This window comes from Mytilus galloprovincialis, chromosome 1 (assembly GCF_965363235.1).
Source record: "Mytilus galloprovincialis chromosome 1, xbMytGall1.hap1.1, whole genome shotgun sequence".
NCBI lineage: Eukaryota > Metazoa > Mollusca > Bivalvia > Mytilida > Mytilidae > Mytilus > Mytilus galloprovincialis.
The window spans coordinates 20,342,665-20,631,022 of record NC_134838.1 but is presented as its reverse complement, the minus strand read 5'-3'; the positions used below and the strand labels follow the sequence as shown (position 1 = coordinate 20,631,022).

The window sequence follows — 288,358 nt, the reverse complement described above, 5'->3', positions numbered from 1 at the left end:
GATCCGAATTTTCGAGTGCATTTCGCAAAAAAGAACTGTGCGATACGATTAAGTGGACTTTAGGAATACAATCAGCCAATCCCCAATGATATACAAATTGTATTGTTGGAAACTTGCAAAGTTAACAAATTGAATGTAACAAACTCACCCCAAATTCATCGCCTTTAACGATAGATTGACCAAGTTTGGGTTTCCCATCAGATGTTTCGTAAATGAGTTCAAACACTGAAACAAAATTAAAATCAATGACATTTCAAAAGGCTAGTGAAAGGTAAAAGAGTTTTGCAATTTAGATTGAATTAATTTATTTACATGAATTACTCGAACCACAACAAGACCATTTCAACCCTTTAGGTTCATGAAAATGTAATGAACATCATTTAACAGATTGGAAGCTATACTGAAAAATAAATTGAATGTTTTGCATTTAAATTATTCTACAATATCAAATTCGATCTCATAATTTATGTTGAGTAACATCATAAAATTTAGAAAAAGAATGTTGTTAAACGGTTAAGGTGTTCTTGAATGTAAATGTAATATGTGACTGTTTGTCTGTTTAAAATATTTTGAATACTTTGTATTTTGGGCAATAAGCAAGCCATCATATTGATTTCAATGTTTCTGTCATTCTTTATACGTTCAATCACATTGTCCGTAAATAAAAGAAGATTTCACTTTAAAACTACATTTGTAGTATGTAAAAGGGGTACACAATGAAGTAATAGAAACTTGTAAGTTTCAAGCATCGTCATTGTTATTTCCACAGCACATGAAAACTTCTCAGATTCTACACCTCGTCTTTTTTGTTTTCCAATGCAATACATAGCTTTCAAAATATTATTGTTTTAGGAACTAAAATATAATTATACTATGTCATTTTTTTTAATTTTTACTTACTTTCACCCGAAAGAACAAAATAACTTGCTGAAGGTGGATGACCTTGACGAAGTATAATTCTCCTTCCTCCAAAACTGAAAAATGTCCTCATAATTACATTTCAGGATAAAAGAATATCTAACATTTTAAAGTAAAACGAAGCAAACATTGTCATGGAAAGAGTGTATGTATTTATTTCTTTATCAGTGGGCATACGCATGCAGACCCTAAACAAATTAAACATTACCTCAAATTAGTAGGTTCTGCAAGGTATATAGTCATCAAGACGACAGAAGTTAGAAACTATATATTCATTTGATAGATATTTATATCATATTTTTTTCAATTTTATGTCATAAAAATTAATCTTGTTAAAGCGTATTTAATACCATTAACATAAAAGTAATCATGTTTTGCATATTCAATGTCATCAAGTATTCATCTGTATAAATAAAAAATAACAGCATATACACTTATTTGATTCCGTAAAGAGTAATCATCTGTATGCATATTTGATGCTTTAAGGTAATCACATGTACGCACATTTAGTCATTTTGTTAGTTTGTTCTAATAACCCTTTTGAAATATTCTTGCAGTTCCTATGACATTGTCTGGAATTTGATGAAAAAAATATATGTACACTAATCTCACGCTAATGTAACATTTTTCCAAATGCCTAATATCAATAGAGGATATTTTAATACCCATCAAATATCTTTATTAACAATACTGTTCTTGTAAAGTAAATTACTGATATCAGAATAAAAACAAGTTATATTATAACTTTGAAACATGTAATCCCTTCAATACACTGTTAAAAAAAGGTAGAATGTCATTGATATGGATATATTTATAAATTTACTGTTTACAAATTTTTGAATTTTTGAAAAACTAAGGCTTTTCTACCTCAGGCATAGATTAACTAAGCTGTATTTGGCAAAACTTTTAGGAATTTTGGTTCTCAATGCTCTTCAACTTCGTACTTTATTTGGCATTTTAAACTTTTTTGGATTCGAGCGTCACTGATGAGTCTTTTGTAGACGAAACGCGCGTCTGGTGTATATATTAAATTTAGTCCTGGTATCTATGATGAGTTTATTTACAACCAATGGGTCGATGCCACTGCTGGTGGAGATTTATTTCCCCGATGGTATCACAAGCCCAGTAGTCAGCACTTTTTGTGCTGACATGAATTGTCATTGATATGGTTATATTTATAAATTTACTGTTTACAAATTTTTGAATTTTTTGAAAAACTAAGGCTTTTCTACCTCAGGCATAGATTAACTAAGCTGTATTTGGCAAAACTTTTAGGAATTTTGGTTCTCAATGCTCTTCAACTTCGTACTTTATTTGGCATTTTAAACTTTTTTGGATTCGAGCGTCACTGATGAGTCTTTTGTAGACGAAACGCGGGTCTGGTGTATATATTAAATTTAGTCCTGGTATCTATGATGAGTTTATTTACAACCAATGGGTCGATGCCACTGCTGGTGGAGATTTATTTCCCCGATGGTATCACAAGCCCAGTAGTCAGCACTTTTTGTGCTGACATGAATTGTCATTGATATGGTTATATTTATAAATTTACTGTTTACAAATTTTTGAATTTTTTGAAAAACTAAGGCTTTTCTACCTCAGGCATAGATTAACTAAGCTGTATTTGGCAAAACTTTTAGGAATTTTGGTTCTCAATGCTCTTCGTACTTTGTTTGGCATTTTTAACTTTTTTATTCGAGCGTCACTGATGAGTCTTTTGTTGACGAAACGCGCGTCTGGCGTATATATTAAATTTAGTCCTGGTATCTATGATGAGTTTATTCATTAGTTATTCAGTACCGCTGTTTATATTACTCCGCATATCAACTTTAATTTTTCTCATTTTAAAATGTTACCATCTTACTTGTAACGATCGGTATAGATTTGGACTTAAATCAACAAAGTTTGATCAAGAAAAGCAATATATTATTGGACAACGTTTTATTTAAACTAAAAAGTTTCATTATTTATCTTAAGGACAAAATCTATAAAAAATAAAGAAAATCTTTATTTCAAACATTTAAAGACTTTTATATCAACAGGGAGTACCCTTTATTACTGTTAGATCACCCTAAAGTCACCCTTTGTGCAATGCATCACAAAGACGACGATAACAACATATTTTTTTTATTTTTGAAAAGTTGGAAAAGAGTTAAATTCTCGTATTAATTTTTAGATTATTTCATACAGCTCTATCGCTCCTCGTCTAATAGTACTTTTCCTTGTGTACTTTGAACACAATATTTCAGTTATTGGTTGAAAACAAGCTTATAGAAAGTTATTTCAATTACTCTATTTTAATATCCTAATATAGAATGGATTTAACAAGTAAGAATGTAACATTTAATTTGTAGACTCCCGAATGCGACTAATGTGATGAAAAATCAAATGATGTAGTACATATTTAAACAAGATGTACTTTTGTGCCCCATTCAAAATGTTCTTTGTACTTGGTTTGATAGCGATTAAAACTCTTTAAGCTTGCATTCAATACTTCGTTGAAATTTGTCAGTATTTTTTTCGAACAATAGTTAAAAAGATACAAGTCTTGTACGAACAGTATTAACACCAAGAAAAAACTTACCTTTCATATTCGCCAAATTTAGCTATTTCCCTCTGCATTCTGAACGGATACTGGGCTATATCTTTAATGTTTCCCAATGCTATCTGTGCCTAAATAAATAATTGTCTAGCATTATATAGTACTCAAGTTACAAAACTCAATAATACTTCCATTACCGTTCCTTTTTGGATTTTGTTTAATTAGCAGTTTGTTTACAATCTCTCATTTCACTAAACATTACTGATGTAATTGAAATATACAGATAAATGATATTGGTTTCAATGCATCAATGGTACAATTTATGGAATGGGTACCTTTGGGATTTTAATGATTATTATTTGGCCCGTCTTTCTTTTGTTTTAGTTTTGAAATAATTCACCAGCCATATCAATACAGGTGTATATGCTGTGTTATACTGACTATTAATCTCACATTTGTTCTAAATATGACCATATCAAAAGTATCGCTACTGTAAAACCCAAGGTGACCTTTGATGATCGATAGTGTCATTACAATGCACCAGAAAAGAGAAATTGATGGACATAAAATATTGATACACTTAATACTCTTCTCATTTAAATACGTATTTGAACAATCTCCCAATTCAAAAGTAATTTCATTTATGTGTGTAAAATACTATTTTGACAAAGGTTAGTATTATAATTCTATTTATTTATTTATATGCGATGATTGCATGTTTCATAAATGTAGGCCAAAGGATAGGTGATTGATATAGCAATATTTACACAACTTTTAGTCAACGGTTTAAAAAAACTCTCAAATGATGCATTGTCGCATAAATATTATATTATTAACACGTGTCTCATACAGTATAGTCAAGCGTCAGTGTTATGAAGTAAATCAAGTTTTATTGAAAACGAATACAATGCACATGTACTCAACGGAAAAAATTAAGTTCTCAAGATATATCTTGCAGAGTAATAATAAAGCGACACCTTTCCTTCTACATTGTGAACCTTAGAATAAGATAGATATTTTTTTATGAATAAATCAGCAAGTCTATATGTTTATTTCATACTTATTCTTGTTGACATATCGTGGGAACTAAATTAAGTGCTAATGATAAAAGTACTTGAAATCTAATGCAAATTTTTATCAAAAGATCCCTTTTTAAAACCACTACCATAAAAAACTACAAAATTATGAGGCAACTCGTAGTTACTTCGCGACTTGAAGTTCTTGCACGGTCGACCCTGTTGAGTCACATCTGTGTCACAAAAAAATAGAATATTCAAACATGTCTATCGAGGAATGCAATTAACGCTACATCTCTAGGCTGCGAATTTTTGTTAAACATTCTCTAAGTTCACCACTGATCTATAATGATCTTGCATTTTAGCAATGGAATGTTTGCTTAACATTTAAGAATTGAATGCTCTTTTTTGTAAATTTATTGGGGTGTAAAAGCGTTGACCGAAGTGCATTTTGTATGAAGCACGGAAGCGCTCATACTAAAAATGTGCGCACGGTCAACGCTTTTACAACCCTATACAGTTACAAAAAAAGCATTCAATACTTATAATTACATTTTTACCTATATGATCATGAAAACACGCCTTTTATAAAGTTTTTATTTCATTTACCTGTGCACTTTATTGTGGGACCTCGTGTCATCATGAATGAAAAGTTGCATTGTGTAATGCAATTGATTAAGGAATAACACGTGATGTGCAGTTAGCCAATCAGAATAAAGTATTATAATGAAACATGCATCTAATGTAATTATATGCTAAACATTACCCTAAATACTTCTTCGTCCGTTCTCTGGTGTGGTGATTTCATCAGTATTCTTCGTGTTTCCTTTGAAATTCTAACCTGAAAATCAAATAAAAATTAATTCATTAACATATGTCACACCACACAAAACTTTGTGTTTCCTTAAAAATGTTAACCTTAAAATCACATAAAGGTTAATATTAATTAAGACATGTCGCACATGTATATACGATATAAGAGATGGTTTTTCATTTCCTGTTGTTAACAATCAATTTCTAAATGATGCCGTACCCTTGTCACCATATTATGGTGTTTATATATCTAAAAAAAATTTGGAATCGCTGGTGTATGTAACAACGTATATGATTTTATCGAAAAGAAATCTCTGTATTACTCAAAATTATTACATTGTGGGTTTTCGATATCACAAACTAGTCAAGACGTTTACTAAATTTAATGATCGTTACATTATAAAATTGAGAATTGAAATGAGAAATATTTCAAGGAAACAACAAACCGACCAAGGGTCTTTCCAACGGAAGTGAACACATTGGTTCTAAAATCAGTGGTTGGCATGATACGGGTTGTTCTTTTCATATATTTCATGACGGTATGATACTAAACCCTTAACATCAGGAATAGTGCTTGATTTCCATATGATGAAGACATAATCATTCAATCAGCTTAATCGAGGTATGGAGCTGATGTCAGTAACTGCTTGTAGTCTTTTGTTAATTTATGTTTCATTCTCATTTTGCTAAGTTTCTTTTATACATATTCTGACATCGGACACATTTTGAGCCGGCCCAAGTTAAGAGCATGTAGCCTTTGTCAATCATGTACGTATTTTCATTTTAGTTCATTTATTTGTTTTGGAGTTTAGTGTGACGTCTATTTTCAATGAACTAGTACGCATTTTTTGTTAAGGGGCCATCTGAAGCCCATCCCGATTACTGGATTTTCTCGCTGTGTTGAAGACCCATTGATGGCCTTGGTCGGATTATTGTCTCCCTGTCACATTCCCCATGCTCATTCTTGATTTTATAAGACGTCATGTGAGGGAATTTGGTGGACTGCTATACTAGACGAGTCATTTGCTATGATGTTTTATAAAAGATATTAATATATTTATGATTCGCGTTATACCAAAGCATGTTGAGTATATTCTGTTGTTTTCTCATTTTATATTAAGGAGTTATAACTCGACACTAGATGGCAGATTTTATGATAAGCTGACAGTAAGATTTGTCAACTCTTATTTGGAGGTGTACCAATACAATTATAAGTCGACATACGATTCAAAGTACTATAGTATAGCGATGCAGTTACAAGTAGACACAAAATTGTTAGTATTACGATAAGCTGATAGATAGTATTAGAGTACATCGATAGTTTAAAGCTTAAGTAGACACTAAACTAGAAACATTTTGGTAAGCTAACGATAGGATTTCTCGACTATTTATTAGAAGTTATATAGTAAACTTAAAAAATAAGTCGACACTTTATAATTATATTACGGAAAGCCGATGGCGTAAGTAGTCGACACTTTCTTGGATGTATAACATTTATTAATTGGATAACATGCGACACTTTAACTTTTATTTGTAATTTGATTGAACAGATAGAGATTTTCAATTGGTGGTCTGACACCTTAATAGTTAGTCGACATCTCTGGAGGTGTTACGTTTCTTTCATTAATTTGATAAAATGAGACACTTTACTTTGTATTTGTACTAGGTTATGTTGTCTTTGATGCGAATTATTACTACTCTTACTTACCGCAGTTTTGGCTTTGTATGAAGATTTGTCAAACATTAGATCTACTGTTTCAAAATCTGATGTTCTCAATTGCATTTCAGTGTACAACCTTTTTGCTTCTTGTATTGTATCCTTTGAACTGAAATGATGATTTTGTTACAATTATGATAATAAAATTAACGGTACCAATTTTCTTGCACCAGATGCGCATTTCGACAATACAAGTCTCTTCAGTGATGTTCGTGGCCAAAATATTTCAAATCCAAAGCTTATATAAAAGATGAAGAGCTATAATCCAAAAGGTCCAAAAAGTATAGCCAAATCCGTGAAAGGAATCAGAGCTTTGCATGAGGGATATATATTCCTTAATTTATAATAATTTCTATCATTTTGTAACAGTAAATTTTAATAACACAAAAAATCCGTATTTTCATGCTAGTACCGAAGTACTGGCTACTGAGGTGGTGATACCCTCGGGGACTAATAGTCTACCAGCAGAGGCATCGACCCAGTGGTAGTAATAAAATTAACGGTACTAATTTTCTTGCACCAGATACATGTCTCTTCAGTGATGCTCGTGGCCAAAATATTTCAAATCTAAAGCTTATATAAAAGATGAAGAGCTATAATCCAAAAGGTCCAAAAATTATAGCCAAATCCGTGAAAGGAATTAGGAGAATTTTCGTCTTGAAGGAATTGAAACATTTACATGTTGTTGTAAGATTTGATTATAAGAATATTAAATAAATATACCTACCGTTTAAAATGTAACATTTGGACATTTGAAAATACGGATTTTTTGTGTTATTACAACCTCCATACATATTTTTAGCGCCCTTTCCTTTTTTTGTTTTACTAGGTGTAAATTCGACATAGTTCCTTCTGTTTTCATTTCCAGAATGATATTTTATAAAGTGATTGAAGTATAAAGGAAATATGAAATATTTAATAATATCTCACACATATAACGGTTACATGAAGTTAAAAGGTATATAAAAATATGTGTCATTTTTGAAATTCATGTTTATTTGATATTTTTTTTTATTGCATCTTAATTTTTAGCTATCAACCGGATTTTTCTCGGATGACGTCGTTTTATTCATATTCATTAACAAAAAATGTGAAGCTTTATGGCCATTTAAAAGGAAAAACGTAATTTGTTAAACACTTAAGGAAATACGTAATTAGTTTTATCATTATGTTTTACATATAGATAGATATCATTCGTTTAAAGTGCAAAATAACGCGATTTGTTAATTTCAATACAGTGAAACCTGCTTAAAAGACAGACCGTATTAAGCAAAAACCTTTGACATGAGACCATTAATTTTGTAGTAATTTATCTGTAGTGCATTTCTATTAGATTAAACCTGTGTTAAATAACCACCATGTCTTATGAGACCACTTTTGTTCTCTACCTTTACTGGTCTCTTAAATCAGGTTTTACTGTAGAACAATATTTTCGTCTTGGAAACCAATATGTATATCAACTATAAACTGAGTTCTTCATAAACGCGACATTTTTCTTCTTTTGCGGATGAATAGGAGCCTGTAATTCAGTGGTTGTCGTTTGTTTATGTGTTAAATATTTTTTTTTTTCGTTCATTTTTTTATATAAAACAGGCCGTTTTCTCAATTGAATTGTTTTACATTGTCATATCGGGGCCTTTTATAGCTGACTATGCGGTATGGGCTTTGCTCATTGTTGAAGGCCGTACGGTGACCTATAGTTGTTAATGTCTGTGTCATTTTGGTCTCTTGTGGACAGTTGTCTCATTGGCAATCATACCACATCTTCTTTTTTTATAGTTAGCACACTGTATACACTTGTTAAACAAATATATTTTCTCTAAACGTTTTTTTTTTTATGTTTTTTTTTATGTGTTGTTGGGTTGTTGTGTATTGACGTATATTCCATATCCCCATGTATACATAACATTTGCTTAGGTTAAAAAAATGTGATAATCAGCTGATAGATGAACCAGGCAGACAAACAATAATTTCAATGATTATATTTAATTGCTTTTTTTTAAATTCAATTTTACGTCATTGGCAGAATTTATCCATTGGACGTTTTACCGATAATTACGTAAAATAACTTTTCAACAACCTTGTTTACATAATAACCAGAAAACCAAAAAATATAGATAATTATATAGTATATTCTATTTGAACTGTTAAGAATATAGAAAACAAATACTGCATTCATATTTCATCGGTTTTCGAAATTTGTTGTACTGTAAGCACTCCACAATAGTTAGAAAATGAAAACTTAATCGAATTCTCCTAATGACTCAGTCTGATAAGACATGCAGCTTTATTTGTTATTCCATTCAAATGATTGAATCTTTAAAATTCAAGTTCAGCACTGTTTTCAACTCATTTACAGTTAAAAGGACTTTAGAATTACATCGGTTATTACTACAAAAACATTTTACTAATGATCATCAAATTTAATCTATTTCAATTTATATATTATCAAAATTTTAAATTGTTTTAATTTTGCATTTGATTTTTAAAATGTAATTAATTACTTTTGTTGTTTAAAAAAAAGTGTGCTTTGTTCACACATCGTTGTCAATATAATGGAATTTGTTGCAACGGTCATACAAGTGAGAGGTTTAGCTAGCTTTAAACCTAGGTTTAATTTACCATTTTCTACATAAGAAAATGCCTGTACCAAGTCAGGAATATGACTGTTTTGTGCAGCTTTCTCCACCTCGAAAGTTCAAATCTTGTATGTAAATAATTGGCTTGTGTTTAAATTAGTAAAACAAACATATGTGCAACATAGCCATTTTTGGTAAAATATGTTAATTCCAACATATTTATGACGCCAAAGGGACACTTCAATTGAATTGACATGTATGCGCTAAACTGCCAGGATTTAATTATACTATTCATTTATCAATTAAAGTAGCATATTTTTTTTAAAAGAATGAAGGATATTATATTTCGAACGACACGATATTTAAATAAAATGTGCATTTCGCAAATTTGTTAAAGTTGATCTGTTTACAGAAATCAGATTTAAAATCGAAATAAACTGCTGGTGCGAAAATCTATGATATAAAAAGAATATAGCAATGTAAAATTGAACTAACTTTGGTATCTGTGTTGCATTTGTTGTTTTTTTTATTCTTTAATAAATGTTACTAAAGGTAACGGTATTGCATACAGCTTGTCAAGAAAAAAGCCAGCTGGTGTATTTTAAACTTTGATATTCAGTCATGTGAGTGGCTTCGAGAATTAACATGAACAATAGTTTATGAATTTGGTATTGTATTAAGGTAAGGTATTAGTAACATGATTGTACAAATCAAATGGTAGATGCCATTTCATCTGAAATGTTTTGTCAACAGATAGAAACACAACTGATGGTCATTCTGGTAACAACTGATTTCACCCATTATTGTTAAATGAGGTTCGAGTTGCTCATTCTTTTTAGCTCACCTGGCCCGAAGGGCCAAGTGAGCTTTTCCCATCACTTTGCGTCCGCCGTCCGTCGTCGTTAACTTTTACAAAAATCTTCTCCTCTGAAACTACTGGGCCAAATTAAACCAAACTTGGCCACAATCATCATTGGGGTATCTAGTTTAAAAAATGTGTCCGGTGACCCGGCCATCCAACCAAGATGGCCGCCATGGCTAAAAAAAGAACATAGGGGTAAAATGCAGTTTTTGGCTTATAACTCAAAAACCAAAGCATTTAGAGCAAATCTGACAATGGGTCAAATTGTTTATCAGGTCTAGATCTATCTGTCCTGAAATTTTCAGATGAATTGGGCAAGCCGTTGTTGGGTTGCTGCCCCTGAATTGGTAATTTTAAGGAAATTTTACTGTTTTTGGTTATTACCTTGAATATTATTATAGATAGAGATAAACTGTAAACAGCAATAATGTTCAGCAAAGTAAGATTTACAAATAAGTGACCCCTTTAGGAGTTATTGCCCTTTATAGTCAATTTTTAACCATTTTTCGTAAATCTTAGTTATCTTTTACAAAAATCTTCTCCTCTGAAACTACTGGGCCAAATTAATCCAAACTTGGCCACAATTATCTTTGGGGTATCTAGTTTAAAAAATGTGTCCGGTGACCCAGTCATCAAATCAAGATGGCCGCCACGGCTAAAAATAGAACATAGGGGTAAAATGCAGTTTTTGGCTTATAACTCAAAAACCAAAGCATTTAACCCGATTTTGTTTTTTGTCCATGGATTTATTAGTTTGAACAGCGGTATACTACTGTTGCCTTTATTTAGGGCAAATCTGACAATTTTCTCATCACTTGGCGTCCGTCGTCGTCCGTCGTCGTCCGTCGTCGTCCGTCGTCTGTCGTCCGTCGTCGTTAACTTTTACAAAAATCTTCTTCTCTGAAACTGCTAATCCAAATTTAACCAAAGATGGCCAAAATCATTATTAGGGTATCTCGTTTAAAAATTGTGTTCGGTGACCCGCCCAACCAACCAAGATGGCCGCCCTGGCTAAAAATAGAACATAGGGGTAAAATGCAGTTTTTGGTTTATAACTCAAAAACCAAAGCATTTAGAGCAAATCTGACACGGATAAAATTGTTCATTAGGTCAAGATCTATCTGCCCTGAAATTTTGAGATGAATCGGACAACCCGTTGATAGGTTGCTGCCCCTGAATTGGTAATTTTAAGGAAATTTTGCCGTTTTTGGTTATTATCTCGAATATTATTATAGATAGAGATAAACTGTAAACAGCAAAAATGTTCAACAAAGTAAGATCTACAAATAAGTCAACAGGCCCAAAATGGTCTGTTGACCTCTTTAGGAGTTATTGCCCTTTATAGTCAATTTTTAACAATTTTTCGTAAATCTTAGTTATCTTTTACAAAAATCTTCTCCTCTGAAACTACTAGGCCAAATTAAACCAAACTTGGCCACAATCATCATTGGGGTATCTTGTTTAAAAAGTGTCCGGTGACCTGGCCAACCAACCAAGATGGCCGCCATGGCTAAAAATAGAACATGGGGGTAAAATGCAGTTTTGGGCTTATAACTCAAAAATCAAAGCATTTAGAGCAATCTGACATGGGGTAAAATTGTTAATCAGGTCAAGATCTATCTGCCCTTAAATTTTCAGATGATTCGGACAACCCATTGTTAGGTTGCTGTCCCTGAAATGGTAATTTTAAGGAAATTTTGCCGTTTTTGGTTATTATCTTGAATATTATTATAGATAGAGATAAACTGTAAACAGCAATAATGTACAGCAAAGTATGACCTTAAAATGAGCAAGGAGTTATTGCCCTTTATATCCATTTTTAACAATTTTCATAAAATTTGTAAATTTTTACTAACTTTTTCCACTGACACTGTAACTACTGGGCCAAGTTTATTATAGATAGAGATAATTGTAAGCAGCAAGAATGTTCAGTAAAGTGAGATCTACAAACACATCACCATCACCAAAACCCATTTTCGTCATGAATCAATCTGTGTCCTTTGTTTAATATTCACATAGACCAAGGTGAGCGACACAGGCTCTTTAGAGCCTCTAGTTATTTTATGTTTATCACTTTGTGGGCTATTTGCTTGTCGGTCAATATTTATTTTAAAAATGGTGTTTTTAATTGATTTGTGATTTTTTAATGCCTCCTTGGAATCTTTGCCATTTATGCACATTCATTACTAATACAAATAAGTCTATCTGAAATTGGTGGTCATGTTCGAATGTTTTACATGTTGATGAGTTTTCTGCAAATGCACAAATAATAGGGATGCTAATTTTAATTCTATCTAAAACAAAAGCAAACAAATTAAGATTTCATGGCTGTTTTTATTTTAAATTGTATGTGTTGTATCTACACAAATACAAGGTAAAAGCTGATACGTTTGTATTAATCTTGGGAATACCGATTTATAAAGTTGAACATATATCAAATACAGCGTTGCAGTGACTTCTTGATACGGCGCGAATGAGAAGATAATAAGTCCGATGTATGAAAGGGTCGTATATTGAAAAGAATATAACAAAAAAAAATCTCAACGGCAAATTCAAAAAGATGAAGTCAAGAACAACTAACAAAATATAGCGTTTTCAATTAACGAAACAATTTGGGACGTTATAACATGTGAAAGCTTAGCAAAGACACTAGGCTTATAGTTTTGTACGTCATACGCGCGTTACGTTTAAAAATAAGTCACCAGCGCGCTTCGATCTGAAAGGTTGATATATAGGCTTAACAAAGTACAAAGTTGAACGGCATTGAGAACCAAATATTCTGTGAGGATTAGCCGAATACAGCTAAGGTAATCTATCGTTGGGGGAAGACCATCATTAGTATTTAGAAAATCAAAGTTTTGTTAACAATTAATTTGTTGAGTTTAACATATTAATGATAATTTGTGTCAACATAGTATTGCGACTATGGGCTGGTGAAATTCGATTTAGAACGATACATATGCCTGATCTTCTTTAATGTCAATACAGTATATTTCTAAGCCTAGCCAACGATGCCAGAAACATCTGTCGATCTTAAACTTCGCAAAAATATCGCCGATGCTAACATGTATATAAACATAAGATGTATACATTGTTTTTGTTTATTATACTACATTAATCCTGCGATAAATTTAACTCTTTGCATTATTTTTATATTACTTGTGGTGCCGTACTTATAAAGCTTAATGGAAACTTATCATTTCTACATTTATTCTTAACGTTTAAATACTTGTAACGATTTTAATTCATCATCTTAAGATTAACCTACCTCAAAAGATAAAATGCTGTCCACCGTAGGCAAATGATCACTTTTCTTACAGCTAATTGAAATCTTTTGTTTCGGAAGTGTTGGGAATAATAATTGTCCACTGTTTTCTTTCTCGATTTGGCAATTTGAATCAATTTCGCTTTTATTTCCAAATATGTTTTGCTCTTGGTCAGCTCAGTCAGATTTCTTGGTGAATCATCTGGTTGGGTGCTGGATGAATTTTCACTCTGTTCCTCCAAAGTGTCCAGGGGGTTGTGAAAGCTGTCTTTCCAAGGTGATGAAGTTTCAACTAAAGGTTTTTTATTTTTCCGGTTCCTTGTTACACTCTTTAGATAAGACAGGCTGTAGGAAAACGGTTTCGATTGATCACCATCATTCTTGTTGGACATTATCAATGTTGCCATTGTACACTTTATCAAATAATTATCCAAATAATGTTAAAAAGTTAATGTTTTGTTCTATAATTTCCAGGTGCTTTAGTTCCGGAGGTTAGGAATTGTAACTTATATTACGTTTTGCAGATAAAGAAGCTAATTTACCGTGCATTTTAACTCGACAATAGTTACTTAAAACCCACAGTCGTTTATGATTTCGTTTTTGTTTTTCCTTCGTTACAAATGAATGTAATTAAAACAATTGTTAACCAAAGGTATTGTAATGAAATACCAATGTGGGGCAACAACAGGAATTTCTCATTTAAAAGACAGAAATGTTTTTATGGTCATTAAAAATTCATTTGGCTCTAAGAACTTTCAAAATTCAACGAGTTAAAGTACAAATTTAAAAAGAGAAGATTTCAGTTAAATTATTGTGAATAAATTATCACTGTGTTGACTTTTTTAATTAGGAAAATAAGGTACGTAATACTATAAAGAGAAAATATCTTTAAGGTTCGCCTTTCATGTGAATCGAAGTATATTTCATTAGAGATAAGATCGCCTATCAGGTAATGTCAGTTATAAATGTCAAGTTCACTTTTTTATTCTCGTGAAAAAAGATTTAGCAAAATTATTCTTTAATTTGTAAATGCCTTAAGATTACATGCAAAGAAAACATAAATCTTTAAATTAACTCATTAATAATTACCAAAGAGAAACACGGTTCACAGGTGTTTATAACATGATACTATTTTATTGTTCCTGTTTAATTTTAAGTGCAAAATGAATTTTATGAGTTTATCAGATGCGTCAATGATTTTATATATATATTTTTATGCCCCACCTACGATAGCAGAGGGGCATTATGTTTTCTGGTCTGTGCCTCCGTTCGTCCGTTCGTTCGTCCCGCTTCAGGTTAAAGTTTTTGGTCGAGGTAGTTTTTGATGAAGTTGAAGTCCAATCAATTTGAAACTTAGTACACATCTTCCCTATGATATGATCTTTCTAATTGTAATGTCAAATTAAAGTATTGACCCCAATTTCATGGTCCACTGAACAAAGAAGAAGATACTGTGAAGCTCATGTTAAAGTTTTTGGTCAAGGTAGTTTTTGATGAAGTTGAAGTCCAATCAACTTGAAACTTAGTACACATGTTAACTATGATATGATCTTTCTAATTTTAATGCCAAATTAAGTTATTGACCTCAATTTCACGGTCCAGTGAACATGTAAAATGATAGTGCGAGCGGGGCATCCGTGTACTAGGACACATTCTTGTTCAAAATAATTATCATGAACCCACCCATTCACAAATGGTACTTACGAGTTTTTTGGCGTTTTTTTAAGCATATAAAATTTAATTTTTGTTTTAATGTATCACACAAGTTAATTTGAAGTTCTCTAATTTCACCATGTATGACATAACTGTTCACACTGAAATGAAGAACGTAATTGCCTGTATTTCGTTTTGTAATCAATTAAAAATACTCTGTATTTAACAGTATAACACAATTTTTCTTATTTGAATGAATAGTTTAGCACATGAATTGCATTCTTAAGTCAACATTTCCTGTCAATTCATGTTTGGTTGTCATTTATTTTGTGCAATCCAAGTTGGTAAATGACGCTACCGCTACTATTAGAGATTTACACTTCAACTATGATTATACGTTTTTCACATGGATGCGTCAACAGTGTTTCCGTAACTATTTTTATATTCAAGTTCACCATTTGAATGTTGAATGAAGACTCCTTATTCTAGAATAAGTCTGTTGAGTATTTTACATAATCTCTATTGAGGTATCTGTTTGCTGGTATCAACAAGATAAGACATATACTTTGGGGGAGATCAGCAAATGCATTCACTTTTAATCATTTATTATACATTACACTAACCCCATCCCTATTCTTCTTAAAGACAAATCCTTCTATTCAGATCTACCAATAATATCTGCTTTATATTTTATTTTTACTTTAGGCTAGGTAAAAGCTTTAAAATAAGCAAATAAAAAAATGGGGTCACCGACCTCGTTTTCGATTTAAAACGCCATCTTTTTCCCGGAATTTGAAAATTGGAGCTTCTAGTCAATATCAGTGTAATATTTTTTTAAAAGACCGTATCCAATAAAAACTTGTCTTTTTTGTTAACCTAGTTATTAATACATACTATTTTAATAATATCACCATTTTCTGAGTGGAAAATAATAATGATAAGTTGCTATAATAGTTTTCCTGCCTTTTTTAATTGTGAAATACCTATAAAAAAATTAAGTTTAAAAAAAAATGACCAATAATTTTTCCATGAGTCTTCAATAGAATATGCGTTGTTTATATCTAAACAAAATAGGGAAATAAAAAGATGGGGTCACCGTAATGGAAAAAGAGATATTTCTAAAAAGGGGTTAACAATTTGAATTGGCGGGAACACATTGCGCCAATTCTAAAAGCAACGTCGAAAGACGTTCGGCCGGTTTAGGCTATATTCTTACAAATTAGGGACAACCCAGTTCTCGTTATTTGCTGTTTTGTTGTTTGTTTGTTTTTAACTACGATAAATTCTCATTACTCTACACATGATAGTACTTAGTTTTCAGTCAGTATCACAGACACGTAATATAAATGCGGTGGTTGGAAAACAATGCGTTGTACAAATGTACACACTAATGCTTCTATGAACATTTCATTTCAGGTTATTCATAGTGCTTATGTGTCGAACAGAAATTCTTTTTAAAATAGTGAAGACATTTTTCTATAATATCATTGTTCAATCAAAGTATATCAGAAAGACAAGACAGAAGTTTGCTTCCGGTATCATGCATTTTAATTTCGTTTAAGACTGTTGTTCCTTTTTATATTGATGACAATTACTTAAAATCATTAGAAATCTAAGACTCCGTTTTCACTAACAATAAGGATCGATCATTTATAAGATCGCCGATCTTTGGTATAACCAGTTTTGGCGCTAGACCGATGACCTGCTACATATTCGCTTACAATATGTTTGTTATAGGTCGCACCTTTTTAAACAAATCTTTTCCAATATTTTTTTCTTGCCTCTGATGCTATATATTGGTTCTAAGAGGTAAAATAACCTTATACTAAGGCGTACATACTCGTTTCAGTGCTCGACTGATGCCCTGTTACTTATTCGTTCTACATTCTCTTACTATACGTGTGTTATTCGGTGCACCTTTTAAAAAATATCTTTTCAATTGTATTCATTCATTATTTTTTTTTTATTTTCTGTAAATTACTCATCTTCAAACTAAATGACCGTTATAAGTAATTTTTTTCTGACAATTTCATGTTTTTAATTACTTATGACATGTTAATCAAAAATAAAATTAATAAAATTAACAAATGCAGAAGCATATAATTATCTAATGAACCAAATATTTCCTTATTCAATTTTCTACGATTTTTGGTTAACGAAATGGTTAGACCGATTATTTTAGATATGCAATGTATAATAAATTTAAACGCACAAATTCTTAAAAGATCGAAAACGCGAGATGCTCTTCAGAGATCGATTTTATTTCAATTGCGTGCAAGTGTTAACGGGGTCTAATTAACATCATTTCTGTATTGATCATTCATCCTTAGGCATCTATGAATATCGAAATATTCCGTAATGTTGCTAGAAACTCAATCTAAGTATTAATACTCATACAGCTGTCATACCGTGAGTATGAATAAAACCTAGTCCGACCTCTTTTCTCAAATCTCCTTTTAATTGATTTTTTCCATATGCATTCCTCTGTAATTCTTCATTACGACAACTTTTTAACACAGACACGATAATGTTTTGTTTTTCTTTATACAAAAATTGCGCACCTTATACATAAATATCAAAGGGTAAATCGGAACAAACTCGGAATGTTCATATAAAAAAAGCTACAATGTTAGAAGCTTATATGTTAACTTCTCTAGATGTACTTTGTTTTACATGTATGCATCATTAGGTTACTGTTTTGTTGGTGTTTATCAGAAATCAAATTATTATATTCATGTAAAAATGTATGTGCCGTACACATTCAAAATACGTCAGTGCAATTTGCCATATCCATATTTAGGTACGTAATGTACCTAATGCGAAAGATACATTGAATTTTGAGGACATGACCAGAATGATTGATGATTTTCGCACTTTCTTAATGATTTGTAAAATATCGATATAATTAAGAACCTACAAAAGTCTATACATGTAGAAAATTAAGAAAAAATGTATTATATTATAATTTGATTGGCTCATCTTGTTCTAGAGTATCCAGATTCTGTTTCGTTTCTTTACAGTCATTTTTGTGTATTTGTTGTTAGATTGCTGTATAGTTGACTCTCTTTTCATTCTCATATTTTATCCGATTCTGGAACATGTCTACTACATGTATATAAAAACAATTTTCATTTTTGTTCCGGCAAATTAGCCTATCAAAACGATTGTCACTCTCTCCATCGGTTCAAAGAGGAATAACTCTAATAAACGTTTCCAGTTCGCGGAATCTGCGACGTCATAAACCGCTGACGGCATAGTACTGTTGCGCTTGTATATGCGCATAAACAATAGAGGGATTTGTCTTTAATAAAAGGTGTGTTATATTGTTCATCATACTTGCTAATAGTGAGAGGAATTACCAAAAGGTCTAATAATCATACAAACATATGTACATGGAAAAGTTCATCGAAATTTTAAATATTAGCATTTTCATATATTTTTACCGGTCTTTGTTTGTTTTAGATATTTTCAAAGTGTTTCTTTTCGCAGGAATATGACAGTTGGTATCCATTCGATTGATGCGTTTGAGTTTTTGATTTTTCCATTTGATTAGGAACTTCCCGTTTTGAATTTTCCTCTGAGTTCGGTATTTTTGTGATTTTATTTTTATACACATGGTCTACTCTTACAACAGCAAGTCGAAACTTTTCGAGGAACATGTTTCTCAAATTCCTATACAGCCTCTGAATTATATATTTAGTATTGAATATGATGACAGAGAAAAGCTACAATACGTTGAAATCATTGAAACTGATATAAGCGTGTCATGTTTACCAATAACTTAAAGGCAAAAAATAAATAAACCACATATTTGCGTACATCATGGTATGTCTCTGTCTTCTATAATTCAGACATAAGTAATTCAAACGACGAGATCATGTTCTTGGTATTATAAAATGAGTCGAAAACAACAACATTTACATTCAAATACTAGAAAATCTATAAAATGCATGTACCAAATTAGTCACATAATATTTCAGGCATCGAACCTTTCATAAATACTTCAAAATAAAACAAACATACTTTAAAATGTAAAATATATTCTAACATCTTTAAAAATCAGGAAGATACAGATATTGGATTTGATTGTAGTATACACATAATACAACTCAACTCACTGACAAAACGCCAATAAAACAACAAAATAGAAAAAAATCAGTTGTAATGTCTGAAGAGGTTATAACGCAATTCAAGGAACGATTTGCATTCAGTAACATATTCTCAAATGGTCCGAAACCACAATCATTTCGTAGTGCATTTGCTTTAGAACATAAATGAAGATTAAAAAAATCCCAACTGCGCTTTCTCAAAGAAACTTTTACAGTGTGTTGTACTACTTTTGGGACAAATTATATAAAAATTATAGAAAACTGCATCGGCTCTAACTCCAAATATGGACAATTTTATGTTTAGGGCGTCTTAAAATCTAATGACAGCTTCCGCAGTGCTAATTTTAAACCTTTTTCAGCTGGACCAAATCACTACTTTCCTTCAAAATTCTGGACCCTACGTGCAATTTGAGGCATTAAACATGGAGAAATGAATTTGGAAGGGGTATAAAAATTTATGGCAAGTAACACACTGTCAACACTAGGGACTATATTTGTGAACAACGAAAATCAAGGGACGACAATTGTGGTCTCGGACCAAATAACAAATCTTTTATCTACATCAACGTCAAAAACAATTTTTATTTTGCATTATTATAACAGTTAGGGCTAATTTTTTGAAATAACAAAATGCCCGAACTCCGAAGAAAAATTCAAAACGGAAAGTCCGTATACAAAATTATGGCAAAATCAAAAGCTCAAACTCATCAAACGAATGGTACCCGGTATAACAACTGTCATATTCCTGACTTGGTACAGGCATTTTTTTAATATGTGGAAAATGGTGAATTGAACTTGGTTTTAAAGCTAGCTATATCCCTCACTTGAATGACACTCGCATTAAATTCCATTGTATAGTTTAGTCTGATTCCATTATATATTTTTAATTATTATTACCATTGCGAATTGGTTGACCGATGCGATGTGTGGGTGTCTAAACGCACTTACCACATATTTTGCAAACTTGGATATTTACTCACCAGTATAGTGGTATAACCATATATTTTTTGGATATTGTGACATTTTGACCGATTTGTAATTATCATAGCGAGTAATGCATACTGAGCATGAAACGTTTATCCAGTCGAACACAAAATGTCACTCGTTTGTATCTGTCGTACTAAATTTTCATCCTGGTATCTATGATGAAGTTCAAAAGAATTTTCTTCCGTTTATGTTTGTTTCCTTGATCTGTCTAGTCTTAATTGACTTGAGAGGTTTGAACATTTATAACTACTTTCGAGTTTATTTAATGTGTAAAAGAAGCTCTTTCATTTCTGTGCTTGAAATTCGTCCTTGGGTACTTGCCATGATGACACCCTTAGAGAGTTTGATTAAGAGTGACTGTTTCACACTGATTATACGGAAGTCGTTGCTCTACATCTTAAAAATCATTTACAAAGGGGATAAATAAATTAGTTGAATTTTGGCTGATAATAAAGTATATAGCTGTTACATTATACAATATAATATTCGCAGTGGTCAATCCTATACTGTAGGTTAAATAGTATTAAAACAGTTACTGGTTGTGTTATGATATTTGAATGACCTCTTGTTGTCTTTTGCTCCTTTTATTTGTTTACACAAATTCCTATAATTGCATGTTATATTTTTTTGTTAAAAAGTAACATTTTCTAGTGAGAATCTATAGACAATTTGAATGTTAGCGTCCATTATCTTACTATTTAAACAAGAGATAGACAATTATAAACAGGATATATTGTGTAAATAAACTCATCATAGATACCAGGAGTAAATTTAGTATATACGTCAGACGCGCGTTTCGTCTACAAAAGACTCATCAGTGACGTTCGAATCCAAAAAAGTTAAAAAGGCAAAATAAAATACGAAGTTGAAGAGCATTGAGAACCATAAATTCCTAAAAGTTTTGCCAAATACAGCTAAGGTGATCTATGCCTGTGGTAGAAAATCCTTAGTATTTCAAAAAATTCAAAAATTTGTAAACAGAAAATTTATAAATATATCCATATCAATGATAATTCATGTCAGAACAAAAAATGCTGACTACTGGGCTTGTGATACCCTCGGGGAAATAAACCTCCACCAGCAATAGCATCGACCCAGTGGTTGTAAATAAACTCATCATAGATACCAGGACTAAATTTAGTATATACGTCAGACGCGCGTTTCGTCTACAAAAGACTCATCAGTGACGCTCGAATCCAAAAAAGTTAAAAAGGCAAAATAATATACGAAGTTGAAGAGCATTGAGAACCAAAATTCCTAAAAGTTTTGCCAAATACAGCTAAGATGATCTATGCCTGAGGTAGAAAAGCCTTAGTATTATCCTGGTTAACGTATGATAAGTATGCTTTTTATGATAATTGAATAAGTAATTGTTGGTGGCATGGATTTTTTGTTAAATTTCGGTCTTTTAAAAAGTGATTTGCATATGAATTACAGGATTAACATCCAACTTATGATGATATGTCTTAACAGGTCCCTTTTACTTCATATCAAGAGCTCTAGAGATAATTTTTACTGGTGTGACAATAAGGCAAATAAAAACTAACATTCCATAACAAGCGTTTAAATGATTTATGACAATAAATAGATTTGGCATAGTTCAAATATGAATAACTATTTGAATGAAGTATCATACATGAATAACTTGTTTGGTTGGACGTTTGGGTTTTACAGTGTTGACAGTTTGTAACATAATATCACTTCGGTAAGACTCCCAGTCCACAGTATTCTGTAAACGTGATTGCATCTCTTCCTCTGATGGATAGGGACATAACTGAAAAAAGACATACTGGGTTTTAAAGATATATTGTATGTATATGCATTTTAATTAACAAAAGCATTACACAAAAATCCAAAAATACAGTTATTAGTTGTACGACACTGATTGCATCGACTTTTTTTGTTTGTATGTTGTATTGTTGTTCATTATCGTTTTGTATTGTCCCTTTCGGAAACTAGTATTTCTTGTTGCATTGCATTTAAGCGGGAGGTTGGCTAGCCATTAAAACATGTTTGACCCTACATTTTTCTTAATATGTCCAGTACCAAGTTTTGAATATAGTAGTTGTTATCACATAGTTTGTTTCAATGAATGTTGGTGTTTGTTTTTTGTTACAGTTCAGTGATTTTGTTGTTCCGTTGTGTTCCTTGTAAAGTTGATGTGTTTCCATCAGTATTTTCATTGACCAAGATTTGTTTCAGATTTATTGCTATTGAACAGCGATATACTACTGTTGCCTTCATTTAAAGCGCAAGTGTTTTTTTTTAATTAGCTACAGTTTTAACTTACTAGGATACTGAATAATGCAACTACAAGCAACACGTTTGATCGACATGCATTATTTTGTGACCATCTGTGAATATGTAGTGCTAAATTTACAGACTTTCAATGATGAATGTATCCTTTATAATTGTTTAAATTTCATGATTGTTTTAGATGCCTGATATTTCACCATTCAATAAGACCCGATAATTTTTTTTTACATGTTAGGCTACGTGACTTTCTTTTCATTGAGACAAAACGTGTTAATCAAATCATCTAAAACAAACTATTGATATAGCGTTTATCTATAGTTGTTTTTTTTTTTGTTTCATTTTGGTCTTTTGTTGAGAGTTGTCTCATTGGCAATAATACCACATCTTCCTTTTTTTACATTGATATTTCACCTCATTCCGAAGTCTGTTTTTCAGATGATCTGTTGTATGTTGCATATAAAAATGTTTATCTATCAAGATACAGTCAGCACCATTGCTTACAACACAGAAGTTTGGCTGAGGTTCTAATATCAAATCTGCTAATCCCTGTAACCAGAGTAGAATATTGTGTTCTTATACGATGCGAAAAAAATATTTCTTTCTTATAGTTTGTACATGATAGAATGAAATTCAAAACAGTGTGGCTGTGGCCATTGATTGACACATTAAATTCATTCATTGACTGGGACAATTTAGGTGAACGTTTGTATGTAAAGACCACTGCTCACTATGTACTTTTTAAAGACACTTAAACTATGGGGTCACCAAAGGTTCTCAACTCCTTAAAGTAATTCGAAAAATTAATCAGAAATAACACGATGTTTTGATTTATATCAATTATATAAATCAAAACATAAAGGTTATTCCTGATTGATTTTTCGAATTATTTTATAATTAAAGGCGTTAAGAAACCTTTATTGACCCACAGTTTAAATGTCTATCGTAGGTACGTCGTGAACAGTGGTCGTTACAGATAAACGTTCACGTAAATTGTCCCAGTCAATGGATGGATTTAATGTGTCAATCAATGGCCACAGCCACACTGTTTTGAATTTCATTCTATCATATTGTCGTCCTTATTATGCAAGAGTTATTTGACACAGTTCATAAAGCAAACAACAAATGATTAATTACATTTTATTTTTGCTTGTGTATACTTTGTAGAATTTTCCTCGAGTGTAGTGCACTTCGTAATAAGCCAAATACTCATTTCTGCCGATGTTATTGGTTTATCTCACATTCCCTTTGTTTTGAAAAAAAATGAGTAAGCTTTTTCATCAATTTTATTAAAATCTATCCTATCATGTTATTATCGAATGACTAACATAATTGTAGGCAAAGTCAACTTTATTTATTTAATGAAAGCATGAACTCACTGTACTTATTCCCTTGTAGGCAGATTATGCATTACCTTGGATGAAAGCCAGATTAGACCACACACAATTTTAAGCTGAGTTCGGAAGTCTCTATCTAAAGTTTTGCATGTACTCCCATATACGTTGTTGTTTGTCTTTTTGTTATGGTTTTGACTGACCAAGTCGGTCTAACCTCTGTATCATCTTTATTTTCCTAGCTCATTTCAATTGTTATTTTAATATTTAAAAGATCAAAATTATTCATACTTACAAATACTTGACCTTTAGTTAGAGTTTGTATATTAACAAATTCTGGCTTTAAATCAGCTTCTGTGATATGGTCTGGATCCTGAAAAATAATCAGTTTCTAAATATAAAGTCTTCTATCATAAGAATCATTGCTTTATCATGATAATTGTGGTACTCTCTTATAAATATTTTTCCTCGTTTTTTTCTTTTCCTTTTGGCTCATTTTAAAGACACGCTAATATTGTATTTGTATTAAGAAGGCTTTTGTACATATGTTTCAGGCGAATTCGATCAAGAATATCTCTAATGGAAATAATGCCAGTCAAGGAGTTTTATGGATAGATATAGGAGTGAAAATAATGGCTACTTTAAAAGTATGAAGGTGCATTGACAGGGAGCATCTACTCTCAATCGATATAGGAAGATGTGGTATGAGTGCCAATGAGACAACTCTCCATCCAAATAACAATTTATAAAAGTAAACCATTATATGTCAATGTACGGTCTTCAACACGGAGCCTTGGCTCCCACCGAACAACAAGCTATAAAGGGCCCCAAAATTGAGTAAAACCATTCAAACGGGAAAATCAACGGTATAATCTATATAAAAAAAGAGAAAAGCATGTAACATTGTTAGATACTTTTAAATTGTATATTATATCATCAGTTAAATATCATATAACTGTTACATTTTCATAGATGTCTAGTATTTTACCTTTCGTTTGATACCAGTATCTATATCATCTCTAAATGTTAATTTTTCTTCCTGGAATCCAATCATTTCTCTTTCTAACTCAATAATGCTCTCCTTTCTTCTTGTATCTAGAATGGTATTCATAATTTTTATTAAATAGATTTATGGTTTTAATGATGTTTGCAGCTTTCAAACAGCAAACACAATGAGTAGAATTTGAAATTGGTGAATAGGAATATTTAAAGATTACAAGTAAATCAATTGTTTAAAAAGGGCAATAAATTGTGTTTCTAACCAATACACAAAAACAATGTCTTCAGTTGTAAAACTGATGTTGAACGGAAAAATGTATTTGAATGATAATTAAACTTAAAAATCAGGGGAATATACGTTTAACATGAGTTGAAAAAATATCTTTGGCTTAAATAGGAGTTAAGAGATAACTGTATTGTATTTGAAGCTTTGCGGACGTCCATCGGTAGTTTTACTGTCGCAAATTTAGTTTACCTGGCGACGCGGAGCGGAGACAGGTAAACGGGTATTTGCGACAGTAAAACTACCGATGGACGTCCGCAAAGCTTCAAATACAATACAGTTATCTCTATTCTAATGCAAAACAAGTTCATAATTAAATTTCAATCATTATTTCAGTGTAAAATCTTCATTAAAGAAAATTCCGCGAAAAGATGTTATCTTCTTTGGTCCCTACACTAGGTGACGTCATAGGTATGCTTCCGGCGTCAAACATAAACATCGGGCGTTTTCTGGCTTCTGTGCCGCTTCAAAATGTAATAAAATTTGATAAAAAGAAGATTTTTAGGCGCAACAAGTGAGTTTTTTTTTTTTATTATTGTAGAAATAACATGTCAACACATTCCGAATTCAAAATGTCGGCTTCCTTAGTTACAGACAAGGAGATAGAGAATTTAACGCTTGCTGTCATCCAATCAGAACAATTGTTACAAAATAATTGCATTAGAATAAACTTTACCTGTACTCAATAATAATTTTCCGGTACCAACTTCTTTTTTATTTTGTCGAGTATTATATGCATAGTCTACAGAGCCTTCTGTGTCTTCGGACAGTGTTGGTAAATATAATGTTTGTATATTCTGAAAAGAGCTGCGACTATGCTTTGTTCCTTTGTTTTCTGATGCAATATCCGGTAAACTAAAACTAGAGCGGTTGCTGGGCACTTCCGGTACGGACTCCATATATTTGCCATTAGTCATGTCTATATATTCAATCGCATTTATTGGATGTTTAAAAATTTTATATTTTCCCGGAAACTCTTCTAAATATTCATCATCAGTCTGAGCATTTCTTGTTGGTATATTTAACTCCGTTAAAGCTTGTCGTCTATTCATATCTTTTTGATCGGCCATGTCTCTTTTCTGTTTTTCAGACACAAATTCTGTTTTCACTAAAATAAATAATGGCTATTGATGGCAGTTTAACCTTCAAATTGTAGAAATCAAACTTGTTTTTGACTCCAAATTAAGTGTTTATAATAGAAATGTAATTAAATAAATGGTTGTTGTGGTTTATTGTAATTTAAAATATATTTAAATTTGAAAGGACCGAAACGTTCTCTTTAAAAAAAAGAAATGGACACTATCTAAAAGCAATTGTGTTCTTTGTAGGAGAACCTGGTTTAAGATGAATGAATATTGAGTCTTATGTAGACGAAAGTCGCATCTGATGTTCCTATTTATAAACCTGACATCTTGAATGAGTTTTTGCTAAATAAATACACTTTGTATACTAATGATGTGATCCTCAATATCAACACAGGGGAAACCGTATTGATTAATTAGCAGATTTTCATTTTTTTAAAAACACCTGGCGAGTTCTGAGTTCTCTATTATTACTAATGACTACACGATGTGTAATGACGACTCTAATGCCCCTAATAGGCTCAATTATTAAGCAAAATTTGTATTTTAAAACAGAACGCGAAATCGATTTGTTGCAATAAAATAGTTTTTAAGGTGGTACCTAACACTACAGGGAGATAACTCTGTAAAATCAGCTAAACGTTTTAATTACGTTGTGTTGTTAAGGGAATATTAAGCTTCTCAATGATCAAAATAAGTGTTTGACAAACTGCTATATAACCAGTGTAATTTTTCTGATAAAACGGTTGGTTCAAATTTTTTGAATTTTTTATATTTTGGAAAAGGGTCAAAGTAAATACTTTGTCAAAATTTTAAGAAAATTAAACGAGCCAAATTAATTTAAGTTAAAGTGTTGGGTACCACCTTAAGTGAGTACAACACTTTATCTACAGGTATAACAAAACAAAGTCCGAACACCTGCTGATTTCCAAAATGATAAACATAAGTGAACGGTACATGTAATAAACGAATATTTGTATCATTTTAGAAAAATATATTTTGCCAACAAGTTTTCACTGAGCTCGTAAACATGTACACGTACTATATGACATTGGAACGGCTAAGTGCTGTTTAAAATAAAACCACACGGAAATGTGAAATGAAATGGAGTCAACTTTCTTAAGCAATTATTTGGATAGACTGTTTTTTCTTTTGTTTAATTTCTTATAAAAATTACTTCGATAATTGTTGAACTTTGTTATTTGCAGATGTCAAAAAAGTAAAATGACCAACAAAAAAAATGAACTCCGACGAAAATTCTAAACGGAAAGTCCCTTAGAAAAAGGAAAAACCCAAAGCTTAAACACATCAAACAAATGGAGAACACCGGTCATATTCCTGACTTGGTACAGACATTTTCTTATGTAGAAAGAAATATTTGATGATGAATCTACCGAAAACATTGTTTTAGTACAAAGTTTTATTGGGTATGGAAAACCATGCGATATTGCTCATTTTGCATTATAAATACCAAAAAAGCAAATTTGTATTGTACAAGAAGGTGTGTGTATGTTCTAACGGCATGATATCTTAAAGGCTTTAATATTTAAAATGTTTGACCTTTCACCTGTATCTAAATAACTGATCTGTTTGTAAGTAAAGCTTAAGGCTAAAGTTGATGCCGTTATCTATAAATTTTCTGGTATTTAGAATGTCAGTCAAGAAACAAAATTGTACCTTTATTTTTCCATTCAAATGGAGAAACTTTTTTCAGTTTCTTCAGTACACTTATACTGCCCTGAAATGAAGGGTTAGAATATTTGTTATTAAATATTAAGACACTTAATGCATTCTTCAAATTAATCATCAGCATATTATATAGTAAAGGGACAGACCAGGAAGCTTTCAATGATTCGCAATAATCCAGGAAAGTATTTTCATTAAAACTAGAGTAAATTGTAATTAATGCATCATTCAAAGATTATTTTTTTATGAAAAACATATGCTTATATGGACTTACACCACCTAACAACAGTTGTTCATTGGTTGTCGTTTGTTGCTGTGGTTTGTAAGTGTTTCTCGTTTTTTTATACAGATTAAACCGTTGGGTTTTTTTTTGTTTTTTTAATGATTTTGCACTAGTTGTTTTGGGGCCATTTACAACTTGCTCTTCGGTTTGAAAGGCCGAGGGACATAAGATACCAAAGGGACAGTCAAACTCATAGATCGAAAATAAGCTGACAACGACTTGGCTAAAAAAGAACAAGACAAAGAGACAAATAATAGAAGACTAATTTAACCATATAATAAAATATCAATTTGTAATATATGGTTTTATTTTGTAACCTGGATTTGTTATCTCTCATCGATTAATGACTTTTGAACTGCGGTATACCACTGTTGCCTTCTTCACATTTGACCTGTACTACCACATGGATACTATGAATATGTTATCCTTTTTAAAGTTAAGCTATCTTGAGTTTTATTGAGTAAGTTTCCCAGTTTCCAGTATTATCAACAACGTACATAGTGGAGGTTTGGTGATCGAGTGGCTGAAGAAGTTTATCTAGAGTGTTTACTAGCCTCTTTACTTTGAAACTGAGAGTTTGAAATCTGATCGTGGTGAGTTGTATTCGACTTAAATTTTTATTGGCAAGACTTCCCAACTTTTATACTGAATGTATATGATTTCTCCGGGTACACAAACCTCGGCCACTAATAAAAAATGTACGTCGTGGTAAAGTGAAGGACACTGAGAGTCGCGTAAAATATTAAATAAGATACAAACAAATGAACAAATATGTAAACAGTGAACACCAAAAACATTTGTATTCAAGCAGACACCTACTTTCAACAATTCATTTATAGCAATGTGTTTACTTACAGATTTGACAACAATAATCCAATCAAAATAATGCGTTTCCTTTGCTATAATATCACCTCTCCTGTAAAAATAAAAAAAATTATTTACAAATGTGTTTTTTTACGTTTTGATTGTCTCAACAAGGCCTTGTATAAACTCAGATGCAAAACTTAGTTTTTGAAACAATTCAAATATAAAGAGAAGAGTTTCTACTTTCAATATCTTGATGAACTGCCCCAGTCGATCAGTGATCATTGGGGAAACGCATCATGGGACATTGCAACTCAGCATTGCAACGTGTAAATATTCGATTTGTGACGTCGAATGATCTATGGGAAAGGCACCAGTCGGAAAAAGTAAAATAACAAAAATATCGAACTCCCAGAAAAATTCGAAACGGAAAGTTACTAAGCAAATGACATAATCAAAAGCTCAAACACATCAAACGAATGGATAACCACAGTCATATTCCTGACTTGGTACAGACTTTTTTTAGTATGTACAACATGTAGAAAATTGTGGATTTAACCTGGTTTTAACGCTAGCTTAACCTCTCACTTGTATGACAGTCCATTATATAGATAACGATGTAAGAACAAAGCAAACAGATATAATAGGTTAAAAACAAAAGACGGGCTACAGCAGTAAAGCTTGTGTTGTAATATTAATCACTATATAAATAAAGACAACAGTAGTATACCGCTGTTCAAAACTCGTAAATTTATGGACAAAAAACGAAATCGGGGTAACAAACTAAAACTGAGGGAAACGCATTAAATATAAGAGGAGAACAACGACACAAAATTGTAACACACACAGCAACGAACTAAGCATTAGACAAAATCCGATGAGAATAACCAATATAACATCAAAACCAAATACATGAATTTGGGAAAGAAAAGTACCGTGACACGTCTTATCGTAATGTGAATTCACACTCAAATATAGGAGAAAACAAACGACAAAACGGAAACACAACGTAAAAATGTTACACACACAGAAACGAACTATGATATAACAATGGACATTTTCCTGACTTGGTATAGGACATTTTTAAAGAAAAAAATGGTGGGTTGAAACTGGTTTTATGGCATACCAAACCTCGCACTTTAATGACATTGTTAAAATATAACATTAAAATGACAACATAATAATACAGGACTACAATACAAATAAATAGAAGAACGTATTAGTCCCAGTAGTCAACACTTCGGTGTTGACATGAATATCAATAATGTGGTCATTTTTATAAATTTCCTGTTTACGAAAAACTAAGGATTTTCTTATGCCAGGAATAGATAACCTTAGCCGTATTTGGCACAACTTTTTTGAATTTTGGATTCCCAATGCTCTTCAACTTTGTACTTGTTTGGCTTTATAATATTTTGATATGAGCGTCACTGATGAGTCTTGTGTAGACGAAACAACGCACGTCTGGTGTACTATATTATAATCCTGGTACCTTTGATAACTATTTACACCTCTGGGTCGATGCCACTGCTGGTGGACGTTTCGTCCCCAAGAGTATCACCAGCCCAGTAGTCAACACTTCGGTGTTGACCTGAATATCAATAATGTGGTCATTTTTATAAATTTCCCGTTTACAATACTTTGAATTTTTCGAAAAAATAAGGATTTTCTTATTTCAGGAATAGATAACCTTAGCCGTATTTGGCACAACTTTTTGGAATTTTGGATTCCCGATGCTCTTCAACTTTGTACTTGTTTGGCTTTATAATATTTTGATATGAGCGTCACTGATGAGTCTTATGTAGACGAAACGCGCGTCTGGCATACTAAATTGTAATCCTGGTACCTTTGATAACTATAATTAGGCAAAGAAACACATGAATAATAGATAACAAAAGGCATCAGGTTTAAAATTCATCAAACAACCAAATGTATCAACAAAGATAAACAACAAGAATGTGTCCTCAGTACACGAATGCCCCACTCGCACTATCATTTTCCATGTTCAGTGGACCGTGAAATTGGGGTAAAAACTCTAATTTGGCATTAAAATTAGAAATATCATATCATAGGGAACATGTGTACTAAGTTTGAAGTGGATTGGACTTCAACTTCATCAAAAACTACCTTGACCAAAAACTTTAACCTGGAGCGGGAGGACAGACGGACGAACGAACGGACGGACGGACGGACGAACGGACGAACGGACGAACGGACGCACAGACCAGAAAACATAATGCCCCTCTACTATCGTAGGTGGGGCATAAAACGGAATATAGACAAAGCATATTAGCAAAATCGAACGACAAGAATACAATTTTACCATATCACAATGAAAATCATGAATAGACGACTTTTGAATTCGCGCAAACCGGTGTAACTCGTTCACAAAGAACAACTCGAGATTGGTGTGTCAGTTTTAGAGCAAAACCGGTTCACAAAACTGTGACAATTATCATTATGGTCCATTGAATCTATAGTGAATTAAAGGAGTATGGTCAGTAAGACCCCTCTTTGGCCCCAAAATATAGCAGTTTTAGAAAATTGTGAAACTGTAATCTTTAAGCTATATTTTTGAAAGTAAAATGCTTCTGCTACATAAATATGAGCTGTTTTTGACAGTACAATGCACACATATCGCTTTGTAGCATCATTAAGTCATGCTAAATTACTGAAATCTTCAAAATTTTAGCATTTTGGTTAATTTTTAGACGGTTTCCGTCTAAAATGAAAGTGGCCGCATTCGTGTTCATTCATAATATTGAATATAATATGAACACTTCGTTGTACAAAATATCTATGTCCTATTTTCTTAGTCTTTAGTTTCTATGTTGTGTCATGTGTAATTTTATTTGTCTCGGGTTTTTTCTTTTTTGTAGCAATTGCAGTTTCAGTTTATTATCGATCTATGAATTTGAATGTCTATCAGGTATCTTTCGTCCCTCTTTTTCAAATATATGTTTACTTACTTATAATAGTGAAACATGGTTTTATCTTTTATTTCTTTAATGAGATCTATAGGCCATCCACGTAAAAATGACAAACTTCTGCAACAAGAAAGAATTCTTTATGATTGGAATATCACATTATTCCTAATCAGACAGACATATATTATTTTTAAATTATAAATGCTATTTTAAATAACTGGTACAACAAGAGAGTCAAATGCCTAATATTCGTTTCATTAGAGTAATGCTTCAGATCAAAAGACGAACGAGGATGCTTCTTATTTTAAAGTATGTTTTAAGTTATCACCGTACATTAAAAAAACAATCAAAATGTATCCTTTTATAACTTCTTTTTTAAACTGTATTTTGTTGTCAAACAGATTCATATTGTTATTGGTGAGATTGAAATAACTACTTAACATTATATATAGTAAAATTGAGAATGGAAATGGGGAATGTGTCAAAGAGACAACAACCCGATTATATAGGTCTACTAAGTAAACACCAGCTAGGAACTGGTACCCTATCATTAATTCCAGAGGGTTTCAAGTGTCAGCAGTACCAGACAAATTATGAATGTATATTCTCATAGATATCAGAAAACCTCTTTCAACGGCCTGTACTAATAGATAAAAATCATAAATAAGAAAAAACATAAAACGTTCGAATGTTTTTTCCTGAAAAATAGCATTCATTTAACCCAAGTACCACGTGCCAATAAAGTGAAAGTGAAAGTGTATTCTATTGTCCAGTGGTCTAGCATACTTTAGAAACTGGTCTTGATCAGGATCATTTATACTTTTAACTCCACCAAGCATGAATATATTTTGGTAATCCTTCTTTGAAATGCTTAGTAATTCTGTTGGTTCTCGGCATATAATGGTAGCTTTTCGTCTTGTTCCTTGTATGATTCCCAGTTCCTAGAAAGAAAAAAAAACATTATTCATTTTTTGTAATTTTAGGAGGACAGTCTGGTTCAAAATTTAACTTCATAATCTCTTCAGAAGAAATAACAAACGGCAATATAATTAGGTTATCCAACACACTAAAACAATTACGAAAACATAGCATTCAGAAATTTAATACGTCTAATAAAATTATTAGACGTATTAAATTTCTGAATGCTATCAAACTACGTATCTTTTGGTTTTTTCTTCACTCATTTGATTTGATCGTCACTAGTGAGTCTTTTTTGACGAAATATTGGTCTTATATGTATAAAAGTTGAATCCTGGTATCTATGATGAGTTTATTTATGTAATGTCAGTTCATCTGACTTCAACCGAATAGTGAACGTGTGTTGGTTATTGTGGAATCCAGTACTTCTACATATACCAAAGAAGTTTTTATGGACAAATTCATCACAGGATGTGAATATATGTATTACATGCGTGTATATTACTTCACACTTACACAGTTTCCCTCTGACAAATGCAGGACGAGACGTGGATATGCATTACTTAATATTACACCAAAGGAGTCCCTAGAAAATGCAGCTAGGCACGTACATATGTATAACTACATATTTAAACCAAATGAAGGACGGGACGTGTATATGTATTACTTCATACATACACCAAAAGAGTCTCTCTTGGACAAATGCAGGACGGGGCGTGCGAATGTATTACTTCAAACATACACCAAAAGAGTGTTCCGTAGGCAAATGAAGGACGGTTCGTACACATGTATTTCTTCAAACGTACACACCAAAAGGAGTTTCGCCTAGACAATTAAATAGTGGCGTGCATATGTATTACTTTATACTTACACCAAAAGAGTCTCCCTTGGACAAATGCAGGACTGGACGTGCATATGTATTACTTTCGTCCATCTTCATAACTACAACTGTAATAAAGTAAGATTTTGATTTTGAATATGTACAATTAAACAAACAAGTTTTTATAATATAGATATAATTAGGTTTTTGTTCCCATGTAAACGAATAATATCCTTTTTTACTGGTGTGAATAGTCTGTTTTATCGTTTAGACAATTTCGGGACATAGATGTGGAAATCAAGATATTTGTTCGAACTTTGTCATCTCTTTGTGAATTCATTCCCTTCTCGTTTTAAAGCTCGTCCGTTTTTGTCTAGTGAATCATTTATGTCAATTTCTGATGGATTGTCGTCCAACTAACACCAAATCTACCCCCACATCTCATTTTACTTGTATGGAAATGCAAAAACTAAAAGATTGCAAGAAACAAATTTTAACCACCGATTCGTGTTTCGCTGTCACGCAATTTGAAGGTAATCGTTCAAGTAATATGGGTGCTCGTTATATAAAGTATTTAAAATTGTATTATATACAAACATATCTATATATTACAACGCTTAAGTACTTACCATCCCCTGATAATATGAAGTAAAATGCAGATGGAGGATGACCCTGTCGTACGATGATTCTCTTGGCTTCATATCTAAAACAAATCATATACATGGTTTTTTTTAAAGTTTTTTTTATTGATTACGATAGAATTACTGATGAATGATGTGTTGTACAAAATTTGCGATGTTTGGAGTAAAAGAGCCATATTAAACTGTAGTGCGCACTACTCGTATTTCACATTTTATTCTTTTCCAAGGACTTTAAAATGATATGACTAATTAAAGACTAATTAGTATTTAAAAGAACACACTATGTTATCAATGCTGTATAAACCGATTCAAGACTGACATAAACTATTCTTTTCTGACGAAGTTCAATTAAGGTAAAATAATTATATATTACAAAGTAAATTGTCAACGAACTTTCAACACGATTGATTCTTCGTTCTTGACTAGATGTATATATTAAATGTACCATTTAGATCTGAACAATAACTTATAATAAATAAAGCAAAAAGCAGCCACCTACTACATAATAACTAAGTGATAGGCCTTGTCAATCCTCCTTAATTAAATTTATGTGATTTGCTTCGTTTTGATGTAGAAATACAGAAAACAACACAAATATCAAGGCCGTACAGGAAAATATTTTATACAGCTATATCTATTTTTAAATCACGTTTATGTGGATTTTGGAGGAGGAGAATGACCGTTTCAATATCATTTCACTGATAAATGAAGTTATGATAGGTAGGTAAAAAAAGGAACGAGAAAAGAAGTCCCATATTTTAAACCCTTCAATTAAAAAAAAAAATCGAATGAGATCATAAAAAAACAACATTCTATTCAATTCTATATAATACTATCCTGCTGATGTCACAAGACGGTATCTGTCATATCTGTTATAATTTGAATAAATATGTCTATATCTATGACGTAATAGATCATTTAACAAAACTTAATTGCGAGAGCAATGTCAAGGGCTATCCTTAGCTCTAAGTAGTAAAAGTCTGAAGTCCTTTCATTAATGTTAATGTATTGTGTAAGATTAAAAAGTCTGGTTATTTATTAAATGTACAAACATATTTAATTTTCAGATAAATGACCAGAAATTTTTGTTGTAAAATTCTTTATTGGTGCAATTGAATGTACGCAAACAACATTAGACTGTAAAAGATACTAACACTATAGGCCGTTAGTTGTCTCGTTTGAATTTTGTTACATTTGTTATTTCTGGGGCTTTTATAGCTTACTGTTAATTAGGTCTCTTGTGGACAGTTGTTTCATTGACAATCATACCACATCTTCTTTTTTATATTTACTTTAATCAGCGTATTTATGATCGAAATCTTACAAAAAAATAATGTTTTGAGATAGATTGTTGCTCATATGTTAATTTTACCTTCAAAAATTCTAAACATGAATACCAATTTCTGACCGTATAAGGTCTATCTAGTGTACGTCAATTTTCTTTCGAAGTCAACCATTTTTTTAGCTCACCTGGCCCGAAGGGCCAAGTGAGCTTTTCCCATCACTTTGCGTCCGTCGTCCGTCGTCGTCCTGCGTCCGTCGTCGTCCTGCGTCCGTCGTCGTTAACTTTTACAAAAATCTTCTCCTCTGAAACTACTGGGCCAAATTTAACCAAACTTGGCCACAATCATCATTGGGGTATCTAGTTTAAAAAATGTGTCCGGTGACCCGGCCAACCAACCAAGATGGCCGCCATGGCTAAAAATAGAACATAGGGGTAAAATGCAGTTTTTGGCTTATAACTCAAAAACCAAAGCATTTAGAGCAAATCTGACGGGATAATATTGTTCATCAGGTTAAGATCTATCTGCCCTGAAATTTTCAGATGAATCGTACATTCCGTTGTTGGGTTGCTGCCCCTGAAATGGTAATTTTAAGGAAATTTTGCTGTTTTTGGTTATTATCTTGAATATTATTATAGATAGAGATAAACTGTAAACAGCAATAATGTTCAGCAAAGTAAGATCTACAAATAAGTCAACATGACCAAAATGGTCAGTTGACCACTTTAGGAGTTATTGCCCTTTATAGTCAAGTTTTAACCATTTTTCGTAAATCTTAGTAATCTTTTAGAAAAATCTTCTCCTCTGAAACTACTGGGCCAAATTTAACCAAACTTGGCCATAATCATCATTGGGGTATCTAGTTTAAAAAATGTGTCCGGTGCCCCGCCAAACCAACCAAGATGGCCGCCATGGCTAAAAATAGAACATAGGGATAAAATGCAGTTTTTGGCTTATAACTCAAAAACCAAAGCATTTAGAGCAAATCTGACACGAGTAAAATTGTTCATCAGGTCAAGATCTTTTTGCCCTGAAATTTTCAGATTAATCGGACATTCTGTTGTTGGGTTGCTGCCCCTGAAATGGTAATTTTAAGGAAATTTTGCTGTTTTTGGTTATTATCTTGAATATTATTATAGATAGAGATAAACTGTAAACAGCAATAATGTTCAGCAAAGTAAGATCTACAAATAAGTCAACATGACCAAAATGGTCAGTTGACCACTTTAGGAGTTATTGCCCTTTATAGTCAATTTTTAACCATTTTTCGTAAATCTTAGTAATCTTTTAGAAAAATTTTCTCCTCTGAAACTACTGGGCCAAATTTAACCAAACTTGGCCATAATTATCATTGGGGTATCTAGTTAAAAAAATTTGTCCGGTAACTCGGCCAACAAACCAAGATGGCCGCCATGGCTAAAAATAGAACATGGGGGTAAAATGCAGTTTTTGGCTTATAACTCAAAAACCAAAGCATTAAGAGCAAATCTGACAGGATGTAAAATTGTTGATCAGGTCACGATCTATCTGCCCTGGAATTTTCAGATGAATTGGATAATCGGTTGTTAGGTTGCTGCCCCTGAATTGGTAATTTTGAGGAAATTTTGCTGTTTTTTTGTTATTATCTTGAATATTATTATAGATAGAGATAAACTGTAAACAGCAATAATGTACAGCAAAGTAAGAACTAAAAATAAGTCAGTATGACCAAAATAGTCAATTGACCCCCTAAGGAGTTATTGCCCTTCATAGTCAATTTTTAACAATTTTCTTAAAATTTGAAGATTTTCAATAACAATTACCACAGAAAGTACTGTTATAGATAGAGATAATTGTAAGCAGCAAGAATGTTTAGTAAAGTAAGATCTACAAACACATCACCATCACCAAAACACAATTTTGTCATGAATCCATCTGTGTCCATTGTTTAATATTCACATAGACCAAGGTGAGCGACACAGGCTCTTTAGAGCCTCTAGTTAAGTTAATATGTACCTTTCATATACTCCAACCTCTGCTATCTTCCTCTGCATCCTAGCGGGATAATCTGATATAGATCTAATGTTCCTAAAAGCTATCTGTGCCTAGTAAATAATCATAACATTATTAAGTAAGACCCAGAAGAATATTTTACATTTCATTCCATAACTAGAAGTTTATACGTCTTTTCATCATACTCAACGGTAGCAAAACTATCAAAAGTCACAATCAGATTGCTGATCAGAGTGGAAGTTACTATTGTCAGTTTTGACACAGTAAGATGGGACGTGTTCCAATATAGTTAGTAGTCGAAATCCTTCCATGTTACTCTATCAAACACAGTGAAACTGATTGCGCTCCTACATGTAGAAGTGGGCTCAATTTTCAATGTGCCTCAACAAAACACAGTAAGATTGAACGAGTCCCTTCATGCAGTACTAGTAGTCGGTCTCAGTTCAATGTTGCTCATTAAAACACAGTAAGATTGAACGAGTCCCTTCATGCAGTACTAGTAGTCGGTCTCATTTCAATGTGCCTCAACAAAACACAGTAAGATTGAACGAGTCCCTTCATGCAGTACTAGTAGTCGGTCTCAGTTCAATGTGCCTCAACAAAACACAGTAAGATTGAACGAGTCCCTTCATGCAGTACTAGTAGTCGGTCTCATTTCAATGTGCCTCAACAAAACACAGTAAGATTGAACGAGTCCCTTCATGCAGTGCTAGTAGTCGGTCTCAGTTCAATGTGCCTCAACAAAACACAGTAAGATTGAACGAGTCCCTTCATGCAGTACTAGTAGTCGGTCTCATTTCAATGTGCCTCAACAAAACACAGTAAGATTGAACGAGTCCCTTCATGCAGTGCTAGTAGTCGGTCTCAGTTCAATGTGCCTCAACAAAACACAGTAAGATTGAACGAGTCCCTTCATGTGGTACTAGTAGTCGGTCTCAGTTCAATGTTGCTCATTGAAACAGAGTAACATTGAATAAGTCCCTATCGGTAGTGGTCGTAGATTTCATTTTGCTAATTAAAACATGTAGCAAGATGAACAGAGTATATTGGCCGTAGATAAGAACAATCTAGTTGTGTTCGTATACATATAAGATGCCGAGTGTTTCTTCTTTACTATTTAACGATCATGTTGCTTTCACTGAAACTAGTGGCAAACTCATATTTCTTTACAGCTTCATAACAATTATGATTGCATCAAAATCATTTATAGGGAATGAAAACAAGTCATGTTAATATATAAACATGTTTTCTATCAGCTCACTTCAACTGGAAAAGTAATGTCCATGGCAAATAATTCCTTCAACTTTTGTTTTCTTTTGTATATTAGAATGAAATTCAAAACAGTGTGGCTGTGGCCATTGATTGACACATTAAATTCATTCATTGACTGGGACAATTTAGGTGAACGTTTGTATGTAAAGACCACTGCTCACTATGTACTTTTTAAAGACACTTAAACTATGGGGTCACCAAAGGTTCTCAACACCTTAATAAAGTAATTCGAAAAATTAATCAGAAATAACACGATGTTTTGATTTATATCAATTATGTAAATCAAAACATAAAGGTTATTCCTGATTGATTTTTCGAATTATTTTATAATTAAAGGCGTTAAGAAACCTTTGGTGACCCCACAGTTTAAATGTTTATCGTAGGTACGTCGTGAACAGTGGTCTATTATTTGTTTGCTTATTATTCTTTATAATTTTTCTCAAATGGAGCAATACTATGTGATATTTATAAACTTACAGAGTAAATATCATGAGTAGTTCTGTCTTGGCTTTCTTTACTTAGTATCCGCTTTGTTTCTTCTGTTAAACGCATCTACAATATATAAACATGATGGTGCTGAATACCAGGTAACACCACACAAATAAAATTTAAAGATTGGAAGACTCAAAACTTTATCTGTCATCAATATTAAGCTTATGAATCTTAAGATTTGATTCCTAATACTTACAGATTTATTAGCTTTAAACTTTGAGGGATCAAACATGAGGTCTATTGGATTATCATAATCTCTGAAATGTAGACCTTTAATGAAGGGTGATACTTCGTCGTCATTTTCTCTATTCCTGTAATGCAAAAAAAAAAAAAACATTCGACGGTGGAATAAATTACATTCTCGATATCGATGGCCTGAACAACCACAATGCATGTAAATTTGTCCATATAAGTTCGTCGGTGTCTTCGAGGTTATAAGGAAAAGAGTAAACACTGGATATAAGAATTACATTATTTCTATCGTTGCGTCGAAAATATACAGACACATGATGTTTCGATTTTACACAGAAAAATATTTAAAAGTTTGTATTACCATAATGGTATAGAAAGTCAAAAAAAGAAATGTTAATCGCACTTAAATTGTGTTTTAACATCCCACGTATGAGTGCTGTTTGTCTTTAAGTGAATGTCTGCATTTTTAGGAGAAGGAATTAGGTGTTAGTGATTTGTATGGTATTTTTTTTTCTATTGTCCCATTTGGTGTAAAATTCTTATATACTTTTAATGTATTTATTGAGAAATATCATTTGGTGTTGTTTTGTCACGGAAAATACAATGAAAATGAGATAGAGATTGGGTCAATTGAGAGTTAAGAGAACTTTGGTTCTTCAATGCGTTCCAACTTGAGTGTATTGTGAATGGCTTGTCCTGTATTTAAAATATTTAGTTTGCTACGAATACTTTATAAATCATTCGGAATTTCATTAAAAAATAATAATAAATGACAAGAAATATATTTAGGTTTTATGCAGCAATTGATGCATACTGGCTTTGATTGATATCTGCCAAAATTGTTTTTGTTTATTGTTTTAGAATAATTAAGGTCTTAGATTTACCCTGGAATATTTTCATTTTGTCATCCCTGGGATTTTTGTAACTTTCTATACTAGTATTGATTTACTCATTGTTGAAGGCCTTACGGATATCTGTAGTAATTAGTACCATTGTCTTTTGATCTTTTTTGAGGATTATTTTTACATCCGTGTCCTTCTTCTCATATTTATCATTAAAACATCCAATGATATACCCAGTTTCAATGTGCCTTCATATATCTTGTTCAACAAAAAATAAACGAGAGAGACTCAACTGACCTGAGGCTATGCATATTCATCAGACGTATACAGTACACTGTCATTTTACCAGCAAGTCGAAATAAATGGAGACAAGCCTGAAAAAGATAAAGAAAGACTTAACTTTTTATAGATAACTCGTTAACTGAATCATGATGAATGTTCTATCCTGGTAAAATGTATATACAATTTTTGGTTCCAGTTGTCATAATAATAAAATAAAATGATCGGTTTTATACGTTGGACCTATAACCTTGAATAATAAAGGTTGAAACTTTTTTCATTCTTTTGTCGAAATACAAGTGCTGTCTGTCTGATAAAAAATAACCTTTTTACAATAGAATAAAATACGTTTGTACACCTTGGAATTAAAAACCCAAAAGTTTGAAAGTGAATTTTTCATGCCAGAAATGCATTTGATCCAAAAGTCCAATCTTTAACCTAAAGAAAGATTAGAAATTCACAAGTCCGCTCTGCCTTATAGAAATGGAGAAAGCCGACTACTGAGAGTCGTTGAAACTGCACATGTACAGAGATTAAAAAAAATGAATTACTGTTCGGAGAAGTTACCAGGAATCATAAACACTTCAACAAATGTTACAAGTATACTAACTGGACATAAGACTTTGATAGAACATATATTAGAAATGAATTTAAGAAATAAGGAGTCCCCTTTCTTTTACATAGCTAGTCAAAATCACTAGTACTTTCTCTGGTCTAATCAATTTTAATTCCCCATATCCTGATACATTTCAACTGATATTATTGTTGACAGTACCGTTTTCTAAATGTATAATGTTTGTCAATGAACATCATAGATACATGTATCATCTGAAATGCCTGTAAACGTTGTCGTAGAGAATCCTATCAAATAGTCCCGGTACTTTGACGAAATTAAAGTTTATTATTGCATATTGAGTGTCAATGTATATCACAGAGGATCAATACTTAAGACTCGAATTTATCTGATAAAATCTTTTTTACTTATTTGCTTGCATAATGTTCATGTTATGATTGTAATAGATATTTCATTCATTCTAATATTTACATTTGAAATCCAAACGTACTACATTGTGTAAAGTGTCACTTGAACCAAGGAACGAATTGTAGAAACATTGCATTATATCTTTATTAAAATTTTAATATATTATATAAGTCGTTATCTTTTTAATAATTTGTATTTAAAAATGACAACTGCTGTGATTTTTCATTTTAAATTACATATAATTTGAGAAACATCAAACCATAAAAAAGTTTTAAAAAATTGAAACTGTTTAAATAACGTTTCTTGAAAACACTTGAATACTTTTTCGTTCCAGATCTGTTGAAATTATACCACTCAAAGATTTACAAGGTTGCATACGTGCATTTTAATTTGATTGTGTTCTTAAATTTCCAATGGAAATGTTCTTAATGCGATCACAAATGTCAAAATAAATATTAAGGACACCGATCAAAGAAAATAAATGTTTATATCAAGGACAAATAGCACTTGGAACCTGGGATTAGATACTCAAAGTTGTCCTCGATACAATAATATTTGATAGTTGAAAAGAGGGATAATATTTTTATTATTTTTTGAAATTTAAAATTCCGCTCGGAGAATTTAGTTATAACACTTTGAATAGATGTTTTCTTAAAGTTTCAAGGGGGACATTTTTTCTTATTGTCTAGGGATTTTGGAGTACATGTATGTTTAACCATTGCAAATTTAAGAATAAATCAAATCAAATGAACCTAGGCATCCTTGTACATACTTATTTGGTTTGTTTATAAGATGTTAACTTTAAAAACTGTGAAACATCATTCTAATTGATAAAAAAAACAAGTCAATATTATTTGTTTACGAACAAAATATGAAACAAATACAAATTTCATGAAAAATGTGATGTCATTTATAGAATAAGATATCAAATCAACTAAAATTCAAGATTTATTCATCTGCAAAAGTATTGTGCTAGGGTGTGTTGCCTCATATTATCGGTTTGCTTGGAAAATTTATCATTGTTTTAAAGAAAATCGTCCTTTTTTCGGTAAATTGTATACAGCTGTAAAGAATTATACACTTCGTTTCTACATACTCTGGATTTGCCCCCTAAAACGCAGCAAACAATTTAGTAAAATAAATAAAATATCGTTGAGTTTCCTATATGTTAATCAATATTTTTGTAAACTATTCAAAAACAGGAAGCTTTCAACTTTGTTTTAAATAATTGGTATTTGCAAAAGGGTATATTTAAAGACAGTTTATTTGTATTTACAAAGGCGATGGATTTTTCTAAAGTTGGGCTATGAATAGCAAATACTATTTACGAAAGGCTGGCTTAATGTTAAATATTCTAAAAAGAAGTACTTGTTTGTAGAAGAATTAACAAGAAAGTCGAAAATAGATTGTGGACGGTTTTTCAAATGTTTATTAAAATCCAAAAGACAACTTGACAAGATTTCATGGCTACAATTAATAAGAAAGTCGAAAATATGCTGTGGGCTGGACGGTTTTACATGTTTATAAATATTCAACAGACAATTTGACAAATTTTCATGGCTAAGAAATAACAAGCCGTAATTTCCTAAACAGGGCTTGATCGCTAGAATGAGATTTGTTTATCTCTCTAAAGGAAAGTAGGACCTTTGAACACGGTTGTATCTAATATGAAAGCATAAAACAGCTATCAATCCGATCTAAATGATTGTAAGAGAACAAAATTCTCCTTAAACGGGTTTTGAATAGTTCATTTCCAGATTCTTATAGTTAATTTTCTTTCTGTTTAACCAGTAATGCCCATTTCTGTGTAAGCATTACAAAATGTGTCAAAATTTACAACGTGTAGCTCGAAAACAAGCTCGTTAACCTTATATACTAGTATATATAGTATACATTGTATTATTATTTTGAAAATATTAAAAGTAATTTGGGGAAATGAATGAAAAAATGCTATCATTGTGTCAGTTAAAAAAACTATATTGAATATAAACTGAGATTAATTGGCTATGTATTACACCTACGCATAAATATCTTTTCTTGCAATATTGTATAGTTATAACCAGTCTTATTTTAAGTAGAACCAAATAAAATACCATTCTCTTAACTAAATTTAGCAAAATACAAAGGTTAATTACATTTTTTTTTCTTTCAAGTTTGTATTGTACAATATTTTGTCTGAATTGTGTAATTGAAATATGGCACTTCAATTATATAAAAACAGATAACTCTATAAAATGTAAAATAAATCAAATTTGCTTGTTAAATATTAATGAAATTTTAATATAATGTAAAAATAATAGAATTCTTCTTCTTGAATGTTTCCGATTGCTGTCGATTCTCTGATTTGTTATTTTTTGTGCTATAGAACTCTACATGAACGACACTCATAAAGAGATGACATCAAATTTGTCAACAATATCTACGGAAATGAAACTAAACACTTATTATAATGTCTATAGTTTTTAGTATTTGTTATACCGGTGTAGTTGAATTCAAAATGGTTTTCATGAAACATTATGGCCATGAGTGAAGGCTTATGGTTCTCTTTTTATTGCTCAAAATAATAACAAAATTTGCTAGTAATTTGTTTTCTTTGCTTTTTGCTTTATAATGTAAAGATAGTTAGAGCAGAATAGTTTTCAAAATGTGTTGTCGTGGTTTCATGAACGCAACGAGCGTATGTCCTATGTCCCTATGTATTATTGTCATTTGTTAACACCGAATTATTATCAACACACGGAAACCACTCTTTTTAAATATATAAGGTTAAAAACCCATATATAGATTTTCTGAAAAAAAGTAAGATTGTTATCATCTTCATTTGGTGGCTAGTTGTCTAAATGGCAATCATATCACATCTCCTTAATTTATATTGTCAATTTGATATGTCAAGCTCTTAAAACAGACTAAGTCTAGAACTGTTTTGAATAAAGATAAATACCTATTATCAACACCAAATTCCAAAAAAATACAAAAAAATCCTAGAATTTTGATATCACACAATCATGTTCCACTTGTTTAGCCATGATACCAGAACTAATGTTAGTACGTTTGTATATACTATTCAAGTTTTATCATCAAAGTGGACAAACGTATGGAACATAAAAATTAAGTTCTACAAATTCCCTCTCAAGTTTAATCAGATAAGATCCAAAATATATAGTCTTGCTACAATTATCAATTGCATTACAGCATATAAGCATATTGAACAATATCGAGGTGTGGGTTAAATGTTAACGTTTTTGAATTGAAAGAAAATTGTAGAGTTTGATTCACCAATTTAACATTAGAGGAGGCCTTGAGAGAGATTATTGAATTATACTGTTTCACTCAAACATATTCATAATTGAGGTACAAACGACTTCAAGGAAAGTATTTATTGCAATGGACACTTCATCACGTCAAGAATTTAAAAGGGTCCCTGCATGGTAAATAATTATTATTTAAATAAATATTGACAGATTGCTGCTTGTTCAAAGTATGCTTGACAATTCTCTGTCAAATTTAAAGGGACTATGTTGATTTGAAAATACCCACAACATATTATTAACACCAATTTACTCCTCTGGACAACTAAATTGTATCGAAATGACAATTTATGTAGTTAATACACATAAGTACGAAACTTACACACAAACTTATGATATGCCAACATCAATTATTTGTTTTCTATTTTGGTTTTTGTAAATCATTATTTGGACTATTTGTATGCACGTTATAATACACATCAAACTTCATACGTGTAAGACAGTTATTGATTTTGATTAATTTATTGTTGGTGTTTAACGCCACTTTCAGCAATAACGGCTATATACGGTGGCCACCAGCTTTTATTTCTGGAGGAAGCCGGATTGCTTTGAGAGAATTACCGACCTTCGCCATGAAAACTGGAACTCTTACTTAATCGAGATTGAAATCGAACGCACCTGCTAAGTGCAGGCTTCGAACTAATATCTTAACTCCACAAAATTCTCCTAGAAGGCTGCTGTCAACCACTATGATTCATTGTAATCAAACTGTTTAAGTAAGATGTTCTTTGAATGGTATTTTATCACATGAAGAGTATATAAATATCAAATTTATAGACCATTTAAGAAAAAAAAAGTTATTTGAAAAGGAACAAATATTCATCCTCCTATATCTATTGATATTATTAAAGATCTTTTCTAAAATTATATAAACTATGTTTCCTAATTTTAATCATTTTCACTCTGCTTGTATTTATAATATTTATTAGCCTTTAATCCAACTGACCTGAGCAGCATCCTGTTTTTGCTTTGCAAGCCTCTGTTTTCTATTTTCCATCAAATCCCTAGACATTATACGTCTTAAAACACCAACAAAGTGTACTTTTCCTTGAAGAAAATCCCACTTATTCTTAGTCTCACTAAATTTATCTATTCCGCCTCCTCCGTTTAATTTATCATTCAGTAAATCCCAGTGGCCCCTTTTTCTTTGAGCCTGGAAATCTTTTTTGACTAATTCTGCGTCACTTCTTGTGGTTCTAAGATTCTTACGTTTTCCTCTAGACTGGGAAGTATCTACAGTGCTGTCACTCTCTGAGTATCTAGATCGACGACCTATAGGTGTTGACCCATCAGGGAAACTCCCACTTCTGTAACTTCTATCATCACTAACACTTCTAACAGATTGTCGACTTCTGTTGTTCTGATTATTGTATTGCTCGGGCCAATCCCGGTCAAACGATACCCGTTTGTAAACACAATTTCCTTTCTTTACTTCTAAATTTGACATTTTATTTGCTCTTTGGCTTCTCTTTTAACAAACAGTAAGTTTTCTTATTCAAATATAGACCTTCATATATTTGCTTTCATACTTATCATAATTCAAAATGACAGTTTCAAGATCGACTTACTTTTAATTAACATTTCTCCCTCTTCTTTGAATTAAAAATATTGTAAGTCCTTAAAAACCATTATATTTTAAAATGTCCACTAATGTAACACCTTCAGTGGAGTTAGTACTATACTACCTATATGTGTATATATACATATATCTCTCTACTTTTAACGAAATTAAAAGACAGTACAATATCAAATGATATAAAATGGCACGTTTGTATCACTGTTGAGATTTAGTTATGTCAATATTTCGGAATGATAGTAGCGCAAGGATCGATCATTAGATAAATCCGAATGTGTACCGTTTGATCAAATTACATATTAACAGGTGAAATCTTAGACAATTTTCTCATGTAAATTCTACCAAGGTCGAAACCTTAATTATATATTAAAACTTATTACTTTTAATTTAGTCCACATATCTTGATCTGACATTGTAATTGACTAATCCAAACAATTATAAATTTTTGTGCAAATCTTTATATTTAGGATTTAAATGCTTTATTTCAAAATATAATTTCCAATGAAAACCTTTAACAAGCATATCATTTGTAACAATATTTTAATATTATATTCTGACAAATTGGGTCGAATGATAAAGAAAATGATTGCTATATAGTTTTACATAATGTTCAGTTTATTTAACATTTTTTTCCGACTTTAAAATATTTCATTTATAAAGTACATAACCAACGGAGTGTTATCGTATAGAAGGCTAGAAACCAGGTTTGTTAGGAATAATTAATGTGTGTGTTGTATTTTAGATAGTCTACGATACTTGAAAATACAAACACTAGTAATGTTTGGGGCCCTTTATAGCTTGCTGTTCGTTGTGAGGAACACATACACTAAAACAACCGATATAATAAACAGGAAAACAAGCACTAAATTCACCGGTATAATAGACAACAGGAACACATGGACTAAAACAACCGATATAATAAATAGGACCACATGCACTTATACAACCGGTATGATAGACAACAGGAATTCATGCAATAAAACAACCGGTATAATAGACAACAGGAACACATGCACTTAAACAACCGGTTTAAATGACAAACGGAACACATACACTAAAACAACCGATAAAATAGACAACAGAAGCATATGCATTAAAACAACCATTTTAATAAACATCAGGAACGCATGCACTAAAGCAACCGATATAGGAACACACACAAACACCACTGGTTTAAAAGACAACAGGAACACCCCATGCAATAATCAACCGGTATAAGAGACAACAGGAACGCATGCACCAAAACAACCGGTAAAATAGACAACAGGAGCACATGCACTAAAACAACCGGTAAAATAGACAACAGGAACACTTCCGCTATAACAATAATTAGCTTGCATCCGTTTTATTTGAACTCTACTTAATTGTCTCATTGACAATCATACCACATCTCCGTATTTTTATAAAGAACAACCTAACAAATTTCGGAAACATATTAATATATTTAACTATTATAGATAAGTTACAGAAAACCGCAATTATAAACCTTCATAGGAATTTGAAATCTTATCAGAAAAAAATATTTCAAATTAAAATTACAATTTGTCTGAGACATACAAAAATTGTAATTCGCTTACAAAAAGTCAATCTGACTTGATACTAGACGATCCGTTATAGATACGCCTAATTAGGATTAGATTTCATACTAATTTAAGTTGAATTAAACCAAAGGAAGGTCATTAGAATATACAAATTTCTTTAAAACACAAATTGTCATTTAAAAAATAATTGCTGTCACCACCACTACGCTACTTGCTTTTACATTAACAAAACATTTTAACCATTTTTATCTAAACTTAAATACCGTTGTAGCCTTTATTTTTAACCTCAAACAGAAAGATCGAAGCTACGAAAAAACTAAAACGATCGAAATGATTCTTAGAGGACGTATACAATAATATTCAAAACAGTTACAGTTAGAATACAGTTCAATATTCTCTAAATAGTTATGAGGTACATTGCCCGGAAAATGAATAAGAGACACAGCTCTATGTGAACCATTTTAAAAGAAAGCAAATACATTGAAAACATAGTAGAGGCCGGGTGTCCGTATTATTGTGTTGTAAGTATGAACAAGCTGTCCACTTCGGTTTAGATATAAGGATGTACTTCACGTAGATAAAGTGTCACCTTCTCTTCTCGGTTAAAAAACCATTGCGACAATTCTTTTTGTAGTGCGAAGGTGGCCTGTTACAATACAAAACCTCTGTAAATATTCAACATTCTCTTTTTCAACTGACAGCTAAGATTTTACGCATCTCGTTTTATTCAACAAAGTTTAAAAAACAACCTTTTTTTCATTTATTGTTCATTTGGTTTCGTCCTAAATATGCGATACACTTTTGCCACTTGACGTGCATGGGTTAACTTGAGCTTTACTGCCGAATTGGTAGTCTTTAGTTTTCTACACTGTTGTATTTTGTAGACTTGTCTGTCTTTTTGTCTTTTTTTTAATATATATATATGGCATTGTGGTCCCTTAGGTACCTTCTGCTGCTTTCATATTAGGACACAAATCTATGGTTATTTAGAAACAACTCAGCTTAATAATTAAAAGTTAAAAACGTCTATTTTCTCACATTACTCACTTGATACGACATCTAATGTAAACAAAATACTGAATCACACCTTATATTAACCATTGTTTATGACACAGGAAACTCAATATGTGATTAAAACTTTTATCTTTGATGTCTCTATTGAAATGCGATGTGAAGGCTTTAAACATAAAATCCCTGAAGGCGGAACAAAAAGGTTAAATTTGAAAATTGATATCTATATAGAATACATTAAACAATACCGAGAGATAACGAATGTCAAACTGATCTCCCGAATGTCATTTGAATACTAATGTATTACAGTATTACTTGTTTAAGGATGTAATTTCTGTCCAATAGAGACATAAAATAAGTAGGCTAGCAATATTAATCGTTTCCTTGTGAAGCCTTAAACCGTTTTTGTGTGTTTTTAAATATATAAAGAAAATGGTACTTACACAAAACGTATATCTTCTAATTTTGTTTGAACTATGAAATGTAACACATGCATAAGATAGTATAAATTTCAATGAAATTTTGAGAGAAGTGTTAGTGCTAGCCTATATATTATGCAATTATGCACATGATATATTTTTTAGGAAGAATTGAATAAAAGATTATGTACTAACTTAAATATAGATATAAGAAGATGTGGTATGAATGCCAAAAGAGACAACTTAATTTCCATCCAAGTCACAATTTGTAAAAGTAAACAATCTTGCTATTAAAGTCAGGTGACACGTCCAGACAGAATAGAACACATACAAATGATTCTATACAAAACATGAAGTTGACTTATTTACATAGCAACTGAGAAACTGACCGGATCACGATAACTTACATTTTATCAGTTGATCGTGAAAATAAGACTGAGCACTCAGGTCTTGTTTTCTCTAACAGACAGGTATACCTTACTATGGTTCTTATGATATATTATAGTTCAAATACAATTATGTTATACTGAATAAAGGGAACAGTAGTATACCGTTGTTCAAAAGTAGTCAATCGGATGAGAGAAAACAAATCCGGGTTACAAACTAAAACCGAGGGAAACACATCAACCATAAGAGGGAAACAAATGTAGAATATGAACACTGAAGTTCAACAAAAACACAGACGTACCATGCAACACACATAGAAACGAACTATTTGATACTAACTGCCATATTCCTGACTTGGTTCAAGACATTTCAAGAAAAAATAGTGGGTCGAACCTGGTTTAATGGTTAGCCAAACCTCACGCTTTATGACAATATTAAAAAAAAACATCGATAAAATGACAAACTACGTGACAAAAATGCAACACAAAACACACGCAAGAACATTCATCACAGAGAAATGCACAAACAAATAATATAATAGTCGAGACAACATGCACCACGCAGAACAACACATATACTGACGGATTATCAAAATAAATCTCCTAAACTAACATTGAGGCATATGAAAACTAAGCATTTTCTAACCCCAGGGATAGATTACCGTAGCTGTATTTGTCAGAATTACGGGTATACCAACATTATTTGATAATTTTACTTTTTGTTTTCGAGCCCCACTGATGAATGTAGACGAAAAACACAATTTTAATCCCGGTATATTACGAACGTTTAAGCTTTATTATTTATACCTTACATATATTTCAAACAATTCTATTGGGTGAAGCGTTATCACGTGACATGGAATAATTTAGTTAATTTTCATTCAATAGCAAGGAAAGACGAATTACCCTTAAAATTTACACCAGTGGTGAATAATTCACCGGTGAATAACCTTTTGAGTTTGTTGATTTGTACTTGAGTTACCTCCCATGAAAATGAAGTCACAGACGTAAATAAACAAAATGGCAGCGTTCACACTGGAAGCCCATCGAGAGACGAGGAAATAAGGTAGCAATAAACAGTTAGGAAAAAATATTAAAATTTGCCCTTATAAATTTTACCATCCCCTTTTCATTGCTTTCTTGCAATATCAAGCTTACTGTTTGTGTCATATATGGGCATATGAATGTAATCAGAATCTTCCATAGATTTTATATCCAGTATATAAAATGGTAAAATATAATTTCTTTTGGGTGTATCCATGGCAACAATCTGCATTTATTTGTTATAAAATATTGCAAAAAGGGGGGAAAAGATGTCACATATTTTCCCAAAATTTGGCTAAAAGTAGAATTTCAATCGCTTGAAGTAATACCTTTTCTGAAACTGTGTACATATATCATTCAGCAAATCCAAGGAAAATCATATGTCTTTCATCTCATTTTTTGGTAAAATTGCGTCAAAAACTTCGTGTAGAAAAAAAGTGTTTGTAAACATTACATTAATTTCTGGACCGATGGCCGGTCTAGCTATGAAAATACGGATTGTCAAACAGAAAACAGCCCATAAAATGTGTAAAAAATAATCTTGATGCACTTATAAACCACCTTTGAAGGCTAAATTAGCACTCAGCTGTCTAAAAATAAATTTTATTACACAATAACTTTCCTATTTGAAAAATCCACAGGGGCCAAAATGCGAAACTAAACTCCTAACTGTGTATTGCTACCTAAGGCATAGCTAAGAGTACCAGCACCCGATAATATCTCTTAACATGAGGCAGGCATTACCTGTAAATGGGGACGAAGTCTGTATGAATTATTTTTTTGTAACTTAAATATTTGTTAAAAAAAAGAAACGGAAATACCGTAACGTTTCCGATTTTGGTTCTGTTGTTAGGGATTTTAGTTGTGACGTTATTTAAATTATGACGTCATGTGCAATGTAAACAAAGAAACGCTATCATCAGGTAACGTTATTTCATATCAAGGAATTATTAAAAATGAAATTGGTATTGCACGTTCCTTCCTATTTTATACTAGACTGATAAATATATATTTTATTCAAAGTTTCATACAAACGAGACCGGAAAAAGGAAGTACATTGTACATTTCTGCGCAGGTCCGGGATTTCAAAATACGACAAAAAAAAATGAACGATTTTGAGTTCATTCATTAGTACAATGAAAAATTCGGGAAATTTTCCCGAACTTTTTTTTTATTGAATTTTCTACTGTTATTGGGGACTTCGTCCCCATAATATGAGGCAGGCATAACCTGTGAATGGGGACGAAGTCTGTATATGTATTATTTTTTTACTTCAAACATGTTAATAAAGGATACGGAAATACCGTAACGTTCCCGATTTTGGTTCTGTTGTTAGGGATTTAGCTGTGACGTTCTTTAAGCTATGACGTCATATTCAATGTAAACAAAAGAAACGCTTCCATCAGGTAACGTTTTTTTTTTCAAATCAAACAATTATTAACAAGAGGCTGTCACAACGACAGCAAACCGGATTTATTAATATTTATTTGTGTCCTGGCAATATCACAAGAACCATTACTGATGAATGGTGAAAGTGAAAATCGTCAATATCAAATTTGACCTCCATTTTGTCATCAGTATCAACATCTTAAAATTTGAAAAGCTTAGATTGAATGGTTCATGAGTAAATGCAACAACGTGAATGGAAACGCCATTTCACAATCTTTCAAGAACCATAACTCCTGAACGGTAAAAGTCAAAATCGTCATTATTGAACTTGACCTCTAATTTGCCATCAGTAACAACATATAAAAATTTCAAAAGCTTTGGTTGAATGGTTCATGAGAAAATGCACGGACACGACTGGAAACACCATTTTTCAATCTTTCAAGAACCATAACTCCTGAACGGTAAAAGTCAAAATCGTCATTATTGAACTTGACCTCTATTTTGTCATCAGTAACAACATATTAAAATTTGGGAAGCTTTGGTAAAACAGTTCATGCGTAAATGCACGAACACGACTGGAAACACCATTTTTCAATCTTTCAAGAACCATAACTCCTGAACGGTAAAAGTCAAAATCGTCATTATTAAACTTGACCTCCATTTTGTCATCAGTAACAACATATTAAAATTTGGAAAGCTTAGGAAGAACAGTTCATGCGTAAATGCAGGGACACGACTGGAAACTCCATTTTTCAATCTTTCAAGAACCATAACTCCTGAACGGTAAAAGTCAAAATCGCCATTATTGAACTTGACCTTCATTAAGTTGTCAGTAACAACATATTAAAATTTTAAAAGCTTTGGTTGAACGGTTCATGAGTTAATGCACGGACAACATTTGATTCCCGCCCGCCCGCCCGACCGACCGCCCGCCCGCCCGACCGCCCGCCCGCCGTACATCCCCAAATCAATAACCGACATTTTTGTCACAAAACTCCGGTTAAAAATGAAACTGTATTGAGTTCCAATCTTATATTTTACTAGACTGATGAATACAATTTTTTTTTCAAAATCTCGTGCAAACAAGACAGATTTCTGCGCAAATGCGGGGAAAACCGGAACAGGAACTAGATCTGAAAAAAAAGTTAACGATTTTGAGTTCATTAGTAGAATGAAAAATTCGGGAAATTTTCCCGATTTTTTTTTTTTTTTTTTTTTTTATTGATTTTGTCCCCATATAAACCATGTAAACGGTCCTTTTCAGGGCCATCATTATTTTACAAAAAGATTCTACATTTGTTGTAAATTCGAGGAATTCGAACACAAATGTATTTCAAACGTTAGTCTGTTTGTTATGTTAATAGACAACTTTCGAGTTCGATGTATTTCAGTCAAAAACTCTGGTTTTAGTGAACATCATTCGTGCGTTTAGTGGCATCGTCACTTCCGTTCCAATGTTGAGCGAGTGGTTGGCAAATTATAATACCATATTGCACGATTTATTCGGCAAATTAAATTCTCATAATTGACAATCAAGCATTGCTGTCATGAGGAAATATTTCTAGTTTATCCTGCACAATAACGATCACTAAGACGCTTGATGAACGTTAAAAGTGCAGGGATACAGGCGATCCTCTCTATCTGGTTAATGACGTCACTAAGGCGCGCCTAATTGACGAGTTTTTTTCCGGTGAGGGATGAACTCGAAAGTGGTCTATTATATAGACATTATAGTAAGTGTTCGAAATGCCCTTCCACTGTTAGTTCGGTATAATAAAACAATTATGGCCCCGTAGAATCGATGAATGTCCAAAATAGTCAACCCTTAAAAGTTATTTCACTTCGGGCTGCGCCCTCAATGAAATAACCTTCTCGACGTGTTGACAATTTTGGATATTCACCTTTTCAACGGGCCATAATTGTATATTCCCTTCTGACATATAACATTATTTTATTGGATTAGCGCAGTCATATGTGTTTCAATGGAATGCATCAAAACTTATGGTATTTGCAGTTATCCTACATTTATATATTATTTGTGAAATCAAGGCACGTAGAGTGAGTGACCCATATTCACCGCAAAATTCGTTCATTTCCACTTACATCCAACCTACATTCGGATATTTGGAACTTTTTATGTAGGTTTCAGAAATTTTACTATATGAAAAAATGTTTGATAAAGGAAATGTCTTCAAAACATTGGTTAATTGTTCTAAAAATGAACGCAATCTCAAAAGAAAATCGAAGTTGTTCGTGTACCATGGGGGACACATTTTCGTCGCAATGTATGATATGACCATCCTCATTATCCTGGTATATCATAAAACGAATGTTTGCAATTATATGAATTAGCTTGAGAGATCATTCCTATACGATTTTTCTCACAAATATTTAGTTTAAGACTGCGCATGATTGCCTGATACTCTTACATAATTGCCAAAATCATTTAAAAACACCTGCGTATTTTTTTATATGTGCGAATGACCTTGGAAATGGGTAAAGAGAAATATAAATCGTTCGAATATTACAAACCGCCTTTAACATCTATTTCAGCAAGTATTGGGTAAAGGCACACGAATTTTACAGAAAATGTGTCCACGGCGAATATGCGCCACCCACTCTATATCTCTTCCTTGTGGCTGTAGTATCTATTTACAGCTTAATACTCAAACCAGTTATATCGGGATAAAGACAAAACACGAAACTAGTAACGTGGTAAAAATGCGTTATTCTGCCGATCAACTCAACGTATATTCATTATATCGGTATTATACAAAGTCAACACTACTGTTGTATATATTCTGTAATCTGAATCCAAAGTTTGTCATAACATAGAGGCAAAAAATACGAGAGGGACATTCTAACTTTTTAAGTCGAAAATAAACTGACAAAGTCACGGCTAAAAGAGAAAAAGACTAACAGACAAACAATAGTACATCAAACACAACAATAAGACTGAGCAACACGAACTCCGCCAAAAACTGGGGTTGACCACAGCTGCTACTGAAAGCTATGCAGATCCTGCTCCACATATAATGGCATATAATTACTTTTGTTTTCAATTTTGTAAAAGGCTTTTAAAAATTCATCCTATGAAAGGATTTACAGCAGCTTTGGAGTAAAATTGTTACCTTTCAAAATAGTGTTAATGAAATCATACACTTTTTTTTATCAACCAATGAGAACAAGTACAATGACTTGTTTGTTTTTGTAGGAGATATTTGGAGACCTGAGTTTATGTTCATAATCGTCCCACAACGAGTATAACATTTCAAAAAGAATATTTAAGTGGTTGACAGGGGTTAAAGATAATATAGTCAGCGGTTGTATTTCACATGCACATATACAGCCAACCTATTTTAACTGCTCATATTACAAGACTGGTATCTTCGATAAGTTTTTATTCAACTTCTATGAAAAACTTTACTTTTTGTGGCGTTTATGCATTCGTGTGACACAGTTTATAATTCTGTCCTGAGTGTTCTTGCATTTATTTGTACTGTATTCCTGTCACGTAATGTCATGTTAGCGGTACTTTTAACATTGCAATATAAGCGGGTGGTTTAGCTAGTCATAAAACCAGGTTCAACCAAATATTTTTTTCTGAAACTGTTTAGTACCAAGTCAGGATTATTGTGGTTGTTATCAAATGGTTCGTTTCTATATATGTTGCATTGGCGTTTGTTTTTGTTGCACTTCAGTGTTCCTTTGTTTTCCTCTTATAGTTGATGTGTTCCCTTGGTTTTAGTTTGTGACCCTTATTTGTTTTCTCTCAATCTATTTATAACTTTTAAACAACGGTATACCACTGTTGCTTTTATTTGTACAAATTGATAACTGTATACAGTACTTTTCAATGTTATAGTCGAAAGCTCATTATAGGGCAATAACTCAAAGGAGTCCGATGATATTTTCCGTCATAGATCTTTCAAGATGATATAAATCATACTGAATTGAAATTCAAAGAAATTCAAAGACAGTTACTCCTTTAAAAAGTATTTTAAGTTTTTGTAGATCTTGAATAGCCGATAAATTTTGCTGTTTACATTTCTTGATTATTTTTTTGATAAACATAACATTGGTTATCTTGACAATCAAAAGTTTTTCTCAATTTTATCAGGATTTCTCTATCTATTTAAGTTTTCAAGATATTTCATGATTACTTCCATTTTATATTTTTTTTAGTAACGACGATGAAGTTAATCACAGAACAAGTTTTTGAAACAAGACATCCCACGGATTGTTATGAAGTTTAAAGTTCAATTTGGGCAACGGTTTTAAGTGTGAACTTTTTCTGTTTAAAGTGCATCTTGACTTTACAGAATATAACACCTACTACATATCAAAGTAACACATTAGTTGCGGCTGTGTTAATATAATAATTCACTACCAGTGTCGATTGAAATATTTTCCGACAGAGCTTTCTCAGATAATCATGACAATATAACATCTCATCTCTAAAATCCACATAATGTTTTTAAAAAAGAAAAATAATTTAACGACGTACCCGAAATGTCCATCAAGGAAGGTCTAGTTTTTGCAAACATTAATGTTATCATTCTGACGCAATCTGCATAAAAAACAAACTAACACATTTCTATCAAAATACACTCTTTAAAGGACAACAACAATGAAAAGTTTTTTCTACTCGTAAATAACTGAGTAAAATAAATGAATCCCACGTCTCTCATCAACACAACACCAAAATCCAAATTTGGTCACACAATGACCCTTAGGAATCAGCAGGACGGCTTTCCAAATACTTTTTGATGTTTGGAACTGACTTAACTCTATCGACAAGATTCTGTATCGCGGAGTAGTCATTAAAGACACCAGAAAATGCTGCATCATTAAACCATTCCAAAATATCAAATACAGCAATATCAGCTACTGTCAGCTGTTAAAAAATACAAATTATCGTTATTTACAAAATTAATATGTATACTGAAAAGACAATTTATGGAACGTAGTTAATATAACTTATCAAATGAACTATTTTTTGATACAACTATTAGACCGGATTTTATTAGAAAAAAAGGAACTCAAACAAAATAATCGTGGAATATCTTTAATACCACTGTCCACACTGGTACTGTCTTTTTACTATCACTGACCATAACAGCACTTCCTTAAGCTTTTACCACACTTAGTTCTTCAAAATATTTAGTATCAAGACTGGGTTAAAGTCGAGTGTGTTGAACATGTGGCTACCTTTGACTTTAACGTGCATTCTGACATGAACCTCATATTAACTTTTGTTGGAAGAAAGTAAGTATAGTTTTGAATCCGAATGCCATAAGTAAGTAAAATATATCATGTTATTTCTTATAGATTTTTAAAATTGTTTCCTGTTCAATACACAGTTCAGTGCTTTATATTCAGTGGTTGTTGTTTGTTTTGTGTTACATATTTGTTTTTCGTTCATTTTATTTAAACATAAATTAGGCTTTAGTTTTCTGGTTGAATTGTTTTACATTGTCATTTCGGTGGCCTTTAATGGCTAACTATGCGGTATAGTCTTTGCTCATTGTTGAAGACCGTACGTTGACCTATAGTTGTTAATTTCTATGTCATTTTAGTTGTCACATTGGCAGTCATATCACATCTTTTTTTTCATATTATATACTTAAAACTTAAAAGTTACCAAAATCTGCAATATTTTTTAAATATCAAATGGATTACTTACGTCAGATCCAACGAGATATTTGTTGCCATTTCCCTCCAAAACTGTAGTTAAAAACTTCGAGAACTTGGGTAGAGAGTTCTCCTTTAAAGTTTTTAATGCTTCTGCCTACAAAACATTTGTTGTCCTTTAATTAAACGTATTGCACCAATGAACGAATTGTATGAAATAGAAAGATTCAGTGTTGTAGGCAATGGTTATTTGTCACATTTTCTACATTCGTTTTGATGATATGAAAATAACTCTAGTATAATTGTTCAATGGTTTTTACCTTATTATCCTATATTCAGTGTTTTAAGTGGTAAAGGAAATGTGTTCTATGTTTGTAAGACCATCATCTCTATTTGTAAGATTTGTATATTCTATTCAAAAGGGGTAAATCAATATTGTATCCTGCATTTCTCTGGGGTTTATATGATGTATAAAGACACACTGGTCGAAGCAGCAAAGTTATAAAGTATGCCATTCCAAAGTAAATGCATGTACTTCGGTCTGTTATGAACAAAATTTAAGCTAGCGAGCGATATCATAAATCTGAACAAATTGAAATGAGTATTCTAGCAAGCAATAACAACAAATTGGTAAGAGTTTGACATATATTATTATGTGGATTGTTGTACTGTCGATGAAATTCTAAAATGAAATGTTGATTTTGTTTAAATAGAGCGATGATTCAGAGAGTCTCTGCAAAAGTGGTGAGATTTTTACTTAGGTTTGCAACGTTTCGAAGCAAGCAAATCCGAAAACATTATAAATCAATTAGGAGTTGCCTTATGATGCCTGAAAGAGACGAACTCTTTTAATATATTTTAAAAAGTGTAAGATTTCGATTCGCTCTGTTTCTGGTATTATTTTGTATAACTTACCTTTTTTGTTTCATCTTTCTCAAAAAAGTATTTGATCATATCTGTAGCTATATCGTTAATGGTTTCCAGAATAACATCACATCTGGTATTCTCCATATTATCCTTTCCATACAATCCTAGATATATAAAATGTATATACTCAAACCATGGAACTGAGACTACTATAACACATAGTAGTCTCAGCATGGAAGTATTATATAATACGTCCATGCTCAAACATTGTCCACCACGGAAGTATTAGATATAATACTTCCATGTTCACACTATCTAATTTCATAATGTGCCAGAAATTATAAGAGTTTTGATACGAAAACTAAATTCTGTAAAATAATAAATCAAATTCTAATTATATTTTACTGCTTAAATCAAAAAGAGGATATTAATTGAGAAATGATATTGAAGGATTGTAATGTATTATTTGTGTTTCAGAACAGTTTAACAAACGTCAACTATCGTTCCTCTCTCCCACAATTCAAAGTGCAATCGACTGTACCAATACCGTTCACTTCTCTTCCGTATCAACTTAACAATTAATACATGATGATCTTGAAGAATAGATTCTAGGTACTGATGTTGTTTGTCATTGTGTTGTTGAGCTATTGTATTTTTTTTTATTCTTGTCTTTCAATTTCGCTAATGTGCATTGTCTATATGCCCTTTTTTGTTACTACATATTTGTTTGCTTTTACAATGATTATAATTTTAACATGTTGCCTGCTGTACCCCTATTTTTTAATTTTTTACCTATTATGTCTTTTTGTTTTGTTAACACATCGTTGTCAATATAATGGAATTTTATGCGGCTGGCATGCAAATGAGAGGTTTAGCTAGCTTGTAACCAAGGTTTTAACTTTAAGCCACTATTTTCTACATAAGTAAATGCCTGTACCTTATCAGGAATATGACAGTTGTTGCCCATTCGTTTGATGGGTTTAAGCTTTTGATTTTGCCATTTGACTTAGAATTTTCCTCGGAGTTTGGTATTATTTTTTTTTCCATTATTTCAAAGATCTACGAAATGGTGTCTATTTTGAAAACGTTTTAAGACACTTTTCTTTTTTTCCTGACGCTGACTAATCCAAATCCGACGAGATTGAGAACAGTTATCTCATTATTGGTTAGTGAAAAAAATATCATTTTGAAAAGCCGAGCCATGAGTTATTTGTAAAAATCATAATAGACAGACGAGAAAAGTATAAATTAGAGTCGGAATTAAAGAAATAAGACTAACCCAATTCTCGAGCTAGAAATCGGGAAATGGCACCACTCTGGTTGATCATTTTCCCGTCTACTGTCAAAACTGGCATCTGACCGTATGGTGTTTCTGTAATGAAAAAAGACATATAACTGTAATTGAGTAAAAGTGTTTGAGAGCACCTAGTGAGAAAAGATCGCATTCAATTCACGCTGTGACGTCTGTTTATAGGATTTATTTATTATTGAGTTGTCTTCCTTTCTCCATAGTTGTACCTTTTAAACATATAATGCACTACTTGTTGCCAATTTCCTATAACAAAGAGGGGTGTTTGATCATTTGGAAATTGTATTCCAAACATACATGGTAATCCATTTAATCTAAAGAATATTTACTTCACTACAACATGTACAATGCATGCAGTTGAATAAGTTCTAGCCTCTCTTAAAATATTAAAATCCTAATATCTCGAATTTGACATATACGGTTATCTCAGTACCAGAATCTATGACAAACGAGACGATTTTAATTTCTTAATTATCAATTTCACCTAACTTAGTAGCAATATACCAACTTCACCTGCATATGGGATATACATTTCCCAATTTATTCGCTATTCAATAGCTTGCAACGGCTACCCAGAAATTGTAAAACATCTGAGCAGAAAGTTGATGAACCAGGGCAATGTCAAGGAATGCTCATCCTTTTTCTAAAAAAAAGTTCATCGGAAGGTACCAAGAGCTTGATGACACATATTCCGTATCAACTTCACAAATAAAACACTACAATGGTATTGAAGTATATATTCTGGGTACTGAAGTTGTTTATCGTCTTAATAACGTATAATTTGACGTGGCTCGGTACTTATACATCCCGTCATTGTGTTATTGTACTATGGTAAGTTTTTGTATTCTTGTCTTTAATTTGGTTTGTGTGCTTTTTCTTTATGCCCTTTAGTGGTTTTTTGTAACTTATTTGTTTGTATTTCTTAGTGATTTTGAATATAACACAATGCATACTGTTGTAACTCTATTTTTGACATTTTTACCTTTTATGTCTGTTGATTTTGTTCACACATCGGTGTCAATATAATGGGATTTTATGCGACTGTCATACAAGTTAGAGGTTCAGCTAGCTATAAGACTAGATTTCCAACATTTTCTACATAATAAAATGCCTGTTCCAAGCCTGGAATATAACAGTTGTTATCCGTTCGCTTGGTGTGTTTGAGCCTTCGATTTTGCCATTTGAATAGGGACTTTCCGTTTTGAATTTTCCTCAAAGTTCAGTATTTTTGTGATTTTACTTTTTAAAACGTTTTCTGACATGGGTAGATATACCTTAAATCCGTTTTGGTACAGTCTAGATGAGAACAATTTCAAAAACTTCCAACCTACAAAAGACTCTGACTGAATATTCTATAAACTGTTTGCTTTATATGCATGTCCATTATATTATACTATTATTGTAATTTTATATTGTATAACGGAGAGGACTTCATAAGTATGATTTACTTTTGTCTAATCCATTTTGTTTTAATTCAGCAAATACAATATGTTTAAACTAAACTCTGACTGTTACCACCTAGATAAAATTCTGAAAGGTTTTTCCTCACCCTAGTAGAAGACATGGAAGATGGTATTTAATCAAACATCTGAATTTTGTTTGGTATGGTTCACTCAGGTCCATATTTAAACCACCTATTGTTCTGTTCCTCTTTTGTTCATATCAACCCATACAAATCAAATCAAATGTTTTACAACCATATTATTTACACGTACTGGCAAATTGAACTACAAATGCAATAGCATAAGTAAAAACTGCAAACATAATACTTTTTAATTGCATCCGAGAGCACACACCCTTTTGTATCTGCCGTAGTAAAGGCCGACAATAAGGTCTCTTTTTATACAAATCATTGACCCATATCGGGTAAAATTTCGAATTACCAAATTTAGTTTATTTTTACACATTCTACAGCAAGGATATATATATACATTGTACAAAGGCATATCAAATTCCAGAAACGTGTTTCAATGTTTAGGAAGAAAAAACGCATTTTCTTTCCATTACTCTAGATCTTGACCTGCCTTGTTAACTTTTCCAGTTGCTTAGATTTATCTGTAATGATATGTAATAAGAATAGATTTAATTGTAAAATCAGTTATTTTGTAAAATGGTTTTGATGAACCTTTTCATGATCTCCTTCATTGCTATGAATCATGATGAATCAGCAATTTTCTTAATTGATAAAAAATCAAGATTCGACGTCTTTTATCCTCAGACACAACAGGCATCCTTCCTCACATAATAACACAGATAAAAACATCAAGTAGCAACAATATATATACTTACTGGGTTTGAATGCTAGCCATTCCTCCCCAGCTAGTCTTTCGTCTTCGAATTCTTTACCAGCCGCAGCAAACATCAATCGAGCTAGTTCACCCCTTCCTTTTGCTTTGAAATACGACAATTTATACGACGGCATTATTTATGTTTTCTATTCTTTACACACTTGTGGATAAAACAGGTTCTTCACCGGCTAGATTTCACTGATTCTTTGTTCTAGATTATGAACTGACAATAGATATGTTCAATGACCTACGTAAAAATACCTGTGTTGATACAGGCTAGGTTAAACATGACATGTAAGTTTATACGGTTATCTTTCCGACAGGATAAATTGTAATATTGATTTAAATCGATTGTATTGCAGCAATATTTTCTGTGTGTGGTTTTTAAAGATTTAACAATCTCTTTGAGTCTGACGCTGAAACGATGAAACGTATTCATTCAGTTCGTTTGTAAACCCGAATTGAGTTTGAATTGGACATTTTAGCGATTGTCTCTCTCATTTGCTCTCAAACGAAATTGAATTTGAACTACTCATAGTTGTGATATTTTTATCTGCATACCTTTGGTAATGCCCGCGTCACACTGTCCCGATTTTTACGCCGATGGCAACACGATTATGGAAATTTTCAAAATCGGGACTGATCGTATCAAGATCTGGCTATTCGTAGTGCCATCTTTAACCATCGTAGAATCATCGGCCACTTTTTCTAGCCTTCGGGGACAACTTCGGGAAGTGTTCTAAATTTTTTAACATGTTAAAAAATCCCCGAAGGTGCGTCCGATGTTGAGGGTTCGTATTGAGTTCGCATCACCATCCTCACCATCGTGATGTCACCGGGAATGCATCTTTAAACATCGTATTGCATTCGTGTTTCCATCGTTTCCATCGGGCAGTTTTGACATTACGATGTCTACACGAATGAATCACGAAGCTACCCGAAGGTCTTACGATGGCAACATGACTTCGTGACTCGTAATCCCATTACGAACCCATTACCTTACCTTTAAGATAGATCAGTAATTATGGGCATAATTATGGGTGATTATTCAGACTAGTGCACACATTTTACAGTTCAAACAAGGCAATGCCGAGCGTGACATCCCCTCGTATGTAACATATTGGGGACAAATATGGACACTATATTTGTATATGACACATGCAGAAAATGGTAAATTGAATATGCATATTTGATACATAAACTATTCTTTTAGAAATCAACCAAAACATTCAGTAACTGGAAATACCTTTAATATTGTCTTTAGAACCAGCAGGTAAAACAAGGACTGACTGACAGACTGCCGGACTGACGGACTGATGGACTGATGGACTGACGGACTGACGGAAGGACAGACAGAGGTAAAACAGTATACCCCCCTTTTTTTCAAAGCGGGGTATAAAAATGAGCAACCAATTTCCTGTGTATTATGCTATTTCAAGGAGAAAAAACAAGTCCATCTGCATGACCTTGAACTTTGGCCTTAAACGTAAAAAATGTCAGATCATTACAAGGAGGAACAATATACCAAATGTGGTTAAAATCTATTGAAGCATATTGGTTTTAGAGTGTCCACAAGGGTGATATTGCCTTGTATTACAACTGCGACTGTGTCTTGTACTTTCCTGCTAGACTCATACCCCTCCCTCTTCCTCTTCCTCTCCCTCTCCCTGATTTTGGTGGCATTATATGCAGAGACTCAGAGTCAAGTTTTACCCTTTAAACCAGAAATTAAATGTACAATATAATATATATTCAATATTGATCAAACAATTTAAAACGCGTGATGCCTTTGGCATATAATTTAAATGCATCGTAAGCTGTACACGACGTCTTTTAGACATCGTATGGCCAGCGCGCCATCATCGTAATCCATCGTGAAGCCTTCGTTATCCATCGTGTAGCCTTCGTGATCCATCGTGTAGGCTTCGGCTGAGATATGAAGCTTAAATACCCGTCTTCGGTTAACCTTCGTATGTCCATCTTTTGCTATCGTATATAATTTCGGCACCATCGTATAGACTTCGTTATTCATCGTACTTGCTTCGGTCACTTTTTGGTATTTTAACGAGATCGGGACCAACTTCGTACGAACTTACAATTTTCGCATTCGGGTGTCCATCGTATATAAAAATCGGGACAGTGTGACGTGGGCATATATAGCTTTAAAATTAAATGAAAAATTACAGTCGACCGAAATGATCCAATTGTTGTAAGTGGATGACCATTTGCTATTCGAGGGGTGGGGGTAAAAGGGGGGGGAGGAGACTTTATATTTTCCTTAAAACAAGGGACTGATTATTTATTTTCACAACTTCACAACTATAAATGCAAATAGATATATTTTATTAGCACAAACTCATCAACAACAAATGGTTAAGGCTCATGGTATATTAATTACATAGTTGATCATACATAATAAGTATTGCAAATAATGACTATATTAATATGTAATATTATAAACAATGATTATGAATTAGACATATTGACAATTTTATAGAGCTTGTTTTGCTTTACCATGTTTACACCAATTCAGACTGTCTGAAATGAAAGAGGAAGTCAATTTTAGGATTGTGTATGAATTATTATTTAATAAAAAGGTTATATTATTTTCATGTTTTTGAAACGATTATATTTGAAACTTTTTGGTAAAATATGGCCCTTTTAGTTGAGTATTTTTCACAATGTATTAAGGGACGACATCAAAAGATCGATGTAGGATAAAAAAACTTAAATCAAATAGTTTGGGGGTGGGGGGAGGGGGGGGGGTTAAAAATCTGCAAGTTTTGTATATCTAAAATCGATTTTTACATATATCCCTATTGGTAAATCAATTTTTCCCAAATTAAGTTAACAAGGGGGTGGGGGTTAGTGAAAAAACTATGTGAATTAAGTTTTTTTTTATCCTACATTGAACTTTTGATGTCGTCCCTAAAAGAAAATGTTTTTCATTTTCAAATTTGACCAGAATTACATACAGAGCAGTATCTCTCATTTCTAGGAATATTTAGATGTCTTCCTCTTTCAATCATCAGTATTTATAGTATTTGAAAACATACAAATTTTAAATTCATATTTTATTCTTAAATGATATAGAACAAAAGTGAAACCCAGGAACAAATAAAACACAAAACGACAAACAATAAGACAAACAACACTGAAAACTAAACAAATATAAGAAACATGGAGCCCTCATTAGCCTCAATGTATTTACGGCCCTGTGATATAAGTGAGGTAAGTGTTCCTGAGACAATATACCTCAAGGTAAGTGAAAACCATTTTCAGACATTTGAAGTATATTTAAATAATTTTTATACTTTTATTAAAAGATTTGGGACGTGTTTCCAAAAATGTTTTTTTGAAAAAAGATAAATTTTATGAAAAATCTGGTGCCGTCTCATACTTTCGAATAGCATTTATAAAATGGCTTAAAAGACCTGCCGAGTTATCTATTTTCAAAACATTGCAAGTCAGCTTTTCATTTTCAAATTACCACAGATCAAACCATTCATTTTTGTGATAATCAAGGTTGAGTTATTTATTTAATCCCCTCCCCGGAATATCAAATGGTTGTCCCCTCACCATCCTCCTGTCCTCTTTGTCTCGAATGGAGCTTACCGAATTAGACTCATCTCCGGTTTTACTTACACGAGAAACACAACGGGTGTCACAAGTTGACCAGAATCTGCTTACCTTTCTAAAGTATTTGAAATACCCATCGTTTTCTTTTTGTTTTGCTTAGTCTTTAGTTTTCTGTGTTTTATGTACTATCATTTGTCTTTTATTCGTTTTTTCCGGGGGGGGGGGGGGGGGGGGGATTGCCATGACATTGCCTGTTTTTTCCCCAAGATACCACATGGCTTAAAAAGAAAATAAAGCAAACAAATAAATACTAATACACGTAACACAACATAGAAAAATAAAGACTAAGCAACACGAACCCCAACAAAAACTCGGAGTAATCTCAGCTACAAACCCGGTATTAAGTCATGACATTGGGAACAGATTTATAGTAACAACATAAGGAGGATATCCACTATCGCCGTTATGGAATATCCGTTTCACAGATGATAGCGGATATCTTCCTTATAGTTATATTGTTACTTTAAATCTGTGATGGCGTCCGTAAAATTTACGAAAGGATGATAACAACTTCACCATTTGGAACTCTTGGTTTGATAGCTTCCTTGTGAGAAGCAACCCTCTATCAAGAAAATCATGATAGAGAAATACAAGTCCTGAAATAACATCTCAATTGTGAGATACATACTCTGCATGCATGTGCTCCTGGGATGTTGCTACATAGAAATTGAAAGTTCACAATTGGGAAGCCGAAATCATCTCTTTTGATGTAAAGTTTTGTTTTCAACTGACCCTCATTGTCAATTTCTAGATGTAGGCAGACTTAAATATATTTGTTGTATTCTTTATCTTGAATATCCATCTGGTATCATTCGCCTCTCTTTAATTTGATTGTATATATCTCTTTGATAAACATAATTATTGATAAAAAAAGGTAGTAAGTTCAGTATTATTTTTAAAGAACTAACAAAATACTCCAATTTATTTATTCTAAACTATTGACTCTTACACTGAAATGTATTCCTTAAATCGTTAATTGTTTTTTTTTTTTTTATCTTGTTCGCATAACCCAAGGAAGTTTAAATTGAAAATTACTTAATAACCACTGCCATATTCCTTACTTGGTTCGGGAAATGTAAATAATCACTTACTCTCACAACAAGTAAAGATAAGAAAGGGTAGCACTAAGTGACTTCAAATTTTTTTTTGAAAAACAGTTGCACACTATTTAATTCCAGCATTTACAACCACATTCAACATCGCCCATACAACGCTACTCAGACTTTGTAAAACGTCACCAGTGTCTGAGTAGAAAGTTGATCAACCAGGGGTATGTAAAGAACGTCTCGTCCTTTTTCTAAAAAGTTTATCGGAAGGTACCAAAACCTTGTTGATAAATATTCCGTATCAACTTCACAAATAATACATGATGGTCTTGATGTATAGATTCTGCGTACTGATGTTGTTTATCATCTTAACAACATGTTATATTGTTCTTTCATTTGTCTTTGTTCTATTATTAATATTACTTTTACTGTTGGATTGTTTTGTTTTATGTGATATCCGTTTACCGTGGCTCGGTACTTAAACATCCCGTCAATGTGTTTGTATTATCTTTCATTTTTTGCTGTTGTGATTTGTATATACGACTTTTTGTGTTTCTTTGGTTTTTTATAACATGACTCCGTACTTTAAAATATCCCGTCAATATGATATTGTTCTGTTATATTTCATAATGATATATTTCTATTATGAATTAGAAAATACGCTGAACCACAAACGTCAAAATTATTCAATCGCGTAATGGAATGAACTATTTGTGGATTCTTATAAATTCTATATAACTCTTGGACTATTTTAAATCTCGGTTTATTTCTGAAATTAATCCTTACATACTTTGAATTTTTAACCCTGTATGCTAACATTGCACATGTGAAATTTTTAATTTGTTTGTATATTCATTGAACGACAAATTTATGTGACGTATAAAATTTTCTGACGTCAGACACGCGAATCAATGAATGTGTTTGTAGATAGATGTGTTTTGTGTTCTGTTAAATTGTTCCTTTTAAAATTGTTACACGATGATGACTGCTGTACCATATTTTGACTATTTTATTTATTATGTCTGTTTAGTTCACGCATCATTGTAAATATAACGGAATTTGATGAGACTGTCATCAAAGTGAGAGGTTAAGCGCTTTAAAACCAGGTTTAATCCACCATTTTCTACATTCGAAAATACCTATACTAAGTCAGGAATATGACAGTTCTTGTCCATTCGTTTTTGATGTGTTTTGTCATTTGATTTTGCCATGTGATTATGGACTTTCCGATTGGATTCTCCTCTGAGTTCAGTATTTTTGTGATTTTACTTTTTACATAACGATAAACGGTGATGTTCCTTTGCTTTTTTCCCATTTGCGAGTTTGGATAAATCGTTATGAATATACTTTTTTTTCATAAAACTGACTTTATATATTTAAATGTTTTGTTTTTTGAAAAAAATCATCGGAAAAAATTCTGTTAACCCCTTTATCTGTATTGTTTTTTCTAAACTTTTGCAATAAATTTTTCATCTTTTAGCTAACAAATGTTTGTGATGTTTGTAGATCAGTTGATCATTTTCTTATTTGATATACGCAATACAACAGCTAAGTCTGCTCGTAAACTATGCCAAACACATTTTATACATAAGAAACATTATTCATAAAACAGGAAATCCAATATGTGTTGAAAAGTTTTAGCTCTGATTTGTCTTTTGAAATGAAGTTTGAAGGCTTTATTTGAATGGCATATAGTAAAAAGGTTAAACAATCCATATCAATATAGTGTAACTTAAACAATGCTCAGATAACCAATGTCATACTGGTCTTCCAAACCTACTATAGTACGGTATTATTACGATTGCACTTGATAAAGTAGGTAATTTCTGTCTTATAGGGACAGAAAATAAGTAGTTGTATAAATGCATTTTCTTGTCTAGTCTAATAAAGTTTGTGTTTGGTTTTAAATAGATTTGCAGCAAATAATACTTTGTCATTTATTGGCTTAATTTGGCGAATGACATATAGGTTGTTGTTTTGGTTTCTTAAATATTAAATAGCATACTGTGCACTCCATTTTACCCTTTTGTTGAACTAATTATGAAATGATTATCCAGAAGAGTATTTCATTGCAAAAGTTTGGCTTCAGAAAAAGAAGTTGGTAGGTATCTTGTATCTGCAACACTGTACATGTTATTTTATTCCAATATGAATATATATCATTACGTAAAGACAAAATTATAAAACTTAACGTTCATCTATTAATCATAAATATAAGGTCATGTTGAAGTGACCATTGTCAGAAAGACTGGTGCACGTAATAATGGTTATGCAGAACAAATGTATTTCATAGCATCTGAAAAAAGACCTCATCACAAAAAGTTTATCATTTGACCGTGAAAATTAGTATAAAGTCTTATATTATCTACCAAATGAACATGTACACCATACAAGAGGTGCGAAAAATACCAGAGAGAGACAGTCAAACTCATAGATCGAAATTAACTGAATGTAAAATACATGTGCAAGTTTGAAATTTGTTTATTAAGGCTGATAAAGTTCTTGTATTTATACTAAATAGCATGTTTGCAGTCAATACACATTATCATCAACATTACGTTATAGATATACACTTAATATTATGGAACACCAAACCGATGTCTAGAAAAATACAAATGTGGTTACACATCGTTGTAATAGAATTGCATGCGACTTCCAGACAATTACGAGGTTTAACTAGCTATAAAACCAGGTTTAGTCAATCATTTTCTATATAGAAAATGCCTGTACCAAGTCAGGAACAATACAATTCTTATTGAATCGTTTGATGTGTTTGAGCTTTTGATTTTGTCATTTGCTCAGTGAATTTCAGTTTAGAATTTTCCTCGCAGTTCGGTATTTTTGATATTTTATTTTTTTAAACAATCTTACATTTATTCTGGTTTTTTTTTCAAAACAGCATTTGTCAACTATAGTTGTCAAGATGTAAATAATTATTTGAAATTTTATCAAGTTTTAGAACAGCGGTAAAAGAAAATCATGAACAAGTCCTTAACAAAACGCTAACATGATTATTATGGAATTTAGTTTCAAGTTGCGTAGTGGTTTTGGAGGATAATATTAAAAATAAAACATATCTAAAGGTCATTATATAATCTGAAATAACGGACAGGACTGTGATGTCCTCATCATTTTCCAAGCTGTTCATAGTAACGAGGCCTGACAAGACACAAAGAAAATAGTGTTTCTTTTCTCCATAAACATCAACTACTCAAAACAAATGTTACTATATAACAAAATTACAAATTGTTGTAAGACATGTTTAGTTTAATTCATTATACATTACTATCTATTAATCAGTTAAGCTTTGTTATGATAATGCACACTGTCATATTTTACTAAAAGGACTTTCTCATGTAATTCTGAGTATATCACTCATTATCTCAACTAATGTTTTGAAAGAACTACAATTATTTACAGATGAACCCACACACGGTGGGTATGGTTGTCCTGCGAGAGAACGTTCTGTGCTGGTGATTCGGTCCTGACGGGTGCTGGTGATCAATGAAAAAATGTATTTACAAAGACGAAAATGATGATTTTTGACGTTTTCACTCATAAAAAATGGAAGAAACAGTTGAGATTTTTCAATTTTGTTTCTTATGGGTTCATATGTAAACCATTAAAAAGTTGACCCTCTAAACTGTTTCAGTAAGCGTAACACAAAAGTGCTCGTTTTCAGAAAATCTAGAACTGAAAAAATAAAACAAAAATGCTCAGAGTCCGCTTTCCATACCGCAATCCACACGGCAAAACTATTTTGTGAAAAAACATTGCAATTTATTAAAATTTAGCATTTTCTCAATTTATTCATGTCCTGATACTGTGCTGGTGGGTCCTGTCATTGTGCTGGTGGGTCCTGATACGGTGCTGGTGATTTTGGATAAGAAGTTGGTCATATTTGTAACAAATGTTACAAAATCAATAAAATTGGGCAGATAATTGTTGTCAATAGGATCTATGACTCCTATTTTAGCTCTTGTGCATCCATTTGGCTGTTTAATATGTGTTTTCAAATGATCGTAACTTGTATTACATAATTACATAAAAGGGCAACATCTTTCGTCCAATATCAGATAACAATATATAGTATCTAAAATAAGAATAGTTTTATTAAGATATTAAATTCCCCTTACATTGATGCTTCAACAATGATCAAAGCCCATGCCGCATAGACATGTTTGTTAGCGCTCCGCATACCCCTCCCCACTTTCACCCAACCAACCCTCCTCATTTCCTCCTTCATTGTTACAGTGGTGTACCAACACAACAATTTATCACATAAAATAATAACACAAAGACACACATTATTGAACAACGAATGCTCGCAGGTACTGAAAGCTAGTTCAAAGCCGCATTTTCAACTAATAGATAAACCATGTTCTCATATACAAAAATTCCAATCGTGTCGATTAAAAAAGTCTCAAAACTTAAGTTCACATTTTAATGTTTAATGAAGCAGAACTTTAAAAGTGTGCAGTAAATCTTGTGCTCACAACAGTTATTGTCATAATTATGTATACATAAGACTTATTAAGGAATTAAGAAGGTACCAAAAAATATTTTACAGTTCAATTTAATGATCATGAATGGAAGGAAATGGTACGGAAGTTTACATAGGACAAAAAGAAATTGATAGTATTTTTTGGCGAAAGACTTAAATGCTTCTTTACAGCTCTTCTATAAAAGCATGCAAAAAAAAACTTTGATTGACTTGCTTGCTATGTTTGCTTGGATGTTTTGAGGTAGTCGGAGTTTCAATACATACTGGGATTTGATTGGACAAATACAAACTTATAGTTAATGTTTATTGTCCAAACAAATTCTAGTATATAGTAAACAGACTACTTACCTGTCGTTTACAAACATCCAAACAATCATAGCAAGCAATTTGGTTTGTTTTGCATATATTTATAGAAGAGCTGTAAATTCTAAAAAAAAATTCTTGTTGTCGTAGATGGTTAAATCCTCAACAAAATCTCAATAACTTTGTTGGAACGAATAAAAGTTTTTCGTGGACTTTTTAGCTTCCACCCTGACGAGGCATGTTAGCTGTTCGTATGCTGTTGCACCTGACGCACGGAAACTTTCACATTTCCATCTTCTTTTTCTGAAATATTTTCCCCAGCTCATACTTGACAGGATTTTATCCTAGTAAAAGGTGTAACCAATAAATTGAACACAAGTTAAAAATTCCACAATACTATATAATTCATTTTATGTGTCAATTTGTTCGAAAAAAGTCGAAAAGAAGAGAGTTTTTTTAATGTCATGATTATCTGTCGCTTTCTAGATCTATGCTTAGCATTTATTTCAGATGACATGGACTCCTCACCCTGGTGACCCTGCTGCCTTTCATAACTTTATCCGTATACATATATTAATAGATAAACAAAAGGCTGCAACTGGTATTTTTGTATTTAAAATGATTCGTTGTAACGAGAATATTTGTGGTGAATGGAAACTGTGAGGGTCAAAATCTTAAATTGCTTATAAATTTTGCTGGACCCAGTTTCGTTATCTGATCTGAATTTTCTGAAATGTGCAAGGTAGATAGACATTGGCCTTTTGATTTTTTTACTCGGTAAGTTTTGCCCTAATTGCTAGAACTTTTGCAATATTAAAGCCGATTTCAATGAGTGTGTAGACAAAGTGAATATCTTGGGTTATCTTGCTTGCTGAACAGAAAAGTCATTGTTAGGTTATGTAAACTACCCTACTTTAAGAGTAGACTAGTCCGACAAATGACACATCTTTCTGTCTGTAGGACCAGGCTACTTCGAAAGGAGGGTAGTATACCTTACCTAACAATGACTTCACGGTTTAGCTAACAAGCAAGCTAACCAAAGATATTACTTTTGCCTACATACTCAATGGAATCGGCTGTAACTAAAAACTCGAATACATTTTAACAGACAGTGGTCATGTTTGTTGATGAATATTGTTTTTCCTAGATTCACTCTTGAAAAATCATTTGGTAACATTTGGTCAAGTAATTTCAGAAAAGATCTTTTTGTAATTGCGGACGCCAAGACAATACATGAACCTCACACAACCCCTCCACACAGGTGAGCTAATATATGATCTTATAGCGATTCGGGTTGATAACCAGTGGAAATTAAGCCAGTTTTTTGTGTGTGTGTGTAGATTTGTATTGTTTTAAACTGTTATGACCTTTTAAAGTTAAATGTAGGTGTTTAATCTAAGAAGTTCTTTTTTAAACTTATATACTTGTTTTATACTCAATTGGTAGTATGAAGCTAGGAGATATTTTAATGTTTGAAATTGAAGGCACAATTAACAAAGCAAACGGTAGTTTCAAATACTTTTAAATAGATCTTTAAGGATAATGTACCCTTGTGTTGATCCCATGCTAAACATAACAAAAATCTCTGTACAAAGGTTATCTCGTCTTCATTCTCTGACATATTCTAGTCTGCCCTTTCATAAAATAGTGAATTTTTTTTAGTGTTCTATCGAACTTTCGAAAAAATATACCTGATAACCGTTCAGACAAAAAAATTATGTTGAAAAAATCTTACAGATACAGCAAGTGATTCTTAATAGCTATAAGATACATTTTTCTTTTAAAATACAACTTTTAAATCTCACGAGAAACTATGCCAAGCTTAAAACTTTCACTGTAATCTCGCTCTAACTTATCACCCATCCCCCCCCCCCCCCAAAAAAAAAAACAAAAACAAAAACAAACAAACAAACAAACCTGCAATACTATTGTCATTCTTATAGTCAGCACTAAATTGTTCACAAACAAATGTGTTTTAAGCTGCTAAAGACATATGATTCAAACGCTCAGAAAGTCCTTTGTTCTATATTTTTGCTCTCCATTTTTATGCAAAACCTTTTACATTTTTATTTTATGGGTTATTGTTGAAGGTCGTACGATGACGTATGGTTGTTAACACATACTTCCTTTGGTTTCTTATGGAAATTTGTCCATTGACAACAAACATACCACATCATCTACTTTATATAAGTATTGTATAATTTACAACGCATTTTGGTGATCTTGCAAAATGATCGTAATCCCGAAAATCGTAAACATATTTTCTTATCTTAAAAGGGTGCAAGAAGGGTTCCATTAACAGGCCAATAAATAAGATTACAGTTAATTTAAAAAAAAATAAAAATATAGGGGTATTTTTTCTCTCATAATAACAGTAATCAGATTCACAACAATGTCAATTTCAAGAAAGCAGACAACAGTTAATTAGCCAATAACAGTACAGCATCAATGATCTTGAATATATGCCACTTTTAACTAAAATATAAAGGCACAGAACCAGGACATAGGAGCACAGAACCAGGACCGTTTTTCTTATCACCAGCACTGCGTCAGGACAATTCCGTTTAACGAACTTGCACGACTTTTGCAATATAATATTGTTGTAATATACTTTGCATGGTACTTATGACGTATCAGAGAAAAATTAAGCAACATAACAGTCGTTTTATTGCCGTTCTGATACAATGTAAACAAACCCACCAGCACAGAATCAGGACCCACCAGCACCTGACAGGACCAAATCACCAGCACAGAACGTTCTCTCGCAGGACAACCATACCCACCGTGCCACATTTCAAGTCATTAAGGTCTATAATAAACATTAGTCAACCTCAAATTGTAAATGAAAACAGACTCAATCCTTCCCATTTGAACAAGTTGTTTATAAAAGACAAAAACACTAAGAAGTAGTATCTACTTTTTTTTTACACAATTTAGTGGAAGGTATACATTCATATCCATGTCTATCTTCAAATTATATTAACAAATTAATTTGTTTTATAACAGTTATGATGTATTTTATAATATGTCAGTGATTGGTAAAAAGTCAATTTTTCCGTCATCATCAGATACCGATAACAGGTTTATACCTATAGTACAAATATCTGTAGACAATAATAAAAATGTATTGCTTTAAACAAAATAAGAATATAAATACACAATGACACCTATCCATCACTTAGCCGACCATCCAAATACTTCTTGATGTTTGGAACTGTCTTTACTCTTTCGAAAAGACTCTGTACAGCCGAGTAAGCATTCAATAAACCGGGATATGTTGTTGGATCAGCTATAAATCGGTCCAAAATATCGAATACTGCAATATCCGCTACTGTAGGCTGTAAAGGTAATACTATTAGTTACACAGTGTGCAATTGTCCTATTACGAGAATTTATCGGGTCAATAAAATTCATATCGGGTGAGGCGAATTCATATCGGGTGAGGCGAATTCATATCGGGTGTGGCGAAGTCGAACCCGATTTGAATTTCATTGACCCGATAAATTCCGTATTAGGACAATTGAACACTGTGTAACGAATTTATCCTGATTTTGTTATTTTACATATTATTATATTCAAATTCAATTTGAGGACAATATCAATCAAACATATTATAGATATTTAATCTGAAACTGTGATTTTTTTTTAAAAATAGCACTATAAAGCAACTCAATTTTTTTTTATTAGGTCAATGGTATAAGGGAGATAATTCCAATTGACGTAATAAATAAGGGAGATAATTCCAATGGAGGTGATAAAAATATACTGAAATTTATTAGGACAATATCAGCCAATCAAATTGCGAGAAATTACTCTGAATCAGGATAATAATTGTTGTTATCTGCAATATCAATATGTATAGTGAAAGATAAATTTATCAAACGAAGTAATTACTTGAGAAAGGAACACTTGTTAGAATAACCATTATTTACAACAAATAAACAAAACGTAGTTGATCTGAAAGAAACACCATCCTTCTGTACATGTACTGTGTTATCCTAGATAATTCTTACACAGAGAGGCATTACTCGACTAACTTTTATAAAGTTTATTTGGTCGAGTGGTCTAGACCGCTAGACACAATACGTGCAGTGTTGCAACGATCTCATAGACGCAGGGGTTCGACTTAAAAAAGCTGATCTAATATTGTTGGGGCGAATATGAGACGAGTTATATACATTTTTATATTATGATGTCAGCCTTGTATAACCACGAGTTATCCGATGGAGAACGTCTGTCGTTAAGTTTTCACATGTTTATATAATAAAATTATAATTTCATGTGACGGCGTGGTAATGACATTATCATTCTTTACGACAGACAAAACATATCTGATCTGAAGAAACATTGCCACTAAACAGAATGTACTGTGTTTATACAATCCTAGATAAAGCCAATTAAGGATGAAAGGCATTACCCAAGTAAGAAAGCTATATTGTTATATAACATCATTGGTCGAGTGGTCTTGGATACTGAATAAAACAGGCGGTGGTGCAACGATGTCACAGAAGCAAGGGTCTAAATCCCGCCGAAAAAAGAACAAAAATGTGTTTACTCAAAATAGAAGATCATTGTTTTGGTTAAATTTGAGACGAATTAATGAGACTTTCTAAAATCGTTGTTTAATTAATGGTCATTAGCCAAAATATAATAATTTAAAACGATGGTTCTTTTAAACTATAGCTGACCACACTGATCCCTCACTTATTACTTTCACCATTTTGGGTTCTTCACAATATTCAACGTCGCATTTGTGTAAATGCAAATGTGTTGAACTTTTTGTCATGTTTTTACTTTCAACACAGATTAAAGAGTAAAGTAATATATATTTTTTTTTACTATTTTGTAAAATGTCTCTAATTCAATACACAAGTCCAAGCTTTACGACATTGCATTATTTTTCAAATTTTAAATTCTGGTTAACTTACTTCAGAGCCAACGAGGTATGTGTTGCCATTTCCCTCCAAAATCGTTGTTATGTACTTCAAGAACTTAGGTATTGTGTTATCCTGTACACTTTTAAATGCTTCAGCCTATAAAATATTTTTGTTCCATAAACTGATTGCAACATTAAATAATATGACTTTACAAGAAAACAATTGTTCCTTCTTCAAGATGTAATGATCATTTGTCACATGTTTCTATATTTGTTTTGTTGATATTTTATTACCCTTTAATTTTTCTGTTTCTTACGTTTTTATTCTATATTAATGGAGAGAGGAAAGAAACTCGATTTCATGTTTGTAAGATTGTTAATCTCTTTAAAAAAACCTTCCCCGATAACCCCATACATGTTTCTGGAACCTCATTTGAGATGAACTGTGTTTGCTTGGAAATAAATGTTGTCTTCATAGTTATGTTTCTTTAAGAAAATTATTTCGATAGTTTGTCAAAGAAATATTAAATAAAACACACTGTAAAATATGTCTAAACCTTCAAACCTGTCATGCTTCAGTCTATTTTAGCCTTTAACCTATTATGTGTTCCCCTTTGAGCTGGTATCCAAGTATCTTTTACCAAAAACATAAGTGAATAATTTACCATGTGCTGCAAAGGTTCCCTATCAAATTGTTAATGCGAAGGTAGGAGTAAAATCTAAAATCTAGGATTCCTGCACATAAAAAAAATCAGGAAAAGGCCATTATTCCATGGTATATAAAACATAATACTAGTGCTAGGACCGTCTTGCACTTGCAGTGCGGTGAGATTTTTTTGCATTAGAAAGCAACACTGTGACTTTTAAATGGAATACCAGCAATCATAGCGGTGTTCCTTTGCTATGTTTTTATTAAATGGAGTGATATTGATTAATTGATATACCAAATCTTTCCTCTACTATTATATTAAAAAAAATCCGAAATTATATTTCAATACAAGCTCTATTTTGAAGGAGAAAGAAGTAATCTTGCAAAGTTTAATACTTCAACATTAAAATGCGTTAAGCTCAATAATCAAGTTGAGCAACAAAGTCTTGTGTTCGGAACCAAATATATCTTTCATAGACAATATCAAACCCGCTGTAGATATTAAAAGATTAATTACTACTATGTGAAGTTTTTTGAATCATTAAAAATGGAACATATAACTTACACTTTCTGACACATGATAAGATGCATCTGCACACCAAAATACATTGTTTTATATGAACCGATTTGTGGTGAGTGAGAAATGACTGCATACATGTACCACAAAAACGATAATGTTCTTCAAAATTCCCCCTGAAATGGGTTTTTCAAGTTTCAATCATTATGAACGGAGTTTTGGAACAAAAAATCTTTATTGGTTAAGTTATGTGTATTATCTTTTTGTGTGCAAATGCAGTGCATCAACTTACGTGTTTGTTATTTACTTGGTGATATAAATTGAAACGTGTATTCAGAACAACAAATACTCTTGAGAAATCGAGAGTGCATCGTACAATTTTCAACAGTAGACAGATTTGTATACAATTTGTAAGAACCAAGTTTGAAAAGGTTGTGAATAAATCAACAGAAACTATTAGAAGTCTACAATCGACATTAATTGTGCAAATGATTCAGCTCACAATTTCGATTTATATAATACACCTAAGAAAATAAATTCATCATAGATACCAGGAGTGCTTACTACTAGGCTGGTGATACCCTCGGGGAATTAAAACACCACAAGCAGTGGCATCGACCCAGTGGTAGTAAATAAACTCATCATATATACCAAGATTAAATTTTGTTTATACGCCAGACGCGCATCTACAAAAATACTCATCAGTGACGCTCGAATCCAAAAGGTTAAAAAGGCCAAATAAAGTACGACGTTGAAGAGCATTGAGGACCAAAATGCCTAAAAATTTTGACAAATACAGCTAAGGTAATCTATTCCTGAGGTAGAAAAGCCTTAGAATTTCAAAAACTCAAAATTTTGACAGAAATGGGTAACCTGAACTACTTTGAGGGTCTATGACGAATCAAAACACACCAGTCGGAGTAGGACAGTTACATATCATTATGATATTTGGAAGGGATCAACTCATAATTGGAATTTGACAGTTGTAATCAAATAGTTCGTTTCTATGTATGTTGGTGTTTGTTTGTTGTTGCACTTCAGTGTTTCAGTTATTTTCCGCTTATAGTTGATGATTCCCTGGGTTTTAGTTTGTAACTCGTATGTGTATTCTCGCAATCGATTTCTGAATTTAGAATAGCAGTATACTACTGTTGTCTTCGTTTGTATCATTCTTTATAACTTACCTTCTTTGTTTCATCTTGCGCATAATAGTATTTCATCATATCTTGAATGACATCGTTAATAGTTTCCAGAAAAATGTCACATGTAGTATTCTCTATATTAGTCATACCGTACAAACCTAGATATATAAAATTTTTATTTGAACATTGTCACAAGAAGTATTAAGATTGTGATACGAGTAATTTTAATACAAAGAATTTACTCAATTTACTCACTTTCTTAATAATCATCACTGAATAAATGCCACTGATGATTTGAATTAGGAAAACAATTTCTAGTATTGTAAGGATAGGATGTTTTTGTAAAAGGTGAAAAAAAAACGATAACTAAGAATGCCGTTCTCAGCAGCTTAGAGTTAAACCTGCATTATCGAAACTGTCCACTTCTCTTGTATACAGTCTCCGATTATATCATGCAGGAATCTGATGTACAGTAGTTGTCGTTTGTTTATGTAATTTATACGTGTTTCTCGTTTCTCGTTTTTTTTATTTTATATATATATATTAGACTGTTGGTTTTCCCGTTTGAATGGTTTTACATTAGTAATTTTGTGGCCCTTTATAGCTTGTTGTTCGGTGTGAGCTAAGGTTCCGTGTTGAAGGCCGTAAATTGACCTATAATGGTTTACTTTTTTAAATTGTTATTTGGATGACGAGTTGTCTCATTGGCACTCACACCGCATCTTCCTATATCTATATAAAAAAGTGACAACATTTACGATCCCTCCAAATATGTAGCCTATCCTATTGGAACGAGGACGTTGATATATATGTTCGTCTTGAGACATCCAGGGTTAGGCCATAGAACGTCTCGTATTTTTTCAAAAGAAGTTGATCGGAAGGTACAATGACCTTGCTGATAAATAGTCCTTACCACTTCACAAACAATACACAATGGTCTTTAGGTATAGATTCTAGGTACTGGCGTTGCTTATCTTTGTTATGTGTTGTACTGTTCTTTTGTTGTCTGTGTAAATTATTTCCTTTACCCTTTAGACTATTTTAGGTAATATCCATTTGACGTGCCTCGGTATTTATACATCCCGACATTGTTTTCATGTTTTAGTTTAAGCTGATGTGCTTTTTCTATATGCCGTTTTGTTTATCTTTGTTGACATATTTGGTTTTTTGTATTGTGATTAAGGTTATAACACAATGTTGCATACTACTGTATTTTTTTTTTTTTTTTTACATTTTTACCATTGATGTTTTGTTCACACGTTTTTGTCAAGATAATGGAATTTTATGCGACTATCATACAAGTGAGAGGTTTTGCTAGCTAAGAAAACAGGTTCAATTCGCCATTTTCTACATAGGAAAATGCATGTACCAAGTCAGGTATATACAGGGTTTTTTTCCGTTTAATGTGTTTGAGCTTTTAAGTTTGCCATTTGATTATTGACTTTCCGTTTTGAATTTTCCTATGACTGCGGTATTTTTTGCTATTTTACTTTTTTCAACAACTCTGATTGATCCGTACATGGCCTACTGGAATTATAAATGTTGCCCTCCACAGTTTGTTTCAGTGACAGTCTAGACAAATAAAAGAACTATGTCAATTGGACATGCTTTGATACTATATATGCGCTTGAATTTTTACTTGATAAAATTTTTGTTCGCTTTGGAGATTCCGTATATCGTCAAGTTATTGAAATTCCAATGGGGACTAACTGTGTATTGTTATGAGTTACAATTTATGACTAAAATTAGCAAAGACCCATCGAAACAACATTTGATACAAAACTTTAACAATACTTTTAGATATTTGGATGATATATTGGCTCTCAATAATGACGACTTCAGTATGTATACTGAAGAAATTTATCCTGTTGAACTTACTTTAAATAAAGATAATACTAACAATGACCACTGTCCTTTCCTCGATCTTGATATCTACATCATTAACGGGAAGCTTAATACAAAAAATTATGATAAAAGAGATGATTTTTCATTTTCTATCGTTAATTATCAATTTTAGATGGTGACGTTTCCTTGTCACCATCTTATGGTGTTTATATATCTCAACTTGTACAATTCACCCGTGTATGTAACAACGTATTAGATTTTAGCAAGAGAAATTTATATTTTACTGAAAAATTATTACACCAAGGTTTTCGATATCACAAACTTGTCAAAACATTTACTAAATTTTATCACCGGTATAAGGAAATAATTCGTAAATATAACTCAACATGCAGATATCTTATACGTTCAGGTATTTCACATCCAATTTTGTATGGTAATATTCTTTACAAAGAACAAAAATGTCAATACTCACCTTAAAAGCTTACAAAACCTGTAAACAGAATTATTAAGAAAGGATATAGTTACGATATTGTTTTCAGGTCATTAAAGATTGCATAGTTTGGCTTTAATATTGATTTATTTAAAGGGTCTTTGCATCGGAACTAAACACATTTATTTAAAAAAAAAAAAAAAAAAAAACCAGTTGTTGGCATGACACGGGTTATGTTCTTCTCATTTATTTTATGATAGTATGATACTAAACCCCTAACGGGAGGGATTGTGCCTGATAGTCATATGATGAAGACATAATCTTTCAATCAGTTTAATTGAGGTCTGGAGCTGGCATGTCAGTTAACTGCTAGTAGTCTGTTGTTATTTATATATTATTGTCATTTAATTTATTTTTTTTGTTACATCTTTTGATATCGGACTCGGACTTCTCTTGAACTGAATTTTAATGTGCGTATTGTTATGCACTTACTTTCTACATTGGCTAGATTTATAGGGGAAGGGTTGAGATCTCATAAACATGTTTAACCCCGCCGAAGGAGGAGCCTCTGGCCTTTGTTAGTCTTGTATGATTTTTAATTTTAGTTTCTTGTATATAATTCGGAGTTTAGTATGACGTCCATTATCACTGTACTAGTATACATAATTTTTAGGGGCCAGTTGAAGGACACCTACGAGTGCGGGAATTCTCGCTACATTGAAGACCCATTGGTGGCCGTCGGCTGTTGTCTGCTCTATGGTAGGTTTGTTGTCGCTTTGACACATTCCCCATTTCCTTTCTCAATTTTAAGTATATAACCGGCATGTTAAAGTAAAATTTAATCGACTTGAATGTCCATGAAATGTTTTCCATTGGACGAATATCAAACAAAATTTACCAATTCTTTTTACAGATATCGGCAGATCTTTAACCCTGCATTCAACAATACAGTAATACATTTTCTTCTCTCAGATAACCTGTAGAGTGGCGAAACACTGTCTCGCAAGAGATGCAGACTCCAGTATTGAAATATGCCTGTGTTATGACAGTTGTTATTTCATAGTTCTTTTCTGTGTGTGTTGCATTTTGCATTTTGTGTTGCATCGTTTTGGTTTTTTGTTGCACTTCAGTGTTTCTGTTGTTTCGTTTTTTTATTTATGCCCCTAAAAAATCAATTAATAAAATCTTCCGTTCAATCTCTTAGGTTTTAGATTGCTGGTCAGTTATGCTGTTTTCGTATTTTGTGTATCTATTAAATAGCTTTCAAAAACATTACATGTATGATAGAAGAGATAGTAGGATTAGCCATTTTGTTTGGCCTCTTAATTGTCTAATAATAAAATTTATTCGGTTAAAGGCAGTTTATACAAATATGGTTATACAATCTTTAATTATAGAAACGGTTGTTACATAGATCAGGAAATTAAAGATGGGAAGAGGAATTAGGAAAACTAAACTAACCAAATTCTCGAGCTAGATATCGGGAAATGGCACCACTCTGGTTGATCATTGTCCCGTCTACTGTCAAAACTGGCATCTGACCGTATGGTGTTTCTGTAACGACAAATTATATAATTGTTATTGAGCAAATGTGTTTGAAAGCATTGTGGGAGTAAAGATTGTACATGTATTTTCTAACTTTAACCTATAGTACACAAATGTATTTATTATTCGGTTATCTCCCTTTGTCTTTATTTGTAAAGTTTTTTAATGTTCGCCATCTGAATTTCAAAATGTACATGTACTCTTAATAACGATGGCGATACTTCGAATATTTGAAATGTAATATGGCAATTAAAAAGTGATCATAGAGAATTATAATACAAGTTAATCATTTTAACAGCATTTGACCGATTGGTCTCTCACATGATTTTGTCTCGCCTGCAAATGTCGAATAATAGGAGACAGATGGAGGATAATCCAGCGTTGGCATCGTTAAAAAAAGAAAACAGTCATGCAGCATTGTCTCAAAAAAAGAACAATCGTTCGTTGCAATGATTGAAAATAAATGTGATTAAGTGCGGACAATATTCTTCTGTCCAAATTTCAAACTTTTGAAACGCAGATTTGCATCCGTCGTAGTGATAGCCGGTAAAAGGGTTTTCTTGTGTTTGTGTTTTAATACCAATTGTTGACCTGCAGCGTCCAATAACTTATTACCCATCATAGTTTGTGTGTAAGCCTTTCTGTTGCAACGATACGAAAATGCAGAAAAGTGTTAATTTTTTTCAACACAAAATGCATTTTACTTCCTTATATCTGCCCTGCCTTTTGCAGTTTTTCTTGTTTTTTTTTTCTTAAACATGCCACCACGATTTATCTGTTACTACTTCGGCAATGTTATCTTATTTTAATGTAAAGCATGATAAACGCAAGCTTTTTAAATACATTGAATGATATCTTGTTAATTTTCTTAATTATAAAATATTTATACTAACTTGGTTTGAATGATAGCCATGTCTCCCCTTCTAGTCTTTCATCTTCGAATTCTTTGCCAGCCGCAGCAAACATCAATCGAGCTAGTTCACCTCTTCCTTGTTTTTTGAAATATGACAATTTGTACGATGGCATATTTCTATTTTCCCCTCTTTTCACACTTGCAGATTAAACAAGTAAAAAACAAATTCTTCACCAGCTAAAAATAAATAATTTATTCATCAATAATATTCGTGACCTTGAACGTTCATATACAGAATGATTTAGTACTACAATCAGAGTTTTATGGCTCCAATCAACAGTCATTAAAGATAAATTTCTCCAAATCAACTCAATGGATGTTTTTAAATTTTTAACTCATTTTAAAGCTTAAATGTTACTCTTTCTTAATCTCAAGTCATTTTTGGTATAACCGATTAAAAAAAAATATCATAAAACTACTAAAAAGTGCTCTTCCCATATGGATGAAAATAGCACAGCCCGGTCAAATCGTAGCAAAAATCTGTTTTCATCCTTTTAATTGGCCATATGCAATCTACAAAATAATGTCTAAGATTTTTGATACATGCCTCCAATTAGAAGATATTGATATAACCTCTGGGTGTCAAACATCATTTTAGTTTTCATCTTTGGAGACCTATAAATTCATTCAGAAACAAATGATGAAAAAAACCAAATGCAGCGTCACTGTTTTGTAGAGAAGGGTTTTTAGGGGCTTTTTTCTTAAATCTTTTGCCATTTATCTGGTAATAAAATCTGACCTGCAAACATAACACTGATCTATCTCATGATATCACATGACATTCAAATGAAATATTTTTTTTTTTCTGTTTTGTCAGAAATTTTTACTTCTGATGTGAATATAACTTTCAAGTGTAAACACACATTACTTCCCTGAAATTACAAGTCAACCTAGCCCTTCATAATATTTTGATATATCTTTGAAAGGCCAATAGTAATACTTTAACTGTTACCAGGTGTTCGTTAAGGGTTGTTAAGCTTAGTAAGCTATTTAGTTAAACTTATGGATAAATGAGCAGATATAAAGGTAGGTTAAATCAAATAACACAAAAACTAAGGATGGTACAGAACATCCATCCTTCCTACGACCTGTTTCTTTTTTGCAGAGACCCGAGAGTTCAGTCGTAAGGTTTGTTAATTAATGATTAAAACATGTATTTGTATTTTCGTTCCATGTATATAACGGAAAACATGAATGCTGTATTTAGCTTGTTTTCGTGAAACAGAGATTATTTCGATGAATGCATATGAAACCAGTGAGATTAATAGCCGTTTCCAATTACAATAGTGTATGAAAGGATGTATCTATCTCCCTCATGCAAAGCTCTGATTCCTTTCACGGATTTGGCTATACTTTTTGGACCTTTTGGATTATAGCTCTTCATCTTTTATATAAGCTTTGGATTTCAAATATTTTGGCCACGAGCATCACTGAAGAGACATGTATTGTCGAAATGCGCATCTGGTGCAAGAAAATTGGTACCGTTAATTTTATTATATATACAAGAGAGATTATCATAAGGAACCTCGTCCGTTTTTTCCATCTGTAATATCTTATGTGTTTTTGTTTAATTGGACAATTTTATGCTGACTGTTGGTTCAAAACTTTGTTTACTTCATTCACAAATAAATGAATTACAGTTGAAATTAGACTTGCTACATGTCCCTTCCTAATTATGTTTTTTTTTTTTTTTTCAATTTTGCCCCTTTAATAATTTTACTGCTATAACTAGGAGATTACAATTATACTCTCCAAGGTCAATCAGTAGACTGGCACTTATCAGTAAACATATAAATTAGTAAGAGAGAAATAATAGAAAGGGAATTGTAGCAAGTCTAAGTTGAAATATGCCGATCTATATATTCCTTGTACCGTGCCCACATTCCAGTTTACTTTTACTGAATTGTGACATAATTAGTTATCAAAGGTACCAGGATTATAATTTTAGTACGCCTGACCCGCGTTTCGTCTACAAAACATTTATAAAGCCAAACAAGTACAAAGTTGAAGAGCAGTGAGGATCAAAAATTCCAAAAAGTTGTGCCAAATACGGCTAAGGTAATCTATGTCTGGGATAAGAAAATCCTTAGTTTTTCGAAAAATTCAAAGTTTTGTAAACAGGAAATTTGTAAAAATGACAAGATTATTGATATTCATGTTAACACCGAAGTGTTGACTACTGGGCTGGTGATACCCTCGGGGACGAAACGTCCACCAGCAGTGGCATCGACCCAATGGTGTAAATAGTTATCAAAGGTACCGATAACCTATGGCAGCTTTCCATCGATGTTTTACTTGTGCAACACGACGGATGCCACTTGTTGGGCAGGGATTAGGAATTTTGGTCCTCAATGCTCTTCAACTTCGTACTTTATTTGGCCCTATAAACATTTTTGATTCGAGCGTCACTGATGAGTCTTTTGGAGACGAAACGCGCGTCTGGTAAATATAAAATTTTTAATCCTGGTATCGATGATGAGTTTATTCACGAACTCGATTTGTCGAATTTTCGTGTTGCACAACGTTGCGTTTTACATGTGCAAAAACTAACTTTGCCTTGTTGGGGTTTTCCATTTTTCAAAACCCATGATCGTGGTTTTTTCATCGGCTTATGGTTTTTGATTGTCTTATCCTTGGTAATTTGTCTCTTTTGTACTACGACTCGTCGACTTAGTTCTTGTCAAATTGTAAATACACCAGTCAAATGTTGAAAACTATCTATTGACTTGTTGACTTATGTCTTTTAGTTACTTGTTTGTTTGTTTCAATGACGGACACCCCGCATTTCCCTCCATTAATTTTACAGTCATCAATGCTCTTCAACTTTGAACTTTTTTTGGCTTGATAACTATTTTGATCTGAGCGTCACAGGTAAGTCTTATGTAGACGAAACGAACGTATGGCGTATTAAATTATAATCCTGGTACCTTTAACTATTTACAGGAAATTAGGAAGTTTTTCGCTTCTAATAATTCCTTTTCTTTAGTTTTATCGGAGTTGACTGATAACTGATAAGTACTTAGGTTTAAAAAAAATTTATATACTATCTTCAATGAAAGAGCGGTAACTTCCCAAAAGTAAAATACTGCATATAGGAATTTTTTTTTCATCACCTAGGCTAGTGTCACATGATTTAGTAGAAAACCTAAATAAAACCACTCTGACATGTGACTGTTCCCACTGAAATTATAATTGTAGAACCTCTCCGAAAGGTTATATCTCATGTTCTGAAGTTAAGAGAACCCGGGCAAATATATTGGAACCATAACCATTGAGGACTACACCAGGGCATGGGGTAAACTGTAAGAAGCTAAAACTAAACACTTTTCAGAATGCGTAAAAACAATCAGGTCTCTGATAAAACGACGAATTTATAAGTTAAAGCACTGTGTGAAATATCAACCAAAGTCCGTTTTCAGAGACAAATAAGCTGTAAAACGTCTATCATCTCTTCATGATAAACATGGTATTGTTCTGTGGACAAAGCTTCAAATACTCTCGTAGTGGTATTAACCTTATGTGGATTCTAAAAAAATCCAAATAACGTCTCGATAAGTTTAAATCTTGATCTTTCTCTGAAATTTGCTCTCTATCAAAACTTGATTTTTCAATCCTGTCTACCCCTGTTCCCCATGTTAATGAAAAATTGTATTAAAGACAAAATCTAAAATGGTAGCAAATGATATAAAGTTAATACTTTGGAATACCATACGACATATTTTGATAATAGTGAACAAAAGGTCGAACTTGCTACACATAGGAATAAGTGATCAGTATGGTAGAGTTTCTTGATGGCAACATATTTGTTGAATTTGGAGGTAGACGTTTTCAACAAATTGTCGGTATTCATATGGGAACGAACTGTGATCCTCTCATTGTTAAACTCTTTCTATTTTCATACTAGTCTGAGTTTTTCAGGCAATGAAAAAAAAAGAAGATAAAAGAAGCCAGGTCATTTTATTCCACATTCGGATATATTGATGATGTTCTTTGCAGTAACGATACAAACTTTTCTAATTGGGTTCCATTAACTCATTCCCCAGAACTAAATATTAAGAAAAACAAAAGACACGGCTTCCCCTGTCTCATTTTTAGATTAATACATTGAATTTGATATAAGCGGTCTTCTCATTACCAGAATGTATGACAAACGAGACGTTTCTAATTTTGAAATTTTAATGTTCCCGATCTTAGTTAGCAATATACCAACTTCACCTGCATATTTGATATACATTTCCCAACTCATTCGGTATTCAAGAGCTTGCAGCTGCTACACAGGCTTTATAAATCTGATTAAAAAGTTAATAGATGACCTAAGTTTATGTCAAAGGAGGTCTTGTCCTTTTTTCTGTAAAACAAAAGTTCATCGGAAGAGACCAAACAAGACCTCTTTGATAGATATTCCGTACCAACTTCACAAATAGTACAGGTCTTGGCATAAAGATTATCGATGCTGACGTTATTTGTTTATCGGCCTATATTAACATATTATAGTGTTTTTTTTCATTTGTCAATGTTAATTATAACTGTTAACTGTCGAGTTTTTTTTTTTTGTAATACGCTTTTGGCGTGAATCGTGCTTATGCATCCTGCCAATGTGTTGTGCTGTGGGTATTTTTGTATTCTTGTCTTTTAGTTTTGTTGATGTACTTTGTCTGTATGCCATTTTGTTTTTCTTTGTTTTGTTTTTAAAGTGATTGAAATCATATCCCAATAATGACTGTTGTATCCCTATATGTTTTTTTTTAAACATTTTTACCTATTATGTCCGTTTGTTTTGTTTAATAAAGCCAACAGTAGTATACCGCTGTTCAAAACTCATAAATCCATGGACAAAAAAACAAAATCGAGGTAACAAACTTAAACTGAGGGAAACGCATTAAATATAAGAGAACGACACAACATTAAAATGTAACACACACACACACACACACAGAAACGGAATAAGCATTAGACAAAATCCTTTGAGAATAACAAATATAACATCAAAACCAAATACATGAATTTGGGATAGAGAAGTACCGTGACACGTCTTATAGTAATGTGAATTCACACTCAACAATAAGAGAAAACAAACGACACAACGGAAACACAACGTTAAAATGTAACACACACAGAAACGAACTATAATATAACAATGGCCATATTCCTGACTTGGTACAGGACATTTTTGAAAGGAAAAAATGGTGGGTTGTACCTGGTTTTGTGGCATGCCAAACCTCCCTCTTTTATGGCCATGTGAAATATAACATTAAAATGACAACACAACATTACAGGACTACAATATAAATAAATAGGAGAACACAATTGACAAAGAAACACACGAATAATAGCTAACAAAAATCAACACATTGTTGATGATATATTAAAATTCCTTGCAACTCTCATACAAGCAAGATGTTTAGCTAGCTATACAGCTGGGTTTAATCCACCGTTCTCTACATAAGGAAATGTCTGTACCAAGTCTATAATCTGCCAGTTTTCCATTCGTTTGATGTGTTTGCGCTTTTGATTTTGCCATTTCATAAGGGACTTTTCGTTTTAAATTTGTCTCAGATTTCAGTATTTTTTTATTCTCAAGCTTTAAACTCCAAACTTGTGCTTGAAAAGAATGGAAATTATTTACAAGTCATGAAGGTCTAGTTTGTGGAAACAATTAATACTCAAAATAAGCTTGACTCGAATGTGAATGGAAACAGACTAAAACCTTTCAATTTTAATAAGTTCTTTTATAAAGACAATTACACTAAGAAGTATTACCTATGGAAGGTATAAGTTTATATCTATGTCTATCTTCAAACTTTCAGAAAGAAATAAAAACATTTTCAAGTGATGTGATTGAGCTTTTGACTTTTCTATTTGAAAAATGGACTTTCCAATTTGAATTTTTCCTCCGAGTTAGGTATTTCTGTTATTTTACTTTTCACATCCTCGCTGGGAATTTTGAAATTACTCTACTGTTATCAAAAAGAAACATAAAATTGAGAAAAGTTTGATACATCTTCAATCAAGTCATCCAACTTCTCAAAACCGGGCTCTATACTCGAAAACTTTGTCAGCCAGGTCTTCTTGTTGACTTATTGACTACTTAGGGTCTTATCGCTTTTGACAATTAGCAATTTAATTAAAATCAGGATCTATAGTTACTCGCTGACTTGTCATAACGAAATCAGATCTCCTCTTTAATTAGTATATTGTGGTGTTTTACTATACTAGGCTTCTTGTGACTTTTTTGCTACCAGGTGATGTATGGCTTCTTAAAATGTTCTGTACCAAGTAAGGAAAATTGCCATTGTTATATTATAGTTCGTTTCTATGTTTGTTGCATTTGAGTGTTGTGTTTCTGTTGTGTCGTTGTTCTCCTCTTATATTTGATGTGTTTCCCTCAGTTTTAGTTTGTAACCCGGATTTGTTTGTTTTTTTCCTCAGCCGATTTATGAATTTCGAACAGCGGTATACTACTGCTGCCTTTATTTTTTTGCTTCTGGACGTCTTCTTTATATGGCAACTAGGTGTATCGTATGTTCATGAGTTTTTTTTATATTGACTAACATTCCACGCATAATTAATTTTTCTCCTAAAGCAAATAGTCAACACGTATTAAGACGACGTTGACTGGGGAATTTTGCATGCTACTTAAAGAATAAAGATAATAAAATAATAAAAACTTGAAACTTACAAAAAAATCAATATTAGGATTGAAGTCGGTGGTAAAAATTTCAGGAATTAAAAAGTTGCAATATTGGAAATGCTGAAAAATTTGACTGCTTAAGTCGGAAATACAATCAAATACTTTATGTCGAACTCCTGTTTATAGTTGATCTCAAGCTAAATGTATACTGCAATTTTACCACATCGTCTTGGGGTTTTTTTTTTTGTTGTTATTGGTACCACTTGAATCTAAACGTAATAATTTTCATGAAAATATTTTTGTTCTACTGTGCCAAAAAGGCACAACCAATATAATAATCTACTAGTTCAAGCTCAATTCTAAAAAAGTCAATTTACGTATTTAAAGTCGTCTTAGAAACTATTTGCATTCGACATAGTTCTGACTTAGTTTATGAACTTTCGAATAAAGTAGCGGGATGAATCGGCGGTTTTATTACACGGCAAACTTCAACTCCTAAGACAGTCTTGGTCCAAATTTGTATCTATACATCTTAGCGTTAACGTCAACAATTAGACGAGATACGGGCCTGGGCAAACTAAAGACTTTAAAAATTGGTATGTGCTGCTGTTCCGCAATGTATGTGCCATTTTCTGAAGGACAAAGACATAATCTTTCAATCAATTCAATTCAAGTATCGAGCTGGCATGCCAATAAATTTTAGTAGTCCTTTGTTTATTTCTTCATCGTTGTCTATTCGTTGAGTTTATTATGTGTCCTTTTTAAACATCAGTCTACTTTTATACTGAGTGTATCTGTGCGTTTATTGAATATGAAAATAGGAGCGGGTTCAGATCTCATAGAACATGTTTATCTCTGTCGCATTTTTGTGGCAGTCCTAAATTAAGTCAGGAACCTCTAGCCTTTGTAAGTCTTGTGTGTTTTTTTTTATAATTTTGGTTCATTTGTTTGTTTCGGAGTTGATTACGGCATCCATATCGCTGAACTAGCATATATTATGAAAAAATAAGTGCCTATTGAAGCCCGATTCCGGGTGCGGGATATTATCGTTCCGTTAAAGACACATGTGTGGCCTTAAACTATTTTCTGCTCTTTGATCGGGTTGTTGTCCCGTTCCCAAACTCTATTCTATTTAACTTGTTGCTGGACGTTAAGCAGCCATCCATCTTCACTGTTGATTACTTTTTGTTTTCTTAAGCGCCATGTTAGAAACAATTCATGCATTATTCATGATGGTAACAAATAAAGCAATAAATCCAAAAGGGTGCTCTTCAAAGTGACCACAAAGAAAAGAATGCCGGAAATACAGATCAAGATTTATCTTTGCATGTCAGGAAATCTTTGATCATATCATTCACACTGAAATATGAAATCAAATGAAATACAAGCGATAATGATTTTACAGAATATTATGTGTCAATTTGTTAGTAATTAGCTTTAACTAGTGACAAAAGAATACCATGGTAATGTTGGCAATAAGATTAGTTTCGTTCATTATTAATATGTCAATAACACCAATGCAGATGAATTATGTATTCTTCCTTTTAGAAAGTAAAATGTATTATTACGCAGGTGGTTACAGGTGGGTGATTAGTTGATACATTTGTACCTGAGATTACAGGTGGGAACTTGGTCAGATATCGACGAATTGTTGTTCACTCCATTACAAATTAAACAACGTATTCTTGTTTAATTTAAACCGAGTCTCCCACAGGAAAATTCTACATGTAACTTAATTAACCTTCGTGTGAGAGCTAAAACAAGTTAACGACTTATTCCATCTCGAATACTACAGGCTCGGAAAACATATGTATAACCAGAAAACCATGTTTCAACAAAAAAAGTTAAATTACCCCTGTAAGACCTTTTATACTACATTAAGGATCCATTTACACTCCTAACAAAACAACATTTTATGTGTCGTGATGTTTATCATTTTGTAATTTTGTTAATATCATGATTTACAAAACTACCAATATATATGTTCCTACTTTAATAAGATTAAGTCGGATACATTTTAAGTGAAATAAAATATTTTCCTGTACAATGACTGTTCAGATCTGTAAAAAAAAAGTCTTTGATATTTATATTCGTGTATATGGGAATTAAGGCTGCAGTTTATGATAGTACTTGTGTCTACCTATAAAATATGTTTCTTCAACAATAATCATATTTTTATACTGCATGCTTATCAACGGTTGGTTTGAATTTCTAGATAACATTTCGGATTTCCTTCATAAATCTTTCACCCAATGCTATATTTCTTACCCATATATAGGTGTCCTTTCATTAACCGTATACCCACTGCTAGTTTTTATACAAAGGCATACTTTCCTTAATCGTGTATCCGCTCTATATATTGGCCAAATATAGCTGTTCCTTCATTTACAATGTACCCCACTCTATTTATTGTCCATGTAAAGGTGTTCCTGCATTAACCGTGTACTCACTACTGTGTATTTCCCATAAAACTATTATTCCGTCAACTCTGTATCCACTACTATGCCTTTTCGATATATAGAAAAAGATAAAGCTGAAAATGCACCAAATATTTATATTCGATATGAATATTTACATTTTGTCTATAACTATATCAAAATGTTCACAATGTTCTTTATAATATCCTCCATGTTATCCTACCAGTTTCACTGTTTCACAGATCTTCAAGGATAGGATACCATGGAGGATATTATAAAGAACATTGTGAACATTTTTCATATTGAATATAAATATTTGGTGCATTTTCAGCTTTATTTTTTTTTATTTTGTGCACAGCGTGGACAAAATTTAAAATCTTTTCAATATATATATGTGTTTCTTCAATAAATGTGTACCCACTTATGCGCATTGTTCATTTATATGTGTTCCTCTATTTACTGTGTACCCAACATTGTATCTTTTCCATATATAGGTGTTCTTACATTATCTCTGTAGCCACCACTGTATCCTGTCCATGTAAAGGTGTTCCTTCGTTAAGTGTGTAGTCACTTCTATGTGTTTCACATGCCTATGTGTTCCTTTGTTAACTGTGTAGTCACTTCTCTGTGTTTTCCCTGCATAGATGTTCCTTCGTTAATTGTGTCGCCTCTTCTATGTGTTTCCCATGCATAGGTGTTCCTTCGTTAACTCTGTAGCCACTTCTATGTGTTTTCCCTGCATAGGTGTTCCTTCGTTTATTGTGTTGTTACTTATACGTGTTTCCCATGCATAGGTGTTCCTTCGTTAACTGTGTAGCCACTTCTATGTGGTTTCCCTGCATATGTGTTCCTTCGTTAATTGTATAGTTACTTTTCTGTGTTTCCCATGCATAGGTGTTCCTTTGTTAACTGTGTAGCCACTTCTATGTGTTTCTCATGCATAGGTGTTCCTTCGTTAACTGTGTAGTTACTTCTATGTGTTTCCCATGCATAGATGTTCCTTCGTTAATTGTGTAGCCACTTCTATGTGTTTCCCATGCCTATGTGTTCCTTTGTTAACTGTGTAGCCACTTCAATGTGTTTCCCCTGCATAGATGCTCCTTTGTTAACTGTGTAGCCACTTCTATGTGTTTCCTATGCATAGGTGTTCCTTCGTTAACTGTGTAGTTACGTCTATGTATTTCTCATGCATAGGTGTTCCTTCGTTAACTGTGTAGCCGCTTCTATGTGTTTCCAATGCACAGGTGTTCCTTCGTAAACTGTGTATCCACTTCTATGTGTTTTCTCTGCATAGGTGTTCCTCTGTGTTAATTGTGTAGCCACTTCTCTAGAGTTTCGCATGCATAGGTGTTCCTCTGTGTTAATTGTGTAGCCACTTCTCTAGAGTTTCGCATGCATAGGTGTTCCTTTGTTAACTGTGTAGTTACTTCTATGTGTTTCCTATGCATAGGTGTTCATTTGTTTACCGTGTAGCCACTTCTATGTGTTTTCCCTGTATAGGTGTTCCTTCGTTAATTGTGTAGTTACTTATACGTGTTTTCCATGCATAGGTGTTCCTTCGTTAACTGTGTTGCCACTTCTATGGGTTTCTTATACATAAGTGTTCATTCGTTCAGTGTTCCTTCGTAAAAAGTATAGCCATTTCTATGTGTTTCCAATACATACATACATGTAGGTGTTCCTTCGTTAATTGTGTAGTCACTTCTGTGTGTTCCCATACATATGTTTTCCTTCGTTAATTGTTTAGCCAGTTCTATGTGTTTCCCATACATTGGTGTTCATTCATTCATCGTGTACCTACTACTGTCTTGTATGTATGTATATATAAAAAGTACCTTAACAGATTTTGATTTATTTGTGTATTCCGTTTCCAGACATCTAAACGGTTGTCTGGAAACTGTCGTTTGTATATCTTTAAAAACATTGCGTTTGCATGAAATAATGAAATAATTTTTGTTTGTTAAACTGTGCATACACTTTTTCCATCGGGAAAATATCATGGACATCGAGAGTTCAACTGACTATCTGATAATATAATAAGACTAAATGTTCTTTTTTAAAAGGTTAAGAATTAACAATTGGCCGTTCATCAATATGCAATAAGGTAAATCCAACAGTCAAGATACGTAAATTTAACTGAAAAGATACTCAGGCCGACTGAAATGTATCTAATATCTACGTCTGGCCTTCTATCAAACGGGAAGGAACAAGGTTCAAACAACCAATATTAATTTGATTATCATTTGAAAAATTGTGAAACAGGTGAACTATTTTTGCAAGAAAGTGAACTTATTCATATGCTGCATCGATACTCAATTCACGCCATCTCAATGTAGGCTAATAACTCTGTTAAAATAAACCTATGAGTTTTTCCATAATTAGTTTTATTTGTCAATGGCCAGTGAAGCCCTTTTTGTAATTTTCTTGATTTTATATTTACTTATACCATCATATTGATTTAACTGAAAGAGAAGATAATTGTTCGTCGGTTATTGATTTCCTTCTGATGACAGTACAATGTGTAATAATGGCGATTACATTTGCAAAATTAATGATACAAATATTGAACCAATTGTTGTTTGCACTTTTAGAGAGAGATTAAATGTATAAATTTAACACACGTTAATATAAAAATTGGATAAAAATCGATCTGTCAAAGCTAGCTTTCATATAATATACACATGCTAGCTTTCTAAAGTAAATAGCATTTCCTAAACAGGTTATTTGTATTAAGAAAAAGAAAATGATTAAAATTTGAGATTTAAAATAAATTTTACAATAAAATAAAATTAACACTTACGTTTGTTATACAGGTAAAGTTCCTCACCTGGAATTTTGCTAATCAGACGACAACAGAAGCACACGTGACGCAGTGGAACATTTCTAGTTTGGCACCGTGGAATCACTGAGGGTATCTGTTGATTCAGTGAATTCTACAAGTGCCAAGAACAGTCATGCTCCTCGCAAAATGCATCCGAATCGACAATCAATCTAGTCAACAATGCGTGATAACTGGCTATGTGGTTAAACAACCCATTGATGCTTGCAATATGGCGCCCGCTGTTAAAACGTAGCTCATGTGACTAGTAATTAAAGCCATAAATTGGTGACTAGTTTAATGTAAAGTACTGAAGCTGAAAATAAAGAACAATCAAATCTGACCAAACACGAAAACAATTATAAGGGACAGTGTTGTTTTTAAAGCATATTCTGATTTCAATGTATGTATTTGAAGAATTATATTAAATTTATCGAAATTATAAAATGGGGTTATGTGTTAACGTTCAATGATTTAGACTTTATTGTACAAGGTTTTTATATACACATAAAAATGTGTGACGAGAGAAAACTGTGAAAAAGCATTAGATTGTTAATCATGGAGGAAATCGTTATATTCAACACAAGTATTCTTCGTCATTATGTTTAAGACCCCGTTCACACTAGAACATTTTTATCGATTTAAACTAGACCGGTTCACTTTAGATCGATTTAAGAGCCAATGTGAACGCTTTGAATCGATCTTCAATCGGTCTAAACTAAAACACCAAAAGAGGTAGTTTAGTTTGAATCGATCTAAAGTAAACCGATCTTACTTTAAATGTGAACGCAGAGATCGGTTTAAACTAGTACGATTGAATCGAAAATAACCCATGCGCATGTACAGCGACAAAACTATCTCAGAGGTTCGTTGTATAACCCATATTTCTCTGTTTACAGACATTTAAAACAAACTGAAAACATTTTGTCTGCGCCATCGCATAGATTTGCGAAATCTGTGTCTTCTTTTCTTATGATGATTTTTTTTTCTTTTCAGGAACCGCAATACTTCGTCGTGTTGTAACTTCGTTACTACAGATATTTTGGTTCAAAATTAAAGAAAACGCCTGTACCAAAATGTTAACTTCTGATTCAGGAGAAACAATAACTTTTTTTAAGTGTGTGTGTCAGAGTATCAATAGATGAATTTAATAAATCAGTTCTATTTATACACAATGTTTACAGTTTTACGGGTAAAAAGGTTAGATCGATTGCGTTTTTAATTGTAGTGTGAACGCAGTGGATCGGTTTAGACCGATAGAGATCGTTATGCTTAAAGATAATGTGAACGCTAACTGGTTTTATTAAGATCGATTCAAATTAGATCGATTAAAAAAATGCTAGTGTGAACGGGGTCTTAGCGGAGGAAGGGAATTGTTGATTGCCTTAATGATTTTTTTACATAAATAATTTCTTATCAAAACGAAGACAGGGATTTGTATATTTTTATGTTGATGGCGAGTGCCGCGAGTGCATTTTTTTCTGAACCCTCTTATGAGAGTTGGCATCATCAAAAAAGAAACAACTACACGGACTAGTAATCCTTACCTTGCAAGACTACTGTAATCGAAAACTGGTAGTTGGTGCATCCTATGATTGCAATGAAAATGACAAAATTGATGGTATAGATATTTGATCTTGTCAAGGTAAAATATCTAAAGTTGTCCTTTTAGAAACTCCGTGAACGTGCTGAATATTTTCAACTATGTACCTCGGCTTTAATGAAAGCCATGGTCATTATCATTAGGGGACGACCATTTTACTTAAAGGGGGTGGAGGCTTTATTGTAAATTTAATGACTGTTAATTTGTATGCTAACTTTTTTTCGCGACTTGTCCGCTCGAAATTTTAATCTTTCATTTCTGTGCACAATTTTTTCCTGCAGTTTGTGTTGCAGAATATTCATTTTCATTCCGTCCCGTTCGCCTTTATTTATTTTCAGTTCATACCAGGCTAAACTATTCATTTTCATAATCCTCATCTGCCTAGAAAATTAAATTATTATAGTCCCCTTAAACATTATATACTCTCTCAGTTTACTGAGTTAGCTTATGACCTTCTTCCATTCATACAGAAGCTGTCGGGTATAAATCACACCTGAAAGGAGACTAGTGAATATTATTGACGACTAGCCTCATGAATATTAACGCCGGCTAGCTTCACACTAGTTGAAAGGAGCCATATTTACTACTCCTTTCATAGCGTCATTATCAGTACAACTTATGTTTGGAAACTTCAATTCAATTCAATTCAATTCTTTTATTACTTTAAGCAAATAATGCCCATCATTCACATCAATATAAGCTGATTTTCCATCAGACAATTTGGACCGATTGGCATTGTAAACGATGTAACAGAGAAACGATCTTTTCTAAAATGTTCCTTTACCAACAAAGATCTCCATGCTATTAATTAGGCAGTATACTTCACCAGAATTCTGATCCTTGCTTTACAGAGCAGTCTGTTCCGAGCATCTCTCAAACATATACCACGACTATTTACGAATTAAATTTTCAACTCACAATGATTTGCAAGATCTCGATGGTGCAGATTTCAAGTCTGAACCTCTTGATTTGTAAAGTGCTAGTTCATCTAAGAAACACTTGTGAACCACATCAACACATGACAACTACTGAACATCATGCATGTTCCTGACTTAGGACAGGTGCAAATAAATGCATCGGGTTTAAACATTTTTGATTTGTACCAACCTTGACTCTAACCCGAACCAATAGTGTAACATCACAACATAGAAAGACACACTATCAAATATCAATGGAAATGGTTTAGCTCAATCAAAAGAAATATTAAAACAAGTGAACATACATTGTACGAATAATTTTGATGCCATTATGCGTATCTTTTTTTAAACTAAAATTGATTAGCAAGATCTCGATGGTGCAGATTTCAAGTCTGGACGTCCTAATTTATAAGTGCTAGTTCATCAGTTATAACTTTGAAAACTTTGAAAAGACCTTTCCATCCTTTTTTTCTAAAATAGAAGTTCATTGGAATATTATATACCAAGACCTTGTTAATAAATATTCCGTATCAACTTCACAAATATATATGATGGTCTTTAAGTATAGATTATAGGTACTGACATTGTTAATCATTGTAATTTAGTGTTTAAGTTTCCTTGTTTTGATTTAATCTTTTAATATACCTATGACGTGGCTCTGTACTTATACATCCCGTCATTATGCTATTATGCTATGGTTAGTCAATTGGTAATCAATGTCTATCATTTTTTTCTATGTACTTTGTCTAAATAGATATAAGAAGATGTGGTATGAGTACCAATGAGACAACTCTCCATGCAAGTCACAATTTGTATAAAAGAAAACCCATTATAGATCAAAGTACGGTTTCAAAACTGAGCCTTGGTTCACACCGAACTTCAAGCTATAAAGGGCTCCAAAAATGACTAGTGCAAAAACCATTCAAACGGGAGAACCAACGGTTTAATCTGTATAAAAAAATTAGAAACGAGAAACACTTATGAACCACATTAAAAAACGACAACTACTGAACATCATGTTTCTGACTTAGGACAGATGCAAACAAATGCAGCGGGTTTAAAAGTTTTAATAGGTACCAACCTCCACCCTAGTAACCCGAAAAAATAATGTAATATCACGACATAGAAAGACACACTATAAAATATCAATTGAAATTGCTTTACTCAATCAAAAGAAATTTTAATACAAGTGAACATACACTTAACGAAGCAATCATACCATATCTTCTTTTTGTATATTTTAAATTGATTGGTTGCGTTTCTGTCTACATGACGTATATCCTCTTTCTACTGTTATATTTATGCGTTTTTTCCATCAACCAGATTAATGAGAATACGATTATATGCGTTCTGAAGCATTTATTATAATTTGTTTTCTGCATTTATTCGGGTTTTAGTTTGAAAAACAAATGATTTCCGTCAACAAATTGTATAGTCACTGAATGAAATATACTATAAAACCATAAACATACCTAGGCAACGTACCTATAAATTAAACGACTAGAATTTAGTGAGTAGAAAGGGAAAAAAATCTACAATACTAGTAACGCACCTCGAAGCATTGGCAGATCCGGAGGGGATGTACAGGGCGTTGGAACCTCCCTTTTTTCCTCGATAGTTTTTTGTGTAATTGGCAATTGATAACATATATAACTGATTTATTGCATAACTAACGGGTGTCAAATAAAATTAGACGATATAAGGGAGATAACCAAAAATCATAAGTTAAGAATTTGCAAAGTATGAAGACAAATATCAACAGATAACATGGTGATTGGTCAAGAATGATCTTTCGTCAATTGATGTTTGGCATAAACTGGTGTGGTGTAAGTGAACTATATGATATGTTCAACTTCTATTATATATTAAAATGTGTCTTGGTTTTGCTTTGATAATATGTCAAAGAAATATGCAACAGTTTTACAAATAAGAAACGCACTTAAAAAGTTTTAAAAGTTTATGCAATTTTTTTTTAATTTAGATTTTTTCGTTTTTCAAATTTGTAACTCTTCTTTGGTTTGCTTCATGTATGTCAATTGTAGATTTGTGTGTGTATCGATATGAAAAGATTGGCGAAAGATCTCAGACGGACAGTCAAACTCATAGATCGAAAACAAACTGACCATGGCTAACAAAGAAAAAGACAAGCAGACAATAATTTGTTATAGTACACAAGACACAACATAGAAAACTAAAGACTATGCAACACGAACCCCACCAAAAACTGGGGGTGATTTCATGTGCTCCGGAAGGGAAGCAGATCTGGCTCCACGTGTGGCACCCGTCGTGTTGCACATGTTATTACCAACCTGGTAAAAAGTTTTAATTCGGTAGGTTAAATTCATGAAAATGGAAGGTGATTGAAGTAACGACATAAGGAACATATCGGATATCCTCTGTGAAACGGTTATTCCATAATGGTGAACCAAGTCGTTATTGCGTTCGTAAAAATTACGAAGGGATGATTTCAACTTAACTGTTTGGAACTCTTGATTAAGTAGCTACCTTGTGAGCAGCAACCTTCTATCAAGGAAATCAGAATAGGAAATACAAGCCCGGGAATATTGTATCAACTGGGAGATATATATAAAAAAGAATATATGGTAAGATTGCCAATGAGAAAATGACACAGACATTAACAAACTACTCCGTTTGCAGGCGCTGGGACACCCTTGCAAATGTATATCTTTATATATCTAAAGCTGATCATTTTTCTCTATATATTATAATTTTATAGGAATAATAAAATGCATATCATAAATGGATAACAATTTTCATCTATAGACTGTACAGTTTACTTCTATCTCTTATACTTTTCAAGTACACGGTAAGACCCTCAAAACATTGGCAAACTTTGTAGTTCAAGACCGGGCAAAGACCTACTCCTTTAATGAATCAATTTATTAACAATTTCAGTCATTTGACTTATTTTGTTAGATCTAATCATACTTATAATTTTTAATGTTCATAGTTGTTTGTCTATCTGTGATAGTTTTTTTTTTAATACTAATGAGTATTTGAATTATAAAAGGGCAAATATTCTAAGTTAAGGGCAATAACTAAGAAGTCCAATCGATTGACAATTTCGGTTGTGTTAACATATATGCAGATCATATCACGCTGATTGTTCGCTCTTTTAGCAGATTTTATCTACAGTGATTATTTATTTTTTTTAGATAATCGAAAAAAGATGAAGAAATGTGAAAAGCTCCCAGATTTGCTCAAGATCCTCAAATTCATAAAGGGTATACTCTTGCTTTCGACTGTTGATTTTCAAGAATAAATAAATAATAATTTAAAAGTTTACAAATACCTCAAAGTTCCAGACTATAATTTAAGTACATTTGTATAAATACTTCAATAAGATGGGGAAATTCATAAATTATGCAACAATATTAAACTTTTATCAGATATGGATGCAAATAATTCAAATCTACGAACTTTACATGTTTACATTCTATAATATAGAGATCCATTTCTTTTGTTTAATTTAAATTGAATGTTGAAGACGCCGACGACACGACGGGGACAGTGGAATGTAGTGTCGCTATATGTCTCGTCTTTTTCGCGACAAAAGTTACAGGCGAGAATAAAATGATAACATTGCTAAAATATTATTAAATTATTAATAAACCCGGTTATATAACATCTGTCCTTTCGCTTTCTGTGTTATGATTAAGCATTGTCTTTTTTGTTGTTGCTAATATACAGGTACCAAAAACTACTCCCGTGAGATTCTTCTTTGTATTCAGAAAAAAATAAGTGTAAATAAGTTTTATACCATAACATATTTAACCTAAGCCTGTTTGTTATGTTGATAGAAAAGTGCAAATGTTGAATTAAAAAAAGCAATACTTTGAAATTCAAAATATGCAAAATATGCAAAATTTAGGAAATAAACCTTGACGTAAGTTATTGGGACAACTGCATACATAGAACTATAGTATCATTGACTTGTCTAATTAAAAGTGTTTCCGCTTAAACTAGCATTTACCTAAAAAAAAAAGATCGATCTTAGCGTTTACACAAAAAAAATCGATTTAGATAAGATCGATCTTTATAAAACCACCTCTATAGAGGTAGACTTTTTAAGTCCGATTGAAGATCGATCTTACCCGTTACACTGGACTAAAGATCGATCTTTTTTGTCAGTGTAAACGGGGTTGAATCGATCTTAAAAAGACCCGTTCGCGTTTACATTGCACAAGCCAGATCGATCGAGATCGATCTTATTTAATCAAGTGCGTTTACACTTCAACATAAAAAGAACCGGTCTGACCTTTATTTTCCTATCTAAATATAACAAACACCTGAAAAAAGATCGATCGCGGTCGATCTAAGCGTTTACACCAAAAAAAAAGATCGATTCAAATAAGATCGATCTTTTTAAAACTACCTCTAAATGTAGACTTTAAGTCCGATTGAAGATTGATCTTACCCGTTTACACTGGACTAAGGATCGATCTTTTTGTCAGTGTAAACGGGGTCTAACTCAAAAAAGGATTACTAGTAATAAAATATCAGAGTAGATCTTGTTCTGGTGTAATTTTTACAGATTATTCTTTTAATCTATATCTCATATTGTTTTCAAAATAACAGCAAATAAATCGAAATGTGTCACAGGTTATGCCCCCGCTTGCCTATAACGTTATATATGGACATAGTGTATTTTTGGTGTTGGGATATATGCAAGTACCCGGCCACGTCCACTGTGTTTTTGATAGCTGTATTTCTATTTGTATCCATTTGATAAGTTAAGACTGTTACAACACTGTCCCAGGTTAGTTGGAGTGTTGGGATCCCGCTAGCATGTTTAACCCAGCCATATTCTGTATGTATGTGTCTGTCCCAAGTTAGGAGCCTGTAATTCAGTGGTTGTGGTTTGTTGTTACATATTTGTTTTTCCTTCATATTTTATACATTTATTATGTCGTTAGTTGTCTTGTTTGAATTATTTGCATTTGTCATCCCAGGGCCTTTTATAGCAGACTATGCGTAACGGGCTTTGCTCATTGTTGAAGGCCGTATGGTACCCTATAGTTGTTAATTTCTGTGTCATTTGGTCTCTTGTGGGGAGTTGTCTCATTGGCAATCATACCACATTTTCTTTTTTATATAACTCAAGAACCGTAGAAGTGACACTACTTGAGTAGAGTTGTGTGGTAATAATCATTGTATACGAGCTTCTTAATGTTTGGTTGATGCAAACCCAAAGTAGAGAACGGAAACGAAAAATTCAGCATGTTTTTCATTTGTAAGGGGCATAACTCTAGAATAAGAAAGTGACGTCACCAAATTTAAACCTTGATTTTGGTTTTGTAATCAAAAGCATTGTGTATAAGTTTCATAACATTTGGTTGAGGCAAACTTATGTTAGATAACAAACATGAAAAAATCATCATTTTTGTTTTCATTTTTTGTAAAGGACATAACTCTAACACAACTATTAGTGCTACCAAAATTCAAACTTGCTCTGTGATCGGTGATTATAAGCATTGTGTATAAGTTTCATAACATTTAATTGAGGCACACTAACAGACAAAGGTTTCGGAACGAACGGACGGACGTACAGATGGACAAGAATAAACTTGAACCCTTTCTGCCACAGAGGATGTATAAAAACTCGGGGAAAGTTGGAAAATATATGTAGAGGGGCAAAACCTTTTTCTTTAGAAATTTGCAGGGTAAATAAATCGCGTCTTGCTGATATCCTAGCTCTTGTATTTGTCATAACAGCCTATTTATACTGCAAAAAAAATAAAATGGGGAATGTGTCCATGGGAGACAGATGATGCCCCAGCTTGCAAATCTTATAATGTTATAAAGGGACATAACTGAAGACGGTAGAAGTGACGCTACCCATATTTGTAATTGATCTTTGTTTTGTGGAAATAAGTATTGTGTACAAGTCTCATAACATTTGATAAAGACTAACTTGTAAAAGTTAGAGAACGGAAACGAAAAATTTGGTTGTTTAATCTTGTTCATTCGTTTTGATGCGTTTTGTTATTTGATTTTGCCATGAGATTATGGACTTTCAAAATTGATTTTCCTCTGAGTTCAGTATTTTTTAAATGTTTATAAAGGAGAACAACTCAAGAACAGTAATTGTGACGCCACCAAAATTCAAACTTGATCTGTATTATGTGGTAATAGGCATCGGAAAAAGTTTCATAATATTTGGTGGAGGCAAATCGGGCCTTTTATAGCTGACTATGCGGTATGGGCTTTGCTCATTGTTGAAAGCCGTACGGTGACCTAAAGTTGTTAATTTCTGTGTCATTTTGGTCTCATATGTAGAGTTGTATCATTGGCAATCATACCACATCTTTTTTTATATGTAAACGAAAAATTCAGCATTTTTTTTTGTTAATGTTAATAAAGGGGCATATCATGCCGCATATCTCAAGAACGGTAAAAGTGACGCCACCAATTTTCGAATTTGATCAGTATTATGTGGTGATAAGCATTGTGTATAAATTTCATAACATTTGGTTGATGCAAACTAAAGTTTCTTTTTAACGTACGTATAGATGGACAAGGGTAAAACTTAACGTCCCTTTAAATATTCAACAAAGTCAATGAAACATGACTGAAGATGAAGAACTAGATATTCTCCACTGAAATGATACGTGTCAATTCTAATACAGCTGCATACCAAACATCTTTGACCTACCACTAGCGGTTATCTATAAACTGGCCTTATCACAAACTAAAACAGGGTATATTTAGAACTTATTGTGCTAATCCTGATGATTGTCTTCGTCAGTTTGTTCTCGTATTAAGTTTCAGAGAAATATCAACCAAAACAGTAGTTTAACTGCTGTCCTATTTTTAGTATTTTTAGACACGGAGGCCATGTTGGTTGGAAAACCTGGACGAAAATCACAATCTACAGTTTATATCATACTTATGAAGCAGACTTTGAATCCTTCGCAATTTCGGAGAATTTAGTTTCAAAGAAAAGTGTAGGGATGACAGAAATGTTATTGGTGGGTCATTTTACATATATAAGGAGTTGACTGACGATTCAAAAAATATTCCGTCATTCAGCTGATTTAATTTTGCTGGTCAGCTTTGACCATAAAAAGTTTCCCGGTATCTTCTTGTTTACCTTTTAGTTCGCTCCAAAAAGGCAAAAACCGACGAAAATCACTGTTCTTGTTGGTCATTTTTTGAAATATAAAATTTCTATCTATTGTAGTGTTCAAGATATTAGCAAACAGATATAAATTCCTATAAATACCTCAAGACAATAAACCTAATTATTCTGTACTTTTTGTCGAAATAAACTTTGATTTTAGCATTGAAGGATTTATTTTATGTATATACCGCTATATATATTTTTACCACTGCAGTAGCGTTCGTTTCCAGGTGACTTTCTTTGGTTGACTTTTTGTGAATTTTGTTCTAATAGCCCTGTACTTTCAGAGAAGCTTATTTTTAAGGTTAACAAATAAAGGATGTAGACAATAGCTCATATTGGTCATTTAAACATGGTGAGTGTGAACATACAGAATATTTAGGATAAACAAATTTAATCACAACAGTTGCGAAGTTAAATTGATAATAAGTGGTTCCACGGAACCCTGTGTCTCGCCTGCGATTGGTGCCGTCGGAGTTTAAGTGTAATGTTGAGTTCATTTATCAGTAAAATACATAATTATTTTATAGATGCCATTTCTTGGTCTTGGCGAATAACTTCGGTCCAAGCCAAGTTACATAACAATCCACAAAGGTTTACACATTTCATGTCAAAGACTATATATAAAAGTTAACTGTAAAAAAAGTCCATCCATAAGTAAAATACTGAAAATGAAAAATAATATACATTTATTTAAAAAATTAGCTTCAAACATTTTCTCTTAATAACAAAAAAGCTTCTACCACCGTTTCATAAACTTATATGTGAAGTAATTGATGTGTAACAAACTTTACCAATTGTACATGTATGTAAACAGTTTAATAAAGGCCATACCATAGTATATCGCTGTTCAAATGTCATAAATCAATTGAGAGAAAACAAATCCGGGTAACCAACTAAAACTGAGAGATACACACCAACTATAACAGGAAAACAACGGAACAACAGAAACATTGAAGTATAACAAAAACATACGCCAACATACATAGAAACGGTCTATTTGATAACATCTGCCATATTCCTGAATTGGTACAACAACTTTTAAGAACAAATGGTTTGCTGAACCTGGTTTATGGATAGCCAAACTTTGTGAAAGTATTATTGTTAAAAATATGCATGTTCTGTGATGAATTGACTCACCGTGAGGTCAACATATCTTTGGTTCCGCTGTAGAAATTTCTGATGATTTTTTTACCATATATTTAGTAATATGAAGACATGCTATCGTGTAAAACATATCTAAAATTACCTCAATAAATGGCAACTCAAAAATGTTGGTATATTACTAGGTATGCTGTAACATAGTTACTAGTCTTACTTAATTCAGACCTAAGTTGAGTGACATAACAGATTAGTATTAATTTGAAGTGTTTAAATCATCTGCAATGAACTGTAACTGCCTCTGACAATGGTCCTGAAGTCTTTGCTTTAACTTACCTGTACTTAAGTCCTGGCGTTTTTTGACGACATTTCCTCTCTCCCTAGATGGCGACCGGGAGAACACGGTTGATATTTCCCCTCTCCATAGATGGCGACCGGGAGAACACGGTTGGTATTATAATCCGTGAATTCTACCAGTGCCATTTACAGAAAAAGAATGAAATCCTCTCAATTACCTGCATCCATAACTGTTTCCAAGAAACAAGTCTTTATTTTGCGTTGCCAATTTCTGTGCTAGCATCCGTGACTCAATGTAGTCTAACAGTGGTTGTGGTATTCTCGGACGTAAATACTAAATCCTGTACAATTCTATCAAAAGATCGTAAAATTTCAACATGTCTAAATTTCATATCCAAACTTAATCTAAACTGCCTGAAGAACAGACGATTAGGAAGAACATGATAAAACAGTAACAACATTATGTCAAATGTTTTAAAATTCATTGTTAAAAAATATGCCTCTGGTGTCAATAATGTCAAATGTATCTTTAACAGCTAAATAAAATCATAAGATCAAAAAGATGTAAAAAAAAAACAAATTACCTAAGAACTACATAATGCATCACAAACTAAACAAATTTCCTGAAGAACATGTTTGCCTCAAGTGCCTCTGATTTCTCTGGTAAAAATATGATTAAAACATATGATGCAAATGGTGTCGTACACCTGTCATTTACCTGTGGTCAGCGTGTGACAATGTCTATTTCAGTGGTCAATCTGCAATTAGATATACTATATCTATGTATCGGTGATCAATATCCTACGCCAATTAGTCAGCCATTTACGTACGATTTCATTTAAACTGGTTTGGACAAAACAAGTGTTAAAAATACAGTAGTTATTCTGTTAAATGAACAATAGGCAGGTTTTATCCCCTGGGTATTCCTGTAGATTGACCATTGTCCGAATCTTGTCCGGACAGGTAACCTTAATGTTATTTTGTGGTATTATTGGTCATTGTTGACATAATTTTACAAATACAATCTATTGATATTTTTCAACTGAAAACCAGTTTAATACAGGATTATGTTTATTTAAATGTTCTCTTTTGAAGCCCACAAACCTTTTAACCATTGTAAAGTTGTAAAATTCCATTGAATTTTAATCTGAAATTTTCTGGCCAATCAAAAAGAATTCCAACGGAAGCGACGCTTTTCAATCCTAATGTACCATCAGCTTATGCTTCACACAAACGTATTAAAATAAGAAATTTATAGTATCCCTTACTGAATAAAAAATACACCTCTTTAAAGACATTACAGAACTTATTTTGTAGGATAACAATTCATAAAAAATAATAAAAATTGTATTTTTTTTTCCATCTTATTTAAATCAAAACTTTAAAAAAAAACACCAGCAGTAACGGATTATAATGCAGTATAGAAAAAGCCACGTGCATAGAACTTATTAATTGTATTCAGTAATTTAAACTAGTAAATGTAAAATTACATATAAAACAAAATTTCCTTGGATACGATCGATTATCTCAATTTATTTTTATTTATTTTGTATATCTTAACGATATATATACCTGCATGAACAAATGAATACAAAATAAATATCTTAAATACATTTTGTACCACTCACTGTCTAGATGAGGCCATCAACCGGGAGAATGAACAGTTATTAGCATAATTACGAACTAAGATGGTATTTGTGTAGGCTACAGTTTCATCATTTAAAATAAGCTGGGATTGGATCGGATAACATGGGAGCGGAACTTACAAGTCAATGTAGGTCGAGGACAAGATTGCTTCTATCCGAGTCATTAAAAATTATAGAACTTCACTATTCAAACATGTGCCTTGTCGGTTGATTAAGAACGAAAACTTCTGTCCAAATAATGCATATATTTCCCAATTTACATTTGCTTTTTATTGATTTTGCTATTTCCTTTTTTTATTTTTTTATATTTATCCATTTTTATATCTACATAGCACAAAAAAATAATAGGAAAATTAATTAAAAACAAAATGGAACTTAAGCAATATATGCATTATAGGGACAGAAGAATTCGGTCTATGAACAACACTATTCAAACATGTGTCTTATAGGTTGATTGTATACTTATTTTATTACATAAGAAGACAATAAATAGTACGGGATTTCTATAAATTATAAAATTTAAAGTGTTATTATTTTTACCTTTTGACATTCTTCCATTTTGATGCTTAGAAACGAAATCTGCATCAGTTTAACTACGTGCACTCCTCGTTTGATATAAATAAATTATGAGTAACATTATCATAATTAACACAACATGGTGCTACTGAATAATACAACGAATTACGTCAAGATGGTCAGAGCGGACATTTTGTCCCGAGAGATGTGTTATAAATCATTTCCAATATTTGCAGCTTATTCTATTGCCAATATTTGTTTTTCTAAGAATAAGATACCTTTTTTTTTATCTTCGGTCTATATCTCACAACTGGAGCAAATTGCTAAGTAACAAGTGTTAAAAAGAAAATCTGATAAATTTGAAGAAAAAATTATATAAATGTACGGAGAAGAATGATCTTTTGAACTAATGTATATACATGTACAATTTTAGAAATCGATTAAATGTGAAGTACTATAAAATTGTGAACATAGTTTTCAATTTACAGTAAGATGTGAAGTACATAATGAATTAAATACAAATAAAAGAATGGAGCAAGTTTTTTTTATATAACTGTACTTACTGCAAAATACACGCGTTAAGTGGTCAAGTCTGAAAACCATTTACAACCATAATCCTCGAAACAACAGGATCTGGGAGATTATCCCACTCACGCGGATACTCAGATGTGACTAATGATAGAACATTCTACTGATAAAACTGATCAATTTTAATCATTTAAGAAAAATTTATTACTTTGCCGTCTATTAAAAATATTTTCATATACAAGACGAAAAATACCAACAAATGCGTTTGTCCTGTAATTGCGCAACACCATGTTTCACGCTGTAATAAGTAGTAAATCAACATTTGATAACTAAACAAATAAATAAATACTTACATTAGAACTTTCATGTTAAATTGATGAGAATTGATATACATAAAATGGCGTCCAGCATGTCCGCACGGCTAGTTCATGTAGAAAGTGGAGCGATTACGTAACTCTAGAATGCTAATGGCAATGTGGTCATTCAATAATTTCTATGGACTGTGCGCATTCACTGTTTAGTTGCCCTGAGGTCAATTGTGTACTGACCAATCGTATAATTTGTTTTCTTATTAGTATTTATATCGGGCCAAGGACAACGGCTACTATGATTGTTTGTCATTCAAGCGTAACAGATATAGATGTTGGGTAGATTACAAACTTTTATTTCAAAAAAATTTAATTTCGAAATGAAACTTAACCTTTTAACAGGAAAGTGTAAAAATTAGTCTTTAGTGCTATAATTGATTTTATTAATCTTTGTGTTTTAAATTTTGGACAAGGTGAAATTCAGCAGCCCACTCATGTTATGTACATGTACACATATATATTTCGTATATAAAACGATTTGTTTGTTTTGGGGTGTTTCGAAAATATACCAAAATCTTGTTTTATACAGAAACACTTCGTGTTTAAAAAAAATAATCTGCAAAACAAAAAGTTATACTGAATAAATACTTGCGAATTAAAAAATATCTATTGCCTAATCTCTGCAACACCAACTATTTCAAATTATTTAATAGAAAACAATTTAAAAAAACGATTCTATAAATGTATAACAATATTAACATATTAGTATAGGGATTTTACTTCTTTAAGTTGCATCACTGAGTTTGGGGATAGTTTTTGTGATTAACACTGGGTTAAAATTTTCAGGCATATTTCTGCTCTGTCATGAAGCTGGTTTTTTTTTGTTTTTTTTTTTTATGAAAATGAAGTCAAATAACAAAATAAAATAGAAAATGGAGATTTTTTTCAAAAATATTTACAATTCAACTTAATTTTGTTTAAAACCAAAAGTACACCACCGAGGAAGCCATGAAACTGACCATTGTAAAGGTTATAAGCTTACGCTCCGGGTAAAATCGAATATAACGACCATGGCCATGTGAACACACTCAACAAATCTATGCGTACATGAATTCTTTTTTAACTTCATACTAGAACACACCCGCGAAATCGCGGGCATATACAGCTTGTGAACTGTTGTAGGATGATGTTTGTAAAAGACAATTATGTATCACGGAGAATTTCAGAAAAGGTATCAAAAGCCCTCTCCCTTTTTCCAAAGTTCGATATTTGTTTCCTTTCTTTTAAATTCAACTATTTTCGTGTGTCTGGCCTCGGACCACAATTATTCTTCTCCTTTGCTACAATGCATCTTTTGGTAAAAGTCAAATTAAATTAAAATTTTGCACCGCTTCAAACATGAAATAAATGTAACTACTTATATATAGACCATTGTTAGTCTAATAAAATATGCTTCTAGGACAATCGGATCCATGAGTGCTTTTTCTTTTGAGAGCCTTATTAACATGCCAATGGAAGGATATGAAACTTGTATAAATGACTAAGACCGACTAAGGCTAATTTGAGGGGTGATCGGAGGGGTCCTGATCCGAAATTCCGGTCTTAAAAACACGAAATCCCGAGATGCAGAATTTAAAGAAATTCATATCCCGAAATACTGAAATCAAAAAATATAGAATGAAATTCAAAACAGTGTCGCTGTGGCCATTGATTGACACATTAAATTCATCCATTGACTGGGACAATTTACGTGAACGTTTGTCTGTAACGACCACTGTTCACGACGTACCTACGATAGACATTTAAACTGTGGGGTCACCAAAGGTTTCTTAACGCCTTTAATTATAAAATAATTCGAACAAGAATGTGTCCACAGTACACGGATGCCCCACTCACACTATCATTTTCTATGTTTAAAGGACTGTGAAATTGGAATAAATTCTCTAATTTGGCATTAAAATTAGAATGATCTTATCAAAGGGAACATGTATACTAAGTTTCAAGTTGATTGGACTTCTACTTTATCAAAAACTACCTTGACCAAAAACTTTAACCTGAAATTTGCACTATCATTTTCTATGTTCAGTGAACCGTAAAATTGGGGTCAAAACTCTAATTTGGCATTTAAATTAGAAAGATCATATCATAGGGCAGATGTATACTAAGTTTCAAGTTGATTGGACTTCAACTTCATCAAAAACTACCTTGACCAAAAACTTTAACCTGAAGCCAAAAACTTTAACCTGAAATTTGCACTATCATTTTCAATGTTCAGTGAACCGTAAAATTGGGGTCAAAACTCTAATTTGGCATTTAAATTAGAAAGATCATATCATAGGGCACATGTATACTAAGTTTCAAGTTGATTGGACTTCAACTTCATCAAAAACTACCTGACCAAAAACTTTAACCTGAAATTTGCACTATCATTTTCTATGTTCAGTGAACCGTAAAATTGGGGTCAAAACTCTAATTTGGCATTTAAATTAGAAAGATCATATCATAGGGCACATGTATACTAAGTTTCAAGTTGATTGGACTTCAACTTCATCAAAAACTACCTTGACCAAAAACTTTAACCTGAAATTTGCACTATCATTTTCTATGTTCAGTGAACCGTAAAATTGGGGTCAAAACTCTAATTTGGCATTTAAATTAGAAAGATCATATCATAGGGCACATGTATACTAAGTTTCAAGTTGATTGGACTTCAACTTCATCAAAAACTACCTTGACCAAAAACTTTAACCTGAAGCCAAAAACTTTAACCTGAAATTTGCACTATCATTTTCTATCAGTGAACCGTGAAATTGGGGTCAAAACTCTAATTTGGCATTTAAATTAGAAAGATCATATCATAAGGAACATGTGTACTAAGTTTCAAGTCGATTGGACTTCAACTTCATCAAAAACTACCTCGACCAAAAACTTTAACCTGAAGCGGGACAGACGGACGAACGGACGAACGGACGAACGAACGGACGGACGAACGAACGGACGGACGAACGGACGCACAGACCAGAAAACATAATGCCCCTCTACTATCGTAGGTGGGGCATAAAAATCAATCAGGAATAACCTTTCTGTTTTGATTTATATAATTGATATAAATCAAAACATCGTGTTATTTCTGATTAATTTTTCGAATTACTTTATTAAGGTGTTGAGAACCTTTGGTGACCCCATAGTTTAAGTGTCTTTAAAAAGTACATAGTGAGCAGTGGTCTTTACATACAAACGTTCACCTAAATTGTCCCAGTCAATGAATGAAGTTAATTTGTCAATCAATGGCCACAGCCACACTGTTTTGAATTTCATTCTATTCCCGGATCCCGTATTGATCAATCCCCAGATCCCGAGCTTAAAAACACCCGAACCCGAAGTTCCGAAAAAGGTCCTGCCTCCCTCTAGTCTCTCCCCTACTATAAAAATATATTCCCGGATCCCGTATTGACCAATTCCCCGATTCCGAGCTTAAAAACACCCAATCTCGAAGTCCCGAAAAAGGTCCTGCCTCCCTCTAGTCTCTACCCTACTTTCATTTTTGCCAAATCACTACTTTCACTTTCAACAATAAATTTTTATGCCCTATTTATGTGCATTATATTTTCTAGTCTGTACATCCGTGCGTTTGTTCGTTCGTGACGTCCGTCCGTCTGTCCCGCTTCAGGTTAAAGTTTTTGGTCGAGGTAGTTTTTGATGAGGTTGAAGTCCAATCGACTCGAAACTTAGTAAATATAGTGCCGAGGTGGCATCTGTGTACTATGGACACCTTCTTGTTTCCACATTTTTTACTTATTTTAATATATATGCAACTGGTATGACCCCTGAAATAGTAAACATTTCAAAGAAAACAGTAGACAGAATACAGAGAGGATCTGTATATTAAAGTAGCATAATCGTAGTTTACATGTAGATAAAACGCGTAAAATAATTGTCCTCTCTAAGGAGGTATAATAGTTGTGCTTCTTGCGATCTAAACACCATGATATGGAAGTCCCGAAAAAGGTCCTGCCTCCCTCTAGTCTCTACCCTACTTTAAAAATATATTCCCGGATCCCGTATTGACCAATCCCCAGATTCCGAGCTTAAAAACACCCGATCCCAAAGTCCCGAAAAAGGTCCTGCCTCCCTCTAGTCTCTACCCTACTTTTGTTTTTGCCAAATCACTACTTTCACTTTCAACAATAAATTTGTATGCCCTTTTTATGTGCATTATGTTTTCTAGTCTGTACATCCGTGCGTTTGTTCGTTCTGACGTCCGTCCGTCTGTCCCGCTTCAAGTTAAAGTTTTTGGTCGAGGTAGTTTTTGATGAGGTTGAAGTCCAATCGACTCGAAACTTAGTAAATACTAGAACACACCCGTATATCGCGGGTCCGTGACTGAATTAAAGTATATAACTATGCGCAAGCCTTATTTTAGTATTAGTATTGTCATCTGATAAAGTCATACTGATTATAAGGCAGCAACCATTTGATTTTCTGGGGGGGGGGGCTATGGTTTTTTTTTTCTGTACAAACTTTTTTTTAAAAAACAATCTATTTTTTTTTGCGACAAGTCGAAAACAATTTTTTTCTTTCAATTTTAGCATTACATATAGTGGCAGCTGGGGGTGAAACAAACAATTTTTTTTTCTCAGAATCAAAAACAAATTATTTTTTTCTCCAAAAACTGGAAACAAACTTTTTTTTCCAAAAAAAACCATAGCCCCCTCCCCCCCCCCCCCCCCCAGAAAATCAAATGGTTGCTGCCTAAGATACTCAGTTTTCTCTGCTTTCAAATCTTTCTGTTTGAACCCGTCGAACTGGAACTTATCAATTATTGATAATATTAATTATTTGGAAAACAAAAGGTCCTGGAATGGAGTATTTTTTAATCAACAGCATTGTCCTATATTAGTTATAAATATTGAATTCTTTGATTCGCTGTTTTACGTCATGCCCGCTAACAAATTGAAAACTGTACCTATACGCCTTATTTTAGTCCAGATTTTTAGTATTCGTATTGTTATCTTAGAAAGACTAACTGATTAAAATACTACAATAGGTAACAATTTGACAATTAAGTAGTGTCAACCCTGTGATTATGACCCGTGTAATACTATATAGCATATTAATCCTGAATACACCGTTTGGTGGTGCGCCTGTCAGATGCGGAACGTACAGATAAGGTAATCGGTAATAGGTGAATATACTATTGGTATCGGTATCGGACTCGATCCAGAACTTCTTAATTATTGGCAATATTAATTACGTGGAAAACAAAAGGGCCTGGAGTGGTGTAATTTTTAATCTACACCTTTGTACTATATTAGTTATATATAAAGTTGAATTTTTTGATTCGTCGTTTTTACGTGATGACTGCTGACAAATTGGACCTCGTAATTTTAGTATTATAGATTCGTATTGTTATCTTAGAGAGTTTAACTGATTAAAATTCTACAATAGGTAACAATTTGACAATTAAGTAGTGTCAACCCTGTGATTTAACCCTGTAATACTATATAGCATATTAATCCTGAATACACCGTTTGGTGGTGCGCCTGTCAGATGCGGAACGTACAGATAAGGTAATCGGTAACAGGTGAATATACTATTGGTATCGGTATCGGACTCGACCCGGAACTTCTTAATTATTGGCAATATTAATTACGTGGAAAACAAAAGGGCCTGGAGTGGTGTAATTTTTAATCTACACCTTTGTACTATATTAGTTATATATAAATTTGAATTCTTTGATTCGTCGTTTTTATGTGATGACGGCTGACAAATTGGACCTCGTAATTTTAGTATTATAGATAGCGCCGAGGTGGCATCTGTGTACTATGGACACAACTGGTATGACCCCTGATATAGTAAACATTTCAAAGAAAACAGTAGACAGAATACAGAGAGGAACTGTATATTAAAGTAGCATAATCGTAGTTTACATGTAGATAAAACGCGTAAAATAATTGTCCTCTCTGAAGAGGTATAATAGTTGTGATTCTTGCGATCTAAACACCATGATATAGAGAACGCTCTGATTGGCTTATTTATTTTTCGATTTTTGTTATCTATCATACGATTGGTTGTTTTAAACCGGAAGTCTTATCTATGACTAAAAGTCAGTCTGATGACGGAATCAATATTCGGACTCCTTTTTTGTCGTTTTTATCCAAAAATAACTCAATCTGAATAATCATAAGAATGGATGACAAATACGACTATGCATGTTACCTATAGAACACAGAGGCATGGTGATTAATTAATCGTGGAAGGAAGAGAAGCGACACACAAAATGAGGTCTTTTCGTTTAATAGTATAAATAATCTTCTATGTATCTTTTAATCTTTTACTCATTTTTTGTACAGCTCGATCGAGGTTTGTGTTAGCCCCTTGCACCCGATGAGGTCGATGTATACTTGGAACACATTTGAAATAGTAGCATGACAACTGAGACAAAAAAAAAATCTCAGGTTGCAATTTGCGTGAACAATTTTTTATTTCTCTTATTGCAAAAGAATTTAACTGTGACGGTTATACAATAAAATTAAGAATAGAAATGGTGAATGTGTCAAAGAGACAACAACCTGAACAAAAAGGACAGAAATGGGCCGAAGCCAACCAATGTGTCTTCAACACAGAAGGAAAATCGCGCAACCGGAGGCGAGCTTCAGCTGGCCCCTAAACAAAATGTGTACTAGCTCAGTGGAAATGGATGTCACACTTAACTATACAAAACATATAAATCATGGAACTTAAACTAAACAAAAAATCATATAAGACTAACAAACCACAGAGGCTCCTGACTTGGGACAGCATGGCGCTTAAATACGGAGGGTTAAACATGTTTTGTGAGACCTCAATCCTCCACCTAAACCTCTAGCCAATATGGGATAATCAAACATACAACAATACGCATACTAAAACTCATTAAAAAAAGGTCCGAGTCTGATGTTAGAATAGGTAACAAAAGAAACTAAGCAACATGACAATGATATATGAATTAGCAATGGAAAATTAGCAGTTGCTGACATGCCAGACCCAGACCTCACTGAATTAAACTGATTGAAAGATTATTCATTGATCAAGCACAATCCCTCCCGTTTATAATTATACCATTATAAAATGCATGAGAAAAACATAACCCCGTATCATGCCAACAACTGGTTATAAAATAAATGTGTTATATTAATACCAAAATATGCATTCTTTGTTTACCTAACAACAATATCGTAACTACTTAGTATATCCCTTCTGAATAAGTCTGTTTAAAGGTTTAATTAGCTTTTTAGGTGGATGCCGACATGTTTGTGCTTTGTCTAGAATATTCTATAAAAGATTGGATGTGAAATATATATATACGTTGTAAGATGTCTGCATGTTGATTACATTTACGAATGATGTCCTTGTACCGATGGTAAAATCAAGTAAACGTTTTGACTAGTTTGGGATATCGACAACCCTGCATGGTGTTATAATTTTTCAGTAATACAGAGATTTTTTTACATTTAAATCAAATACAAGTTGAGATATATCAACAATTTAAGATGGTGACAAGGGAATATCTGAATAGTTCATAAAAGGATGGGAAAAATTATCTCTTTTATCATAGATTTTTGTACATTGAATAAGCTTCTCGTTAAAGATATAGATTTGATCCTGCTGAACCGACTTTAAATTAAGCTAATACTAACAATATATCATCTAAATATCTAAAAGTATATTTAAAAAAAAATGTATCAATGGTCATGTCGATGGGTCTTTGCTTTGGTGATTTTGGTCATAAACTATCTGTACGCCACCTCTTTTCCTCCGATTTTTTTGTAAGGGGACGACTATTTATTAATATTCTGGGGAGGAAGGACAAGGATTGTTTGCGGATTGATGATATTCATTTTAATCTGTTGCTTCGAATTCAAATTTATTTCTTGCCGCAGAAATGATTTTGTACCCAACTGTTACCTGCATTTTTTGTGTTGCATAATATTCTTTTCCATTATATGACTCATGCACAGTTATTAATCTCTGCTCCTCTGAGGCCAGAATAATCATTTTCAAAATCCTACTGCGCCTGCACCTCTTCAGAAAGTCAAATGGTCGTCCTTTTCACCCCCCACCCACCCCCTTTTTTCCCCTTCTATTGAGAAACAAAACAGTTAATGCTTTGAATTGGTGACAGATGCTGAATGTACATGTGTACTAGTAACTACAAACAATGGTTAAGAAATTAACACCTCGGAGGATTGTACAACAAGTTGTGTAGATTTTACCTTGTATATAAATCGATAAAGCTGATTGCCACCTATTAATTATCGACACGATATACTCTGGAAATAAGAAAATAAATATCCCCATAGATTTAGCAATTACATCTATTTGTATTTATTTAAAATTATCTATACAATTTTATAATCGTCTATTGTCCAGCTAATATTACGTCATAATAAGTTAATGTGATTTCTATAATGGTAATTTAAAAATGATCTCAATTCATGTTATTTTCCATCGAGCAGGTTGTCGCTCACTTACGTCAAAAAGTTCAAATTCTAGAACATAATCGACAACTTTAAGGATGTACACCTCTGAGGAGCCAAAAATTTCTAGAATTAAACTTTTTTTCTTAACCTGATTTTTGGGTTTATAAGACTGTAACAAAATAATTGGTGAAGAAAAAATCATATGGTGGTGCACTTCTTTTTTTGCTACGGCCCTTTGAAAATGCCCAATTTTGATGATTTTCCCATTTTTCATCGATTTTTACCTATTTTTGGGCTATTATCATGAAAAAAACACAGTTCCACAATTAAACTTTTTCTCATACTTTCTATAAAGATGAAGTGGACCAATCTGAATAAATTTTACTTACAAAAACTATAGGTAGGTGTTAATATAAGAAAGTTTTATGCCCGCGTCACACTGTCCCGATTTTTACGCCGATGGCAACACGATTATGGAAATTTTCAAAATCGGGACTGATCGTATCCAGATCGGACTATTCGTAGTGCCATCTTTAACCATCGTAGAACCATCGGCCACTTTTTCTAGCCTTCGGGGACAACTTCGGGAAGGGTTCTAAATTTTTTAACATGTTAAAAAATCCCCGAAGGTGCGTCCGATGTTGAGGGTTCGTATTGAGTTCGTATCACCATCCTCACCATCGTAATGTCACCAGGAATGCACCTTTGAACATCGTATTGCATTCGTGTTTCCATCGTTTCCATCGGACAGTTTTGACATTACGATGTCTACACGAATGAATCACGAAGCTACCCGAAGGTCTTACGATGGCAACACGACTTCGTGAAGACCTCGTAGTCCCGTCGTGATGCCATCGAATAAAAGTACGAAGGTGACAAGATGGAACTACGACGGCAATTAATCCAGCTAAATGTAAGTTAATTTTCGCGCTTAAATACATTTAAAGTGCCCTGCGCGATATGTACTGGTCAGTTTAATACGACAGTTAAGAAAGACGTTCACAAAACATGGAGCTCATATCATATGATTCTATGAGAACAAGAAAGGCGACAGCGTTGTTTCTATTAATTCAAATGGAACAAGAAGAGCAGGTATTACAGGCTCAGGATTTACTTTTACAAATAAATTATTATTTTTTGTCAATTTTTCATATCAAATAACATAATGAAAATCATAAACGCGCCTCGTATACCAACACTGCAGGTACACGTATATAGGGAAACCAACTTTTTCTTCATTATTCTGATTTTTTATGTATCGTCTGAGTTGTTGTCACACGAATGTTTACTCCATAAACATTTTGTTTTCTATATGTCATATTTTGCCGCATTTGTTGCTTTCCCCACATCCTTCCTTTAGTCTATATTATTATGATATTCTCCTGGAAAGAGCTCTTTTTGAATAAAAGGGATCAACGAACCCATTACCTTACCTTTAAGATAGATCAGTAAACATGGGCATAATTATGGGTGATTATTCAGACTAGTGCAAACATTTAACAGTTCAAACAAGGCAATGCCGAGCGTGGCATCCCCTCGTATGTAACATATTGGGGACAAATATGGACACTATATTTGTATATGACACATGCAGAAAATGGTAAATTAAATACGCATATTTGATACATAAACTATTTTTTTAGAAATCAACCAAATTATTCAGTAACTGGAAATACCCACGGTCTTCCGTCTTATGATTAAACCAAAAATTAAATGTACAATATAATGTATATTCAATATTGATCAAACAATTTAAAACGCGTGATGCCTTCGGCATATAATTTAAATGCATCGTAAGCTGTACACGACGTCTTTTAGACATCGTATGGCCATCGCGCCATCATCGTAAACCATCGTGTAGCCTTCGTGATCCATCTTGTAGGCTTCGGCTGAGATATGAAGCTTAAATACCGTCTTCGGTTAACCTTCGTATGTCCATCTTTTGCTATCGTATATACTTTCGGCACCCTCGTATAGACTTCGTTATTCATCGTACTTGCTTCGGTCACTTTTGGGTATTTTAACGAGATCGGGACCAACTTCGTACGAACTTACAATTTTCGCATTCGGGTGTCCATCGTATATAAAAATCGGGACAGTGTGACGCGGGCATTATCATATTTTGAGGCTTTTTTGTGTAAAATTTACCATGCTGTCAATTTTGTATTTTTGTGATTTTTCTCAGTTTTAAGAACAAAATGCATATTATTTCAACTTTTTTGTTATAAATGAATGAAAAAAGACATATCTAAGTAATTTGAAAAGACCAAAATGATATGGGATGTACATTATTCTTGTAAAATCATTTTTTGTATCCCTCACCCATTTTCTCAAAATTTTGGCTAAAAATACTGACTTGATTGGTCGTGAAATTTGAAAACTGGATTACGCAAAAACCATTCATTGTAAATACACAATTTTTTCACAGATTTATGTTTGCTTACAGTATTTCTAAAATTCATTGATATTTTCCACTTCTATCACATGTTTTTGAAATAATTCAAGAACGAGATTTCAACGAGACTGAACGAGACTGAAAAGTCAGAAGAATACATCCTTAAATCATTTATTATAAGGTTTTATTTCAGAAAAATAAATAAATTAAAATCGGCTGACTCAGCGAAATTATCTGGTACCAGAGACGTATATATAAGATACTATAAATGTCTCTGTCCAATAAAAAAAAAAAGTAGGATTCATATATTCAGATGATACTTATCGTTTCCATGCATGTTCTTATCCCTTTTCATCTGTAATAGTTGTAAATGGACATTTTCCAAATAGCCACCAATCTATCATGTATCCATGCATAGTAGACGTGTATCAAATACGGATGATATTTATGATTTTTAGTTTGGTTTACATCGAATAATATCAAGAACTGAACTATTTATTTTCCATTTACTATAACAAAATCATCAAATTAAATACATCTCTTGTAGACGCGAACAAATTGATCATGTACTAATGAGATGTTTAATAAGACATAGGATTCCAACAACACATAAAGAAATCAGAGCAAAAGGTTATACTGTCCCTCACATTAAACAAGTGACTTTACAAATATGTTAAGCATTTATCCGAGACTATCCAAGATCAGCCTTTAACACAAAATAAAGGGACCCACAGATACAGTAAAGTCTGCACCTAGTAAGATTTGATTTGAATTTTCCAATGAAGAGCTTCCCATTTCTGTGTATTAACATACCAGAAGTGTCTGGAAATAAAGTATATTTTTCACCGCTTACAAGTGATACGATGTCACAGGCCTTGTGTTTCTTAAAATAATTTCTTTGATAGAGGGTTGCTGCCTTCAATAAAATTTTTGAATCAAGGGTTCCGACTTGTTATAATGATGACATCGAAAGTTTTGTGAACACGATCATACTTTGGTTAACTGCTATAGAATACCAGCGTACAAGAAGACCACGGATTTGTTACTACTGTCATGGCAGATCCTACTGGTTTTTTTTCCTCTACTTTTGGCATCACCGAATGCGACTATTACCCGAATTTTCAATGAGTGACAAGATTGGTGCCAAACGTCGAACGGAAACTGCATACCCCATCAGAGTAACAAGACAGCCTCGTTTATAGTGGTATTCGTGACGCACAAACTTCAGTTTTATGTGCAGTATTTCGTGCACTGTTGTTTGTCTTTTTGTTTCGTTGTTGTCTTTTTTTTATAATTATTTCATGGTGTTTTCTGTTTGTATTCGATTTTTTTGGTTTTTGATTACACATTTAGGTGTCCTCTGCCTCTTTTTGGAAAGAAAACAAATCTGTAAAAAAAAGTGCAAATTTTGGTCGCAATTATTTTGAATATTTCGAGATCGTTAAATTGCACGAAAATGTAATTCTTGCGAAAAGTTAGAAATCAACTATATTGATGTGAATGGCAATTGATATATCTCAAATCTATCAATCATACATACACAGTAATAGGGATCCTCCATAGGGGTCCTCTATATACAGCCAACAGAAGAAATGTGTGTCTACCAAGAACGACTCTGAAAATACAAATTCTATAGCATGCAAATATTTTTGGTTGGTTTTGGATGTATTTTCTCATTCAAAGGCTCTAAAACTAATTTTAATTGCATTAAATATTATGCTTTCATAGGACATAAAAAGTACTTGCTGCTTTACTTAGACTTCTGACTATAGTATTATATATCGTACCATTTTGCCTGGTCTATCATAAAATGAGTATATGCAAAACTTTTCCGTTTTATTTTATAATTTAGATGCATGTTTTAAAAGCAGGTGCTTCGTCAAAAAAAAAAAAAAAATATAGATCCTGAAATGAACGCTTTCTCAAAAAGAGGGGCGAACGATACTCATACATTGAAAATAAACTGACAACGCCATGGCTAATAAATAAAAGGACAAACAGACAAATAATAGCACACAAGACACTATGGAAAACTAAATACTAAGCAACACGAACCCCATTAAAAACTGGGGTGATCCCAAGTGCTGTGGCAGGGTAACCAGATCTTGCTCCACATGTGGCACCCGTTGTGTTGTTACAAATCCGATAAATAGTCTAAATCGGTAGGTCACATTCGTGAAAAGGGACGGGTATTATAAGGAAAGTGTATTGTTTATCTGAATTGGAGAGACGAACAATTCTCTGTAGTAGTATTGTCAAACACGTCTATGAATCATCAGCAAAAAATAAACTGAAACTTGGAAAGGTTGCAAACCAATGGAATTACATAGTGTAATCAATCAGGCGATATGTTGACATTTTTCTCCCCGAGTATCTTAGAATATTTAAAAGTGGTGGCAAGAAAGACAACTGTAACATTATTTAAACAACATAAAAACATAACGCGAATAGCTGCAATTTTTCATGTAGTGATCGTTCGATGCGCAAAATCAACAGCCATGCGAAAGGTTATTGCATTGAAATAGAAAAAAACCCTGCGCAACTGATTTCTGGAATGTTCCTTAATAAAACCTTGCATAGGATGCATTTCAAAAACTCTACCAATTTTTTAACAACTCATTTTTTAGGACAGATCGGATCAACCATTTTCATAATTACTATATATAAACTATTAATTTTAGTGAACCATTTAAGTCTCAAAATCTCTTCACTCTGTCCAAGGGTAAGGAGATAATGTGAATACACAGAACTCATATCCAATTCTTCTAATGCTTAAAGATCTTCTAAAAGGAATGGTAGAAATTAAGCCAGTGATTCCGCTGACTGGTCAAAATTTACTTTTCGAAACGCATTGTGGTTTCGGAATAATGAAACGGCCATTTAATTTCAAAAAGAGTGGGGATATGTTTTTTTCTAAAAAATATTTTCTGGTCCACAAATTGATGGGGAAAAAAATCTGGTCAAGCAGATGACAAAAAAATATTCTGAATCCAGATTTCCGCCATACCTTATAGTGTTATATTTTGGGGAAAATTAAAATTGATTGATAATGTTTCAGACAAAAAAACATATCCCAATTGAAGTTAAATTGTTGCTACCTAACCTCAACTGACAAAAAACATCTAGAGAGAAATATTTAGGCCATCGCTTTAAAAGTAAACCAACTTTTAAAACACTAACGCATTGGATAAAAATCTAAATAAAAGTATTGCCTTTGTACAAATCAAACAATGTAAAGATATATGCATGTTATATATTGTTGTAAATTTCTGTGAAATTTGGTCTCGTGTGAAGAGTTGTCTCTTTAGCAATCATACCACATCTTCTCATTTTTAACTCACCTGGCCCGAAGGGCCAAGTGAGCTTTTCCCATCACTGCGTCCGTCGTCCGTCGTCGTTAACTTTTACAAAAATCTTCTCCTCTCAAACTACTGGGCCAAATTAAACAAAACTAGTTTTAAAAATGTGTCCGGTGACCCGGCCAACCAACCAAGATGGCCGCCATGGCTAAAAATAGAACATAGGTGGTAAAATGCAGTTTTTGGCTTATAACTCAAAAACCAAAGCATTTAGAGCAAATCTGACATGGGTAAAATTGTTTATCAGGTCAAGATCTATCTGCCCTGAAATTTTTAGATGAATCGGACTACCCGTTGTTGGGTTGCTGCCCCTGAATCGGTAACTTTAAGGAATTTTTGCTGTTTTTGGTTATTATCTTGAATATTATTATAGATAGAGATATACTGTAAACAGCAATAATGTTCAGCAAAGTAAGATTTTCAAATAAGTCAACATGACCGAAATGGTCAATTGACCCCCGAAGGAGTTATTGTCCTTTATAGTCAATTTTTAACTATTTTCATAAAATTTGAAAATTTTCATTTACATTTTCCACTGAAACTACTGGGCCAAGTTCATTGTAGATAGAGATAATTGTAAGCAGCAAGACTGTTTAGTAAAGTAAGATGAACAAATACATCACCATCACCAAAACACAATTTTGTCATGAATCCATCTGCTTAAGTTCCTATGTCTAATATTCACATAGACTAAGGTGAGCGACACAGGCTCTTTAGAGCCTCTAGTTAGAATGAAATTCAAAACAGTGTGGCTGTGGCCATTGATTGACACATTAAATTCATCCATTGACTGGGACAATTTACGTGAACGTTTGTCTGTAACGACCACTGTTCACGACGTACCTACGATAGACATTTAAACTGTGGGGTCACCAAAGGTTTCTTAACGCCTTTAATTATAAAATAATTCAAAAAATTAATCAGGAATAACCTTTATGTTTTGATTTATATAATTGATATAAATCAAAACATCGTGTTATTTCTGATTAACTTTTCGAATTACTTTATTAAGGTGTTGAGAACCTTTGGTGACCCCATAGTTTAAGTGTCTTTAAAAAGTACACAGTGAGCAGTGGTCGTTACATACAAACGTTCACCTAAATTGTCCAAGTCAATGGATGAATTTAATGTGTCAATCAATGGCCACAGCCACACTGTTTTGAATTTCATTCTATATGCTCAGGTTAAACAAGGAAAATGACGAGACTGGATAATACTTATAAAAATCGTTATTTGTTCAAAATTAAGAGTATTTGTTTATCATCTATTTTTCTTTTAGGTAATCTCAATCACTGGGATAAATGGCGGGACGAAACCAAAATAAAAAGGGCCAATACGATTACAAAGATATGTGGGATACACGTTTTAAGGCAAAAAAAATACTCAATGGGCATTTATAGGGCAATGTACAGCTTTCAACATTAAATAAGAGCCTAAACAATACAACCAACTCTTAATCTGGACTCGAATGCATGGTCTATCAAAATCTTCCGTCAATACTTCAGTGTCCTATAATGAAGGGAAAAAATGAAAATATATTTTACCAACAATAACTAGATTTCTTAATTGAGGTTAGCACATAAATACGTGGCGGGTCTAACATTTTTTTTTTTTTTCAGACCTCTGTTCTCCTCTTAATCTGCATTAGTGGACGAATAAAAAAAACATGAAAAACATGCAATGAAAATGCAAAACTCTGATTCCTTGTCCGGCTTTGGCTATACTTTGTTGTCCTTAATGGTTTGTAACTCTTCATTTTAATAAGCTTTCGTTTTTTTTAAATTTTGGCCTCGAGCATCACTGAAGAGACTTGTAAAGAACAAACTGTACATGGTTTCATTGCAGAAAACAGTACAGTAGTTTCATTGCTGTAAAAGACAAATTGTACACAGTTTAATTGCAGAAATCAGTATAGGAAGACACGAACTTGTGAAGAACAAACTACTACATGGTTGAATGGCAGAAAACGGTACAGTAAGACACGAAATTAAGAAGAACAAACTGTTCATATAAAGTTTCAATGATATGAAGAGCAAACTGTACATAGTTTAATTGCAGAAAACGGTACAGTAAGGCACGAACTTGTGAAGAACAAACTGTACATGGTGTTATTGCAGAAAACAGTACAGGAAGGCACGATCTCGTGAAGAACAAACTGTTCATAGTTTCATTGCTGTAAAGAACAAACTGTTCATAGTTTCATTGCAGAAACAGTACAGATTTCAACTTCACTTTTTCTGCAACTCAATCAAGGAAACCGTGATAGGAAATGCAAGCTCTACAATATGATATCAACCAAGAAATATTAAATACACATGCAGACTCTTCATTAAAATTGAAAGTTAAAAGACTGTAACCTATACAAAACTCCAAATCTGGACCCGAAAAAAGTTATTCATGGTCTATCAAACACTTAAAAGTCTCCAAATAGCGAAAAGGAAGTTTAAAAAATACATTAAACTACCACTGCCTAGATTTCCCAATTGAAGTTGGCACATAAATATCAAGATTTCCAGAAAAGTTTAACAACCCCAAAATAGGCATGCGTAAAGTGTAGGTCAAGGTGAACTTTTGGGTTTAATTTTTGTTACTGACAGTAATGCATCATCTGACAAATCATGTTTCTTAGACCTTGACCTTTACACAAACCTGTCAAACCTTTTAAACCGAAACAATCGGACGAAACGCGTTCTATCCTGTTGGATGAAGAAATAAAAACGCTGCTACGTCAATATACTTCATACACGTAGTTCAGTAGCAGATATACCCATTTTTCAGTTTTTGTTACACAGTGTAGATACTATTCTGTACGTTATACGGAAGTCGCGATTTTCGAAGCGACGATTTCCAACTGGCTAACAGGACGGTTTTGCCTACGGTAACTTTTCTCATCATTTGTTTACTTCTATATCTACAAAGTGCTTTGAACATCTTCAAGGTATATATAGCATCATAAATATGAGTAACTGTAACAAAAACATGCATTAGAATATAAAATATACGTGTGCATCACATCAACTTGGTAGAAAAAAGTGAAATCGACGGACAATTTTGCTCTCGTAGTACAAAGCAAATAATCTTTTATTGCAAATATTTGCATCAGTTTACAGTTAAATATATACTGTTTCAATATTCTTTTCGTATTTAAGTAGAATATTCGTATTCCCATAAAAAATATGTTTTCCTTGAGGATCCCAAAATAAATTACTGTACGATCAGTCTAGAACTGACTGTATTCTAGAAGCGATTTCAGATTTTTTGACTGTATGACCAGTCGTGATTTTGAAGAAAAAGCAACAGCAATTTGAAGGTATATACGTGTATATGTGATATTATGAACTATCTAGGGAACTATAACGTGTAATTACTTTTATCAGACAATACAAATATATTTCTGATGAATTTTTTAGACGGCAAAATAATTGTATTTTTGTTCCATCAGTCTTATTTAAAATCAAATGCCTAAAAGGTAATACATGATTCGCTTGTGGACTTTGTAATAGTGTATCGTTACAGTTATCTGTTTAGCTATTACATTTTTAAAGATTATTTACACCGTCCGCCGTTGACCAATTGATGATAACATAAATCAAGCTTGTCTTTTAAAATAACAAAAAATGGATAAAGACAGCTTTGCGTAGGGGGATAATTCATGTGATATAATTTGGTAAGTTTACAGAAATAGAAGGTCCATAATGCATTAATCGAGTAAAAATGGAGCAATTTCAGAAAACTTTAATGATTGGTTTAGGAGGTGTTGGAAATACCTGATGGGTGCCCCCATATAATGTAATGTTCAAGTCCGTATCTTATATAAAGTAACCCCATAAAAGATTTTTACTAAAATTCGAAATAGACGGTACACAATACAGTCATTATCATTTATGATAAGGAATCCGAATAAGATTAATTAATAGTTATATCAGTGACGGATTCAAAAAAAGGGGATCCGGCAGTTTGAAACCCTTTTTTAACTATCAATTCATTTGTATGGGAACATTTATTTGGAATCCCCTTTTCTCCTGGATTGGACCCCTCTCCATTTAAAAATGGCCGGAACCCCCAATGTATATTAAGTGGTTTATGAGGAGATGCGCTTACAAAACCGGCGAAACATATTGTACCGGTCCAACGGACGAACGGAAAGACGGACTTCTTTATCACTATAACCCCCCAAAGTGGTGTACAATTGAGTGTCAAAGAGACAGTTTTCTCGTTTGAATTGTTTTACATTGTCTTATCGGGGCCTTTTATAGCTCACTATGCGGTATGGGCTTTGCTCATTGTTGAAGGCCGTACGGTGACCTTTAGTTGTTTATGTCTGTGTCATTTTGGTCTTTTGTGGATAGTTGTCTCATTGGCAATCATACCACATCTTCTTTTTTATATAGCTCTACATCTTAAACAAAGTGAAGGAACTGTGATCAATTATAGGCTTCAGTAAGGCCTCGAATGTGTGTAAATACATGCATTTTTATATAACAACTAAATCTGTGTGTTTGTACAATTTTAAGTATAACGGAGGACATTTCTGAAACTTATATACCTGTATACATCAAACCTTCCTCTTATTTTAGCAACATTTAAACATCCTTATACTTAAGGTTTATGTACCCTTCTGTAGCCATTTTTGTACGAATTTTTTAAACATCAATTGTATCAAAACTACAGATATAATGAATATTAGAGACAGGCCATTTTGAACATATACTAGGGGGAAACTTGATGCAAAGTATTATTTACTGATGCATTGCATTTAATAGAAAAAGAGTACTTTGTGGCAAATAAACCAAGATTTTTATAGAAAATCCACAGCCTTTAATAATGAGATTTTTGTTATAAAATTTGAAACATAGATTACTCACTTACTTTTCTATGATGTGCTAGTGTTTATTTTTTACAAAAAGTTCTAACCAACCTGTAAATTCCAAAATACCTCGTGCAGAGTAACTAAAGTCGAGCGCACCCTAAAAGGTGTACTTGATTTGGTCCATATTTGTATTTGTTCTAACCAATAACTACATTAATAAACTTGTTTTAAGGAAATCAATGCTAGCACTGCATGCAATAATCCTATATCTATCGGTCATCAAATTGCCAAATATGATAGAACAAGGATGAAGGCTGTGGATTTTCTATAAAATTTCCATATGTTTAGCATTGAAGCAACACAAGGGTACATAATCCTTAATGTAGTAAGTCGAGTACACCCTATCAAGCTAAAACATGTTTCATAAGTTTTCAGGATGTGAATGTATTGAAATATATTTGTATTATTTAGAAAAATGCCACCTTCTAATGTATCGTAAATAACTTTGAAATCACCACTAGAATACAGTGACATAAAGACTGATCATACAGTTTTAAAATAAACAAGCGAGACTGATCGTACAGTGAGAAATTCAAACAAGTGTAATTTTCTTATTTCTGGCTTCAAAGATCTGGTTGAAACTTTTACCACCACTTGAAATATACTTCATTGAGTTAATTAAGTCTGGTTTTTACGTTAATTTGTACACTAAGAGGGTAAAAAGATTGTTTTTAGGTTCTCCGACTGATTTTTCTTTGTGATGCACTTGAAAATCTCTTGATTAAGGCAAAGACACGGATATTGAATGTGCGGAATTTAATTCTAAACCATTTGAGAATATCGATGTCGGCTGAATTAATCATTAAGCAATGTACAGATGATCAACTTAGGCAGCAACCATTTGATTTTCTGGGGGGGGGGGGGGGGGGGGGGGGCTATGGTTTTTTTTTCTGTGCAAACTTTTTTTTTCGCCTTCGGCGAAGAACAATCTATTTTTTTAGCGACAAACCGAAAACAATGTTTTTTTCAAAAAAAAACCATAGCCCCCCCCCCCCCCCCCCCCCCCCCCCCCAGAAAATCAAATGGTTGCTGCCTTACCGTTTAATTCAGTATAACCATCAAATTTAAAATGTGATCCAAAAAGTTCCCGCTTCGAAAATCGCGACTTCCGGATAGCGTACAGAATAGTATCTACACTGTGTGTTAGGATACTTTATATAGATATACTTGATATACTTATCACACCCACTAAAATGTTTTGGTTTCATAGAAATACGAACAGTAAGTTACAGATTCAATGCAATGTCTGAAATTGGCATAGTGTTCGGTTAGGCAGCAACCATTTGATTTTCTGGGGGGGGGGGGGGGGGGGCTATGGTTTTTTTTTGAAAAAAAAAGTTTGTTTCCAGTTTTTGTTGAGAAAAAATAATTTGTTTTTGACCCTGAGAAAAAAAAATGTTTGTTTCACCCTCAGCTGCCACCTATATGTAATGCTAAAATTGAAAGAAAAAAAATTGTTTTCATTCTGTCGCCAAAAAAATAGATTGTTTTTCGCGACAGGCGAAAAAAAAAGTTTGTCCGGAAAAAAATCCATAGCCCCCCCCCCCTCCCCCGAAAATCAAATGGTTGCTGCCTTAGTATCCTGCAAAACATTGAACTTAACACAGTATTGACATTGATATCATCTAGTGTCATACTGACTCATACACGAGATATAATTTTGATAAAATAAAAAGCTCATCGTATAAATTAGGAGATACAAATATATACTTATTCATAACAAAACCAGGAAAGATTTTGCGTCCATCTCCATTTTAATAAAATTCATATTTGTAAAACCGTGTAAGTTTAGATAAATCAATTTTTATTGGGTCAAGGAATAATTTATAACACAAATATGTTGTTACTGAATGTTGTCTAATCAGATACAGAAAGAAAGATAAAGCGAACAAACAAATTCGTCCTTCTAAATTAGTGGAGCTTCACCTATAATGAACGGTATGTTAAGCGATGTGTTTACTAGTTTTATAAGCTGCATGTTTAAAATATCTTTGATGATTTTTTTTTCATGTTTTTTTCTTTTTTTCCCCCTTTGAATTCCATTAAATAATTCCACAATATGTGTTGTAGAACTGTGTATACTTATTTGTTTTAATTTATACCAGTAATGGTCCCATCTTAATTTAAGTGGCCATATTTTGAAATCCTTATATTTTCTTTGTGCGCTTCAATTATTCAATATATGTACAAGAAAAATTTTCAAGTTAACACGAAATCATCCAATAGGCCACGCTGTGTGACATTTTGCATTTTATGGCTTGGAAAACTGATAAGTGATGAATATATAATGTATCCCAAATCCAGTAGTCAATCTAATTAAGATATAGATCTCTGATTTTGTTTTTTACTTACTTACTCTTCACTCTCGATTGATGTTTTGGCGGAAACATTAGATATATTTGGATAAAACAAACCCCCTCAAATTCTTCATTCTCGTTTGTCGTGTGATTTCAGAAGGGAAAGTTTCGTGACAAGACGTCAGGACGGTCAGGATGATTGTAGTGGATTAATGTGCTAAAATTATTGAAAACAAGCTATTCTTGGCATTGTACATTGTTATGTTTTTCTCCAAATGTTTATGATGTCTTTACACTGAATCCAAATGGATGTTGGAAGTGTACTGATTGATAATTTAGTTTTAGATGCATGATTAACTTATTTATATTAGTTGTTAGTTGCTTTGAACTAGCTGTCAGTAACTGAGAGTATTCTCAGATCAGTACTTAGTGTCTTTTTGTTGTTGGGATGTACAAGTACCCTGCCACGTCCACTCTGTGTTTTGTTAGATATATGCCTATGTGTATCCATCTGACGAGTTAAGTCTTTCTCAACTGATTTTTATAGTTCGTTCTTATGTTGTACTGTTTCACCACTGTCCCAGGTAAGGGAAGGGTTGGGACCTGCTAACATGTTTAACCCCGTCACATTATGTGTATATGTGCTTGTCTCAAGTGAGGAGCCTGCAATTCAGTAGTTTGTTGATGTGTTAAATATTTGTTTTTCGTTCATTTTTATTAAAATTAATTAGGCCGTTAATTTTCTCGTTTGAATTGTTTCACATTTATCATTTTATCGCCTTTTATAAGTGACTATGTGGTATGGGCTTTGCTCATTGTTAAAGGCCATACGGTGACCTATAGTTGTTAATTTCTGTTTCATTTTGGTCTCTTGTGAAGAGTTGTCTCATTGTAAATCATACCATATCTTATTTTTTTTTTATATTTTAGTACTTCTCGTCGTTAAAGTTATATTTGATTTAGAAATGAAATATAGATATTTGATCAACTGTGGTGTAACGGTCTGTGTATTATATAACAATAATTTACGAATAACTTATCCTTGCTTCAAAAGACGAGTCTTTCTACCTGGTGCAGGTTTACTATATAATATACATAATGTTCTGATCTGTTCTGTGTGAATAGTTATTCCAAATAATAAGTTTATTGATATGTTCAGTGTAATACTAGGACTCCAATAATTTTTAAAGTGATTCTGTTTGTTAAGCAGTTTTAATTTACCTTTCTAATTTGGACATATTCGCAAACACATTGCATTGGTATGTTAATGAATTATACTTGATTACCCCTTTGGTACCTTAATTGAAATAATGAAATCTTTGAATGGATTTATATTATGTTTACTTACTCTTTATAGGTGTTTTATTTTTTATGGTTTGATTATGTTTTTTTACATGGCATTAGGTGAAGCGTTTCGTCTGATGCATAAATTTCTCAGCTTCAGAACTGTATGCCATTTACAAATATGAATTATTCCCCTTGGTGTGTCACAAATTTACAACTGGTACAAAGTAATAGCATCCGCCTTCTTTGTGCATAAACAAAAAAATGGAATGTGTCTAAAAAATAAATTGTATGTTTTATACCGTTCAGTGTCCACACTAAAGACAACGAAAATCAAAGGACGATAACTGTGTCTCTGGACCATCTGTCTTCCGACTACGAACTAACCTTATGAACAGAGAGTAAAAATGAGAAATTTCACACACAATGACAATCTTACATTACAATGACAATCTTACATTACAATGACAATCTTACATTACAATGACAATCTTACATTACAATATTGTGATTCTGTCTTTACATATAGAAAACAAAATATTCCAGGATATAATAATAACTGAACAACTGAGCAGCAAAGTATACTAATCCATTTACTAGCAATTGAAATATTTTTTTTTCTGAAAGGCCTCGGTGAATGCATAGTGTGCCCTTACAAAAAAAAATACAATCAGAACTCAAATTCCAAAGAATTCATCTGAATTGTTTTTGTTCTTTCAGGGATGGAAGTGGTTGTGTATTTGATGTTATTAACTGGGTGTTTAGCTGCATCAAAGCTGCATCAAGTGATAGATAATGGTCACAGCTTCAATGTTACAGTTAATGATATTTTGGTATATATTATTTCAATATTCTTTTGTTTTCATTGTGATGATAATTATATGAAGATTTTGCCACGTTTTGCCTTGTATCAAATAGATCGGTTTATAAAGCTATTTGGATACTATAGTCGATAGTAATCGAGACATCTAAAATTCCATAACTTTAAAGAGCAGCACAATTAAAGTCTTTTTTTTTAAATGTAGAATTCTCCAAAAACAAAATAAGTTTTTTTTCGAGTTTGTTTATTGATGAAGTAAAGTTTCGTTTATAAAATTTAGCTTGTTAAATGCATCTTTCTAAAATAAACCAATGCTCTGTCAATACTCCACTAAGCTGAAATAAGCTAATGTGCTGTCAGTATTCCACCAGGCTAATTAAAACCAATGTGCCGTCAGTATTCCACTAAGCTAAAATAAACCTATGTGCTGTCAGTATTCCACTAAGCTAAAATAAACAAATGTGCTGTCAGTATTCCACTAAGCTCAAATAAATGAATGTGCCGTCGGTATTCCACTATGCTAAAATAAACCTATGTGCTGTCAGTATTGCACTTAGCTCAAATAAACCAATGTGCTGTCAGTATTCCACTATGCTAAAATAAACCGATGTGCTGTCAGTATTCCACCAGGCTAATTAAAACCAATGTGCCGTCAGTATTCCACTAAGCTAAAATAAACCTATGTGCTGTCAGTATTCCACTAAGCTAAAATAAACAAATGTGCTGTCAGTATTCCACTAAGCTCAAATAAATGAATGTGCCGTCGGTATTCCACTATGCTAAAATAAACCTATGTGCTGTCAGTATTGCACTTAGCTCAAATAAACCAATGTGCTGTCAGTATTCCACTATGCTAAAATAAACCGATGTGCCGTCAGTATTCCACTATACTAAAATAAACCTATGTGCTGTCAGTATTCAACTAAGCTAAAGTGAACCACTAAGCTGTCAGTATTCCACTTAGCTCAAATAAACCAATGTGCTGTCAGAATTCCACTATGTTAAAATAAGCGAATGTGTCGTCAGTATTCCACTATGCTAAAATAAACAAATGTGCTGTCAGTATTCCACTAAGCTAAAATAAACCACTGACCTGTCAGTATTCCACTAAGCTCAAATGAACCAATGTGCTGTCAGAATTCCACTAAGCTAAAATAAACGAATGTGCCGTCAGTATTCCACTATGCTAAAATAAACAAATGTGCTGTCAGTATTCCACTAAGCTAAAATAAACCACTGAGCTTTCAGTATTCCATTAAGCTCCAATAAACCAAGGTGCTGTCAGAATTCCACTATGTTAAAATAAACGAATGTGCCGTTAGTATTCCACTATGCTAAAATAAACCTATGTGCTGTCAGTATTGCACTTAGCTAAAATAAACCAATGTGATGTCAGTATTCCACTATGTTAAAATAAACGAATGTATCGTCAGTATTTCACTATGCTATAATAAACAAATGTGCTGTCAGTATTCCACTAAGCTAAAATAAACTTATGTGCTGTCAGTATTCCACTAAGCTCCAATAAACCAATGTGCTGTCAGTATTCCACTATGTTAAAATAAACGAATGTGCCGTCAGTATTCCACTATGCTAAAATAAACAAATGTGCTGTCAGTATTCCACTATGCTAAAATAAACTTATGTGCTGTCAGTATTCCACTAAGCTCCAATAAACCAAGGTGCTGTCAGAATTCCACTATGTTAAAATAAACGAATGTGCCGTCAGTATTCCACTATGCTAAATTAAACCTATGTGCTGTCAGTATTGCACTTAGCTCAAATAAACCAATGTGCTGTCAGTATTCCACTAAGCTCAAATAAACGAATGTGCCGTCAGTATTCCACTATGCTAAAATAAACCTATGTGCTGTCAGTATTGCACTAAGCTCAAATAAACCAATGTGCCGTCAGTATTCCACTAAGCTCAAATAAACCAATGTGCCGTCGGTATTCCACTATGCTAAAATAAAAGAATGTGCCGTCAGTATTTCACTATGCTATAATAAACAAATGTGCTGTCAGTATTCCACTAAGCTAAAATATACCACTGAGCTGTCAGTATTCCACTAAGCTCAAATAAACCAATGTGCTATCAGAATTCCACTATGTTAAAATAAGCGAATGTGCCGTCAGTATTCCACTATGCTAAAGTAAACAAATGTGCTGTCAGTATTCCACTCAGCTAAAATAAACCACTGAGCTGTCAGTATTCCACTAAGCTCAAATAAACCAAGGTGCTGTCAGAATTCCACTAAGTTAAAATAAACGAATGTGCCGCCAGTATTCCACTATGTTAAAATAAACGAATGTGCCGTCAGTATTCCATTATGCTAAAATAAACGAATGTGCCGTCAGTATTCCACTAAGCTCAAATAAACAAATGTGCTGGCATTATTCCACTAAGCTAAAATAAACCTATGTGCTATGAGTATTCCACTATGTTAAAATAATCGAATGTGCAGTTAGTATTCCACTATGCAAAAATAAACCTATGTGCTGTCAGTATTCCTATATGTTTAAATAAACAAATGTGCTGTCAGTATTCCACTATGTTTAAATAAACAAATGTGCTGTCAGTATTCCACTATGCTAAAATAAACCTATGTGCTGTCAGTATTCCACTAAGCTCAAATAAACCAATGAGCTGTCAGTATTCCACTAAGCTCAAATAAACAAATGTGCTGTCAGTATTCCACTAAGCGAAAATAAGCCTATGTGCTGTCAGAATTCCACTAAGCTAAAATAAACCATTGTGCCGTCAGTAATCCACTAAGCTAAAATAAACCTATGTGCTGCTAGTATTCCACTATGCTAAAATAATCATATGTGCTGTCAGAGCTCAACTAAGCTAAAATAAACCAATGTGCTATCATTATTCCACTATGCTAAAATAAACCTGTGTGCTGTCAGTATTCCACTGTGCTAAAATAAACATATGTGCTGTCAGAATTAAAAACTGAACTGTCAGTATTCCACTAAGCTAAAATAATCCAATGTGCTGTCAGAATTGAACTAAGCTAAAATAAACCACTGAGCTGTCAGTATTCCACTAAGCTCAAATAATCCAATGTGCTGTCAGAATTGAACTAAGCTAAAATAAACCATTGAGCTGTCAGTATTCCACTAAGCTCAAATAAACCAATGTGCTGTCAGTATTCCACTTAGCTAAAATAAACTAATTTTCTGTCAATATTCCACTATGCTAAAATAAACCTATGTGCTGTCAGTATTCCACTAAGCTAAAATAAACCTATGTGCTGTCAGTATTCCACTATGCTAAGACAAACATATGTGCTGTCAGAATTCAACTAAGCTAAAATAAACCAATGTGCTGTCAGTATTCCACTTAGCTAAAATAAACCAATGTTCTGTTAGTTTTCCACTATGCTCAAATAAACCTATATGCTGTCAGTATTCCACTATGCTAAAATAAGCCTATGTGCTGTCAGTATTCCACTATGCTAAAATAAACCTATGTGCTGCCAGTATTCCACTAAGCTAAAATAAACCTATGTGCTGTCAGTATTCCACTTAGCTAAAATAAACTAATTTTCTGTCAATATTCCACTATGCTAAAATAAACCTATGTGCTGTCAGTATTCCACTAAGCTAAAATAAACCTATGTGCTGTCAGTATTCCACTATGCTAAGACAAACCTATGTGCTGTCAGAATTCAACTAAGCTAAAATAAACCAATGTGCTGTCAGTATTCCACTTAGCTAAAATAAACCAATGTTCTGTTAGTTTTCCACTTTGCTCAAATAAACCTATGTGCTGTCAGTATTCCACTATGCTAAAATAAGCCTATGTGCTGTCAGTATTCCACTATGCTTAAATAAACCTATGTGCTGCCAGTATTCCACTAAGCTAAAATAAACCTATGTGCTGTCAGTATTCCACAAACCTATGTGCTGTCAGAATTCAACTAAGCTAAAATAAACCAATGTGCTGTCAGTATTCCACTTAGATAAAATAAACCAATGTTCTGTTAGTTTTCCACTTTGCTCAAATAAACCTATGTGCTGTCAGTATTCCACTATGCTAAAATAAGCCTATGTGCTGTCAGTATTCCACTATGCTTAAATAAACCTATGTGCTGCCAGTATTCCACTAAGCTAAAATAAACCTATGTGCTGTCAGTATTCCACTATGCTAAGATTAACCTATGTGCTGTCAGAATTCAACTAAGCTAAAATAAAGTAATATGCTGTCAGAATTCCACTAAGCTAAAATAAACCACTGTGCTGTCAGTATTTCCCTTAGCTAAAGTAAACCTATATGCTGTTCGTATTCCACTAAGCTAAAATAAACCTATGTGCTGTCAGTATTCCACTAAGCTAAAATAAAGTAATATGCTGTTCGTATTCCACTAAGCTTAAAAAAACCAATGCGCTGTCAGTATTCCACTAAGCTAAAATAAACTAATATGCTGTTCGTATTCCACTAAGCTTAAATAAACTAATATCCTGTCTGTATTACACCAAGCTAAAATAAACCACTGTGCTGTCAGTATTCCACTAAGCTAAAATAAACTAATGTGCTGTCAGTATTCCAATATATATGTAGAACTCGATGCTTGAACACTTTATTCTGATTACCTGTCAACGAGTTAGAATTCCTACTGCAAAATTAAAGAGGTAGTCGTTATTTGGAATATTCAATGTGCATTGTTGAAATATTAATGAAAACATTTACGTTAAAAAATGTTTTTTGCATTTTTCAAATAATATTTATTCCAACCCACAAGCCTAAATATTGTACGTATTTTTATGTAGATATTTCAACATACCTATGACAACCCTATGCTATACATTGGAATGGGAAGAACACACTTCCTAGAATTCCGTGGGAATTTCCGTATTGACAACGACATCGACAGAAGAGTAGGACTGCGAAATTACACATATCAGAATTTTAATTGGACAGATGAGATTGACTTTTTAATGGACGATCATCAGGTATAATACATTTGTTCTATTTTGACAATTTGAAATGGATTGTATTTTCCTCATACACATTTAATGCAGCTGTATTCATTATATATCTTAAAATAATAATCATATATAATAAACCCAACTAGGTGCTATCAAACCTCTCTAGCGCCATTTTTAATGGGTGGTAGGAGTTATACAGGATTTTTTTCACCCCAACCTATAGGAACATAACTAGAATAATTTTCATAACAGCTTAAACAAGACCAATTCTTTGCGCGTTTAGATTATCAATTGACTGGGTCAGATTATGTGAACTTTCGTCTGCAACGCCCACTTGTCATATCATACGTGTAATAGACATTTAAACTGTGGGGTCGTCGAAGCTTCTAAAGTTTCTTTAAGTCGCTTTTTATATTTATTTCAATTAACTTATCCAGATTCACTTAGATTCTTGACTTTGGAGACAATTAACCTCGAATTAATGGTGAAATGATATGAGATATCATATTTGATATTGGGTAATTTTTTAGGGGATTGTAATGCGATATTAAATACAGTTTCTTTTTGTCTTAAATAGCTGAGATTTCGGATCACAACATACAATGAGAAATCAGTAGGGATTAATATAATTAACGATGGTATAGAATACGATTATCTTTGGTTCCGAGTGGTCGCTGAAGCCTCAGAACAAGTGTATGGTCTTGGAGAACAATTCAGTCACCTGAATCTGAGAGAATTTTCGTACACACCCGGAAAGGACCCAGAATTATTCTCGGTCAGTAGGTCACGTGACAGAATTTATCCCATTTGGACAAGAGAACAAGGTAAAGTATATACAAAATAAATGTAAAACTTTTTAGTCATAGCTACATATAATGTGATAAATGTTATGATTTAATAGAATAATATCGATAAGAAGAAATAAAAATATCTGTTTTGAGCATGTCAATGCGAATTTAGTCAGTGTTAAACATATCACTGAGAGAAAAAAAAACAATAGCTTATAAACAAGCACAAACATCATCAAGAAGCGGTAGATTTATAATGGACCTTTGGCTTTCACAATTTTGCCTACAACATTTTTTTCTGCAAGATGCAATAGTACGAAAAAACAACCGATCACAACTCTTTTAATTAAGTCATTGCAAAACTAGATACCTCATTAATAGGATTAATAGCTCACATATTAGGTTGTAAGATTTTTGTTCCTATTAAAGTAAAGAAAATTAAAAAAAAAAAACCATTGTGTTTCGCCTTTTAATGTACTACCTTCCGATAAGTATGTGATCACATGTAGAAGAAATCAAAGATCTGTTGTCTTTAAAATATGAAATTGTTATACTCAACTATTTTTTTTAAAGTTCGACTCAGCTCCTGAGTTTAGCTAGCAGGAACAAGCTACCCTTCAGTGCAATTAAGTACCGTACTTAGCGCTGAGTTTTGCGAGCAGGAACAAGTTACCCTTCAGTGCAATACAGTACCGTACTTAGCTCTGAGTTTTGCGAGAAGTAACAACTTAATTATCCCTCAGTGCAATAAAGTACCGTACTTAGCTCTGAGTTTTGCGACAAGTAACAACTTACTATTCAGTGTAACAAAGTACCGTAATTGGCTCTGAGTTTTGCGAGCAGGAACAAGTTACTCTTCAGTGCAATAAAGTACCGTAATTAGCGCTAAGTTTTGCAAGACGTAACAATTTACTCGTAATCTTCAGTGCAATAAAGTACCGTACTTAGCTCTGTGTTTTGCGAGAAGTAACAATTTACCATTCAGTGCAATAAAGTACCGTACTTAGCACTTGAGTTTTGCTAGAAGTAACAACTTATCATTCAGTGCATTTAAGTACCGTACTTAGCTCTTTAGTTTTGCGAGCAGGCACAACTTACTATTATGTAAAATAAAGTACCGTACTCAGCTCTGCTAAGGGTCTTGTTGCTCAATCGTTAGTTTTCTATGAAATGTTGTTGACTGTGTTTGTCTCTTTCTCCGATGTTTTGATATTGATTATGGTATTGTTTCTTCGACGCGTTTTTTTATTGCACCTTGTCATCTTTTATCACTTTTAAGGAATGATTGCATTCAACAATAGGTTGGGTTTGTGTTATTTTTTTTCATTTTCATTTTTCTATAAAGTGATATGAGTAATACTATTGGCATCTACTGCATGATGTGTTTGTCATAAATTACATGCTAGATCTCAACAAGACTAATGTCTTTATTGCAGCATCTAATCTACCTCTTGTATCTGATATCTAATAACTTACATTTTGTTTTAACTCTATGTTGCTCTATTTTTAGTACTCCGGCTGATTCTTGAGAATACTCAATGTAAGTTTCGGAGATAAATATTTTCAGAAGATGTACTTTTATTTCAGGTGTTGGACGGGACAAACATGACCAAGTAACATTTTTCGCCGATAAAATGAGTGGCGCTGGCGGTGATTATCATACGACATACTTTCCACAAGCAACCTTTATCAGTTCTAGAAAGTACTTATTTCATTACGATGGCTATAACTATGCTGAGTTCGATTTCAGTCACAACCAATATCATGAAGTTTTCATAAAAGGAGACTTTTCAAATCTTGCAATCATCCCCCGAAATAACATGGTGGATCTCGTGAAAAGTTTTGTTACAGACACGCCTTTGGGGAAAATGGCACCTCTACCTAGCTGGTTACGAGATGGCATTATACTTGGCGTTCAAGGAGGAACAGATATTGTAAATATATTTTTCAAATATTTGTCCAAAATCATTTCTACAATGTCTATGTACAGAACATATAGACAGAATCAATCCCTAATGGCGTAGACTTAAACTATTACTTTTGATGGTCTTATTTTCTTGAAACTGTTTCTTTTACATTTCAAACAATTTGTAGGAAATCAAAATATTGGGAAAACAAATACTGATTTATCACATAACTGTTTTAATCCTCGCGTACGTTTAAATGCCTAGAGTGGTGTTATGCATCTCTATGGTCTGTTTCCGATCTGTACCAGTTTAAAGTGTTTGGTTATGGTAGTTTACCATCAATTGTTAGGATTTCTTCATTTTCAACCTTAATCCGCATGTTCCTTGTACATGGGCTGAACTTTTGAAGTTCCTAACTATTGTATTGAAAATTAAAAAAAAAAAATAACTGAACAAAATGTTCTGGTAAAGAAATATTGTAGCCTACATTTTGATTTTTATAAATTTTTAATAAGATTGATTGATGCATTTTGTACAGATGTTAAAAAGGCTAAAGACTGCCCAAGACCAAGGAGTTGCTGTAAATGGGTTGTGGATACAGGATTGGGCGGGAATTAAGAACACGACGTTTGGTCAGAGACTGTTTTGGAATTGGAAATGGAACCCAAAAAGATATCCGGGTAATTTTGTTGTATATTAATTCAATGAAGTATTGATAAAAATATTTCAAAGATCATAACTCAAAAATTCTCCATATATAGAGATCTATAGAGTATTTACACATCCGGTACAGCAAAACGGACGATCCTCTTTCGCAGGCGTTTTATTGTCAATCTAGAGAATATGACCAAGGAATTATCTAATCTATTATGATGTTACTAGATTAAAAAAAGTTAGTAATTTTTGAAATCAAGGTAAATAAAAAGATTTTCGAACTCAAGGTGATTAAAGTTAACCTTTCAACTATACTTTTCGTAAATTTTATCAATTCGAAATAATGCATTGCAGGTTTGGACCAGAAAATCAAAGATCTGAAAGCTCAAGGAGTGAAGGTGCTTGCATATATAAACCCAAATTTGAATATCGAAGGTGATTTGTATAAGACGGCATCAAGCCAAGGTTTTGTGGTGAAAAACAGAACTGGAAACCCGTATCTTTTAGATTTTGGCGAATTTTTGTGTGGTATAGTTGATTTGACCAACCCAGCTGCATTTAATTGGTATAAAGGTAAGTAGGAAAGTATGTTTACAAATGCTAGGACGGAACGTGTGAAATCACAATACATGTATATCAGGTTCAGAAAATCTCTATATTTAGGGGAAACAGTAACATATATAAGCAGTGATCAACAGTGTCCATTAAATTGGTTAAAGCGACCGATGAATTTTTTTCAGAAGGATAAGCCTTAATAACATTCATTTAGTAGTATAATGATTTACATTGAAAATGAATTGTTAAGTTTTTTTTGTAGCACACACTGTTTAAATGTAATCAATTATCAGAAAATAAGACACTTGTAATATACATTGGTATAGAACTTTAAGGAAAAAAAGGCATTTCAAAGGTATATCATTCTTAAAACTTCTAGTACAAAACTGCAAATGCATGACAACTTTAAAACGGCTATTCATTTTACATTTAAACAAAATTGTAATTGGACAATACCCTTTATTCATATTGTGTCATTGTTGTAGGTCAAATTAAAACTAACATGATAGATCTAGGTGTTAGTGGCTGGATGGCTGATTTCGGAGAGTATCTACCCGTAGATGCTGTAGTGTTTGACAAAACTTTGTCTATTGAGATGGTACACAATCAGTGGCCAGTATTATGGGCAAGTTGTAATAGGCAAGCAGTAGAGGAGTCGGGGAAACTAGGAGAGATAGTATTCTGGATGAGAGCTGGTGCCGCACGTGAGTAATATCACAATTAGCCAAGTGATTTTATGACCTCAAAACTCACAATTCCAAAAAAGTATGTAAATAAACCTGGTGTCGGTACTGTGTCACTCAGGAGGGTTTGAACAGTTTTGGTGGAAGAACAATTCAAGGGATAAATGGGAATTAAATACAATATTTCAAGGTATTTTCTAAAGTATCGATGTCCATTTTATTGTAATATACTGATTAGTTTTGAGAAAATCTCTTCAAACGATCCTCATGGAAACAGTCATGGAATCATGGATTGGAACAGACATTTTTAAGATCAAATTTTTGGGCAGAACCAAGTTTAACAGCCCGAAGAACTTTCAAGGAATATATTTAACATTTTAGTAATAAAACAATTCTTTTAAAACATTTTAATCAAAGAAATCAAGTCATACATTTTTGCAAGACGTACCGGTAATAGCATATCCATAAAATTGAAACCACAAAGAATTAGAAAAATAGACTAAAAGGTGACATGCCCAGAGAAACACATCGCAATTAAAAAATAAGCACATAAAACACGTATATATGACAAGCCGTTTTGCTATTTATTCTTACTTCAAGATATCTCATAAACTTTATAAGATATCTTATATAGTTTATAAGATATCTCATATAATTTATCAGATATCTTATATATAAATCTTTATAAGATATCTCATAAACTATATAAGATATCTTATAAACTATATGAGATATCTTATAAATCATATGAGATATCTTATAAATTATATAAGAAATTGTTTATAAGATATCTCATATACTTTATAAGATATCTTATAAACTTTAGAAGATATCTTATAAAGTATATAAGATATCTTATAAAGTATATAAGATATCTTATAAATTTTAGGAGATATCTTATATAACATTAAAGATATCTTGTATAATATATAAGATATCTCATAAAAATGAAATTATATTAGATATCTTATATATTATAAGAGATATATTATATATTATAAGAGATATCTTATATATTATAGGAGATATCTTATTAAGTTTATTAGATATCTCCTAAAGTTTATAAGATATATGTAGATGCAGCAAACTAATAGCAAACTAAATTGTGTAGTGTTATTGGCTTTGACGTAGACTTATTATTTCTTGACCGTTAAAGCTTTACCCAAATGTTAAACGTGTACATATACCACTTTTTTTAAGAATGAAGAATATCTTTATCTTGCAGAGTATTAACTAGACTGTAGACACGTTATTAAACCTGTTTTTATTCTTTATATAGGTACTTCAAACTATACCACACTCATGTGGGCTGGAGACCAGAATGTGGACTTCAGTTATGGTGATGGTCTACCGTCTACCATTATAGCTGCTACGTCTATGGGTCTGTCAGGTACAGGTCTGACACATTTCGATATTGGTGGCTACACTACTTTTGGATCTTTGGGACTTAGAAGAACAGCTGAGTTGTTACTGAGATCTGCAGAAATGGCGGTATTTACACCTGTCATGAGAACTCACGAGGGTTAGTTTATCCATTTTTTTTTTAATTTTAAAAGTTTTTAATTTTGATGGCCGGATACGGCCAATCTATACTATTAAACGAGAAGACCTCATTTTGTGTGTCGCTTCTCTTCCTTCCACAATAAATTAATCATCATGCCTCTGTGTCCTATAGGGACCATGTATTGTCGTATTTGTCATCCATTCTTTTGATTATTCAGTTTGGGTTATTTTGGGAGGAAAACGCAAATATAGGCGTCCATATATCCGTCTATTGTTCCCGTCATCGAGAAATAAAAAAGACTTCCGCTGCCCTTTAGGCCTGTTTTGAAATTAAACATAATTTGCATAAGTACTTGGGACAGAACAATTTTTTTTTTGTTTAGTTTTTCTGTATACTATGATCATACATATAGTATAGATAAAGTGAACTTTCTATTTATATATATTATCAATTCCAATAGTTTTCTATCCACGGCGGTCACTGAAATATTTTTGTATACTACATACATATATACTGTTACGGTTTAGGGTATAAGCTGTAGGTTTGTACATACGACTGTTTCAGGCTACTCAGTAAACACTCTATCCTATTTTCGCGTTCGTCGTTTACTGGTAGCCAACGCGTATACAAAGACATTTGATGAACATTGTGTATACTTATATATTGTTATTGTATGTAAATATTGTTAGTAAGGTCTCTGGGAATAATAATAATAGAGTTCGTTTTCATTGTTTGACCACGGGGGTCCCCTGACTGAATGACTGTTCCCACCTTCTGTTTACCCTTATTTCACACGTTCCCGCTTTATTACCTTGTTATTTTATTAGCGTTAGGCATATATATTGTAACCGGGGCCCATACATGCTAAGAGTATGCTTAGATAAGTCCCGTTTGTCCATTTCCCGACTCGACAGAATGTCAATATTCCGATCGCCGCCATTTGCATCACTATGTTTATTGACGTCAGTGACCTAATGACCTGAGATCAGCATCCAATCAGCATAACGTAATTTGCCCACCATCTCCATAGGGGCACGAGACGTTGGTGGGGCAGAGATATATAAGCGAGTGCACAACAGTCTTCAGACAGACTGCGGCCCGCTACCAGGGCAGTCACTCCTGATACCAAGGAAACTTACCAAAGGCAAGGTAAACCAAAAGTGCCGCAGTCGATGCAATACATGTACCTTTGCATCCCCGTTGGATAAATGGACCAAACCATAATTGACCTAGATGTTTTACTACGTTTACTACGATGTTGACAAACGATTAACGTACCGAAAAGGGGGGGTCTCTGTATATTTTATTAAGTGTTCTGTTGGGTTTTCATGCAATTTATACTTGGAATAGTATTGAATGTTTTGTATATAATAAATTGTGAAGCTTTATTAATCTTGTTATCTGTTGTACATGTAGTTAGTAAGTCAGTGTAAATGAGTTTCTGTGCTACCATATTTAGACCAGTGCCTTAACTGTTTTGCCTGCTACGCTACCATAGCCTTGACCATTTTGTCAGCTACGCTACCAGTATAACTTAGTCTGTAACTCGACACCAGAGTTGACAGTTCTATATCAGAATTTACCAGAAATATAGTAACCAGTGTGTTAACCTCGTAATAATACCTTTTACTTATTGGACACCCCCGTCCCGTAACAATACTATGAATAAATTGTATAAATTTGCTATAAATTCCAATAGTTTACTGAGGTTACTTTTAATATATCAGTGACCGTTTTATATAGTAATTATAGTATTTATATATGTATGTTCATAGTATACAGAAAAACAGAAAGAATAAAAATCGGTATTTGGAAAAAAGGGGCAGGGCCAAAAAAAATGTGCCCAGTCCCCAAGTACCTTTGACTTCTGATACCTCTCCTGGAATCTCCAGTTATAATTCTTTTACAGTTTACATACGCTCTATTTCCCCGCGATTTCGCGGGTGTGTTCAAGTATATATAAAAGATGTGGTAGGAATGTCAAGACAACTCTCCATTCAGGTCACAATGTGTAAAATATTAACAACTATAGTACATTTTTCAACACGTTTTCGCGACTGAGTGATTTTTGTTTTTCAAAAATGAAAAACGCGTTAATAAAAAATGTTAATACAAGACAAATGCATGCAACTCATATTCGTAGATGATCCAATCTATTTCTTTCAAAAATATATGAAAGTTGAATGAAACTTTTTAGCAGTTTTAATCTCTTTTGTTTTCCTTTAGGCAATCAACCAGACTTCAATGTACAGGCTTATTCCAATCAATATATCCTTCTACAGTTTGCCAGGCTAGTCAAGATTTATAGAATGTTAGGGAATTACACTAACTCTGTCATACAGACATGTGTTAGGGATGGAATTCCCGCACAAAGACCTCTAGTTCTTCACTATCAAAATGATCCAGTGGCCGTAAATGCTAAATATCAGTACATGTATGGATCCGATTTATTAATAGCACCAGTTATACAGGCTAATGTTACATCACAGAAGGTGTATCTTCCTCAGGGTGAATGGGTATTTTTATGGAATACTTCCACGCAAACTGCAGGAAATAAATATATAACGGTACCTGCTCCTATAGGACAACCACCGGTGTTTTACCAGAAAACATCACCATATTCAGCAACATTCAATGCTGTTTCTAAAATACCACTGGTACCGCCACCACCAACAACTAACCAACCATCTACAAAGGCCCCAGGTAGTAGTAACTCTGGTGTTCTGACTGCAACTAATAGCGTTCTTCTGTTACTAACACTTTATACACAGCTTATGTATAATTTTTCTATTTAATTTTTTTTTCTATTTTTTCATCTATGTTCATTAATTTTTTGTTTGTTTGGGGGTGTGGGGCATGTATATTTCCATTTTTCAGTTATTGATTTTATCAAAATAAATTGAAAAAAAATAGACGTTGGACAGACTGCATGTAATAAACACGTTGTAAGAGATTGTATTGAGAATAACATTCAAAATAAGTTGACAAACACACATTATATTTTTTTTGTAAATGGAGAACTTTAAAGTTGAAACATAGTACAATTAATGCAAGTTCTATTATAACTTTGAAAAATCTACCAAATGTGTCTGTATTGAATATATATGTTCATTAAAAAAAAATTGAGGAGCATTATGCTTCTTACATGTATATTTTCAATCAATATTCATGTATGCATACAAACTAATCATGGTATCATATTACTACAGCTCTATGAGGAATCTCTGAGACTTCGGTATTTTGGTTTTATTTTTTTAAAGGTTGTGATCCATTAGATATAGACAAAATAATTAGCATTCATTTGAAATTTTAATCAGCAAGCATCATACACGTTTAAATATTACACATCTTTAGAAAAGAGTTCTTATTTTTCAGAACAGAATTTTCATATGAGATATTTTATGATATCTGAGGATAGGAACCGGTAAATGTTAATAAAATTTTGTCACAGTAAAAAAACAAAACAAGGGTGTTAATTTACTCTATCACATGGCTGAGAGGGTGACCATTTTTTTTTAATGTCACCCTCTCGACTAGATCAATCAAAAATCCATAATTTAAAGGACACCGAATTGAATTTACATCAAGTTATTAAAGACAATGCTTAAGTTGTACATTTTAGCTCAGATTCTAATATTTGACTGTCAAAATATAAAAACTATACATCTTGCTTCACTTCTGTTGATTTTTCTAATTCCCGTACTTGACGTCCCTAGAAAATACGTTTAAATAAAATTTATCTGTAAAAGACAATAAAGATAAGACATTCAGTATAATAAATTAAATAACACACAGCTGAAAGGGTGATAGAGTAGATTGGTACCTCTGGAAAAAGCATTGTCAACCGTGGCTGTCTCTTGTCTAATAAACGTTTAGAACATGTAAATTCTGTAACTTTATTCATGACTAACGTTTGGTTATCAGTCCAAAGTGCAAGGGAAGTGTGCAGAAACTTCTGCGAAAACTTAACATCGATATGAACTCTCAAGGTCGCATCCAATGTAAAAATTACTGGATTTTCCATCGATTTCTATCAAGGATTTGTATAGTCTTGATTTGTATAGTAAGACTATACAAATCCTTGTTTCTATCTATGTTTTTTATCTGTTATTATGAATATATATGCCTTCTTTACATAAAATTTACTAACTTACTAACTTGCTTATTCCTAGGAATACCCATAGAAAATTTACGTCGGCTTAGCAAATTTCTTATTGTTTTCCATTTCCATTTCCAATCCCACTCGTACGGGTCACTCGACTCCAATCTTAATTGACTAGGATTGTCAGTTTTCCTATCATAGGTTGGTGGTTTCTCCGGGCACTGCTGCTTCCTCCACACACAAAAAACTGACCACCACGAAATAGCCCAAATGTGGCGCTTAAAAGAAACTTTAAAACACCAACAATAAATCAATCAATCTGTAGGGGGTGATTGATTTAATTAGAAAGATATTGAGGAAGAGAAACCAAAATATTCCGTTTAATTTTTATGCCCCATTTATGGGCATTATGTTTTCTGGTCTGCGTTTGTTCGTCCGTCTGTCCTGCTTCAGGTTAAAGTTTTGGTCGAGGTAGTTTTTGATGAAGTTGAAGTTCAATCAACTTGAAACTTATTTCACATGTTCCCTAAGAGATGATCTTTCTAATTTTAATGCCAAATTAGAGTTTTAATCCCCATTTTCACTGTCCACTGAACATAGAAAATGATAGTGCGGATGGGGCATCCTCGTACTAGAGACACATTATTGTTTTAATCTATTTTCAATGTATTTACTGATTTTGGTCTTGGCTTTAAAATCTAGCGACACAATAGGACAAAGAACTTCCACTTTCTAACGTTACTTGAGATACCCCTGCCCCATATAAAAAAAAACCAAAAAAAATCAATTTAGTTAACTTATCATTCTACCGATATCATGCAGAGAGCAAAATCTTTTTTTCTGCAAAAAAATGAAAAATGAAATAAATATGTGCACATCATTTTACATAATATTATACAATGCCAGAAATAAAATGAGAACACATTAAGCACGTTTATATTCTCATTGTCAGACTATAGATATTTTGTGTTAGTCACGAATGAAATAAGAAGAAATGAAAACGGCTAAGCGTTTTGAACCTTCTAAATAACAAATACAATATATATATGCTTACTTAGTATTTTATATTGATTCATTTTTTAAAGCAGATATGTTTAAACATTTTTTTTTCTGAAATTCTACAGTATAGATACTATATAGATACCCCGCACTGAAAGATAATTATTATACCCCCGCTTTGAAAAAAGGGGGGTATACTGTTTTACCTCTGTCTGTCCTTCCGTCAGTCCGTCAGTCCATCAGTTCATCAGTCCGTCAGTCCGTCAGTCTGTCAGTCAGTCCGTCCGTCCCAAGAATATTTTTCGTCACATTTTTCTCAGGAACTACACTACCAGGATTTCTGAAATTTTGTTTCAGGCTTGATATAAGTCAGCTATACTGTGTGATGCGTTTTCAGATTCATCACTCGACAACTTCCTGTTTACCGAACACTTGTATCATTTTTACACCTGATAGCCAAGTTGAAAATTTTTCGTCACATTTTTCTCAGGAACTGCACTACCAAGATTTCTGATATTTGGTTTCAGACTTGATATAAGTCTGCTATACCGTGTGATGCGTTTTCAGATTCATCACTCAACAACTTCCTGTTTACCGAACACTTGTATTATTTTACACATGATAACCAAGTTGAAAATTTTTGTCACATTTTTCTCAGGAACTACAATACACGGATTTCTGAAATTTGGTTTCAGGGTTTATATAAGTCTTCAATACTGTGTGATGCGTTTTCAGATTCATCACTCAACAACTTCCTGTTTACCGAACACTTGTATATATAAAAGGACATTTTTTTCAATTACAATTAAAGAAAACAAAATAAAAAAAAACCATCTATATGCAATAATGAAGAGATAAACGCTATTGATAAAAAATATTCAAAAGAATTTTAAAATAAAATGGCGTTACTTCTATATTTTTCTTACAATCTCATTAGTTCAAATAGGTAAAAATTGCACAGATAACAAAACATGTATGATGACGATAAAATATTATATAGCATCCAATAACCAAGTACATGTAGTTATTTAACAGGGTAAATGCATTCGGACAACTTGGGTAAATCCAGAGACAAAATGTATACTGAGCCAAAAAAGTTAAGCAACACTTTTTTTTAATATTTTTTTTCTTTTGTTGTTTCTGGAAAAAAATTATTTGAACATCATTGATAAAATCCTTAGTTTTACCTGTAATTCAAAACAGTCGTACTTTTTTCCTGGTGATTGATTTCGCGCCATTTCAGCTTTGCACGTGTAATATATATGTTTTACCTTCTGTACCTGTACTTTTAAAACAATAGTAAAAATTTCTTTTTCACTAACATTCAGAAACACACCATTGGTAAGAAAAACACATACACCTTTGAAAAAATTGCATGGGGCGTCAACCAGGACTCTCCGAAAATGACCGTCAGAAAGCTCTTGGAATGGTTGATGCCAGAATGAGTGTTGCTGACAACGTGGCTCGATTTAATGTGCATAAGGCAACATTTTAGAGACTAACAAACTGATATCGACGAATTGCAACTGCAAAGGATAGGTCTATATCTCGTAGACCAAAAATACTATCGTCAAGGGAGGAGCGCTACCTTCGCTTTACGTCAAGAAGTGACAAGTTTTTTCCGGCCACAAAAGTAATGCATTGACTAAGGGCCGATACTGGTGTGACTGCCAATCCTGCATTGGTGCACTTAGGGCATGGCTGACAAATTGATTTTAAATAACACTATACTCATTTCCGCATTTTGACCCTCCCGCGCTTAATACAAAGAAAACTCTAATGAATGTGAGTGATAAACATTCATGTTGCTTCTGACATGTCATAATTCCATTTTGTTATTATTAAAATTATATGTTATGAATTTGTAATAAAATAAAATTTCACATTTTTGTTGCTAAACTTTTTTGGCTCAGTATATTTATGTATATGGTAAAGCTTAACAAAGTCAGTAAAATAGCCATTGTTATATTATAGTTCGTTTCTGTGTGTGTAACATTTTAATGTTGTGTCGTTGTTCTCCTCTTATACTTGATGCGTTACCCTCAGTTTTGTTTGTAACCCGGATTTGTTTTTTCTTTATCGATTTATGAGTTTCCAACAGCCTTTATTTAACAGCTTGTCAGGAATTTTACTTTCATGGATTGTGGTTCAAAGGGACTAAATATTATTGCAAGTGCCTGAATTATGAAGTTATATACAAATTTTTACATATACTCTAATTCTCCTTTCCTCAAAATGTTTTTAATTGGTTTCCACGTTGGATTTCAATATCTTTTGGGAGTCGAAATTTAGGAATTGTACTTACACAGTCAGGTAAGATTTTATCCTTCCAATCCCAAAGACAATTTCTTTATCCTTAGTCTCTCATATGGGTCACACCCATGGTATTTCACCATTTTTTTTCATTCTGTGTACTTTCATATTATTTATCGATCCATTTAATTATTCAAACTGTCGTTTCAGTATGGGGATTTTATAGTGGTTTTTTTTAGAAAGATTCAGTTTAATATTAAACTACACATTTTGTTATATTTCTTACCATTAATCTTAGAGCTTTTTGATCTTTCCTTATTTTTGTATGTAATAAAAGTACATGTAATTAATTATTTAGAGATTTGACCAGCTTTACTCAAATTATAAAAATCCATGAAATAATATATAAACTTTTACTGTTCAATGTCTTTTTTCAACCTTAAAACACATCAGTACATTTTGCTTACTGTTAACATTCTTAAGACTATTAACTTTTTGTAGGATTGTTTGATTTTATGACTGCCATGGAGTATCAAGCAGATAAGAAAACTTGTGATGCTTCACCATGAACAGTTAGTGTGGATATCATATAAATAGTTGTACATATACTAGACTATAATTTGTCACCATGAATATGTTTAGATGGCATTTAAAGTCATTTTTGTTAAAAAAAAAAAACATATACAATTAAATAATTTAAAAAACTATTTCAATGAGTCCTGTAAAATAATTGGAAAAGGACATTTTATTTTACACATGAGGTAGTACTATTTGTTAGTTTTAGTAGAGATGTTTTCCCTTTCACTGGGGAAAGTGGCAACAAGGAACATTGTGTCTTTGTTCTCGTCTATAACAAATAAACGTATAATATTTGTATGGTGTGTATTACTATGCCAGTAACAAAGGATGATGCCTACAGTATATAATTTAGTTTGCTTATCCTTCATTACATACTCCAAGATGATTAATCATTGGTTTTCTATGTATTGAGGGGCCTCCGTGGCCGAGTGGTCTAGGTAGTCAAACCACTGTATCCCTAGCCATGTATTGAGGGGCCTCCGTGGCCGAGCGGTCTAGGTAGTCAAACCACTGTATCCCTAGCCATGTATTGAGGGGTCTCCGTGGCCGAGTGGTCTAAGTAGTCAAACCACTGTATCCCTAGCCATGTATTGAGGGGGCCTCCGTGGCCGAGTGGTCTAAGTAGTCAAACCACTGTATCCCTAGCCATGTATTGAGGGGCCTCCGTGGCCGAGCGGTCTAGGTAGTCAAACCACTGTATCCCTAGCCATGTATTGAGGGGTCTCCGTGGCCGAGTGGTCTAAGTAGTCAAACCACTGTATCCCTAGCCATGTATTGAGGGGCCTCCGTGGCCGAGTGGTCTAAGTAGTCAAACCACTGTATCCCTAGCCATGTATTGAGGGGTCTCCGTGGCCGAGTGGTCTAAGTAGTCAAACCACTGTATCCCTAGCCATGTATTGAGGGGTCTCCGTGGCCGAGTGGTCTAAGTAGTCAAACCACTGTATCCCTAGCCATGTATTGAGGGGCCTCTGTGGCCGAGTGGTCTAAGTAGTCAAACCACTGTATCCCTAGCCATGTATTGAGGGGTCTCCGTGGCCGAGTGGTCTAAGTAGTCAAACCACTGTATCCCTAGCCATGTATTGAGGGGCCTCCGTGGCCGAGTGGTCTAAGTAGTCAAACCACTGTATCCCTAGCCATGTATTGAGGGGTCTCCGTGGCCGAGTGGTCTAAGTAGTCAAACCACTGTATCCCTAGCCATGTATTGAGGGGTCTCCGTGGCCGAGTGGTCTAAGTAGTCAAACCACTGTATCCCTAGCCATGTATTGAGGGGCCTCCGTGGCCGAGCGGTCTAAGTAGTCAAACCACTGTATCCCTAGCCATGTATTGAGGGGTCTCCGTGGCCGAGTGGTCTAAGTAGTCAAACCACTGTATCCCTAGCCATGTATTGAGGGGCCTCCGTGGCCGAGTGGTCTAAGTAGTCAAACCACTGTATCCCTAGCCATGTATTGAGGGGCCTCCGTGGCCGAGTGGTCTAAGTAGTCAAACCACTGTATCCCTAGCCATGTATTGAGGGGGCCTCCGTGGCCGAGTGGTCTAAGTAGTCAAACCACTGTATCCCTAGCCATGTATTGAGGGGCCTCCGTGGCCGAGCGGTCTAAGTAGTCAAACCACTGTATCCCTAGCCATGTATTGAGGGGCCTCCGTGGCCGAGTGGTCTAAGTAGTCAAACCACTGTATCCCTAGCCATGTATTGAGGGGCCTCCGTGGCCGAGTGGTCTAAGTAGTCAAACCACTGTATCCCTAGCCATGTATTGAGGGGTCTCCGTGGCCGAGTGGTCTAAGTAGTCAAACCACTGTATCCCTAGCCATGTATTGAGGGGGCCTCCGTGGCCGAGTGGTCTAAGTAGTCAAACCACTGTATCCCTAGCCATGTATTGAGGGGTCTCCGTGGCCGAGTGGTCTAAGTAGTCAAACCACTGTATCCCTAGCCATGTATTGAGGGGCCTCCGTGGCCGAGTGGTCTAAGTAGTCAAACCACTGTATCCCTAGCCATGTATTGAGGGGGCCTCCGTGGCCGAGTGGTCTAAGTAGTCAAACCACTGTATCCCTAGCCATGTATTGAGGGGCCTCCGTGGCCGAGTGGTCTAAGTAGTCAAACCACTGTATCCCTAGCCATGTATTGAGGGGTCTCCGTGGCCGAGTGGTCTAAGTAGTCAAACCACTGTATCCCTAGCCATGTATTGAGGGGGCCTCCGTGGCCGAGTGGTCTAAGTAGTCAAACCACTGTATCCCTAGCCATGTATTGAGGGGGCCTCCGTGGCCGAGTGGTCTAAGTAGTCAAACCACTGTATCCCTAGCCATGTATTGAGGGGTCTCCGTGGCCGAGTGGTCTAAGTAGTCAAACCACTGTATCCCTAGCCATGTATTGAGGGGTCTCCGTGGCCGAGTGGTCTAAGTAGTCAAACTACTGTATCCCTAGCCATGTATTGAGGGGCCTCCGTGGCCGAGCGGTCTAGGTAGTCAAACCACTGTATCCCTAGCCATGTATTGAGGGGGCCTCCGTGGCCGAGTGGTCTAAGTAGTCAAACCACTGTATCCCTAGCCATGTATTGAGGGGGCCTCCGTGGCCGAGTGGTCTAAGTAGTCAAACTACTGTATCACTAGCCAGTCAAAACTGAGGTTGTGAGTTAGAAATTTGCATGGGACAGGTGCACTTGACTCCAATTTAAATTGACTAGGATTGTCAGTTGTTCTTCTGAAAGTCAGTGTTTCTTTGGCACTCCGGCTTTTTTCCACAAATACAAACTGACCTCCACGAAATACATGTACGATATAGCATTGAAAGTGAGATTAAACACCAATCAATCTATGTATTGTTTTCTGGACTGAAGCTTGTCTTTTCATCTATTTTCTTTTCATCTGATATTGTCTGTCTTTCAAACTAAAGTAAATATTCAGAAACATTTTGCACAACAAGCCATTATAGTACAAACAATATAGTTTCAGTCGGATTAATATGATATTGGTTTGAGCAAGTTCGTTTTTCGTTGGAATGCTATTGGGACGGAATTTGAGATGGACAGACGTTCAAGGCAGCAGCAATTTAATTTCTCCCATTTTTTTATGTCTCCTTGTTCAAGATTAATTTGTTTTTCAATCAATCAGTTATGAAAAAACAGAGAAGAATATAGTAAAAGTATATCTACCAAGCCAGATCTCTGCTTGGTAGAGTAGATATCTGTAGCAAAAATAAACACATATAAGCTTTACTTTTTTATAATTTCAACAACATATACAATAACAAAATTTAGCAAGATTCATACACTTAAAGTCGTACTGACCGATTTTTTTGGTTTTTAGGACATCTATCACAGTAATATAGCCAACAAAAAATGTATCAATTTAAAAGTTTAAAAGCTAATATAAAAGTTCATTTCTTTTTTCTTTGTCTCAAAATTTTCTGTGATCATCAAAAATGATTTCAAGCATATAAGGAATAGGAAATCCCATTATTCATCATCTCTGACCCATGCTCTACAGAGACAGCAATCTTGGATGATAAACAGAGTACTAGGATGGAATTAACATGTTCCAATGGTGAATAAATTTTAAAAGTAAACTATCTTAAGACCTACTCCTGCTAAAACTGGTATAATTATTCATGTTTAGTTAGTTGAAATTCCAGTTTCTATTCAAATTTTAATGGACGGTAGAAGTTCACATGGGTCTTTGAGTAAAACTGACAAAAATTGGTTCACAGACTTCAAAAGCATACTATCACTACCTGGATTTATGAAACACATAATAACAGAAACAAGCAACTTACTATACTATACTATATAAATACTTGTTTTACAAATTCATCAATATATCCGACCACAAATATTACTAAGTAATTATTTTACCAAGATTCTTGATATCCTTGGCAACAACATACCATACCCATTGGCAACCAAACACCATAACCTTGGCAACAACACACCATGTAAAATGACTTTTAATTAATTTCAAATGGAACACATAAAGTACTTTGTCAAATCCTGCTGTTATGGTCTTTGATTGTAAAAATACTAAATATTCATCTCCAAAAATGTTTACAGCATAAGATGATGCGAGGTACTATTTGAAGAGAACTGTTTGAGCCATTATAATGACACGACTGTAGTTCTGTAGCTTGTATATAACAGCAGAATATAACTGTCCATCACATGTTGACCAAAATACTCAATAAATAAAATTTTCAGTCACTATCACAGTAAAAATAAAAATTGCATTTAATATACAAATTATTAAATAATTTGCTACAAGCAACACAATGTTCAGTAATCACAAAACTTACAAAAAGATGCTGACTAAGCTAAATATTGCTACAGTCATTTTGGCACTATAGTATATCACAGCAATCTACAGAGACATGAGTATGTATAAGAATACAAAGATCTGGTGTAGACTTATAATATCTAAATGTATCATTTTATCCCTACATCTATAATTTTTCTAATGGTAAGGCAATTTTATAAAATATTTTCTTAAATAATATCTTCATTCTAAGAGTTATCAAAATCATAGAACTTTCAACCAATTGAATTTCAGTTAAAAAAAAAAACAGCACAGGTTGGAAGTGCAAAGACACTAGAATGATTTCATTGCCTTAATCCCTAAATTTTCAAAAAGAATTATAGATGTCATAACAGAAAGCTACCATAAAGCAATCACTTCAAAATCACAGGACAAAAAGTCTTCACTGAATTTTAGCTGACATTTCATTATACAATGTACAAGAAACCCTGTTCTCTTATATTTTTGGCAGTTTACAAATATATATACAATATATCTTTTAATCAATCTTAAATTTCAAAATCATCCAGTCTAGAAAAAATATTATCCATCAAATGGATGCTTGAAAAAGACAACACTGATCATAGCAAACAATCAACACAAAATTGCCCTTCATATAGATCTCTCTTTGGTTTGGCAAGCATGGACAAATTTTGAAAACTAAAATTAACAGAATGCAATGCATTACATGTACAGTGTAACCTGTCTTATCTGACACACTGGGGGACCAGAAAAAAATGTCGGATTAGGCAGGTTGTTGGAATACTCAGTTTTTTTTTGCAAGAATAGACATATTTTGGGACCATGAAAAAATGAGTCAGTTAAAGCAGGATGCAGTGGCGGATGCAGGAATTTTCGAAAGGGGGGGTGCTAGCCCAGGGCAAAGGGGGGGTGCAAACATATGTCCCGATTCAAATGCATTGATCGGCCAAAATAAAGGGGGGGTGCGGACCCCCGGAACCCCCCCTCTGGATCCGCCACTGGGATGTTGGAATATTCAGGTATCGGATTTGGCAGGTTACACTGTATTATCAAAAATTTTAAAAATCAAATACTCAATTTCAAGTTTTATGAAAATAAATTAAAATACGCTGTCAAAATAGATGTCAAAAACTTTCACAGTAGCTGAGCTAGTGTTGTAATCTCATTCTAAAGGAAAGAACAATTGTAACACACATCTTTCTCGTCTGCACGGTTCATCGTAATGTGGTTTTACTGTCATCCTAATCAATACATGATTACTACAATCTAATAGCAAATCTATTTCAACATAGTTCATAAGAGATCCATCAAAGTTTATACCAAGAGAGATAACTCTGCTAGTAACTAAAGGGAGTGTATTCCACACAATAAGATACTTTCTTAGCTTTGAGAGCTAGTTCAGTATGTTGTTGGTACACTTTCATCCCAATACCAGGGAATCGTTCTGCCAATAGTTGTTCCTCCAGTGGCGAGGGTAAAGGTAAGTGAGTTCTTTCCTTTGGACGAGACACCAGAATATATCGTCTGTAAATAAATACAATTCATTATACACAAGAAAAACATTTATTTGAACATTAGAGTGTTAACATGATTTAGTGGAGGCCAAGGTCTTATTGAATTTATCAGATGGTCTTATACATATAATAAAAATAGAGGCTTGTCTTTAGCTTACCTAAAACTGTTAATAAAGGCAGTGCTGTCAAAAAACTGACTGCCAAGATCACATCATAGGTACCCTAACAAACATTTGATAAAATATTGAAAAAGAGACCTAGAAAACAAAGTATCAGCTTTGTAATTAGTGGAAAAAGGGACTAACAGCTAGAATAGGTATATAGTACATGTATATGATAAGTTTGAAAAAATAGGATTATATTAGCAATTAAACCAACAGTCATAAATGCATCAGATATTTTACAAATACATTTTTACTCTCCATGCAGTAGATTAATATTACTATAGGTCTAAATATGAGAAAAAGCATGGCTGAAGTAACTTATTTTTTTTAAATTTTTATCTGACAATATAAATACAAAAAAATCTTCTGATTTGTGAACTTACTGGCATTTACTTGGTATAGATTTAACCGTTGTTGGACGAACTGCGTCTGGATTTCTGGGATCAAACATTCGTAGATCTGGTTGTGGTTCTGGACTTATTATTCTACTAGGTGGTCTTGATGCTTCTGGAGTTTTCTTTATTTTATACCTGGGTAAGAAATTGTTTGTAGTTTCATTCTCACAACTTATTTTTTATATAAATTGCTTTGATCAAAAATTACAAAATCAGTAAAACAAGTATAGTCAACTCTATGAATATAAATCTGAAGATTTAAAACGGAAGGGAAATTTGTTTCTGCACTTTAAACAATGCAAATAAAAAATTATGAAATTTTTCAAAAGCAAACAAGTTATTGAATGATGGAAGGATGTATAAAAGCCCCAGTTATTTTTCTGAATTCATGTCACAAAACCAGTGCAAAACAAAAATATTGACAGGTATTTTTTTAAGAAAAACAACATCACAACAAAATAATAAATAAAGATAAAAAGAATAATTTTACAATATTAGGTCAATGTCAGAAAAAGATAGACTTTTTAGTATGAGGCTGAGAAACTTGGGAAAGGGGAAGTTTTACTGAGCACTTCACAGTTTTGTGCTGAATACAAAAAAAATATTTTTTTGACATTGACCTAATATTGTTTTTATACTCAACTTTTATTAATTCATTGGTAGATTTTTAAAGCGTAATACAAATGTCAAACTTATTTCACCCCTTAATGAACTCCTGATTGTGGAGAAAATATTTCATGATAAAATTGACATTGAACAAAATATAGCTGTGTTACTATATTTAGGAAATAAACACAACTAGTTGCAGTATAAAATCAATAACCTTATTCTACATAAACTTGGGTGAAATTTAGTTCTCAATAAAACGCTTCAAGGACTCGATAACAGTGAAACTAATTGTTTTTATATATACAAACCTAAATGGCTTCTCTGCTTTTAATTCTTTCTTATCAAATGGTTGTAAAGCTGCGTAGGCTGTTTGTGGTCTTTTTCTGACCGTTACTGTTGGTTGACCAGTGTTCAGTGACATATGTGAGGTATTGGCTCTCTGCATTTGACCCAGAATATAAGAATCTGACTTTGTACTTGTACCAGAAACTGAAAATAAAAGTTACTTATTTTATTCTAAATGCAGAAAGTAGGCTTCAAATAAACAAATAATTGCAAGGAATCTAGAACTATATATTGCACAATTTTGTGAACAGATGGTGTATTTTAGTAGGTGTGTGTGTGCGCAACTCACACTATTATATTCGATGTTCAGTGGACTGTGAAATTGATGTCAAAACTCTAATTTGGCATAAAAAATATAGGTAACATGTGTTGTAAAAGAGGGATGAAACTAACAAATCAAAAATAAACTGACAATGCCATGGCTAAAAATAAAAAAGACAAACAGACAACAATAGTACACATGACACAACATCGAAAACTAAAGAATAAGCAACACAAACCCCACCAAAAAGTTTCAAGTTGATTGTTCTTCCAACTTCAGCAAAAACTACCTTAACCAAAAACTTTAATCTGAAGTGGGACATACGGACAAACTAACAGATGCACAGACTGAAAAACATAATGCCCTTAGGTTGGGCATAATAAATTCTAGAAAACCATCCATAACATGTTTTTTTTATACATGTACATAAAATTGAGAATGGAAAAAGCTGTTTGTCGTACATCCACTCTTTCCTTTTTTTTCAGGCTTTCATTACCCAAATAACTAAAACATCCTTGTGAAAATAAAGTTGGCATACAATTTAATCCTGGTATCTATGTTGAGTTTATTTACAACCTCTGGTCAATGACACTGCTGATGGAGGTTTCCAGTAGTCATCAATTCTGTGCTGACATGAAATATCATTGATATGTTCCTTATTTATAAATGTATTGTTTACAAAACTTTTTTTTTAAAATACTAAGGATTTTCTACCCCAGGTATAGATTACCTTAGCTGTATTTTGCAAAACCTTTCAAAATGTACCTTGGCCTTTTGGTATCTATGATGAGTATATGTGTACCTATTCTATAAAATCTCTCTTTATGTCCTAAGTTTAACAGAATAAGGAATTATTTCTCATTGACTGAATTGTACTATAAATGGTCAATCAACCATTGGCAGACATGAAATTTTTAGTAAAAAAATAACTAGATTTTTATAAAGAAATATGAAATACCTGAATAATTATCAACAGTTCTCTTTGTGAATAGTTTCCTTTTTTCATTCAGTTTATCTTCCCAGTCTTGCCTTTTCTTTAATGCACTTCTTGTTCGTAGTTCTTTCTGCATTCTTAGTAATAAATGCCTGTTTACAAAAGTCAGATATCATTTCAAAAACTTTCAAATGATTATCAGTTACATGACACATTCAAATTCCACTATTGTCAAGCAGTATTATGTTAAGTAATAGTCAGATAAATTTAATTTGTTTTTAATTTCTTTTTTTCATCAATTTTTACCCTTCAAGAATCTTTTGGAAATAGTAAGGGGTTATCTACTTAGTTCATTTGTGGCTGAAGTTGAAAGGTTGCTGCTCAACAGAAATCCACTTAAATTGTAGATGCAAAATATATTTGGTTTGAAAATTGAAATATTAACAAAACTTTGAGATGTCAAATAAGTATTTGCAAAATAACAATGAATGGACAGAAAACATTTTACCCAGTGAAAAAAATACCATAATTAGTGATCATGCTTCCATATCATAGTGAAACAGAAGATTTATTCAGCTATCAGGGTTGTATGAGAATGGAAAGACTTCAGGATTAGACAGTACTTCTTCATTCACAAAACAGAAAGCAAGAGAAAAAAAATCTTACTGACTGAATATTCACATCATCATTTAATGACATATTCTCACCCAAACCCAATCTAATCACTACCGTAAACGCTAGCTCAATCTGATCGATTTATAAACTGTTAATTTAAAACAACATAAATTACCTTTCAATTTCCCTGTCTGGCCAGTTCTCATCAAACATTAAACCATTGTTTCTGTGTAAAAGTTTGTCTTTAGTCGCAGTCTGTGGTGTCCTGCAATTATAACAGCAAATATGGTCATTAAATACTATAAATTAAACAATGAAAATGACCATACTGTATATGAATTTTGATCAAATTATGGTTAAAAACATACTTACTGGTAGTTATTACTTTAGGTAGTCTGACCTGAATAGCTTATGTTAAAATCGTTATTTTTTTTTACTTTGAATCACAGGTTACATACAACTCAATACGCATGGTGGGTATGATGGAATACAATACATACAAAGTACAAATTGTTTTTTAATAAGTTTACACTAAATTCTGTACAATAAACCATACCCAGGTATCTTCTGAAACTTGTCCATGGCTTTATCAAATGCTGTTTGTAGTTCCTGCAATTGAAGATATAATGTTCAATAAGACATGAATATGGTATTAAAGGGTTAAATTACTCTTGCAATGACCTTGAAGTATACCTAAAATGTTGAGAAAGACTTGTTTATGCTATCTTGCTTATAAGCAATTCTAAAAATACACAAAGACTCTTTGGAATCAATAGTAAATGATTTGTGTCTACAAGTTGGAAAATAAGATATCAATGATGATGTTGAAATATTTTTCAGTTTATATTCAGTTCCTAGACTTCATTGTAATGTAAATTTAAGAATTGATTTCTTGATGGCATTGGATTTGACATGCTATAGTTCTAACTGAGACATACATAAATTTACTTTCTGATATAAACTAGTGAATGAAGGCAGGCAAATCTTACAGTATATATATATATATCAAGTAATAAATGGCATGCCATTTTTTTATTTTTCAGGAAAGCATTCATACTGTTATTATGAAGTTGAACAAACTTAAATCAATTTTCATTTTTGTTTATTACAACAATTTAATTCTAATTAACAACGCTGAACATAAGCATTTTGTCTTAACCAAATTTTATAATCATTTATATGGAAAATTCATGTATAAGAAGCAATAATTATGCTTAAAAATAGAGAATTACTGATGCCTAACTTCAGGGGAGGTAATTCAAATTAATTTTCTATTACTCTTAGTGTAGGTAACTTGGTTACATAAAAATCAATATCAAAAATTGATGCTGCTTTAAAAGTTTAATAACTGGAAAGGAAATTGAATAACTTTAGAACTGTAAATATTTAAAGTTTCAAGTTTCAAGTGAAAACTCCATGTATAGCTGGTGTAAAATGAACTCTAGTTAAGTAACTGTATGTTTAATATTGAATTAAAAAATCAATTAAAGTAAACTTTAAACAGTTGTGTGCTTTTAACAATTCTGACAACAAATAAGATTTGATAGAATTTCTTTAAATGTAAATATGGATATTTTCAAACTTTTGTTCTTCATAGAACTATAATTGCATATGATTTTTAAACATTGACAATTGCAATCTCATAAATGGCTACAACAGTATTATATTTTACTACATTTATATCAAATTTCAGATATTTTGGACCATCTTGTTAGACTTTTAGAAGATACAAGGTGGGATTTAGCAAATAGAACTACATTATAATATTTCAAACCATCATAAAATACATCCAACTATTAATTTCTATGGATTCGTTTTAACTCGTTTGGATGCCATTATTTTTTTATATCTTGGTTAAATCTGAACCACAAATTCAAGTACTTTGAAAAAAAAACACGAAATCAAATGTTCTCGCAAAATACACTTTTTCCTCAATCCTTGAATATTTGTACCCCCGAAATTAAATTATTCCCCGTTACAACAAGCCTGAAAATCATAAAACCAAATAATAGTAATGTGTTCTATATATTTATGGGCAGTAAGCATTTTCAATAATTATACAATTACCTTTGCCGTGCTGACTCTAATTTACAAAGCCATGCATACTGTGCCTATCACCTGACCTGTTACCCATGTGTAAATATATACACACATATTGGCTTTCGTCAAGCATTTTACTGAGTGTAGTCATACAACAGAGTAATCTCCCATTGTGTCCAAAACCAAAATACTCAAGCTAATGGCATCAATTAGTTTTGTTAAGAAAAAGGAAATGTGTAAATTGTGGGATAAATTCATAAAAAGAATCTTAACCCTTGTCATGCAGGGCCGTAATATTACGACTGTACCCAGACCACCATTATTTGGCATCAATGGCGCTCCATACATTTGGAAGTCATCGTAATGCCATTTAATTCGTAGTGTGTGCATGTTTCCTCATACGATCAAGTTATTTCACTGTATGCTTTATCTTAAGATGACTTTTATCAAAGGCCAAAAATACTGGGAATTCCTATTTTTTAAAGCTCCTATATATTGATCAATTATTTAAGGGAGATAACTCTGAAAATTTGCTGTCTCAGTTTTTGTGATCTATAATTAGGTACAATCCACCCATAAACAACACTGCATGTTAAATATACATAGGTTATATCATTTTGTATAATCAGCCTGATTCACATCCGTTAAATAATTAACCAACAAAAAGTCAAAATTTGGTAAATAAGATTTTCTTATGTGCTTAAATATAAGATCAGCCTTTTTATTAAAAATATAATTGGTCCATTGATGAACATATAAATTCAAAACTTATATTTGACTAAAACAGGTATTAATGATTACAAATATTTCCTTTCCAATGAACATGTTGGTTTTTTTTTTTACTAGAAATCCTTTTATATTTCAGTTATTTTGAACTATTTTGCTCATGGATCAAATATCATATGGCTTTTTGAATACCATACAGTATCAACCCTTAACAAAAATAACCCAATGAGCAGAGCTTTTGGCATTTTATTGGTGTCTTTGGAAAAGTTTGGATTGATACAGATGCAATATTGAAAAAGCCATATGGTATTCTCTATTTATATCCAGATTTATGGTATACATATAATATTATTTGATGATCTTTCATTTATTCACATGTTAACATATCATGTTTTGTTTTGGTTAATTGAATGACAGATGTGTTATCATGCTTAGCAGACAATGATTTCACCAACATTCAATGACATATCACTCAGCAGTTTATGTATAGGCAGCCTCAAAAACCATTCAACAGCAATATAGGTACAATGGTGTTCTTAGAACACATTACTCAATGTTCACAGATCATTACAGTGGTCATTATAGAAATAAAGTTTAGCCAATGGGAGATACTGTTGTAACATACAGACAGACCAAGACTATTACAATGTTCTGGGGCTGTGAATGGTGAGGGACAGACAAAGTAAATTGTAGGCCATTCAGGAGATACTGTTGTAACAGACAGACAGACCAAGACTATAACAATGTTCTGGGGCCGTGTATGGTGAGGGACAGACAAAGTAAATTGTAGGCCATTCAGGAGATACTGTTGTAACATACAGACAGACCAAGACTATTACAATGTTCTGGGGCCCTGTATGGTGAGGGACAGACAAAGTAAATTGTAGGCCATTCAGGAGATACTGTTGTAACAGACAGACAGACAGACCAAGACTATTACAATGTTCGTGGGCCGTGTATGGTGAGGGACAGACAAAGTAAATTGTAGGCCATTCAGGAGATACTGTTGTAACAGACAGACAGACCAAGACTATTACAATGGTCGCGGGCCGTGTATGGTGAGGAGACAATTAGAAGACAGGTGTTGGCCATTCAGGAGATACTGTTGTAACAGACAGACAGACCAAGACTATTACTATGTCCTTTAGCTGTGTATGAAGGGGGCAACAATGAGAAGTTACGAGTTGGCCATTGGGAGTTACTGTTGTAACCCTTACCAAAAAGTGCTAACATGTTGCACATAAGTTGCACATAAGATGCTCACGTTAGAAACTAACATGATTGCACACGAGTTTTTTAACATGCAAATTAGGTGAGCATTTTGTGAGCAAAAAAATTGCACATATGAAACTAACCTAATTTGCATGTTAAAAACCTCACGTGCAACTGCTCATATGAGCTTTTGTTTCACATGTGCATTTTATTAGATTGCTCATATGAGCAGTTGCTAACATGTTGCACACATGAATATTATAGTTGACCAAAACAAAATGGCTGCTTTAAAAAAGGAATATTTTTCAAATTTAAATGAAAATCTTAAATAATTCAGTTGAAAATAAAATAACTGATACATCATGTTAAAAGAGTTATTCTCTAATTATTGTCAGTTAATTATGATTTTCATATCATTTTTTTTTTTTTTTTTTATTTTAACAATAATCATGATCATGACTAAAAACATAACATTACATTATAAAACTAATAGAGGGACTTGCAAGTTTAGTAAGTCTTTGATTAATAAGTACTGTATTTCAAAAAGTTTAAAAAGGAAAAATCTTTATACATGTAGTACTTATTTTGAAGCAACCTGTATATATATTCCCATAAAGGACTTAAAATTGTAATATATTTCAAAATCTGACACAAAAATGAAAATAATGAAATAGAAATGATAACTTACAAATATTAACCACAGCCACACTGGTTTTATCAGATTTCAACAATGCATTTCTTCAAATAGCACAATATAGGACTTAACATTTTCCATATCCATCTACCTTCATTTATTGCATGCTTTTCATGAATTTGAATTTACAGGAAGTACATGACTGGGCATGTCATTTTGAAAAAGCTCATATGAGCAATGATGTAGGTTAGTTTTGAATGGTTAGAAGAATGGAAAAACTTTTCAAAGTACAAAACTAACATAAAACTAACATGGATGATAAAAGCTCACCTTAGGTTTGAATTGCACATGTGAGCATTATGTTAGATTTTTGTGGGCACATATGAACTACCAAACTGCACATGTGAGCAACCTGATTTGCATTCAATTCTTACTTGCATCTCATGTGCTTCACATGTGAAACTTATGTGCTTTTGTTAGCAATTTCTGTACGGGTACAGACAGACCAAGACTATTACTTTGTCCCCTAGCTGTGTATGGCAGTAGAAAACAATTACAGGTAGTGTGTAGGCCATTTCTAGGCCTGTTGTAACAGACAAACACATCATTAATATGAAAACCATTTTCAGAAACAACTTATTTATTTAACTCTTTAAGACCTTTATATTAAAAACAAAACCACAAAATTTAAATAGCAATGACCATATGACAATCTACCTAACTGTAATAATCTGAGAACATTGTACCCAATTACTTACCTCTAAGTTTTCTGGGATTTCTAATAAAATCTCCAACTGTAGCGAGAGATCACATTCAGACATTTTTAAATAGCAATTCTCTGCTTAAATAATCAATTTTTCTATAAAAAATTCTTTCAACTTCTGTCTTAAATGAACAATTCCAATATAATTTAATTTCAATGTAAAAAGTCACAATTATATACACATTTGTGCCATAGTTCTAGAAGATGTGAATTATTCCTTTTCAAACATTCCCAAACACTGGTTTCATGATGTTTTCATCAATAATCTATAAAGGAATAGTTTATGTGAACCAATAACATCAAAATTTAATTTAAATCGTCAATATCCATGTTGTAATTTTAATTTTTATCGGAGATGAAAAATCAACAGAGTCATTATAATCATACAATAAAAATTTATGATGATCAATATCAGATTCTAAGATGTATTGTCCGAACCCAGTGTTTGTCTCCTGCAAACATTCATAAACAATCAACTCAATTATATTTCCTTAACATTTTAAAATCACTTAGAAAGATCTTCACTTTCCTACGAAACAGTGAAATCAAATCTTGACCTCGAATTTGTAATTTTCATATTGGAGACATATCAAGTTATTACATTAAGTTAAAAAAAAAACTATTAAGTATTTAAAAACTTTGTGCATTTTGAATACACCAAAACATAAATTAAACATAGAATAGGACATGGAAAATGTTTAAACATAGGTATAAAGTATTTTAGTAACTGTGAGAGAGAAGGGTATAGAATTTTTGTACAAACAAGTCTCATAAACTGACCTTTACAACTCTTTACAAAAATAACTGAAATGAAAGCTTAATTGGAGAATATATAAAGACATTTAAACACATTTAAGTGTTGACACTGTACATTTTGAATAATGCCCCACAGGCATTTAATGATATAAGCAAATAAATGAACCAAAAAGACATACAAATTTAACTTAATTTTAAATTTCTGTTTCAAATTTTCTCCCCTAGTAAATCTTCACAAATCTCATTTTTCCATCATATAGTTACACAGCTTTATTTTGTAATCTTGCCTTTATTTGTGACCATCTTAATTCTTCATTATATAAAATATTCTTAATAAAAGAAGCACCCTTTTCAAATGTATTTAAATCATTTATGAATGTATCCCATACAATTGTTTGTAAGTGTTGTACTATATAAGTATAAAGAAAAGTGAAAGCAATGGTTATTCACTGAATAAAGCTATAGAATATGAATATATTAACTGAAGGATTCTTTAGTTTAGAATTTAAATAAGTTATGAAAAAAAGTATATGAATAAAAATTAATTACAGAGACGAAAAATGTCAAACAAATAAATCTGGGACTAAACATTAGATGAAATTTTTAAGAAATCCTTAAGTACAACAAACGTAATTGAAACTCACTATTTAAAATGTATATATATATAAAATGAAGGTTTCTACAGTTAAGAATTTAAATAAGTTATAAGAAAGGTATATGAATAAATATTAATCACAGAGAAGAAAAATGACAAACAAACAAATCTGGAACTAAACCAGATAAAGGAGATAAGATATTCTTTAGTACTACAAAATTAATTGAAACTTTGTTTATTTATCTGATGAAATTTTAAGAAATCCTCAAGTACGAAAAAATTAATTGAAAATCTGTTACTATTTAAAACTTCTGGTCAATATTTAATAGTTGAATAAAATGAAAGTTGTCTCCTGCAGAGCTTTATGGATTATCCCATATTAATTATAATGTAAAAATATGTGTTTTATCACTTAAAGGTCCTACTTTGTTTGTGCCCCAAGGGCTTCTATATAATAATTATAATACTTTAACAACATTTAAAAGGCACACAGTATTTTATTTGACAATTTTTTTTGTGATGTATGATAAAGTGTAAATCTTTATGTAATCTTAATAATCATTCCATGGTTGTTTTTTGTTGTTGGTATATTGATTTACAGCAATATAACATTCCTTTACTAAAAATACATTTGTATCTAAGTTCTAAGTATATTATATCATATATGACAAAAATGTGTATTTGGATTAAATTTACAACTTGGTAAATTTTGTATGTACATGTATCAAACTTCACCCCCCCCCCTTTTTTTATTGGTTTTGTTTCTTTAAATTAATTCAGGAGCTTCAAAAGAAGACTGAAAGCAATGATACCATTTTCCAGGTATTGTATACCGTATTCAATTTACGAACTACTTCAGACTTATCATTAACAAACAAATGCTGAAAACTGAACATGATAGTCGAGTGAGATAGGACATACTTATTTTTGAATGTACCAACCTAGTATACAATCTTGTTATTTCTATCCTTTTATAAAAGTAGCTATTTACTATAATTCAATGGATATTCATGTTATGAAATTTCAATATTTATCTTATAGACTTATACATCAGTTGATTAAAATGAGATGTACCTGCCACATAGGGTAGGTATACAGAAGTACCCCCTAACAATTTATATATGGCAAATGTTATAAAAATTCGCCGTTTCAAAGGCGAATGCATTCTGGGTAATATTTTCAAAAGGGTACATCAAAATGTTATGATTGGTTTAAAACATACTAAACAATGGAAATTCAACCAATTGAACATCTTTATTTTCATTTTGGTGTACGAACAATGAGTTTAACCCAGAGTCCTTAAGATTCTGAAAAGGCAATTGTCAGTTTTGCATCCTATTAATCCTACTTGATATATTGGATATCATGTTTTAAAGAAAGAACAAATATGTCAATTTTGAATTAGAATTCTGAAGTTAACAAGAGATAAATTTGGAGACAAGATGACTATAGAGGTATTAACAGAATCCTTAGTCAGATCTGTAGTTTGTAAGTATAAGATCTTCACCATTGTCACCTGTTGTGTATTGTATAAGTCTAAATTATAACAAAAAAGTAAAAATATTAAATATAAGCAATCTCATTTCTATAGTATCAATGCTAAAAAAGAATAACACCAATTTATTTGGGATTAATTTTTCTTTTACATTTATTAATTTGATGCATATTATATGTGGTTGTGATAAATTTGTGAACTTATATTTTGATAATTATAAAAAAAACTATTATCTGTGTATTACATTTGTTAAGTCCTGCCTATACCTCTGAAAAGAAACACGTTTTATTTGAATTGTTTTACACTAGTTGTTTTGGGACTCTTTTAAAGCTGGCTGTTTGATGAGACCCAAGGCTCCGTTTTGAAGGCCAGACTCCGACCTGTTAGAGTTTACTTTTTATAAATTGTGACTTGGATGAAGAGTTGTCTCATTTGGCAATCATGCCACATCTTCTTATTTATATATAATCAAATAACTTTAATTGAGTTCAATTGTTGAGGAAATTTAAATTCTTATTATCTTTCTGGCTTTGTGATAGGCAACAAGATATACCAACAGATAAACTGTGTGTTAATATCACAAGTACTTGACTATAAACAATCTTTAACGTTTATAATAAGATTTTAAAAATACTCCACTGTTGACATGGAGATTAAACATACTAATTTTGAATAGATTATTAATTAGCTAAATATTCAATATAAAATACATATTTCATAAAGCATCTGCTGTAGAGAAAAAAAATCCTGAGCCTTATCTTTAATCAGAAGCTTGTTTTATATGCACAAATATTTCTCCTTGGCTATTGAAAAGAGGGAGAAAAAAAGCATAATAAACAAAAAGACAAATAAAGGGCATTGACCCCTTTCAAACCCCAAAGAATTCCATAAATACATATCTTATCATGTCAAATATAATTTGGGTCAATTTCAGCATCTTCAATTGGACAGCTTTCAAATGTTTTAATCATTGAATTGTTAGCTTAATTCTACCAAATTTGTCTCAAAATTTTAATCATTTAACACATTTCTGTATTTCTGTTTTATTTTTGACAAAAAGTATAAGTAAAGATGTTACGGTCTGCAAAAAAAAAAAATTCACAGCTGTTATGAAAAATTGAGATTTTTTAACATTTAGAACTAACACTTAAAATATTGTCTGAAAAATGAATCAAAGACTCAAATGGCCAGTGATGGCATCAACATACTATATCCCAATTTTGAACTTAATAGAGCAACCATTTAACATCAAGGAGGAGTTATGGTTTTCTTCATCCGATTCAAAGCGAAAAATATTTTTTTAGTTTTGCAATACTATCAATCAAATTATGCTTTTTTTTTCATAATTTAACACCGGGAAATCTGGATTCAGAATAAAAAAAAATTGTCATCTGATTGACCACAAAAAAAAATTTCATCAAATTGGGGATCAGAATAATTTTTATGAAAAAAACCCTAAACCCCCTTTTGAAGTTAAAAGGTACTTCCCTAATGGAAAACTTGTCCCCAAAAAAATTGAAAACTGATGTCATTTGCCTATGACAATATTGAAATTATGAGAAGAAGACAATATATTTTAAATGGCATATATTTAACTAAAAGGACTTTAGGATTGACAAAAACTGGCACTGTTTGAAAGCAGATGCAGAAATTTTTGAACTGTCAACATCTAAACATGGAGATTTGTTATACATGTACAACTTATTCAAGATGGTCTGTCAAACTGGTAAACCACCTAAAAATAATTTTGACTTACTTTTTCTTAACAATAACAATAACATGCTAGAAATCTGCTCTAATCCCTTCAGCGGGACATAATAATGAAATTAACCATATGAAAGATAGCAAGTTAACATTTATGATTTCATTTTTCTTGATCATGTTTGTATAAAGGGAAGTGCACATTGCTGATGAACTGCTAATACTTATTGGATGTTTAATGACCTTTCCTAACCACGGAGTCTCATGCAGTAGGAAAATGACCAAGTGTAACATTTCTTAGAAAGAAATTATATTTTTTTTAATTTTTTTTCAAGCTCTATGTTTAAAAATATTGAACATTATTACAAACATTACCTCAGCTTTAAATCTGGCAAAAGCTGTTTGTGGTCTTCTTTCTTCACCAGACACTGTAATTAAAAAATTTAGTAGGATTTAAATGAATCTATACAAATATAGTGCTTTTAAAACAAGAATGTGTCCCCAGTACAAGGATGCCCCATCCACACTATAATTTTCTATGTTCAGTTGACTGTGAAAATGGTGGAAAATCTTTAAGTTGGCATTAAAAATTATAAAAGATCATATCGTATGGAACATGTGTACTAAGTTTCAAGTTGATTGGACTTCAACTTCATCAAAAACTACCTCGACCAAAAACATTAACCTGAAGCGGGACAGACAGATGGACGAAGGGCAAACAATGAACCAACGGACGCACAGACCAGAAAACATTATTCCAATAAATGGGGCATAAAAACTGTTATGGATAAAACTACATATATAGTGTATAGAAAAAACTTAAACCACCTATATATTTGATAACAAGAGTGCACATGCTGAAATGTCTTGCCTGCTTTACTATCAATTGATTTTATGTTGAAAGTCCTAAATATAAAGCTTTACTATAACTATTAAATAAACTTCACCAGATCCAAGAAAATGAGGTCAAGATCAGATAAACTAAACTGAAAAACATGTACGCATTTACAATCATACCATACACCAAATATGCTTTAAATATAGTCAACCTTATGCACATAGTATCTAAGAAACAAACTTAACCAGGAAAAAATTTAACATTGACCAATGAACCATGAAAATGAGGTCACGCGTAGATGCACTCTGCCATACACCTAACAATAATTACATGATTTAAGAAATAAAAGGTACCTGGTAACATTTTCTTTCTATGGAATGAAGAATAAGGTCTTTGATGAGCCAATCCTTTTTCCTCCTCTGTTAACAATGTTTCATCTTGCTCTTCCGCCCTCTCCCCTCTCTTAAGAAGTCTCTGTTTGAATTCTTCATTGTCTGTAAATTCATCGTCTGCATCATGTATTGACTGGTGTGCATGGCCTTCCTCTACTTCAGATATAGGAGATGTACGTGCTGAAAGTATACGATAACTGAATCAGAGACCTTCCTAAGAAACTTCAAATATTGGAAAAACACATGAACTCTTTATTGTAATTTTAAGACTCTGCAATTTTTCATGTGTGTTTCCAATTAACTAGCATTAATGATTAATCCTGTTTGATCTTCATACTTTATTTATCCTGAATATCAACACAAAAAACAAAATGTATGAAAATATTTACCTCATTTTTTTTAATATCAAGAGAACTTTTAAATGCATTCAAGTTAATAGGAAAGTTTAAAATAGTGAAAAAGTCATTGGTCCATTTTCATGAAACATAATGACAAACAACTGTATTTTATGTAAGTGTTTGTAAAATGTCATAAATAACAGCAACATAAATGGAAATAAATAATACATTCATCTGGTTTGACTTTTTGACTGGATTATTTCATTTACAGAATGCACAATTTGTTGCACTTCAGACAATTCAGTTTCTTTTATACAAGACATAAATATATATATAGTACCATCTGTTTCCACTGACAAAATACTTATCAACTATTATGGCTTGTAACACTTTATTTAAATGTCAAACAATTCCTCCTAGAAAATATGTTTCATCTGAGACCAGAAGTTGCCTAGTTTTTAACGTAAAACAATACTGGAGTAATTCATGCTTTGATGTAAATCATGGAAAACCAACTTATTTTGGATCTTCATTTCTATCTAGAACATATAACAAAACAAGACATGACTAATGGAGTTGACAAGATCATAACTTTTAACCATATAAGTTAACCATCAGTTGTATGTTAAACAAAAGAAATTTTAATTGAAGATTAATTTTAGCTGGAAGTTCTTTCTACTTTTGCTTGTTTTTGTGTTTAAAAAAAGCTATGAAAAAAAAAATCAATGAAATACAAACAAATATCCTTCTTAAATGTATTGTTCAAGGGTATAAAAATTAAAGGAATAAATAATAATTTCTTTTTTACAGGGTGCATACAATAATTGTACTTTCCTTTGAAAATACATAGTTTATCTCCCTCTGTATGCAATAGTATTTTATATTGTGGTGCTTTTAGAGCAGAATTGCATAACAGACAGGTAACCAGCGTGCAGGGGTAAAAATAACAGTGCATTTTATTATAACTAGATTAAGATATACACTAATGTTTGTTCCACTCTCTCAGTCTAACTTCTATAGGAAATCATATACCAGTAAGTTAAAAAAAACAGGTCTGAATATGGCCCTATTTCTATCTAAAATTTTAAATTAGAATCTCAGATGGCCATTACTGAAATGTAAAACCAATGAATACATATATTGATAAGAAGAAGGTCTTTTGTTTATAAATAAAGGATTCTTTTTATGTCTTCAAAATTATTGTAAAGAAATTCCACAATTTTTTTTTTAAATAGTGCCTATTTCTTTCAGTTTTTGAACCAGAAACATTTATAGCATGCATCAACAAAAATATTCTTTTAAGGATGTACTTAGGTGAGGTCTTTTGACAATTTGTGTCAAATGTTCAGACTCCTTGTGTTTTTCGCTTTGTTACAAGGTAAAATATTTTGAACAGATATATCATGTTATGGAGGGGTATTTGCGAAAAATACCAGTCAAGGGACTGTGAAAGACAAGGGAAATTCTATCCCAAGACTTGTATTTTTTGCAAATACCCTTCCATAACAAATGTAACATGATATATCTGTTTAATTACACCGAATAGATTTGGATTGAAGCTCTCTGTACAGGTGAAGATAAACCTCCTTTTTCTTACTTGTAAGGTGTATTTCTCAAACATGTTTATGCATAATTTTGAGGATAAGTGGATATTATCATAAAACCGTGGAAATTATATATGTACTAATACGCGTTAGCTCGCTTTCTTTATGTAACGTCATATCGAAAAATGTGGCAGGAAGATGCTCGCGTGGGTAAAAAAGTAATATCCAAAATGGCAAATACCATGGTATTTGAGGCAAATCCACCGGCAGTGGTGAAAAACAAGCAAATTCGTTTGAAATGAGATTTTTTTTAGAATAAGCGTAAAATACACTGGCTACCAACCAATCAAAATCTTGCATTCTTATATAAGGTGTAATTATTCCCCATATCCCCTATTTATCTTTTGATATAAGACTTAATAGCTCATAAAAGGTCATTTACCAGAATTTAAGCAGATTCTAGATTTATTTTCTCACGATTTGAGACCCAAAAATACAAATGCAAATATAAGGTAGAAGTCCAAGTCAGCCTTTTCTCACCATTTTTTGAAAATAAAATATCTTGAAAAGGAGCTCCATAAATTCTTGATTTTTTTTCTAATATCAACTAAGTACATCCTTAAAGAAACTAGTTTTATAATCATCTGTCTTGAATATTTTGTTTGACCAGCCATTAGCTAATGCACGGTTTGTTTCTTAGGTCTAAATGTGGTTAAAATCCCAAAAATTTCACATTTCTGATGCAAGTGGGACAAACAGTAGTTAGTAGAAGGTTAATGAAATACCAAAAAAACATGCATAGATTAATTATTATCTGGTTATTAAGAAAGTAAACAATTGGTTAACTATATGTTAGTCATTTATAACATTAACAGCTAAGGAATAACTCAAAAATAAAACAAATTGGTTAATAAGTTAAACGAAAATCTTGCATAGCTGTAAAAAAAATAATAAGTAGATTACTGGTTAACAAAAGAATAAATAAAACATAAACTACAAAACAAATAAACATGTGTTAATAAAAAAATAATTAATAAATTGTTAACAAATGTAATTAGCTGAATGATTAAATACAAAGAAAAGTTAGGTTAGAAGCTAAGAACAAGAGTTGCTGGATTACATGCTTCAAGTTGCTGGTCTGACTCTCGAGGTAAAATAACTTTGATGGGCTGTGAGTTAGCCTTTTGTTCTTTAAGTCTCCTTAGTGCAGCTGTAGGGGTCTCGGCTCCAGACCTATCAATCCTTGACCTTGGTCTATCCAACCATCGTGGGTCCAATTCATCTCCTACTTCTGGAAGGTCTCCTTCTTCTCCATCAGCTACTTTCCTAGTTGACTCATTCACTTTGTGCAAAAAACATTTAGATAACTCAAAAATATAATCATGCATACATTTGATAAATAAAATACTAAAATGTAATTGGGTTCTTTTATTGCTTCGTTTCTTACTTTTAAGTTTGAATATTTTTTTTGCTTATAACAGAAAATAGTAACAGTAATAGAAATAATTATATGGTACTAACTTGCTTTATTTGATGTATCCAAATTGTCATCTTGTTCACCAGGTTTCTGTATTAAAAATATAATAATTTTGAATTATAAGTATTTATCAACCATTCTTTCAATGCTTTACTTATGTTTTTAGATACAAATCTACATAGAAATGATTAAACATAGATTATCTACAATTGCATATATGAATAAAATTTCGCCACATTCTCTGCAACTGCCATTTAAATGTCCTTATTTTAATAAGAAAGCAGCATTTGATTTACTTCTCAAATGCTTAAAGAATGCATGGTCACAATGAAAATTAATTGATTGTATTGATGCTGGCATCAACCACTTAACCAATCAAAGTACACCATTAAATTGTTGCAGGTTGAACTCTATTGGAAAAATAAACTTAGTTGCAATTTCTAACCAAAGTCAGGGAACATAACACACAATCTAATTGAGACATCTGTCTTAAACACTTTTCTAGATGCACCTATCTATATAAGTATCTGTAGGAAACTGATGTGGATTGAAAACAGGTATATGATGAAGACATAATCTTTCAATCAGTTTAATTGAGGTCTGGAGCTGGCATGTCAGTAACTGCTAGAAGTCTGTTTTTATTTATGTATTATTGTCATTTTGTTTATCTTCTTTTGTTTCCTATCCTGACATCGGATTTGGAATTCTATTAAACTGAGTTTTATTGTGCGTACTGTTGTGCATTTTTTTTCTACATTGGCTAGAGGTATAGGGGAAAGGTTGAGATCTCAAAAAATATGTTTAACCCCGCTGTATTTTTGCTCCTCTCCCAAGTCAGGAGCCTCCGCCCTTTGTTAGTCTTGTATCGTTTTTTAATTTTAGTTTTTTGTGTATAATTTGGATTTTTGGTATGATGTCCATTACCACTGAACTAGTATACATATTTGTGTAGGGCCAGCTGAAATACACCTCCAGGTGCGGGAGTTTCTAGCTGCATTGAAGACCCATTGGTGGCCTTCGTCTGTTGGCTGCTCTATGGTCAGGTTGTTGTCTCTTTGACACATTCCCCATTTCCATTCTCAATTTTAATTATATTATGGCCAAAGAAATTTGGGTTTGTAACATCTTAAGTCACTGTTTTGTCAGGAACTGTTAAAACGAACATTGTGACTTGGAGAGAGAGTTTTCATTGGCACTCATACAACATTTTCTTATTTATATTTAGGCAGACCTTGGTAATTATAATCCCCAAACAACACATTTACTTCTACTCAGTGTACTCCTGTAACTACAATGTAATAATTGAATGACAAAGAAACACAGTCTGGTCAATGTTCACCTCGAAAGATCATATTAAAATCGGAAATAGACTGAAAATGACCATGTTTTTCAACTGGGGTAGGTTAAATACCACCAGAAAATATTTTTACAAATTAGTATTCTATTTATGTACAAATCATTTTCAAGACATCAAAGTATTCATTGATGTTCACAATTCTCAAAATTAACCAATGGTTGGCTGAAACACATTTATAAATGCCACAACACTGCATCAAGCAATCATACATAACATCAACAATATCAAAAGCACAACAAAAAATATAACTGGCAAAAATAAAAGATTTAATACTCATGATGTGTGTCTGTTCTTATATATACCACTATAGTACAAGATTTTAAAATATGCAGGATGTGTGTCTGTTGTGATATATACAACTATAAGAAAAATATTTAATATTAATAAAGTGCTTCTATCTAAAGTAAGTATAGTCATTGATATTATTAGTACTGCTGATTTTAAATATTGCTATATAATTATGTACATTGCTTACTGTGTACACCATTATTGCTATACAATTATGTATATTGCTTACTGTGTAGACCATTATTGCTATACAATTATGTATATTGCTTACTGTGTAGACCATTATTGCTATACAATTACGGTATGTATATTGCTTACTGTGTAGACCATTACTGCTATATAATTATGTATATTGCTTACTGTGTAGACCATTATTGCTATATAATTATGTATATTGCTTACTGTGTAGACCATTATTGCTATATAATTATGTATATTGCTTACTGTGTAGACCATTATACCAAAATGTAAACCTGATATTCAAATATCAAAAGATGTAAATTACTTTAAAATGGAACTATTTTGAATGACAGTTATCTTAAGCTTACACATCTCCAACAATTTTTTCTCTAATCTTTAAGTGTTTGATTTTGGCATGAGAATACTCACCAACAGTTGAAAACAGGTTCTTTATTGTGGTATGACCTAGTATACTCATCAACTGATACCATGTTCTTGATTGTGGTGTAACTTTACTGAAACACTGTTAAGACGTGGTTCTTGATTGTTATTTGACTCAGTTTACTCACCAACTGTTGAAAACAGGTTTTTAATTGTGGTATAAGTGTACTCAACAACTGTTGAGATGTGGTTCTTGATTTTTAATTGACTTGTACTCACCAAATGTAGAAAACAGCTTCTTGATTGGGGAACTACCTAGTATGGCGATTTGAAAAGAGGTTCTCAATTATAGCATAACGTATTAACCTGTTATACTTATTTGAAAAGAGGTTCTTGATTTTTGTATGATCTAGTACATATGTATCACAAATTTGGCTGCTAGATCCAAATTACTTTCACATTTACCACTTATGTTTGATTCGTTTGCTCATCCAATTTTGTCAATTTAACAGAACAATTGTCATACAAGTGGGAGGTTAATTAAGCTATAAAACCAAGTTTCAACCAAAACTTTTCTTTTGAATGCCTGTACCAAGTCAGAAATATGACAGTTTTTCCTCACTCTTTCCTTTGATTGATTTTGTCAGTTTTTAAGGACTTCCCCTATTTAGATTTATCATGGAGTTCTATATTTTTATTACACTCTTTTATAACAACATCTGTTGAGATCTTATTCTTGATTGTGGTATAACCATATATACTCACCAACTGTTGACCTGGTTCTGGGGTGTCCAATCTGTCTAATTCCCTTGTTGGTGTTGGGGCCATGCTTGGGGTTTTACTTCTATCCCCTATCATGGTCCTTGGTCTGTCTGGATTATATTTAGCTTTAATCCCTAGAGCACCTGTCCCTTTCCTCAGGGGAGGTAATTCAAGTTTAGTTCCCATTAAACCTTGTTGTTTGGGTTCTACACCGGCTTCCATAGCCCAAAGCTGTTCCTCCATGCTCTCCATCATAGATTGATCATCTACCTTTATCATAGGATCTTCTTTGAATTTCTCTGATGATTGATTGTCCAAGGGTTTCATATTAGGAGCTGGTTTTGGCTAAAATAAGGATGCAGCTAAAGCATGCTCACAACAGTGCACAAGCAAAGCAAAATAATATACATCTTCATCTTTTTAAGTGATACTTGTTATAGAGGTATATTTCATACATTTTCTGCGTGATAATTTGATCAAGATATATTATGAGTAATGCATTATTATTTTGTCCTTATACCTCCTTGATTTAACATGGTTATGAGCTCATTTAAAAAAAATTCTTATAATCTATTAACCATTCAAAGAAAGACAACTCTTTCATTTAAACAAATTTGTCTCAGATCCCACTGTGTGTCCGATCCAATCTCAAATAAGAAGAGACTGACAGAAAAGAAGGATATACATTGATTTAGTATATTTATGTTCATTGGATTTAAGTATGAGGGATTGTGGGATAGTATCATTCAATATTTTAACAGGTTCATATATTTAACAAAGCTAGTTTGGCCAACAGTCTAAAATTATTTTTTTTTCAAATTAATTAGATTAATTTAAACAACTTTTCTAAATTATATCAAATCAAAGGGCACAACTAGTGAAAGTAATGGCTGACCTGTATGTAATTTGAAGAATTTTAATATCTGTAATATTTGTTCTGTATGTTTTTTGTAAGGGCCTCAATGTAGATTAGTGAATGCTAATTGAGTCACTCTCTTTAAATAAATTCATTATTATTATTATTGTCATTAAGTGTTAGAACAAAATATAAAGACTTTTTTATTCAAAGCAACATATGATTGACAGACAATCAATTAAATGTTCCATAAAATTTATCTAGGTACCTGGTTACAAAAAATATTCAAACTTACCCCTAAAGGGAACAGATTAAGATTGGACAGGTCTATTATCGTTAATTTCAGACAAGTGTAAAACACATTTAATTTTAATCCAATATTCTTTTTAAATGAATAGTACTAATTTTTATTCTTGCAAAAAATAACAACAATCAATATTCTAGCTACAACATAAATGTATGCATGTGAATGGCTTACCCTTAGATGAGGAGCTATGTCCATTCTCTCACTTTGCTGTTTAAGTAATTCTTGTCGCTTCTGTTCTAATAATTCTTCAGGAGTTGGCCCTTTCTTCTTCTGTTGCATTCTACGTTCTAACATTTGTTTTCTTCTCAGCTCTTTTTGTTCTTTAAGTTTATGTTCTTTCAGTTTCTTTTGTACCTCCTGAAAAAATGTTTATCTGTATTTTGAAAACAGTGAAATTTCTAATCAAATCTTTGAAGGTAAAACATTCCTTTAGATATGGACAGAGGAGTATCATAACAAAATTGTTTTTTTGCCACTTTGTGGGCTTTGGTGTTGATGGTATTTGTGTTATAGTCTCTACTGATTTGAAGCTTAACTTAGATATTGTATAGACACCTGTCTATATTGCTTGTTTGTTTTTGTTGGATTACTGTCTCATTGATGATTAACCTATATCTCTTTTTAAAATTTATTAATTCTCCAAATAATTTATACGAGAACTAATTAGGTTCCATGTTCAGAAGATACTTTGTCTAAATAGAAGTGTTAACTTAATATGGTAATGCTTATTTGATTAACTGGTTTACCATCCGAAGGACAGATTATTGAATACCAAAAATAGAAAGAAATGAAAACCTGATCAAACATTAACATTTATTTGTTCATTTCATTTAACTTATAACTGAATTATAAAATTACAAATGCATATTCAAAAGAAATGCTGATTAAAAAAAAAACCTACTAAGAGTTGCTGCAAGGTTTATTTACATGCAAAGAGAGGTACCCTTTCTTTAGTCTTTTTTAGCTTTTTTTACTGTTAAAATTATTCTATTTCCTTAATCATTTTTACGATTATATTAATTTTATTCCTGAAATATAGTCTTACCGTTAGTTCTTCCTCTTCATCACTACTTCCTTCCTTCTTATGATCATGATCAGCTTCTTTGTTCCGTGTTGAGTCAGGACGTTTCTTCTTCCGTACAACTTTGTCTCCTTTGGATAAATCTTTCAGACTTACATCCTTCAGATTGTATTTACTGGTTCTGTCTTCTGGTTCTTCTACTGCCTTCTTACTTTCGTCCTGCTTTTCTGTTGTACTGGTTTCCTGTTCCTGTTCTAGAGTTTCCTGCTGTTGCTGCTGTGCAGAGCTGCCTTCTGACATTCCAGCTGTATAGAAAAGGGAATATTATTATAAATGAATAGAAATTTGTACTTTTAGTCTTCAGGGGATGTATTTTTTTTTAAATTGTTAATAATTAAGCAATTTGATATACATGTAAAATAAATAAATAAAATATATCATTATTTTGGGGAAAGGAAATTTATTTTCAAAATTTTAAAGGATGTTGTTTTAGTTTGTCTATATTTTTTAAAACAACATTTATTTTTTTGTTACATTTAAAAATGTTTGCTCTACAAGAAGAAAAAATGATAACAGGAATAATAAAAAATACACAAACAACACAAAATCTTCCAAAAAGAAGTTATTAGGCAGGAGATCTCTCCTTTAATCCAAGAGTCAAACAGAAAAAAGTGTTTATCAAAAACAAAACAAAAACATTGTGCATGTGCAACAAAACCAAACGAGTGTCAACAGCTTTATATTGATAAAATTCATCTTGTGATTACACTGGGAAATAGTGGGCATGGAATACAAGTTAAAAGGTTGCAAGTTGTTAAGTTAAACTTGTAATGTGGTGACGATATCAATCAACTCAGTGTCAGAGATCACCTTCACGTGAATGTTTTACACTTTTTCGCTTGTTTCTCATAGTAGGTTTGTGACCGTCATGTTTTAATTCATCATCAAAACCAGAAATATTATCCATTGCCTGATTGCCTACAGTTGGTCCAGACGCTGTATGGGAGTGTACAGAAAATGACCCAGGGTCAGTTCCTTGCATTTTGCCATGTTTAGACGATTTTGCTGTCTTGGCTAATTTCTTAGCCTTTTCTAGCTCTTCTTTCTCTTTATTTTGAGCTATAATTGTATCAATTAATCCTGAAACACAATAAAACTTTTAAACACAGCAAATTTTTAGAATGACTGAAATTATTTTTTATACTGGGACAGGTGATTTTTTTTACATACATCAGTTTAACCTTGAACTCATTGTGATTTGGTTTGACCTTCTCCACTCCCCAGTGTAACCTTGAACTCACAGTGATTTGGTCTGACCTGCACCAGTTTACCTTGAACTCATAGTGATTTGGTTTGACCTTCACCAATTTAACCATGAAATTATAGTGATTTGTTTTGACATACATCAGTTTTACAATGAACTCATAGTGATTTGATTTGACCTTTACCAATTACCCCTTGAACTCATAGTGATTTGTTTTGATTTACACCAGTTTTACCTTGAACTCATAGTTATTGGTTTGACCAACACCAATTTTACCTTGAACTCATAGTGATTTGGTTAAACATGCAACAGTTTTACCTTGAACTCATAGCGATTTGTTTTGACCTACTCAAGTTTAAGCTTGAACTCATAGTGATTTGGTTTGACCTTCACCAGTTTAACCTTGAACTCATAGTCGATTGGTTTGACCTTCACCAGTTTAACCTTGAACTCATAGTCATTTGGTTTGACCTTCACCAGTTTTACCTTGAACTTATAGTGATTTTTAATTTCAACATACATCAGTTTAACCTTGAACTCATAGCGATTTGTTTTGACATACACCAGTTTTACCTTGTACTCATAGTGATTTGGTTTGACCTGCACCAGTCTAACCTTGAACACATAGTACATTTGTAATTTCATTCGACCGTTAACCAGTTTAACCTTGAACTTATAGTGATTTGGTTTGACCTTCACCTGTTTTACCTTGTAACTGTTTTCCTTCCCACTGGATTTCCTCAACAAACTTGTCTAGTTTGATCGGACTTGGCAAGTTTATACTTATGTCTGGGATGGAGGGGTCTTTTGGAGACTTAGCTAGGGTCTCTCTCATTTCCTCAAAAGCTTTTTCAAACTGAATATCCATTGTAAGATCACTGGGAGTGGTTTTAATACTTTTATCATAGACAGGATGAGCAGTTTTAGGCATTCTTATGAGTTCATACTCTGCCCTTGGTATTGTTTTGGGTTCTATTATAGTTCTTAATGGTACTAAGTGATCAAACATAGAATAAGTTCGTTGAGGAACTGATGAAAAAATAATAAACAAAGGTTAAATATAATTACAAAGTCACAATGGTCACAGTATTGATTCTGTCATTTTTAATACTGTATATTCAATATTATTTGTTGGATACAAATTTTCGTGGGTTTCATACACCTTATCGCTGAACAAGGCACCTGAACTTTTGACGCATACAACAATCACTTTTCCATTGTGGCGTCTGATATTTTGTTTTGTGACGTCAAAATTTTATGGGAACCTGTGTGATATCCAGTAATGGCGGACAAATAGCGATAAGGTGTATAGGTACAAGTGAAGCAGGAATTCAAATGTTACAAATTTTCTATACTCTTTGTATGCAGCTGTTAGAAAAACCATGAAATCAAATATCCATGGAAGTGAAAGTTTTTCTCAATCCACTAAAATCGATTCTCACGACAATAAATGAATCCACAGTACATAAATGTTCCCTTTGATAGCGTTTATAATTTAACTATGAAGTTATTGTGTTAATATAAAAATTGTTTTCTTTAGGTAGTGTATATGTTATAACTAAGGGTTTCTATTTGTATTCGTATAGATAAATATGAATTGATCATTCTAATTAGAAAGAAATTAGATATGAAATATTTCATAAATCCCATTAAAAGACTATGAGACTGAAGAAGTAAGCAGAAATATATTTTGTTAATCATCCTATAACTGAAATGGCTCAAAAGTTTATTCAAGAAATTACAGTTTATTTTTGCAGTTGATGAACCTAAGTTCAAGAGGAATGGACACATGCCAAATATGGAATGTCAAAAAAATAATCAAGTTTGTCATATTTTTTTTAAATGTCCTTTAGTATAATTCATATAAATAAGACAATATAATAATACTGTAGTTACCAGGAGATGCAGCTTTTATTTCTTCTAGAGTTCTAAGTTCATCTTTATGTTTCTCTACACCTTGCTCTGTTTTCTATAAATATAAATGCACTGTCAAAAACTGCTCCTAACTGAAGACAAGTATTTATATGGTCTAATTCTCAACAAAATTTTGTAGATTTTTTATAAGATTTCCATTTAGAAACTTAATCTTTTCAATGATGCATGAAACTATACAGCTTATCTAAGCAGTTGATGAACCATGGAAAATAAGGTAATGAGGAATAGAAAAATACAAAAATACAAATATTCAGTAGGCATTGAGTTCTAAGACAAATCAGCAATTACCTATACACATATATAAGCTTGCCAAAAACGGTGACAAACAAGACAGTTTTAAATTTCAATGGTCTACAATTGAGTCATTTTGATATGATATTGTATATTTATAGCAAGGTGAAAATACCTCTTGTTCTGCAGTATCATCAGGTGTTGTTGGTCTACTACCTGAGGGAGTCTGTACAGGGGTGGGACCAGGCGAGTTTCCAAACTGTGGCATTTCAAACTTCAATTTCTCTTCATCTTCATCATTATCATTGAAATCTGGAACTTCTCCATTCTGTTGGGCTAACATCATCTGCTTTCGTCTCTTCTTTCTTTCTGTAAACATATAGCACATTTTTTCTATCTAAGAAACAAAACAATTATATTTTAATTTCACATTATTGGAAGGAGGTTGTATATTTCATGTAGTATCAAGCCATTAATGTACAATAATATAGCTGACTATGCAGTATGGGCTTTGCTCATTGTTGAAGGCCGTACGGTGACCTATAGTTGTTAATGTCTGTGTCATTTTGGTCTTTTGTGGATAGTTGTCTCATTGGCAATAATACCACATCTTCTTTTTTATGAATAATACCTGTACTATAGATCAATCTGATTAGAATGATTATTAAAATGCTCTTCAAACATTCACATTTATTTGAAACAAAACTTATTTTAATGGATATATTAATTTACAATTAGTCCTTTCTGGCTGACTTCGTCACAACTAATTTTTTGTGATTATCTCATTTTCTAGTTGTGTTTATATAATGGTAGACCCAAGATTTAAATTTTGCCATTTATTTATATTTTTCTTTTCCAGAAAGTTGTGAAAAATAAGTTGGTTAACAGTAATTCTCAAACAAGTCAAGTATATTTATTTAAGAAGATTTTTGGAATACTTATTTATTAGCTACATCTGATGAGGTTTGCCATCAAGTACATATGAAATCAATTTCAAAGTTTTAAAATTACAATCTTATATTTGTTTGTATTGACATAATTTCTAGAAACATTTATATTCTCATATAACACAACCTAGTTTTCACACTAAGTGAAGTTTTGATAGGCATCTGGTAAAAGAAGTGATTTTTAAAAATACCAAACAGTGAACCTGGAGCAAAGTGATTTAAAAACAGTTATCAAAATACATTTTTAAGAGTTTCCAAGTATCCTGTATGGTTCACATGGCATTGTTGCATTTGATTGATACTATTTGTTACATAGTGTGCTAGTGACCTAATACGGTATATATGGGGTCAGTAAATTCCATATGGGGATTCGAGCTTCGCTCTCATCCTATATTACGTCACTAGCACACTATGTAACGAATTTATCTTACCAACTATCTTAACGTGTAAAATTTAGACTAGTGACCTATCAAAATGAACAAGTCTTCAATACAGTTAGCATTAACATGATTAAGAAACTACTTCCTTTGATCCTACAAAAACAGATGCAAATAATGACAACTTGTTAGATTTAAATGTGTTTTACGAATTTATTTCACTTTATCATCACTTTCTTCATCTGTTGAAACCTTTAAGATTTCTTCTCAGTACTGTTTTGTTCTTCTAAAAGAACGTAACACCACTACTAACCGTGTATGAAATAAGCCCCGCCTCCTTATTACCTTATATGGAATATAAAGGGACGTAACTCCACTACTAACCGTGTATGAAATAAGCCCCGCCTCCTTATTATCTTATATGGAATAAAAAGGGACATAACTCCACTACTAACCGTGTATGAAATAAGCCCCGCCTCCCAACTAACCTAATATTAAAAATATACACGGTTTCCACGAGGACGCTTTTAACCAATCATATTCCTACAAATGTATAGGAGGTAAGATAAAATGCAATTCATGTTGAATGTAAACCGTATGGGCTAAAATATTGTCTTGATGATTGTTTTTGCTAGAGTTATATTGTGTCAATCACAGTTATCGGAATTAGGGAAAAAAGGTTGTGATTTCATGCCATACTTAAGTCTTATACTCTGTTGATGCTGCCACCACTGCTGCTATAAACAGCAAACGTAAGTCAAGCATTTTTTACAAGCTGATGCAAAAATTATTAATTAATAATTTTGTTTATCTGAAAATATTCTGAATATCCCAGCAGCTATTAAAATCTAGTAAATAATATCTATGTTTCAATGCTTCTATTTCTTAAACGAGGGACAAATCTGTGAAAACAATAATTATGTAATAATATAAGTATATGTGCATTGGGGCTGGTAAAACCATAACCAAGTAATAGTGCAAGTAATGTGTGCATCCATACATTGTGAAACACAAAACTCAAACAAAAACAAAGTGAAGGTATAACAATATTGAGATAAACTATCTATAACGCAGAATAAAAAGATGAAGCATTCATCAGTTCAGTGGAGGAGAAACTATCTATAGTGCAGGATAAAAAGATAAAACATTCATCAGAAAATTGGAGGAAATAAAATATCTAAAGTGCAGGATAGAAAGATAAAGACTTCAAATGCTCATAAGAAGTGTGAAGAAGAAAACTGTCAAATGTGCAGGATAGAAAGACAAAGCCCTCATTAAAAGTGTGTAGAAAATTTCTGCAGTGTACTCTAGGTTTTGAAGTTTTACCTTTTTTACTCATGGTCAATAATCTTATCTTATGTTTATTTCGTTGTTGTAAAGCTAATTGGTTATTTTGTTCATCTTCGGCTGAAAACAAATTGTTAGATAGAACATCGCTACACATGCAAGAGTAATAACAAGACTATATATACATGCAGATGCCATGCATTTGATCTACATAATGTTTTCCATATATAGATATATACTACATAACATAGGTAATCTACTAATATAGGGATCAGTCCAATAAATTAATATAAATATAGCTATCATTTTAACAAATTAATGTTAATATAGATAAGTAATGTACTTTTAAAATACTAAATTATTGTAAAACATTTAGCGAATGAAAGTAAAATTCAAAATGAATTTCAAAATCAATGAATCATCAACAAATGGGTTAGTGTGACCTACATTTTTTTATAAATACAAGGATCAGTCCAATAGATTAATATAAATCGAGCTAAGTAATGTTCTTTATACTGAAACATTGTAAAACAATTAGTGAATGAAAGTTAACCTCAAATATGAATTTCAAAATCAATCAAGTCATAAATAAATGGGTATTGTCATCTATACTCATGCATAACTGAGATGAACATAACATCCATTAATTACAACATAATGTTATTTCTATTGCAGTAAATAATGTACAAATATGGAAAACAATGCCTTTAAAATAAGGGGAGACTACTCCTACCTTTCTGTTTTAGATGTTTAATAGTTCTCTTCATGTGTTCTAGAAGGTCAAACTTGCTGACTTCAGAATCCATGGTTAAATCCCACATAGACAGACTATCAGGGGTCAGAATAGGTGAGTCATATATATCTGATGGAGCAAATGACAGGGTGGAATCTGTATCAGAATCCTAGAAAACATAATTATTAAAAATGTTCAGAATTTATTGTGAGTTTGTCACTGTCAGTTAAGACTATTATGCTATTTTAATTTTTGCGTTACTGAGAAAACTGCTGTTTAGTACATATTAAAAATTTCAAAATGCAAGTTTAAATTATTGTGATTATAACCCTGTTGCATTTTTTGCAATAATAAAAAAATCACAATAATTTCTGAATTTACAGTAGTACTTCTAAATTGAAAAACTAAAATAAATGATGTGATGGCAGACTAAATCATTTTATTTGTCCTAACAGGAATGTTTTATTATGTTTCATACTGAACTGTTTTAATTTAGTTATAGAAATGGACTATCTAAATTTCTAATAACTTTTAAATGACCTCTGACAGTAACAGTTGAATACTTTATATAATGTACAAAGAATCAAAAGTTGTTTTAAAAAATATTTCAATCATAAAACTTACCCCTTCAGAATCACCTGAATCAGAGTCTAATTTTCCTTCAAGAAAATCCTGGGTAAATTTTTTATCTGGAAATGGCACCTTAAAAACAAATATATGCATTAACCACGATTTTAAAGCTTCATATCATTTTAAATATTTATTTTGTCAAAAAAATAAATCATAATAGACAAAACAATTTAAACAAGTGAAACTGCGAGCTACTGCTCACTGATGATACCCCAGCAGCAAGTGGATAATATTAATTGTGTAAAAATATGCAAGTGTTCGGTAAACAGGAAGTTGTCGAGTGATGAATCTGAAAACCCATCACACGGTATAGCTGACTTATATTAACCCTTAAACCAAATTTCAGAAATCCTTGTATTGTAGTTCCTGAGAAAAATGTGACGAAAACTTTTCAACTTGGCTATCATGTGTAAAATCAAACAAGTGTTCGGTAAACAGGAAGTTGTTGAGTGATGAATCTGAAAATGCATCACACGGTAAAGCTGACTTATATCAAACCTGAAACCTAATTTCAGAAATCCTGGTAGTGTAGTTCCTGAGAAAAATGTGAAGAAAAATATTCATGGGACGGACGGACTGACTGACAGACTGATGGACTGATGGACTGACGGAAGGACAGACAGAGGTAAAACAGTATATCCCCTTTTTTTCAAAGCAGGGATATAATGATGAGTTAGAAACTTTTTATTCCTGAATGAATTTATAGTATTCAGTGAAGCATGAAAAGCAGTTAAAACAAACTAATTTTATTTTAATAACTAACAGATAAGAAAGGTTCAACTAAATAGAACTCAAAAGTGCTATAGTATTATAATTCACAAAAGTCAACTTAAACCAGTCAGTGAAACCAAAGACAAAGCAATTCACATCTGAATTCGACTTTCAGCGTGGAAAATGTTGTCTTCCAATAGCTTTAAACACATGAGACATTTTAAATAATAGACAATTATCTAGTGTAACTAGTTCTGGTTGGAAAGTACCACTTTCACACAGCTGATATAAAGAATGCTTTACTTACTAGATAATTTTCTAGTGGAGCTGGCTCTGGTTGGAAAGAACCACTTTCACACAGCAAATATAAAGAATTCTTTACTTACAAGATAATTCTCTAGTGTAATTAACTGGCTCTGGTTGGAAAGTACAACTTTCACACAGCTAATATAAAGTAACTGGTTCTGGGTGGAAAATGCCACTTTCACACAGCTAATATAAAGAATACTTTACTTACTAGATAATTCTCTAGTGTAACTGGTTCTGGTTGGAAAGTACCACTTTCACACAGCTAATATAAAGAATGCTTTACTAACAAGATAATTCTCTAGTGTAACTGGTTCTGGTTGGAAAGTACCACTTTCACACAGCTAATATAAAGAATACTTTACTTACTAGATAATTCTCTAGTGTAACTGGTTCTGGGTGGAAAGTACCACTTTCACATAGCTAATATAAAGAATGCTTTACTTACTAAATAATTCTCTAGTGTAACTGGTTCTGGGTGGAAAATGCCACTTTCACACAGCTAATATAAAGAATGGTTTACTTACTAGACAATTATCTAGTGTAACTGGTTCTGGGTGGAAAATGCCACTTTCACACAGCTAATATAAAGAATACTTTACTTACTAGATAATTCTCTAGTGTAAAGTGTTCTGGCTGGAAAGTACCACTTTCACACAGCTAATATAAAGAATGCTTTACTTACTAGATAATTCTCTAGTGTAACTGGTTCTGGGTAGAAAGTACCACTTTCACACAACTAATATAAAGAATGCTTTACTTCCAAGATAATTCTCTAGTGTAACTGGTTCTGGGTGGAAAATGCCACTTTCACACAGCTAATATAAAGAATACTTTACTTACTAGATAATTCTCTAGTGTAAAGTGTTCTGGCTGGAAAGTACCACTTTCACACAGCTAATATAAAGAATGCTTTACTTACTAGATAATTCTCTAGTGTAACTGGTTCTGGGTGGAAAGTACCACTTTCACACAACTAATATAAAGAATACTTTACTTACTAGATAATTCTCTAGTGTAACTGGTTCTGGGTGGAAAGTACCACTTTCACATAGCTAATATAAAGAATGCTTTACTTACTAGATAATTCTCTAGTGTAACTGGTTCTGGGTGGAAAATGCCACTTTCACACAGCTAATATAAAGAATACTTTACTTACTAGATAATTCTCTACACTGGTAAAAATGCCACACATGTGAACATGCGTGACACATGCGTTTCACATGTGTGTCGCACGCATGTGAAAGAGACGTTTCATGCCACGCATGTGACACATGTGTGAAAAACGAATGTGATACGCATGATATACACATGTGATCATGCGTTTCACATGTGAATCACATGTGTAAGGAAAAACACCTGTGATACATGCGTGATTTCTGCATACAAAAGGCATGGTGCCTGTATTAAAAATTTTGCAAAATGTGTGATACGCATGATATACATTTTTTGTACACATGTGTAAGGAAATACACCTGTGATACATGCGTGATTTCTGCATGTAAAAGGCATGGTGCCTGTATTAAATATTTTTCAAAATGTATTCGTATTTGTCCAATTACCATGATTGTTGACATGTATCGAAGTTCTAATGTGAATTAAATGGGTTATACATGGGTTTTCCATATATGTACACAGGCAAATTTTGTTCAGGTAAATTTCATGTGAGATTCACCTGAAACAAGCTTATACATGAAACTCGCGTTCAATTAATGTGAATTGAGCTCAGCTAACATGAAATTCATGTTAAATTTTTCATGTGAAGCTAACCTGAATCAAGCATTCATATTAATTTTTTTTAAATGAAATGAAGGAGGTGAATTGAGCACCAATCACACAAATTCACAGTATTTGAGCATATTTTAGATAAGTCAATGCTAATCTATATATCTAGTGCACATTCTATTTTGATATAAATAAATATTCTTCTTGGTCTTGACTATGTGTTCATACTTCAATTGTATTTTACTTTCTTGATCCTTATCAATACAAATCCAAACTCACAATATCTCCAATGCAAGAGATAAGATGTAATAAAACAAAGAAGGCAAGCAAATATCCAGGTTACCTTAAGTTCACTCCTAGAATTTTGTTGGTTACGTTCAAGTCGCAATATTTTTTTAAAAAGTGATGTAAGGATTGGTAATTCAATTAAAGCATATGTATGCACTGATGAATATTTCATTTTTAATATGTATATATAAGTCATTTTGTGGTTATCAGTCATGAGACAATCCAATCCCATTGTGGAAATTGTCTTACTTGCAAAAGATGCCAATGCTTCTTTAAAAATTTTGAAGAAAAAAAGTAGTTTACCCTGCCACATATTCGTGTGCCTGTTTTAAGCCAGGGTTTCAGTGGTTGTCTTAAGTCTCATCCTAATAAAAAGCATATCTAAAAAAAATTGTGTTAATAGCAGCTCTTTGATTGGTATAGACTCTGGTTAATTAAGTAGATCATGACATTGTTTAGACAACTGTTTATTGTTGAGGACTGTATGTTAGCACCTTAATGCCTTTCATATGTTTTTGTTGTTGTGTAGCTGTCTGATTGATTTATACCTCATTTCGCATTATATTAATAAATTGAAATAGAAAGGTTCTGTTAATAATATTTGATATGCCATATTGAATGCCTTACAGTTATTTACAACTGTTTCCTTCTTATTTCAAAACATATTTTGACAAACAACAAACATATCTGGCGTATACACTAAATTTAGTCCTGGTATCTATGATGAGTTTTTTTATACCATTAGAAAATTTCAAAGTTTGGCTTCACAATAATATAAAAGTTCTTGTTCTTTCAAATATTTATATAAAATTCAGTTTAAAACATGCATTATTCATTTTTAGACTATAAACAATAATTTGAATTTGAATTGTCATGATTGTATTATATTCTGAAAGTACTTGTGTTTGAAAAAATATACACAATATTTAATTCCATGTGTTTTAGATTTCTTGAATACATCACTCCCATATCATGTCTTTGTTTAAGAGTTCTCTCCTGCATGTATCTGCTGTAATTGCTATTTGTACCCACGGCTTCCTTCATACATTTGCACTTATCCTTCTAAGATGTTGCTTGAATGATAAAATCCTGTAATACATTATCAGCCATCAGACTCTTGGAATACAGTTGCTGTAATTAAAAAAAAAAATAACCATAAAATATTGGCTTACCAATCAAGAATAAAGGATAACATAAATTTGATAAGTAATGATTTACCAAACTTACATATATATAATTATATATATACATAAATATCGTGTGAACAACTGGAGTGGAGAAATAATAGTTGTTGTTTTTGCAACATGTATTTATCTTGGTTGTTTTTTTCGCTTTTATGTAAATCAGGCCCTTAATTTTCTCTTTGGAATTGTTTTACATCTGTCATTCCAGGACATAGCTTGCTTGATGCTGTACTGGTTTTGCTCATTGTTGAAAGTTGTACATACATGTAAAGTGATCTTTAGTTGCTAACATTCAGTCATTTTGACCTGATGAATAGTTGTCTCATTGGCAATGATACTACATATTTTCCTTTTTTTTTAAATAATGAAAACTAACTCTATTCATGCATGTGTACTACACATTACCTGTGAATGTAATATGTATGGCATTTGGACCTAAATTGTGACCAATTTAACCAGATACTCCGCAGGGTGCAGCTTTATACGACTGCAGAGGTCGAACCCTGAAGGTTGAGGCAAGTATGGACACAACATTCAAGCTGAATACAGCTCTGAATTTGGATTGTGATTAAATAGTTGACACATCATAGGTTTCTGACACAGAATAAATGTGGTCTAATGAACTTATTTTTTTTGCTTTTGAGCAATTTACTATGCTGTTGAATATTAATCCTCTCAAAAAAAAAATATTTGAAGAAATTTTCTTTTTAAATTCTGAAATCTAAAATGAGAAAAAAAAATTGACCCCCACCCCAATTTTATTTCCACGTCCCCCTTTCTCTTATTCCAAAAATGATCTCAATTCAAAATTCTAATGGAGTTTGCAACAATAACTACTCATTTAAATACACCATAAAATATTAAAATATAAAATGTCATACAGTCATGGTAAGAATTAATAGTAACTTCTAAAAAAATAAATGGGGAATGTGTCCAAAAGGACACAGATGATGCCCCCGCTAGCATATACAGTGAAATGCAGTGAAGTTTAGCATTTGATAGTTCATTGATAACATTCTGGCGTATCATAAACAAACAACTTGTAACGTCTCATTTCATTGGCCGAAAGATTCAAATACAAAAACAATGTAGTCAGTGTGCACGTGAATTGACACAGGTGACCGACAATGGATGTACTATGTTACTATGAACGTAAAAACAAGGATTTGTTTAATTACAAACCTTTGGTCAAAAGAATTAAATAAATCTTTTGTTAACTTCAAATAGTGGGGTCGAAATATTATACTGATATTTTGTATTAAGTAATATTCTAAGTTCTTTATGCATGCAGCAACTTATTTATCGTGTACTGCATAATGAGAAATATAAGGATAAAATAAAATGCATGTGCCGCTTTTATACAAATGAATATATGAACCACTTTTAATTTCTTTCATACTGACGATAGGTTATAATCCTAACAAAGTCGTAGTCACTTATATCTCATAATACTGATCCATTACAATAATTAATGATGGGTTGCACTGACATTCCTCTTTTATAATTTTCATGCTATAAAACATACACACAGTAGCTAAACGTACCATAAACGGAGGGAATTGTCCCCCAAAATAGAAACAAAATAACTTTAATCGTATCATTTGTGCAACTGAATGAATTCAGTGAAGGCATGTTGTAATAAATTGAAAAGTTACATCGGCGAAGATTATTCAGTTCTTTTGCATGTGTTGAACAAAATAATAAATTAATACTTGTGAGAAATGTCGTAGTTTACAAGGAACAATTCTCATCGGAATTATTTTACATTGTCATTTCGGGGCCTTTTATGGCTGACTTTGCGGTATGGGCTTTGCTCATTATTGAAAGCCGTACGGTGATCTATTATAGTTGTTAATTTCTGTGTTATTTTATTCTCTTGTGGAGAGTTGTCTCATTGGCAATCATACCACATCTTCTTTTATATATGTATTTATAGTATACAAGGTATTATCCCGCAGTTAAGATTTGTCCACTTTTTAAGAACACATCCGTAAAAAACGGACGCCCACCGGACAGAAGGGGTCAGAAGGGCAATCATACCACATCTTCTTTTTTAAATATAAATGTACTGTTTTCGATTTTAAATGGATGAACATTTTTTTTTTAAATTTTATACTGTAAGAATAGAGCTGCATAACATTGTTGAACTATTCGTTAAAGTACATGTAGTATGTATTCGTATTTAAAATGAAATACAAAACGAAACATGTATGATAAACTGATAAACAAAATATCAAGAAATTAAGGATGACTAAATGCATGTACAAGAAGAAACTCACCTTTTTATCAAAACATTTTATAAATAAACACTTTTTTTTTAAAACTGATTGTTTCTATTTACATGTACATATTAACAATTATTATATACAATTTACGTTCGTTTTTCAACCGAGAATAGCAAAACCTCATGAGGTATATCGTTGGAGTTTATAAACTACATTTAATTCCCCTGTGCCATGGTTTGCCATCAGCGTTGTTTTTTTTTCTTTTTTAACAAAGCATGGTTGGTTACATATTATGAATTTGCTTATAATTTCGGAATTTTTTTTCTCAAGTAAACGGAATCAGCAAAAAAATCAAGAAAAGGCAGGATGAGCAACTTGTGGGGGGGGGGGGAACAGATGAGTCAATGAAAAAAAATATGTGGATTGAGTTTTTTTTAGTTTTTCATTGAACTTTTGATGTCGTCCCTTGATCCAGAGGACAAATTTGAATTAAATATTTCGATGTGAAAACTGTTAAGATTTTAAAGTTTAAAATTTTACTATCAATTGCAGAAAATTATAAAACCAATGAATTTCACATGCACATTTATAAAAGCTAGAATTGTGATTGCTTAATCAAGAACACAATCATGTACGCAAATACAACGATGGAAGCTTTAAACGACCTTGACCAGCTACGTGAATATTGATCAGTCCATTCAACGTTATAGTACATGTGTTCTATTTTCGCAGGTGTGAGGTCGAAGGTTTGAATTGACCAATGAAAACGATCGTTCCTTAAAGAGTTACTCTAATAAAGTTTGTTTGACTGATTACGTCGCAATACCTTTCGCTAAGCTTTACCGCATATGAGTATAACGTTATAAAGGGACATAACTCAAGAACTATAAAAGTGAAGATGCCAAAAATTGAACTTAGACTGAGTTTAGAGGTAATAAGCATTATATACACATTTCATTAAATTTAGTTGAGACAAACTTAAGTTAAGAGAACAGAAACTAAAAAAATCTTCAATACTTCCACTTGTAAAGGGGCATAACCCTAGAATGGTAATCAGAGTGCTTGTAATCACTGAATGGTGAAGATTACTTTAATTTATCAATTGGTAGTTAAGTGAATATTGCATTGTATATTGTACATTTTATATAGCCGACAACGTGATACCAATATAAGAACGCAAACATTTTGCGGTCGTATAAAAACGGGGACCAAATTAAAAAAAACTTAATACAGGGTTTGATTCAGCATATTAAAGAACCCCAAGAATTCAAGAATAAAACCCCATTGAAATTGGTCTAGAAATTAGCAACTTATACAAAGTATTAGAGAAGTATTGTTTTTGGCCCCTAATTCATTTATAAACAGTTTGTGCCATAACCATAGATAACCCCCAAAATCAATCCCAACCTTTTTTTTTGGTATGGAACCTTCAAGTCCTTGTGGTACAATTTCAGAAAGATCCATACACTTATACACAAGTAATTGTCTGGAACCTAGGAAAATACTTGTTTTGACCCCTTTTGGGCTCCTTGTTCCTAAACTGTTGGGACCATAACCCCAAAATCAATCCCAATCTTCCTTGTGTGGGTTCAAACCTTGTATTTAAATTTCATAGAGATAGATATCCATTTACTTAAACTAAAGTTATTGTACGGAAACTATGTCCAGTGGCAAATATTTTATGTATTCAAAACAAGAACAACTTGTCAATTCATAATATACATTGTATAGGCCAGTCTGACTAGGTAGGTTTGTAATATTATAAATGCTGATTATTTGAACTTCTGAGTGTGTGTGTGTATGGAGCAGGAGGGGATCAGGGTAAGGATGCCTTGAAGCATACTTGACATTGGAAAGAGAGAAAAATAAGCAAGTGTACATGTACAATTATACTTGAGAACAGAGTGCATCAAATTATTTATATTTACTGAAATTCTGCAGATGAACATACTTTGATATGAGTTCTTTTTGCAGGACATTCACACCTACATGTACAGTACATGTTCACCAGTGGTTTTAATACTGTACTTTCCATTCTTTTGGTATCAAGCTAAAATTGTATAAAATCTAAATTATTTAATCAAGAAGTCCATGAAGTCCAGACAAAAACTAGATGTAGTATGAACATATTGAACTAATGCTCACTAATTTATACCTTTACAGAACTATATGTACTTTTACTTTTGAGTGAATGCAAAGAACATGTAAGCAAACAACAGAAAGAAGATCAACAGCTTAGCTAATAAATATATGTACAGTATGAACTTTCTGGTTTTAATTTATCTATTCTGCTGTATACAGTTAAAAAATCATTCTAGGCATTAATTATTGTCAGATGTTTATTAGATCTTGTTTTGCTGTTTTAAGTTAATAGGCAAAAATGTTAAAATACACCATTTTGATATAGGAAAGACTAAACTCGTGAACATTAGAGCTGGTAGAAGTTTCTACAATTTTGATATTATTTGTCTCACTGGTAGTACACTACACTGTAATAATCTTTTTGAGAAAGAGCAGGTGCGACTTTTTAAATTTGAATTTAATGCACTACGGAAGAACTGTATTCTCGGGCCTGTTGTCATTTGTGTTATAATCCGTACTTCAAACATTTAACAAAAGAACAACTTTTCAATGTACATGTATCTTGCCAATGTGTGAATAAATTTACTGTCAAAAAACATGTCTTGTGTGTGTTTTTGTTAGATGCATTTCTTTTTTGTTTATTGTATAGATCCGGTGAGTTAAGCCCTTTTCACATCAATATACATGTACCAGGTTAGGTGGGTTTGGCACCACAAACTGCTAGCTATATAGTCTAGCCCCCATCACATCCTTCAATTAGTATGTGCCTGTCCCATGTCAGAAGCCTGTAATTCAGTTTGAATTGTTTTACAAATTTTTCGTTTTCATTTAGGGTCTTTTTATATACCGGACTACTGTAAATTCAGAAATTATTGTGAGGTTTTTATTAGCATGATTATTGCTAAAAATGAGACAGAGTTTAGTTGTAAACGCAATAATTTAAACTCGCATTTTGAAATATTTTTTATGAATTTAACAGGATTTTTCTCAAAATCCTAAAAATTAAACTTGCATTTAAATCTTAAATGATAAAATCAGAGGCAGATTTAGGTGGGGGCCAGGGCCCCCCATTTCTGGGAAAAATTTGGTTGATTATATAGGGAATCACTGAATCATGACCAGAGCGGGCCCCCTCTTAGGCAGTCAGTGGGCCCTCACTTATGAAAATTTCTGGATCTGCCACTGAAAATGGCAATGGGGGCAATAATAAATGCACACAATATTTCAGAATTTACAGTATATATGGTATAATGTATGGGCTTTGCTCATGGTTAAAGGATATATGTTGACCTATAGTTGTTAACTTTGATGTCATTTGATCTCTGATGGAGAGTTGTCTTTTCTCATTAGTGTAAACAATTTTTTTTTTTAAATAATTAGGTAATTTAAACATTACAATATAAGACACTTTTATTAGTATTAGGATTGGAAAACAAGTGAATTTTCACTTTTACAAATTCCTCTCTTTTCTTATTTGCAATCATACTACATTTTCTTATTTTTATATTTACATTACCTTTCATCTTCTTGAGCGGTCCACTTCCTCAGTACAAGAGGGTCCTAAAAGCATGATTTTGAGTTGGCTAAAAAACCTATAAGATATATTATGATACAATTAACAGGTTTCTTTGCAATTATCTGGCAAATCACTAAAAAAATTAAGCATATAAGAGTAGTTAAATAAATGTATTCTCCAATAAATCTTAGGTCCGAGACCACAATCATTTCGTAGTGCATTTCTTTTAGAACATAAATGAATATAAAAAAAATCCCACCTGCGCTTTCTCAAAGAAACTTTTCCAGTGTGTTGTACTACTTTTGGGACAAATTATATCAAAATTATAGAAAACTTCATCGGCTCTAACTCAAAATATGGACAATTTTATGTTTAGAGCGTCTTGAAATCTTTTGACAGCTTCCGAACTTGAAGTGCTAATTTTCAACCTTTTTCACCTGGACCAAATCACTACTTTCCTTTAAAATTCTGGACCCAAATTGTTTTAGTGTAATTTTACCCCCCTACTTGCAATTTGAGGCATTAAACATGGAGAAATAAATTTGGAAGGGGTATAAAAATTAATGGCCAGTAACCCACTGTCAACACTAGGGACTATATTCGTGAATAACGAAAATCAAGGGACGACAATTGCGGTCTCGGACCTTATGCATCTTTATTGACAACATATACCATGTATACAGTAAAAAAAGGATATGAACTCGTGATTACACACAGAAACGTAAAGAAAAGAAATGAGCAGTGCCTTTTTCTATCATAAAAAAGTGCCTTGGAAGTTGCCCTCCACTGGCACCCTGCCCCTTTTGATTTCTAGCTGGAGCACTGTATATTGATGTTGTATTCATTTAGATTTTTCCCAAGTAAGGTGAGTTGCCACTGTCATGACTGTTGGCAGGAGTATAATTAGGGATTGAAGTACAAATGTATGAGCATAAAAGCATAAAAGATTTATTTAAAGTCAGTTATACATATAACAATACAACATAATTAAGCTCTGTAGAGCTTTTATCCGACATGTAAGCTGAGCTGTCGGATAAAAGCTGAAGTTCAAGTTATGGCATTGTAGCCCACATCTTATATTTTTTACACAATTTATATAGTTCTATGAAAGAAAAGCAGAAGTTTTAGAAGCCCACTCCAAATTTTAGGGGCAAATGGGCCCCTGCTAATTTCAAACAGAGACATAATATACACATGTGTATATATGTCTCTGTTTCAAACCTGGATATTTAACTGGATTTGATCCAAAGTTGCATATATAAAGTGGGGTGAGTTGGTAAGGTAGTTCCCACTTGGATTTTCAAGGGTTTAGGGGGGGGGGGGGCTATGATGAAAATGTTATCCTGCATTGTCGTTACTCTTTTTTTTTGGGGGGGGGGGGCTTTTAGATTTTTACTCAAAACTCGTCCTCGATATTTCACTTTCATCCAACCCCCAACCACCCTATTTTCTCCCATACAATTCAAATGGTAGATGAATGAGACTGAGCTCCCTTAAAAAGAGTGGAGCAATTGAAAAAACAGGCCGTGTTGTTAAAAAAAGTGGGGAGTTTGGCGTTTTACCAGTGGGGCGAACTGACTTGCTTCCGTTTTTGTCAATTTTTGACTGATTTTCGGGGTTAACATGCATGACGTGGATAAAGTGACTATATATTTTTTTCATGAAAGTATAAAACTAGTCTAACATCGTCCTAAAAATGTGCATGATTATATTTACCTTTCATTGGACAAGTACAAAAAAGTTATCCGGATACACTTTTGTTGCGATGACTTTTTAAAATGTATGTTTCGTTCCCCGGTTTCTTCCAGTTAATCGGTAGTGTAACCCATTTCAGTATATCTGTTTACAATAGCTTTTTGAACCATCTGTTTGAAAAACTAAAGTTCTTTGTATCAACTGTCTGACCATTTCAAACATCAGCAGACGAGCGTCCTTTCGCGTCATATTATACAAAAACGACCACGGTGAAAAGATTTCCGGTTTTCCGTATTCGAGGATCCAAGCTTTCGTACATTTACGTATAATATCAGTCGGAAACCAGGTTGAAATAGAACAAAAGAATCGAAGCTCTCTATTAGAGAAAGCGATAAATGTTTACTGTATTGTTTACTATAGTGACAATTTTTTAAAAAGTTAATAGAAACAAACAAAACTGCAATTTTCTTCTCAATTACGAGGTGTTTTATTTCAAAAACACCATTTGCATAAGTTTTCAATTTATCTAGTACATAGTTAAGCAGAACAATCAGATATCAAGTCGACGACATGGGTATCTTTCAAGTTGGATGACAAAAATGCATAACCTCCGAAGTTTGGAAAATTGACAAACGAGAATTACTCTAAATCAGAGAATAATTAAATGTAACTGTTAGACAGTTAGAGTGTAATAAATAAAATATCATGTACATATATTTTACAAAATGAGGTCACAGAAAACACAGATTTTTGTTATTATTAATAAGAGTCTGCAATTTGAGCAATTTGAGCGCGGATCCGCCAGAGGGGGGGTTCCGGGGGTTGGAACCCCTCCTTTTTTTTGGCCGATCAATGCATTTGAATGGGAGCATATAGCTGGAACCCCCCCCCTTTTTACTCTGCGTTGGGAACCCCCCCCCCCTTTTTAAAATGTCTGGATCCGCCCCTGGTATATCTGGTTTACAACAAGAAATCTGTGAGGTTGTTCTAACTTAACATACAACAAACGAGAGTTTTCCATGTCTATTTTTTACTGACAATTCCGACATGTAATTATATATCAGTACATAGCTTTGGTTCCATACTATCATTTTATGAAAGACAATTAATAGGGAGAATACAGCATAAAAATTTAAAATGTCCAAGCCTTACACTTTGTACACCAACTTTAAAATATACATGCCCAAATAGGGAACCATTAAAAATATGCATTTACACTTATTTTATGTTTTTTAGCCCCAAAAAGTCCCATTTTTCTTCAAAAAATCTTTAAAAAACTTCGCTCCACCCCCCTTTTTAAAATTCTGGATCCGCCCCTGCCTGTGACCGTGTCCAACAGTTGTCAGTGAATTAGAAATTTTACTATAAATCTGACACAAGTTCAGTTAAGAATCTGTGACAATTTGGATTTTCCTTGTAATATTTTTAGGAAATGTCCTATAAATATAAAAAAAGAAGATGTGGTATGATTGCTAGGGCGTATGACATTTGTGCCGATTTTGAAAATATTCATTCTTTCATTTGCGCCGATTTCATTTTTTCATCTGCGCCGATTTTATAATTGCTCCTAATTAGATTTACAGGCAAGTTAATACTTGTACATGTACTGTATGTACTATACCATTGGTAAAATCTGGTTATAAATGTTGTTCAGTTATGTTAATTTTGATTCATATTGTTCTGGAACTTCGTAGTAACACGATGGACATATTGCACACTGAAACGTGCCGAGGAGTCAAGACTTTAATCATCAAGGGCCATACATATCGGAATGTCAGTGTCCTGAAACATAACAACATATCTTTCTAATGTACCATCAAATCGTGTAAAGCCAGAGTCACCACGGATTCTATTGTCAAAACACAGAACGAGCATAACCATGCGGCTGATGTCCGACAGACAGAGGCTAAATAACTACGGGTACGGTCAAGGAAAAGTCTGGAGATATATCTTGTCGGCCTTCTTCTTCCTCCCCGTGGTGAGCAGGGTACATCAGTTATATGCATGTTATGATTGATAATTCATTAAATTTGTACAAGTGGCTAACGGAAGAGGTCTATGGGTCATTTTCAAAAAATGTCGAATTTTGAAATTGAAAAAAATATTAAAAGTTACTTGTTCAAACAACCCTCTACATAAGCAAATCAAAACAAACAGTACTTTAAGAACAACATATTAAAAGATGCCATCTTAATGATGTCATACAAAAATATGTTGAAACATTTTTTGATCGGTGGTACATTATTTTGTCTATCCTGTTACCATTTTCAAAAGAAATTTTGGGTTATTAAGAAAAGGTTTAGATAAAATGTTAAGCTTGTTTTACGTAGACAATTAGATGGTTTTCAAGAGAATAAACTTCTATATATATTCATTCTGTAATATAATAGATTATTTGCCAATTTAAAAGGTTGTACTGAAAAATGCCTCTAAAAATTGGTTTTCAAAGGTTGTAAAAATTAACACCAGTAATGCAAGTCTAAGATAGCAATTTATATTGTTCGGCATTTTTTCACCCTTTCAAATAAGCCCAACATCAAGTAAATCCCTTATAAGTTAGTTTACTTTTCTCTATATTTCATTGGTAACAGGAACGTACGTTTCTGATATATTACTATATAAAAGTCTATCCTGTTACCTTTTTGTCTATCCTGTTACCGATATCAGTATTGCACCTGCGAATGCTTAATTGGGAAGATTAATACGTTATAACCTTAAGATGCCTTCAAACAACGAAATATTTCATTCGTTTTGCACCTATATGTTAAGATAAAAAAATTAACGACGTTTTTTTCTACAATTGTCTATCCTGTTACTGTAACCATAGCAACCATAGTAACAGGATAGACATAACAGGATAGACAAATTTCTTCGTTTTTGATTGCTGTTGTGAAATAACTACTCCCTTTGGTGAAGTGATTACGTTTTTCTATTGTGAATTTGGTTTCCAACACGTTATTGCACTTTTTACAAGTATACTGTTGGTGTATTTAATCAAAATTGGTGGTAACAGCATAGACATGAAAAAAAGTACGCTATATTTTTTTCACTAAATTTCTTGAAATTTCTTTTCTCTACACTGTCGTTCAAGAAACGAGGCGTTTTAAATGTAAAGATTACTTTGCACTTTTGAGATCAACACTGACTGATTCAATATTCATAGGGAGAATAATTTCACGGCTGATTTAAGTAGCGGTAACAGGAAAGACATGAACCTCCTGTACGCAGATTCAATTTAGTTTGTAGATAATATGTTACATACAATGATATAGAGGCTACGATTTTTCGTTAGAGTAATATTAAACGTTCTTAAAAAGTCCCTTTTGCAGATATCAAGGCGATCAGAAAATCGCAAAAAAATCATTTGAAATGTGTTTTTCTGACACTGTACGCAGACAAATACCCCCAAAATGGGTCTTAAATGCAGTTTAATCTTATCAAAATAGATGTAAGGTGTGTTTATTATTAATGTTCTGAATCACAAATCCGACAAGCTTTCATTTAAACCATTACAACTGAAATTTCCATTAGAAATAAAAAAGTTAGCATGGGTGTACTGAAAATTCGACATTTTTTGAAAACGACCCCTATAATGAATGAAAAATAACATGACTTGGATGGAGAGTTCTCTCATTAGCACTCATACCACATCTTCTTATATCTGTTCACCTGTAATTTATCTGTAAAAAAATCGGCTCAAATGAAAATAAAAATCGGCGCAAATGAAAGAAAAAATCGGCGCAAATGAAATGCAGATCGGCGCAAATGCAAAACGCCGGATTGCTAATGAGTAAAGACATGGCAGCCCTTCTGTCCATGACACTATTATTTTTTTCCACGGCTTTTCCATGTCATATTTAGCATTTTTTTGGGGGGTGAATTTTCAGCCTCGTTACTCCTTTCATCTACCGTTTTTCGTTTTGAAACTGACGAAGTTCCTGGGGTTCCCGTACTAAAATATTAAGAAATATTTTGTTGCATGGTTTCGTGCTCAAGAGCTGTGCAACAAGACAGGTCAATACCAATCAATACATCATACCCCCAAATACCATTAATTGAAAATCTCGGCACGATAAGCAATGTACAATACCCCAAGCCATGGTATGAGAAATCGATATTTAAAGTACGAGAATTGCGATCAACACATGATAACAGACAACCCAGACATGCCAGAGTTATTTGTTCTATTTTTAAAATATGTACAACAGGACCTATACAAACCAGTTCAAATTCTTGGAATCCCAGATGATTTAATTGAATCGAATTGGCTAACATAGAATAGTGATGAAGGGATTTTTCACTTTCTATTTTGGAAACGTCAAGAATTTTTTTTACTAGTCAGTCGGGCATATCGGATTACACATTTTAATTGCCCGAGGCGTAAATGATATAGTCCCGGGCGTCGGGCTAGTGGATTTTTTAACCCCTGAAAACGACCAATCAAATCAAAATTTTACTTACTAAATTTGCCGTGAAATATTCTAAAACATAAGTTGCCAAATATTGAAGTTCCTAACTGTTTATAATTCACAGTACCTTAATTCACTCATGTATTCCCCCCCCCCCCTCCTTTTTGAGAAAAAAATTGATTGATCATATAAGGAATCACTGAAGTATTACTGGAGCGGCCCCCTCTTAGGCAGCCAATGGGCCCCCACTTATGAAAATTTCTAGATCAGCCACTGCTTATGAAAATTGCTGGATCCGTCACTGGCACAATTTTAGTTTTATGTCATCGTAAGTCTAACGGGTTACTGTTGTTTTTATCCTTCATTCTTTTGACTTTTCTCAATTTATTGGATTTATGGCTGTAATTAACTACTACTTTAATTGGTATCCAGTATCGTACGGAACGAAGTATGTAGACTAAGTGTTTGTCGTGATTTAAACACGATAGTAGTGTTTCTTTCCCCTCAACATTATGAGCCGCATTGAACAGGATAGATAACCTCAGACCTCAAACAGTTACACTCTGAAACATTTTCAAGTACTTTCTATATGCTCATGTGTATTTTCTTGTTAGCATAGTTTTGTACTTGGACAGATAATCAGAATGATCAACAATCATGTATTGGCAATGTTAATTGGTCACGTTTGTTTGACTGAACAACCAAACCAGGTAATTTTTAATTTTGATAGCCTCACATGTCATGCATGTACAATGTTAATGTATACATTCAGTCATTTTTATAACACAAGGGTTACAAATAAGAAAATCCTAAATAAGATATGCAAATCTATAATCAAGTGCCATAACTTACTGTATGAAGCACCTGTTTGTTCTGAGACTACTATAACACATATATATAATTATATGTGTGTAACTGTTATAGTATTCTCAGATTTGGTTTAAGAATTATAAGGATTAAAGACTTTTTCAAACTCACAAACATTACCAACGGACTTTATTCAGTTAGAGAGTTAATCGCCCTGGTTTATACATCACTAACCTCTAGAAAAAAATGTTAAATCCTAAAATCATTGAGATATTTAATACTGATATAGCTATATTACTATATAAGTCCTTTAAATTAATCTAGGTATCTGAAATTTGAAATCAAAGATGTATACACACATATATATTTACAAATTCCACCCTTATGACTCTACAAGAGATAAATATAAAACTTTTTGTAGTTGCATCTAATCCACTATCAAGGGAGATAATGTATGCCAAATAAAAAGATTAGTAATAAAATCTTTTGATGATTATATGTGCCCCTTTATGGAAAATCTTCAGACAAAGGTGAACAGCTTTAATGATTTATTTCTTCAAATAGAAAATGGAATAAATATTGGAATACATAAAATTCAGGTGAATTTGTATCTCATACTTGTATGTTACTAAAATTGAACTCGCGAAGAATGTTAAATTTCTCTAATGAATTCCATGTTTTAATTCAGTTAACATTAAATATAACTTTTTCACATGAACTTTGTCATGTTTTTTATTGTGAATTGTTCACATGAATTTCACTGAAATTAGATTGTTTTTAACATGTTTAAAGTAAATTAAGATTTTCAATGGAATACATGTCTTGCAAGGTATAAGATGTTGATAAACAATTTTAATTTTTTAATTTTTAATTTAATTTTTTTTTTATGTGAATTTCACGTGAATAATCTATCGTAAAAATCATGTGAAAAATTAAATTTAACTTCATGTCACCAAAATTTGCCTGTGTAATTTACACATGTGTTACACATGCGTTTTACTATACATGTGTTACACATGCAAATATCGCATGTGTCACATGCGTTATCCAACACATGCGTGACACAGGTGTATTTCTGACACATGTGATTCACATGCGTGTGTTACGCATGTGAACACATGTGTACAACACATGATTCCCATGCGTGGCAAGAAACATGTGTATTACGCATGTAACACATCTGTGACACATGCATTTTTAGGCACATGCGTGACACATGTGTGGCATTTTTGCCCTAGTAGTGTAACTGGTTCAGGGTGGAAAGTACCACTTTCACACAACTAATATAAAGAATACTTTACTTACTAGATAATTCTCTAGTGTAACTGGTTCTGGGTGGAAAGTACCACTTTCACATAGCTAATATAAAGAATGCTTTACTTACTAGATAATTCTCTAGTGTAACTGGTTCTGGGTGGAAAATGCCACTTTCACACAGCTAATATAAAGAATACTTTACTTACTAGATAATTCTCTAGTGTAACTGGTTCTGGGTGGAAAATGCCACTTTCACACAACTAATATAAAGAATACTTTACTTACTAGATAATTCTCTAGTGTAACTGGTTCTGGGTGGAAAGTACCACTTTCACACAGCTAATATAAAGAATGCTTTACTTACTAGATAATTCTCTAGTGTAACTGGTTCTGGGTGGAAAATGCCACTTTCACACAGCTAATATAAAGAATACTTTACTTACTAGATAATTCTCTAGTGTAACTGGTTCTGGGTGGAAAGTACCACTTTCACACAACTAATATAAAGAATACTTTACTTACTAGATAATTCTCTAGTGTAACTGGTTCTGGGTGGAAAGTACCACTTTCACATAGCTAATATAAAGAATGCTTTACTTACTAGATAATTCTCTAGTGTAACTGGTTCTGGGTGGAAAATGCCACTTTCACACAGCTAATATAAAGAATACTTTACTTACTAGATAATTCTCTAGTGTAACTGGTTCTGGGTGGAAAATGCCACTTTCACACAGCTAATATAAAGAATGGTTTACTTACTAGACAATTATCTAGTGTAACTGGTTCTGGGTGGAAAATGCCACTTTCACACAGCTAATATAAAGAATACTTTACTTACTAGATAATTCTCTAGTGTAAAGTGTTCTGGCTGGAAAGTACCACTTTCACACAGCTAATATAAAGAATGCTTTACTTACTAGATAATTCTCTAGTGTAACTGGTTCTGGGTGGAAAGTACCACTTTCACACAACTAATATAAAGAATGCTTTACGCACAAGATAATTCTCTAGTGTAACTGGTTCTGGGTGGAAAATGCCACTTTCACACAGCTAATATAAAGAATACTTTACTTACTAGATAATTCTCTAGTGTAAAGTGTTCTGGCTGGAAAGTACCACTTTCACACAGCTAATATAAAGAATGCTTTACTTACTAGATAATTCTCTAGTGTAACTGGTTCTGGTTGGAAAGTACCACTTTCACACAGCTAATATAAAGAATGCTTTACTTACTAGATAATTCTCTAGTGTAAAGTGTTCTGGCTGGAAAGTACCACTTTCACACAGCTAATATAAAGAATGCTTTACTTACTAGATAATTCTCTAGTGTAACTGGTTCTGGTTGGAAAGTACCACTTTCACACAGCTAATATAAAGAATGCTTTACTTACTAGATAATTCTCTAGTGTAACTGGTTCTGGGTGGAAAGTACCACTTTCACACAGCTAATATAAAGAATGCTTTACTTACTAGATATTTCTCTAGTGTAACTGGTTCTGGGTGGAAAGTACCACTTTCACACAACTAATATAAAGAATACTTTACTTACTAGATAATTCTCTAGTGTAACTGGTTCTTGGTGGAAAGTACCACTTTCACATAGCTAATATAAAGAATGCTTTACTTACTAGATAATTCTCTAGTGTAACTGGTTCTGGGTGGAAAATGCTGCCTTCATATAACACATATTGTTCTTCTGATATATGAGATTCTGAAAAAATAATACAGCATATTTAACATATATCTAATTCATGTTCTACTCTTTCAGCATACAGTTATTTTATGTTATTTGATCACAATACTAACCATTGGCCAAATTCAAGGGTCCAGAAATGGTCATATTTTCCTGTCATGGTTAATTATTAAAGGTCTTGACTGAAATGTATCATTTGGTGTGGGTCAAGAATTTTTTTAAATAAAAATTTACAAAGATCAGACATAGTTATCAGCATCCTTTTGTCAAATGTTGCATTTTTATTTGAAAGTTGCAAATAAATGTTTATATTAAAACTGCAACTCAGTATTGTATTATAATTCACACAGAAAAAGTACCTTTATCAAATGTATCCTCATCTTCTATTCCTTTAATTTGAGGACAAACTGAAAAACAATAACAAATTTAATCTAAAGTACAACCTGTAAAAATATATCAAATCTATGTAGTTAAATGTTTGAAATATTCTGTAAAAGTTCATTTGAAAATGAGGAAGCATTTCAGGAAGTGTTGTGAATACAAGATGTCCTCTTGAACCCTCTTTCATAATATATTGTAAAATCTGGTTTGATAAAGTTAACCAAAAATTCATTTGGATTCAAACTTACTTTAGGAAGTGCATAAATTCATAGGTATTAAAAATTTTCCAAAGTATGTTTATTCATGAATTCAATTTCAATTTCAGTTTCAGTTTGTTGTGCTACATAAAACTTCATTGTATTAGGCCTTGCACAAAACAATTTTGACATCAACTGAAAAATATTGATTTCATTGAATATTCTGAAAAAATTTGACGAATGGATTAATCGTGATATCCATGGAAATCTGTACCCCATTTCAAAAAGGATTCCACATTAATCATGATAACTTAAAGGAATAAATGAAGGGAATCCCAAGATATTAGCCATTGCGTAGAATGTTTTGGTTGATTTGATTTGAAACACTCCTTGTTAATTAAAAAAACTACTTTCATAGTATACATCTACATAATATATCAATATGTTTGTAACATAAATATTCCTGTAATCTCATCTCATTCCATTTATGTAAACTAACCTTTACTGCGATCTATTATATACAGATGATTTTTGAAAGCCACCAGCATATTGGCGAGGTTGTCAAGGAAGCATGCTGATGACAAGGTGGCTCCCTCATCATCTAAACAAATCTCTCGGAGTAAAACTTTAAACTCATCCCAGATTCTAATCATTCCATTATCACTGAAATAAATGGCGAATATGGTATCAATTCCATGTAAAGATTGTATAAGAGCCACTAAATTTATTACAAAAACATTAAAATTTAAAATATGTTGCATGATGCAGACTATGTTTAAACAATTCAGTGTCATAAAGTAAAAATTACAAACAGTGGATTTATTTCAAATAGCCAAAATTCTATATTTTCTCTGGATGCCTCACTGTTGACAAGCAAGTTATCATTTAATTTCAATGAACTACTCAGAACACTTCACCACCAAGGCTCCTCCCTTTCCTTTGATTGATTGATAGATTAACTGGTGTTAAACACCACTTTCAACGCTATTGTGTGATTTCTACTGACCTTTGTTAGGAAAACTGACAATCCTAGTTAATTAAAATTGGAGTCAAGGGCACCTGCAACGAGCAGGATTTGACTCAAGTGTTGTAAGGCTAGTGATCAACATAGGTGAATTACATCAACCACTTGTCCCTTCCTTTTGAAGTGTGATACCTGTTTATAATTACTTACCTACATGAGCAGAATATTTTCATGTTTAATGATCCATCCACTGATACAATCTTACTTCTGTGCTCTACTTGTTTCTTAGGAATGATATCTTCTCTTTTAGGTTCCTCTGTTTAAAATAATGAACAATTTTTTATTATATTGTTTATTTTGCACATTTTCAAATCTTACATAATTTTATGTTTGTTTTGTGTAAAAATATCACTGAATGAATGGTGAAGCTACATAATATATTGTCAAAAAGTTTAACCAAATGCACATGATGACAATCAATTCTGCCTCATAAGAGTTGTTTAAAAATATGATTAAAGATGTGCGAGTATGGTGCAAAATGATGATGATAGTCAAAGTCCCATAACTAGCAGAAACTATCAAATGAAATTGAGTATATAGTATTGTCAAAAACACATGATGACTATGAATCCTATTAAGTATTAAGGCTTTCAAGGAAACTGAGAAGTTGCATTTGAATTTGTCATTACCAAAAAATAGCAAGTCCCACAACTCTGCAGTAGAGTATTATATACTACACATGATGACAAACAATAATACCACAGATGACATTATATACTACACATGATGACATTATATACTACACATGATGACAAACAATCGTACCATGAATGACCACATTTTCAGAAAATTTGCTGAGAGGAGTTGCACTAGAACAAACATAAAGCTGAAAACAAGTTTACAAGATGAAAACAGATGGATAAATATATGCATGAACTATTTTACATTGGACACATTCCTGCCTGAAAAGTTGTGTTTGCATAATAAACTAGAGGCTCTAAAGAGCCTGTGTCGCTCACCTTGGTCTATGTGCATATTAAACAAAGGACACAAATGGATTCATGACAAAATTGTATTTTGGTGATGGTGATGTGTTTGAAGTTCTTACTTAACTGAACGTTCTTGCTTCTTAAAATTATATCTATAATGAACTTTGCTCATTAGTAATAGAGAAAAATATTTGGTAAAAATTTACATAAATTTACCAAATCAATGAAAATTGTTAAAAATCGACTATAAAGGTCAATAACTCCTTAAGGGGTCAATTGACCATTTATGTCATGTTGACTTATTTGTAGATCTTACTTTGCTGAACATTATCGCTGTTTACAGTTTATCGCTATCTATAATAGTATTCAAGATAATAAGGCCACGGTTTTTTAATTTGTTGGTTTACGGATTTTCTCCATGAAAAAGTCGGGTCGGTCGGTCGGGAAAAAAAAAAAAAAAATACCTTTCAAGACAGAAAACGGATATGCAAAATAAATATATATTTCACCTTTCTAATAATATGTTTGTTATCCTATTTTGTCATCATTTCTTAAATTTTAGTTTAATGAAATATTATTGCTCAGTTGTAATAAAAATTGCATGACATTGCCTAATAATTTCCCGTAAAAAAGGGGGTGCACGGACAAAGACGTAATTAAATTTCATAAAGGAAGACAGCTCTTAATCAATTCCAGAAAACTTGGTGAATAATGATCTTCAAGAACGAAAACTGATAAAGAAATAAATGTAAAAGCGTGGTAAGAAAATAATTTTCAACACACGCGTCAAAAACGTAATAGACTCGTCCACTGGAAAAAACGAGAATATCGGGTTAATCTGTTGTCACGCATTCCCGTTTTTATCCAAATGGACGAAATTTTTTTATTATCTATGAAACAAGAAAATTTTAAATGATCTGTTAATATTCAGTACTTTAACTTGATGTCCTGAACTTCCACCTGTCCACATTTGGACAAGTCTATTTCTATGAGAAGATGCATCTTACGGACTGTTGACAAATAAGAGAAACGAACTTATTGTGTAATTGGTTTTAAACACGGGTTTCGTTCCACAAAAATATTTGTCCAAACGACATGTCAAGGTCATTAATAATTGATTTATCTATTTTTAGAAACGTAAACTGGAAGTTTCATTTTTTCACAACAGAAAGTGTTATCAATTCTGTTAGTGATTAATGCATTTCATTTTATAAAAAAAAGGCTAATTTATTTATTTTTCAGGGATAATGCATTTGTTAGGGTCGGCGGGAATGAAAAAGCATGAAAAGTCAATTTTATTTTTATTCTGGAAATAGGCAAAATCAGGTCGGCGAGTCCGTAAACCAACAAATTAAAAAATCCTGGCCTAACCAAAAACGGCAAAATTTCTTTAAAGATTACCAATTGGAAGGCAGCAACCCAACACCCGGTTGTCCAATTCATTTAAATATTTCAGGGCAGATATATATTGACTTGATAACAAGTTAACTCCTTGTCAGATTTGCTCTAAATGATTTGGTTTCAGAGTTATAAGCCAAAATCTACATTTTACCCCTGTTCTATTTTTAGCCGTGGTGGCCATCTTGATTGGATGGCCAGGTCATCGGACACATTTTTCAAACAAGATACCCCAAAGATGATTGTGGCCAAGTAGTTTCAGAGGAGAAGATTTTTGTAAAAGATAACTAAGATTTACTAAAAATGGTTAAAAATTGACTATAAAGGGCAATAACTCCTATAGGGGTCAACTGACCATTTCGGTCATGTGACTTATTTGTAAATCTTCCTTTGATGAACATTATTGCTGTCTACAGTTTATCTCTATCTATAATAACATTCAAGATAATAACCAAAAACAGCAAAATTTCCTCAAAATTACCAATTCAGGGGCAGCAACCCAACAACGGGTTGACTGATTCATCTGAAAATTTCAGGGCAGATAGATCTTGACCTGATAAACATTTTACCCCCTGTCAGATTTCCTCTAAATGTTTTGGTTTTTGAGTTATAAGCCAAAAACTGCATTTTACCCCTATGTTCTATTTTTAGCCGTGGCAGCCATATTGGTTGGTTCACCGGGTCATGCCACACATTTTTTTAACTAGATACCCAAAAGATGATTGTGGCCAAGTTTGGATTAATTTGGCCTATTAGTTTCAGAGGAGAAGATTTTTGTAAAAGATTACTTAGATTTATGAAAAATGGTTAAAAATTGACTATAAAGGGCAATAACTCCTAAATTTCAGGGCAGATAGATCTTGACCTGATAAACATTTTTACCCCCATGTCAGATTTCCTCTAAATGCTTTGGTTTTTGAGTTATAAGCCAAAAACTGCATTTTACTCCTATGTTCTATTTTTAGCCGTGGTGGCCATCTTGGTTGGTTGACCGGGTCATCGAACACATTTTTAAAACTAGATAACCCAATGATGATTGTGATCAAGTTTGGTTAAATTTGGCCCAGTGGTTTCAGAGGAGAAGATTTTTGTAAAAGTTAACGACGACGGACGACAGACGACGGACGCCAAGTAAAAACTGCAAAAATTATTCTTAACTAGATATCATTGAGATGGGAGCCATCTCTGTGGGCCCCGCTGTGAATAATGTGCATTAAAGAATTGTATCTTTACCATAGGACATGGGTTTGTCAACTGAAATCAAAGTTTTTGACCTTGACCTTTGACCTAGGAAGTTGTAAATAAATTATGACACACCCTCTGGTGTTGGTTTATAAACATGTCAAGTATAAACTATGAAATGATAACGGTTCTCAAGATATAGAGCGGACACGATCTTTACCATAGGACATGGGGTTGTCAACTGAAACCAAAGTTTTTGACCTTGACCTTTGACCTAGGAAGTTGTACATAAATTATGACATACCCTCTGATATTGGTTTATATACATTTCAGGTATAAACTTTAAAATGATAACGGTTCTCAAGATATAGAGCGGACACAATCTTTACCATAGGACATGGGGTTGTCAACTGAAACCAAAGTTTTTGACCTTGAACTGTGCCCTAGGCAGTCGTTCATAAATTATGACACACCCTCTGGTATTGGTTCATATACATGTCAAGTATAAACTTTGAAATCATAACGGTTCTCAAGATATAGAGCGGACACGATCTTCACCACAGGACACAGGGTTGTCAACTGAAACCAAAGTTTTTTTACCTTGACCTTTGACCTAGGAAGTTGTACATACATCATGACACGTCCTCTGGTGGTGGTTAATAAACATGTAAAGTATAAAGTATGAAATCATAATGGTTCTCTAGATATGGAGCGGACACAAAGTGTTACGGACGGAAGGATGGACGGACGGACGGACGGACAGACTGATCACTATAGGGCGACCCCCCTTTGGCAGGGCCCTAATGAAAATGTATGAAATCATTTCAACAAAATTTGTCTCTTGAAGGGCCATCAGGATTTTCTTATTTTTTTTCACAGTAAAACAAATGTTGAAGAATGTACTTTGACCTATAACAGTTTACTTTTACAAATTGTGACTTCGATAGGGAGTTGTCTCATTGGCACTTACACCACATCTTCTTATATATTTGTACTTTTTGTACCTTTTTCTCTTGTTGACATTAATCATATGGAAGTTCCCATGAACATTTTTGTAATCATACTTACGTTTGGCTTTGAAAAGTCCAGCATCTTCAGCTGGTTCTAATAAATAATAATTCAAATGTCCACTTTCATGACCACTCAAAAATGAGGAATTCTGAAAACAAGCAAATATTATTTAGATACATGAATTAAAAGAAAGGGTCTCAAAAATTATCAACTGTTTTGTTGCACTGTTATAGGAACTATATAATTTTCATATGATTAAGACAAAAACTGATCTTTGCAAATAAACTATTTTTTTCTAACACAGTCACACTTTTTCAGTAAAAAAAAAGGACAAAAACTAAAATACCAAAAATAATAAACTTCCAGGAAAATAGAAACAGAAAGTCTGTAATCAAATAAAAAAATCAAAGATAAAAGATGCTAACAATTCTTGCATAGCTTGTAATATCTACATCACAGTACAATTCATGGCTAAGTTCTAATTGAGGCAGTGTCCAGATCTGTACCATCATCAACTCTTTAGACCGGGATAAAGTTATCAAGGAGTTATGGTTTTCATCATGTGTCATGTCTGATATCTGTAATGAAATGTGACAAAGTTACAATCACAATAATTCAAACTTGCAATTTGAAATTTTTTTACACAAACAGGATTTTTCTCAATATCACAAAAATCAAAATCTCATTTTAATCTAAAATGAAATAACTCAATAATAAATGCACACAACTATTTCTGAATTATAGAACTTTGATTAAATTATAATAAATCCTCTTTCATATTTGTTTTTCCAATTATCTCCCTTTATAGTTTATTCAAATATGATTCAAAGTCAAATCTACCATACATTCTAGAAAATAATCAAGCATATATTTTTATACTGAAAGAATGGTTCGTTCAAGTTTTATTTTAAGTTGTTACCATCAAAAATATAAGGTTATGATAAAGCTGTCCATACATAAAATGTGAAAATAAAACGCATATTTTTTGTTACTTTGTCTTTTTAAAGGCAACGGTTGACATATTTCTTTTAAATTGAAAAAAATTTTTTTTTTATTCCAATCTTTTATGAAACCAAGTTTTATGGTTTTCTTATACAGTGTTAATAGAGGAAAGCATATAGTTTTTATTTTAGATGCAACTCCACTTCTAGACTTCAGAGATTAACTATTAGAATTGATCACCCACAGCAATAAAATTCAGCACTTCAACACATGTTCATTATCGATGACTGTTAATTGACCTTTAGTAGTCTTTTGTGTTTTTTGTCATTAGGTTGCTGTCTGATTGACGTATATCACACATTTCTTTTTATTCATCATTGTACATAAATAAGAAGTGTTTCCCCCTAATACATGTATCACTCAAACATCGTGATTATTTTAATAAGCAATTGTGTTTTTAAAGTAAAAAATAATCATAAATTTTCAAAAACAAACTTTAATCAACAGTATAATTCTTACAGCATCTTTAGAAGCTTTAAATTCCATGTATTTCTGACCAATGATAACAGGATCTGTGAAAAGGACTCTTCCATCCTGAAATAAAAATCATAATTCTATGTAGAAATATAAATTAAATTCTACTATTTCTACAATCTGTCACATCAACAAAATATTACCAGCATTTAAAATATGACAAAATGTAAGAACACTCCAAAATTACATAAAATGTTACAATAATGTTACATTAAATAGAATTTAACCATCCTGAATAATTAAACTCCATCTGGTTAACCAACGCCTGTGTGAATCCTTTCAGTAGAGTTCATTATTATCCAAAGTCATTACTTTCCTGTAAATTTAACTACATTCTCTTATGAAACCCACAACTCAATCACCAAGCAATATTAAAATGAACTATATAACATTAAAACTGTATAACAGGCTATTATGTCAACTTGGAATTATTTTTAATTATGGAATTTGCATACCGGTAATTTCTAGTGCTTGAAATTTTCAATAAATTTATAGTTGGATTATTTAAGTAACCATTACAGCTGCTTGTTATATATCTAGACAAACCTCAAGTCCCATCAGTAAATAGCTATGTCTAATAGGACTACAAAATCCTTCATCAGTCCACATCATGGCTGGACTATTTAGGTTACTGAGACTGGAACAACTTGAAGCTATTTCATTTCCCATACCATTTTCTGTGGCTCTGTGGGCTGGACCTTTTCCTACAGCTGCTACTTTGGGAGACCTAAACATAATAAAACGTCAGATTTATTCATAGTTCATTAACATATTAATTCAAATACCCCCCACAAATACTGTTTCAAAACAGTATTATTTTTTTTTGTATTTGAATGTATATGAAAAATAAATATTCAATGAAAATAGTATATGTATTCAGTATGTCATCAATAGGTCATGTAAAAGTTAGCTTTGTCAAGGAAAAAATGACAATAAAAACAGTCTTTTGTTTAGAAATTCTTATAGGGACACATTTTACATTATTGTAGTAATTAAACCATAATTTTATTATGTTTTGGCCACTGGTCTTCTTCAGTTTCTTTATTTTCCTTCTTAGCTATGTGGTAGACATGTAACTTTTAGACACATTAAAAAAATGATTTAAAACTAATAAACATTTTAGACTGACCTGATAGTTTGTCCATTTCCTTTCATGTCAGCATGCTGCATTCTAAGAACATTTATCTCCCCTATCTTACAACATGGATCAGTCCTGAAAAAAATAAATGCATTATATTGAATTTTCTCCCTTTAAAAGAATAAATGTCTTGTCTCCCCTGAAAACAGTTTGTACATTATATTGCATTGTCTCCCTTGAAAACAGTTTAATACATTATAATGCATAATAGTCCAATGTAAGAAATATTTTTCCATTTTTACAGATTTTGAATTTTGAATATTCGTGTTGATTTTTCTTCACTTTTTCTAATATAAAATACTCATTCCATCAAACATTTCATTGTTTCAAAATAAGCTGGATCTGCAATCATTTTGAGCCTAAAAATTTCTCTCTATAAAAAGAAACATTGAAATCTAGTTTTGAGTTAATTGAATCAGGATCTGAAGGCAATAGATCACTATGGACAAACAAATGGATTTAAATAAATCCCCTGAAAACTCCTTCCTAGGGATAGTAATTTATGGCGGTCATGTTTGGGTTTTTTAACGTTATTATATATGTATGCTTATTTGCTAGTGTAGCAATTACCAACATACTTCTATTGTAATAATACAAACTATAAAAAATTAAATTATATTCTTTGTTAAACATACCTTGCAGTATACACCCAAATTTTTGTGGGATTAATGAGAATGTAAATGGCTGTGAACTCTCGGCTATAACAGACACTAAGAACTTTCTGTAGTGGGAGTAAATCTGGAGGAGGCACTGGTAACATTGTCGTCAAATTCTTCCTGTTTGTTCGGGAAAATAACTTCACACTGAAAAATACAAAGTGGCTATTAACCAAAATGCATGATCTATACTGTTTTTGTATAGCTGTATAGTGTATACCTTATTTAAATTTCAATTACTCTGGATAACAATATGATATTGAACTTTCTAGTTTCATAAATTTATTCTCCATACATTTTTTGCTGTTTTGACATACAACAGAAATTTTTACAAACTTTTTTTTATAATAAGCTTTCTTCATATGTTAAAATACCTTTTATTTTCACAAACTGTTTTCATAGAAACTGTTTAAAACATCCCCTGTTTTCAAAAACACTTTCCATAGTTCATTTATATATTTTGAAGTTTAGTGTGACGCCCATTTTCACTGAACTAGTACACATTTTGTTCAGTGGCCAGCTGAAGACCTACTCCGGGTACGGGTTTGTTTTCACTGTGTTGAAGACAGATTTGTGGCCTCCAGCTATTTTCTGAACTTTGGTCAGGTTATTGTCTCTTTGACACATTCTCCATTTTCATTCTCAATTTTAATAATATGTAAAATACCTGGTATCGTTATAGACTGTTTCCATAGTAAATAAGTAAAATACCTGCTATCATCACAAACAGCCACCACTCTAGTTGTTTTATCCTCAGCGCCAGACAAGTATAGTTTATTAACATTGTTTCTAGCCAAGGCCCAGAACTTAAGAAACTGGTTTGTATGCCATAGAGTAATGCTACGACATGTACTTATATACAGCAGATTATCATCAGTCAGTCCCATCCATAGAAGTCCATCAGAGGAAATGGTAGTGCTAAAAGTCAAAATTAAATTAACTAAATATCACAGCATGCAAAGCCTATAAACCAAACTAAGTACATGAGTCCAAATTGGATAAAAGCTGCTGAATTCAAAGATTAAATGTAAAGGTATGGGCCTAAAAAGTTCAGTAAAACTTGACCCCAATAAATCTCAATCTAAACTGATAGCATGCTACATAGGGTTATGTTTAATATTAAAGGATAAAAATACATCAAATATGGGATTCTAAATAAATTCACATTTCAGTGCTGTTGTTCTATGGTCGCTTTGCATGAAAACAGAATACCCTTCTAAAATTTCAGATTCTAAAATTGGGACTCAAATGTAAAACTACCTGTAACCATTATTGCTCTATATTGTTTCTATTGTGCTATTCTCAGAACAATAGAGTAAGGTATGCGTCTACGTAAATTTATGGGAAACAGATTTATTAAAGTATAGAAAACTTAGTTCTTTTAAATCCCTTATTGACTACTAGAGAGTTCATTGGTTTTTTTCCACTGGAATTATCAAATGTCATCTTGATGTTTTCTCTCTCCATTTAAAAAACAAAATTCAAACTAACAGGTGCTACAGGCCATCTTGAACTTAGTTGGTGGAGTGTTTTTGCTCCATACTGAAAACAGCACTGTTACTATGAGATGTAAAACAGGATAAGAATAATGTCCACTGTTTTTTCTTTGTGTGTTGTGTTATTGTGTCATGAATTGATACACCAGGTCCATTCTGTTACATTAAGATGACTGATTACCTATATAACAGTTCCATTAACATAACTGATTACCTATATAACTGTTCCATTGTATCTAAAGACCAGATCCTGACTGTTCCATCCAAAGATGATGTAATAAACATGGTTTGTGTCTCTGGGTGGAGAACCATTCCAGACACAGCTCTAGAGTGACCAGAAAATGTATGCAGTAGACGTTTGACACTGGAGGCTTTGTTGTCATTTGGATTATCTATCAGACTCCATGCTTTAACTGAAATAGGAAGTAACAATTGAATCTGTAAGCAGGAGTAAGATGAATGATACGAGTCAGATTCAGATGGTGACCTCAGAAGTAGGGAGCATCTTTATGTTAAATCTTGTGAAATCAAAAACAAATCATTTTACAGAACCCATCAAATGATGGAAGCTGCATGAAAATGAATTAACATGATATTGTCCTGTGAAAGCATTAATATAAGCTGTTCAACATTAAGCATCCATTCAAGCAATATTACAAAGATATATTAGAATCATATTCAAAACAGTGTAGTTGTGGCCATTGATTGACGACCTTAAGTTATCCCATTGACTGGGGCAGATTAGATGAAGGTTTGTCTGTAACGACCGCTGCTCACTATGTACTTGTTAAAGACACTTAAACTGTGGGGTCACAAAAGGTTCTCAACATTTAAATAAAGTAATTAGAAAAACTAATCAGGAATAACACGATGTTTTGATTTGTATCATAATATAAATCAAAACATAAAGTTATTACTGAATAATTTTTCGAATTATTTTAATATTAAAGGAACCTTTGGTGACCCACAGCTTAATTCTATAATAAGTAAGTAGTGAGCAGTGGTCGTTACAGACAAACGTTCACATAATCTGCCCCAGTCAATGGGATAATTTAAGGTTGCCAATCAATGGCCACAGCTACAAGGTTTTGAATATGATTCTAAAGGCCACCAAACCTTATAATCTTATGAAAGGACTTGCATTGTAAGGGTTCACATGATGCCTGTTACTGCAGCTGAAGTGGATTTTGCTTTGTCCACCTGAGCACCTGGTGAGCAAAATGCCTAGCTTGTCTACTCTGTCCACCCAAAGGAGTGGGCATGCAATTTCTTGCAAATACAATTAATTGAAAAAAGCAGATAAGTAAAAGTAATCAATATTTTTACCCCAAAAAAATATAGCTAGAGTTGGCACTCTTGGACTACACTGGGCAGGTGGAAAAGGCAAAATCAACAAGGGCTGTTGTGTCTATATCATGAAACAGCCTGTAGTATTAGAGGCTTGACTAGTTGACATTCATGGGTTATTTATAAAAACAAGAGTGCACACGCTGAAATGTCTCGCCTTCTATACTAATCATTGACATTATGTTGATAGTCCTAAGTATAAAGCTAAGCTTTATTACAACTGTCACATAAACTTAACATTAACCAAGATAACTAAACAAAGACCAATGAACCTTGAAAAAGAGGTCCAGGTCAGATGAACCATGCCAGGCAGACAGGTACAGCTAACAATGCTTCTATACAACATATATAGTTGACACATTACTTATAGTTTAAGAAAAATAGACCAAAACACAAAAACTTAACACTGTGCAATGAACCGTGAAAATGAGGTCACGGTTAAATAAAACCTGCTCGACTGACATAAAGATCATAAAATATTTCCATACACCAAATATAGTTGACCTATGGCATATAGCATTAGATAAAAAGACCAAAACTCAAAAACTTAACTTTGACCACTGAACCATGAAAATGAGGTCAAGGTCACATGACATCTGCCCGCTAGACATGTACACTTAACAATCATTCCATACAACAAATATAGTAGACCTATTGCATATGGTATGAGAAAAACAGACCAAAACACAAAAATTTAACTATAACCACTGAACCATGAAAATGAGGTCAAGGTCAGATGACACCTGCCAGTTGGACATGTACACCTTACAGTCCTTCCATACACCGAATATACTAGCCCTATTGCTTATAGTATCTGAGATATGGACTTGACCACCAAAACTTAAAGGTGAAATGCAAAGGTAGAAAAAAAAATTGAGGAAAAGGTGTAAATCGCAAGAATTTAGGTTTAAAATGTTGAAATTTATATTTATACAATAATTCCAAACCTCGTTGGTACTAAAAATAACAAGTAAATATTGGTGTCGAAAAATACGGGAAATACCAACCTTGTTTATCTCCCTTTATTTCCTTCTCGCTGTGACGTCATATGAGTCCTTTGTTACATTGGTATCGAATACATGTGTTAGAACGTAAACTTGTAAACAACGTTAACCGGCTATGGTGTTTTGTGTTGCATACAACTGTAATACTGGATCAGGTCAGGGATTATGTTTGTTTACATTTCCGATAGACCAATAAAGACGAAAGAGTTGGACACGAAAGGTGAAGAGGCAGAATTAAACTTCGTTCAATGGAACATTCCAGATTATGACCCCAAACACTTTTGATTTTGATCAATTTGTTATTGATGCAAGGATTGCCTCGTTCATGACAAAGTCACATTGACACCAAAACAGAATAAGACTGAAAGCAAATGTTTTTATTAATTATGACAAGACGGCAAGAACAGACTTCTGCCCTTCCTGCAGGGAGCCAGCCCAAGTATGCATCTAGAACACATATAGCCATAGGAAAACGACGGAGATTAGAATAGAGGTATATCTATATTACAAAGTAATATATTTCATTATTCGTAAGGCATATATGGTTCTTAAATAAAGGCAGGGTAGGCATCATTTGTGTTTATAATTTGCCGGGTTAGGATTATTTTTATTGGAGCTCGATCTACATAGACTGGGACCATGTACAGTTTAAACTGTATATTTTAACTTCGAGGCTCTAAAATGTAACATTGTTTAGAAGTCATAGTAGACCTGCATCGTGACCTGCATAAAGTGAATGAACACAAGTGTGTCACTTGCAGTTTCATGTAATACAGACCAAATACAGGCATTTGAAATGTTTTCTAAGACTGATAACAAAATAGTGGTAGGTTTGAAAGTCAATCACTGATCTTTTTCTATAAAAGGGGGAGGGGCTTATATATACCAGGAAAACATTAAACCTTCAAAAAATAGTTTGCTGTTAGGTTGCTGTCTCATTTATGTATATATAGTATTAAAAAAATATATAAGGGTTCCGCGGAACACAGTGTCTCGCCTACTTTTGCTGTTAATTGCAGACTCGACAAAAAGGAGGGAAAAAATTATTAAAAAATCCACTTGATTCTATCTTTATATTGTGAGCAGCTTCTGTCCAAGTTTGGTACAGTGTACACAGTAGCGGATCCAGAGAGGGGCGTACAGGGCGTACGCCCCCCCCCTTTTTTGATTGGACTTTTTTTTCTTTTTTTTTGAAAAATGATTAATCAGACTACTAGACTTTGTGACCATTGCCATTTCCCGTGTAATCTTTATGCGACAATTCTTTACTTAATAAAGATATTTTTCGCTGGTATTTAATGATCGTGTCAAAAGAAAAATCACAAAAATCCTGAACTCCGAGGAAAATACAAAACGGAAAGTCCATTATCAAATGGCAAAATCAAATTATAAAACACAACAAACGAATGGACAACTGTCATATTCCTGACTTGGTACAGGCAATGTAGAAAATGGTGAATTGAACCTGTTTTTTTTTTAGCGCTAAGCCTTTAATTTGTATGACAGTCGCATCAAAACATGGGATTCGCTATGGTGGTGTTGACCAGTTCGTCGAAAAAACGTCACCCAGCCGTTTTGAAATTCAAATTACAGTAACACATTGCATAGTCTGAGCATAATAATCATGTCACCTTCAAAGCGATACAGGATTGAACAAGACCGTATTGACTTCTATTTCACAATTCCACAAAACAGAAAGGTTTACTCTGTTACACTCTCCGATGATGAAAAAGTTCCATTGGTTTGAGGAGGCAGTCTGAGATATTTGACTCTGATTTTTGCCTTAAACAAAAATTCTGGCCGTATCTGGATTAAAAAAAATAATCTTGTCTACTTTTTCGCTATTAGAAACGAAAATTTCCAACAGAATAATATAGCCGATAGCATTAAATGAACATGATGAATAAAAAACGGGCGTATTTTTTGGGGCCGGGCGTTTGAATGTCTGTTTCGCTGAACCGATATATTGAATACTTTTTTCAAGACCAGGGCTGCAACCTGCCAACTGGATGGGGCCTTTATGTCTCTATTTGTCGACCGTCATTCATAAATTCGCTGTCATTACAAACTCATTCGTAGCCTTTTGGTTGATTTGGAATCCCTCACTTCCCTTAAGTTTGTTTGGTGAAACATATATCAACCAAACATTTGGATAAAAATGCTTGTTTGTCTTTTTTATCTCATGTCGGTGGTATTGTAAATTTCATCGAATAGCCTGGCGTAAATATTGTTTACAACAAGAATCAAAAATGTCCAACTCTTACACTATACAGCAACATTAAAATATACATGTCCCACGTCAGGAACCGTTTAAAAAAGTACATTTAACACTTATTTTATGTTTTTTAGCCCGAAAAAGGTCTCAAAAATTCCCCCCCCCCCCTTTTTCTAAATTTCTGGATCCACCCCTGGTACAACAAGGCTGTATACAACTATCAAGTCAATTTACAGAATTTAAGAATGAACCTAAGCCAACTTTGTATGGCAATCATTAAACACGCCCCCCCCCCCCCCCCTTCATAAAAAAAGAATAAGAAGAATTAGGAAAGAAAAAGAAAAGATAATTGGATTCAAAGATATATAAGACTTTTTTTTATTAGTTGTCAGTAACTGTCAGTACTCTCAGATCAGTAATTAGTCTTTTTGTTGTTGGGATATACGGTCATGTCCTCTCTGTGTCAGGAGCCTGTAATTCAGTGGATGTTGTTTGTTAATTTGTTAAATATTTGTTTTTCGTTCATTTTTTGTACATAAATTAGGCCATCAGTTTTCTCTTTTGAATTGTTTTACATTTGTCAATGGGACCTTCTATAGCTTACTATGTGGTATGGGCTTTGCTCATTGTTGAAGGCTGTACGATGACCTATAGTTGTTAATTTCTATGATATTTTGTCTTTTCTGGAGAGTTGTCTTATTGGAAATTATACCAGATCTTCTATTTTTATATTCATTCCTGCTTTATTTATAGTTTCTCTTGTTTTTGTTCACATGTCTATGACAGTAGTAGATGGGCATTATGTTTTCTAGTCAGTCACATTAATTTGAAACTGATTAATTAACACATATAGAAATAAGAAGATGAGATACATGTATGATTTCCAATGAGACATCTCTCCACCAGAGACTAAATGATGCAGAAAGTACATATTATGGTGTTATCATTTAAACAAATCCATTAGGAGTCTGGCATCCAATGAAAGTTGTCCATAATTATTAACCATGCTGAAAGATTCAAGCTATGTTGTTCCTATGCAAATCAAATTGTTTTTTCAATTGAACAAGACTAATTCTCTTTTTATTTATTTTTAAAGGTAATGTGCATGAACTTATGGAAGTATCCTTCATACAAAAGTGGCTTAGATATACATTTGTAGCAGCAGTTGATAAAAGACTGGCTGAGCCACCTCTAGTAGCAAATCAGGCAAACAGACAAGAAAGGGAGACCACTTATAAATAAATTAAACAATGAATAAATGTGATAAAATTTTATTATCAATATAGTTAATATAATTTGACTCTTTGTGTGGTCATTAGGGCTATTTAAAGTTTGTTAATTGTTCAACTTGGAACTGTTCCCTTATTTTGCAAACAACACCTGATGGCAACACCACTTGTATATTTCTCCTAGTACATGGTAAATCTTCTTTGTGACAAATATCTGTTATTTCTGAAAACAAAAAACTATTCAGTAAGACATGTGAAAACTTATTTTAAAAATGAAATTTTACAAAGTGTCTTAGTTATTTTTGTTTGGTTGCTATCCAATATATGTATATCCCACATCTTCTTTATTCATACATATTTAGTAGTAAAAATCATATGGCTGTTTATTTACTCTTTTGAAACTTGATAAGGATTTAAAAATCAAGTACAAAATCTTACTTTAATTATCAACTGTAATCTTATTATAGCTCGAGTAGGGAAGTAGTGGAATGGGTGTCAATGAGACAACAATACACAAGAGGCCAAATGGCACAGAAATTATATACAAAATTTACATTTACTGGTGCTTCTGAAATAGCTGCTGGTATAAAAATCTATGAAAACTGAACATGAATTGCTCTGTATGCATCAGTCTCTGTACCAGTCACAAATAAATGCAAGTGATATTCATTGTTTGTAATTGAATTTGTATGTTAAAAACCTAATCACAGAAAATTAACTCCTTGTCTTTAAATATTAACAATACAACAGTTTGTCATTAGGAGACCAAGAAATGGGAACTTTCCAGAAAACTAGATTCCATACAGGGTAATTGACAGGTTTGTGTTGGCAAAATAAAAGAATATAGTCATTTAAGTAGTACAAGTTAGTGTATAATGAGGGGTTACTTGCTACTGGCATAATTAAGCAATGTGACAATATACTTACTCATGAATCATATGATTTGGATTAAATGGATTAGTTCTTGAAGGTATTCACCCATGTACAATGTATTCATAATACAACATGCACAAGAAGGTATTGTTTGGGTTGGACAAAATCAATCAATCAAAAGGGATATAAGTATATCAACTCTACAAGAGCTTAACCCAATTAACTTGGGCTTTATCATGTTTATCATGTACAATGTACATGTGTCATGTGTATTACAAATGTAATACTGTTACAAAGTGCAATTGATTACAAACAAAGCCATGACTTTCCTTAACAAGTTTTCTAAATACTTTGATATTTATGAGATGGAGTTTATAGAGAGAATCGCTCTGTTCAAGCAAATTAATAAGCATAAATGCAACAGTCTCTTACTGTAGCAAGTTTGCCATATATGTTGATCAATCATCATGTATTGAATTTAAAATAAGAGAGAAATATATTTTCTTAATTTATTCCATTCACAACTTAAACAGTAAAAATTCATTTAAACGAATCAACATGATCAAACATGCACCCACCCTCCCCATGTGTTGATATATATATACAAGTACATCACACCAGAGACATACACAAATGTACATGTATGAATTTTTTAAGATATTTCACCAACTCATGTATTAAAGTACTGTAAATGTGCAAATTTGTTTAAAATTAGGACTGACTAGTGACTATAAATATAATTTATTCAGAGGTGTTCAATAATTCATGACAAAAACTGTCTACATATATATAATATATAGTGCACACATGTAGATTCACTGTACAAATTACCACACACAACTGCTTTTGTTTATATTACCCACTATATTGTAATAAATACATTGTACATGTAATGATGTATATCATACAGAGAGGGAAGAATTGATAGTATCATTTGAAGACATTTCCATTTCAGGCCTTCTTTTTCAATCAAATCAAACAAAATCTCCCCCCCCCCCCCCTTTTTTCCTTTTTATCTCAACTTTAATTAAAGAGGGGTGAGCAGGAGTCTTAAAAACTCTTTTGATAATTTTCCTCTTCCCTTACCCATCCAATTCCATCTCCCTACTCCCCCTCAATTTTGCATGTTCCCTGCCAACCCCTCCCTCAACAGCTAAAGGTCGCAATGTACATTAACTGTGTTTACCAACCTACTTATATCAATATTATATGATTACAAAAATTTGTCCGAGATGACTATGACGTCCAACGGCTGTTTTGCCAGACAAACTGTGGTCGTGCCGAGGGCCCAAGCTTGTCTCTCGATGTCTGACAGAACAGCCGTTGGATGTCAGAGTAATCTCGGACTCACAAAAAGTATGCCGAAATACATTATTTTACTATCTAATTTACTCACCATGAGAGCTTGAAGCCGACAGGCTGTTAAAGATCTATTTCGTTTCCATCTTCACCATCGGATGTAGAAAATGTTGGCTTCTTTATCCAGTTACCGATTCAGCACCGGCAATCCTCTGGCTCTGACTTACAGGTTCATACATGTATGATTGAACTGACATAGTTAGTTTAACCTTGGGAATGTCTATCTGTTCACATTCATCGTCTGTGAATCGATAGTCCATAGTTGTATCGTTGTATTGTGGTTCACATATTCGCGGCCATGCTTGTTTGTTTACATAATGAGAGGACACATATGACGTCACCAGCATTCCGGAACAAAGGGAGATAATCATGTTGCACTTTCCCCGACGAACCATGAAGTTACCTGTTTTATAGGTATAACGAGGACACACAAACGACTACCAATATTTTTTTTAATATTTATTTTAACCAATTTATTAAAATATGAAACAAAAAAAGTTTTTAAAAACCTTTGCATTTCACCTTTAACCTTGTTCACTGATCCATGAAATGAGGTCGAGGTCAAGTGAAAACTGTCTGACAGACACGAGGACCTTGCAAGGTACGCACATATCAAATATAGTTATTCTATTACTTATAATAAGAGAGAATTCAACATTACAAAAAATTTGAATTTTTTTTCAAGTGGTCACTGAACCATGAAAATGAGGTCAAGGACATTGGACATGTGACTGACGGAAACTTCGTAACATGAAGTATCTATATACAAAGTATGAAGCATCCAGGTCTTCCACCTTCTAAAATATAAAGCTTTTTAGAAGTGAGCTAACGCCGCCGCCGGATCACTATCCCTATGTCGAGCTTTCTGCAACAAAAGTTGCAGGCTCGACAAAAATTACAAGCATATATTCAAACTGAAGTCACAGAACTTATATATTAAAATATATGTAGACTATGAGACAGAGCTACTTACTTGTTGTATCAACAGAACAAGTCAACAAAGCCCTGTAGTATGGTGCATAACAACATCCAGTAATTGACATGTTATGGGTTCTGAAATAAATTATTCACATTCAAGTAAATCACATTGTCATATTCCATTTTGAAATCAACAGCATTTTATAATTTTTTTGGCATAGGCAGACATGTCGTTAGCAGGACTAACTGTTTTCCTCGCCAATAAAAACCTTGTGAAAGAAGTGTTACTTATTTTGCGGTAGGTCTTTTCACCACCGAACACCACCGCACACCGCCGAACACCACCGAACACCCCAAAAGTTTATTATTTTGTCTTTTATTGTTATCAATGTGAATTCAATATAATATTCAAGTTATTAATTCAACAAATCAGAAGATTAAAAGTCCAAATATCTATAGAAAACAGAAAGGAAGAGTCTTATAACACCCCACTTTTTGAACTCCGCTGACCCTCATGGACACCTCAAATATACTTTTTTCCATTTTTTCTTTTTTTAACTCTTCTATAAAATAGTTGTACCAATAATAATAAAAGAGAAAAATATCAAAATCTAACCAATGAACAGATTTCCAGGATACTTGAACTGATAATATATTTGAATTTTATAACACACACACAATGTAATCCGGAAAATGATGAATCCGGAGACGTTTTTCCTTATATTGATTTTTCGATTTTAACATAAAAATGATGCCCATAAAAATCGAAAAATTGATTAAGTTATATGTAGTTTAATTTATTTTATCGTTTTATTGTATAATATCAAAGTTTTTCTTAGTGGTTGGTGGTTTTTCAGGTTTTCGGCGGTGTTCGGTGGTGAAAAGACCCACCCCTTATTTTGTAAGCACAAATTCCCCATAATGTGTAATGCACTTACAAATTGTTACTGTCAGGTCCCTTCCAAAAAACGTATGCAAGGTCTACAAATTGTCAAACAATATTGTAAGGACCTAAGAGCTACATTTCCACAGCTAGATGAAAAGCATTGGAGATTTTCAAATTTTGCCAAATAAAGCTAAGGTTATATATTCCTGGGGTAGAAAATCCCTAGAATATTGCATAAAATTGATCTTTTTTATTTTGAACATATCTGGACATCATTTTCTAGAAAAAGAATTTTTAATATTAATCAGAATCAAGAAATTCATATTGTGGCCATAGTTCTTACACCCAACCTGATTTATTGCGTCGGATATAATGTTTTTGACTCGTTGACCTGTATGTCTGTCTACACGTCAGTCCAGTTCTTGTCATCACAACTCCTCTGATACCACACAACAGAATTTAATGAAACTTTGTAGATAATAAGGTAAAACTATACAGATGAGTATATCGACAGGAAATTATGATTCAATTTTGTTCCAGGAGTTATGCCTCTTTGAACTTAGAAATTTGCCTTAATATACAACTTTAGTTATGCGCCTTTGAATTTATTGGTGTCAATATACTACAGTCCATAAGTCCTGTTCTTGTCATCAAAACTCCTCTGAAACCACAAAACAGTATTTCATGAAACTTTGAAGATACAGTGAAATGCAGTGAAGTTTAGCATTTGATAGTTCATTGATAACATTCTGGCGTATCATAAACAAACAACTTGTAACGTCTCATTTCATTGGCCGAAAGATTCAAATACAAAAACAATGTAGTCAGTGTGCACGTGAATTGACACAGGTGACCGACAATGGATGTACTATGTTACTATGAACGTAAAAACAAGGATTTGTTTAATTACAAACCTTTGGTCAAAAGAATTAAATAAATCTTTTGTTAACTTCAAATAGTGGGGTCGAAATATTATACTGATATTTTGTATTAAGTAATATTCTAAGTTCTTTATGCATGCAGCAACTTATTTATCGTGTACTGCATAATGAGAAATATAAGGATAAAATAAAATGCATGTGCCGCTTTTATACAAATGAATATATGAACCACTTTTAATTTCTTTCATACTGACGATAGGTTATAATCCTAACAAAGTCGTAGTCACTTATATCTCATAATACTGATCCATTACAATAATTAATGATGGGTTGCACTGACATTCCTCTTTTATAATTTTCATGCTATAAAACATACACACAGTAGCTAAACGTACCATAAACGGAGGGAATTGTCCCCCAAAATAGAAACAAAATAACTTTAATCGTATCATTTGTGCAACTGAATGAATTCAGTGAAGGCATGTTGTAATAAATTGAAAAGTTACATCGGCGAAGATTATTCAGTTCTTTTGCATGTGTTGAACAAAATAATAAATTAATACTTGTGAGAAATGTCGTAGTTTACAAGGAACAATTCTCATCGGAATTATTTTACATTGTCATTTCGGGGCCTTTTATGGCTGACTTTGCGGTATGGGCTTTGCTCATTATTGAAAGCCGTACGGTGATCTATTATAGTTGTTAATTTCTGTGTTATTTTATTCTCTTGTGGAGAGTTGTCTCATTGGCAATCATACCACATCTTCTTTTATATATGTATTTATAGTATACAAGGTATTATCCCGCAGTTAAGATTTGTCCACTTTTTAAGAACACATCCGTAAAAAACGGACGCCCACCGGACAGAAGGGGTCAGAAGGGCAATCATACCACATCTTCTTTTTTAAATATAAATGTACTGTTTTCGATTTTAAATGGATGAACATTTTTTTTTTAAATTTTATACTGTAAGAATAGAGCTGCATAACATTGTTGAACTATTCGTTAAAGTACATGTAGTATGTATTCGTATTTAAAATGAAATACAAAACGAAACATGTATGATAAACTGATAAACAAAATATCAAGAAATTAAGGATGACTAAATGCATGTACAAGAAGAAACTCACCTTTTTATCAAAACATTTTATAAATAAACACTTTTTTTTTAAAACTGATTGTTTCTATTTACATGTACATATTAACAATTATTATATACAATTTACGTTCGTTTTTCAACCGAGAATAGCAAAACCTCATGAGGTATATCGTTGGAGTTTATAAACTACATTTAATTCCCCTGTGCCATGGTTTGCCATCAGCGTTGTTTTTTTTTCTTTTTTAACAAAGCATGGTTGGTTACATATTATGAATTTGCTTATAATTTCGGAATTTTTTTTCTCAAGTAAACGGAATCAGCAAAAAAATCAAGAAAAGGCAGGATGAGCAACTTGTGGGGGGGGGGGGGAACAGATGAGTCAATGAAAAAAAATATGTGGATTGAGTTTTTTTTAGTTTTTCATTGAACTTTTGATGTCGTCCCTTGATCCAGAGGACAAATTTGAATTAAATATTTCGATGTGAAAACTGTTAAGATTTTAAAGTTTAAAATTTTACTATCAATTGCAGAAAATTATAAAACCAATGAATTTCACATGCACATTTATAAAAGCTAGAATTGTGATTGCTTAATCAAGAACACAATCATGTACGCAAATACAACGATGGAAGCTTTAAACGACCTTGACCAGCTACGTGAATATTGATCAGTCCATTCAACGTTATAGTACATGTGTTCTATTTTCGCAGGTGTGAGGTCGAAGGTTTGAATTGACCAATGAAAACGATCGTTCCTTAAAGAGTTACTCTAATAAAGTTTGTTTGACTGATTACGTCGCAATACCTTTCGCTAAGCTTTACCGCATATGAGTATAATAAAGACATACATTGTACTATGAAGATGTGCATATCAACAGGAAATTATGATTCAATTTTTGTAGTAAGAGTTATGCCCTTTTGAACTTAGAATTTTGGCCAAAAAATTCTACTGCAACAGTAAATAAATAAATGTATGTAATTATATACCATACAAACCTTTCAATTTTAAAGAGTGTTTGTCCATCTGTTAATCTATAGACATGTAAATCTGTGTCTGAACAGCAATATAGATGTTTTAGAGTCTGGTCTAAATCAACTCTCTTCACCCAGCTTCCACCAACATTGTCCCATTCACATCTAATATTATAATATATCAATAAAGTATTCCTTTAAATACTGTCCAAAAAATTGAGAAAATTTTTGTTCATACCTATCTTTTCAAAAATACAAGATTATACAGTACAAGGGTCAAATATTTTTCTTTAAATTTTTTCCTTCAAAATTTTTAAAACAATTACTGTGGATTCATTTATGATTTATTTCTAGGGTGACAATTTTTTTGTATTGAGATAAGCTTACACTTTTGTGGATTTTGCAACGTCTGCATATATTCCTTTAGCAAATTTCTAATTCATTGAACATTTTAATTCGTGGTTCTACTGTATCCAGGAAATCCATGAAAATTGGTATCCAACGAATATTAATGAATCCACAGTAAATAAACATCATACCTCACACAGTTAATAAGATTTTGATCATGTTTGATCCACATTAAACATCATACCTCACACAGTTAATAAGATTTTGATCATGTTTGATCCACATTCATATAGAGAATATTAATAATATATATAGTCAATTTATCTAAGGACAGTTACCCCTATAGGGAGTTAATTGACAATTTCCATAACTTTATTTCCTTGTAGATCCTCTCTTACAGATTATTTTGCTGTTTAGATGCATCTCGTTAAATGGTTTTCAATAAATAAGGTATTTCTATATCTCATGCTTTGTTGACTTTGGTTAAGTTTTAAATCCAAATTATAGTATGGGTTTTTCCCGTGGTGAAGACTGTATAGTTGCTAATAATTGCTAACATCCACTTCATTTGAACTCTGGTGGATAATTGTCTCATTAACAATCATACCAAATCTCCTCATATTTATATCAATGTTACAGTGGCAATATGAAATGGGATTATATAAATTTTAATCAACTGTTGACCTGGATGATAAGGCTACCTCAATAATTCTTCCTTACTGAGGCAATCTAAAAATACTTACTTCAGTCTAAGAGTGTAATTTGCAAGTTCTTTCATTTTATATAATTGTCTTGAGTTATCTTTCTCAAACTTCCAAACCTGCCAAGCATAAAAAAATCAAATTCATTATTTGAAAAAAGGGTAACAGATCTATGGTATATGTTTCTTAATTGTATGATTCACACTGACAATATTAATAATGGAAGATTGATTGATTGATCGATTGGTGTTAAACGCCACTTTCAACACTATTGTGCTATATTGTGATGGTCAGTTTTATTGCAGGAGGAAGCCTGAGTGCCAGCAGAGAACCACAATCTTCAGAAGGAAACCTGACAATTCTAGTCAATTAAAATTGCAGTCAAGTGCACCTGCCCCATGTGGGATTTGAACTTTCAACCTCAGTGTAAGAAATATCAAATATACATCAATTTGAGCCAAAGCCAGCATTACACTGAAACCAAAAAGAGATATCTAGATTCACCATACTGTCTTCTCAAACATTAAAAGGGTCTATATAGTACAAAAGCTTTTAAAAATCTCATCTTTCGTGTTTATATCAGCATTCATGTATGTTTGACTTAGGTAAAGTTTTAAATCCAACTGTCTATTTGGGTTTCCCCATGATGAAGACCATATGGTTGCAAATAATTGCCAACATCCACTTCATTTGAACTCTGGTTGATAATTGTCTAATAAATTGCCAAACATACTAGTCTCCTTAGTGCCACCCACTCCACCAGTTATGAGTTACCCAGATATATAATGTACCTTAGTGCCACCCACTCCATCAGTAAAGAGTTACCCTGAAAAATACCTTAGTGCCACCCACTCCACCAGTAAGGAGTTACCCTGAAAAATACCTTAGTGCCACCCACTCCACCAGTAAGGAGTTACCCTGATAAATACCTTAGTGCCACCCACTCCACCAGTAATGAGTTACCCTGATAAATACCTTAGTGCCACCCACTCCACCAGTTAAGAGTTACCATGATAAAAACCTTAGTGCCACCCACTCCATCAGTAAGGAGTTCCCCTGAAAAATACCTTAGTGCCACCCACTCCACCAGTAAGGAGTTACCCTGATAAATACCTTAGTGCCACCCACTCCACCAGTAATGAGTTACCCTGATAAATACCTTAGTGCCACCCTCCACCAGTTAAGAGTTACCATGATAAAAACCTTAGTGCCACCCACTCCATCAGTAAGGAGTTACCCTGATAAATACCTTAATGCCTCCCACTCCCTCAGTAATGAGCTACCCTGAGAAGTACCTTAGTGTCACCCACTCCACCAGTTAAGGGTTACCGGATAAATACCTTAGTGCCACCCACTCCACCAGTAATGAGTTACCCTGATAAATACCTTAGTGCCTCCCACTCCCTCAATAATGAGCTACCCTGAGAAGTACCTTAGTGCCACCCACTCCACCAGTTAAGGGTTACCCTGATAAATACCTTAGTGCAACCCACTCCACCAGTAATGAGTTACCCTGAGAAATACCTTAATCCCACCCACTCCCTCAGTAATGAGCTACCCTGATAAATACCTTAGTGCCACCCACTCCGAGCTATCCTGATAAATACCTTAGAGCCACCCGCTCCATCAGTAAGGAGTTGTCTTGATAAATACCTTAGTGCCACCCACTCCACCAGTAATGAGTTACCTTGATAAATACCTTAGTGCCACCCACTCCCTCAGTAATGAGCTATCCTGATAAATACCTTAGTGCCACCCACTCCACCAGTAATAAGTTATCCTGATAAATACCTTAGTGCCACCCACTCCACCAGTAATAAGTTACCCTGATAAATACCTTAGTGCCACCCACTCCATCAGTAAGGAGTTGTCCTGATAAATACCTTACTGCAATCCACTCCATCAGTAATAAGTTACCCTGATAAATACCTTAGTGCCACCCACTCCATCAGTAATAAGTTACCCTGAAAAATACCTTAGTGCCACCCACTCCACCAGTAATGAGTTCATCTTCTACAGGATTAAACAACATGAACAAAACAGATCTCAGATCACCACTAACACTACATGTCTCATCAAAGTATTGGTTTAGCACCTGTTCAATTAGAAATTAAAATAAGTAATACATTTGTCAGGTAGAAGTTTGTTCACTAACTCATAATTTTTGTGCTAAAAAATCTTAATTTTTTTAACTGGGTTGATGTTTTGATAATTGTATGAACACATATGTTAAAATGTCCCAATTGTTTCAATTATAAAAGATTTTTCACCAATTATGTCAATGTTGATGTTTTTTGTGATGTCTGATATGATGCTGAATTTTATGTCAGTTTTCTGAAAAATTAACAGTGTCTCATAACATAAGAAGCAGATATAATTTTTTCTTATAATACTGTCAAAAATGATACATTTAGCAATACAAACACAGCAGATTTACTTGAACAAGTAAAGTTTTAAAAATACAACTTTACATTATGGTTACTGTCTCTATTCCTTTGTTCTCAATTAATAAACTGCCATAACAAGATCTTTTCATTCATATCATAGATCAAAGAAGGTGGATTTTTTCTTAAACCATTTTGGTCATCATTTTAAGCACAGTTATGACAGTGTATTGCTGATTGTAAAATATGGTTTAAAATTTTAAAAATACCATTTATATCATATATATATATATATATGAATAGACAGGTTTTGGGAACATAAGAGAATAATCTTACAATGAAAGTTACCGTAATTACAATAGACATTTCTGTATTCAAGTTTTTATTTTTTCACATACCCTTAATGAAAAATCTTTCCCAAGAGCAAAATAGCAGTTGTATTTCTTTGCATAGATCAGGTATGTTATCAACTTATATTCATATTTAGGATACAGCAATGCTCTTTGTACTGAAAATAAAACAAAAAGTTAGAGAGAAACAAAATCACTACATGTTTTTCATACAAGATTCAAATTCCTGTAATTCTAACATTCTGATGTGCATTTAAAAGCAAATACATGTACATGTAACTAGCTTTAAGGACAAACACTTGCCCTTATTCTAAGTTAACAATTTAGTTCTCCACAAAACTTTAAAGGTCATGTATAATTTGCTTTATACGATTAAAAAATTTGTACAATGTACATATAAATTATGGTCTAAAATTGGGATTTCATCATGATTTTCTGAAATCTAAATAAACTGAACAATTTGCATTTAGACAACTTAATAACAATCTTGCTCATGTGCATTAGCCATGAGGAGGAATATATACTAATTCTTTTTTATTATTGATTTAAAATTGTGTTGTAAAGTGTTTAATTATTCATATTTGAGTGTATTGGCTTTAGTGTCTTTTAAGCATCTGACCTTTGTTACTCCTGCATATGGACAACAATACTATTTGTTCATATGCATCAGCCAGAAGAAAGGACTTAACTCATAAAAGCTTTTTTATAATGGATTTGACGCTGTTTCTGGTGCATTGTCAATAAACACTAAACATAAATTAAAGGTTTATATGACTATATGTAATAAAATTGAGAATGGAAATGGGGAATGCGTCAAAGCGACAATAACCCGACCAGAGAGCAGACAACAGCCGAAGGCTACCAATGGGTCTTTAATGTAGCGAAAAACTCCCACATACAGAGGCGTCCTTCAGCTGTATATGTACATATATTACAAACTCAATTTAAGTTGTATGTTTTGGATTGTTTTTATTATGTATTGTTTATATTGCAATTGTTAAATATAAAAATCTCTGCACTGATTATACCCATAATGGATCCTCTATTGGAAATAAAATTTGTCTTATCTAATCTTATCCGTAATCTAAAATGCACCTACTTCTAACATCTACCATGTCTCGTTTCCATGTTGTGATACCCTTAGTGTCCAGTATAACAAACTGTCTCATTCTACTGTTGTATACCACTAAAAAGAAATACATCTAAAATGATTATATGAACATTATGTCATGATGATTTTTTTCAAATTATATTACTATTAGCAATCAATCTTCCATGTTATGATGTAGGTTGCAGTCAGAGTCAAAGACATTTAAAACAAGTATGTGTCCAGAGTACACAGATGCCCCACTCGCACTATCATTTTCTATGTTCAGTGGACCGTGAAATTGGGGTAAAAACTCTAATTTGGCATTAAAATTAAAAAGATCATATCATAGGCAACATATGTACTAAGTTTCAAATTGATTGGACTTCAACTTCATCAATAACTACCTCAACCAAAAACTTTAACCTGGAGCAGGACAGACAGACATACAAACAAAGGCACAGACCAGAAAACATAATGCCCCTCGTAGAAAGGGCATAAAAATGAAACTTGTCCAAACATCCTATTTTAACTTTTGTTCCTAATGATCATGATTGTAATCAAATTATTTCCTCATTTTCACTACTTGGCCCAATTTTTACCAGCATAGAGATATTGACAAAAGGTGCAGATTGGGGGATTTTTTTTACAGACTTTTTCATTTGATATGAAATCAAGTTTCTCAACATGTGTAAGGCATACATGTTACTAATTAAATGAAACAACAGACTAACAGAAATTATTACTTAATAGTTGGATATAACTTATTACTTTTAGAATAATAAAAGCAACACATTTTTAAAATCTTAAATTTATTAAAAATGTCAGAAGGGACTTCAAATAATATACATGTACCATAAATACAATCAACAGTGCTGTAGCTTTAAAATTAATGAGTAAACATACTTCCCATAATATCTGTGTTCTTTTTCCCATGTTCATAAGTTGACCTTGGATGAAGGCCATATGTTACAGTGGTAAAATTTTCTGATAAAACTGGATTACTTTCTTCCTCACTTTCTTCTGACACAATGGATGACACAGACTCAGCTTTTTCTAAACTCTCAGAAATTTGAACTTTGATTTTATTAAGTTCGGGATCATCTGCTGCCTTAAGATCTTCATCTTCGTCTAAGGCAAATCTATTTGTAGGATCTATGCCGAAGTCTTCACCGATCTCAACATCATCTAATGGAACTTCTGTCATGCAGATGGAGGATTTTACTTCCTCTTCATCTGCTTTGTGCACCATTTTACTTCTAAAATATAAATAAACTTATTTAGAGCATGGAATTATTTTTTCAGTAAATGCAAAACTGCTCATTTTTAAATAACCTCACTTGACTTGATTTATTGACACGGTTCAAGGATAGACAGCAGCCAATTCAGTTGCTTCAACTTGCCAACAAATATCACCCTTACCTAGGGGAGTTCCAAAGTAATGGGTTCAAAAAAAGGCAGATCAGACAGAAAACCAGGAGTCCAAAACATGCATACTCGCCTTTATCAGAGGCAGAACCCAGAAAGTAATAGCTGTTTTTTTTTTGTCAGTAGTTTTTGTGGTTGACATCAATTATTGCATAAAATAACAGGTGACAGTAACTGGTTCTCACGGTATAAAATCGTCTTCAACCAGTAGACATACATGCATAATGGCTTAATGCATGTAAACACTGGTGGCTGTTAGTAAAAGATCTAGAGTTACAGACCTTGACCTGTTTAACTAGAAGCAATGACAGATGCCAGATTGAAAGGATTTATTTCTTGCCAAGCCAATAAATGTTAGGTTTTCTACCATTTTTCTATCTTTTTATTAAATAAAACCTTATTTTGAAGTAAATTGTGTACAGCAGATTAAAAACAATTACATTTATTTCAAGGTAAAGACCGCGTAGTCTTCATTAGTTTCACATCTGGTTATTTCATTTCTTTTTTTTTATAGGGCCACTAACACAATGTGACGGCTTTAAATTAGCTGAACAATCTTGTTTGGTGAAATCTGTATTAAAAATATTTGTTTTACAGCCCGGTCATGGCCCGGTGCTCGAAATCGTCCATTATTGTTTACATGTAGCAACCAAATGACCTCTGGCGGGAATCTCCAAAAAGGGAGGTAAAAAGTATTCCCGCCATTAAATCGTGCTCTCAGAATATGAGCATTATAAAGATCGTAGCCATATATGCTAATTATAGACATCTTAAAATGTTAGGCCCCATTCTTGAGGGTCTGAATGGGGGGGTCTGTTATTCTGTAAACATTTAATTTTCACCCCTTTTTTCTCTAATCTTCAAAAAATAAGTCTATTCTTTAAAAGTGATTTTTTTACGCATTATTCTCTAATTTTCCCCCCAGTTTTCTTTAATCTTTAAAAAAAAAAGAGTAAAAAAATTCTTTCAAATGAATGAGAACGGTAATTTCCAAAACAGCAAGGCTTTCATTTGTTTCTCAACAATGACGTGTTGATGTGTATTGTACTCCATGGTTAAAGTGCTAGTTCCTTGAAGTAACAAGTCAAAGTTCTCATCAGTTCTTTACAGTGATTTTGACTACATATATGAAGATGTGGTCTAATTGCCAATGAGACAACTGTTCAAAGAGACCAAATGACACAGAAATTAACGACTATAGGTCACTATACGGCATTCAACAATGAGCAAAAGCCAACCGCATAGTCAGCTATAAACAGGGGCGGATTCAGGTTTTTTGAAAGAGGGGCCGTAGTTTGTAAAGATGGCCGAGCGGACTAAAAACATAAAATAAGTGAAATATGCATTTTTTAAACGGTTCCTGGCGTGGGGCATGCATATTTTGTAGTTGCTGGTAAGGTGTAAGGGTTGGACATTTTAGATGCTGCATCTTCCTATCAATTTATATCATTAAATGATAGTTTGGATCCAAGAGCTATGTACTGATACATTTAATGTGTGATTTGTCAGTAAAACATAGGCATGGAAAATTCTCGCACGTTTGTTGTAAGTTAAGTTAGAATAACCTCATAGAGTTCTTGTTGTTAACAAGATATACGCTGGGCTATTCGATTGAATTTGAAATACAACCGACACGAGTTAAAAAAGACAAACAAGAAATTTTTATCCAAATGTTTGGTTGATATGTTTCACTCAACAACATTAAGGGAAGTAAAGGGTTCCAAATCAATAAAAGACTAAGAATGAGTGTGAAATGACAACGAATTTATGAATGCCCACCGACAAATGAAGACATAAAGGCCACACCCAGCAGGCAGGTTGCAGTCTGGTCTTGAAAAAAGTATTCCATATATCAGTTCGGCGAAACAGACATTCCGGTCAGACATGAAAACCCCTGTCACAAAAAAATATGCCCGCTTTTATTCATCATGTTCATTTAATGCTAAATAATTCTGTTGGGAATTTTCGTTTCTAATAGCAAAAAAGTGGACAAGATTGTTCAAAGTTTTGCGTCTAGAATTTTTGTTTAAGGCAAAAATCAGAGTTAATTTTTTTTCTCTCAAAATATATCTTAGACTGTCTCCTCAAATCAAATGGTTCGTACTTACGAATTTAAATCTATATAGAGCTTATACTGACTGGGGATCATTATTCAGCTATATTATTTTAAAATAGGCTGGGGCGTTTGTGGTTAAACATGTTTCCGTAGTTAGATACTATTGTTGTGGAACTTTTTTTTCATGAGAGTGCTATAGAGCATTACTTTTTGTTAAGTGGAATAGTGAAATAGAAGTCAATATGTTCTTGCTAAATCCTGTGTCGCTTTGAAGGTGTCATGATTGTCATCCTCAGCCTACGCAATGTGTTACTGTAATTTGAATTTCAAAGTGACTGAGAGACGTTTTATTCGACGCACTGCAGGTCAACTCCACCATATCGAATCACATGACTTTGATAATCAGTAAATTCCAGCGAAAAATATAAGTCAAGAATTGTCGTATAAAAATTAAATAGTAGTACACGGGAAATGGCAAAGTTCACCATGTTCACGAAGTCTAGTCTGATTAATCATTTAAAAAAAACAAAGTCCGAGCAAAAGGGGGGGCTGGTGGCGGATCCAGAAATTTTCATAAGTGAGGGCCCACTGACTGACCTAAGAGGGGGCCCGCTCCAGTCACGCTTCAGTGATTCCCTATATAAGCAACCAAATTTTTTCCCAAAAAGGGGGGGCCCGGGCCCCCTGCCCCCCCCTAAATCCGCCTCTGGCCACTGAATTGAAAGTCCGAGTAGAAGTATCGGAAACCAGTTCACATTGACTGAATCCTATAGTCTGTTATCACGAAACCAAAAAAAGGTTTACCAAGTTTGTTCACTTTTATCATATTTTTACAATGATAATTTTGATAATTTTCTTTAAATTTTAAGAAGGGAAAATTCTGTTAACAGTTAATTTTTAGCGTTTTCTTTTATTAATCATTCAATATTCATTATATTTTTAGACCACACATTTCTCTAATTTTTATTTTTTTCCCCCATTATTCTCTAATCTTCATTTTTTAAGGGCATTATTCTCTAATCATTTAACCCCATCCAAACCCTCATTCTTGTTCCTGGTAATTGAAATTGTTGGTTCATATATAGTCCAATGTGGACACCAAATTATAATAATAAAAAAAAAATATTCATATATGATTTCTTTATCGGCTATGGCAAAGACCACAGTATGGGCGCGAACGGACCCGGATTCCACGGGGAAAAAAGGCGGGGGGGGGGGGGGGGGGGGTTGGGGAGAGGTACTTCCTATATATTAAGTGGTATGAGTGTACCGTAAAACAGGGACCATTTTTCATGCCCTGCTGGTTAGAACAGGGTCCCCCAGTGGCGGATCCAGGAATTTTCATAAGTGGGGGCCCACTGACTGACCTAAGAGGGGGCCCGCTCCAGTCACGCTTCAGTGATTCCCTATATAAGCAACCAATTTTTTTCCCAAAAAGGGGGGGCCGGGGATTTTCATATCCTTCTGGTTAGAACAGGGTCGCTTTTCCATGCCCTGCTGGTGAAAACAGGGTCTTTTTTTTTTAAACAAAGTATTCAACAGTCTGTCTAGAACCACAGGATCACTTATTTAACTGTTTATAGGAGCAAAAAGAGTTTATCAGAAATCTTTTGTTTTGCTTTATTCTTTATTCTTGGTCAATTGTAGTAAAAAAAAAACGTATCTAGAACAGGGTATACATTTTCTTAGTGGGTCTAGAACAGAGTATGTTTTTCAATGTTTACTGGTTAGAACAGGGTATGATTTGGCAAGTGCTGTCTGCACAGAGTTATACCCAAAAGGATAGTCAGTAGCACCCCCGCCCCGGGGAACATAAGCACTTGTCTTACAATTTTATTTTCCTATATACCTTAATATCTGTGCTATATTAAGGTATATAGGATTTTTTTCTGACACAAGTGCCTGTGTTTACCGGCTCTGATTAAAATATCTTATAAAAAAACTTCACAAATAATCGACAAAATAACAAATTGACTATATTGCTGGTGCCGAGCAAAATTACAAATTATCTATATTTTCAAATTCACTCAGGGACTTTCTATTCACTATAATGCTGGTGCCGACAAAATAGGTGTTTCTATAGAAATAAGCGATTTTGTAGATATTTTCACCGGAGCCGGCAAAATAGCCACTGCCTTTTATTTACGTAAGGGGGTCAGGGTAACATGGGATGCTCCTTTTCCCAAATCCCTCTTAACATTTTGCCCCAGATCCCACCTTTATTGTCCCCTATAGTTCATATCTCCACTTTTATAATCCTATATCCCACATCCCTACTTTTGTAACCTTCTCCCCTATATCCAACTTCCACAAAGCCGCGTCATCCCCTCCACTGAGTTTGCAAGATTCATATTCGGAACATAATTAAATATCATTTAGTTCGACATGCCTTTTTAGACGCCTCAATTACCCTTGCTTTGATAATCTTTTCCACAATTTATACAATTTTAGGACTTTCCGTTTTGAATTTTCCTGGGAGTTCGGTACTTTTGTGATTTTACTTTTTACCTTGTGATTTCAATTATTTTTGAGTCCTTTTTAAATCATGCGTGTATTTTTTGAAGTTCATACTATCGTAATCTCTTGTCAAATTCTGAAAATTGAAAAAAAAAATATCTCAAATGTATTGCCTTTGGTAAAATGCATAATTCACGAAGTCTTTAATAATACAAGATAACGAGCGCACATAATGACCAATCAGGATTATAGCCATACTCTTAATTCTGAATACCATGTTATCTTGTACTTTTTTAGTGACGGTAAAAAGGGGAGAGGTGGGTTGGTCACTACCGAAACATGAAACACGATGGCGGCGGGGCGATGAGGTTGTGGATGAGGATCTTTCATTTCTGTACTCTTTAAATTTTAGGCAATGTTTCTCTATTCTTTATATTTCTAACACCTCATATTATTCTCTATTTTTTTATACGAAGGTTTGTCATGTACTATTATATTATTTATTTATGTATTTCTTTGAGCTTAGCTTTCTTGCGTTTGATCGTACTGTATACCTGTCACGTAGTGTTGGCATTTTACCTGTCACGTATTGTCGTCATTAGGGATATTTTTGTTAACATTGCCATATCAGCAGGATGGTTGGCTAGTCAAAAAAGTCATCAAACCAGGCTTAACCAACCATTTTCTTAAAAATTCCTGTACCAATTCAGGGTTATTAACTTTTGTTATGAAATAGTCCGTTTCTATGTATGTTGGCGTTTGTTTTTGTTGCAGTTCAATGTTTCTGTTGTTTCGTAGGTTTCCTTTGTTTTTTTTTTTTTTTTAATTTTTCAAGCAACCTAGCTCTGAGTTAACAGGCTAGTGATGACTTAGATAACCTAATTATACCACTCGATCGCCGAGGCCCTAGGTCTCAGAAGTAGAGAGTCAATGACATTGGTCAAATAACAAATACAGGGTCAACAAAATAATCTCAGATTTTATAGTACCTATGTAACAAAAGTGAAATTCCCGATACAATTCCTGTGATGGTGACAACAGTGTCATCCATTTTCGATGCCTCGTTAATTGTTTGTTTAACTTAGCATACTTCAGTTCAAATGCGATTCCTATAGTTTTTCAAACTAAGCAAACACATGAGATATTTCTAACACATAGATATATGTCATCTTCGTTCATCTTTAATATTGTATAAAACATATGTATTAGGATCAAAAGAAATTTTGTTAAAGTATTTTTTTGTTTGGCCTATATCATTAAGAAACAGTACAGATGAGGTCAATAGTGTAAACGCATAGTTATTTTGAAAGTCAGCTTGCTATTAGATAGAAATAGTCAGCTTGCTATTAGATAGAAATGGACGTAAAATGGCACTTCTTTTGGGTCCTGGCGATTGGAATCTGTAATGGTCAAGGAGACAATATGGCTGCTTTGACAGCTTTGGTAAAAGAAATGAAAGAAGAGATATCTGCCATGAAATCTGCTATGGTTTCAGGATTTACTAGCGTATGTCCACTGATAGCGGCACAAAGTAAGTATATAGAGTCTAGGTTTTTTGCGGCACATAGAAAGTATATCTAGATCTAGTTTTTTTGGGGTCTTTTCAAGTGATGAAAACTGCTGGATGCGAGTCAGGTATAATTTGGCGTGGTTACAGCGTGTTGTATAAACTGTTCTTATGCAGTAAAAAGTCGCTCAATTCATTAGCCTTAAAGAGATGGTTCATTGTGTAAGGTTTTCGGTCGACAAATAAGAGCTTAGCAATGGCTTAATCATCATGGTTTAGTACCTAAGTTGAACTGTTAAATGCAAAAAAGATCTATACAACTTAGTTTAGTATCCAGTCATGAGGAATAGTTCTATATTAACATTTTCTACGGAATCGTTATTTTGGGACTTTTACTCTCTGGTAGGAAAATTGACTTCCATTTTCAAGGCCAAAAAAGGTTAAAACCATACTCATCCTGCAACTCAAATATTAAAGCGTTTATATACTATAACGTATACAAAACGCTTTACATTTAGTAAATATATGAATCCACATTACTGTGAATTTTCTACAATGACCAAACGATCCTTGCATGAAATAAATTAAGGAGAAATTGGTATAAAATTCTTTGTATTTACAAACAGTTTGATTGAACTAATTTGTGTTTTATCCACAAAGCAAAACCAAAGGACTGCAGAGATCACCAGTTACTTGGGAGGAATGTATCTGGCGTCTATAATATATACCTACCAGAGTCGAAAGAGAAGACGCAAGTTTATTGCGACATGGAGACAGAGGGTGGCGGATGGACGGTGAGTACCACTATAAATATGCATGATGGTTTATGTCTATGTTTTAGGGGCTGTTCATTGAAATTTCACTGTTAAGCTTGTACTGTCATGTTTGAAAAGATGAGTTTGGTATAAAACACATTTCATACAAACTATTAAATTTGTAAACATGACAAACAAAATCCCTCTCAACTTTACATTAATTTAAGTTCAGTATGCATGTAACATTCGTTTCCTTTCCCTGTTCTGGTATTTCAAGATATAATTTGATTGAAATGCACTAGAAAATCACAATTAATGGAAGATAACTCTGTAATTTTCTATCATTCTGACCAAAATGTATCTTAATATTTCTCGAATTACCGGCAGACATGCAGAAACGAAAGACTTTCCATGTCTTAATCATGATGAAGGTACCATTAAAATATATTTGTTAGGGCGGTCGGGGTTTTTTTTCGGCCTTGTTTTGATTTTTTTTTTAAATTGTCTGATTCTTACAGAGACTAGAACTTAAAACAATGTAATCTTGAGAAATATTTAGGAGGCTATATAAAGAGGGGCGAAAGACACCAGAGGGACAATCAAACTTATAGATCGAAAATAAACTGACAAAACAATGGCTTAATAATGTGCTCATAGGTTATGCTTATGAAATGTCTCTTTGCTAGGCATTGAAGTTGTTTCGCTTTATGGCTTTCAAAATTTAAAACTAAGAGTGTCCAGCATCTATAGTTGTGAGCACTTCTGGGGGGAAATATACCGAAATGAGAAATCGGTGCATCAAATTAATGTTTTGTGTGATGTTTCTGTTGGTGAAGTGTATCTCCATGAAGGTATCCATATTCACTGATAGCTGCAATATGCTTGTCTTTGAAGTTTCTTATCCGGGTGTATATGCATAAACAAGTATAAACTGAAAATAACATTCAAACCTATGACTCCGTTGGATAAAAACCGCAATTTTTATACGTGTGCATGTAAAACAAATTTCGTTGTAGAGAGGTCTTAATACAGCACAAACAACATTTTGCAAAAGACCAAAAAAGTGAAAAAGTATAGTTTAACATAAACTATAAACGAAAATGTGTTCTACCCACAAAGTTATTTGTATGAAATTCCTGACAACGCTTAGATGTAAACGTTCCTCACTCTCCCTAACAAAATAAATCGACCGATGAACTTAAGAAACAATTATTTCTTAACTTTGTCTTTAAAAATATGAAATGGTCATTCCACAAAAAAAAACAAAACAAAATATTAGGGGCAAAATGCGTTCTTTGCACGTAATTCGGTACGTTCAATTAATGTTTATGTATGATTTTACTACAATAGGTTATACAGAAACGAAGAGATGGTACACAAAACTTTTATACGAGCTATAATGATTATGAAGTAGGGTTTGGGAATGTTACATCAGAGCACTGGCTGGGTAAGTTATATACCACCTGGGCACTGGTTAGGTCAGTTATATGAGGGTGTGGATGCATGGGGTCCTTCATTTCAGTATTCTTTATAAATGTATTTTAGCACCCCATTATTCGGTATTCTTTATATTTTAGCACCCCATTATTCGGTATTCTTTATATTTTAACACCCCATTATTCGGTATTCTTTATATTTTAGAACCCCATTATTCGGTATTCTTTACATTTTAGCACCCCATTATTCGGTATTCTTTATATTTTAGCATCCCATTATTCGGTATTCTTTATATTTTAGCATCCAATTATTCTATTTTCTTTATTATTTGTTTGACCTAATTTCTCTATTCTTTGTTTTTCAGTCCTTTATTCTGCACATTTTGTCATTATTCTCTATTCTGTAAACCCATGCACGGGATGTGTCGTCAAAACAGAGGTGGGACCATGTCTCCTGTATTTTTTTTTATAAACAAGATCAAAATCTTAAAGGTATCAAATCCTACTGAAATTTGAGAATTAGAAAGTCTTTGTGTTGAAAAGACAGTATACAACTCTAATCCCAACAGATGTATGGTGAAGAATGTCATTTTAATTACTAGTAGAACTCAAATAATTTCAAAAAAACTGTCAAACTTGCCTTATTGTGTTATCTCCGGGGATTTTAAAATCTGAAAAGAACTAACCATAAAATTACAGGACGGCAAAGAACACATATGGATCTCTTATACTGTAAGGCAATCTAATTAGATTGACTGTAAGGTAAAGTAAATATTGAAAGACTTCACGATGATTGTCCTATTGTTAAACAAATTATGGGGAAATTGGCCCTTTTTTGGGAAAAATACACAAATATTTTGTATTGCTTACTTCCGTAGTTAACTTTTTCAGGGAATAAAAACATCTATACAATCACAAGCAACGGCGAATATGAATTACTAATTGTGCTGACCGATTTCCAAAACACGACCAAAAAGGCCAAGTACAGTTCTTTTAGTTTGAAAGGTCCAACAACCAGCTATGAGCTTGAAGTTTCTGGATATTCTGGTGATGCAGGTAAGATTACGATGGACTGAGTGTCTGGATTTTCTGGCGATAAAGGTACGATTCCTTTGAACTGAGAGACTGGATTTTGTTGTAATGCAGGTAAGATTCCTCTGAACTGAGTGTCTGGATTTTCTAGTGATGCAGGTAAGATTCCTCTGAACTGAATGTCTGTGTTTTCTGGTGATGCGGGTAAGATTCCTCTGAACTGAATGTCTGTGTTTTCTGGTGATGCAGGTAATATTCCTCTGAACTGAATGTCTGTGTTTTCGGGTGATGCAGGTAAGACTCCTCTGAACTGAAGATCTGTGTTTTCGGGTGATGCAGTAAGATTCCTGATACATAAATGTCTGGTCATTCTGCTTATGCAAGTTAGAACCATATTAAGAGTATCAATGTAGGGAATACTGTTTAATAATAGTTTCATTCTGTGATGTGTATAGATCACTGTTTCAAAAAAATATTTTTAGATTCCATAATAGAAAGAGTTCCAGCCGTGCCTGTCACTTTTATATTCTATTGTGAATATCCTGTTCATTTAATAGAATTGAATTACATACGTTTGCATACATGTGAATGTTCAAAAGCTTTGAACAATTCAACTAAAAGATGGCATGGCCACACTTTTTGTATGATCTCTGATGGGGAAAAACATCACTGCATATTTATGTATTATAGAAAGAAGCTGGGATGCACAAGTAATTTATCAGAATTTAAAAATCATATTGTTTGTTGTAGGTGATTCCTTTGCATTTGACCATAAAGAACATGTCTTAAAATTATATTGTAGGTGATTCCCTTGCCTTTGATCATAATGAACATGCCTTAACTTTATATTGTAGGTGATTCTCTTGCATTTGACCATAATGGACATGGCTTTTCTACTGCTGATCATGACAAAGATGGATCCAGGGACATAAATTGTGCCCAGAAACATCACGGTGGATACTGGTACAGTGGCTGCTTCAAGTCGAATATAAATGGATTGTGGGGCAAACCTGGGGAACAGGGAATTATTTGGGGAAGCTTTCATAGCTGGCAAATGTATGTTCTAAAGGAAACCACCATGATGATTCGACCAACAGCTTTAAATTGATTCATCCTACAGTCTAGAGGAATTCTATAAACATTAGTGGTCAATACTACTAACCAACAGACAACTACTAGCTTATGTCAATACCTGTAGCAATTTATCAGTTCTGTTAACTAATGAAAATAATTAATCTCTTCAAATAATAAATTATAAATATGATAAATCACTTCAAATAATAAAATTAAAAAAAAATAATAATTTTATTACTTCTATACTAACGTTCATAAAATGTTTGTGCTGATGTGAAGGTAGTTGTTTTGGCTTTACTGATTGGTCGAGGACACAGAGATTGTGCAAAGTAATGCACGGGCACATAAGTTAACATTTTTGATAAGCCATTTTTAACAAATCTCATAAAAACACTAAGTGTTTGTCGTATGTTCCTGTATATTCTATTTTTGTTTTTGGTTGCTCTGTGCATAAATAATTAGATATAAGAAGATGGGGTATGAGTGCCAATGAGACAACTCTCCATCCAAGTAACAATTTTTAAAAGTAAATCATTATAGGTCAAAGTACGGTCTTCAACACGGAGCCATGGCTCACACCGAACAGCAAGCTCTAAAGGACCCCAAAAAATGACTAGTGTAAAACCATTCAAACAAGAACACCAACGGTCTAATCTATATAAAAAATGAGAAACATTTATGAACCACATCAACAAACGACAACCACTGAGAATCATGTTCCTGACTTTGGACAGGTGAAAATAATGCAGCGGGTTTAATCGTTTTAACAGGTACCAACCTTCATCCTTACATGAAACATTAGTGTAACATTATAACATAGAAAGACACACTATAAAAGTCAATTGAAATGGCTTAACTCAATCAAAAGAAAGTGAATATAAACTGAACTGATCTATGACACAATGTAAATACAAAATTAATAAAATAAGGGGTGAGCATTACATATTGTATCTTCGAGTCAAAAACAAGAAAGTACGAGTTGAGAGTGTTCGTAGTTACTAAAAGCTAGTTAAAAGGCAAAACAATTAATAATTAAAAAAAATCAGGCAGTTGTTTTTTTTTTTTTTTTTTGTTATTTGTTTTTATGTTTTTTTAATTGTTTTGCATTTTGTAGTGTCAGAGCCTTTATAGATTGCTTGGTGGTACTGGTTTCGGTCATTGATGATGGTCGTACGGTGACCTATATAGTTGCTAATGTCTAAGCCATATAGTCTCTGGATATAGTTGTTGCATTGAAAATCATACCACATCTCCTTACTCTACAAAGGCGACTGACAACGATAAAGTGAAAGTTATATGATTTTCACAAATCTGAAACAAAAATAATGACCGTGGTATGATCCAGCTTATTTTGAATAAAATGTGTAGGTTATATGTAGCTAGTTTTCTGTTTTGAATTATTCAGTTTGTTGTCTGGTGGCTTTTAATGGTGGGGTTTGGTCTTATTTGACTGTGGTACAGTTGGTCACCTGTTTTTGTTTATAAGCGTACCTCATCTCTTTACTTTCATATTCAATTGATTTTCTATATACATCCTTTTAAACATATAACCATGAACGCTCTGAAATCAGGGGATTCATAGATACATTATACATACTAGTACTTTTGAAAAGAACTTTTTTTGCTTTAAAGTTGATCTATTGTCCAGATTGGTTTTATTGCCTTGCATAATATTGTTGAAAGTAACAATATTTATTTCAAGTAAACATATTTGTTTTGTAATTTGAAAGTCATCTGCCTTTATACATAACAATGTCTTTAAAACAACCTAGGTATAGAATTGATTTTCTTATTTTTTGATAAAATATTTAAACAAGCATGCACCTTTTCTATAAATTGTCAGTATAAGGTGTAATCTTAAGTTTAAGTAACCCTTGACCACCTGAAATCAATTATTGAACAAACTGATACCAGTTTAAGTACAGTGAATTGTATCACGCTAAGTTAACATTGTATTTAATCAAACTATACCGTTTTTGACTTCAGAAGGCCAATATCAACCACAAATCGATAGGTTTCATAACGAAATTTTCTTTAGTTACAAGATAAAAGGAACTTTGGGAAAGTCATAGATCTTGTATTAATCAGTGTCTAAAACTATTTGATTTTGTATTACATGTAGTGGTATCTACAAACATACAGATTTGTAATTTGTTACATGAAGTACTTTATGAGTTAAGGAATCCAAACTTGAAGGTAAGCTTATATAGGGGAAAACAAGAGAGAAAACATCAATTTTGTTGGAAATGGAGTCCAAATGCTTTCATCTTATCATTTACTGCTACTCAAAATTAAATTTTATTGTAATAAGGGGTTTAACTAACAAACGTTAAATCTGAAAGGGAGAGGGTTGTATGTTTTTCCTCTTTCGGTTGTATAATGTTTTTAACTTCATTCGAAAATTAATTTTTGGATGCATAAAATCGAATTTTTAATATTAGTAGTTATATTAATATATACGTAGGATATTCCGTTTTTGTATCTACCAATATATCATATTTTCAAGTTCTCCAAAGGCGATAGATTTGTCATATTATCTCCGAATATAGTTTATTTATAAATTGAGTAACCAAAACTAATCTTAAAATGATTTGTTTCCATATTGACGAAATTTATTACAGTTTCAATAAGTACATTCTCGCATAAACTTAAAAAAACAAATATTTATGAGTATCGGCATATTTGCTGAAAGTATAAATCATAGTTGTAAGGCACCGTAGATAAAACAGATAGATATATTTATAACTTTTAAAGGCTTTGAGTGTACTGTAAAATATCTGATATACTTCAAAATGTATCAATATAACAACGTAGAATTGTTGATAACATTCGATTACAGCTTATATCTGAGACGTAAGCCATATTCAAACAAATTTGTTTATGTATGTATGACTTGCAATTGACAATATAGATTTTTGAATCTCTTTAATAGTCAATGTTGAAATAAACCCGTACTAGTAACAAAGTCTCGTAAAGGCGGCACGAACTGTAGCCTAAATTTCTAATAATTGGCGTGTAAGGATAAGTGATATTGCGTTTAGATTAATAAGACAGCAACCCAAAGACACAATTAACTAAAAGACACTGTATATGCAAAGTATTCGTATATTTGCTTTTCTAGCACTATATAGCATATGCACCATATTTACCAGCTTGAATAAAAAATACATAATAATTAACATGCATACATACAAACATTTGCTTTTTCGCACAACAGCATATGCAACATTTGCTAGCTTGAAATGTGAATATATAATATATATGCATATATACATTTGCTTTGTTAGCACTATAGCATACGTATATGCAACATTTACCAGCTTGAAATAAAAATACATAAGGAGTCTTTTCATCCCAATTTTACAACGTCAGGCTCTATTTTTTTTATGCGTAATCGATATTGTTGTCATAAACACGCTTCTTTTGGTTTTTGAACAATTGATTTATTGGTAAATCATAGTTTAAGTGCATCTTACCAGAAAAGAGAAAAAGGTACTATTGAGTGAATGATCGGGGAACAGTATATCTAACAATATATATGTTCCCTGAGTGATTTACAAAATATTTTTAAAGATGGGAGGTGTCAAAAGAAGAATCAAAATTCAAAAATGGAGAATTGATGGCAGGAAAAAAAAATAAAAAGAAGACAATTATCAAACAGTCTACATAACACTAATTACAAACAATTCACAGATTGAGCGACACAAACCTTACACAAAACTTACTTATATGGGTTTAACAGCTTGTATATATAAAAGGAAGACATAACAGCTAAATATCATAACAACAAAAATCAGTAAAGAAATATATTAAAATGGCCTGGATATTTTAAGTTTAGCAGAATTTCCTCGAAACCAAAATTTTGGATGGCAAAAATCGTAGTTCTTTATGATTTTGTTTGCAACTATTTTCCTCCAGGAACTTACTAGTCGGTCAAGAGCACCTGAGTTAATCCCTATCTATTCTGTGCTCAGTATTTAGTTTTCTGTATAGTATTTTGTTGACCTTATGTTTTGCGTAATGCTTATTTTTCTGTTTAGTGTTTTGTTAAATTATTGTTTTCATTTTTTTGCTCAATGTTTAGTTTTCTGTGAAGTGTTTTGTTGACTTATTTTTTGTTTTTGCTTCATGTCTAGTTTACTGTGAAGTGTTTTGTTGATTTATTTTTTGTTTTTGCTTCATGTCTAGTTTCCTGTGAAGTGTTTTGTTGATTTTATGTTTTTGCTTCATGTCTAGTTTACTGTGAAGTGTTTTGTTGATTTATCTTTTTGTTCAAGTTTTAGTTTTCTATTTAATAATTTGTTGACTATTTTTGTGCTTAATGTCTAGTTTTCTATGTAATGTTTTGTTAACTGTTATTTGTTTGTTCGTTAGTTTTCTTTTATCAGGTTGTTGTCTGTATTTCTTCAGTTGCATGGTCATGCTTTTGATTGCTTTGAAGTATCTGTGCCTTTTTAATGGCGTTATTTTGGAAATATGAATACCTAAATGGGGGTAGATCGACTTTCAGAAAAAAAATTCCTTCCCCATATGTGCAATGCAATTCTGAATTTATACTAACTTTAATTATTTAGGAATGAAAGTTAAAAAAATGAATCAGAAAATAGTAGTTGCAAGCTTATCTTATAATTGTTTTCATTTTCAGGAATGAAAGACAAGCACGATCAGAAAGACCCAACAGGGCATAAAAGCGGCCATGGAGGTTCGGACAAAACAGAAAAGAACAGTCATCATCAAGAAAAGCACCATGCCAATTCAGACAAGCAGCATGCCCATTCAGACAAGACGCATGCCCATTCCGATAAACACCATGCCCATTCTGATAAACATCATGCACATTCAGATAAACATCATGACAAGCACCATTCCCACCACGACAAGCACCACGCCCTAAAAGGGGCGACAATAAATGCTACTTCTGCCAGCTCTTCACATCCAATGCGCCACAGAACAAAGAGTTTTACTAGGAAGGATACCGCACATTCTATAGGACATGGGTCAGTCAAAGGTCATGGTCATAAGGACCACGATAGAGGAAGTGTAGCCTCTACGGGTGACCTTCAACCTGAAGTCAAATATGAAAATACATATAAAATGTTACCTGACTATAGATTTTTGGATTCCCAGGTCAAGCAAATAATGCTGAATGTGTTTGAAGAAAATGTTAAAGACAATCTTTACGATAACTCTTCAATGGGACAGAAATGTAAACTTGCAAGTGAAATAATTAAAGAAAAGGTGAAATCTTTAAATATGCAAAGATTCAAATTCATATGCCATGTTTTAGCAGTACAAAGGGCAGATCAGAGTATGGTGATCACTTCTCGATGTTTATGGGATCAAAGATTTGACAATTCTTCCACAGTAACTGTAAAACGTGGTGATTATAGTGTTATCGGTATGGTTTTCGCTGTATATGCAGAATGATGTACAATGTATATCACTTTTATATCTATATTTGTTTTTGCTTATTTGGTGTTCAGTGTTTAATAAATGAAGTGCTGTATAAAAAGGGTTCTGTTACATTACTTGTCTATACAAGTTCATACTTTGACTTCCTAAAGACAATTATGCAGACAATAAGTCATGATTACTTTAAAAGTATCTCTTATTGCTTGGTTACTTTTATTCTTCTTATATCTTTTTAATGGAAAGCTAATTTGATTAGTTAATGATAATAGAGATCTTATTTAAATGAGCGGGATGTATAAATACACCGTGAGCCCTGTCCTGTCATTAAACACTCAAATACGCGATGATCGCTGTTTTTGTCTTTGGTTTATATTTGACTTATCGAGAAAGCTTATAAGCATTTATTCAAACGTTCTATTGTTTTTAATGTTTTTTAAAACTTTTTGTCGGAGGGGGAAAAGGGGGGGGGGAATCAGTGCCCTTCTTATTGTAAATTTATTCCTTTACTGTGACAAATCATTTTTTTTTTGCATGATTTAAAAACAATTTGATAAGCAAAACGAACGATGCCTATAGTTATTTTTACGATATAGAATCTGTAAACAATCTAAAAATGTCTAAACAAAAAAAGAAAATTGAAACTACTAGTATATCCAACTCCTTCGTACTTAATCCAATTTCAACAGTGACGTAACCTTTTTAAACGCTAATATCACAATTTCCCATGTTAGACAGTGACACTCAACTTTAATCATAATCATAAGCTGTTCTTTGCCTATTGGTTACTTTGTTTGTTTCATGATGGCCAATGGCTCTGTTCACTTTAATAGAAAAAACAAAGAATATAGCGTGTATATCCATGACACAAAACAGTACATTCACAGCAAAACTAGAATACGCAAAAGGCAAAGGAACACCGCTTTAATGACTGTTATGAAAGTGACTTTGTATGAAACTGATTCGATATAAGCGCGTTTGTAGAATTAATTTTTTTTAAAGTGATATTTCGCACCAATACTTTTGTAAAGTGGTAGAATTTATATATCAAGGTTTTTGAAATCACAATCTAGTCAAAACATTTACAATATGTAAACATCGACACAAGAACAACATTCGTAAATATAAATCAACTTGCAGTCATCTTATATATACGTTCAAGTTTTTCACAGCCTATCTTTTATGATAATATTCTATACACAGCACAACAATGTCGTCACTGACCTCAAAAGCTAACCAAACCTTTAAACAGACTTATTCAGAAGGGAACTTTACGATACTGTTGTCAGTTCATTAAAGGTGGCCTATTTTGGTATTAATATTGATTCACTCATGTATAGGTAGGGTCTTTGCATCGGACTAATACACACATTCATTTTAAAACCAGTTGTTGGCATGATACGGGTTATGTTCTGCTCATATCGGACTAATACACACATTCATTTTAAAACCAGTTGTTGGCATGATTCGGGTTATGTTCTTCTCATATTATATATTTTATGATGGTATGTGATGTATTGTGATTTTCATATGATGAAGATATCATCTTTCAATCATTTTATTCAGCTAGAATGCTAGTAACTGCTAGTAGTCCTTTGTTAATCTATGTATCAGTAGACCATTGGTGTCTTTCGGCTGGTGTCTGCTCTTTGTTTTGGTTTTTGTCTCTTTGACACATTCCCCATTTCAATTCTCAATTGTATTGACACACAAACAACGATTAACAACAACGAATATCGCATGGTGCAGATATGGCTTGGTATAGCATCAAAATGTGTTAGATTTAAATCCGATTTACGTGGCAAAACATTGCCTTTTACCAATTAGACCTTACTTTGTAAATAAAAAAAACCCCTTTTGAACTTACACGCACTATGCAGCTACCAAAAAAAGGCATCTAACTGAACAAGAAAGTACTGTTTGACGAAAAACGTTTATTTGGTTGGTTTATATGCATTGAAAATTATGTACAGGTATGTTTGAGTACTACGAATGCAATTGTTTAATGAAACCGTCCATGAAGTAAAATCGCCGATTTTAAGCTGTAAGACAGGCTTAATTTTATGTCGATATGTTAAGTAAGATCTTTTAACTTATTTGCCATATTTTTTTTTAACTTTTAATTCAAAGAACGCGTCGCCAGTAAACTTGCGACCATCAAATCAACAACTAATGCCGTCGGAGCTTTAAAAAAAATACAACACATTTATCTCCTTAATGTTTAATTCCCATAACTGGGTTAGATGAGAAGACAAATAACTGAGGTAAAAAAAAAACAGCTGAGAGAACCACAGGATCTCAAGAAGGACATGTGGGATGAGCGTCTCCGGTTGTGCATTAATCTTCCACCATTCCAATACAAACTGAAGTAGAACTGTTGCTTTAGTGGGTGGTCCGTCCGTCTGCCTTTATGGAATATATTGATTCGTTCAGTCAAAATAGCTGCGCTCTCTGTATGTTTAAAACCGTGCCTTGAAACAACTCCGTGAGGGATTCATGAGTGGCATGTTGCAATGTGGTCTAAGTTCTGCCCTTTCCCCCTTTTACACAACGCCATGAAGGTTTTATATTCAAGAAAGTGTACTACAGTACTGTATAAAGGTCAGGCACACTTTAGATAGGACCAGAGAAAATCAAATTATTAGACAGGTGGACTTTGAATTGACGGGTTCAAAATACAAATATATTACTACAAAGGGACAAGATGATGGTGACCCGCTAGCAAGACAGATTTTCAAACTTTCTAGCGTGAAACTGAAATCTCTGGGGGCGATTCAGATTTTAAAACAGAATTCTACTTCGAACCTTGCTTTCTGAATATTGGAATTGATGCGGTCATGGAGGACACATAAGCACAATGGGACTGAAAATTTATCTAACGTTTCACAACGAAACAGGGAGACGTACATTATATATCACGTGCATGCCATGATGGAATGAGAGATTGATTTATGATTTGATGAACTGGAATGACTGATGATTATATATCATTTCCGCCATAAAAATACTAGTAAGCAAATGATGATAATAGACAGCAAAACTTTATATAAGAAACAAGTTGCTTTCTTTCAAAAAAGAAAAGCAATACATGAACCTAAGACCGCTGACTGCCGGGTCACCAAAAGATTGTTGCTGAATTTGTGTATGCTTTTGAATTGAAATAATTGACGATGAATAGAAGAAGCCAGTTGAACGTATATATTTACAGCTTCTATTTGAATAGTTATTTTAAAGCTCGACTATTTTATATATTACTTGGGAATGTACATATTTTTTCCTATTATAACCCATTGACAAATCCTAATTTCTACTAACCGGATGACTTAGGCAAATTGCATAAACCTATCGCAATATAAATTTATGCACTCAGTTTGCTTTATAATCTGGAATTTTGGATGCATTTATTTTATCTATCACATCTTTATATTTTGTTTCCTAAATGAATACCTTTATATTCGCAACTCGTATTTGAAGCTGTCTTTACTCATGGTATAGATGTTGTATGCGGTTAAACCTGTGGCATGCAATTGATTGGGACCTCTTATGAAGACAGAAGAGACTTATTTTTGGTCTCATAAAACATCTCAAATTATAAGGATTTCCTGATTTTATACTTAGATCAATTCAAACATTATACAGAGAAACTTAGTTTTGCCAAAGAATTTCTTAATTCAGAAGTTTATGAATACCTGTACACACTTTCAAAATAACCAATTTATATAAAAAGGTATGTAGATATAAAAAAAACGCCAGACAAGAGTTAAGTCTACAAAAAAAGCATCAGTAATGCTCGAATTAAAAATTTAAAAGGCTAAATACATTCCAAAGTTAAGGAATCTATTCCTTGGGTAGACAATCCTCAGCTTTTTGAAAAGGTCAAAGTTTATAATAGGACAGTGACTCAAAAAAGAAACAAAAGAGAAACAACTCGAGGTCAGAATACCGTTAGAAATGATGACCGTGCTTGAAAGTCACATGTAAATCTCTTTCTGCCGTGTCCTGAATTTAGATAACAAAAACGAAAATAAGCTTCCACGAGTGAATTTAATAGTATTGCAAGCAAGAAGTATTTTAGCGCACGAAATAGTAAATAGAAAGCATCTCACTGATACCATATATGTAATACCCAATGGGTATTAAATCTATGCTGATACTCAGGAAAAGAATACGCATTTGCGTCATCACATATCTTAATCTAATAGTTGCAATCGAATGTCAAACGGCTTACATTAAATGTTTTGACTCCGGATGCATTGACATTTTATCCAGAATTTTTGAGAACGCAAACCGATAATGAGCTTTTGAAATGTGATCTATAATGTGAATGAATCAAGACGTGTAGGATAGTTGGTCAACACAATTAATACAATTTTCAAAACCGTACCATAGTACAAATAAAGTTTAGATGCTATAAGGTTAAATTATTAAAACAAACAAACAAAAATTGAATTTAAATTTTATAATAAACTATAACGTTCCTGTTAGTAATTTTTTTCAAATTCTTTTGAATATATATAATATCAATAAACACGAACGTCAAGTATTTACGGATGGACTTTTTATTTATTGAATGAATCTATTTTTAAATTCTAACATTCCACTATGTGAATATATTACTATACAAAATATAAGCAAAGACTTCTAAATCCATACTAACAGTATAAAATAATCAACATTGGGGTTGTAATTAAATTTTGTTGTAACTATTGTAAATTATTTGTACGGTTGTTGTGAGCTGCAAGGATTTAAAATCATGCTTTATGAATTGAAAACACACAAGTATTTTTATTCACGACCGTTTAAAATTTAAATATTTAATAAATTGATCTTACTTTCCGTTTTATGGATATGTTACAGTAAATAGGTGAAATTAGGAATTACATGCAATTACTAAAATTTAGGAATTACTTGTAATTCCCGATGCACTTAGTAAATACAAGTAATTACTGAATCTGCCCAGTTATTACCAGTAATTACTAATTTTTAAATGAATTTTTACAGCTATTTACTAACTGTTAAAACAATGTTGTAATATGGTCAGCGGAAATAAAATTCTGGTAAATCTGATTAGAAGATCAGTGAATATTATCAAAAAGTGACCATTCTAAAATACAATGTATACCTTTTTGCTTTATTAAGGGGGCTTGCTGGTATAAAACCCTTTTTTTTTTAAATATAGGATTTCGCTTTTTTTTATAAATGAACTTTATCCTAGTACACTGACTAGAAAAATGAAATAAAAAAATTGGGTCACCGTTCTTTTGAGCTCACAATCTGCCTTTGAAAGAAGCATGCATTTTTGTTAAGGTACTTTTTATCTGTTGAACTAATAGGAGAAATTGAGGTAATATCGAAATATTGTTTTTTTTTTTAGAATTGTTTAGTTTTAGTATAGCTTATTTGACAACTATAATACAAGATATAGGTCACCGATGAGTTAAAAAGATATTTCAATTTTGTTGCCAAAAAATGGCATTTTTTAACCAATGGGAGATAATTTGGATCCTTTTCAATGAAATAAACAAAAATAAAGTCATCTGGGACAAAAACGATTCAATTTTTAGGGTTCATTTTTGTACCATACGATAAAGTAACAACTAGGAATAAACTTTTAATGAAAAAAAAATGTTTAAAGTTTTGCTGAAATTTTTAAACCCTCGATCCTCCTTAAAGGGGCAATAGCTATATAATACAAAAAAAAAAAAAAAAATTGAATCAAATTATAATTCGCTTTTGCAGATAAAATTTGGTTAGTTATTTTTTCAAAATAAGCTTAGAAAACGGCTGATGAGTAATCCACTTGTAAATGAATAATTCGGCCTCAATGTAACCGTTTAGCTGGAGAAGGGTTACACATGCATTCAGCTTTGTCTTACAATTTGAAAATGATTTTTATCGAGTTTCAAAAATTATAAAACAACCATTTTCCAGTCTCAATTCATAAACAAAACGATAGAACATACAGTCTTTGGTTCCTTTACCTTTAAGTAATCCCTGCAATCCCTAACCCGTTACTTTCTTATTTAGTATCTTGAATTATGACTCAAATTTAATACAAAATATCAAGTTAGTAAATAGCTGTAAAAATTACCAAAAAAATCAGTAAATACCTGCAGAGACATATAATATATGTCTCTGATACCTGTAATCACTGAAACCATCAGTAAACACACGTAATTACTAAATTGATTAGTAATTACAGGTATTTACTGAATTGTTTAGTAATTACGTGTAATTCCTAATTTCACCTATTTACTGTAACAGATATATTACAATACAAAAAAATAAATAATAACTACTCATAAAACATAAAAACTAAAATGGTATGAAATAATTAATGTAGAAATATAATGGTTATTGTTTATACACATTGTTTTTTGTAGGATGCAAGAATTTATTTAGATTTAATTTTAATGTTTCCTTGAAATGAATATTAAAAAATACCAAAGCAGAGTAGCTTGTCATATAAAATACTTTAATTGCAACTCTGAAAATATTCTGATTTCAATCATTGTTAGTTTCTCCAGAAACATAAATACAGTATTTATTTTGTATAATTAAAATACTTTTGATAAGAATATTATCTTTCTGTTTTCCGATCTAATATTATCTTTCTGTTTTCCGATCTAATATTAATATTTTAACCAGAATGTTATCTCCCGTAAGTCTAGTATGATGAAATACAAAGTATTCCGTGGTTAAATCTTCAAACATAATTAGTTTACATGTTATCGAGACAACAGACAATACCACGTTATAATTGACCCAGATACACACAGCGCACAGTGGTCGTTTTAAAACAAATATAATGGCTTCGTCAACGGCCATCAAGGAACCATATCAAAGACGTAGATAACAACCTGTTAAGACCTGTATAAATGACCGAAAACTTTAGAGTCGTTCCGAGAATTTTATTCTGACTTCCGGCCGAGAGATATCGAGTGGCCCATAGACACATCCAAAACTCGCCAATATATAAGCATGAACCCCTCCCCTCAGGGGGTTCATGCAAAAAATTTTCTATTTCAGTTGCACTGAAATTAATTGAGTTTCGGCATTCGGTATAAGTCTTTCAAAGTGTCCTAACTTGAAAAACTGTTGTATTATTCTGGTAAATTGTGAAAAATGCACCATTTGTCTGATAATTTTATTATCACTTAATACGGATGATCTGACAACTGTCCAAACGAGAGTGAAAATTTACCGTGCACTGGAAATATTATTATGTTGGATTGAAAATTTTCTTGATTCCGAATTCCTATAAATGTATTTCTGTACAATTGACATCATTGTGCACTTTTGAAAATTTAAAATAAGACATGCCTTAAAAAAGTTGTTGAGGTCAATGCATTTTTGTTATATAAAAAAAAACATTATTGTTGTTTTTTTTTTTACATTTTTTTTAATTCATTGTAAATTTACTTCCCCAGCTAATGTATGTAAATGGATGAAAATTTAAGCAGGACAGATCAAGTTGATCGTATATGTAAAATTATCTCATCTAAAATATCACTTTTATATAAAATTGAAGTATATTTGCCAATACACACAAGGCAACAGTTGAACTATTATATAATGCATATATTCTACCATAAATAGACTATTGTAGTTCAGTTTGGGAAAATTTATTACAAGAAGATTAAAAAAGAATCATAAAACTTCAAAAAAGAGTAGCAAGAATTATACTGGAGTGCGATATTTCTATTCCATCTAATATCATGTTTTCATCTTAAAAATGGCTATTCTTTACCGAAAGAATAAAATACCAACAATCAATTTTAATGTATAAAATTGTAAATGGACTAACACCTGATTACTTAGCAATGCTAAATATTGATGATGTGCAACACCACAACTTACGATCTGTCTCTAATAATGATTTGTTTGTTCCAAGATCAAATACAATTTTTTATAAAAAGTCTTTTCATTATTCTGCAACCAAAGTATGGAATAATATTTCTTCTTCTTCTTCCATATAAGAGTTGGGTTCCTTGAATGAAACGTTTAAACTCTGCGGGACTACGCATGGTGACATTACATATCTAGTCCCCTAAGGCTATATACAGTATTTACAATAAAATCAGGATGTTACGGTTAAAATTATGTACAATCGTCCAGTCTGGTATTAATGTGTTGTCTGTAGCCCTGAGCGGAAATCTTCAACTGATCCCGCTTCAGCAACACTGGCAGGTAATGAATTCCATTCCATGATTGTTCTTGGAAAGAAGGAGTTCCTGTAGACATCACTGGTGACTCTCTGTTGGTAAAACTTGTGTCCTCCACGAGTTCTACTGTCGCCACCTTTGAGGTAAGTACTCTTGTTGATGCCTATCAGCTCATTTGGATATGATAGAGCATGCATAGCCTGTTGTCATGGCGTCTTGTCTGTAATGTGTCCCATTTTAGATCTTCTAACATTGTAGTGACGCACCCTGGTGTGCGTGATGTGTAGTCATTATGGACAAATCTATCAGCTCTCCTCTGTATGAGTTCTAGTGTGTTGATGCTTGCTTGGTTGGTTGGGTCCCATATAGTAGAAGCATACTCTATGACAGGTCGCACGAGTGTTGTATAGCCAGCAGCCTTTACTTTCCTTGTACATTCTTTTAGATTTCGTTTAACAAACCCAAGTGTTCGGTTACCCTTGCTGTTACACTCTGGATATGTTTGTTCCATGAGAGATTGTTTGATATTGACACTCTTAAGTACTTGGCACTATCTACTGGTTCGAGTATGTGTCCATGTAGAATGTATGGGTATTGTATAGGTTCTTTGTTCTTTGGTGGTATCTGGATAATATTGCATTTTGTTGGATTGAATCTCATCATCCATGTTTTTTCCCAATTTTCTAACGCTTCAAGGTCTTTCTGCAGTTGTTCTCAACGGTATCTTTGGCGTTACTAATTTCCCTGTACAGTAGACTGTCATCAGCAAAGAGGCGGACGTCTGATTGAGTATATCCGGACATGTCATTGATGTATGTTAGGAACAATAAAGGACCTAGAACTGTGCCCTGTGGCACTCCTGCAGAACATCGTCTTGTTGAGATCTAGCCCGGCCCTTCCAATTTTTTTAAAAAAAATTTCGTAATGTTGAATTATTCAAGAAACATTGTTATAATCATTTTCTTGAAAATTATATGCAAGGCAAATAATTTGTTTTCCTTTAACAAAACTTTATCAAATATTGATTTATTACCATTTGTATATTTGAATAATAGAATTGTGTATATACATGTACTAGTAATATATATTTCCTATATTTTAACTGTTTAACGTATGAATGTATTATCAGAGAGTGTATATATGAATGTTGACTGTATGCGTGTATTTTGTTTGAGGGCCTCTTAAATGCATGAGTTTTTTTAATAGTTGTTAGTGGCTTTGAACTAGCAGTCAGATAACTGTGAGTATTCTCAGATCTGTTCCTAGTGTCTTTTTTTTTGTCGGGATGTACAAGTACCCGGCCACGTCCACTTGTATTTTTGTCCATCTGATGAGTTAAGTCTTTTTCAACTGATTTTTATAGTTCGTTCTTTATGTTGTACTGTTATACCACTGTCCCAGGTAAGGGGGAGGGTTGGGAACCCGCTAATATGTTTAACCCCGCCACATTATTAAGTATGTGCCTGTCCCAAGTCAGGAGCCTGTAATTCAGTGGTTGTCGTTTTTTTATGTGTTACATATTTGTTTTTCGGTCATATTTTTATATAAAATAAGGCCGTTAGTTTTCTTGTTTGAATTGTTTTAAATGTCTTATCGGGGCCTTTTATAGCTGACTATGCAGTATGGGCTTTGGTCACTGTTGAAGGCTGTACGGTGACCTATAGTTGTTAATTTCTGTGTCGTTTGAGTCTCTTGTGGACAGCTGTCTCATTGGCAATTATACCACATCTTCTTTTTTATACATTATAGATCAATATGTATGACCTTCAACACAGAGCCTTGGCTCACACCGAACAACAAGCTATAAAAGGCCCCAAAATTACTACTGTAAAACCATTCAAACAGGAAAACCAACGGTCTAGTATACATGTAATATGTTGGTTTTTTTTGTATCATTTTAATTTTCTCACGAGATAAAAATAAATATCATTTTTTTGTTTAGAAATATGCTATATATGATTTTCAGACAAATTAAATTATCTTAAAATTTATTATCAATGTTCACATAAACAAAAGCAACTGAAGACAAAACTTTGACCAAATAAACAAATATTCTTTAGACAATTTTACATCTTTTAATGACTTGTTTATGAAAATCTAACCAGGCAGAATAATAAAAAATAGGCACTGGCTACGGTTACATGGAAATGTAACAATAATAAAAGTATTATTGTTACATTGGAGACTAAATGCCGGATGCATGGTTGGGTAAGGACCTGTTTAATTACGAATGTAACAATAATTATTGAGGCTACGGTTACATTGCGTTATTGATACATGAAAAAAAGCAATGTACGATGGGACTAGTAATATATATGTACGAAATAATAAAAGTTGAGGACATTTATTACATACATTTATAACATACAATTTATTTACTGTAATTTTTTATTTACAATGACAATTTCTACAAATCCAGTAAGTTGTTTTTAAAGTCCGACACATTTTTGATGAACGGAAATTACGTCATCCACGGATACGTGTATACGTACATACATAATTTCTTAGTATTAAAGTAATAGTTAGCAAACTTTGCTTTTGATTATCAATTTGCGTCAAGTTATAAAGCTGTATGAAATGTATGTCTTGATATTGTTTCAGTTTCGTTTAAAACGCATCCCAAGTTTTATTTGTTTTTCACCATAAACAAAATTGGTCCAAAGTATAATGGCAGTAATAAGAGTGGGTGTGCAGTTAAATACTTTAAAAAAGTGAAACCATTTAACTATATTTTTCGCCTTTGACAGTCACACTCCTAATCTTGAGTAGTATCTTTAAGAACATCAAAACCATTAATACGTAGCAAAACTATTCAAGTTGTACACCATTTGTTGAATAATAATATTTTATTATTTATCAGTATTAAATTACAAGTATTGTTTAGTACATATGAAAGAAGCAATACAACTATAGAATATTTAAGTTTAATCAATCTAGCGTACATTGCTGTTTTTCATGTAACAATAACGCAATGTAACCGTAGCCTCAATAATTATTGTTACATTCGTAATTAATCGGTTCCTTACCCAACTTTGCATTCCGGCAATTAGTCTCCAATGTAACAATAATATTTTTATTATTGTTACATTTCCATGTAACCGTAGCCAGTGCCATGAAAATAACACTAGTTCTAATTGAGGTACCCTCTTTAAATAAAGAATTTTATATTATTATTATTATTATAATAAAAAAAAAACACGACCTAAATAAAAGATTTCAGATATGTACGAAATCGTGGTGGTACGAGTTAACATATAAGTCGCCACCTTATCGTTCCTCTTTAAAATACTTGTAAGGTCAAGGTCAAGGTCGTAACTTTGCAGCATCCTTGTACAACGTATCGTATACAGAGAATCATGTCGCTGTCATCTACTGCAGTTTCCACGAAACCTTTTGAGGGTCAAAAACCGGGAACAAGCGGACTAAGGAAAGCTGTCAAAGTGTTTCAGCAAGAAAATTACACAGAAAACTTTATTCAATGCACACTGACCGGTGCACTTGCAGAAAAACTGACCGGCTGCACTTTAGTGGTTGGCGGAGATGGAAGATATTTCATGACTGAAGTAGCTGATAAAATTGTGAAGATTGCAGCAGCTAATGGGGTAAGTTTATTTGAAGCTAAAGAAAACAATCCATGAAAAATTGTCTTCATGTTAGTTATGCCTATGGTCATATATGAAGACAAATGGAAAATGTCCTTCCATCCGGACAAATGCAATGTTCTCACCATCAGCCGCAAAAACAACACCATTCCAACATCTTACACATTGCATGGCCACAAACTGGAACCTGTCAAAAGTGCTAAATACCTTGGTTGCACCTTCACATCCGAACTGAAGTGGAATGATCATATCAATAATATATGTAACAAAGCCAATAGGACAATAGGCTTCCTTAAGAGAAATTTAAACATAGGAGCAACTTCAGTAAAAGAAAATGCATACAAAAGCCTCGCAAGACCAATAATAGAGTATGCAAGTCCAGTATGGGACCCATACTTTAAAACGGAAATAGATCGTTTAGAAATGGTCCAGAGAAGAGCAGCAAGATACGTTTCCAACAAACACCATAACCACTCAAGTGTCAGCAAAATGATTGAGCACCTGGAATGGCCATCTCTGGAAAAAAGGCGAAAAGACGCTAGGCTAACTATGCTCTATAAAATAGAACACGACAAAGTGGCTGTAACTAAGGAAGGTCGTCTTATGCAACCAACACGACTGTCGAGGAACATGCACGACAAAAGTTTTCAAATTCCTGCAAGCAGAAGTGATTACAGGAAATACTCCTTTTTCCCAAGAACAATCAGGGATTGGAACGCTCTCCCTCCTGGGGTAGCTTCAGCACCGTCAGTTGAGGCCTTTAAAGCCTCACTGACAAAGCTGAACTAAATTATCGAATTGGGGGGGGGGGGGGGGGGGGGGGTCTGTATGCGCACCTAAGTCATGGCATAATAATCAGCTCGTTGATTGTGGCCATTATCAGGCAGAAGCAGAAGCAGAAGTCAGATAATTCTGTTTTCGTACCTCATATGAATTTGTACAAATTATGCATGCTTATTATGCCCAACCTTGGGGCATTGTGTTTTCTGTCTGTGCCTCCTTTCTTCTGTCCATTTGTCTGTATATCCAACTTCAGGTTTAAGTTTTTGGATGCGAGGTAGCTTTTGATGAAGTTGAAGTTCAATCATTGAATCAACTTGAAACTCAGTACACATGTTTAAAGTTTTGACCCCGTTTTCATGGTCCACTAAATATAACAAGGGTTCAAATTAGGGGTGGTCTGAGGTCGGTGACCTTCCACTATTGCTATTGGAGTTTTGTTTTGGTAACTAACTATGCCAAACAGACGTTTCGACTTGAAAACAAAACTTTGCCGACCTATGTAACCAAAATTACAAACCGATCTCAAAATTTATTTATCTTCTTCTATACATGGAGCCATTGGAGGGATTATCAGTGATTATGTTAAACTTTGTTTAATGCATACTATAAGAATAGGTTGATAATTGGTCCTTTTTCACAGTGTGAGCTATTGAAATTTGACTGACATCAATACCCATTAACACTGTGTGTGTGGGTCTAGAAGTTAAGACTGATGGCTACAGTACTGAAGGTCCGAGTTCGACTTCACTCAAGACGTCAAATTTTCAGTACATCAGTAGGGTGATTTTCACCCTCCCTCACACATCTCTGGTATCCTGGAGTTCAAACTAGATTGGATACTTCGGGGGTCTCGGTAGGTCAAAGTTGTTCCCATCTTGACCTGGAGATCAATCTTCTGAAATCTCTTCGGGTTGAATGTTCCCGCCAAGAAGCCTGGTGGTTCTCTCTGAGTACTTCGGCTTCCTCCACCATGATAACAGAGTTCCCGGTGTCCTACATACTCCCTTGGGCAGTGTTGGGTGGGGATGATTCTGGTGGTGGGATAATATTGTAAAGGACACATCTCCATTAATCCTTAGGGAGTGTACATGGATCCGCTGTACCCTTGCAGTCAATCAAGGGGTGTGTCTCAACTGGCGGAATCTCGAAGTACATACATACATACATACTGATCATTCAAATATGAATTAGTTATAAACATGATGAAGCTTGAAATGTTTTGTTTCAAAATATTTTGATTTAATTGTGTTGTTTACAGGTTTCAAGATTAATAATAGCACAGAATGGTCTGATGTCAACTCCAAGTGTATCCTGTGTCATAAGGAAGTATAATACAGATGGAGGGATCATAATGACTGCCAGTCATAACCCTGGAGGACCAAATGCTGATTTTGGCATTAAATTTAATATATCTAATGGAGGTAGGTACATATCTACACTATACATATATAATTTATGCCCGGAATTAAAGTGAATATGCTTATATGCATGCAAACACAAAGAAGGTTATGGTTTATTTTTTGCTCCTACTTACATTTGTACTTGTACACACATTATGTACCTTTTAAAAAAGCATGTAGTTACATTTAACATTGTACAAGCACTACTCAAAATCTTAATGGAAAAACAGCATTGATTAATTGTCAAAAGGTCCACAAATTTTGAAATTAGCAATCTCCAGATGATTATTGAAAATTTGTTCATCCTTATTGTTTCCTTAAAAGGTTCATGTGGACCCTATGGCTAGCTAAAATGGCCGTATTTTCACCTCAAAATTTACTCTGAGTACAGACAAACCTGCGCATCTGTAAATTTTTTCAGGCATAGCATGCCCTAGATAAATGAATTTTAAATATATTTTATGTCTGAAAAAAATTAAACCTTACCAGGATTTTGACGTGCACTTTTTTTCATTCCTCAAGAAGGTACCAAAATAAACTAAGTTGGGAAACAGGTTTGAGAACTTCCCCACAGGTAAAAATTAAAGTGAGCATTTTCAATTGACATGGACATTAGATGGACAATCGAACTTGACAATAATTGGTTATTTAAACTGTGTACCTGAGTGGACCATATCAAGGTAAACTCAACTGTTTGTTAATTTTATCATCTTCTGCACAGACGAAAAAAAGTGTATGGCAAAATCCAGTTAAGTTATGAATTTTCTAAATCATACAATGCATTTGAATTCTATTTATCTAGGGCATGCTATGCCTTAAAACGTTTCCAGATGCGGAGGTTTGTCTGTACTCAGAGAAAATTTTGAGGTGAAAATACGGCCATTTTAGTCATAGGGTCCACATGAACCTTAAAAACAATACTTTATATGTTCAAGATTTTCTCTTTCCTGCTGGTATGTGATAGTTGGTTTGTCTCTTTCAAATGGTTGATTGTTTACCTTAGACGATCTGAAATCTTCCTCTACACTTGAAAGAAAAAGTTACCCCTTTAATATAGTAAAAGTAATGAAAACCAGTTAACTTTGAAAATTCAATTTAATCAAATCAAAATAAGGCCTGTGTATTAGTGACTTATGAAAGGGAAATAAGAAAATTGAGGTGTAGAAAACGAACGAGGTCAATACAAATGAACAACAAACAATTGTCTGTGTGTCATGTGTCAGAAGACAAAAATAAAACTGAACTGAAAATCAAAATTTGAACTATATGGACTCCTGTGAAAACCAAGCAAAGTAGGAAGGACATGCCTTACTAATTTATATCTTTAAAACTTGATGATATTAAATGCCAACTTTTAGTAGCCTTTAAACTTAGAGATTGATAGTTTTGACTACTTTGATTGTTTCATTGATAGATTTAGTAAAATTTGCACTTTTTTGTTTGTGTTTTCCAGGTCCAGCTCCTGAAGCAGTAACCAATGCCATGTACCAGCTAACAACTACCATTACAGAATATAAAATATGTAAAGATCTAAATGCTGACCTCTCAACACTTGGAGAACAAAAGTTCCAAGTTGATGGAAGACAATTTACTGTACAAGTGATAGACTCTGTAGCAGATTATGTAGACTATATGAAAGAGATCTTTGATTTCTCTGCTATAAAATCTTACTTATCATCACCTGGAGTTGATGTTCTTCTAAATTCTATGAATGGAGGTTTGTTTCATCACTTTTATGAGTTTCATAATAGATAAAGAAATTCACATCCACAATGAGTTCATGAAAAAATACATGTAGTTCTCAATATAGATGTCACTGTTATTTAGGTTTATATATTATCACACAGTAATTTTTCTGACAAGTTTTGCATTTTGCATTCCACAGTTTTATGTGATTAAGAAAAATTGACATCTTTGTCCTAGATCTAAGGTTCCATCATGCAAAACATCAAATGAACTGTTATATATATATATGCACACTATGATTAGTCATCAAGTCTTTTATGTTATAAAAAAATGAAATGTGAAAATGTTATTTGCCAAATAAAATTTGGATAAATACATGTACATGTAAAATGTATATAAAAAAAATATTAATAAGAAGTAATTTAATACTGGAAGTAGATTAGATAAAAATAAAACCACATACATGGTAACTAATGTCTCAGTTTATAAAATAGCAGCTGCTATGAAGTAGTTTAGTCTTAAATTACAAAATTTTAACTTTTAGAAAAATACTTAAAATTTCATTTAAATTGTATGAGATATAATTGAAAATGGAACTATAATGTTTTTAATTATATCTTTTAAGTGAAAGCAGAAAAGATTTTGTTGTTACAGTTATGGTATTAAAGGAACTGATGATATATTATATTAATTCTTGTATTTCAGTGATGGGTCCATATGTAAGTAAAGTAGCCTGTGATGAGCTTGGAGCTTCACCATCCAATATAGTGAACTGTAAACCATTACAAGACTTTGGAGGCTTACATCCTGACCCTAACCTTACTTATGCTGCCGATCTTGTCACAGAATTAAAGAAAGGAAATCATAGCTTTGGTTGTGCATTTGACGGAGATGGGGTAAGCTAGAAATATCACATCATTAATTTGAAACTTTATTTTCAAGGTCACATGTGTTACATGTACATTATGTACTTTGAAGGAAAAAAAATCAGAAATAATTGTATAAATAGGTACACTACTATGCTTTCATATATGATAAAGTTTAGTTGTTACACATCAAAGGTCATGTCTAATTGTATAAATAGGTACACTATGCTTTCAAATATGACAAAGTTTACCTGTTACACATCAAAGGTCATGTCTCATTGTATAAATAGGTACACTATGCTTTCATATATGATAAAGTTTAGTTGTTACACATCAAAGGTCATGTCTAATTGTATAAATAGGTACACTATGCTTTCATATATGATAAAGTTTACCTGTTACACATCAAAGGTCATGTCTAATTGTATAAATAGGTACACTATGCTTTCATATATGATAAAGTTTAGTTGTTACACATCAAAGGTCATGTCTAATTGTATAAATAGGTACACTATGCTTTCATATATGATAAAGTTTACCTGTTACACATCAAAGGTCATGTCTAATTGTATAAATAGGTACACTATGCTTTCATATATGATAAAGTTTAGTTGTTACACATCAAAGGTCATGTCTAATTGTATAAATAGGTACACTATGCTTTCATATATGATAAAGTTTACCTGTTACACATCAAAGGTCATGTCTAATTGTATAAATAGGTACACTATGCTTTCATATATGATAAAGTTTAGTTGTTACACATCAAAGGTCATGTCTAATTGTATAAATAGGTACACTATGCTTTCATTTATGATAAAGTTTACCTGTTACACATCAAAGGTCATGTCTAATTGTATAAATAGGTACACTATGCTTTCATATATGATAAAGTTTAGCTGTTACACATCAAAGGTCTAATTGGTCCAACAATTATGAATTTAAACTGACCATTAAGAATTTATGTGAATGTATAAAAAGCTACTTTTCTTATCCTCAACATCTAGCCATGAATAAGATAATAAATAGATTTTTATAGTAAAACAGGATTAAATCACACATGTGTGACATCAGTGAACCCCTCACTGTTAAGTTAATGTAGTTACAGAAGAACTTAGTAGCAGATCTGTGAAAGTGAGCCACTGAGTCTATTTCATTTTGTCACTTTGATTTAAATCAAAATTATGTGACAGGTTCTATATCTCAGCCTTCCTAATACGGTCACTAAAAAAACTAATAAAGACTATCAAAAACAAAATTCAATAATTTCATTACTTTTTGTAAATTGAATTTTATTGTATTAATGATGCACAATTTTGCTTTTGATTTCCTGTTACTCATCCAATATTGAATTGATATCATTTATATTTTACAGGACAGAAATATGATTTTGGGTAAAAATGCTTTTTTTGTAAACCCATCTGATTCACTGGCTGTGTTGGCAAATAACCTAGAATGTATCCCATACTTCCAAAAAACTGGTGTCAAAGGTTTAGCTAGAAGTATGCCAACAAGTGGAGCAGTAGACAGGTAAAAAATAACACGCAAGAGTTTGAAGGTTTAACTAAAAGTATGCCAACAAGTTGAGCATTAAACAGGTTAAATAAACCAGCAAGAGCAGTCTTCAGGCTCAACCACAGGCCCACCAGTCTAGGCTTGTAAAAATCATCTGTACAAAGCCAATAGAATCTGAATAATTTTTTTGTAAAATTCAGCTTCTGTCGTGTAAATTTAAAAGTTTACTGTGAAGACTGAAGAGTTCAAAGGTCTAGCTAGCAGTACACTGTAATTCAGAAATTATGTTTGCAATGTTTATCTGAAAAATGTTAAAAGGGGTTTATCAATGCATTCTGTTAATTAATACTCACTGTCACAATTATACTTTAAGTATATTATTTGTATTCAATATTACAGGAGTGAGCAGCATTAGTAATTTTACCAAATAGTACATAAAATTCTTTTTACTTTAGGGTAGCAAAAGCCAAAGGTTTAGAATGTTTTGAAGTTCCAACAGGATGGAAATTCTTTGGTAATTTAATGGATGCTGGCAGGTTGTCGTTGTGTGGTGAGGAAAGTTTTGGTACTGGTTCAGATCATATACGAGAAAAAGATGGTTTATGGGCTATACTGGCATGGCTGTCTGTTTTAGCAAATAAAAAATGTAGTGTGGAAGAAGTAATTTTAGATCATTGGAAACAGTATGGAAGAAACTTTTATACAAGGTAAGTTTTATATTGGATTTATTTATTTTCAGTAATTTTCTGAGTGAAAAAAGCCAGACATAGGTTTTCTGTTCCAGGCCTCGCCGACAGTGGCGGCTGTGACAGCGGCAACAATGTATTAGTTTGTGATAAGATCAAGTTTAAAGTAAACCGCTAGTGGTAGGTCAATGATTTTTGGTATGCAGTTGTATAAGCATGGGCATATCTCATTTCCATGGAGATTATTGCCCCTGCCACCTTAGGCATGGTCTGATGACTTTGAAAATTTTGCTAATTTACATGTATTAGTTTGTGATTAGGTCAGTTCAAGGGGAACCATTAGTGGTAGGCCAATGTTAATTGATATGCAGTTGTATACTCATAAGCTTATCTCATTTCCATTGAGAATATTTGGCCTCACCCCATGGCCATCAGTCATAGTCTATTGGCTTTGAGTAGCTTTTGCTTAGTTTACATGTATTAGTTTGTGATTAGATCAGTTTAAAATTAACTGTTTATGTTAAGTCGATGTTACATTGTATTTGGTATTTAAATTTATTGGCATTTGCAAGTATCGCTTCCATGGAGATTATATAGCCCCACCCCTCATCATGGTTCATTGACTTTAAAATTTGTACCTAGTTAACAAGTTAATGTTAATGTTTGTGTTTAAGTTTGTTTAAAGTGATTAACTTATCTTAAGTCAATGGTATAAGATATGCAGTTGTATGAAAATTGGCAATTCTCATTTGCATGGAGACTGTTTAGCCATACGGCTAAAGTTATAGTTCATCAGCTTTGAATAATTGCATAACTTACATGTTAATCTATTGCTATATTTGATTTCAACATTTGCATTAATTCTTGTTAAATCAATTTTGGATTTATATTTTTTAGAGCAGTTTTACTAAAGGTTAAGTAAAAGGATATAATATTTTTGATATATTGAGGAATTTTCACATTACCGTAATAGATATTTTATTTGACTTAAAATTTCTGGACCTTTTTTCCCCTTTTCTATCCTTTCGGTTTTGTCTAGTGTAGAAGTCGTATGTCATAAATCAATACACAGATCTGGCAAATCTACAGGGTATCATAAATTGTGTTGAGTTCTTTGAGTTTATATTTGTGATAAAGACTGTTTTAATGTGTCTTTCATCACTTCTTCTTTCATTTTTAGGTATGACTATGAAAACTGTGAATCAGATCCTGCTAAAACAATGATGGACAATTTAAATAAGAAAGCTGATGACGGAAGTTTAAAAGGTCAAACTTTTTCATCAGGAGGAAAATCATACAAAGTAGCCATTACAGATAATTTTTCATATACAGACCCAATAGATAAAAGTGTCAGTAAAAATCAGGTATGTCTGGTTTTTTCAAATTGGTATAGGATATATGATGATCTAAGGCTGAAGCATAACAAAATTAATTTGAATTTATCTGATAAAAATAAAGGATAAGAGGGTCAATATTTTTTATGCCACACCTAGGAGCATAATGTTTTTCAGTCTGTGCTTCCGTTTGTTTTCCTGTCCCACTGTAATAACCCTAACCATTAAAGGAACCTTATGCTACCTCTGAAGTACAGGGCTCTGTAATGTATATGAAAGCCAAAAATCCATTAATCATGTTACTGTAAAAATAAAACATCTTTTTATTGAATCCAGCAAGGCAGCAATACTTAATATGCTAACAATGGCTCTGTTGACCCACTTCCTGTTTGACACTTAACATTGAACCTTAACTTGCAGCAATTACTCTTCATTCCTGTTGTCTTTTCAAACAAAACACCAATATTGTATCTATGGTCTGCATGCTAAATATGAAGTTTGGCCTCAACACTTTAGAATTTTGCCAAAAATAGAAAATCTTATTAAAACTCAATATTTTGAGTTAAATTTGTATGCAGGGAATATTTAGATTTACTTTACTTATGTTCTTGTGAAACTAACAACCAGGCAAACTATAGGAATTATACATATATTTGGATCAACTTGACTATCGGTAAACTGTTGCCGTACATTTTATTTAAGGGTATGAGAATAATATTTAGATCAATTCTGGCTAATGTTCTGTTTATTTTATTTCAGGGTTTAAGAATTATATTTGAGGATGACTCTAGGATAATTTTCCGTTTGAGTGGTACAGGTAGCAGTGGAGCCACAGTAAGAATGTATATAGAAGGATACGAGTCGGATGCAGCTACATTTACTAGAGATCCTCAGGTATTGACTATTTGTTACTATATACTTCATAATACTTCATTATTGCAGCTAAGTGGGTAAGCAAAAGTAGTAAAGATTCTATAACAATTCATCTATTAGTTGATATTTATCATTCACGTAAGTTCTGGCCAAAATGTCAATAATGTATATTATTCCTTCAAAAAATTCCCAAATTTGTTTGGTATCAATGAAAAATTTAAAGAATTCAGGTTGAGGCTCAGCACAACAAGTCAAGACTATAGTATTTTAAAGTGGTGGGTGTTAAAAACCAAACAAAAAACAGAGACACCTATTTAAAAAAAAAAATTGATTTGTGCTTGTGTTTGCTTAAATTGGCAAAATTGGTAATTCAGAATGTGAAGAGTTATCTCCCATTGACCATTTCAAAATGTAGCATTTTCTTACAATATTTTCTTTTACATTTCCAGGATGTTTTGAAGCCATTGATAGATATAGCATTACAGATTTCCCAACTTAGAGAATTAACTGGAAGACAGTCTCCAACAGTTATAACATAATCATTACATATAATTTACAAGGACAATCTGAAATGTTTGGGGGGATTATCATAGCATAATAATATGTGGGGAATTTTATAGTGGTTATTTATTATTTAATACCAAAATAAGTACTCCTGTATTTTGGAGGATAAGATTCTGTTTTATCTAATTGAGAAGCACAAATACAATATATTTTATAAAGCCATAAAGTTTCGAAGCTTACTTTGTTGAAAATGAAGTCTGTTTTCAGATTGATTGTGAGTGATAACTAGTATGCCATATCCTATTTTGTTTTATATGTCAAGCTTATTTTCTCTGTTACAATATTAAGTTTTTTTCCAGAATGTTTTTGTAAAGCTTTTTTTTGAAAATAGCATTATTTAATATCAGAATAATTTGTTATGTTTATATTATTATAAAATTAAAACATTTTTAACAATTACCAGTTTGGCTTATTCATAGACATTTCATCAATTTCAATGCTTCTTATGCCCCACCTACTATAGTAGAGGGGCATTATGTTTTCTGGTCTGTGGGACTGTACGTTTGTCCGTCCGTCTGTCCCGCTTCAGGTTAATGTTTTTGGTCTAGGTAGTTTTTGATGAAGTTGAAGTCCAATCAACTTGAAACTTATTATACATGTGCCCTATGATATGATCTTTCTAATTCAAATGCCAAATTAGAGTTTTGACCCCAATTTTATGGTTCACTGAACATAAAAAAATGATAGTGCAAATTTCAGGTTAAAGTTTTTGGTCAAGGTAGTTTTTGATAAAGTAGAAATCCAATCAACTGGAAACTAATCAACTGGAAACTTAGTATACATGTTCCCTTTGATAAGATCATTCTAATTTTAATGCCAAATTAGAGAATTTATTCCAATTTCACGGTCCACTAAACATATAAAATGATAGTGCGAGTGGGGCATCCGTGTACTGTGGACACATTCTTGTTAAAGAATATATTGGATTATATTTGTGAAATATTATATTTTAAAAGGCTAATTTTACAGCTGATACTTGCAATCATATTGGGTTATATCTTTTTTCAACCTCTTTGGATCATAGTATATCTTCATTCTATTATTTAGAATTGACTCAAACATGTGACATGGCAGAGGAGCACCCTAGCAGATTAAGATTACAAGAAGATAATTATTTAAACAGTTAACACAGAATAAAAATATTATGGGTTAACCAAAGCTGTAAAGAAAGGTTTTTTAATGATTCTTTAAAATTTGGAACAGTCTTTAACCCTTTGCTCCATAATCATAATGACGCCACCCCGTTTACTCCATAATGACGCCTTTTGACACCTGTGTAGTACCTCAGTTGAAACGCTTTGACTACGAAATGTCTGTGTCAGACTTAATAAATTTGTATCTATTATGAAAAGGATATTCATAAGAATATCTGACTTCAATTTATTTGATGAAATATTTGTTTTTCGCAATGTATTTATACTTTTAAATAGAGCATATTTTCAGCAATTTATTGAAAAATCCTATGCAAAATCAAGTATGCAACAAAAAAAATCCATTGAGGAAAGGGTTAAGAGTTCAGTGAGGTTCTTGTACTATTTTTTTTATTATTAGTTCTATTATTTACCTTTTGTAGGATTACAGTATTAAAGGAGAGAATGTTGAAATCTCAAAAAAGTAATCCACACCACATACTGATATTCAAGTGCCTGTCCAAAGTCAGAAACTTTGTTGATAGTTGTCTTAATTTATTTTAGTTTTGTTATGAAGAGAATTTGCTGTTGTTGGCAGATCTTTGATAGTTTCTATTTAATTTATTCACTATTTAGAGATATTATATAGACACATGTCTATTATTAAAGACTGTATTTTGCCCTCTAGATGTCTCTTGATTATTTGTGTCAATGGGTTTCTGTCTCATTGAAGTACATCCCACATCTCCTTTTATTCACATTTGCTATGTAGACTTGAGAATCAAAGCATGTTTCATTGCCTCCTGTGAGACGTGTTGCGAGGGACATAGAAATACAGGCAGTCTGTCTGTCCATGCATCTTTCCTTCCAGATTTGTTAGCATCCTCCTATCAACATTTCTTAGGTTTATATCAGCAAAATCTTGGACAAATTCGAAAATCAATGTCAATGAACTATTTTCACAAGACTGCTAAAATTAAAAAAAAAATATATATGAGTTGTATATTGGTATCTCGGCATCTTTCGAAGACAGATGATTTTCGGATAAAACTTTAGTATAAGTAAATATAAATCAATAAATTTTTAACACAAGGTTTATAACCACTAAAGGAAGGTTGGGGTTGATTTTGGGGGTTATGGCCCAAATTATTTAGGAATTAGGGGCCAAAAACAATACTTTTCTAATACTTTGTATACATTGCATATTTCTTGACCAATTTCAATTGGGTTTTATTCTTGAAGTCTTGGGTTCTTAAATATGCTGAATCTAACCTCGCATTAAGTTTTTGGAATTTGGTCCCCTTTTTAAATTGGTCACATGAGATCCAAAGGGTCCAAAATTAAACTTTGTTTGATTTCATCAAAAATTGAATTATTTAGGTTCTTTGATATGCGGAATCTAATCGTGTATTTAGATTTTTATTTTTGGATCCCGTTTTGAAACTGGTCTACATTATGGTCCAAAGGGTCTAAAATAAAATTTAGTTTGATTTTAACAAAAATTGAATTCTTGGGGTTCATTGATATGCTGAATCTAAACATGTCAGAAACCTATGCTGTATCAACTATTTAATCACAATCCAAATTTTAGAGCTGTATCAAGCTTGAATGTTGTTTCTACTTGTCCCAACTGTTCAGGGTTCGACCTCTGCAGTCGTATAAGGCTGTACCCTGCAGAGCATCTGGTTAAGGCTTATCCTCTTGGAAAATTTCATTGTTATCTCTCTCATATGTACAATTCTGTCAGATTTTTATCAAATTTATATCAATGTCTTGGACAAATTTGAAAATCAGTGCTAATCAAATATTTTTAAAAGAGTTATGCCCCTTGGAAATATTTATTATACATTGTATAAGAAATTGCAATATGTTTGCTCTAAAGAGTTCATTTCTTTAAGATATTTTACAAAAGTTTCAGAGAACTAAATAGTTCTTGCCTGTGGATATATAAATAAAGGCAACAGTAGTATACCACTGTTCAAAACTCATAAATCCATGGACAAAAAAAAAAATCGGGGTAATAAACTAAAACTGAGGGAAACGCATAAAATATGTGCAATGCTATGGACATCAGAAATTTCTTTTTGTATTACATATGGTAAAGTAGCTTTGCATTTCAAGTCTGTGATTATAAAGCACATGTTCTTCAAATCAGCATAATTATGATTATCAGTAATACACTAGCATGCACTAGTTCATAGTAAAATGTAAATGTTGAAATTGAAATTGCAATACTTTAAGCGAAAAATGCAAAATATTCCAATTTCCATGAACCACGAGTGAAGATTAGGACTAAATAATCTCTATAAAAATGAAATGATTATACAACTGCTTACCAAATAATAATATCATTGGCTTACCATTAGTGGTTGGTTCCCCTTAAACTAACTTTATCCCAAACTAATGAAACAAAGAAGTCAGTTTAAAGTCAATAGATGATGACTGAGGGGATGGAGTAGTATAATCCCCATGGGATATGCCTGACAATACCAGTATTACTGCATACAAACTATACATGTATAAGTGGTTTGAATCACTGACCTAATCACAAAATTTAACAAACTGTTGCCACTGGTAAAACTAAGCTGAAGACATCTTTTTTGGGGCTCCATCAAGGCAAGGCAAAGAAAAAACACCAAACTAAATTCATTTCAATGGATAGAAATTTAAATTTATTATATTCCCACTTCTATTTCAGTCACCATGACTTTCCATTTCATTGATAACTAAAGTGTCCAAATATATCAATTTCCTGAGACAGAAAAATAAAGATCTGAAGCAGACCTCTCTTAATTCAGGAGTATTCTTGATTTCAAGTTCTCTTAGGTACATGAGATGAAAGCACTTGTTGACATGAGGGTTATTAAGTGATAGGACAATATCAATGTACTTTTATACTTGGCAAGATGATTTGTTTTATGTTTCATATGAACGAATACAAAAACAAGGTTAGTAGTATTGAAATTGTGAGATGTCTGTTGAAGACACTCCTTCTAGAGCAGAAAAGGGAACAACTTAAGAGATAAAGCTAAGACAGTATGTAAAGGATCTCCAGCAAATAATCTTAACTTACAGCTTTTATTTTTATAACAAAAAAAATAACAAAAGGATCCACATGAATATTACTCATTCAGCAAACCAACTTTATTGTTGAAGATCGTCCTTAACAGGCTTGAAATATTTGCCACTGGACGTTAAACAACTAACAATCAATCATTATTGTAAAGGAACCGGCATTCAATTTAGAATTGAAACTTTTAAATAATAATGATCAAGTTTCGACTTTCAGAACGGTCAACCATCAATTGACAATGTTGAAAACATTTGCAAAGGATGTAAGAAAAATGTATGCTTCATGGCATAGCAGTGCAATATAAATTATAATTGCTAGAAATAAAAACATTTTTTTTTTTATGTAGGAAATATACTAAATTAAACCAGAATAGACAGTATTTGTACTGTCAGGGATGTCTTCCTCATATTTTTTTTTACAATAGTCAATTATTGAATCAAAAAGAAAAGTTCCAATATAGTAGTGGACAAGCGATTGTACAAAATATTCCCCATACACGATAAAGGTTGTTCTTTACACCTTGAAATAAATCTCAAGATTCCTTTATGGTATAGTGTGGTATTTAAAAGACAGTTGGAGTCCTTATGTGAGTGTTCAAAATCTTCCGGATTCGTTTAAATGTTCTCTTGTCACCGTTAAAGCTGCCCCTATGTTTAAAGGGGATGTGTCAAAAGATTAAAAAGAACAGACTGAGTGGTGTTCAATATGATACTTGTAAACAACCTACGGACACCACAGCTGATAATTTATTTATTTATTTATTTATTAATGAAATGCACATTTATACCCCTGGGGGTTGAAGGCATATACAAACAATACAATACAATATACACAATATAAAAATTAACATATCAAACATCATATATAAAGTGGTAAAACAGTAATATTTATGCAGGCGTTGTGTCCACTCCCCTCAGTGCAAATGACTTTTTAATGAACGGAACAGTAAGCTGCATAATATCAAATGAAGATAGAATTAATTGTAATTTATCTGTTTCAGACAAATTAAAGTATTCTGGATAATAGTGCACCAGGATAAAACATATCACTTAAGTTTTATTATTATGAAGAACTAGATGAACAAGCTTTCCCCAAGATGTTCGGTTCCGTCATGATTGATGACATAGTATCCTTCTCAAATTCTCCATTGATATATGGTCATATATATACATTTAGAAATTATCAAGAAGTTCAAACTCCTGTAAGCAAAGTTGACCTTATGTTGATTGTACTATTCTTTATAATTCCCTTCTTGTTGTATTGTTCAAGAAGTATTCAAGTAGTTATGCATCACTTAGCCTTTTTGAAAATGTGAAAGATACACAATCATTTGAACAAGTCTTCTATTAATCGGCACAATTGATGTCCATAGGAATACCTACTATAATTATGTCGATAAACTGTATTGCCGAAACGTAAAATACTATTGTCAGAAACAGAATTTCAAGCTTTAATTGTCCCTTGACAGTTTTGGGATGTATATCAAGCATATTTTCCTTTTTTCATTTCAGAAGAAGGTCCATATACACAGATGCAACAAATAACTCTGCAACCAGATTTTTAAAGGACTTTTTTATTTAATAAGTGGACTTCTGTTTGATAAGAATGTTGGGTAGTGTAGTGTACATAGTCCAAAATTCAAAACTGACAACTGAATTGAACGGACCATAGTTAATTCCAATGTTAAATGTGTTTTATTACTAAAATATATTACTAGCTCTTTAATAATTGTAGAACACTTACTAGAAGCTGAAATGAACAATGTTAGAACGGATGAAGGTGTAGTTTATGTATCGAATTGATATATAATATGGACTTTAAAATTTTCAGATTATGCCTTCAGCAGAACTGTGGTAATGACAAGATTATTTACTAAATGAATGTTTGTGGAGCGCACGACCTTGAATGTGGATTAATATTTGATTTCATTCTTTGAGAGTCCGTGTAGCATTTACGTCATACCACCATCTTTGTTTGACAAGTGTATCTTCTTCCTGGTAGTTTCTTGTTATTGAGATGTATACCTAATACAAAACATAGTTCAATTGATTAATACCAGAGTCATGTGTCTCGGCTAATTTATTTTCATTGTCGTCTATGGTGAACAAAGGGTATAATAGTTTCCTATATGATTGGGTATATGTATATGTAGTTCTTTCTCTGTATATCTAACCATAGATGTATAAACCCATATACATCTACTAGTATATGATCTAAGCCTATATACATCTACTAGTATGATCTTAGCCTATACTAACACTGGTTGGTCGTGTGTTAACCAGTCTGTGAGTTGTTTATCTTTAACATGCTGTACAGATTCTACCCATCACCTTTATTACCTAATGATTGGTCATTACTGTGAATGATTCATCGTCGTCTGCCTTCAGTTCTGACATTCTGCCAGTAATGGGAAGGTCCCATCATCTGTCTACAGTTCTGACATTTTGCCAGTAATAGGTCGGTCACATCGTCTGTCTACAGTTCTGACATTCTGCCAATAATGGGATGGTCACATCGTCTGTCTACAGTTCTGACAGTCTGGCAGTAATTGGTCGGTCACATCATCTGTGTACAGTTCTGACAGTCTGGCAAAATGGGATGGTCACATCGTCTGTCTTCAGTTCTAAAAATCTGACAGTAATTGGTCGGTAACAACGACTGTCTTCAGTTTTGACAGAATATCAGTAATGGGAGAGTCACATCGTCTGTCTACAGTTCTGACATTCTGTCAGTAATGAGACAGTCAAATCGCCTGTCTACAGTTCTGACATTCTGCCAGTAATGGGTCGGTCCCATCGTCTGTCTACAGTTCTGACAGTCTACTAGTAATGGATCGGTTACATCGTCTGTCTATAGTTCTGACATTCTGCCAGTAATGGGACGGTCACATCGTCTGTCAATAATGGGATGGTTATCGTCTGTCTTCAGTTCTGAAAGTATGGCAGTAATTGGATGGTCACATTGTCTGCAAGTCTGACAGTCTGTCAATAATGGAATGGTCACATCGTCTGTCTTCAGTTCTGACAGTCTGGCAAAATGGGATGGTCACATCGTCTGTCTTCAGTTCTAAAAATCTGACAGTAATTGGTCGGTAACAACGACTGTCTTCAGTTTTGACAGAATATCAGTAATGGGAGAGTCACATCTTCTGTCTACAGTTCTGACATTCTGTCAGTAATGAGACAGTCAAATCGCCTGTCTACAGTTCTGACATTCTGCCAGTAATGGGTCGGTCCCATCGTCTGTCTACAGTTCTGACAGTCTACTAGAAATGGATCGGTTACATCATCTGTCTATAGTTCTGACATTCTGCCAGTAATGGGACGGTCACATCGTCTGTCAATAATGGGATGGTTATCGTCTGTCTTCAGTTCTGAAAGTATGGCAGTAATTGGATGGTCACATTGTCTGTCTTCAGTTCTGACATTCTGTCAATAATGGGATGGTCACATCGTCTGTCTGCAGTTCTGACAGTCTGTCAATAATGGAATGGTCACATCGTCTGTCTTCAGTTCTGACAGTCTGGCAAAAATGGGATGGTCACATCGTCTGTCTTCAGTTCTAACAGTCTGGCAGTAATTGGTCGGTAACAACGACTGTCTTCAGTTTTGACAGAATATCAGTAATGGGAGAGTCACATCGTCTGTCTACAGTTCTGACATTCTGCCAGTAATGGGACGGTCACATCGCCTGTCTACAGTTCTGACATTCTGCAATTAATGGGACGGTCCCATCGTCTGTCTAGAGTTCTGACATTCTGCCAGTAATGGGTCGGTCCCATCGTCTGTACAGTTCTGACATTTTGCCAGTAATGGGTCAGTCACATCGTCTGTCTTTAGTTCTGACAGTCTGTCACTAATGGGATGGTCACATCGTTTGTCTTCAGTTCTGACAGTCTGGCAGTAATGGGACGGTGACATTCATCTGTCTTTATTTCTGATAGTCTGTCAGTAATGGGACGGTTACATCGCTTGTCTTTTGTTTTGTAGTTAAACATGTGTCACGTTAATTGGGTGGTTCATGGTATAAAATGAAATTGAGAATGGAAATGGGGAATGTGTCAAAGAGACAACAGCAGAAGGTAACCAACAGGTCTTCAACTCAGCGAGAAATGTCCGCAACCAGAGGCGTCCTTCAGCTGGCCCCTAAACAAATATATATACTAGTTCAGTGATAATGAACGCCATACTAAACTCAAAATTGTACACAAGAAACTAAAACTAGTTCGGTGATAATGAACGCCATACTAAACTCAAAATTGTACACAAGAAACTAAAATTAAAAATATTAAAAGACTAACAAAGGCCAGAGGCTCCTGACTTGGGGCAGGCGTAAAAATGTGGCGGGGTTAAAATGTTTACTTTATGTTGTATTTGCATAAATTGTCATGTTTAATGTGTTTGTATCTTGGAATACGCATTGTATCATATGTGCTTTGTCCAATAAAATATTTGAAATTTGAAAAACATGTCATTGGATTTGTCGGTAATCTTTCTGCATGACCCTGTTCATGTGTCAAAATTACAATTTTCAAAATAATGGTTCATCGTCTGTCTACATTACATTGTGTTTTTTAAATGATGGTTGATTCGTTGTCTTGCAGTTGAGTGCACGACTCCATTACCTGTCGACAGAGCAATCATAAAAAGTGTTGCATAGTAATTAAATCTCCAAACATGACATATATCCGAGTGTTAATCTGCACGTTGTTCAATGTTAATCTACAGGGATGTCATTGTGTGCTAGAAATGAGTCTATATAAGTTGTGAAACTAACGTGACTACATGATCAAATTTCGACCATTACCCAAATTATGTGTTAGACACACACGACTTCATCACCTGTCGACAGAGCAATCATAAAAAGCGTTGCATAGTAATTAAATCTCCAAACATGACATATATCCGAGTGTTAATCTGCACGTTGTTCAATGTTAATCTACAAGGATGTCATTGTGTGCTAGAAATGAGTCTATATAAGTTGTGAAACTAACGTGACTACATGATCAAATTTCGACCATTACCCAAATTATGTGTTAGACACACACGACTTCATCACCTGTCGACAGAGCAATCATAAAAAGCGTTGCATAGTAATTAAATCTCCAAACATGACATATATCCGAGTGTTAATCTGCACGTTGTTCAATGTTAATCTACAAGGATGTCATTGTGTGCTAGAAACGAGTCTGTATAAGTTGTGAAACTAACGTGACTACATGATCGAATTTCGACCATTACACGAATTATATATTAGACACACATTGAGCATGAGGGCGTTAGCATGGCATGATTGTCAATGCAGAATCAGAGACATATATTCACCTATATATGTCTCTGACAGAAGATAAGAGGGGGTAGTATTTCAGCAATTTGACCATACGTTATTGAAAAGCATGGTAAATGCAGGGTATACAATTTCATTTCATTAACGACATCTTGGCGATTGTTCTATGATGATATAGTTTAGGAGTTATCTGATAAGACACCAACAGCTTTTTTAATCTAACACCTGATATGCTGTCAATAAAAAAGACAGTATATAAGTGGCATTTGTAGGTTTTTTTTATTACATATTTTTAAAGAGTATTATCAGATAATGGTTGTTTTTATAATAAAACTATTTTAGTTCCATTTGTGGAATGTGCAATGCCATCATGTAATCAAATTGGTGAAAATTGCAAATATTTAAAGCAATAACTAAAACTATATTTAAACAGATGTAACTCATTATATTGGAGATTACTAAAAATAGTAATACATTACTACTCCCAGTTGAAAAGCTAAAGACTGCTCACAATATTTGTTCGAATGTATTTTTCTTGCGTTTAGTGGTTGAAATTAAAGAGTTATCTTTCTTATGACGTGGAATCCAAATGAAATGTATAAAATAAGAATGGAAATGTGGTATGAGTCGAAGAGACAACCCGACCAATGAGCAGAAAACAGCCTATGTTTGTCAAGTTGACTGTATATATTTAAAAGTTATTATTTTCGAAATGGGGAGGGTAACAAATCCTTATTGTTACAAATCCGGCTACACTTATCGATTGTAAAAAATAAACCTATCAAAAAAATGTGACTTGGCTGGAGAGAAAGTGTCTCATTGGCACTCATACCACATTTTCTTGTATGAGACAATATCTGAAAAGGGCTATTTTTAGCAATAAGAAAAAAAAACAGAAAAAAACTGCCTTTAGACCCGGTATTTTAATAGCACAAATCGAAGAATACACATTGATGAGCTAGGAACTGTTGTCTGTAATTCAAACAATTGTTAAATGTGGTAACAATGGCAAATTCAAAAATGGTACAAAAAAAATACAGTTCTTTCCTGTTAACAAAGTGAATCAATTTTAAAAAGTGTCTAATGGAAATAAGGAATAAGTTTAAGACACTATTTGTGGTTTACTAGTATATCCTGCAATAGTTTATCAATTGCTTATTATTGATTTTAGCATTTGCAATACGAAAGGTTTAGAAATCTACTAAAATATAGTCAGATATGTCGGTAACATGAACGAATCTTGAGGAACAGGACAACGGTAACAGAAAAGATTTTTTTTCTGAAAAAAATGCACTATTTTATATTTTTTAAAAATACATCATTTCAGATTGGTCACAATTAGAAGATAACAGCAAACACTGTCATTTATCCTTTGAAACTGTGTTTGAAAGATGAAAAATCTGCCTAGGTAATAAACAATTATAAAATAAAATCCTTTCTGTTACTATCTACTCTACTGGAATTGCACAATGTTCTCTGCTGTTATCAAGAGCAAAAAACCTATTTTTTCATTCAATATACAGTATGTTACTTTACACTATATTTATTTAATATGGTGATGATAACTTATATTAAATGAAATGATTGGCATATAGTAGATTAACTTTTTGATTCATCAGTAAAATTGTCTTGAACATCTTTCCTGTTACTGATTATGGTTATGCCGTTACTTTTTATCAGGTAACATGACAGAACGTAACAGAAAGGAATTACGCAGTACTTTTTGTGCATTTACTCGAATTGTATAGAAGTTTACTTCCATCTACATATCAATTTGATAAGATACTATAAACACCCATGTACTGTTATAGTGCTGACAATGAAATATTCTCAAAAGGTACACCAAAAGTCTGTAACAGGAGACTGAGACTACTATAACACATATGTATTATATGTCTCTGCAGGAGAGAACAAGAAATTTTTTCTTTCAAAATTCTGATCTTTGGGGAGTTCAGTATTTTTAAACTGGCTGCTATTCACCTAAACATATGGAGTCGTACATTCAGGAAATGATGCTTTTCACATTGCATTACAAGAACTTTTTTTTTTTTGGTTTTTCAAACGTGTCCACAGGTGGAAAAAAAAAACCCGAGCGGTAACAGGAGGGAAATTACCCTTGGGGACAACATTTAAAAGACACTTAAAAATGCAAAATTTTCTTACATGCTTTAGTTATAACAAAATCACACCAGTAATGGAGAAGTTTTTTGATATAATCTATCAGATTTGTGAATATCGGAAGGCTGTTTGCTTAATTTAGATATTCTTTGAATGATTTAATTTTCAGAAAATAACAAGGGGACAACATGATTTTTTTGGGGATTGACCATTTAAATTACAATATTTCATTAGACGAAATATTAAAAAGAATGTTTAAAATTGGTTGCAGTTGGTGCATTTTATACTCGAGTTAATACTGAAACTTAAAATTTTCCAAAAAGATGCCTGAATAAAAAAACAGTTGCTGGTGAATGATGGGACATGGAAATTAGACTTTTTCAGATATTGTCTCGTATCTATTATTTAAAAGGTTACAAATTCAACACTGTTTAAGATCTTTGAATATTGTGTTTTATTGTTATTAATATTGATATATTTATATTTCATTTATGATTGTTTTATACATATATTAGGCCGTTAGTTTTCTATTTGTCATTTCGTGGCCTGTTAAAGCTGACTATGTTGTATGGGCTTCGCTCATTGTTGAAATATAAGGCCGAAGGCTGACCCGTATATTAATTTCGGTCTTTGTCATTTGGTCTCGTTGGCAATCATACATCTTCTTATTAAGTTTTATATTGTGTAGACTATTTTGTTTGTTTTATGCCATTACTGTGTTAGTATGTCTCGACTAATAAGTTATGAAAGTTTCCATGGTTTACTCTGTCTATTTTTTATGAGCCTGTCCCAATCCAGAAGCACACAATTCAGTGGTTTTCATGTGTTTAACAATAAGATGTGGTATGATTGTCAAAGAGACAGTCCCTGACTGTCTGTTTTATATGTTTGTTTGTTTGTTTATTGTTTGTCATATGTCAGGCCTTTGGTTTTCTTGTTTAATAAGTTTCATTTTTTGTTCATTTCGGGCCCATTTATTACTGACTATATGGTATATAATTATGTGTTTTTATCATTGTTGAAATTCGTACGATTACCTTTAGTTGATTACACTTATTTTATATTATCAGTTCGAAAACAAATAAGCGTAAAAAATTAGGAGCCCCCTCTCCTTCTTTGCAATGTTCCTTGATTTCATT

The 288,358-nt window shown here is 32.8% G+C and overlaps 9 protein-coding genes and 2 long non-coding RNA genes across 21 annotated transcripts in view; 4 read left to right on the top strand and 7 right to left on the bottom strand.

The window, feature by feature from the left end:
* LOC143068663 (uncharacterized) overlaps positions 1–14,257 on the bottom strand; it is a 23,227-nt gene extending 8,970 nt beyond the window's left edge. The window contains exons 1-6 of one of the 2 annotated variants that reach the window (XM_076242899.1): positions 13,716–14,257; positions 6,998–7,115; positions 5,243–5,317; positions 3,503–3,591; positions 901–974; positions 149–225 (exon numbers count right to left, since the gene is read on the bottom strand). In XM_076242899.1, coding sequence (XP_076099014.1) covers positions 149–225; positions 901–974; positions 3,503–3,591; positions 5,243–5,317; positions 6,998–7,115; positions 13,716–14,119 — 837 coding nt within the window. In that variant the 5' untranslated portion in view covers positions 14,120–14,257. The remainder of the gene's footprint in view (positions 1–148; positions 226–900; positions 975–3,502; positions 3,592–5,242; positions 5,318–6,997; positions 7,116–13,715) is intronic. The other variant, XM_076242890.1, reaches the window with a different exon arrangement.
* A 7,762-nt stretch (positions 14,258–22,019) lies between these two features.
* Positions 22,020–47,057, bottom strand: LOC143068655 (uncharacterized). The gene is made up of 16 exons (XM_076242883.1): positions 46,080–47,057; positions 40,862–40,938; positions 39,727–39,841; positions 39,516–39,590; positions 37,770–37,858; positions 34,480–34,553; positions 33,902–33,978; positions 32,899–33,053; positions 32,155–32,232; positions 29,237–29,297; positions 28,090–28,150; positions 26,007–26,438; positions 25,037–25,143; positions 24,344–24,421; positions 23,129–23,263; positions 22,020–22,235 (listed from the first exon to the last, which is right to left on the bottom strand). Exons 1-16 carry the CDS (start codon positions 46,578–46,580, stop codon positions 22,092–22,094), a joined length of 2,259 nt encoding a protein of 752 aa, XP_076098998.1. The 5' UTR covers positions 46,581–47,057; the 3' UTR covers positions 22,020–22,091.
* A 10,036-nt stretch (positions 47,058–57,093) lies between these two features.
* LOC143068732 (glutathione S-transferase 1-like) lies at positions 57,094–62,901 on the bottom strand. The gene is made up of 5 exons (XM_076243003.1): positions 62,599–62,901; positions 60,280–60,372; positions 59,049–59,164; positions 58,186–58,290; positions 57,094–57,396 (listed from the first exon to the last, which is right to left on the bottom strand). Exons 1-5 carry the CDS (start codon positions 62,729–62,731, stop codon positions 57,232–57,234), a joined length of 612 nt encoding a protein of 203 aa, XP_076099118.1. The 5' UTR covers positions 62,732–62,901; the 3' UTR covers positions 57,094–57,231.
* An 11,981-nt stretch (positions 62,902–74,882) lies between these two features.
* LOC143068712 (glutathione S-transferase 1-like) lies at positions 74,883–96,175 on the bottom strand. 3 transcript variants are annotated; one of them, XM_076242977.1, is made up of 7 exons: positions 95,855–96,175; positions 90,686–91,996; positions 83,987–84,183; positions 83,010–83,102; positions 79,316–79,431; positions 77,018–77,122; positions 74,883–75,427 (listed from the first exon to the last, which is right to left on the bottom strand). In XM_076242977.1, exons 3-7 carry the CDS (start codon positions 84,117–84,119, stop codon positions 75,257–75,259), a joined length of 618 nt encoding a protein of 205 aa, XP_076099092.1. In that variant the 5' UTR covers positions 84,120–84,183; positions 90,686–91,996; positions 95,855–96,175; the 3' UTR covers positions 74,883–75,256. The 3 variants fall into 3 exon arrangements, with proteins under 3 accessions (XP_076099092.1, XP_076099097.1, XP_076099107.1); XM_076242982.1 differs by lacking the exon at positions 90,686–91,996; XM_076242992.1 differs by lacking the exon at positions 90,686–91,996 and having other exon boundaries at positions 95,882–96,175.
* Positions 96,176–130,812: 34,637 nt separating this feature from the next.
* Positions 130,813–152,678, top strand: LOC143068635 (sulfoquinovosidase-like). Of its 3 annotated transcripts, XM_076242872.1 has the most exons (11): positions 130,813–130,956; positions 133,320–133,432; positions 138,199–138,381; positions 138,935–139,181; positions 140,733–141,079; positions 141,591–141,732; positions 142,061–142,279; positions 142,747–142,965; positions 144,224–144,466; positions 146,675–147,151; positions 152,304–152,678. In XM_076242872.1, the coding sequence occupies exons 1-11, from the start codon at positions 130,950–130,952 to the stop codon at positions 152,369–152,371; spliced, it is 2,265 nt and encodes a 754-aa protein (XP_076098987.1). In that variant the 5' UTR covers positions 130,813–130,949; the 3' UTR covers positions 152,372–152,678. The 3 variants fall into 3 exon arrangements, with proteins under 3 accessions (XP_076098987.1, XP_076098970.1, XP_076098980.1); XM_076242855.1 differs by lacking the exon at positions 152,304–152,678 and having other exon boundaries at positions 130,814–130,956; positions 146,675–148,605; XM_076242865.1 differs by lacking the exons at positions 130,813–130,956; positions 152,304–152,678 and adding an exon at positions 132,463–132,574 and having other exon boundaries at positions 146,675–148,605.
* A 2,903-nt stretch (positions 152,679–155,581) lies between these two features.
* LOC143068605 (uncharacterized) lies at positions 155,582–239,063 on the bottom strand. Of its 6 annotated transcripts, none has more exons than XM_076242803.1 (40): positions 238,853–239,062; positions 237,891–238,243; positions 236,997–237,083; positions 235,946–236,055; positions 235,139–235,258; positions 233,206–233,282; positions 232,139–232,279; positions 228,333–228,412; positions 219,547–219,745; positions 218,548–218,754; positions 217,816–217,983; positions 217,172–217,255; positions 216,589–216,769; positions 216,028–216,102; positions 214,992–215,144; positions 214,624–214,714; positions 210,197–210,302; positions 209,522–209,685; positions 208,804–208,851; positions 208,380–208,462; positions 188,541–188,618; positions 187,917–188,085; positions 187,223–187,303; positions 184,748–184,941; positions 184,303–184,375; positions 183,115–183,435; positions 181,167–181,447; positions 180,293–180,478; positions 178,962–179,303; positions 176,035–176,080; positions 175,634–175,855; positions 172,593–172,811; positions 171,777–171,829; positions 166,850–166,885; positions 162,036–162,088; positions 161,655–161,744; positions 160,889–161,016; positions 159,632–159,812; positions 158,703–158,849; positions 155,582–158,165 (listed from the first exon to the last, which is right to left on the bottom strand). In XM_076242803.1, exons 2-40 carry the CDS (start codon positions 238,234–238,236, stop codon positions 157,979–157,981), a joined length of 5,607 nt encoding a protein of 1,868 aa, XP_076098918.1. In that variant the 5' UTR covers positions 238,237–238,243; positions 238,853–239,062; the 3' UTR covers positions 155,582–157,978. The 6 variants fall into 6 exon arrangements, with proteins under 6 accessions (XP_076098918.1, XP_076098932.1, XP_076098941.1 ...); XM_076242817.1 differs by lacking the exon at positions 183,115–183,435 and adding an exon at positions 182,013–182,282; XM_076242826.1 differs by lacking the exon at positions 187,223–187,303 and having other exon boundaries at positions 238,853–239,063.
* On the bottom strand, positions 192,331–200,753 carry LOC143068563 (uncharacterized). Its single transcript, XR_012976196.1, has 4 exons — positions 200,300–200,753; positions 198,584–198,659; positions 196,937–197,035; positions 192,331–192,707 (listed from the first exon to the last, which is right to left on the bottom strand). It is a non-coding gene; the product is annotated as an uncharacterized LOC143068563 (long non-coding RNA).
* On the bottom strand, positions 225,154–227,736 carry LOC143068558 (uncharacterized). Its single transcript, XR_012976195.1, has 2 exons — positions 227,397–227,736; positions 225,154–225,350 (listed from the first exon to the last, which is right to left on the bottom strand). It is a non-coding gene; the product is annotated as an uncharacterized LOC143068558 (long non-coding RNA).
* A 5,078-nt stretch (positions 239,064–244,141) lies between the features above and the next one.
* Positions 244,142–248,934, top strand: LOC143068551 (angiopoietin-related protein 6-like). Its single transcript, XM_076242706.1, has 5 exons — positions 244,142–244,456; positions 245,093–245,226; positions 246,538–246,634; positions 247,515–247,679; positions 248,510–248,934. The coding sequence occupies exons 1-5, from the start codon at positions 244,282–244,284 to the stop codon at positions 248,761–248,763; spliced, it is 825 nt and encodes a 274-aa protein (XP_076098821.1). The 5' UTR covers positions 244,142–244,281; the 3' UTR covers positions 248,764–248,934.
* A 1,853-nt stretch (positions 248,935–250,787) lies between these two features.
* Positions 250,788–254,241, top strand: LOC143068546 (dynein light chain Tctex-type 5-B-like). Its single transcript, XM_076242693.1, has 2 exons — positions 250,788–250,925; positions 253,375–254,241. Exon 2 carries the CDS (start codon positions 253,377–253,379, stop codon positions 254,154–254,156), a length of 780 nt encoding a protein of 259 aa, XP_076098808.1. The 5' UTR covers positions 250,788–250,925; positions 253,375–253,376; the 3' UTR covers positions 254,157–254,241.
* Positions 254,242–265,592: 11,351 nt separating this feature from the next.
* On the top strand, positions 265,593–276,011 carry LOC143068599 (phosphoglucomutase-1-like). Its single transcript, XM_076242792.1, has 9 exons — positions 265,593–265,905; positions 267,947–268,109; positions 269,542–269,805; positions 270,480–270,670; positions 272,016–272,170; positions 272,611–272,862; positions 274,022–274,205; positions 274,935–275,069; positions 275,498–276,011. Exons 1-9 carry the CDS (start codon positions 265,660–265,662, stop codon positions 275,585–275,587), a joined length of 1,680 nt encoding a protein of 559 aa, XP_076098907.1. The 5' UTR covers positions 265,593–265,659; the 3' UTR covers positions 275,588–276,011.
* The last annotated feature ends 12,347 nt before the right edge of the window (positions 276,012–288,358 follow it).

Bases quoted from the DNA above. Each gene is read 5' to 3' on its own strand.
- LOC143068655 (XM_076242883.1), bottom strand. From the start codon at position 46,580: ATGTCAAATTTAGAAGTAAAGAAAGGAAATTGTGTTTACAAACGGGTA. The intron at 33,054-33,901 runs GTAAGTATAAAG...TTTTCTTTCTAG, and splicing joins CCAAGGGAGACTCTTTTGGT to GAACTGGGAATCATACAAGG. The intron at 29,298-32,154 runs GTAAGTAAACAT...TTATTTTTACAG, and splicing joins ACCATGTTTCACTATTATAA to GAGAGGTGATATTATAGCAA.
- LOC143068732 (XM_076243003.1), bottom strand. From the start codon at position 62,731: ATGCCGTCGTATAAATTGTCGTATTTCAAAGCAAAAGGAAGGGGTGAA. The intron at 59,165-60,279 runs GTTAGTCTTATT...TTATATATCTAG, and splicing joins ATTTCTAGCTCGAGAATTGG to GATTGTATGGAAAGGATAAT. The intron at 58,291-59,048 runs GTAAGTTATACA...AATGTTTTGTAG, and splicing joins AGAAAGATGAAACAAAAAAG to GCAGAAGCATTAAAAACTTT.
- LOC143068712 (XM_076242977.1), bottom strand. From the start codon at position 84,119: ATGCCATCGTACAAATTGTCATATTTCAAAAAACAAGGAAGAGGTGAA. The intron at 83,103-83,986 runs GTTAGTATAAAT...TTGTCGTTACAG, and splicing joins ATGGCTATCATTCAAACCAA to AAACACCATACGGTCAGATG. The intron at 79,432-83,009 runs GTTAGTTTAGTT...TTATATATCTAG, and splicing joins ATATCTAGCTCGAGAATTTG to GTTTGTACGGTATGACTAAT.
- LOC143068635 (XM_076242855.1), top strand. The intron at 141,080-141,590 runs GTAAATATATTT...CATTTTGTACAG, and splicing joins TTCAAGGAGGAACAGATATT to ATGTTAAAAAGGCTAAAGAC. The intron at 142,280-142,746 runs GTAAGTAGGAAA...TCATTGTTGTAG, and splicing joins TGCATTTAATTGGTATAAAG to GTCAAATTAAAACTAACATG.
- LOC143068605 (XM_076242803.1), bottom strand. From the start codon at position 238,236: ATGGTGCACAAAGCAGATGAAGAGGAAGTAAAATCCTCCATCTGCATG. The intron at 215,145-216,027 runs GTAAGAATTATA...ATTTCATTACAG, and splicing joins TTAAAGCTTCTAAAGATGCT to ATATCAGACATGACACATGA. The intron at 183,436-184,302 runs GTAACTACAGTA...TTTTTTCATCAG, and splicing joins AATAAAAGCTGCATCTCCTG to TTCCTCAACGAACTTATTCT.
- LOC143068551 (XM_076242706.1), top strand. From the start codon at position 244,282: ATGGACGTAAAATGGCACTTCTTTTGGGTCCTGGCGATTGGAATCTGT. The intron at 244,457-245,092 runs GTAAGTATATAG...TTATCCACAAAG, and splicing joins TCCACTGATAGCGGCACAAA to CAAAACCAAAGGACTGCAGA. The intron at 247,680-248,509 runs GTAAGATTACGA...TTTATATTGTAG, and splicing joins TGGATATTCTGGTGATGCAG to GTGATTCTCTTGCATTTGAC.
- LOC143068546 (XM_076242693.1), top strand. From the start codon at position 253,377: ATGAAAGACAAGCACGATCAGAAAGACCCAACAGGGCATAAAAGCGGC.
- LOC143068599 (XM_076242792.1), top strand. From the start codon at position 265,660: ATGTCGCTGTCATCTACTGCAGTTTCCACGAAACCTTTTGAGGGTCAA. The intron at 270,671-272,015 runs GTAAGCTAGAAA...TATATTTTACAG, and splicing joins GTGCATTTGACGGAGATGGG to GACAGAAATATGATTTTGGG. The intron at 274,206-274,934 runs GTATGTCTGGTT...ATTTTATTTCAG, and splicing joins AAAGTGTCAGTAAAAATCAG to GGTTTAAGAATTATATTTGA.